The sequence below is a fragment of the Martes martes genome (assembly GCF_963455335.1).
Source record: "Martes martes genome assembly, chromosome: 7".
Lineage (NCBI taxonomy): Eukaryota > Metazoa > Chordata > Mammalia > Carnivora > Mustelidae > Martes > Martes martes.
This window is the reverse complement of record NC_137894.1, coordinates 129,998,321-130,283,122: the sequence shown is the minus strand read 5'-3', so window position 1 is coordinate 130,283,122 and position 284,802 is coordinate 129,998,321. Positions and strand designations below refer to the sequence as shown.

Below are 284,802 nucleotides of genomic sequence, written 5' to 3'. Positions count from 1 at the left end.
GGGGCGTCCCCACCTCGGGCAATGTAGCCCCAGCCCTCTGGGCTCCAACCCCCTCCCACACAAAGGCCCCCATCCTCCCCCATCTTTGGTCAAGCCCTCCAATGGAGGGAAAGGGCTGGAGCAGATGCCCTGTGCCCCTTGTGCTCTTACCCCCTGGGAGAAGTAGAAGGCAGCGATGCCCAGGGGCCAGAAGCAGCAGAGCATGGAGAAGATAGTAAGGCCCAGGTGGTCCCTGGGGGGCAGCGCCACAAAGTTGTCTTCACTTTCACTGTCCGTCGAGGTCACATCACTCTGCAAAACACAAGTGGGCTTTTGTGACCAGAGCCAGGATCACGGGTGGCAAGCCTGTGGGGCCACGGGTAGTGTCATCTGCTGCGGGTGGGAGTGACCGGGCTCCACGCTTTCTACCTGAAGCCTTAACTGTGACCCACTGATTCCCTCCTTAGGAACTGGCACAAGCATACAAAGAAAGAAGGCAAGTGTGTACGTACAGGCACGTGCATCATCAGATAGTAATTGTGAAAGAAGGGGAGAGTCTCGGTGCCCAATGACCAGGAGATCGAGTTATAAGTGATGGGAGAAGGTACAATGGGACACCACGGAGACACCACGGAACCCTTACAGATTGCCTGGTAGACAAATGTTAAATGACATGGAGCCACACTGAAGCACATTGTCTAGAGAGAAAAATCTGGTGATAAAACAGTGTACAGCAAGATCTTTTGGGCAGAGTAGGGTGGGAGAAAGACATTGAATGGAAAATGACCAGAACATTATCTACTCAAATACTAATATTCTCTTCCAGGGGTTTTCTGTATTTTTAAATTACTTATATAATTAAGCAAACAAGATCAATAAATGCTATTAGAAAACTTAAGTCGCCAACCCAAGTGTGTGTTTCTCAAACCTGTGCCAAAGTACTCTTTCTTTGGTAACATACAGATTCTTGGGTCCCAAGCCAGGTTCACCGAATCTCAACCCTTAGAGCTTGGCCGGGGAATCTGCATTTTAAACACAGGCACTCACCTCCTCCTCCTCCTGGTCGTTCTCCTGGCCCTGCAGCTCCTCCTGAACCCCGTAGGACACAGTCTGAATGGTGATATCCTCTTCTTCTTGGTCCGGTTCTGCGGACCGCTCTGCGGGCCCAGCCTGGAGCTCCTTGTTCTCTGTGAAGCTGGTCTCACAGCTGCTTGCCCTGGGTTCCTTGACCTTGTCCCTCCCCAGGAGGCAGCTGGGCCTGTACCAGGCCTCCACGGCCAGCTGCAGGGACCCCGGGTCCAGGAGCTGGTGGGGGCGAGTGGAGCCAGCAGCACCCAGGAGGTAGGAGTAAAGCTTCTCTTGGCATGACCAGCTGGGCGAAGCCTCGCGGTAGGGGTAAGGGCCATGGAGAGGGGCGGGGCTCTGAGGCAGCAGAGGATTCTGCAGTTCACTCAGACTCTCCATGGTTCTGGGGCAGCTCCGGGGAGGGGAGCCTGGGCCAGTGGAGTCGTCCTCAGAGAGCCTGCTGGGCGAGCAAGACAGACAGAAGCTGAGACCAGGGTGCCCGGTGCGCGGCCGGAAACGTTTAAAAACACAGGCTTCCAGACCCTGCCTTTGGCACCAGCCAGCTGTGCGACCTTGAGCTGGCTCCTTCTCTTCTCAGGTGTCCTTTTCTTTGTCCACACAGTGGGTGCAGCAGCAGGACTTACCCCACAGAGCTGGTTCATTCGTCTAGCCTGCAAACACATAATGGATGGCATCAGCTCCCTGCCAGGCACTTATGCAGGTGTTGGGGACACAGAGGCGAGAAAGCCAGGGAGCAGGGAGAGGCAGAGCTCTGTCTCCACAGAGCTCACAGCAGTGAGGAAACCTGCCCTGAAGGACAGCAGGGGTATAAGAACGAGCGAGGGACAGATGGACGCAAAGGCACAGGGAAGGGTCTGGCCCCCATGGCCGGAGAAAGAGGCCCAGCTGGCAAGGCAAAGGGAGGGGGAACACGTTTCCTGCAGAGGCCAGAGCAAGGGTGGTCGCTCTGAGAGCCTGGGAGAAGGCTGGTGCCTCTCAGGGTGGAGAGGGAGGGATGAGCTGGGTGTGGGGTCAGGGCACACAGCCCTGTTTCGGCCTAAGGGGGCTTCAGGGGTCTTGGCAGGAGTGACAGGATGTGATTTGGGTCTGGAAGTCCTTCTGTGGCTGTGGTGGGGAGTGGCTTGGAGAGGGCTGGGCTCACTGTGACACCTGTAGGGGGCTTTGCCACGGCTTCAGGTCAGCTGAGGACAACTGGAACTCAGTAGTGGGGAGATATTGACAAGAACTGGTAGCAGGTGGGAGATTGGGTTGAGGGAGGATTTGTTCGGGGGTTGGGTGGGACGGTGCTTAGCTCAGAGTCAGCACAGGGCAAGGGCTCACAGGCTTCCATTCCTCCCAGGGGAGGATGCTTCTCCCCAGTTATGGTCTTAGGGGGATGAACCTTAGAATTATCTTCCCTCTAAGACAAAGTGTGGCTTTGGGAAATCCTGGAGGTCTAAGGCAGGGCCTCCTGGGCACTGAAGTCTAGACTTGTATACCCCAGCTGGAAACACAGATATGCTCATAGACTAGTGTGTGGACACCCTGTCGGCTACCTCGTTCTCTTTTAGCCAGTCCTGAGGACTTGGGAAGGGCACACAGTAGGTGCTCAGGGCTGGCTGAAGGAGGGAAAGGCAACCTGTGAGTGTGTGTACCACAAAGCTACACACACTCTGCAGTGTGGCAGGTAGAAATGGGATGTGGAGAGAGGAAAGGGGCAGGCCAGGTGGCCCCAGGGACCCTGCACTCTCCCTGCCAGGTCCATAGTAGCTGAAAGGTGACAGAGTCATGTCTTGCCCTGGATTGATAATCTGAAGATCGGAGAGTGGGTCCTGCCCTTGGTACTTTGGGCAAATAATCATGGCCTTCTGGGTTTCCCCAGCTGTAAAATATAGATGATAATCCCAGCCCAATAAGGTTGTTCTGAGGATAGGGAGGTGGCCGAGACGCCGTTGCAGATTATAAGTGGGAGGAGCAGCTGTGCTCACTTCTGGGCTTCAGTCTCTACTTGTCCAGGGTCATTTCTGGCCTGATGGTAAAGGGAAAAGCATGGGGAGGGATTTCGGCCCCCCAAGGAATGGGTTTGTCTCGGCCCTCTCCCCAGTCCCACACCCCATCAAGAATCCACAGCCAGAGGCTGGCCATTTCTCTTTCTGCCCCAAGAGAAGTGACAGGGTTCCAGAAAGCTGGTTTTTGGGAAACCTGCAGACAGAGCAGGGCCCCAGGAATAATGGGGAGTGGGACAGAGGGAGGGATTGGGGAGGGCCAGGCAAGACTGGAGGGGCCCATTGAGGGTGAGTCCAGGGGGTGGGCAGGTCCCCTGGCTGGCCTGCTAGGAGGGAGGATGGAGCCAAAGGATCAAGAGGAGGCTGCCCAGGCCTCAGAGGTTCGGAGCCCTGACAGCAGTGGCCTCCGGGGCTGGGGCTCCAAGAATGTCTAACAGAATCATGGAGGGACCCAAAGAAGGGCATGTGGCCCAAATGCCCAACTCTTCACCCAGGAGAGCACAGATGGGGCTGGAGATGTTGGGCTGTGCTGCACCTGGGGGCTCCGCGTGTGAAGCAGTGACACGTCCTTCCCAGGCTGTCACCGAGCTGTGGCAGGAGTTTCTCCGAAGGCGCAGACCGGACATCCGTTCTCGGTAGGGGTGGAGCTCACACACGCAATGGCTTCACTCCTTCTCCCTCCTCCTTCCTCCTGGCAGGGGGTCAAACATGCAGGGAGCCCCAGGGACTACAGTGATGTGCCTGAGCTCCTCTGGGCAGATTCCCAGCAGGCCTTGTCTCTTCTGACCCCCGAGGGCAGCTTTTGAGTTCCTGTCCCAGCCTCCCCCATCCCTACCAGCGGATGTGACTCAAAGATATGCTGTCGAAGGGCCTGTGACCCTAAGTGTCATGGGTCTGGGAGTCAGGCATACTGGGGTTCCATCCCGCACCCACCCCCATGAGCTCTCTGATCTGGCACCTCCATTTCCGTATCAGGAATAAGAGGGGTCGGACGAAATGGTCACCGATGTCAATGGTGGCACTAGCACTCCGTGATCCCACAGCCTCAAGGAGTCCCGCAGAAATCAACTCCCCCCAATGCCTGCTGCCATCCAGACCCAGGGTTAGATGAGCCTGCTCAGAACCCATTGAGGAACGACTTTCCTGTCATGGCCCCTCGAGCACCCTGAGCGAGGCAAAGGGAAGGCCAGGCATCTCCTGGTCCGAGGGACAGTGGAGCCATGACAGCATCCCATGGCTTCCCAACTCCCCCTTGGCTGCCACAGTCCGGCCCCGCCCTCTACCTCACCCCCCCTACGGGATTCTAGGACAGGGCTCCCAAAGCCTCCCTAGCCGCTCCTCCAACTGGTCTAAATTAATGTCCCCTCTGCTGATAGACCCAAGGGTCCTTGTCACCATCTCTGTAGCCAGAGGTATGTAGGGGCCTTTCAGCCGGGTGGGGTGGGAAAGATCAGCCACAGGGCCCTCCAAGCAGACTAATGCATCAAAGTCACCCCTGCCCTATGCCTTGAAGGAGGGATAGGAGGCCTTGGCCAGTCTCCTGTCCAATTCCCTAGAAGGAAAGAGGGGGTACTCATGGCCAGGAATCAGGCCCCAGAACTCTGGAGACCTGGAAGCTCATTTGCAGGGCAGCTGTCCAGGGCAGGTGGGGGCAGCCGGGTCCCTGCTCGTCCCCCTGCTCTTGCCAGGCATCCTCTCTTGGTCAAAGTGGACTCAGCCGAGCTACTGAAACCCGGCCTCCCAGCCTTTCCCGATTACATTCCCCTCCACCTCTGATTGTGCCTTCGGGCAGGGCTTCCCGGCTTCCTGCACAAAGACATAAGATCCTGGGTTTCCACAATAGGGACAAACTGAAAGCCACCTGAATGCCCAACAATGAGGGGCAAGTAAAATAAATTATGGTACAGCAATCCGGCGGTACAATGCCTTTGAACGGGTTTACAAAGAGGAATGACATGAGAAAAATGCTCATTGCAGCTTGAGTGAGAAGGAAGAAAAGAAAGCGGTTCGCGCACGTAATCTAACTCCGCCAAAACGTCCGCAGTGATTATCGCCAGTGGTGGGTGCACAGGTGCTTTTCATTTTCCTTTTTATACCGTGTTTTTTTCCCCCCATTTCCCATATTTATTTTTACATTGAGCATGTACTTCTTCTAAAGCAGAAAAAAAATTAAGTGCATAGATTTCTTCTGAGCCAAATTATCTAAAATTGGTTTTAAGCCTTTCCAGGCTTGGGGGTTACTTCTGGGTTTAAAGGCTGAGCATCAAAGCCCGCCATGACACTGATAGACAGACAGACACACACATGCTCACATGTCCCTCCACTTCAATAAATCAATCCAGTTCTGGGCTCCAGTCCCTCCTCACAGTCCAGCCAAGGTCACAGTTCTCGAGCAGGTCATGTTCGAGAGCACGTCACGCCCCATAACCGGCTAAAGCCACATGAGAGTCCACCAAGCTGATCCTGGGGATCCAGCACTGAGTGCTGGCCAGAAGGAGGGGGTAGCAGGTCCCCCCAGGCCCAGGCTCTTCTGCCCTTAGCCTGGCCTGACATTTTGGCCTGTTGCTTAGGGCTGCCTCTCCCTGTTCCCCGAAGTAAGAGACCAGAGTTCAAAGCAGAGACATTTTCATCTCCACTGCTGCCTGGTCTCACCTGGGCTGTGTGTGTCTGCTGTCTGTGCTGTACTGGGCCGACTGCCTCCTTGCTGGTGAGCGTGTGTGTGTGTGTGTGTGTGTGCCCTCAGACGTGCACATACGTGCACACTGCTCCAGAGGGAAGACAAGAGATGTCTGGGATTCTGAAGCTCAGGAGATTGCTCCAGATCGTGCAGCTGGGGCTAGAGGTCCAGGCCCCACAAGAGAAGAGGGAGAGGTAGATCCGGGAGGCCACAGCCCCTGGCTGTTTCCTTTTTTAATTTTTTTTATTTTTTAAAGATTTTTATTTATTTATTTGACAGACAGAGATCACAAGCAGGCAGAGAGGCAGGCAGAGAGAGAGAAGAAGGGAAGCAGGCTCCCTGCCGAGCAGAGAGCCCGATGCGGGGCTCGATCCCAGGACGCTGGGATCATGACCTGAGCCGAAAGCAGAGGCTTTAACCCACTGAGCCACCCAGTCGCCCCCTGGCTGTTTCCTTTTGAGCTGAGAACTGAGCCTGGCCCAGAGGTTTCCTACTTCCTGATTTAGAGATGGAGAGCACACTGCCACCTCCAGAGCCTGGACAGGAAGCCCTCCGGGAATTACAGCCTCCCACTGGAGTCTGACTGTTCTGGAGTCCAGTCACATAGTATCATATCTGTTTGCTTATCTATAAAGTGTGTGGAAGGGTAGAAGGGGTTGATTTTTAACAGCTCAGCTCCACATGACCCTGGGGTTCTCCTGGGAGAAGAAGAACAATAATTTAACATTTACTGAGCCAGGCGCTGCCCAGCTCTACACGCTCATCTGACCCTGTAGTTTCTTGTGGGGGAGTCGCAGGAGGGAGGGGCTTCCTCTTCTAGCCACGGCAGACTAACCTGTGTCGCACTAAACTGCCTCGAACAGTTAGAAAAACTAGGGAACGATAGGAAGGCATAAAAAATCACCACGGAAGCAAAATCCCAGAGGAAAGAGAAACCTTATGAGGTGAGTGTGACCCTTGGCATCCCTTTAGCTGTATCAGAGGCTGGGAAGGAAAATGGGAGGTCAGGGCCTATTAAGGAGGGCCCCCCAGGAAACACCCCTGGTTTTCAACTGGGACCTCTTCAGGGATATCCCCAAGGAGCAGGAGGCAACCAGCAGCAGCCCAGTCCTCGCAGGCACAGAAACCAGCCTTCGAATCAGCTCCGTCTTAATGGGATTAAGGTGATCTGCCCACAGCCTCACTGCCGGCCAGAAGCACAACTTGTCCGGGGCCTCGGGGCTCGGTTATTAGCGTGTGCTGACAGCACCTGCATCATTAGCCCAGACTGCTGGGTTCCATCCTCACAGCAGATGGCTCTGAGATGACCCTGAGAATTTACATCTCTAGCAAGTTCCCGGGTGGCGTTGATGCTGCTGGTCCAGGGACCACACTTTAAGAACCCTGCTCTAATCATCACTGAAAGAAGAGTTTAAAAAAAAAAAAAGTAACCAGTGAGCTAATAGATGCAGAATATGAAATAATAAGAATACCTGATTTATCTAAAATGGGGCAAGATTTATTTTATTTTTTTTAAAGATTTTTATTTATTTATTTGACAGAGAGAGAGATCACAAGCAGGCAGAGAGAGAGGGGGAAGCGGGCTCCCCACTGAGCAGAGAGCCCGATGCGGGGCTCCATCCCAGGACCCTGAGATCACGACCTGAGCCGAAGGCAGCAGCTTAATCCACTGAGCCACCCAGGCGCCCCCAAAATGGGGCAAGATTTTAAAAGGAATATAGAACCGGCGAGACAAATAAAAAACAAATAGTAGGATGTAAGACTTACATGCAACTATATCAGTAATCATATTGAATGTAAATGGAATAAAATTGCCATAAAGAACAGAGATAGTCCACTGTGTATTACTCTGTTTAGATGAAATTCTAGAAGACTCAGTGGCTGCTAAGGGCTGGGAGTAGGGGTAGGGGATTGGCTGCTAAGGGCCCCGAGGACTTTTTTCGGAGAGACAGAGCGGTTCTGTATCTTGATTGTGGTAGTGGTTACGTGACTGTGAGCGTTTCACAGAACTCACTAAATTGTGTACTTAAAATTAATGTCTTTCGTTACATGCCAAAGCCGATTTTTTAAAAAACAAAGATTGGATCTTTAGAACAACAGAAGCCAATTACAGGCTGCTTATAAGCAATTCACCTTAATTATAAAAACACACAAAAGCTCAAAGTGAATGAATGAGGGGCACCTGGCTGGCTCAGCTGGTACAGCCTGAGACTCTTGATCTCAGGGTTGTGAGTTTAAGCCCCATGTATAGAGATTACTTAAAATAAAATCTTAAAAAAAAAATTCTTATCACTTAAAAAGAAATACCCAAAGTAAAAGAATGAAATAATAATAGCTCCTCACATGAATTAAGTTCTTACTATGCTCCAGGCATGATTCTCCTTGTGACAAATTCTCTCATTTGGGGGCGCCTGGGTGGCTCAGTGGGTTAAGCCTCTACCTTCGGCTCAGGTCATGATCTCAGGGTCCTGGGATCGAGCCCCGAATCGGGCTCTCTGCTCAGCAGGGAGCCTGCTTCCCCCCCTCTCTCTGCCTGCCTCTCCACCTACTTGTGACCTCTCTCTGCCAAATAAATAAAATCCTTTAAAAAAAAAAATTCTCTCATTTGATTCTTACAGTAGCCTACAGTATCCCCATGAAGTCTATGCCCTCATTTTACAGATAATGACACTGGGGCATGAGAAAGTTACAGGTGCCCAAAGGCACCCAGCTGGTGAGTGGTGAGCTGGACACACAGCCTAGAAGCCAGACTCCAGAGTCACTGGGAGCTAGGGTCCCTATGTGTCCACTCCCATTTATTGAGTGCTTACTTTGTCCTGACGGTCCTGTCAACTGCTCTAAATGCAGTATCTCACTCAAGCCAACCTCTTTCACATGGCAGTGGGCGGGGGAGGTTAAATAAATTTATAAATAAATAAATACATAATATATAAGTATATTATATATATAAATAATATATAAATATAATAAATAATTAATAAATTATAAATAAATTTAACCTCAGAGAGGTTAAATAGGTTTCCCAAGGTCACACAGCTGGAGAGTGGCAGAGCCCCACTGGACCCAGGTCTGTCTGACGGCAGCTCCTCCTGGCCCGAACGGCACCAGGTTCTCAGGCTGGCTGCAGGGGTGGTGGCCTGGAGTAAGTTTGTTGCGTGTGCTACCAATGGGCTCTGAAGTGCTTGGGAAGATGCCTTGCAAACTCTTAAAAGGAGGTCAAAGGGCCAGTGTGGTGTGTGGTCCGGAGTTCGAGCACATCCTTGGGATGGGACCCCGTGGGCTAATAACAGCGCGGATTTGCTGCGGCCCCACGTGAACAAACCAGGTGCTTCATAGGCTTCATCTCAAAACTCTGCAATGACCGGTGGAGCTGGCTGGTGATTATTATTTCCCATTTTTCAGATGAAGAAACTGAGGCTCAGAAAGGTCAAGTAACTTGTCCAAGATTCAACCGTGATGGGGACTGGAATTGAACCCAAGTTTAATTGAATCCATAGCCAGGGCTCACACTACACATTTCAGAGCCTACCTGTGTGCAGAGAGGGACGTGATGAGCGGTGTGGGTGTGACAATGCTGAGGATCTGGTCTTGAGTAGGTTGACATCGAGGCCTCAGTGAAGCAAACGGGAAATGGAAGCTTTACGAAACGATAAGGAGATTTGGGGTGGTTTAGCAGCCCAGGGGTGGCTGCCTAGAAAACCTCCAGGTCTGGATTCATAGAAAGGCAGAGCCATGGCAAGGACGCTCAGCTCCTGACCAGTATCTTTCAGGGAGCAAGAATGATGGCTTCTAAACCGGAAAGATGAAAGCAAGATCTTCTCGGTAAGGCAGAGGATTAAATATAAATGATTAAAAGCCAGGGAAAAGGTGAAATCTTTAAAACTAGGCGCCAGGTCATCCCCTCGTCAGATACTATGTAAACCTTTCTGCAAACAGGGGAGCGCTGTGACTCTGGGGGCTGTTTGTAGACGGCTTGAGGCTGGATTTGATGATCTCTGGTCCAGCGTCATGGCCGTGGCTTATGGCACGTCTGACAGTGAAGAGAGGAAGCCAGGGGTCAGGGGCAGGGAGCTGAGAGAGCCTGAGTCAAAGTCAGAGTCGAGGGAAAAATGAGAACTTGGCCTTCTTTGCTTTAGTTTGCCTCTTCGGGAAGCTAACACAATTGATTCTCTTTTCTCCTCTGCCTTCCGCTGCTCCGAACCCCCCATCTTTCCTAATGGAACGTAAACATATCGTAGTCTTTCTCGGTTAAAAAAGAAATCAGTTGTGATGATTGTAAAACCCAGTTATAAGTACTCTGATGCTTCTCCCTTAGAGAGGTGGTGGTGGGGGGCGTCTACGTGCCTCCTCTCTAATCTGAGTGGGCTTGTGACAGCTGCTTCAACCACAGAGCAGAAGTGATGCTGGGTGACTTCAGAGACCAGGTTATAAAAGGCCACGCAGCTTTCCCCTTGCTCACTGACACACTCACTCTCCAAACCCCAAGCCGCCCTGTATGTAGCTGGACTTTTCTGAAGTTGTCATGCTGGAGAGGTCACGTGCGTAGAAGCTCTGGGTGATGGAACCTACGATCCTAGCCTTCCAGTCATGCCAAGATGTCAGACATGAGAGTGAAGCCATCTTGGACTCTTGAAACCAGCCCATCTGTCAGCTGGATACCACCAGGGGACCTCCGTCCATGCCGCATGGAATGCAGTAATCACACTGCTCAACCCTGCATGAATATCTGACCCTCAAGGTCATGAGGTATAATAAAATGTTTTTAGTTAAAAAAAAAATTGTCCTTAGTTTTAGCCACTAACTTTGGGAGGCAGTTAGGCAGCAACAGATACCTGGAACATACTTCCTTAGCGCCATTTCCCTCCTATGGCTCCTGTCCTCTCTCTCCTTCACCTCACAGCAGTGTTTCTCAGAAGCATCGTCTCCGCTCACATCAGAAACCTTTGGCTCTTAGCTCAAAAGTCAGTTCCTCAGGATTTCGGCTCCTTGGTTATCTGCTCTCCAGGCTCCAGCTCCTCCTCTCGGGGAGTTTATCACAGTCACTATTTCTGTTTGTGAGATTTGTTGATTAGCGTCTATCTCCCTCTCCAGACTGTGAGCTTCAACAGGGTGGGGACTGTGTCTTCCTCACCCTGCAGCCCCTGACGTGGCATATAGTAGGCACTCAGGAAACTGTGGATCTCATGAATAAATGAGTGAATTAGTGCATGAGGGGGCTAGGTGTGCTAAGGTTCCCCCATGAGAAAGTACTTTCTAGGATCTGGGATGGAAGGAGCATTTCTGCATAATTTCTGGAGCAATTACCTCAGACCAATTCTTGGGATGCAAGAATAAATAAGAAATGGTACCCTCTTTGAGGAGGAATACAGAGTAGGAAAAATGAAATTTCAGTACAATGGGGTAAGGTGTGCTACAAGCACAACGGGGAGCTGGGGGTGCCCCAGTAAAGGACTCCTATCCTGGAACTGGAGTGGAGACAATGGTGGGAACTAAGAAGAGGCTCTCAGAGCAGGTGACATCTGCACTGAATCTTGAAGGACGGATCTGAGCCATCCAGGTGAGACAGCGAGGGGAGGACATTTCCAGGTGAGGAAGCAGCGTGGAAACAATGAATGAGGTGGCAGAATGGAGGGGAAGCCAGGATGGTCTGGTATTGATGGACTGAGGCAGGCGAGGTGGGAAGGCCTTCTCTTCCATGCAGAGAAGCTTCCTTCTGCGGGAAGTGAGGAGCCAAATGAGAGCAGTAGCCAGGCATTGATATGGTCATGCCTGGGTTTTAGAGCGCTCTGGCTGGCCGCGGTGAAGAGGAAGGATTTGAGGTGAGTGAGAAGGGAGGCTAGGAGTCCTGTGACTATATAGTAGTCCTGAGACTACTATAAAAGTTCAGGCAGGAGAACATGAGGACCTGACCCTGATCTGGGGCAAAATGGGTGGAGAGGAAGAGTCATATCTGAGGAGGAGTCAGGAGGCTGAATGAACAGGACTTTGTGGCTAACCGGAAGTGAGCGAGAGAGAGGAGCCGAGATTGACTCCCGGGCTTCTGGCTTTGTCAGATAAGTAGAAGGTGATGCCACCAGTTGAGACAGAAAATCCAGGGGTGAGGCTGCTGGTTCAGGAACACAACCTGAGCATAGATGACCACTTCTTCTCCATTGTAAGGGTTTAATAAAATGATGGGCATATATTTTTTAAAGAATGAAATCATAACAAAATTGGAAAACAACAAAGAATGTTATCTGCGGACCAGAAGCACTGAGGAATTTCTGGGAGATGAAGAGCAAATGAAATTCCTTGGTGAAGAAATCAGCGCAGAGGCACCTGCAGCCCAGAACAGAATAAGAAGTAAGAATGAGTCTCATTCAAGGAAGAGGTCTGTTAGGGAAACAAACTCACCCACCTTCAGAGGGGAAGGCCACACCAGCTGCCTGTGCTAGGCAATACCTTCCGCTATTTGTAAGTCTGACGGGACATTAAAGGACAGGGAAGAACAAGTATATGAAAACAGAAGAGAAGGATTAAATATACAAATAGAGCAAGTGACTCAATGAGATGTAAATCATTCAAGTTATAGAAAAGATCTTTAAAATTTTCTCAATTTATGTCTCTGAGAGGAAAAAAAGAGGACCTCACATCCATAAAATGAGAGCAGGCTTCTATGAAAGAGGAACAAAGAACATGACAGTATTGTGGAAAATGGAAACAACTGTCAAAATTTTCGAAAATTTAACAGAGTGGGACGCCTCGTTGCTCAGTCGGAAGAGCATGTGACTCTTGATTTTGGGGCCGTGAGTTCGAGCTCCACGTTGAGTGTAGAGATTCCTTAAGTAAATGTAACTTTAAAAAGTTTAATGGAGAGACTGGATAACAGAACGGACAGACTTAAAGGCTAACTTTTTCATGTGAGAGAAAAAGTTAATGAAATTCCCCAAGACACAGAGCAAAAAGACAAAAAGACGGAGCATAGGCAAGAAAGGTGAGAGGGAGGAGAGTCCTATAGGTCCAACAACCACCTAACAGGAATTTCAGAAAGACACAACAGAGAGACTGGATAAGAATAACAATGAAAGGAATAGAAAGAGGAAGTGTTTCCTGAGCTGGAAAAAAAAAAAAAGAATATTTAGATTGAAAAGGCCCACCAAGTACCAACCTAGTAAAATGAAACACACACCCTCCAGAAGGAAGAGCGGGACAGGAAGGAGAAGTGGAAGGGGGTCTTAGAGTGCCGTTGGGATGTTAGAGTGGAAACTCTACCTGGCAATTAGATGTATGCGGTTGAAACCCTGGGTCATGGTCAGGGCTGGAGGGAGACTTGAGAATTGTCAAAGGACCTACGAAGGAGAACAGAGGAGAGAAGAGGGTGAAGGAGAGATAAAAGAGCCAGAACACTTCTCAGCTCCTGGGGGAGGCTTCCTAAGGCACTTCCAGGGAACACCAGTCTGCCTTTTTTAGTATCTGCTGCCACCCTGGGCTCCCATGGGCTGAACCAGCCTCTCCCTCAGAGTGTAATCCATTGGGCTGGGGATGGGTTTGTAGCTGACAAAGGTGAAAATTGCTGGGAGGACTGGGAGAGTGGCACCACTCCTCAAATTAGTCCATTTTCAGACAGAAATTGAATCTTTATTCTTGCTGAAACAACCTGTCTCTTCACCGAAGCAGCTCGTTCCCAACCACTTAGAAGCAAACGGTGTATCTAATGGTGGAAGATAACACACCTAATGGAGAGGTAGAGCCTCAGATCCTCGCTCCCTGCTCCGTTTGCTTGGGGGAGGGGGTGGTGGGTGCTGGTGGCAGGTACAGGCAGGAGGGAGAGGAGAGAATAAGGGAGGAGTAAAGAGAAGAGAGAACCTGCCTGCAAAGAATGGGGATGAGATCAGTCCCCACCTTGTAGCAGAGGGGACCCTGCTGCAGGCAAGATGCCCACCAAGCCCCTGAGAAGAAAAGGGGGTTAGAAAATGCCAACGGTTTAGAGAACTGGGATGTTTCTTCTACTTTCTCCCGGGAATGGTGTTACTTCGGGACTGCAAGTCCCTCTAGGACACAAAGATGAATTGGCCTTTGAACTTGAAGGTAATTAATACTGTGCAGATGTCTCTAGATATTATCTTATTCTCTGCCTCTGTCATTTTGTGTTTGAAGGGGAAGGGACTTGCATGTGTGTATTTCAGTGTTTCAGGCTCACGCGCGCGCGCACGCGCACACACACACACACACAGATGTCATTTCTTAATGAACATGTGACAGGTATCTCTTCCTCTTCCTTAGATCCCCCCCTTACCCCTAGCCCCAGATAACCAGGATCACCTAATCACATGCCAGGGTTGAATTTCTTCTTCCCTTCAAGGCATTGCAGAGGGGGTCAGAGTAGGAGCCTCAGCAGGGAGCCAGCAGGAGGGGAGCACAAGGAGTAGTCAGTGGGTAGTTCTCCCTGGTTGAGAGAGGAGCCAGATGTGTGTGCCTGGGTTACCAGAGACCTCCTGCACTCTGACAGCTCAGGGGGTGGGTTATCTTCCCAAATAGCTTCGGAAGGTGGGGTGGCACATTGTTCTAGCCCCAGCAGGAGGCCAGCACCCCCACAGACCAATCTTGCAGAAAATAAAGCCCCTTTCTATGCTTGCTGCGAATGTGGCTGCTCTCACTTTGTTATAAGGGTTAGTGATTGTCCATTAACTCTGGAGGGCTGATTTTTGCCAGTGCTGCACCAACAGCTGGGAGCCGGAAAGTGCTGACATGGGGCGGGGGGGGGGGGGGGGACGTGGCAGTTGATCCCCCCACCCTGGTTGGGCGCTTGCAGGGTAAGTCAGGGAGGTCAGCGGCATGGCTTACTCAGCTCTAACCAAGTGCCAATTAGCTAAGGTTTTTCTGAACATTGGCTGGGCCTGCCACAGTTGAGGAGAATTATTGTCAGGGAAGCTCATTTTGTTTTTCTATAAAAATCTCTCCCCAGAGATGGATCTTTCCTGACTGTCCCCTCCTCTAGTCTTCTTAGGAGAGGGGATCCAGGCAGGCAGGGTCCCTGGGAGGAGATGGCCACAATTTGGGTATCTGGCCTTTGGCTACTCACAAGGGATGTTGGGGGGGGGCGTGCTTTCCTGGCCTCCTGGCCTGGACGTATGGGCCCTCTGGCCCAGCAACTCTATACACACTCATCGCTTTCCCAGGGAAATAAGAGGGGGAGGATCTTAGGAAACATCAGAAATAGAGAAGGCTTTTTTAGATTCTTACTGCACCCTTCCACTCCATTCATAAAATCCAGTTCTTTGCTGAGAGGACATTAACTTACTCTGAAAACAGGTTAATGAAGCTGGTATACTGTGTTCAAGAACCGAGGGATCTGTGGTCTCAGGATGGCCCTCAGAGAGCCTCACGGAACATCAGGAATATTAGAACTTGTCTAGTCCACCCCTCTTTTACAGATGAGAAAATGGAAGCCTATAGAGGGGCAGGGGTCTGTCTGAGTCAGTAGCGGATCTGGGGTCAGAATATGGGGCTCCCGACTTCCAGTCAAATGCTTTTATTTGGAGATATTTTAACACTCTATTCTCTTATTTTACACCCAATAACTGGGTCCTTACTATCTTCCAGGTGTTATGGGGGAGGGGAGGTGTGCAAGGAGGCAAAGAGATGAAAACAACACAATCCTTGCCTTCAAGGATCTGTTCCCCTAGATCTGTGATTCTTGGGGAAAAAAAACAAACCAACAACAAAACACCAGAACTGTGAGTCAGACTCTCACCCTGTATTATCTTCTATAGGTGATGATGAAAGAGAAGCGGGGAGGGAAACCTTTTGGCTCCAAGATTTACAAGTTGGGTTTAACTGGCTGCGACCCCAGGGAGGCCAAGGACAAAGGAAGCCACTGCTTGCCTGGGAGAAAAGGGGGTAGGGGTTACAATGATCAGGTCACTGCCAGCAGGCCTGGCTGGTGATGGGAACGGTGACAGCAGATCACACTGGCATGGCGACGTACAGATGACAAGCCTTCAATAGGTACATTGTTTCATTGAGTGCCGAGATAGTTCCTGGAGATGAGCACAGCAGCTACATTAACCCCATTTTACGGATGAGGAAACTGAGGTTCAGAGGCTCAGAGAGTTCAGGCAACTGGCCTCAAGCTGATACATGAGAGCGCCCAGCCAAGGACTCCTAGTCTAGTGCTCTTTCTATCACCAGGGGTGGTGGGGGTGGTGGGGAAGTTGTGCTGGGTTGAAAAGATGGGGAGAAAGCAGTGGTCAGTACACTGATAGGCCGATCTTCCTCTACGCAGTTTTATTTTGATCACTACATTCTGCCACTCAGAGAACTCTGCTCTGAAGAATTGGAAGCACTTTGCAGGCCTGAATGAGCTCATTCAGCACACTTGCCAGAAAGAGGGAGGACTTCAAATGGAGGCTCTGTCTAGGGTGACCAGCATTTAGGCACAGAATAGAAAACAAAGCTCAGGTTCCCCCACTCTTTGCCCTCATGCACCAAGCAGTATAATGCAAAACCAGCCTCCTTCCATTAGAGTCAAGAGGGCCACGGAAAAAAATGAAGGTATTTTCTGGTATCTCCTTCCTTCTCTGGAGAAATGGGTTAATCGGTCCTAGGGGCCTGGATCATCCTTGGCCCAAGGGCCATTTCCAGGGTGAAGAAATCTTGAGGGTGGATCGGGGGTGGGAGGAGGACCACAGCCACTCCAGTCACCCTAATGATCAGGTTGGGGAAGAGAGGGATCCTTAGCGAAGCTGGCTCACATTTCCCTAGTGAGCAAAACCATGATAGGGACAGGGGCACGGGAGTCCCGGATACTCTTCTTTGTGGGCAGAGTGTCTAAGAGCTCCTTCAGGTTGGGGTCAAGGCCTGGTGGTGTGGGGTCAGGGTGCCCAGGTGCCTACCTGGGCCCCAGTCCCTCAGGTCACTCCCAGCATCCCCAGCGTGTAGGGTGAGGGGTAGGGATAGACTTGGCGCGATCTCTGCGGGAGCGCAAGGTGCAGTCAGCAGGGAGGCTGAACCCCCTTCCCTGAGAGCGGTCCCACTACCCTCCCCAGCTCTATCCAGCCTCAGCGCCTAGCTCTGGGTTCCCGCTGCGCCCCCAGACGGCCCCTTACCTGTCCCGCCAGGACGGTCCCGCCTCCTCCGCAGGGCTCGGGGGCCCAGCATGGGCCGGTGAACGACGGCGCCCCCGCCTTGCGGCCGCGATGGAAATCCCAGGAGGGTGCCTCTGCTCCCGGCCCCGGGTCCCTGCCGCCGCCGCAGCCGCCGCCGCTTCAGCACCGCGGACAGCTCCCGCCCGCCGCCCGCCGCCGCCGCCTGCCCCGCCCGGCGCGGTCCCGGGAGCCCCGCATCCTGGCCCGGCCCCGCAGCCGCCACGCAGCCCTCAGCCCGGCCCGAGGCGGCTCCGCGCCGACTTGGGAGAGCAGCGAGGAGGATCCCCCTCCTCCCTGCCTCCCGCCGCCGCCGCCTCTTTCTCCCCTCCGTGCTCCCTTCCACGCTCCGGAATCAGCCCACCAGGCACTCCGGACCTAGCTCCGGGGCGGGGCGGGGCGGGGCGGGGCGGGAAGTCAGGGGAGCCCAGAGGAGGCGGTGGAGCGAGGGGCGCGCAGTTGGAAGAGCTCTCTGGTTCCAGGAGCCGAGCTCCCTTTCCCAGCCCTTCTCCTTACCCGACTTCCCCATTCTCCCAGAAGCAATGGGCGGCCCTCGGGCTTCTTGAAGTATTTTGAAGCCTCTAGGTGCCCAAGCCCTGAGTTTTAATATTAAGCTAAAAAGAAAAAAACAAGTAAACAAAAAGCATTTATTGAGTGCCTACTATATACCAGACCTCCTGCCAGGTTTTAAATGTTTTCAACCAATATGATCTCGTTTAATTTTCTTAACAGTTCTATGAGGCAATATAATCCGCCCCCTCACTCCCTCACCACCCCCCTCCATTTTACACATGAAGACGCTGGGTTCACAGAGATTTAAATCTCCTGATTTGGAGACAACAGTGCTCTGCTGGCAAGTGCACAGGCTTTAAAAACCATGGGCCAAGATTTGGTCCTAGTGTCCCACTTACTAACTGTATAACCTTGAACAAGTGAACCTCTGGAAACCTTGGTTTTTTCTCATCTGCAAAATGGGGGAGCTGTATCCACATAGGGGTCATATGAGGACAAAGTGAGGTGACATATGTGACACACTGGTCCCAAATACGCCCTCAATTGGTATGCATTCCCCTCTGGGAGAACTGACATCTGAGCCCGGGGCTTCTGTCAGCTTTGTCTTCCCACTGTGCTGCTTTTTCTCTGCCCCCCCGCCTCCATCCTGGTTTCCTTTCTTCTCTTCTTCTTCTTTTTTAATCATAAGGATACCCTCATCTTGCGTGTTATAAGTGGATGAGGCTGTTTTCCAAGCCCCCGTCAGGTCTTGAGTCTCACCATAGTACCAGGACCTTGGGAGGGGAGAGTATTTTCATTTTCTGAAGGCAAATAGGGGCAAAGCAAACCCCAGAGCAGACTGAAGCTGGGGCTGGTGGTGGAAGGAGGTACTGGGGACCAGGATCTTGCAGTGAGCGTTGTCTCTTCCCCAATCTAAGGATGTCATAGCACACTGAATGGTAAGCTCCAGGACCCTCTCACTCCTACCCGACGCGGGGCACCTGGAGCAGTTCCCTTCAGTGCCCAGCATGCACTGCAGGAGCCAGGAGCCTTTATTATGGAGCTGGGGTCTCCTTCTCTCCGCGGGACAGAGAACTCCCTAAGCCTTGTGCTGGGTCTCAGGGCTGGGCTGATACTGTTGTTTTAACCTGTTGGGTACCAAATGTATTCTTGCTCTTCTTGCCCCTGCCGCCTTAGGGTGGAGACCCTGAGGCTAGGAAGGCTCTTGGGCCATGCATCTTGGGCCCATAAAGCATCCGCACAGCCCCTCTTCGCCCCACCCAAGACATTGTCCCTTGAGTCTATGCACCCTCTTGCACCTTTGCCTCCCCGCTGGCCTTCCTCTCACGGGGTCTCATGGCCTCCTACTTGGCCTTGGCTTCCCTTTGCTCCTTCCCTCCCTACCCTGGCTTTGCTCCATGCCTGGGCTGCATACCGAATTACTAATCAACGGGATAATAAAAAAGCCAGTGAAGCAAAAGCTGCATATAAATTCTAAATACTAATGTTGATAATTATATGCTGTTGCCCGGAGGGAAAAACTCTCAGAGGGGCCATTGGTGTCGTGTCAAGGACCTTGGGCTTGGGCACTAAAAGACCTAGGTTCTAGGCTGATTTTTGTCATGAACTGGCACAGCCCAATCTCCATGGACTTTTGCTTCCTCAGGATTCTGAGCCTCCTCAGCAGCTTTGAAGACGCTGAGGGGCAATCAGCACCACGTGAAATTTGTGACAGAACACTGGCTCATGCAGCGGTTAAGTGTTTCTTTTAGGGAGATTACCCTAACAAGATATAGGGAGTGGTTCAGGAACTGAAGAATCTACAATTATGCAAAGTTTCCATTCCATGTTCCACTCCCTCCTTTTCTCCATCAGGCATGTCCTGCTATGTAACGAAGTTCTGCTCCCTAGCTAGACCCTGAGAATACAAAATATAAGCCATAATCTGGGTCCTTAAAGGAGGTGCCATGAAGGGTGGTGAGGTAGATAAACATGTTAACCAGGAATGCCAGCCCAGTGAAATAAATGCCATCATAGGGTGAGTGAAAAGTATACAGAGAAGGAAACCATTAACTCTGCCTGGGGGAAGTCCCAGTAGTCTTCCTGGAGGAGGTGACATTTGTGCTGAGTTTTATTAAACAATGAAATATTCATCAGGAGGGCCAAGAAAGGAAGAAATTCTGGAGAGAAAGTCTGAAGAGAAGAGATGAGACTGGAGGACTGGCGAGGAAGCTATAGCAAAGTCCTGGAAAGAGATGGTGAGAACTTGAACAAGGCAGAGTCAGTGTGTTGGGGAACAGGGAATGGGTTTGAGACACTTCCGGGGTAGAACAGAGAAGGGGGATCAGTTGTGAGGGCGAGGCATCAGGGGCAATACTGGGGCCTCCTTCTGGGTATCTGATGCTACTACCTAGAATTGGGCACTGGGAAGGGAACAAACTCTGCTTATCCTGGGTAATGCTGTGGGGTGCCATAAACTCCTTGCTTTCTAGGCTTTTATTTCTATTTTTTATTTAAAAAATTCTTTTAATTTAAGAATATTTTAAAAAGATTATTTGTCAGAGAGAGAGCAGAAGCAGGTGGAGTGGCAGGCAGTGGGAGAGGGAGAAGCAGCCTCCCCATTGAGCAGAAAGCCCAAAGCCAGATTCCATCCATGGACCCTGGGATCATGACCTGAGCCAAAGGCAGACGCTTAACAGACTGAGCCACCCAGGTGCCCCAGTGTCTAGGCTTTTACACTTTCAATTTTATTCTCCCTTTAGTTCCTAGGAAATGTTCTTAAGCCAAAAAGTCTTCCATCTTATCTTGATTGTTTTAGTAGGAAAGGGAATGGCCCAGGCTTAGGCAGGAGAGCTCAGTGAGACAGAACAACTCAGGAAGTCTTCTTGGAGGAGGCAGCAGGTATCCCTAGTGGGAACTAAAGCAAGGTTCATAGAGAAGGGAAGAAGTAGGCATTGGGTGAAAGCTTGGGAGGAAATGCCTTCATGTCCTGTTCTGCTTCCACCTCTCTGACATTCCCTAAGCAGAATCCGACACAGTGGATTTATGTTGGTATCAGCTCTGGTTGCTAATTTCTTTCCACTTGGGGATTTCTTTTCATAAGCTCGTTTATGAACAAACTCTTAGTTCTTATACAAGGAGTTGATCTGCTCACAGCATTCCCTAGGGAATGTAAATCAGCACCAAGAGTGGGGAGAGCTCCTTCATTCGCTCTATCAGTAGGACACACGGTGGCAGAGACTCTCCCCATAGAGGGGAAGGCAAATCTCACTCCCAGCACAGTGGGCTCAGTACCTCTGAGTCAAACTCATTGTCAAAGCCACATAGCTGGACACACAAAACCCTGGGTAATGGGGTGGGTGGGGAGACAGGCTGGTAGAGTACAGGGACAAGTGAGTCTTTGGGCCCATCAACCAAAACCTGTTCCCATAGACATGGTTCCAGGATGACATGGTTCCAAGAAGGAGTTCATTTCTGGGCATAAGCAAGTGGTGGGAATGAATTCTTGACTCTGTACTCAAGAAAGAACCCTAGAGATCCTCACTGCTTCTGAGTCAGGCCCTTTGGTTAGAAGCATACCTCCACCCCTCCAACAAGGATGTCTGTAGTCTCTCTCTCTCTCTTTTAAAGATTTTATTTATTTATTTGACAGAGAGAACACAAGTAAGATGAGTAGCAGGCAGTGGGAGAGGGAGAAGCAGGCTCCCTGCTCAGCAGGGAGCCCGATGCTGGGCTCCATCCCAGGACCCTGGGATCATGACCTGAGCCAAAAGAAGACCCTTAACTGAATGAGCCACCCAGGCAGCCCCGTAGTCTCTCTCTTAAACTTCTTTGGGGGCTTTGGAAATACCACAACTACCCACTTCTCTCCACAGGAGACTGTAAAACTTAAGATGAGGCAATGTCTTTAGCAGCACACCAATTCGTTCAGGGAAAGAAGACAGGAGAGTTTTCAGCCCCAGTCCTGCCCCAACCTCTTGCTCTCCCACCTGGCACAGGCTCACTCAAGCCTGGGAAGGAGAACGGGTGTTCCTGCAGCTTTGAGAGGCAAAGCCAGAGCATTAGGTGGAGGAAAGCAGCAACCTCAGCTCGCCCAGCTCAGAACATCATCAGCACCAACTCTGGCATCCACAGGCTGCCTCAGGGGCGTGTGAGCGTTTGCTTGCTGGCAGAGGAACCCGCACTGTTGGCACTTGCCCACTCTGCCAGGCGGGATGTGTGACTGTGTCTGTGTAAGGGGGGTGGGGGGAGGGGCGTGGGGGGTGAGGTTTATCAGACTGACCAGGTCTTTCCTCTGACGCAGGAATGAAAATGGAAACGAATGGAAGACTAAGAATGCTTTATGTCTGCCCTTCCTTTACGGTTTTGGAAGCGTCTGCTCAGCCATGATCTCATTTGACTCTCATAAATGTGGGTCATTCCCAGGTGACAGATGAGGAATGTGAGTCCCAGAGAAGTTAAGTAACTTCCAGCTTGGAAGGAAAAGGCAGAGATTAGTCCTGAGGTGAAGGAAAAAGAAATGAAACTGATACGTGATTCTGCCTTTTCCCTGCTCTTGAAGCTATAGCCAGTGAGGTGAGGTCTGCATGGGGAGGCTCTCTTTGCCTTGACCCCAAACTCAGACTGCGCAGAATGGGTCCCAAACTCTTGCAAGGCTCTGCTGGGGAGCCCTCTGAATAGCTATAGTCCCAGACCCAGGACGGCTCCCATCTAGGAGCAAGTGTGGGGATGTGGTGTGTGTGTAGGCTGGTGTGTGTTTGCCCAGGTAATTTTCTTTTCTTTTCTTTTTTAAGGTTTGTTTATTTGTTTAAGTAATGGCTATCCAATGTAGGGCTCAGAATCGTGACCTGAGATCCAGAGCTGCATGTTTCTCCCACTGAGCCAGGCCAGTGCCCTGACCTCAGGGGTCACTTTCTGAGCTAGGAAGGACTTTCTTGTCTTTGTGTGTAGGAAGACACTTTTCCTCATGCCTCTCTGCCTCATGGGTCTGTGTGTTCAATGTCTGGAAGGGAGAAATGACCCTTCACTCCTTCCCAGATCAGGGTCTAGGGAGGCAGGGGGCTGGAAGGCGAAAATGTTCCCCGAGAAGCTGGAGTCCTTTTTATATTCTTCAGCTCAGGATAAGCAGGAGAGACCCATCCTGGATGCCTACTCTGTGTCAAACACTTACATTGTAATCCTCAAAACAATTCAGTTAGGTTGTTTTTAATCAAGGCTCATGAAGGTTAAGTTAATGCGCCAGATGCTTACGCCCAGCAAATACAGATTTGAAGCCAGGTCTGTCTGATGCCAAAGCTGAGTCTTCTCCACTCTCTTCGCCGGCAACTCTGCTCATCTCCATCATTGTCCATGCGACTGGGGCATTTCATGAGGAAGGAGAAAAAGGAACCTGGGGAAACAACCTCCAAATGTAAAAAGAGCCCCTCTGGGTGTCCATTTTCCCCTAGGTGGAATTGAAATGGCATAAGGCCCCCAGTTCTCCGCCAGGTCAAGAACCTATACTTGCTAAGCTCTATGGCTGAGGATTTTCATGTGCTTACTTTCTTTATTTCCCTTTTGTTCTTCCTTAATTTTTCTGACGTTCCTTTTGAAGGTCCTGGACTGACTCAGCTGGGCTAAGGGGACCCAAGGGTGAGTGGGTGTGGAGGAGGAAGGACCAGTGGTAATGCAGCCCTGGGGGCTAGCAGGGTGGCCAGCAGAGAGGAAAATGACAAGTTCCAGGGGGAGATGAAACACTCAGTCTGCTGATTGTCTCTTATGGAACATCCCTCCCAAGAGCCCTTCTTTTCTCCTGCCTTGGAAGAGAAGCTTGTATGTGTGTGTGCACGTGTGTGCACATGTGTGCGTGTGAGAAAGGGACAAGAGAGAAGTCGTCAGACTCCAGGTTACTTGCAGTTACTAGCTCCTTGATGCCTGGCCCCCATGGTCCCGGTAGCACTTGGGGCACCCACATAATGCTCTGCCCCACGGTGAGCACACATTTGGTTCCATTGTAGTCTATGTCCCAGCTGTCATCCACATCCCAATATTCAGTCCTCTCCCTTCAGCTCCCAAGCCCGTTATTTCAAGCACAAACCTTGGGTCCTGACTCCATCAATATGGCAGGGTTCTGCTGTGTCAACGAGAATGTTAACAATGGAGGTGGTGAAGGCACCCCGTGCCAGCTTGGGCACTGGAAAGCTAGTGAGAGAGAAATACAGTAGATGACAGAAAGAGAGCTGGACAGATGGATGGATAGATACACAGATAATAGACTATCTGAGTGCCTGCCATGTGCCAGGAGCTGGGCTAAGAGCTTTATATGCATTATCTCAATGGTTATCTATTAAATATATTAAAGAGGCATTCACTTTACCATACAATTTGTATTTATTCTCAAATAAATTAACAGGTGCCAGGGATTGTGCTAGATGCTTTCTATGGTCTTAATGATAATTCCTTTCTTAGGCAGTAAGAGAACAACGACTGCAGGGATTCCTAGCACTTGCCCGAAGAGGTATTGTGGAGGGGCTAGTAGGAAGAGCAGGAGCCTTGGCGTGAGACCAGAGTTCAAATCATGGCAGGTTTGTCAATACAGGTTTGTGGTGTTTTGTTTTTGTTGTTGTTGTTTTGGAAAGCAATTTGGCACCATATATCAAGGGCCAAAGTAAAGCCATTACTGGTGATCCATTTTAAGGTAGTACTAACAGTTAATATTTACTACACTTGATCTTAGCCAAAAGGCCGAGAAGCGATAACAGTTAATATTTACTGAGTAACTACTACATGCGAACTGTTCTCACTAACTGCTTTACATGAATCATCTTATTTCATCTAACAGCAACCCCAGGAGGAAGGCACTATTGTCATCCCTATTGTACAGATGTGAAAACCAAGATCCAACGTACCCACCATTTGTAAGGGTGGGGCCCAGATTCCAATCAAGGTAGTTAGGCTCCAAAGCCTCCCTCATCAACCCTCCACCATAAAGACTGTATAAACTTTGCACATAAAACTGCCCATCACAGTATAATTATCATTACAGGAAATTTGGAACACCTTAAATGTCCAAAAAACAGGGCAAAGAGCAAGCAAATTTAATTACAATATGGGGTAGAAAAAAGCAGGTTAAAAATTGTACATGCAATAAAACCATAAGTATGCAGAAAAAACGAGAAAAATATCTTAGGATGAATTAAAGTAAAATACTATTAACGGTTATCTCTGGATAGAGGCAACTATGGTTCATTTAAATATTTCTCTTTTTTTCCTTTCTAAATTATCTGCAATGTACATGCATTACCTTAAAATTATTTTAAAACTTACATAAAAATAAGTATTTACTGAATAAATGATTGGTCTGTTGGGTGCTTTTCGAAGACTCATCTCTTCTTTTAATCTCATTGCTCACAGCAGGAATAACGGTGGGGTTTGGGGGGAGTGACCTCTACCCTTGGCTTGTGCAGGGGAGAATTATAGTAAATGAGGTCACATTTCTAAAGGGTTATGTTCCCCTTGCAGCTGGGTGGACTGAAGCCCTAGTGATCCTCATAGAAAAAGAGAAAGCAAAGAAGAGAACAGCGGGGAAGATGCAGAGAGCGGGAGACACAATGGCAGGAGAGAAGGAGGAGGTGGGGGAGACAGCTTGGGGGCCAAAGGGAAGAGATAAAAGAAAGCTGGAGTCCAGAGAAGGGTGGGGGAGCTGGGAGTGGTGAAAGAGCCTTGGTGGGGGGGGGGGTGTGGCAGAGAGAGAGAGAGACAAGCCTGCACACATATACACGCGTGCATACACACACAACATAGCAACCGGGTAAGAGACTTAAATTCTTTTCACCTGCCAATGTTCCGGTGAAACTGCAGTTGACTGCTCCAGTGTTACAGAAACCATTTTCTGCAGTTAAATGATGCTTCCATCTAGGGGAATCATTTCCCTGGGCTTGCAGCTTGAATCTCTTCCAGCTGCCTGGCTACTCCCCAGTCCTCAAGGCTCTAGCCAAGAAAGACCTCTGTGCACCGTAGCCACTGTAATTTGCCAGGGACAACTAGACCTCTCCCAGCTGCAACCATCCAATCAATGCTGGGAGCCTTGGCCTTGGTAACAATGGACATGAACCGTGACATAAACATGGGCTTAACACCCAGAGGGCTGCGTAAGGCTTCTAGTTTATAAACTGAGGTACTTAAAAAAAAAAAAAAAAAGACCCAAAAAACAAAACTCCAAACTCACGGAACAATGTGAGATCTGTGATGGTTCTCTGTAGAATCTGCCACAGGGAAAGAAGTGAGGCTGAGAGAGAGAACTAGAGTTGGCCAAGGCCAAAATCTAGTTGGCAGGGCAGTCTGGGCTTTCTGATTTCTTACCCAGTAGACCAAACACTCGTGAGTGATATTGCCTGTCTGTTTTCAAAGGGCTTGCTGTGACTCTACCCTTCTTTTACCCCATAATATGCCCCTGAGGTAGGTAAGGGGAACCAGCTCTTGTTTTGTGGGTAGAAAATCTGCAGCTCAGAGAGGCTATGGAATGTTCCCAGGAAGGGCAGGGGGAGGGGGCTGATTGATGAAGAAGCACTGGGGCTCAAACCACATCTTCTCAAGGCATGAGTGCTAAGCCATACACTTTCCTGAGGAACTTTCTGCCATGGGAAGGAGCAACTTCCATTTCTCCAGTTTGCTGGAGTCCTTGAGCCAAAGTTCCTCTTTGAGGTAGCCCAGGAACTGTTAGAGGAGGAGTGAGTGTGTCCCAGTTTCTGCTGAAGCATTCTGGTTTCCACCGTGAAATCATCTGCATTTACAGTTCTGATTACATTATCACTGATAACCATGGATCCGGCACTAATTGTGTACAGGGGACAGAGTAGGTTCTGGGGATACATAGAAATATAAGGCATGGCCCTGGTCATCAGAGACAAGATTATTTTAGTTTTGGAATAAGGCCAGATACATACAAAGACAACAAGATGACAAGTCTGAAGTCTCCCACAGTGGCCTGCCTTGGCGTATACTGTTCTGATTCTTTGAAATTCTCTACTGCACCCACCTGCACAGCTCAGGTGTTTGCCTAGACTCCTCAGCCTGGATTGGATTCCCCTCTACTGGCTTCTGTACTATCCTCCATTTCCCTCTACCACAGCAATCAGCACATTGACTTTTAGGTCTTTCTTGTCTCTCTCTTCCATCTGACTCAAAGCTTTGGGGAAGAGGATGGGACCTTATTTTCCATCCCTATACCTAGTTTGTGCCTGAAACAAGCAGATACTTGATAGATATTTGTTGAATAAAGAAAAGTGGAGGCACCTGGGTGGCTCAGTTTGTTAAGCAGCTGCCTTCAGCTGAGGTCATGCTCTCAGGGTCCTGGGATGGAGCTCCAAGCCCCAGGCTCCCTGCTCAGCAGAGAGTCTGCTCCTCCCTCTGTCTGTCCCACCACCCCTACTCATGTTCTCTCTCTCTCTCAAATAAAAAAAATAAAATCTTAAAAAAAAAAAAGTAAAGCAGCCATTCTGCTTCATTGTCTCCAGCATATAAGTTCTAAGTCCCTTATGCTTGGCACTTGAAGCATTGTTTTTAGTGACAGTGGTCTCAATTTCATTGAGGCTGGATATGACTTCACTTAGTAGTGAAGGGAACTACCTCATTGTTCCCCTCTTCTAAAGGACCCAATGATAATCGGTGCATGAGCAACAGTGGGAACCTGTGACTTATTTACTTCCCTTTTATTAGAATGATGGGGCCTAGCAAAATCCACTGGGAACTTTCTGTCCACTCCTAGCAAAGTCTCTGCCTAGTTACCTGGTTGCTGGGCAGGTGAGGCTGGGAAAATCCAGTGGCTAGGCAACACAGAACACTCAGGAAAGGAAACCAACCAGAAATATTTGCAGATTAGAAAGGCCAGGGAAACTTGATGGAAACAAACATTCAAAGTACCTGCCAGGCTTTTAATAATGTCAGAGGAGAAGAGCCTGGAACCGGCTGGAGGAAAAAGATAAGAAACACATTTATTTTCTGTGCCCAGACCACATCAACTGCCACCCCAGCCCCCATATCTTGTGTTTTACTGTTAGAAAACAATGGTTGCATTTCTCAGGCAAGCTGCATTGTGCCCATCTCTCTCTACTCATAGGAAAACTGAGTCTAAGATTTTAGCAAATTTGTTGGGCAGCAACCTTGGGATATGCTGCTGTCCGTGGTTCTGAGTTCCCATTGGGGCCCTGAGGCATCTGAGTCTCATGCGGGTTCTTCTGCCCCCACAGATGACCCAGCTGTTGAATGACAGGGAGAGGTTGGGCTGTGGACAAAAAGGACTTTAGAGCTTGCCCAGGTGTTCAGGTCCACAATGTATTATCTGAAATCCCTGGGGTCAGATGTTTTTTAGAGTTCTGAATTTTTCAGATTTTTAACAAGGTAATATGATGTGTCGACTGTAGATTATATAAAATCCTTGGTTAGGTCTGGGGCAGCACCATATAAATGAGCGTATTGATATTTCCTCAGAAAAATGTGTGACTTAGTCATCCCAAATGTGATCAATAAAGACATTAAAAATCCTCATGGCAATTCAGTGTCTTCCTCTACATGAGTTCATTAGCATTAGACTTGTGAAAAAGTTTTGGGTCCTATACTGTTTTGGATTCAGAATTGTGGTCCCACAGTGGTACCAGCCCTTGGATTCCACCTTGGGTCAAACTGACCTGCAAAAATTCCTATGGCTGATCAAACTTGCTAAGCCTGTAAATTTCCGGATTGCGGGTTGCAGGTAGGGATGAGTGAAGAGGAGGATGAAGAGAAGGATGAAGAGTAAACTAAGGAAAAAGAGCCTGAACCATCTAGTCCTTAAACTTCCCCACCCTCAAAGAATCACAAGCGTAATTTTCCATTCAGGAGAAATAGCTCAAAACTCTTAAAGTATGTAGCTGGAGATCCTGGAAACCACATAGATGTCACACAGACTGCGGTCGGGGGGAGACCCACAAGACTGACTACCTCTTGATTCCGGGCAAGCTCACATCTCCTATCACATACGCATGAGCATAGTCCGCATGTCTGTGATGGGGGAAGAAGGTTTTGTTATCAGTACATAATAATGGTTACTAGCCCTATGGACTGCCTACTACCTGCTAGACTCAGTGCCAACTGCTTGACATGCATCATCTCTCTTATCCTTATCACTATCCTGTGAGGCAAGATTGTCCCCATTTCCCAGATGAGGAAACCAAGGTTCATAAAGGTTAAATAACCCATCTGAAATCGTAACCTGGAATGGTGGAATCAAGGATTTAAACCCTGACCAAATTCTCATATGCCTGCAATGCTTTACCTCTCTTCCTTTGCCTTCATTGTCATGGGCATTGGCTTGAGTGTGAATAAGGGGCTTAAACTGCTGCTAGTATTGAACCAGTTTAGCTTGTGGTGTGGTTTTAGTTAACTGTGTTGTGAAATGACACATATTTACATATAACGTTTCAAGTTAAAAAAATTGTACAAATACCTGAGCTGAGACCAAGAAGAATTGGACGCTTGACTGCCTGACCCCCCAAGTGTCTCTGGGCTTTTTCTGAAGTTGATTTGTGGGCACTTTTTACATATTAGGGAAATTGGTCTTTTGCCTGTAACATGAATTGGGCATGTTTTCCCCTAGTTTTTTGCTTTTAGATTGTGCTTGTGGTCGCTTTGCCATGTGGAGGTTTTTGATTTGTGTAATTAAATGTGTTGGTCCTATGGCTTCTGGGTTTTGTGGCACACTTAGAAAGGCCTTCCCCGCTTTGGAATTAAAATGATTCTTGCATGGTAAAAAAAAAATTGTACAAATAATAATTGCTCGGGCGCCTGGGTGGCTTGGTTGGTTGAGCATCCAACTCTTGATTTCAGCTTGGGTCATAATCTCGGGGTTGTGGGTTTGAGCCCCTGTGTCACACTCATGTGTTGAGTGTGGCACCTGCTGAAGGTTCTCTCCCTCTCCCTCTGCCCCTCCCACTCCCTTCTCCCTCTCAAAATAATTAAAAAAGTAATAATTGCTCATGAAGTGGAGCAGTGAAATACAAAAGGCTGATTTCTTCTTATGGTCTCCCCAGGCCCATTCCCAACAAATTATGGTTTACTGTGTATTCTTCCAGAAGTATATTTGTACTTTTTAGTACATATAGGAGGTCATACGTAATCTACCCAGGAATTTTTTTTTTGCCTTAATAATATACCTTTCTATACCTGAACATATGGAATACCTGATGTTTATTATTTTTAAACTACTTTTTCCCCCAGAGTGTTCTCCTCATGCCTGCTGTTTCTTTCTTTTCAAAAAATATTTTATTTTATTTTTTTAAAGTAATCTCTACTCAACATGGGGCTTGAACTTACGACCCCAAGATCAAGAGCTGCATGCTTTACTGACTGAACCAGCCAGGTGCCCCTTATGAAACTAGTTCTTCAAATGAAATGACACATGTACTAGGCAAACAGTAGTGAAAGGAATGAATTAATTTCTTTCTTTCTTTTTTTTTTTTTAAATAATCAAAGTTCTTGGCTTGGGATATCTTTTTATTTATTTATTTGACAGACACAGATCACAAGTAGGCAGAGAGGCAGGCAGAGAGAGAGGGGGAAGCAGGCTCCCCGCCAAGCAGGGAGCCTGATGCGGGGCTCGATCCCAGGACCCTGGGATCATGACCTGAGCCGAAGGCAGAGGCTTTAACCCCTGAGCCACCCAGGCACCCCAATTTCTTTCTTTTTTAAAAAGATTTCATTTACTTATTTGAAAGAGAAATGGAGAATGAGCACAAGAGATATAGAGAGAGAGAGCATCACGCCAGCAGAAGAGGCAGAGGGAGAGGGAGAAGCAGGCTCCCAACTGAGCAGGGAGCCGGAGGCGGGACTCCATCCCAGGACCCTGAGATCATGACCTGAGCCAAAATCACTTAACTGACTGAGCCATCTAAGCATCTCCAAACCTCAATTTCTTTATCTGTAGAGTGGTCTTAGTCACGATACCTCTCTTGAGGAGTTGTATATGCTAGAAGAGAAATACAGTTAATGGGTTTAGTGTTTTAGTACAGCCCCTGGGGCAGAACAAGGTATTAGTCCAAATCTGAAACAGCCACATTCCTACTGCTAGAGTAGATGTACACGGACCTCCTTATATACGCTTGTAGGATAGCCCCTAATTGATAGCACTTAATTTTTAAAAAGATTTTATTTACTTACTTGACAGAGAGAGATCACAAGTAGGCAGAGAGGCAGGCAGGGGTGGGGGAGAGCAGGCCCCCTGCTTAGCAGAGAGCCTGGGCTCAATCCCAGGACCCTGAGATCATGACCTGAGCCGAAGGCAGAGGCTTAACCCACTGAGCCACCCAGGCTCCCCTAATAGCACTTATTATGTAAACATGGGGTTAATAATAATACCTATCTCAAAAGTAATACTTATGCTTTTTGATCCTTTATTCTGTAAATATTTCTTGAGTGTTCACTGTGAGCCAGATGCTGTGCTAGGCACTAGAATACAATTAGGAGAAATAACAGATGGAACTTACAGTCTAGCATGGAACACAGACAATGACACAATAACTATACTGAAAAATATAAAATCACAGTTGTGACAGTGTGGCTACATTTGCAAAATGGTGTCGTAAGGACCTATAACAGAGGGATCTGTTGTAATAATGAATTCCAGGTAAGGTTTTCCTAGGAAGGTAATGTTTGCATTGACCACTGAAGAGTGAAGATAGATAACTAGGTAAGAGGGGAAACAGGGTGTACAAATGTCCTGTAGTGGCAGATAATAAGGAAGAACGCCAGTGAGGCTGGAGGGAAGAGAATAAAAGGGAACCAGGGGCTAAGTGAGGATGGAAAGATAAGTATCTCACAAAGTTTTGTTTTTAATCCTAAGATTAGTGGGAGGCCATTGAGGGTTTAAGCAGAGTACTCCTATTATCATGTTTGCTTTTAGAAGAGATCTCTAGCTGAGAATAGATTTGGAAGAAGGTGGTAAAATGAGTTTAGGCATACAAACTATGAGGCCACTACTGTGATCTAGGTGAAGTAAGATGGTAGCTTAAAATGGGTGGGAATAGAAGGAGTTAGAGAGAAGTAAACTAATTAGAGAGCTATTTAGGAAAGAAAATAAATAGGATTTGGTAATAAATCAGATGGGGTAGAGTGGGGGCTAGTGAGGGAGAGGACTTAGTCACGAATGATGCCCAGGTTTCTGGTTTGAGCAATTGGACGGCTAATGGTACCATTCTCCAGGAGAATGAAACAGCTGTAGGGGAAGAGCCCGAGTGACTTTGGGCCTGTTGGCTTATGGTGCCCTTGAGACATTCAAGTTGAGTTGTCGTGCAGGTAGCTGGATGTGTAGGTATAAATTGGAAATAAAAATTTGGGGAAAATTAGCAGAGACTACAATTAAAGCTGAGCACGTGAACGAGATGTCCAAGGAATCAAGTATAGTATTAGAAAAGCAGAGGTCCTGGGTCTCAAACCAAAGGAAACCCAACATTTAATTGTTGGTTAAGAAGAATGAAACTGAAAGGGTAACAAGGGGGCGGGGGAAGTGAAATAAGGCCTAGAAATCGTCGGTCATAGAAGTGAAGGGAAGAATGATTCATGAAGAAAGAGTGCTCAGCTATGTGGAAAGACAATGAAAGGCTAAGTAAAATGAAGACTGAAAGATACTCATCGCATTTAATAACACAAATCACTGGTGACCTTAGCCAGAGCTGTAGATACGGAGTGTTGAGGTAAAAATCAAGGTGGAGAAGAGAGTGGAAAGTGAGGAAATGATCATAGTGATTATAGAATAGTGTTTCACAACTGGAGGGGAATAGAGAGATTGGGTAGTGATTAACCTGATTCTTGGAAGTTGTAAATTATATATGATGGGTATAAAACGCTTAGGGTAGTGCTTCATTCAGAGTAAACTGGGACTGAGGGTGTTTGCCTTGGAAAACTTGAAAAATATGTGACTTCTTTGAAAGACCCAGATATTTGACTTTAATGTTTCCACATGACATCAATGAAGCTTACGTTCTAGAACTACAAACTAGACTCAATTTTCTTAAAAGGGAGACTTGGAGGACAGCTGTAAAGGGAAGAGATTAAAGCTACTTTCTTTAGGAATCAGATGGTCCCAGGGTCAGAGGCAGGCAGAACCAGTGACTGTGGTGAGGTGTGAGGGGTGGGGAGGGGTGATTTCCCTATGAAGGTTCAAACCTTCAGGCATTTCTCCTCCAGTATATCTCAGTCAAAATCTATGAAGCTTTCAACAACTACTTCAATTCACTGACTTCTCTGAACTCCTATAGCACTTAGGGTCCTATATAATTTATCAATTGCTTATTGAGGCTCTAATAAGTCAGATAAAATAGAATTAGAATGAATTTATTTTATAAATTTGATTTTTACTTATTTTAAGATGAGTAAATGAGAAATATGAGGCTGTTTTAATAAAAAATATATATAAATAGTACACAATATAAATATTCAACTATAGAATTAATAATAAATAATAAAATAATAAAAAGGGAAAGAAAGAAAAAAGGAAGAAAGGAAGAAAGAATGAGAAAGGAGGGAAAGGGAAGAAGGAAGGGAGGGGAGAAGGGGAGAAAGGGAGGGAGGAAGGAAGGAAGTCAGGAGTTCTATTGGCCTCAGAAACCAACTTGTCTCTTTATTTTGACTATAAAACAACTCCAAAATCCCAATTCATTCAGTAGCTGCAAATAACAACAGTTTTACTTTGCAATGCCAGGATATTCTTTAATTAACCAAAGAGGAAAGAAGGGGGTGCCTGGGTAGCCCAGTTGGTTGGGTGTCTGACTCTTGATCTCAGCTCAGGTCTTCTTTTTTTTTTTTTTTAAGATTTTATTTATTTATTTGACAGAGACAGTGAGACAGGGAACACAAACTGGGAGAGAGGAAGAAGCAGGCCTCCTGCTGAGCAGGGAGCCCGATGGCCTGAGCCAAAGGCAGACGCTTAAACGACTGAGCCACCCAGGCACCCCTCAGTTCAGGTCTTGATCTCAGGGTAGTGAGTTCAAGCCCTTGTTAGGCTCCACAATGGGCATGGAGTCTGCTTAAAAAAAAAAAAAAAAAAAAGAGAGAGAGAAAAGGAGAATATTTATTCTAAGGTCTGCACAAAAATGAGCTAGTTCAGAGAACATGTTGGCTTCCAGCATATGTGTGTGTGTGTGTGTGTGTGTATGTGCAAATACATACTGACGTCAACTATTTTATGAATACTGTATTATCTGTTTTAATATATTTCTTCATTTATTCCTTAAAACAATCTTACAAAGTGATTATTATTATTATCCCCATTTAATGTACAAGAAAACTAAGGCAAAGAGAGATTTCATTTCTGGAAACATGAAAAGTCTAGATACACTAAAAAAAACCCTTCACTGAAAACAACTAAAATTTTTGGGTAAAATGATTTCAAGGCAACAATGACTTGGCAAGAAATTAAGGAATATATAGATTAAAAGAAGGAATTCAAATAATTAAGTGTACCACTGAAGCTGGCTATCACCCTGAGGATGTCTTCTCATCTTAGTAAACTTGAATTTGAGATTTTACAGACTTCCAGGACTCAGGAGACAAAGCCCAAGTGTTCCAAGCTTCTTGTATGGTTTGAGAAAAGGGTAAAAATAGTAATTTAATTTGAATCTCAACCATTTTAGCATTCAGAATTTTTCTAAGCTATCATTAAAAGAATAAGCCTAGAGAACATATCTTCCAAACTAGTACCAGAAACAAATGGAGTGAAAAAAAAAATTCAGATAATGCAAAAGAAGTCAAGTAAATGGGGGGCAGATAGGAAGAATAAGACAAACGGAGTGTACAAAATACAATGCAGAAATTAATCCAAATATTGTTTATTGCAATTACAATAAATATAAATGGGATAAATGCTACAGTAAAGGATTCTCAAACTAGATTAAAAAAACCCCGCTATATGTTATTTATTTATAAATATTTTATTTTTAAGTAATCACTACACCCAACACAGAACTCTAAGTCACAACCCTGAGATCACGAGTCACATGCTCCACTGACTGAGCCAGCCAGGCACCCTGCAGCTATGTGTTATTTAAAAGAGACACACCCAAAACATAAAAATACAAGAACAAATGGAAAATAATATGCTAGACAAGCACTAACTAAAAGACTGTTGTAGCTGTATTAATAACAGTTAAAACAAAATTTAAGGCAAAAAGAAAAAAAAAACCCCAGCATGATCATAGATAAAGGGAGTCACTGCATTAAAAGTTTAATTCATTAGTCAAACAACAACAACAAGAATTCTAAACTTATGTGTTCCTAATAACAAACATAGCCTTAAAAAACTGCAAAGTTACAAGGAAAAACTAGACAAACACACTATTATAGTGGGTGGTCTTAATACTTACAAGAACTGCTGAATTAAGGAGATGAAAAGGTCAGGAGAGTATAGGAAACTGGAAAAACACAAGTAACAAGCTTGGTTTAATGGTAAAATACAGAAGATTGCACCCAAAATAGAGAATACAAGCATAATAAAAATATATTGTGTGAGGGGCACCTGGGTAGCTCAGTTTGTTATAAGCATCTGCCCTTGGCTCATGTCATGACCCCAGGATTGTAAGCTTGAGTCCCATGTTGGGCTCCTTGCTCAGTGGGGTGCCTGCTTCTCCCTTTGCTTGCTGCTCCTTCTGCTTGTGCTTTCTCTCTGACAAATAAATAAATAAAATCTTTATATATATATATATATATATATATGACATGTGATTTATAACATGCATAAGTAAAATGCATGACACTAATAATATAAAGGCCAAGAGTTGGGAAATACAAGTAAACTATTGTAATTCTTATACTCTATGTGAAGTGGTATAATATCACTTGGAAATAGATTATTTTAAGTTAAAAATGTAAACTATAAATCCTAAAACAGGCACTAAAGTAACAAAGCAAAGAGTTATGGCTAATAAGCCAACAGAGACAAAATAGAATCATAAAAATATTCGATTTATCCAAAACAAGAGAGGAATAAGGAAAAAGAAAACACAGAAGAGATGGGGCAAATAGAAATAAACGCTAAGATAAAAGCTTAAGCCTAATTATATTAATAATCATATTAAATGTGAATGATCTAAACACTCCAATTAAAAGGCAGGCTGTCATATTGGATTTAAAAAAACAAGACTCAACTAAATAAAAAACAAGACTCAACTAAATAAAAAACACAATTAACAGATAAATGCACACATGAATTAAAAGCAAAAGGAATGGGGGCACCTGGATGGCTTGGTGAGTTAAGCGGCTGCCTTTGGCTCAGATCATGATCTCAGGGTCCTGGGATCAAGTCTTGAGTTGGTCTCCTTGCTCAGTGGAGAGATTGCTTTTCCCTCTTCCTCTGCCTGCTGCTCCCCCTGCTTGTGCTCTCCCTCTAACTATCTCTCTATCAAATAAATAAATAAAATCTTAAAGAGAATAAAAGCAGAAGGATGGAAAAAGATATACCATTAGTCAAGAGAAAACTGGAGTGACTATATTAAACAGATTTCAGAGCAAAGAATATTAACAGAGATTAAGGTTATTTTGTAATAATAAAGGAGTCAATTCATCAGGAGGACATAAAAATCTTAGACATTTATATACCTAAGAACAGACCTTCAAAACACATAAAGCAAAAACCGATAGAATTGTAAGGAGAAATAGACAAACCCATAATCATAGCTGGAAATTATAATAACCTTTTCTATACCCATTCTTTCTTTTAAAGATTTATTTATTTATTTGAGAGACAGAGAGAGAAACAGACAAGAGTGTTGGGAGGGGCAGAGAGAGAGGGAAAAAATCTCAAGCAGACTCCTTGCTAAGTGTGGAGCCTGATGTGGGGCTTGATCTCACAACCCTGAGATCATGACCTGAGCTAAAATCAAGAGTTGGATGCTCAACTGATTGAAGAACCCAGGCACCCTATATCCATTCTTTTTAAGTGCACACAGACCATTTACTATGAAAGGCCAAATTCTGGGCCATAAGTGACTTTAATAAATGTAAAAGGATTCAAATCATATAAAGTATGTTTTCTAGCTATAGTAGAAGTATTATTATGGAGTACAATATTGGAAATGAACAACAGAAATATCTCTGGAAAGTCAGCAAATATTTGAAAACTAACCAACATACTTCTAAATAATCTATGGATTAATAACAATACACTTCAAAATAATCCAAGATTAAAAATTATTTTGAATTGAATAAAAATGACAACACAACATAACAAAACTTGTGGAATTCTGCTAAACCAATACTTAGGAAAAAATTTATAGTACTAAACACCTATGTTAGAAATGAACAAAGTCCTCAAAATGATGACCTCAGCTTCCCCTTAGAAAAAGAAGACAAATTAAATCCAAAATAAACAGAAGAAAGGAAATAATAAAGATTAGAGCAAAAATCACCGAAATAGGGGCACCTGAGTGGTTCAGTGGGTTAAAGCCTCTGCTCTCGGCTCGGGTTGTGATCCGGGAATCCTGGGATCCTGGGATCGAGCCCCACATTGGACTCTCAGTTTGGTGGGGAGCCTGCTTCCTCCTCTCTCTCTGCCTGCCTTCCACCTACTTGTGATCTCTGTCAAATACATAAATAAAATCTTTAAAAAAAATCACTGAAATAGAAAACAGAAAAACAAAAGAGAAAAATCAATGAAACCAAATGCTGGTTTTTTGAGAACATCATAAAATTGATAAACCTCTGGCTAGACTGGGAAAAAAAAGAGGGAAGACACAAATTACCAACATTAGAAATGTAAAAGGTAATATCACTACAAATTCTACAGATATCAAAAGAATAGCAAGGAAATATTATGAATAATGTTATGACATTTAATTTGACAACTTCGATGAAATGTAGTGTCCTTAAAAGACACAACGACCAAAGCTAACATGAGAAAAAAAAGTCTGACATGAATATCCTTCTACCTATTAGAGGAATTGAATTTGTAGTTAAAAATCTTCCCCAAAGCAAACTCCAGCCCCAGAAGGCTTCAATGGTGAATTTTATCAAACATTTACTGAAGAAACAATACTTATTTTACACAGACTATTCTAGAACATGGACAAGAAGGAAACATCTATTCATTTTATAAAGCCAGTTTTACCCTGATAACAAAATCAGACAAAGATATTATAAGAAAAGAAAACCAAAGACCAATACCCCACATGAAAATAGATGAAACATTCCAAATAAAATGCGTTACTGAACAAGTCAAAACCAACGGTACATAAACAGGATGATACATGATGACCAAGTAGAGTTTATCCTAGGAATGCAAAATTGATTTAACTTTCAAGAATCAATCAGTGTAATTCATATTAATCGTATTAATAAGCTAATAAAGAAAACCCATAAGATTTTCTTAACAGATGTAGAAAAAACATTGAACAAAATCTAATACCCATTCTTAAGGAAAACTCTCAACAAACTAGGGATAGAAGGGAATGCCCTCAATCTGGAAAAAAAATCTATGAAAAATCTATAGAAACACCACATTGGATACTAAAAAGACTGAATGTGTTCCCCAAAGATCAGGAATAAAAAAAAGTTTCTGCTGTCATCACCCCTATTCAACATTGTATTAAGGTTCTAGTCACTGCAATAAGGCAAGAAAAAGAAATAAAAGATGTTAATTTTGGAAAAGAAGACATAAAAATGTCTTTATTTACAGGCAACATGACTGAAGAAAATCTGATGGAAGTTACAAAAAGGTAAATTCAAGTCATCTTAGCAAGATACTGGTACAAGATCAGTATACAAAGATCAATTGTATTTCTATATACCACCAATGAATAATCAGAAACTGAAAAAAAGGCACTTTACAATAGCATCATAAATGTGAAATTCTGATGGTTAAATCTGACAGAAAATGTGAAAGACCTGTACACTGTAAAATACAGGATGTTACTGAGGGAAACTAAAGAACGCCTAAATAAGTGGAAAGTTATGCTTTCTTTATTGGTCAGAAGACTCATTGTTTGGATGTTAATTCTTCCCCAAATAGGTCTATAGGTTTACTGGGATTCTAATGAAAATCTAGCCTGCTCTTTTGGTAAAAACTGGCAAGCTGATTCTAAAATTCATATAGGGGGCGCCTGGGTGGCTCAGTGGGTTAGGCCTCCGCCTTTGGCTCAGGTCATGGTCCTAGGGTCCTGGGATCGAGTCCTGCATCGGGCTCTCTGCTCGTCAGGGAGCCTGCTTCTTCATCTCTCTCTCTCTGCCTGCCTCTCTGTCTACTTGTGATCTCTGTCTGTCAAATAAATAAATAAAATCTTTTAAAAAATAAATAAAATTCATATAGAAATACAAAAGGCCTAAAATAGCCAAAACAACTTTGAAAAAGAACAAAGTTGGAGAGTTAACTATCTGATTTCAAGACTTATAATGCTATAGTAATCAAAATAGTGTCATGTTTACATCAAGAACAGAGCAATAGAATACAGAGTTCACAAATATACCCAGACATATATGGACAGCTGATTTTTAACAAAAATGTAAAAGCAATTAAGTGGAGAAAGAATAGTCTTTTTTAAACAAATAGTGCTGGGACAATGGACTATCTATATATAAAAGAAATAAAATTTCAACACATACCTGTATATTATATACAAATTAATGGAAAGTGATCACAGGCCTAATTTATAAAACCTAAAACTATAAAACTTCTAGATGAAAGAGGAAAAAACTTTGTGATATTGTGCCAAACATTTCCCAAACACAACACCAAAACATGATCTATAGAAGAAAAAGTGATAAATTGACTTCATCAGAATGAAAATTTAGGCTCTTTAAAAGGCACTTTGCAAAGAATGAAAATTTAAGTCATGGACTAGGAGAAAATATTTTCAAATCCTACATCTAAGAAAGTATAATACATGGAATATAAAGAAATGTACTCAATAATAAGAGAATGAAGAACTCAAAAAAGGGGCAAAATATTTTTTTTGAAGATTTTATTTATTTATTTATTTGACAGAGATCACAAGTAGACAGAGAAGCAGGCAGAGAGAGAGAGGAGGAAGCAGGCTCCCTGTTGAGCAGAGAGCCCGATTCGGGGCTCAATCCCAGGACCCTGGGATCATGACTGGAGCTGAAGGCAGAGGCTTTAACCCACTGAGCCACCCAGGCAGGGGCAAAATATTTTAATAGCTACTTTACCAAAGAAGATCTAGAGATGGCAAGTAAGTACATAAAAAGATAGTCAGCATCATTAGACATTAGGGAAATACAAATTAATACCACAATGAGTTACCAATATACTCCCATTAGAATGGGTAAGAATGACTATAGTAAATGTTGATGACATGGGTGAATGGAACTTCATACACTGTTGGTGGGTTATAAAATGGCACAACCACTTTGGAAAACAGTTCGGCAGTTTCTTGAAAGTTAAATATATACCTATCATGTAATATTAGCTATTTCACTCCTAGGTCTTTGCCCGTGAGAAAAGAAAGCATAAGTCCATGCAAAGACTTGTACATTGACGTTTAAATCAGCCTTATTTGTAACAGCCCCCAACCAGAAACAACCCCAAACCTATCAACAGATGAATAGATGAATAAAATGTGGCATAGCCATACCATGGGATATCTGCCAGCAATAAAATGTGGAATGAAGTATTGATACACATAACATGGGTCAATTTCAAAATAATTATGCTAAGTAGAGGAGCCAGCCCCACCCCCTTCAAAAAGTGTATACTGTATTACTCCCTTTATATAAAACTCTAGAGAATGCAAGCTAATCTACCGTGACAGAAAACAGATCAGTTGTTGTCTGAGGGGGTAGAAGAGAAAAAGGAGAAGAACAGAAAGGAAGGTTTACAAAGGGATAGGAAGAAACTTTTAGGAGTGGTGAGTATGTCCACTATTTTGAATAAGGTGATATTTGCAAGGGTGTATATTAAATATATTTATAATACATATAAAATCAAATTGTATACTTTAAATACATGCAGCTTGTTGTATGTCAATTATACCTTGATAAAGCTGTTTCAAAAAGAAGTTAGAAGGGCCTCTGGATGGCTCAGTCAGTTAAGCCTCCGACTCTTAACCTTGGCTCAAGTCATGATCTCAGGGTTCTGAGATCCAGACCCGTGTAGGGCTCACGCTGGGTGTGGTGCCTGTTTAAGATTCTCTCTCTCCCTTTCAAAAAAAAAAAAAAAAGTAGGACAATTGAATAAAAACACAAAGAAAGAAAGAAATAGCAAATAAGTCAGTGAAATAAAATAAATAACTTATCCAAGTTCACACAGAAAATGGGAGAACTGGTTCAAATTCAGATTTGTCTGACACCAAAACCAGTGTTCTAAACATAAGTTAAACATCATCACTGTTTTCCAAATTTCAATCATGAGGACACACTTACTCTTGTTTACTTAATATTTTTCTTTAAAATAACTCCTTTGGGGTGCCTGTGTGGTTCAGTGGGTTAAAGCCTCTGCCTCCAGCTCAGGTCATGATCTCAGGGTCCTGGGATTGAGTCCCACATTGGGCTCTCTGCTCAGTAGGGAGCCTGCTTCCCCCTCTCTCTCCCTCTGCCTGCCTCTCTGCCTACTTCTGATCTCTGTCTGTCAAATAAATAAATAAAATCTTAAAAAAAAAAAATAGGACCCTCCTCCAAAACCCAAATGCTCAGTTAGTGTCTGAGTAAACCAATGGTAGCACATCCATATAATCAGTAATAAAACAGAATGAACTACTGATATACACAACCTCATGGGTGAATTTTAATAGCAGTACACTGTGTAAAAGACTATATACTGTACGATTCTATCGCGACAATGTGGAAAAGGCAAAACTGTAGTGACAAAAAGCAGAGCAGTGGTTGCCAGGGGCCGGCGTGGGAGGGTCGCATCCAAAAGAGCACAAAGGAACTCTGGGGGTCAATGGAGGTGTTCTAAGGACTTGGCTGTGGTGGTGGTTACACGACTGAACATATTTGTCAAAATCTACCCAATTGTGTACCTAAAAAGGGTGGATTTACCTGACCACAAATCACGCAGCCCTCAGACTAACACCTTGAAAATGGAGACTCCTCTTCCTCGCACAATCCCCCTATAGTACAATCAGTCGCCAAGCTCTTCCTGGGCTGTTTCCGGTTTCCGGTTTCCGGTTTCTGGTGCACCTGCGCACTACACACATCACATCCCCTACCTCTGAGCCTTTTCCTGGTCACTCTTCTTCCTGTCCATCCCCGCCATAGCCCTTATTTATCCTTCAGGCTTCCCCTAACTCTTACTTCCCAAAGGGGCCTTTTTTCCCCTCTCCAGTTAAAATTTGGTATCCTGTTTTACTTGCTCTTCCTTCTTCAGTGGAAGGTAAGCTCCATGAGGACAGGGGCAATATTTTATTCATCTCGGCATAATTAGCACTTGGTGTGCTTCATTAAATAATAAACATGGGGAGGATGTCTACATCTTCCTCTATAGTTCTGTATTGTACCAATTTGTATTTTCACAAGCATGTACTGCTTTTTTTATTTTCGTGTATTTTTAAACTACTTGCTAAGAATTGAAATGATTTTTTTTTTAGATTTTATTTATTTGTTTGACAGAGAGAGAGCACAAGAGAGCACAAGCAGGGAAAGTTGCAGAGGGAAGGGGAGAAGCAGACTCTCCTGCTGAGCAGGGAGCCTGATGTGGGGCTCAACCCCTGGACCCTGAGATCATGACCTGAGCCAAATGCAGACGCCCAACCAACTGAGCCACCTAGAAGCCTCACGAATTGAAATGAATTGAAGGTACATGGAGTACAAGGTAAAAGTCATATGCACACAGATTTTAAAAGTAAAAGTAAGGTTCTGCCTTTCCCTGTTGGTACATAGAAATCTCACTCATTCTTTTTAATAGTTACATAATATTCCAAAGCATAGTTATGCCATTTTATTTTATTACTTTCTTTTAGTTAACATGCAGGGTAATACTAGTTTCAGGTGTACAATATAATGATTTAACACTTCCATACATCACCTGGTGCTCATCACAAGTGTGCTCCTTGATCCCCATCACCTACTTCACCCATCTCCCAACCCACCCCCCCTCCTCTGGTACCCATCAGTTTGGCCTCTATAGTTCAGAGTCTGTTTCTTGGTTTACCTCTCTTTCTCTCTTTTCCCCTTTGCTCATTTGTTTCGTTTCTTAAATTCCATATATGAATGAAATCTTATGGTATTTATCTTTCTCTGACTTATTTTGCTTAACATAATACTATCTAGCCCTACCTGTGTTGTTGCAAAGGACAAGATTTCATTCCTTTTTATGGCTGAGTAATATTCCATTGTGTGTGTGTATACACACATATGATATATACATATCACATATATCTACATACATATATATATATCTCACATCTTCTTTATCCATTCATCTGTCAATGGACACTTGGGCTGTTTCTATAATCTGGCTATTTTAAAAAAGATTTTATTTATTTATTTGGCAGAGAGAGACACAGAGGGAGAGGGAACACAAGCAGGGGGAGTGGGAAAGGGAGAAGCAGGCTCCCTGCCAAGCAGAGAGCCCGATGCAGGACTCAATCCCAGGACCCCAGGATCATGACCTGAGCCGAAGGCAGACACTGAATGACTGAGCCACCCATGTGTCCCAATATAATTTGGCTTTTGTTGATATTGCTGCTATAAACATTGGGAGCATGTATCCCTGTGAATTAATATTTTTTGTATTCTTTGGATAAATACCTAATAGTGCAGTTGCTGGATAGCGGGGTAGTTCTATTTTTTAACTTTTTGAGGAAACTCCACACTGTTTTCCAGAGTGGCTGCACCAATTTGCATTCACACCAACAGTGCAAGATGGTTCCCCTTTCTCCGCATCCTCTCCAACACCTGTTTCTTGTGTTGTTGATTTTAGTCATTCTGACAGGTGTGAGGTGATATTTCATTGTAGTTTTATATATCGATTCACTTTTAAAACTTAGACTTGTCCTAGGCAATAATATCTCAGAAATTAAGGCTTTGATAAGCATTTAGAATTTTCCAAGTAGACATTAAAATAAATACATATAAATTCAAAGGGGAAAAAACTCACCTATCGCGATAGTTTTATGTGTCAACATGGCTGGCCCTAGTACTCATTTACTCAATCAAATACTAACCTACGTGTAGCTGTGAAGGTATTTCATAGGTATGGTTAACATCTATAATCTATAGTCAACTGACTTTAAATAAAGGAGATTAACCTCAGTAATGTGGGTGGGCCTCATTTAATCAGTAGAAAGGCCTTAAAAGCAAAACTGAGGTACCCCTGAAGAAGAAGAAATTCTGTCTCAAGACTGCAGCATCAGCTCCTGCCTGAGACTTTCCAGCTTGCTAGTCTTTCCTACAGATTTCGGACTTGCCAGCTCCCACAACTGCATGAGCCAATTTTTAAAAATAAGTGTTAGCATCTATGTATCCTCCTGTTCTGTTTCTCTAGAGGATCCTGACTGCTATGCCCGTGTATTAGCTATTTCTTCCCCTCTTCTTCATAAAGGAGGGTGAGAATGAAACACGTGTTTGGGGAGGCGGGGAAGGAGAGGTGGTGGGTCAAGTGGGGTGAGATGAAGAACCTCGGTGATACGAGGAATGGAAATGCAGGAAGCAGAGAAGGTAAGACTCTCCATCTCTCTGAGACTCGCTCTCTACTTGGAGGGGTGGGCGCGAGAAAGGGAAGCAAAGCAGTCTCCATGAGGGAGATCATTCCTAGAATCAGAGTGCACGAGAGGTCCATGGTCATTGGAGACCACCCCCCACCCCGTTCACTCCCTTTTTATTATTATTATTATTATTTTTAAAGATTTTATTTATTTATTTGCCAGACAGAGGTCACAAGTAGACAGAGAGGCAGGCAGAGAGAGAGGAAAGGAAGCAGGCTCCCTGTTGAGCAGAGAGCCCGATGCGGGGCTCGATCCCAGGACCCTGGGATCATGACCTGAGCCAAAGGCAGAGGCTTTAACCCACTGAGCCACCCAGGCGCCCCTCACTCCCTCTTTAAATGGATGAAGCCTAACAGACTGGTGATTGCCAGTGGGGAGGGGGATGGGGGGAATGGATGAAATAGGTGAAGGGGATGAAGAGGTACAATCTTCCAGTTATAAAATAATTAAGACATAGGGATATAATGTACAGAACAGGAAAAATAGTACATACTCTTGCAACAACTAACAGTTACAGATAGTAACTAGACTGGTCATGGTGACAGTTTTATAGTATACATAGATATCAAATCCCTGTGTTGTGTATCTGAAACTAATACAATATTGTATGCCAATTATTTTTCAGTAAAAATAAAAATAAAGAGATGAAGCCTGAATGATGAAGTCCCCTGCCCAGGGACCCACAGAGCAAGTGAGGGGCAAAGCCATGTGAACCCCAGTCTAGCTGTGAATCGATCTCCCCTGCTGTCCAGGTAGGAATATTGGAGCTCTCACCCAACCTTGTGGTCCCCAGGAATGGCCCTACCTGGGGAATGAGAGACACGAAAGAGCCATCTGTCTCCCATGTCCTCTCTTAGGCCTGGCTGTACATTGGAATCCCCTGGGGGAGCTTTTTCAAAATTCCAGTATCTGAGGCCAACCCCAGACCAGTTCTGTCAGGATCTCTGGGGGATGGGACTTGAGCATCAGTGCTGCTGGAAGCTCTCCCAGCGGATTCCAGTGCAGAGCTGGACTGAGCTCAGGAACTGCCCAAGTGAGGCTTCATGTCACATTGTCACTTCACATTTTCCTCCCCCCATCCCTCTTCCCGCTTTTCTGTACTTTGCGTAGGATGAAAGAACTGGGGGGTTGGGGGGAGGCTAGCCTGGCCAAGAACACCTGCTCTGTCCCACACTTGCCCTGGAGTCTGGCACACCTCACCCCACTCCACGCCTTCCCTTCTAGAGTTGCTGCCCCACTGAAGCAGAAAATGCTAGTACCTTCCCTTTCCTCGAGGATGACCTGGCCTCTAAGACTTCCTACCTCTTCAGCCTCTCATCCCTTCTCTACTCCTCCAGCCCCCAGCCTCCTTCCTTTCTCGGTCTTTATCAGAAGTTCTGAGCTCTTTTCTTGGTTCCCTTCCCTGCGTGCTGTCTTCCCTCTTGCATCAGTGGCTGAACTGTCTCTCTATGGTGCTTTTCTTTAGGAGGGGGACGATTCCTTTCAGCAGATGACCTGACTGCCCTGGCCCATCCCAGCAGGCAGAAGCTCCCCAGATGTCCGGCACTCTCAGTGTCACTGACTTCAGATGGCAGGCAGGAGGCGTGACCACCTCTTGCCCTACCCTACAGCCTGTGTCCCCTTTTCTCTTCCTTCTCTGCCCTGCCTGAGAAAATTCCTAAAGAGATAACTGCAGGAAGAGCCCCAGAGACCAAGAGCTACTGCAGTGTTTGGACCGTATTTCAGAATCCTTCCTTGAGGCCCTACTATGTGCCAGGCTCTAGGATTACAAAGACGAATAAAGCAGTTCTTTTCCTCAAGGAATTTATAATCAAGTAAAAGGTAGAATGTTTTATAGAAGGAGGAACGAGGGTGAGAGTGTGGTATGGGAAGAGAAAATTTCAGTATCTATTATGTGCTGGGCAAATGTCATCTTCTTCTTTAAGTAAGTTCTGTGCCCAATGTGAGGCTTGAACTCACAACCCTGAGATCAAGAGTCAATCCCATGAGCCAGTAGACACCCCGCAGATGCTGTCTCTTTTTATATGATCACAAAATTCCACGCAGAGGATTATATAGATGAGGAAATGGCAGCAAACAAAGTTAAATAACTTGCTAAGGTTATACATCTTTTAAGGGACAAGATCAGGATTTGGACCCACATTTTCAGACTTCAGTTCTGGTGCCTTCTGGAAGTCTGATGGTTATGCCCTATCGGGCCCAGCACTCTTCACCAGACTGACCCGCGGGGACAGCAGAAACCCCAGAGATGGAGGCCTGGCTTCTTGTCCTCGCTCTGCTGCTAACTAGCTGTGTGACACTGGGCAGTCTCGTCCCCTCTCTGGGCCTTGGGTTTCTTAGGTATAAAGTGAGGGAGAAACACTAGGTAATTCAGAGGATGCTTTTCAACGCTATGCTTTTCTTCATTCCATTTCCTTTCCCCCGTGAGTTCTGTATTCATTTTGCTCCCATCTTACAAGAAGGGAGCTGAGGGGGTGGGGGCTGGGGAACATGCTATCAATTTCCTGCCAAGTTGGAGCTGGAACCCACAGTCCAGCAGCCTGGTACACTGCAGTGTTCATCAGTCAGGGCTGGGTGAGTGCAATTAGACTTCTCCGGGAGGCACTGAGAGTCCTGGCCGCAGGATTGTCAGAGCCCAGGCTCAGCCCCTGCGTGAGCCGCCAGCAGTGACCACTCAGTCCATGAAATCAGGCTGAGGGAAGGAGAGGATGGCTCAGGACGAGTCACTGTAAAGCCTCCCCAGGCGTTTCACGCTTTTGAAAATGGCCCGGAGAGAGATGCTATCGGGAGGCGTACTTAATGGGTTTTGGAAATTGGCTAATTTTGTTGCAATCGTCTGGATGTGGCCCGATGCATGCTAAGTATCTAGGGCCAGCGTGGGCTGGTGAGTAGGGCCGAGGTATCCAAGGCCTTCAGAGACATGTGGCACAGGGAGGGCAGTGCAAAGTGGCTAGTTGCCCAGAACATCCCAAGTGACCTCGGGTCACCAAGCCAGGTGTTGGGTCAGTGCCCACTGCTGCCACACAAGGAGTCATCCCGGTGTCGTCTGTCTCCACCCCAACCCCCTTTCCCATGGGCTCTCCCTCCTCTCCCTCCCCGGGGCTTCCTCTCCCACCCCTGCCCATAGCCCCTGCCTCCCACACTCCCCCCCAGCCAGCCCTGAGCGGAGTCCTCCCTAGCTACCTCTCCCATGCCTTGGGTCAATAAAGCATCAATGGCCTGCGCCGAGAAGGAACACACAGCTCTTTGCACGCCTGATTCACTAAGAACTGCTTTCCAGCCCCTCCCTGGGCCTCTGGCATGCTCTCTCCATCCTCTGGGCCCCGCTTTTCCTCCTCCAGAGACATGGTCATCCAGCAGCTCTCTGCCTCACTGGTCACAGTTTCTTCTCTGGCTGTCTTCAGCTGCCTTGTTTATTTTCTTCCTTTCCCACCTTCCTACTCCCTCTTTCTCCCCTCATTCCTGGATTTGGGTTTTCTGTGGGCTCCTTATCAGGGCTGTCCTGCAGAATGGGGCAGAAAAGAGGCCCAAAGCAATGTACTCATTTTCCCTCTCCAGTGACTCCCGGCCCTCTCCGAAGTTTAGGATCATTGAGGCAAGAGAGCTACAGAGATGCTATTTAAAGGGTCCCCGATTGGAAACCAGAATCCTCAGTGTCAGAACTAGTTCCAGGAGAGTTTGGAAGGTTCATTACCCTCTCTATGGCTTGGTCCTCTCCTTTATAACATGGAGCTGTGATGGCCAAACAAGAAAGCAGTAGCTATCATTTACCAATATGCTCTGTGTGTCTGGCCCCATGCTAGGCGCTTTTTTTTTTTTTTAAGATTTTATTTATTTATTTGACAGGCAGAGATCACAAGCAGGCAGAGAGGCAGGCCGAGAGAGAGGAGCAAGCAGGCTCCCTGCTGAGCAGAGAGCCCGATGTGGGGCTCGATCCCAGGACCCTGAGATCATGACCTGAGCGGAAAGCAGAGGGTCAACCCGCTGAGCCACCCAGGCGCCCTCATGCTAGTCACTTTTGAATAGGATTGCCTTTCATCGTGTTTGCAAAAGTGCTTTGTACATTAGAAAGTGCTATGTGGATGCCAGTTATTATAGGGAAGCCAGAAAACCACAATGGTGGCTCTCCTTTGTTCCCAGAAAACGCTTAACTGGCCACTTTTGAACAGTTCTAGTAACAGAAAGATTTATAAATACATAATCTCATTGATCTTCACCTGACTTCTCTGAAGTAGGTAAACAGATACGATTAGCCCCATTCTATGGAAGAGGAACCCAATACTGGAACTCAGAGCCTGGAGAGCTCTGCCTGTTTTCTCCACTTGCCCCTGCACTGGGCGATATACCTGTTCCATCTTACCTGGTTGGGGGGAGAGGGCGCCGTGGGGGGCAGTGTGGGAGCGTGCACGTGGCATTGGCAGCATCTGGAAAGCCGGAATGGAATGCCAGGGGAGAAGTTATCTGGACCAGTCAGGGTGGACCTCAGAGAGCAGCAGAGTTTTCCCAGCTGGCCAGGGTGTCTCCACAGGGAAGCGGACTTGGTGGGGACAGCTCTCGGGGTCAGAGTGTTGACAAGTAGGCTGACAGCCTACTGGAAACCAGCAGGAGATGGGACCACCTAAGAAAAGACATGGTATGTAGCGTGCGTGACCCGTGACTGAGCTTCTGAACATGGGCTCTAAGCCCGAGAGCCTAGCGGGGACTTGTTCTTACGCTCTGCTAACCTCAGGCCAAACAGATCACCTCCCAAACCCAACTGCGCCTGGTATCTGTGCTCTGGCCACAGAGCCAGACTCTGTCCGGGAGGCTGTGTGGGACCCTGCCGCCCCTTCCGGCAGCTAGTGTAATTATCCAGCCACCAAAGGTCACTGCTCATCCCTACAGGGGCTGAGTCATGATGACAGACTGTGCGCAGGGAGTGGGGCTCCCTCAGAAGTAGGAAGAACAATCAGGGCTGTTGCTGACCCTTTCCAAGAGGCCTCCGACCCCCCAGCCACAATAACTCACTGCATGGGCAGATTCCTTTAAAAACTACAGCCAGGAAAACCACCCGGCACCAGCATACAGCCCTTTCTGCCCACTAGACTTTTGATCACTCTTAATCCGCATCGCACTGAGCTTTAGCTCTGACCTCCCATGTCCCCTCTCCCTCCAAAATTTCCCCTGGGCTGCTGTGTTCCCCCTCCCCACCCCTCCCTCATGGCCTGATGGCATGCGGCTCTCCCCTCAGGGGCATGGCTTCCCTTTGGACCCTCTTAGGTGGAGCGGCCCTTCTCTCTCAGACCTTGGGCTCAGGAGCTGGGACGGGGGCCTGAGCTGAACAAACCATCAACCACCCCGCCTCGTGAAAACCAACCCCAGGGGGCTCCTGCCACCTGCTTGACTTTTCTTTGATGTCGTCACGCTTCTACCTCATTCATAGAAGATATCGCTCTCCCTCTTCAGGGGACAAGTCTGATTGTCATCATCGTCTGGGATGATATCACATTTGCATGGACAACCTCCTCAACAGCTTGGTCTCTCACTGTAGCCCCCCCTACTCCCGAGCGCCACCCCCAACCCAGTCATCTTGGAACTGCCCCTAGCTCTGTAATGTTAAATCCCAATGTCCTGTGGGCTGGCCACAATCCACAGCCTCTCCTGCCACTGTTGTGTGATATCAAGGCTCCTCTGATTTCTTGGCTTTTTATTTTCTCCCTGTATCAGTCACTTCTGCTTATCCCTCCAGCCTGGAGTCCCTCTTCTATTTTTTCTAATGTCCTCACCTCCATTGCCCCCTTATCTTTTCCGACACCCTTTTGGCAAAGCCGTGGCCCAAAGTTAATTCAATTATTCCTCTTCTCTGTCCCTCTCTCTAGGATACTGGGTGCAGTGGGGGGAAAAAATCACACAGCTGCAGACTCAGGGGACTCCACCATCACAGCCTCCATCACAAGCGTGCCTTCAGAGTGGCCCAGAATTTTCTTCCCTGCCTTTATCAGCTCTCTCCCTAGGGCTCAAGTCATCCACTATTTCAGACCTTCTCTATTCTCAAGATACCACCTTCCCCAACATCTCCGTCCACACTCTCCACAGATAACCTGAGGAGAGAGACTCATTTGGCAGAAATCCTCTCAACATCCTGCCATCAAACAGATTTTATCCTTTCCGTTTTTGTTTTCGCTTTCTGGCCACAGTGGAAGAGATAGGGGCCCAGACATCTCTCCTCAGAATTTAGGCTAATCCCTTCAAGTGTTTTGGACCCTCTCCCTTTCCACTTCCTTGAAAAACCTCATCTGATTAATTTTCCATGCATTTCTCCCTTAGTTAACATTTCCTCCTCTCTCCTGGCCTCTCATTAGCATGTAAACATGTTGGAGATTCACTCTTTAAAAAGAAAACAGACCAGAAAATCCTCTCCCCTAGCCCTACACCCTTAATTCAACCCCTGTATTCATGATCTATTGCTCATGCAACCCATTTCCCCTAACATTTTGAAGCTTGAAACAACAAACATAAAGTCATAAACATTTATTTTCCCCACATGGTTTCCGAGGGTCAGGAAAGGGATCAACTAAACAAGATGGCTCCCGTCTCTCCTGAGACCGTAATCTAGAGCAGGCAGGAAGTATCTGAAGGTCTGACCTGGGCTAGAGGACTGGCTTCCATCATGGTTTAGTCATCTGGCTATTGGCAGGAGCCTTCTACTCTTCCTCGGGCAGCCAGGACGTGGCAGCTAGCTTCCCCAAAGGGAGTGTTCTGAGAAGAAGTGGCTGCACACAATGTCTTTTTTTTTTTTTTTTAAAGATTATTTATTTATTTATTTGACAGATAGAGATCACAAGTAGGCAGAGAGGCAGGCAGAGAGAGAGAGAGGGGGAAGCAGGCTCCCCACTGAGCAGAGAGCCAGATGTGGGGCTCAATCCCAGGACCCTAGGATCATGACCTGAGCCGAAGAGGCTTTAACCCACTGAGCCACCCAGGTGCCCCCACAATGTCTTTTTTACTCGACTCTTGGAAGTGATAGTCTAACACTTCTGCTATATTCTATGGGTTCCAAGGACCACCTTGGTAAAATGTGGGAGGGGACGGACAAGGGTGAAACTACCAGGAGGTGGGATCTTTGGGCGCCATCTTGGAGGTTGGCTACCACACCCCATTTCACAGCCAAACCCATTCAAAGAGTTGTGCTGGCTGTCCCTGCATTGTGCTCTCACCTCTTCACTCAGACTGTTCTCACAGTCTTTCTTATTTTGAAATCTAATGGCTCCTTCTCAGCCCTCACCTTGCAACGTTGCACCACATCGAGCCTTCCCTCCTTCATACTTTCTTGGCTCCTGAGATATTGCGAGCTCCTGATTCCCTTTACCTTTGGGGCCCTCTGTGGTTGTGTTCACATGCCTCCCTTCACCCGTTTGTCCATCCCATAGGGTTACTACTCCTCTGGGCTCTGTTGGGGTTCCCTGCTTTGAATAGCATTTAACCTCATTTCCCATATTCCCTGCGCCCCTGCACTCCCCAGAATGTGGTCTCTGCCCTCTTCCTACTGCCACCCCTTTACAGCAGCCCCTCTGGGCTACTCCGTGCTCAGTCTTGGATTCTTCCACCAAAGGAGGCGGGGAGAGGCCTACAGGAAGTAAGAATCAGGCCATAAATTAACGCGGGCAGTAAGTGAAATTCATCGACCCCAGATGGAGAAGCCTGAGGGGTGATTTCATTACTGCTTTTAAGTCTACAGAGGCCTCTTGCTTTGGGAAACATGACCAACTGCCTTGTCTTCTCCAAAGACCAAATAAGAACAGGTTAAGTTTTAGTAATAACAGAAATGACAGATCCAGGTTAGCGATAGAGAGGCGTTAAATGCCAGGAATTAGCTAGAGCAACTTGGAGTCTCATCAGCAGGTTTTTAAAAGTAGGTTAGGATTTTGCACATCTGAGATGATTCCTGTGTAGACCGAGCTGAGGGTGAGCAGGCGGTGGATTGGGTAACCTGCTCCATCCCAGGATCTGCCCGTTCTGTGGCTGTATGAGGGGCAGGTCCCGAGGTGGAGCTGAGCCCAGAACCCAAATCCTGTCTGTTTCCAGCAGTGGAGCGTGACTGCGGCAATGCCTGGGCTGCAGGATGGGTTCATTCTGGCCTGCAGACTTAGGGCGGTTTAGCTACTGCTGCTGGGTTGTGCCAGTCTTTCAAAGAGGCCAGAGGCTGATGTTATAGGCAGAATGGAGTGGAGTGAGGATGGGTGTGGGTTGGTGTTTAGAAGAGAGGCACAATCAGAGTAACCTTGGCTAGGGAGCTGGTTAGAGCATCACCTCCTTCAGGAAGCCTTCTCTGCTGGGCTGCCTTAGGGCTCCTCTTCTGTGCTCTCAAAATGTCCTGTGCTGCCTTGGTCCTTAAATGAACCCTGTGGTACTGAGATGCCCTAAGGGGTTGTCTCTCTTTTCGCCAAACTGGGAGCTCCTTGATGGCCAGACCGTTTTGCTGATGGCTGTCTCTGGGGCCTAGCACAGAGCAGAGACAGAGAAGTGCTAGGTCAGTCTGGATTAATTGATCTGGGGGTCAAAGCCCTCGGAGGACTTCGTACTACAGCCACATGTACCTCAAAAGTGACTTCAATATAGACCAGGAGAAAATCTGCCTTTTTTGGAACCCCATTGCAATGAGACATTGGAATTGAAGAGATGACCCAAGGAGATCTGGGTTCTGGTTTCTGCCCAGCCCCTGATTACCACATGACAGTCCCCTCCCCATGCCTCAGTTCCCTCGCCTGTCAGATGGGGGTGACGACCCCACAGATGCACAGAGCTGACTTGAAAATCAAATGAGATCATGGGTGTGCAGGCAGTAAAAACATCTAGAGAAAGGTCTTTAAGACTTATACAGAGGTAACAAGTTATTAATAGCCTCCTTATTATTCTTACCCAGAATGCCCATGGAACAGCAGCATGTGGCAGTCCCAGCCCCCGCACCCCACCCTCCCATACTATTTCTGTCCCTGGAAAGCAGGTTCTTGGAGTGGTAGTCCCCGCTTTGTTACTGTGGGGAGAAGAGGGTAAGCGTCGGGCAGAGCTGTCCCCCCAGCTCTCCAGCCTGCCCCTCCTCAGGGGCTGTCACCAAATCCTTTGATTTAGAAAGCACGGCCGACACCGGCACACCAGCCATCTGCAGGGTTGCCCGCGGTGTCTTGTCTCTGTCCCTTCATTTGGTGCTGTGGTGGTGCCGGTGAGGGGCTGAGGTAACTCTCTAACACACTCAGGTTCGAGGGGAGGCAGCTTTCATTCCCCTTCTGCGTTTCCGGGGAAGGGTCAGCACCTCTAGGTGGCTCGTCCTTTCCCTCTTCCTGCTTCTCTCCCCGTGGGTCCTCCACTGCCTACAACTGACTGTGCCTGGAGAATGGAGAGCTTTGGCTGGGAGCGGGAATCCGTCCGGGTTTCCTTCCTCCCCTGCACCACTCACTTCCCTGCCACGCACGTGTGAGGCTTGTGCGCCTCAGCTGGCCTATGGCTAGGGCGGCCGAGAAGCAGGTGGCCTGAAGACAGGAAGAGGAAATCCGGATGGATGGGATCTGCGGGTGATGTCATCTTCCACGAAGTTCTGGAGGCAATATCCAGGTTCTGCCAGCCAGCAGCATCCTTCAGGATGTAAGCCCTGGGGGCTCTCAGCCCCATCCTGGGCCTCAGCTTTCAGCTTCCTGTGGCCCTAATGCTAGTGCGTGAACTTTAGCAGGAGGGCAAAGCAGAGCTGTGGAAGCGGGGTCTTCACTGGCTTTGGCAATAACCAAAGTCCTGGGGCCAGCAAGGCAGTGGGTTCAGAGGAGAGAAAGCCAGAAGCATCTCACTGAGGTCCCGGAAAGGCTGGCGTCCAGAGTGAGGTGTTGGACAGACTCAGGCTCCACCAGGCCTGTCCAGGCTTTTCAGTCCATAGGAGGAGGGAGACCAGCAACAGTTCTTGCCAGTCTCGTGGGCGGGGGCCACCGTCAGAGAAACGCAGCCCGGCTGCCCTGCGGAGGTCTCCTAATGCGCCTTCGCTCCCCCTCCCCACTGGGCCAGCCAGGTCTGCTCACAGCTCACTTAAAACGCTGCCCTCAATTCTATCTTTAGCTCTGGCTGCTGGGAGCCTGAGTGACAGGCAGGGTGGGGGCTTATGCTGGGGTGGGAAAAGTGTGCAGCTACCGGGTCTGCTGAGAACATGGCACCGTGGCAAGGAGTAGGGCCCAGGTCACACTCACTGCTGCCTCTGTGGTCGGTGCCTCGGGGGGGACACAGAGCTCTACCCTGGTGCTGACTGAATGGGCGGGCGGGGAGGAGGCGTCCAAACATGGCTGGAACAGAGGCCCCTACGGGAGAGGATGCGAGCAGGCCCAGTTGGTCCATGGATCAAGTCGGGGACCCTGATGGAATTCTGCACGATCTTGGGCAAGGCACTGCCCCTTCTGGCCTCAGTTTCTTCGTTTGTAAAAGGGGACTGGATAAGCAGTTTTCAGCCACCTCCAGGGATCCCCACTATGACCTCCACCACCACTTGGCATCCCTCCACCCCAGCCCTACCAACAGGGTGCTGTCACTGGGCTTGATTTGGAAGGAAGAGAAATGATGGGTTGATGGGACTCTCCTACCCCTCCCATCAGGGTTGAGTTGTTTTTATCAATTCTGGATATTGAGCTTCCTGGAAAGAGTCTGTTAGACAAAGGGCAGCTCCGTTTCCCCAGCACATTCAGACTCGAGAAGCCAGAACAAAATTGCTTCTTGCAGCAGGTGCCAAGAATGGCCCCTCAAATGCCTCTCATCAGGACTGATATGAAAATCCCTTATCTGAGCAATAAAACGCCAGCAAGCTCCCATCCAGCCAATTGTCTTTTCCAATAAGAGGAAGCGAAGTGCCCAGCAAAGGACGAGGAGGGGCTGCGGGGAAGCCCTTGCAAGGTAGGAGGAGAGTGGACTGAAAGGCTGACCGGAAGACAATCCAAACCCACAGCCCGACCTAGGGGAGGAAGCAAGCGGACGCGCAGCAGGCAAGGAACCTTGAGACGGGAAGCTTGGAGAAAGATACCAGGACAGGGAGGTGGAGTCAGGATCCATCCCCCTTTGTCTGTCCTGAGGTCGGAGGGGATGGCAGGCCTCTGTGTGAGGTCCTAAAGGGAGCTCTAGTAGCCTAGTGTCCCGGGACCTACCCAGCTTGGTGTGCTCACCCAGCGGAGCCCAGAGAACAAGGCTATGGGCGAGGCGGGAAGGCCCTCTGTGGAGAGGGAAGCCTGGCCCTCTCGACTTCTCATTCTTCCTCTTGTCCTGCTTTACGAGAGGAACGTCAGACAAGTTACTTTCACCATTATGTGCTTTGATTTCCTCCCTTCTGTAGAGATAACCTTGGACCCTGCTTGTATCACAGAGATGTTCTGATCAAGTCAGATTATAGATGGGAAAGATTTCCCTTTCAGTTATAAAAACCGCTTTAGAGGTATTCTGCAATGCCCAGACGGCTGGGGTCTACTAACAGATCCCTGCTTCTTCAGGGTCCTTCTTCCTCCTGCTCTTGCAAACTTACTCCAATGAAGCCTCCCTTGAGCTCTCTTTCGCCTTCCTTCCCAGAGGCATCCTCCTCTCACCCCCTGTCTTTCCCAGCCTTCACCCTGGTCCCGCCTCTGGTGCTGAGTTCCCAGTAAGGTCAAGTTCCTGACCAGACCCCTGCTCCAACCTCCCAGCTCCAGCTCATCCCACACACTTGGGCTGGAATCATCATCATCCCTGCCTGGAGGCCCCTGAGTTACTCATCGAGGATATGCAAAGGCCCGCTGGCATCTCACTGACCCGACCACCCAGCCACCCACCAACCAGCCACCACCCCAGCCACCTCTGTAAGCAATCAGCTTTCTATTTCCTCCTGCCTCCAAACCTCCCTTCCCTGCTCCCCCCACCTGAGATGTGCTCTCCTTTCTCTCTGCTAAATCAAGAAAATACCTTTTTTTTTTTTTTTAAGAAAACACCTTTTGAATAATTGGTCAAACATTTCCTCTCCAGCGAACTTTCCCCAAATAACTTCACTGAAATCTTGACCTCCCTTCACTTTGAACACTTTCTAGAACAGAACAGGACTGGAATCTCTCTGTAGTGCATGTATATGTGAGGTGCGTTGTCCATGGGTTCTGGTAAGTCCCACGAGGGGTGTCCTTCCCAAAGGGACCACAGCCACTGGCTCCCCGGTGGGACGGGTGCAGGTCACTGACTGGCTGGCAGACTTCCTTCGGTAGGAACATGACCAGATCAACCTTGGTGTGGCAGAAGGTAGCAGGGCAGCTCCGGGTGCAGAGGCCGCAGTGACTTGTATGAGCGTGAGACATTCCAGAGCCTTTTCACTGAAATGTGGCCACAGGGCATCATCCTCTAAAGCTACTCCACAGCATTGGTCACCTGCAGCCCTGGCTGGGACTGTAGATGGGGCGCAGACATTGCCGCCCGTTCCCCGCACACTGGCTGGCTGGTGTGCACCACCCGCAAGTGGCTAAGGGAGGAAGGCTCAGGGGCCACAGGTGTGCACAGATTCGGCTCAGCACACAGTCCCCGCCTATCCTGTGGTCTTCTGTTCCAATATGCCGAGCACAGTGCATTTTGGCTGCTAGGTCTGGAGTTTCACCCAGAGTCACCCTTAGGTGCTTCCCAACCCGCAATTTCTTTTCAAGCCTGCAATTGTTCTGGTTGGAAAATGAAAAGCCCTCTCTGCCAGCAATTAATTTACCAAAATAAACAAGAATTCTGCTTTTCGTGACCAAGACGGTCCCTGAATGCCAGTCTTCAGGCTGGCAGATTGCAATTTCCGGTGGGTGCAGCCAGCGCGGTTCCGGTCTGCAGTGATTTATAACAGAGGTTATGAGAAAAGGAGAAAATGCAGTCAGGAAGGAGTGGAGGAGTGATGCCCAGTTCTTGTCCTCATTTCTAACTTCTCTGGCAACAAGTCTCATGCCCTGACTCCCTCCTCCCCCACCCCACCTTTTTTTTTTTTTTTAACTGTAGATGATTCTTGTTTTTCCATTCTGTTTAGTCTGGCTTATTTCCAGCCCTTTCCTGACAAGGTTGCAGTGTGGCCTGCTGCTTCCAAGCCCCATCACCGCCCACTGGCACCCCCAGGATTCGTCCTTCAGGACTCTTGTCTCACTACCTTTTCCAGTGGGTCTGGTCCCTTTGTCCGGTTGCTGCTTTGGGGGTGGTTGATTTGATACGTTCTAGACACAGTATCCAAAGTGTGAGATGCAACCTCGCTCCTTCCCCTTCCCGGAACACCCAAGGAATAGGCTCAGATGCATTGGAAAGGGCGGGGGCAGGCTTGGATCTGAGCTTCAGAGATGCTGAGCAGCTGGGAGGAAGTTGTTCAGGTAGGCAGAGTTGAGGGTCTGTGGGTGGAGGCTCTGAGTGGCACCAGCCAGGGACCATTAGAGATGACATCTGGGGAGTTGAAAAGCAGCGATTAAATCTGAGAACATTGTCTCCTTCATCTCAGGCCCTGCTGAGAATCAGTCCCCATAATCACGACTTGGATCACCAGGGCTGCTCCCAGGTTCAGCTCACTCCTTTGTTAGGTAGATGAGGAGGGAAGAGGAAGGACCTACCAGCCGCCTTCTGCCGCCTACTCTTCCAACTAACTTCCTGCTTCCTACCACTGCCTACCTCTGAGAATTTTTCTTTTCCAGGCTTTGCAGTTTGGATTGTTATCTTGGCCAAGATTCTATCTGCTTGGATCCGGGGGAATCCCTGGGCAAGACAGTGGTCAAGTATTGGCTGTGTATGGTTTCAGGGTGCCTACTGTTAAAAACAGACAAAGCCCTGTCTACAAGGCGCTCCCAGTTTCTCCTGGAGTGGAAGCAACACAGATGACAATGGAAAAACACAGGGAAACTAGAGCCTAATTTCCTTATAGGCAACGTGGGAAGTTAAAATCTCTTTGTGCTTTCTGCTTTCAACTCAGTCTTGCTACCTATGGTCTCCCCCACAATTCCATCCTGGAAGAGCTTGTACACAGCACCCCATGGAGCCTCTTTAGTTAAATCTTCTCCAGAGAGATACAGAAATGGCCCCAACTCTCTCTGGAGGAGTGGGAAGGCTGAGCAATATTGATAACAGAATCCAATTAACGACTTATAGACTGGACCCAGAGTGAGTTGTTTGCTTTGGCTTTAGTTCCACACTTAACGGGCGACCCCAGGAGACGTGGGTGCGGTGGGCGCTACAAAAACACAAAAGAACAATCTTGCCTCCAAAGAGCATATCCTCCTTGCATTTCTGATCCTTGATTTACAAAACTCCAATCACACAGAATCCTTTGGAATATAGTACCAAAGGTATTGAGGTATTAATGCTTCTTTGAAGGTACTAAAGGTATTAATACCTTTGAGGTATTAATGCTTCTCAGATGCCGTCACTAAACTACTGCTAACGTCACGAATGTCTTCAAAATCTCATGCGTTTTTATAATCGTAAGAAATTTATATTCAGTATTGGTTTCAATATAAAATGATCCTCCTCCTCCCCAATCCCACACTTATCAAAGTCTAGTTATAACGGAAGCAGTAGGAAAATGGTGCAGTAATTCTGTCTTTTGTTCTGTTACACCCAAGGTACACAAGCACCCCCTGAGAATCAAGGTGATGGATACTCAGTACAGTTTATTAATTCTCCCTCCATCCTAGGTCACCTCCCGGGTCTGACCTTGTTAGGTGGCTCCAGTCTCCATTTTCCCTCCCTTGGCCCCCCATTTCTACAAGCTTGGAGCCTCTTAATTCTGGGCCATCCCAACCCAAACTTGCTTTCTTTTTATGCCTCTTTCATGGGGGGCTCCCTTGGGTTCTGGTCCCTAGGCTTGTGTGTTTGTATATTTGCTATTTGGTTTAGGTTTTGGGACACTCAACCAAATTTATGCCCAAGGCAGAAAGTGGCTAAAAAGCCATTTATCATTCCATTAATTCATTCAAAAAATATTTGTTGGCCACCTGCTCCTTGGGCTGAGAGCTCTTTCAGACACTGGGATTATGGTGATGAGCAAATAGAAATATTCTCTGCCCCAGAGGAACAGATATTTAATTAAAGAAGCGAAGAATTACAGTATGTAATTCTGAATTGTGCCATGAGGGGAGAGAGCCCAGGGCTCTGGGGATAGAGAGCAAAGCTCTTGATCTGATCTGGGGGAGGTGGTCTGGGAAGGCTTCCCTTCGGTGGAAATGGAGAGGATGAGCAGGGGTTCCTATCTGAATGCTAACCAAGTGGGAGGAGCATTCGGGGCAGGGAGACCAGCCTGTGTAAGAATCCTGTGACTGAGGGAAGGGAGCACAGCTGGTGTGAGGAACTGAAAGGAGACCAGTGTGGCCGGAGTGGGTACCGAAAGGAGAAGTGGGTCAGATAGGTTGGGGAGTGGTGACCAGAGTTCTAGAATACTGGGTGCATGGTCAGAACATAACCAAATGTGCTTACTTAGTTCCAAGGTCAATGAAGTAGGAGGAAATTTAAGTAAAAATAAATTAACCAGCAGCTCACGAGGAGGTCAATTCACTACAATGAATATTCCCCCCAATCTCAGAAGACGAAGGGTGGGGCCATGTTTGTTGAATGAATGAGAGAAGGATGGCTGAGCGATGACCAAAGGTCAAAGTGCTTCCAGCCTGGCTCCCAACCGAATTGCCCCCACGGCTCTTCCTTCTGGTTGCCATGGCATTCCACCCTGTGACTGGCACCGTGCCACTGTATCTGTGATGGTTGGCTGCTTGCCTCTCCCACAGACTCTGAGCTTCTTGAAGGCAGGGACCTTGCCTTACTCATTCTTTTGTCCCCAGGGCCGATCACTGCGCCAGGCATAAAACTGGGGCACAGGAAGTGTTGGCTGAGGGACAGCATGCTGTCCTGCCCCTGTAAACTCAACCAGACTATGTGGTGATCAGGGTGACGGAGTGAGAGGTTGCCTAAGCCTTCTATGCCCTCAGGACTAAGCAAACATTATGGGAGAGCCAACTGCATTAAACATCTGTTTGGTGGCCAAATCTTAAACTTGTTCTTATAGTGATCAAATCCAGGTCCTTGTGTTTCTTGTGGGTTTTTCTGTGGGTGTGTCGAGCTCATCCTTCGGCAGGAAAATCCAAAGGATGAATTGCTGGTCCTCCCCACAAGCCTATGATATTATTCTGAGTATGAGTAACTTTTGTATTTCCAAGCTACCACGTGCACACCCATCATTTCCTTTTGTTCCTGTACCACTTCTATGAGATATTCAACTAAAAAAGGCGAAATGATTCATCCAAGGTCACATGGCAAAGAGGCTTTTCTCCTGTATTCAATCCTGCTGCCCTATTCCCTACCCCGGCAGTTTGCTTGACCCGCCTTGCGAGAAGATGGTTCTCAGCAGCCACGGTCTGGGAGATGCTCCGTTAGCTGTTTGGGCCTTGTTCCTCTGAGCAGGCAAGGGCAAGCTCTGGTGGGAAGCCAAGGGGAGGGGGTGGGATCCTGCCAGAGGCTGCCGGGATTTAGCCTCTACCGGAGAAGGAAGAGAGCTGGATAAGCCAGATCCACTTTCTCTTGCCCTTCCAGAAGCAAGCTGATACAACGTGCAGCTACAGAGCCATGACCATGACCCAGACAGGAGCCAGGAGTGGTCAGGAGGTTTGCTGAACTGAACTGAAGACAGACAGAAGCCAGACAGGGAGGGAAAGCCACTTCCTCCTGAACCCAGGGCCAGGGAGCCTGCAGCCTGGAGACAAGCTAGTGTTGTCAGTGAGTCTTGGATGCACGTGACGGAGGCTTCTACAAGATGTGAGCCAGAGTCCTGGAGTCTGGAGCGACCTGCCCAGGATGGGGCCCTGTTGTGCCTTCCTCAGGAGAATGCCATCAAATCAACCGTTCCTCTTCCTGCCCCATTGGCAGACCAGAGCTATGGTAGAACTAAATGGTCAGATGCATAACGAAAGAACCATGACGTTTTCCTGTATTAAAAAAAATTCACTGAAAGACCACTGAGTGCTGAGTTTGGGGCATTTACTGAAATGTGAAAGGGCAGTCTCTGTTCTCAAGATGTTTACAGTCTAGTTAGGAAGGTAAGCTGACAGACGAAAATTATACTTGAAAAAGAATGTGGTTAAGCGTCCTAAAGAGAGAGGATTAGAGTCTGCCTTAGCGAAGCCAAACCACAGGGAGGACCAGCGGAGGGGATATTCGTCTTGAATGGCACCTGGAATTAAATTTGGAAGACAAATCCATGGCAAATGCCTAGGATTCTAGGCCATTGAGCAGTTTCCATGGCTGCAACCTTCTTTTCTGATCTGGGAGGATAATAATAATCAGGTACTTATTAGGGATGGGCACTGCACGAGCCCTTTGCAGACACCACCTCAGGTCACGGCAGAAGGGCCCTGGGACGGGTATTCTTAGCCTACTTATAGCTGCGGAAAGGGAGGCCTTCAGAGGTTAAATAACTTACCAAAGTCAGTCAACGGGGAAGAGTTGGAGGTGGGGTATAAACTCAGCTTGGATTTACAATTTTAAATGTTACAGAAATCTATAGACAACTATGTTCTCAAAGTGAAAAATCTCCTCACAGATCCTGGGGGAAATGCTTGGTTGTCCCTTGGAGCAGTGCACGTGCTGGGTGGCCATTCTCTCTTTCTCTCTCTCTCTCTGGTGCCAGCCTCCTAGACTCGAAAGCTCCCTGGGAGGGACTGAGACCAACAGCTCCAGGCAGAAGGCAAGATTAGGAGAAAAAAATAATCAAGACCAGGCATCTCGGAATTCTGGAGAAGCAGAGGAAAGTCCCCTGGGCCAAACATGTCTGAGACGGCTTCTAAGTCAAATGTCGTGGTCCCAGTCTCAGTCCTGAGCCTCTCTGGACTCTAGGGAGGTTCCTCACTCTCACGGGTATGATTAGAGACTCGCCCAGTCCTTTCAATTGATACACCACATGTTACCAGTAGTTACTGGCAGAGCCCCCAGGCTGTTTTCTCTTTGTCTCAGAATGGGTCATCTTAGCACCCAACACCGACGTCAGTAATTTCCCTCGATTGCAAAACTCAAAAATCTTAACGACTGTTGTGTACATCCTCAGACTGTCAAGCCTCGTTTCTCCTATTCTGTTCCATCTGTGGTACCTTCTGTGGTAGAGGCCTGCGGGGGTGGGGGGTGGGGGCAGAGAGCAGAGCGGTGCGTTTCTCAGGTGCTGACAACAGACACTGCTCTTGCTGGCCGGCCATCTGCTTCCTCGCTGGAACTCCCGGCACCCCTGCCACAGTCAAGGCCAGCAGCCATCCATTTTGTCTGCCAGGCTCCTTATCGGCCTGGCCCACCGGCAGCCAGAGCTAAGCTCCTTTCACCTGCTGGCTGCTCATCTGGGACATGGGAGGCGTGAAGAAGGGCCTGCCATGCGGCGAGGAGCCAAGACTTTCCCTGCCAGAGCCCCTGCAGACGAGGGTCATGCTAGGTCCGTCCCAAGGTCTCATGCCCTTCCTCTCCTCTTGGGGTAGCGACCACCCGTGCTCTGTGGCTACCAGGGGGAGACACACAGAGAACAGGTGGGGATGCCTGCAGAAAGTGCTCGAAGTCACTGCTTTTCTGTCCCGATGGTGAGGAGCTGGTGGTGAGGAGCTGGCCAGCCTCACTCACTTTCCTCCTCTCCTTTCTGGACCTTCTAACCCTCTGCAGCCGTCTCCTTGGCTCCACCCTCTCCCGTGCCCGCCACTCCTTTTTAGGAACCAAACCCCTGGTTTGGAGAGCATGGTAGGTTCCCATAGCAATGGGCCTTTTAGCTGTTTCCATGGCAACCAACACCCAGACCGTTTAGTTGCTAGTCAACTGACAGCTGTAAGTGAATAGGCTTCAGTTTGGAATCTGAGGGATGGGCCAGGGGATTCTCTTCACAGAAAAAGACACAACCACCCAAAATGTCTCAACTCTTCTAAGGACGCTGTTAGGCAGTATCTGTGGAGAGCCAGTGCCACCTTCTACCTCAGGTCACACAACAGTGACCCTCCCATTCCCAACACACACACACACACACACACTCACTCAACCAACTACCCCAGGCTTTTAAATCTTCCAAGCTCCGTTTCCAGTTCTGTCTCCTTCCAAAGGGCCCTCGGGAGAAACACTTGTTCAAGATGACGGTCACCTCAGTGACATCTCTTGCACATAATCCTTTCCTGTGTCAGTGCTCTTCCTGTGTACCATGACCTTGACCTCATACCAACCATTTCACTCCCCGGACTTCCAACCGTGTTGCTTATTAAATAATTATCCTCAGTAAGCAACCCAGTCATTTCAGCAATACTTGTTTTTTGGATTCTCAGACACGAATGGCTCATCCTAGATCATCTTCCCTTGGCCTGGACCTCACCTAGGTCAAGCCACTTTTCCTACATCCGTGGGTTTTCTCCGAGAACGGACTTACATCAGCCTTTGCAAGGCATGATTAAGATCAATCTTAATTCTTTAAAAAAAAAATCAACTAAGATTTCAAAACCAAACGTACAAGCTTGGAAATTACTCCATGCTTATTGCTTTTCATTACCTCAAGATCTGACTAAATGTCAGCCCTCCCACCTAACCCTCTCCCAAACTGGAGATACCAGATACCGGGTTCCTGTGACTGTGAGCGTGCTTTTTTAATGACCGGAGTCTGGGATCGTTCTGGCCTGGAATTCATGCAAGAGAGGAGCGGTGTCTGAGCCTTCACAGCTTGCTCAGTGGACTAGAAAAGTATGAGACTGTCATTGGAAAGAGCGCGACCTTTTTTAGGTAGCCCAAGGTTCAATGCTTCTCAATGCTTTAATGACTCAGGGGGCGCTTATGAACCGTCTGTACAGAAGACGACCTTTCAAGCTAATCCCCCCCACGGGAGCGCTCCCTAGCTCACAGGGCAGGCTCCGTGTAGCCTCACAGTGGATGGTAAACAGTTCATAAGCTGTTGCATTACCTTCCTGCTCTGCCGGAAGGATGGGCGCTAGCTGCACTATTTTTCTTCTGTCTTCTTTTAGCAGGTGAGGGCACGAGTATGGAACGCAGGGTGGGCCGCTGTGAGCTTCGAGTGTGCTCGGTGACAGAAGCAAGTGTTCTGGGAGCAGGGAGACAGTGGCCACACGTGAGAACTGAGCTTTTCCAGGCATCTCAATAAGTTCCATGCAGAGGAAGGGCTCATTTTTTTGGAGGTGACCTATCAGCACACATCTGATTGAACCTTCGGATTTTCCTGCTGTTTCTAGGTGAGGAACAAGATCTACCTCCTAGAATCATTGCTAACATCTACCAAGTGTGCACCATGGGCCAGGGGGGCATTCTAAGCATTTTCCATGAATCACCCCGTTTAGGCTCTGTAGCCCTGGTGTTCATTATACCTATTTAACAGATAAGAGAACAGAAGCACAGAGAGGTTAAGGGATTTGCAGACTGCCCTGTAGTCCTATGAATTGGCGAAGCCAGGATCCAACTACCAGCTGTCTGAAGCCAGAACCCACAGCAGTTTCCTACCTCCGGAGTCGTCCGAGTCTGACAGACCTAGGGCCCATCATGGCGACACCATGAGTGGGCTGACTCCCTAGACACAGCTTGAGAGGATACACAAAGTGTCTCAGCTAAAGAAGACAGTGGTTGAATGGCTCTGGGAATTAACTAGGAAGTCTTGGCTGCTGCTAACTTTATTCCTGATCTATGCCTGTCCCCTGGTGGTTTTCCTGGGAAACTCACAAGCCAAGGAAATCCAAGGTTCTAGCGGGATGAAATGAACTGGACCACGTGACTTACTTGCTGCCTAGGCACCCCAATCTAAAAGGGGTGGCCTTTCAAGGCCCACATTCCCCAACTCACTCATGAGTAGGGCTGTCGCACCTGCGACTGCTAAAAGGTGATGGACAGTACACTGATTAAAACAGGCAGTGAAATACATGCCCCATGATTATACTTGCACTTCAAAAGCAGTAAAAGCCAAGATTTCATTAACTTGGCCGTTATCTGCCACAGCTGCCCCCTTCATTTTTAAGCTTCTAGGCTTTCCTCATGGTTATGGCTCCCAAAAGACTACTATGCTTCATGCCAACCTGCAACCTCTTGCTCTCTGCTCCCCGCCCCCCGCTGAGTTCCCTTGACCTTTCACATGTTATCATTGAACTAGGTGGTGTTTGCTTTCACGGCTTCTCTCAAGCACATCTGGTGGTGTCGAGAGTGTGCAAAATAAAGCAAAACTATCATGTCGTTCTGTATAAAACAGACAGGCAAGGTCTAATTGGGCGAAGAGGGAAGAAAGGGCAGTGACTGAATGTGTCCTGTCTTTACTGCACTGTGGGACCATGGGACCGGGCGTCTACCTTCCACAGATCTGGGGGAAAACACTCTGAAAGAAGCAGGTGACCACCAGCAACATGCAGAAGACAAGACTGCCAAGTTTTATTTACTTCAAAAGGACATTTCCAGGGGCATCAGGAAGCCACAAGTTAGTGTTGTTAAAAAAAAAAAAAAAATCAAACATCTGCTATAAAGTGCTGCATTTAATGAAAACCACCTAAGACAGAAAAGGAGACAGGAGATCACCATAGAGGACTGGCTGCTCAGAGGGAAGTTTCTGCGGCAGAGCACCTCCCCGCCACCAAGAGGCTGGACACCACCGGACAGCAAGTCACTGTCATCCAGCGGCAGAGCTGAGGCGCTGGCCCAATGCGCTGAACTCAAGGAGGCACTTGGAGTTGAGGAACCTGCAGATGTGATATCCCAGGAGGTGGGGGAGGTCTGGAACCCGCCCTCTGTTGCCAGGGCAGATAACCCGAGGGCAAGTTATCCAACAGCCCTACACAGTCTCACTAGGGTCCTGACTGCTGGACCCTCCTTCTCCCAACAGCAAAAAACACTGAAGACAATTCAAGCCATGCCTATCCTCCTCCCTCTCTCGTCTCTCCCCCACCCCTTCACAAAAGATACTACAAGGGCAATAGTTCAGAGCTCTCAGGAAAGGGGATCTGGAACCCTTTGGAGGCCGAGAGGCATAACACAGTGGTGTGGAAATTCCTTTCATCTTATGGCACTGATCTAGGTTAGACTGGATTTCTCCTGTGCTCTCTCACCCCCCGACGGACATACTGGCAGCAGCAGATCTAGCAGCAGCAGATCTAGCCTTCGATCTGCACTGGGATTTCCCAGCAGAAGAGATGCTGGCCTTTGTCGCCCAGGAGCTCCCACTGCACCACCAGTTTGATCTGGAGAAAGAGAAAAAGAATTGGGAAAAATGAAAGCAGGACCTTGCCTCAATCCAGAACAGGTTTAACTATGACTCCTAATAACAAACTGCCTAATTCCTCAGCTCTCTCTTCTTGAATCACGCCATCAGGAGGGCTGCCTGGGATGTGGGCACGACCAGTGCACTTGAGCTCACAAGAGCAAACCAAGTCCCACGTGTGATTCGGTGTTAGTGGCGCCACACGCTCACCTCACTGATGCGTGGGATCTAATTCCTAAAGCGTTCTTGTCCCTCTGAGATGAACGGTACACGACGAAGCCTTGCACGGGAGGTAATTTTACATTTAAGCAATTTCTTATAGATTTGGCAATCCGATCCAGCTTTTTCCAAGCATAACCAATTAGGAGCAGAGAGCAGAATGTCAGATTCGTAGGCATAATAAAATACCCTGTTACTGGTACTGAAGATGTCAACACACAAAGGATGTCCGAAGAAGTTTAGGACTGTATGAATAATTTCTGGAACAGTAACGCTTTGTAGCAAAATAGCTTAGTTATATCTTGAACTTTTTTTTTTTTATAATAACACACCTCATTAGAAATCTCTGCTTTGATTTGTATAGTATGGACTGCCCCTTCTCATTTTTTTTTTGAAGATTTTATTTATTTATTTGACAGAAAGAGATCACAAGTAGGCAGAGAGAGAGGAAGGGAAGCAGGCTCCCCACTGAGCAGAGAGCCTGATGCGGGGCTCGATCCCAGGACCCTGGGATCTTGACCTGAGCCCGAAGGGAGAGGCTTTAACTCACTGAGCCACCCAGGTGCCCCTGTCCCTTCTAATTCTTAATAAATCTCTGATAATTTTCCAATCCTTTCTTATGTAGATAATTGCTTACCTGTTATTAGTTACTACCTTTAATTTGTATGTTTTTTTACAACACATGAGTGACCAGGAAACCTGGCTTCTGGAAACTTGTAAGTTTTTCAAGACTAGAACACATTAACTACTGTTTCACTTAATGCCTAAATTAACATAGTTTAAGCCTTTTTTCAAATGAAATGTAATTCACTTAACAATAACTACCATATACAAAATGCCTACTAGGTGGCAGGCCCTAATCAGACACTCCATGTTAGGGACCAGAGACTCAGAAATGCCAGTGATTTTATGGATACTCTGCAAATTAATCTACAAACCTGTTCTTGACCTGTAGGGTCTCTGACACCCCTTAAACACAGATACCTGCTATTAGAGTCTCTTTGCAATGTTCTTCAATGACTTGCCATTCCTAAAAAATAATTGGCCAGGCTGCTGCTGGGTTCTCCTTGATTTCCTTTCCAAAAAAAAAAAAAAAAATGCAGCTTGTTTTCCTTTACGGAAAACAGGATCCCTTTACTTCCTCCATTCTTATCAGGATTCCTCTTTTTTTTTTTTTTTTTTTGGTGAGTAAAGCCATATATTAAGTGAAGACACAGGAAAAGCTCTCAAGAGTGAGAGGGGTTCTGACAGGGCTGCCCATCAGGATTCCTATCTTTAACACATGTCCATTCCAACAGGTTCTGCCTCACAAGTTTCTGGTAGGAAAAGAAGCAGGTATAGCAGGGTGAGTCAGAGGGCAAGGTAGGGGCTGGAGACCGACACAGGGGAGAAAGAAGTGTGTCGAGAAAGTGACCTTTCTACTGTGGAGCTGGGAGACTACTGCTCTCTTAAGAGATTAATGGAGAAACCAGGATTTTTTGATAACTTGGCATCTTGAACTATTTAATATCTGCCTACAATCTTTTTTTTTTTTTTAAAAGATTTTATTTATTTATTTGACAGAGATCACAAGTAGGCAGAGAGAGAAGGTGGTGGGGGGAGAGCAGGCTCCCTGCTGAGCAGAGAGCCTGATGGGGGGCTCGATCCCAGGACCTTGGGATCATGACCTGAGCAGAAGGCAGAGGCTTTAAACCCACTGAGCCACCCAGGCACCTCTGCCTACAATCTTTTAACAGTGCCTAGGTTTTGGGGGTCACAAGGCCTGGCTCTAGATCGAGATGTAATGTTTCTGAGCAGAGTGGACTCTGTTCCAGTGCTTAACACTGGAGGCTCAAATTTCTTCACTCATAAAGCAGATGTAATATTGCTCAGCGAACTGTGGTCAGGAGGACGGAGGGAGACAGTGTGTATCAAAATGGCGTCAGGAGGCGACAAAGAACAGAGGGCTGTGGTGAAGAGGATCTGCCTTACCTCAGGGTTCCTAACACTCCCACTCATCTCCTCGCCCCCCAAGCTTCTGCTGCTTCATCACAGACAGATGAAGGACCCCGACCCCAATCTTCAATTCCTGCCCCCTCCCCTCAGAGTTCTCATCTGGTCACAGGCCTTCGGCATCCTGAACGACAAGGTCACTTACGGAGGGGTACTCATTCTTCACGGGCAGTTTATTCAGGTAGCTGTAGGTCTTGTCTTTTTGGATGGGGCAGTTGATTCCACTCTTACAACCATCAGCCTCAGGAATGGGAAAGGGAACTGGGACGCCCAACACGATGCCATGCACCACAGCTTTGCTACTTTGAGACAGAATATCTAAGAGGAACAAAAGAGAATTAGATAGTAAAGGGAACAGCCTATTTCTAAACCCTAAGGAAAAAACTCAGATATGGTCCCAAGCAACGGCACTGCAAGGAGAACAAATCATCAAGTCTGTATTTCTTCATTCCTAGAGTCTATTTCTCTTTGTACTTATGCGTAATACCTCTGTGAATGCTACAGAATAAGTATTCACTCTAAAAACAAAACAAAAAAAGCAACCAAGACGGTTGTTTTTTTTGCTCTCAGTCCCACCTTGCTCTTAACGGTCTTTCGGTTTCTTGGGGGAATCAGAGCTATGTAAATAACCTTATCCAACAAAGTCATGGAGTTTTTTTTGGCAGTATACTTTGTTAATTATATCAGCTTCTGTCAAAGTGCATAGGATATCTTACGGAGTTTTAGAAGACTGGTCTCTGGATTCTCAAATCCTGCCTGCAGGATTCCATTAGAAAATTAAGAACAAAATGGAAAGGGAGCTCCACAGAAATGCCATGGGCTATAACAGGAAGAGAGAACCCTTTAGAAACTGGCTAAGATCAGAAAGAAGTATATTTCTTGCTCTCCCTCTAACCTCCATATCATAAGATGGGCAGGTAGAAGGAATAAATACAGTAAAATCAGGGCAACTAACTAGCTATTAGGTTATCCTGGAGATCTAGAGTACTGGCTCTGTTTTTCTCTCTCTCTCTCTTTCTGGGTTGGGGATTACTCTTGTTTACAAAGCACATTTTTGGTTTGGGACAATAGAAGGGGCAGGGTAACATCCAGGAGAGAAAACAACTCTAGGATTTACAGCTGTCTTTAGGTTTAAGAACAGAAGATGACAGGAACGTTGAGATTTCTTATCAGACTGTCCCATCTAGTTCCACAGGATAGAAAGTGAAGAAAGGATTCAAAGTAGATGCCCTTTCTAGAAATGAAGCTCAGATTTTTTTTCTTGGGTCCCCAGCGAACTCCCTTAGGAAGGTAAGTCTGAGCTTTGCACAGGCTGGAAGGGAGGTCACGGACGTCCTGACTGCAATGCCTCTGCCCCACGTCCCCGTGTTCATTCCAATACTTGAGACTTGTTAGGCTTTAAGATGAACTTGAAGGCAACAGCCACTTTTACTCACTACTGGTGAAGGTGACATTGACACTGTAAGACTGGCCTTTGTGCAGTTTGCAGGGCTGGGTGGGGCACGGGTTCACATTCAGTTCCTTTATAACGCCAACCCCAGAACCTGTTAAACAAAAAGAAAAAATGAATTGAAATAGGAGGGAAAATAAAGCACCTATGCTGTCCCCTACGTAAGGGGAAGATGCCGTGACTTCCAGGAAACTCTTCGTATTTGATGGCTGAAGGGGAATGAAGAAAATCAGGTAAGTATAAAAAGGCAGCCACCCTGCTCTGTATCTTGGGAGGGCTACACCAGGGAAGGTCATCCCCACTCTTCCTTCCATCCCCATGCAGGATTTATTTTTTTAATTTTTTAAAAAAAGATTTTATTTATTTGATAGAGAGAGAGAGAGCGAGAAAGGGAACACAAGCAGGGGGAGGGAGAGAGGAAAAAGCAGGCTTCCTGCCGAACAGGGAGCCAGATGTGGGGTCCATCCCAGGAACCTGAGCCCAAGGCAGATGCTTAAAGACTGAACCAGCCAGATTTAAAGCAGCATACTTATGGCACAAGTGATGGCTCAGGGCTCAGGGATGCCATGGAGACTGGCTGCTCCTGAACTGACCTCCCCCCCAACCCGACCACCCATGCTCTTCCGATCCTGTCCTGGTTTTGCTCCAAATTGGTGGTCACCGAGCTTTGTATACCCCTACCAGTGAAAGCAATCTTAAGAATGCATCTGCAGTATACAAGCGTATACTCCAGCTCGGAAACACATGTTCTTCAAAATAAGTGTCTCTGCAGTCTAAACAAAGACAAAAGTGCTATTTGTTCCCAATAAATCCTTGACCTAAACGGGTTCAGTAAAATCGTTCAAAATCCCACTGTCTGATCCAGGTCCCTGAAACTGGACAGCTGAATGGAGAGGATGCAAGCAAACTGCATGTTAACACCATCTACACCAAGGAAAGCTTTTTTGTTTTTTTAAAGAGATTTTATTTGTTTGCCAGAGAGAGAGAGAGCACGCACAACCACGGGGAACGGCAGGCAGAGGGAGAGGGAGAAGCAGGCTCCCTGCTGAGGCTCCATTCCCAGGACCCTGGGATCAAGACCCAAGCTGACGGCAGACGCCCAACCAACTGAGCCAGCCAGGCGCCTCTGGAACATTCCCAGCTCCCCAGGAAAGCTTAAGCTTGGCCATTCAGCCATCAAGCCTGAGAGATAGGCTCTGGGACTGACACCTGGGTTTGCAATCTCACAGGCTTCAGGACTTACTGCAAAACCTCAAAACAAGATACTTCACCCCTCTGGGAAGAGTAACAGTGACTGCCTCATAGGGTAAGTGAACTAACACACTTACAGCTCTTAGGTAAGTGTTTGCAACGTAGGAGCGCTATGTAGGTGTTCATTTTATTACCATCTCATCGGGATTTGGTCCTTGAATTTAATCTAGAATAGCTGCTCCTGGGTGGGTTAGCAAGTTCCTTTTTTGACACAAAAGGTGGGCCTCTCCTTTGCAGTCACCAGGTTTGCTCAGCCCATTGGATACAAAAAGAGAAGCTCATGTCGATGCTCTTGGCCTTCTCGGCCTGTACCTGCTCTTGGCTGGGACAGTTTCATCAAACTGACCAACACTGCTCCAGGGAGGTCTGTAAATAATAACTTGCGGCCCCTTATCCCCAGCTTGCTTCTCCATCATGGGCAAAGTTCTCAAAATACACCTGCAAGAACTCTCTTCTGCAAGCACTGTCTTCCACTCACTGTGTCCTCCTATCTTCTACAGACAGGAAAACAGATATCCGGAACTTGAATCAACAACCTACTGAAAATCAGTGCTTATGCTAGAGCTTTCAACGTCCACTTCTACCTGCTTCTTTCCAGACTGGGTCATGTGTTCTAGGAGGACCCGAGGAAAGGGCAGTACTTGGAGCTCCTTCATCCACTTTTACTGACAAGAGGTGCTTGGACTTTCAATGTCCACAGAACAAACTCTTCAGTCCTAATCGGCAAAAATAGCAAAACCAGTTTGCTTGGCCGCATTGCTTACTTGAGGAAATACCACTCCAGGGGAAAGGGGTCAGTGGTAAAGCGGCACTTGAAAACCCTTTGATGTGGGCACTGACGTTTTTACACTGTTATTTCCCAATTCAGAAGTCAATTGAAAATCTTTAACTGAAACCATCCTTCCCTTAAGAAGTTCCTGCCATAGGTGTACATCTGCTTTTTTCAAATGAGAACAGTATCTGGATTTGGTTTCCATAGTTGTTGTTTTTAATGTTAATTTAATATTACCACTGAAACCCAAAGTGGTTCACAAACACCCACTAATTTCCTACAGCTTAGTAGCTGTAAGAACTTGGTAAGTTACTCCATGTGCCTGATTCCTCATCTGTAAAACAGATCCTGAGGGCTGAATGAGTTAATAAAGTTAATATAACATCTTCATCCAAATTTGGTCACTAAGTTTAGTGGAGAGAAAGGCAGTAATTTGAGGTGATAATAGCATCTTTCAAGTGCCAGTAGTTCCGTGGAACGGCATTTGTTAAGTATTAAGAGGTCTGCAGTCTTTACTCTTTAATCAATCCTGTCCCCTAGCCCAACTTTGTTTTTACCTCAACATAAATTCTGACGATATAGTGCAGACTATCTATTCCCTCATTTACTTTTTCAACAAATATTTACTGAGCAGTTACTAATACCTGGGCACTAGATACAAAGGATCAAACTTATTCTCGTTCCCACTCTGCTGGGTGACTTTGGGTAAGTTACCCCACATCTCTGGAGTTCAAGAATTGACTCCAGGATCTCCAAGCTTCCTTCCAGCTCACAGATTCTATAAAAAGTCTTCTTTCACTTATCATCCCACCTTTTCACTTCTGGAAAGTTCTGCTCGAACAAATAATTCCATAGACTTGACTATTTAGTACCCGCCCCTCCCCACTTGTATTTCCCAAAAAGGATCAGAGACAAGAGTGGGTTATGTGTCACAAGCTGTGACCAGCAACACGAGTTTTACGTACAGGAGGAAACAGTGATTAAGAATCACAAAATTATATAGCCCAAGGGAAGCGGCAATGGAGTAAATTATGAAAAGGAGAATTGGCTTTTGACTTGTCAGCAAAAGGGAAATTAAAAATAAAAGCAAGCGGCGTGGGGAGGGAGAGGTCATCCAAGATACGAGGCGTACACAAAGTTCTGCGCCCCACCGCTCACGCCCCGCGCAGCACTGGGATCTCTAGTGGTTTGCCCTACAAACTTTAGGAAACTTCAGCAAAAGGCCCAGCTCCAGGAAATGTCCAGGGATCCCAACCACGCGTCTCAGGAAAGAGACAAAGTTTTCTGCCGTTGGGTTTCAACGCCCGCAGCTTCTCCCCGACCTCGGCCCACTCCAGCGGCTGAGCCTGGCCGCCCGCGGGACCCGCCCAACCTAGCCGGGGGGTCTCGGCGCGGGGTTCCCATGGGGGCTGCTGCAGAGGGCGCGGGAATCTCGGGCAGGTTGGGGCTCACCGCAGTCCTTGAAATGCACCGGCTCCGCCAGGGCGGAGGCGCCGAGCGCCAGGAGCAGGAACGCGGCGACCAAGAAACGCATCGCAGCTAAACAGGTTCCAAGCGCGAGGAAGGAAGAGGGGATCGTCCCAGTCACAAGATAAACCTGCCGGGGCGGGCCGGGGGAGGAGCCTGGTCAGGCCACTCATCACCAGCATCCAGGGCGGGCCCTGCCCGCGCCCCGCCCCCCGTCCCGGAGAGCCAAGCTTGCCTCAGTCCCGCCCAGACGCCAGCTATCTCCGCCCATCTGGTCGGCTCCGCGGCTCCGCAGGCTTGGATCCATCTCCGCCCCGACGCGCCTCGGGATTTTGTTGGTGCGCCTTCGCTTCCGTAAGTGGAAACATTTCTAGCCAATCAAATCCCTTCTCCTCCAGCACCAACCAATAGGTGTGCTCGGAGGCGGGGGTCTCTGTGGGTCCCGCCTCCGAAGGCCCAGGTGGAGAAAAGGATTGGGGCGACGCGGGGGGCGGGGTTTGTGGAGGAAGATGGCTGCCGTCCGCGGGCTAACTCTAACGGCCGCGGCGCTGAGAGCGGTCACTCCCTGGGCAAGGGGCAGGTACCAAGCCTACAAAGGCATCTGGGAAGGGTGTTAGTTTCTCCGCCTCCAGAACTAAGGGGGGAACGAAGGCCTGCGGGGGAGGCGAGGGCTTGGCGTGAGGCTGTCCGGGTGGAGGTCGTCAGGGTTGCCGGGAGGCTGTCCAGGTAGAAGTGACCAGGTGCCCCTCTGCTCCCGGGCTCATCCCCCTCCCATGTGCAGCAGGCTCCTCGCGGCCTCTCGCGGACCTCAGGCTCGTCGGGAAGCATCGTCCTCCAGCCCCGAGGCCGGCGAAGGGCAGATCCACCTCACCGCCAGCTGCGTCCAGGTAGGAGGCCGGACGCGGGACGGCGGTGCCGGGGCGAGGGCCAAGAGTGCGGGGACTTCCCCTTGGCCCACCCTTCTGCTACCTCTTGCCGGGCATTCTTGATCCCCGTTTTTGCATTTCAGAGACTTCTGGAAATCACCGAAGGGTCGGAATTCCTAAGGCTGGAGGTGGAGGGAGGTGGATGCTCTGGATTCCAATACAAATTTTCCCTGGATACAGTTATCAACCCCGACGACAGGCAAGAAGGAAGGGGTGGGTCCTCAGAGAATGTGTGGGAGGGATAAAAGTGCACGTTTGTTTCGAATTTAAAAGGTTTGCTAAGAACGCCCAACACCACCCTTCTCACACAGTGGGAATACAGTGAGGATTTGTTGTCATGATTCAGAATAACTATATTACAGGAGGGAAGTTGGCCTGTCTAGGTCCTTTGCGTAGTCAGGCTGGACTGGATTCCAGGCCTAAATCCCTACACCTTTACCAGTATTCATTCCATTGACCCTTTTTGCCTCAGAGAGAAGCAACACTTGTTAGAGGTAATAAGGAATGCTTCTCCTGTATTTAGAAAAACAGGATATGCACCCCAAGGGCTCAGAGGGTGTTATGGTTTTGGTGTTTATGATAGTCCTTAATGTCTTCCTCCTGTCTTTTTCAGGGTGTTTGAACAGGGCGGGGCAAGAGTGGTGGTTGACTCTGATAGCTTGGCTTTCGTGAAAGGGGCCCAGGTGGACTTCAGCCAAGAACTGATCCGAAGCTCATTTCAAGTGTTGAACAATCCTCAAGCTCAGCAAGGCTGCTCCTGTGGCTCATCCTTCTCTATCAAACTTTGATGTGATGACAGGTGACCCAGAGATTGCTGCCACTTGTTCCAATTTGAGGAAGCTAGGATTAGTAGAATTCTAGAGGTTTCCTTCCAATCATATCCTCCTCTCAGTTTTATTTCCCTCAGTCCAGGAGTGTTGTGTTTTGCCACTATTATTTTCAGAATATGAAGCTTTTACTCTCAGTCTGTTTTCACTCACACATTTCTAAGGCCAACCCTCTAGGTGCTGTGATCTAAGATATACTAACTGGCTGAAATCCGCCCGCTATAATCTGTAGAGCCTCCAGGGTTCCAAAATTTGGAGTCACTTCTCGGGTGCTTGTACATAGGTGTATAGCTATGTATAAAAGCTCCATTCTGAAGAAAGTCCTTAGTTACTGGTGTTCTGGATCAGGGTCACAGATTGGGTAGCTTGAACACTGGTTACTCGGCTAGAAAGGATGAGAAAGGTGAACGGAAGTTTCTCTTTTTCATCTCACTCTTCCTGAATGTGCTAGTGACACCCTTCTTTTTCTTTCTTTTTTTTTTTTTTCCTTTTCCCCCCACATCCTTATTTTCTGTGCTGCCCATTCCCCGCTTCCCATTTGTTAGGGTAGATACGTTTTCCTCTCTTACTCGCAGGTCTGCTAGATTCACAAAACCAGTAGTCCATCACCCAGGAAACTTGGATCTAAGCCCCACTGATAACCTGAATCATTTAAAAAATAGGCCTCATACTCTGTACTCAGACAGACATTTCAAGATTCTGTGATTATTCAATGACTGAGTCTTTTTAGGATATGTTGCTTTACTTATCTTATGGTGTAAAATGTCTTTGGTCTCATGCATAGCAGGAAGGGGTCCCCTTGTTGGTAAAGGTAATAGATGGTTAGGGATTTTCTTTCAGGTTGGATTACCAGATAAAATGCAGGATGCCCAGTTAAATTTGAATTTCAAATAAATAATTTTTAGTGTAAGTGTGTCCCAAATATTTTATGAGACATATACTAAAAATTACTTGTTGTTTATCTGAAATTCAAATTTAACTGGGCATTGTGCATTTTTATTTGTTAAACCTGGCAACTTTATGTTAGGGTTGCTGAAAGAAAAGCTCTTGAAGACACAAATTCCAATGAATTTTAAAGTACTTGTTTGGGTATGGCACTTAATTAGGCTACAGAGCTAGCAATAGTTGTGACAGTGTGTGACAGTGCTGGGGGACCCAGAACTTCATGGACAGACAACTAAAAAAAAGACAGAAATACCACCACCATGACAAATGATTTATTAATGCTCACGTGGGGAAACCACAACCAAATTGCTTCTGGAAAAATTGTTGGTTAAACTCTTGTTTTCCTCAATAGCCTAAAAGTTCATTACAGCAAAAACTTGCATTTCTGAAGTGGATTGGAATTAAGGTCATTCAGCAAAAGAATTTACCATTAAAAAGGGAAATGTAGATTTTAGAGACAAGATGAAGCTTGGGTACTTACATTTTCAATATGGGAAAACCTAGGATTTAGAGAAAGCAAGCTGTTGTGTGTACAATGTGTACAAAGAGGAAGGAAGGGACACTCAGAAACCTGACCTTCACAGATTTCCATGGGAGGGGGTAGAAAACAGCGTATCATGGGAGCGTCTGTTTAAGTTTACTAAGACATTTAAAGTTGCTGCCCATACCTGGGCCTAATTAGATTTTCAGCGCAGTCTTTTCATCCTCTTTAAAAAGAGATTTTGCTACCTTTTGAATGTTAGAACATATTGTTTTAAAGAGTGCACTTTATTTTTATTTATTTTTTTAAATAAGCTCAATGCCGAGCATGGGGCTTGAACTCATGACCCTGAGATCAAGAATTACATGCTTTACTGACTGAGCCAACCAGGTGCCCCATGATTTTGTGATTTTAAAACTCATGCAGAGTAGGAGCTTAAATGCTTTAGTTGCTAAGTAAACCATTAAATTGCAATGGTCACTTAGATAGGAACAGAGTCCCTTTGAATGCCTATATCTAAGTACCTGCTGTTAATGGGGAGAATTGGGATTCTGTGTTTTAGAAAGGGTGGGTTTGGGAGAAATCACCTTACTTTATCACACTAGAAAGCCTCATGAGAAAATCCGCAGTAGTAGTAAGAAGCTTCCATTGGAGTAGGATAATACAGAAATTTTAACAGCAGAGAGCATAGAGAAATAATAGCATCAAGGGGATAGAGGGCAGTTTGCTTGGAATAAATAGTAAGCTTAGTAAAATAGGTTTAGGGTCTTTTGCAGGCCCTTTATGATCAGGTGCCCTCTTTCTGGTAAAGACCAGCAGATGTTTTCACAAATTTTGCTTACTGTGCAAATTCATTTAGGAAAACTTGATACTCTTTTGGTATCCATTGGAAGATTTTTTTGCTTCCCCATTACTTTCAAGGAGAAAGGCCTTATTGTTGAAGAATTGGTTTTATTTATGCAAGTTAGAGAGTGTTTGGGGGTAGCATACCCTGCCTTTGCCCTAGTAAGATATGATGCAAGAAGCAGAAGTAAGGGAGCCTGCATCTGCTTTATGTTGTGAATATGCTTTTTTTTTTTTTTTTTAATTTATTAGAGAGAGAGAGAGAAGGAACAGGGGAAGGGGCAGAAGCAGACCCCCCACTGAGCAGGGAGCCCAGTGTTGGGCTGAGCTGGATCCTGGGACTCCAGGATCACGACCTGAGCTGAAGGCAGATACTTGACCAACTGAGCTACCCAGGTGCTCCAGCGTATTTTTTTTTTTTTTAAGATATTATTTATCCATTTGACAGAGATCACAAGTTGGCAGAGAGGCAGGCAGAGAGAGAGAGGAGGGAAGCAGGCTCCCTGCCGAGCAGAGAGCCTGATGCTGGTCTCGATCCCAGGACCCTGGGATCATGACCTGAGCCCAAGGCAGAGGCTTTAACCCACTGAGCCACCCAGGCGCCCCCCCGCCTTTTTTTAGGATTTTATTTATTTATTTGAGAGAGAGAGAGGGAGAGCACTAGTAGGGGGCAGGGCAGAAGGAAAGGGAGAAGCAGACTCCCCACTGAGTAGAGGGCCTGAGGCAGGGCTCCATTCCAGGACCTGGAGATCATGACCCAAGCGGAGGGCAGATGCTTAACTGATTGAGCCACCCAGGTGCCCGTGTTGTCTATCTGCTTTATGTTGGTGGCTCAAAAGGGGAGGGGGGGCTCTTAGTCAACATCCAGATCTTACCTTGTGGTGGAATCATACTCTTCAGTTATGTGATTGCTAGTGACTAGCGGTATGTGAGCTGTAGGTGTCCCATCCACCCTTAGTTTCTTTGTGTGGGAATGTCCACAGATTACAAAGGATTAGGAGAAAACAGGTTTAGAAGAGATTAGGAAGGGCTACTAAAGTAGGTGTCCAAGAACTTTCTAACTTTTCTAACTTCTAAGAGTTGAAACCTGTTAATTCAGTCTCCTTTTATACAGCATTGAGTGTATATAGAGAAGCAGGCAGCACTGATTGTGTGGCGGCGTCCCCCTTCAGTACTGGCTGAGAGCGGATCAGTGCCGCTGGTAGTGCCTGGAACCCAACATTGTCCACTGCAACATAGTTACGGTTTTGCATGTTTGTCTGAAAGGCGGGAAACTCCTCTACTTTTCTAGGTATCTAGCAGTGGTGTTTCTGATTGCTCTTTTAAAAAAAATCCGTTTGCCCTTTCTCCACAGAAATGCTACAGGGCTATTTAAAGAAAGTTTGCTTTAAGAAGTTCAGAAATAATTATGTGGCTTTAATTGTCAGATAAATATATAAAGAAGGGAGCATTTAAGCAGTCTATGGCCAAAGCTGTATTTAAAAATATTTTATTTTTTTGGAAAGGTAATACACATGGTACAAAATTCAAAAAGACGCAAAACGGGATACAGTGAAAAGTCTCCCAATCCTGTACCCATCCACCCTGTCACCCTCCCCACAAACCACTGTTGTTTCTAAGAATTTACCCTATAGGTATAATCCCATAGATATAATGTGAAATAACATATACACGAGAATATTCATTATGGCATTACTTATAATAGCAAGAGAGGGGAAACAATGGAAATGTCCATCAGTAGGGGACTGATTAAATAAATTATGATTTATCTGTTCAATGGAATAATATACCATTATAACATAGAATGAGACAGTTCTTTATGTGCAAGTCTGGATTAAGTGAAAACAAAGTGCAGAACAGCATGCATAGGATGCTACTTGTGTTCTTGATACAAAGAAATATGTGTATGTGCATGAAGTTGTTCCGGAAGGGTAAGCAGGAAGGCGAGGGCTGGGAGGCGGCGCAGCGCCAGCGCGGATCTGGAAGAGTGGTAAGAAGTTCTCTGAACCGTGGGGTGTGAGGCGGAGTGGCGAGGAGGTGGTCAGCAGATACCCAGGTGTCTTTCCCCTTTCTTTAGACAAATAGCAGCACACGGTCTACTCTGCTCTACAGCCTTTCCCCGCTTGTCTGTTTGGATTTCTTATCAGGACATTTAGAGCCATTTTTTTTTCTTTCATTTTTGGGCCCCCGTAGCAACTGTTTGTTTCTGATCTCTTTTGCTGTTATAAGTAATGCTATAATAAATAACCTCTTACACGTGTCATTTCACATTTGGTGAGACTATATCTGAAGGTTAAATTCCTAGAAGGGTCAGAGTAAGTGCTTCTATAATTTTGAAAGACATCGCCATATTACCCTTTTCAGAAGTTGCGTCCTTTTAAGGCCCTGTCAGCTGTGTATGTGCATCCCTCTTTCACCAGAAGCTTGCCAACTAGGAGTCTTAGCAAACTTCTGATGTTTGCCAATCTGACAGCCTTAAAAAAGTGTCTCAAGTGTGATTTTAACTCACATTTCTTTTGTTAGGAATATTTTCATATGTGTAACGATGTATTTTTGTCTGCTGAAAACATCTCAACTAGTGCAGCGACAGAGCAAATTGTTTAAACCCTGTGTGTCTCAATTTACTCATCTATACATTGGGAATAAAAATAGTAAGTGGAATTGCTGGATGATTAAATGAAATTTGTGGTCAGCACTCAGTAGAGTGCCTGGCACATAACAAGCATTCAATAAGTTACTATGGGATGGCCGACAATTAGAGCAGCAGGTAGGACAGGACAGATTAAATTAAGAGAATAGCATTCATCTCCATGTCTTCAGGCACATGGAGTCTTGTTTACTTACGTTGCCTTTCATCAGACAAATGCAAAGGCAGAGCTTTCCTTGTCTTAGAAGAATAAAGAACCTTTTCCCGTTGGATCCCAATCAGAGGCTCTTGGCAGAGCTGTCAAAAGGATAGGCACATCCTCGTGTCTAACATTTAGACTTAGCCAACATGGTAAAGAAATTTAGTTTAATATGAAATAAAAACAAAAACAGGAGCCCAAATGTACATTTCTTTATTCCACTGTGGTTCTCAACTTCTAGCTGGCCAAGGATGGAGTGGGTCTCTACTTGTAAACTGAGAGGGATGCCAGCCTGCCTTCCCGTTCTTGAAGGAAAGACAGCAAGGGCTTCTGAGTAGAGAGAAGAAACGACATGGGTAATCTGGCTTCCCCTAAACAAGACTGCACTGTATTTCACGAGCCAGAGAACAGACCCCTTTATTTTTAGTACCTCAAACTGGTACCCACAAAAGGAGAGCCCAGGAGAGATTTGTGTCGTGTAAGAAGCAGTGTGTATTTAATACAGGTCATCGGAGATGGGCCCCGTCCTGTGGCAGCCTTGCTGTGGGGCACAGCAGCTGTCCTGGGTAGACTGTGAGTGCTTACCCAAAGCAACCGAACATTTTCTTTAGCCTTGTTGAAAGCCTTGGCTCCCCCTTTCTTATCACCTCCCCATATTTTCCGTATTGCCCTCTTGCTGCTTTCTCAGTCTCTGTGCTCCCCTTCATTTGTGTCTCTTCCACTCAGCAAGCTGGTATCAGTCTTGCTCCTCTTAGATGAGGGGATCTTCTGCCCCTGCCTGGGGCCACAGCACTGCTAACAGGATGGAGATGTGGCAAAATCTGGCCCAGACAAGCTTGGCTGCCGTGATGGTTCTTGGGAGGAGGACTTGGAGTCATTCCCCAAACTTCCGCCAATCCTTTTTTGCTCAAGAGATACTGAGGACCATACCCGGGCAGATGTGACCTCTGACCCAGCTGTGGAATCATCAGGATGTTACGTGGATCGTGACTGGGAAAGCGTGTCTGCAGTTTGAGTCCGAACGACCTTGCATGTTTGCACGGCTTGAGGGGGTGGATGAGGGCCATCCTCTGGTAAGCATCCCACAGCAAGGCCAGGACAGATGATAGGCTGATCCTCACGGCCAGTGGCTGAAGCATTAAAGCATTTGGTGGTGTCTGAGCCAAGCAAGGGCATGGTGGCAGGAAGACAGTGACAGAAGCTCACAGCCAGGGCCCAAGCTGGGAGAGCTGAAAAGCAGGCAGGTCTGGCTGGGAGCTGGGGTGCGGAGCCTTCTGCCTGCTTCTTCCTGATGTCTTCCCAGCTAGGAAAGCCTCCTCCAGGCCCCTGCCTGTGGCTGGGGCCCATTTCCAGGTAGCTGTCCACACTGACCCCTCACTGCTACTCCTTGGCAGTGCAGTGTGGGGGGCCTGCCTCGGCCACGTAACCTGGAGCGCAATGGCAGCGGTAGGAGCCCTCGGTGTTCTCGCAGTGACCGTGGGCACAGAGTGCAGCAGGCCCGTTCAGGTCATCACATTCATTCACATCTAAGAGGAAGGGAGGGAAGAGAGCCCTGTAGGGAACCCAGGTGCCTCTGCCCTGCAGTGGAATCCTACATGTGGCAACCAGAAGCTGAAGTCACTGCCCAAAACGAAGCTTCTCAGAGCTGGTGGTAGTGAACCCACCCTGTGCCTCAGAGTGACCATGCTCTCCTGTCCCTTTCTTCTGCCTAGGAATCTCCATGGAAAGGATTTTCTAAACCCAGCAGGAGACCTTCCTTTGGCACGCTCTCCCCGCTTGGCCTGGCTCCAGGACGGCCCACTAGGGGGCAGCAGTGGATTTTCCAGCTACCCTAAGTTCAGTCTGTTTCTAACAGAGCAGTAGGGCAGGTCCAATCTCTCCTCCTAGAGCCATCAGGGTCCTCCTGCTCCCTGGGCATTCATTGCCACTCAGATTGACACTTACCCACGCAGGCCATGTGGGCCATATCCAGCTGGAAGCCCTCAAAGCAGTCACAGGTGTAGCCCTCCCTCACGCGCACACAGCGGCCATTCTCACAGCCGTTCAGGATGCCGCATTCCTCTGCCTGAAACCCTTCGAAGCCGGCCTGGTGCTCTGGTAGGAGGGAGTCAGAGAAGGAAGCTGAGGCCTTGCACCAGACCCTGGGGCCCTCACCCTCCTCATGAAGGATTGCTGCTGTTGAACTCCTAAGGTCAGGGTTGGGAGCCTCATGGAAAGCTGCTGAAACAAAAGGCTGAACCCTTAAGGAGAAAGTATGTCTCCCCTTGGGGTGGCAGAGACGTGCCATGCTCTACGGGTCAGCTCCAGGAGGGCCGAGATGCACTACTTTCACAGCGCCAGGGCCCCGGCAAGGGGGGGGGCGTCTACAGTTTTGGTTTTGTTGTGGTTGGTGGTGGTTAAAATCTTTGCATAGTTTTTTTGTTGGGGGGTGGGGAGGGAGACTGGCAGCAAGAGGGGATTAGCCTCACTCAACACAAAGCAAAACTTTGGGATCTGCCTGAACCTCTCTAAGCAGCTCCCAACCCCTGAGAAAGACCCGACCCTAGTCCCCGTGCGGTCTTAGTCTGATACAGTGGCTGTGCCTGTGGTAGCTTCGTCCATCGCACAGGTACCAGGCCCGACTTCTTAGAATCCCAGTCCCGTGCACGGGTCACCACAGCAGGACTTTAAAGTGATTAATAAGCCTTAATGCACGTTTCAGGCCACCAGTGTGAGCTTGAGGAGCCGGTCATTCTGCATACTGTGAGTGGCATGGAGGGGGAAACAGAGACTGGAGTGTGCCTGCTTTCTCTCGCTCTCTCAACGCCCTTAGGGAAGCTTTTGAGGGGGAGGTGGTGTCCTGTACCTCTTTGTGTCCCCTGTCCCAGTTCCTCAGTAGGCTCCGACTAGGCATTTGGAGTTGGCCCTTGAGGGACCTGTGAGAGGGCCTGGTGCGTCTTTCCTCCTCTGCGGCCTCACCCCCCCACCCCGGAGTTATTAATTAATGCGAGAGGCGGTGGAAGTGAAACAGCTGTGGGGCCCACCACTTCCCCACGTGGGCAGCAATACAGACCTGGCTGGCTGGCCACGTAGTGGGGCTGGAGTTCCGAGGGCTGCAGGGGTGACTCAAGAACCGGCAGGTGGTCCCCGGCACGGCTGGCTGTGTTGGGGAAGGCTGGCTCTGGGATGGTGTCCTCAGGGCCCAAGTAGTTGTAGAAGGGGGCCCCCTCGGGGCCGTAGAGGCTGTAGTGCAGGTCCTCGGGCCCAGGGCCGTACTCATAGCCTGGCCGGAAGTGGACCCCCGCCTCCCGCTCCGCTTCAATCCGGGCCACATTGCACAGCTGAGCATAGACCTCTGTCAGGGAGGAGGGAGAGAGGAAGCTGCCAAGTTCTGGAAGCTAAGGCCTGGTGTGCTGTTCCCCGGCTCACTGCCTGGGGAGAGGGAACGTGCTGGGACTGGTCCCCTCTGGGAGGGAGTTGCTGGCAGTGCTCTTCTCCCCACCCCACCCCCCGCCCCGCTTTGTCCCCAAGCAATAGGGATGGGAGACAGGGGCATTCCCTTCCCTAGGGCCCCTCCCTCCCGAGTGGGCACGGGTCACCCTTCTCACCAGAGCTCCTGGGGGGGCAGAGGGCACACTGCTGGCTCCAGGCCTCGCCGTCCTGGCAGCAGCATTCTGTGTAGGTGGTACGGCGCCCGTGCAGGGGCTGGCTGCACACATAATTGGTGACTCTTTTCCAGCAGATGTCCGTGTGGATGTCGTGGTCAGGCAGGTCCTCTGGTGGCACAGGGCCCGGAGGCACGTGAGCCCTCCCAGCCTACATCCAGTCTCCCTGCCGCCCCACCACTCCAGCCTACTGACCTGTGCTACTGGTGCTGTTCACGCAGCGCTGCTGGCTGAGGTCCAGGGTGAGGGGAGGGCTGCAGAAGCAGTGGAAAGAGCCTTCAGTGTTCACACACTCACCATCCTCACAGGCCATGTCCTGACACTCGTCGTGATCTGTGGTGGCAGAGAGATGGAGGGGATGCGTGGGGCGGTATGAAGGCAGCTTGCCCACAGACCGGCTTCGTGGAAGGAGGTTTTCTTGTAACTGATAATGAGGAGTAGCTCCCTGCTTCCCCCTCCTCCCCTGCTCCAGCCCCGCCTGGGAGGCCCCTCCCTGGGGATCCCTTTCCAGCAGGGGCTCACATTCGAGCCCGGACAACCCCTCCAGCTCCCCTGCTGCAGTGGGGGCTCCCAGCAAGGATGGGGCTGGCCGGCGGGGGGCTGGGTGAGTGGCCCGGGGTGGGGGTGGGGGGGGCGGCGCATCCTCACCCTCGCACAGCCTGCGTTGGGCATTGTAGTGGTAGCCGGGGTGGCACAGGCAGATGTAGCCAGGCACCGTGTTGAGGCATCGGCCATTCTGGCAGAGACTGGGGCCGAACATCACACACTCATCTGCATCTGTGGGAGGGCAGAGATGAGGGGAGAAGCCGAACGAAGCAGAACATAAGACTAGGGGCTCCAGAGCCAGACTTGCTGGTGGGAATCCTGGTGCTGCCACCTGCTAGTCAGGTGCCTTTGGGCAACTTGCTTGAGTTCTCCTTGCCTCAGTCTCCTGCCGAAAAAATGCGGCTGCTATGACTTAATCTCTTATTGTTGTTAGGAAGATTAGAAGGTTAATATAGTTAGGTGCTTACATAGTGCTTGGCACATAACAAGCACTTAAGGAAAGCCACTTCTGTTTCTGTTCTCTTTCTGTCTCCAGCTTCAGGATTAGGGCAATGAAGGGCTCAGACCTGAACTACCCACTTTGAGTGTGGGTTCCCCGAAGTTTCTGGCTTTGTAAGTGGGGCCAGGAGGAAAAGCAGCTGTCTCCGTACTCCCCACCCCAACCCTGTGCCCCGTGACTGCGTTAGTCGTGGCGTCGTAGTTTGTTCTGGAGGGTTCAGCCTCTGGAGCAGAGGAACCAAGGTCAGGTTGTATGGACACCTCCAGGAGGGGCTCACGTCAGACCCAGCTGCAAATCTGCAGGTAGTCAGCCTTGGGACAGGAACGAGGGAAGTGAGCGGGAGGCTGGGGCTACATGCAGAACTTCCCCCGGGGGCCCCCCGGAGGACCAGGCTGGGCCTCCTCAGGTGAGTGGAGTTTGGGGTGGAGGGTCTCTAGGGAGGTTACCTGTGTACGTGGTCTGTCCAAACATCCAGGCTCCGTCCACGGGGATGTAGCCTTTACCACTGGGGCAGAGCTCACTGAATTCAGCTGTGCAGGGAGGCATCCAAGCTTAGAAACAGGAGGGCTCTGCCCCCCTTCCCCTCTCCCCTTCTTTCAGCGTCACCCTACAGAGCTGACACTGAGAATTTGGAACCCTCAGGGCCTTACCCGAGTCCTCAGCTGGGCAGAGGGCACAGGCATCTCCCCAGCCGGCGCCCTGGGTGCAGCAGCACTCGGCCTGTGTGGTGTTCCGGCCCAGAAGGCTGGAGCAGGGCAGCTGGCCGTTCTGCCCGGAGTAGCATTCCATGCGGATGGGGCCTGCGGGGTGGTCTCCTGGTGGGGCCTCCGGAATACTCTGACCTGTGTGAGATAGACGCCCTTTATTACTGTCTGTCTTTGGCCCCCTGGGGCACCCTAGCTTTTGAATTTATTTTCAAGGCTTTACATTTATATCGCACCAGGAAGTGTACACCATGCTTTCACCTGTATTGTCTCACCTGATGCTCTGGACGGCATTTTATTATCAGCCGCCTTTACACGGGAGGCAGCCGAGGCTGTGAGAAGCCACATGACTTGCCACGGCCTCCAGCTGTAAGTGGCCCTGGCCCTAGTTCTTCTAGTGCCCGAAGCCGTGCTCTTTCTGGTATAGCGTCCTGCCGCCAGGGAGGTGCCCCCAGTCCGTGGTGTACCATACGGGCAGCCCCTCCATTCCTCAGCTCACACTGTACCCCAGCCCCTCCCACCTTTCCTTGTTTCAGGTCTTGCTTGCTTCTTCCCAAGTCAGAGGAGGCCAGCTCAGTCCTCGTCCGGCCTGGGGAGAGAGGCTGCACCCAACAGCTCTGGGGTGGGGCGCACAGGGGAGAGTGAGGCTCAGCTCAGCCTCGAGGCCCTCCTCACTGAAGGGCTCCCCGGGGTCCCTCGGGGGCTCAGTCTGCAGTCCCTGGGCACCTTAAGTTGGCATCCGTTCTTCCTGAGCCCTTGTAGGGTTGTCACAGCCCAGAGCCTCCGGGACATTCCCTGGCCTGGGACAGACATCCACTTGTCTTGACATTTGCCATACTCCGACTCCTCCCCCTGTTCTCCTCCAGTCCTATGTGGCACAGTCCTCGCCCACACGGCTCAGGGCCTGGCCCAGGCTCCCTCTCGGGAGCCAGAGCAGCGGAACCACTTTGTAAGCCACAGAGCGCTCATGTGTAATGATGCGGTAGAGTATGGGGCACGCTCACCTCCAGCCACCCGCAGGCGACACTGGCCCTCCTGAGCGTCGTACTCCTCCAGGTCACTGGCACAGAGGCACAGGAAGGAGCCCTCCACGTTCTCACAGAGAGCCGCCCCGCACACCGCCAGCATGAGCTCGCACTCGTTCACATCTGCCAGGCACGAGGACAGGCTTGGGGGTGGAGAAGACGCAGCCGGTGCCCCCCCGGCCCTCTGCCTCCTGCCCAGTGGGCAGATCCTCCCCTCATCCTCTCAGAAGAAACGGGCTAGGTCTCAGGGGCACCTCAGGGGCGAGCAGAAGGGAGTTAGCAGAAAAAAATGAGAGAGCATGAGAAGGGAGAGAGGAGAAGGGTGGCAGAAAAGGGTCACTAAAGGGACCAAGAGCAAGGGTTCCTCCCTCTGCGCACATTCTCCACATGTGCCTCCGGAGATGGCCGTGGCCTTCGCTGCTGTGCTCGCTCCCCCTGCAGGTAGGACATAGCCACGCTTCTCCTACGGAGCTGGTCAGGGCGTCAGCTATGGACTTCCTTGCCCACTCTCTGAGGACCCATTATGGAGCCGTGTGACCTTCAACGTTTCAGGAGGAGGGCCCTAGGGCCTCTATCCAGGACAGCTAAGATCTGTGGAGATGGGCCCAAGGACCCACGGGCCTTCCCTTCTCCGGCCCCGAGCCTGGCTGGCCTGCCAGCTTCTCACCAACACAGTCCCAGCCTGAGGACGAAGTCTCGAAGCCCTGGTCACAGAGACAGCGGAAGGAGCCGTCGGTGTTGTCACAGAAGCCGTGGTTCCCACACATGGTGTCGTTGGCACACTCATCTATGTCTGTGGGACAGTGGGGACCAGAGTATAGGACACACTCTTGCTCTCTTTGCTGGGATTACTTGGTCTGTTCACACCAAGGTCTGTGAAAAGTGACTTCTAAACACAGGACAAGAACACTCAAGAACAATGCCATTCCTCTTCAATCTCTCTATAAGCCCTGCTGTGCGGAAAACATGCAAACTTCAAACAGTTACAAAAACGGGGTCCTCAGGACAAAGTCGTTTCTACCTGGATACATCAAAAATAGGTGTCCTCAGCCCTCCCGGTTTCTACTCACCAATGCAGTCTCCAGCTGGGGCCATGTGGAAGCCAGGCTGGCAGCCCAGGACACAGCGGTAGGAGCCAGGGCTGTTCTCACACCTCCAGGCCCCACATACCGAGTCTCCAAAGTCCTCACACTCGTCAATATCTGGCCCCAGAGCCAAGAGAGGGGACAGAAATAGGTCACTGCTCTGGCCCCACCTCCTTGGCATTATAAGGTCACATCCCACAACCTTCGGGGTCCTTGATCTGTTACAAATTACTGTGCTCATCTCAACTCCAAAGCATCAAGTTCAAGATCATTTCTCCTGACCCAGCAGGGATGACTGTCTAGGTAGAGGACTATATGCTATTTAGGAAAGCACTGAGCTCCTAGATGCCTGTGATACTCCTGCCCCTCCCCCCCTTCTCCGTATAGCAGAGTACTCAATGATTCTCTTTATATAAAACCTTCACCAAAGTGTATTGCAGAAAATTGTCTTCATATCTGTCTCCCTTGCTCAATTTCAACATCGTCCATAACTGTCTATTTGTCCTAGCAAAAGACATTGAACCTAGCAGGGGTTTAATAAATGTCTGTTGAATCAGTTTGGCTTTAAAAACTAGATTGTGTGCTCTGCTGGCGCAAGGGTTATGATTATCTTCATTCGTCTTTGGATAGATCCTGAGTCAGCAGAGGCTCAATAAATGCATTATCCCTCAGATGATTAATCTGTGGAAAGTGCTCTGCTTCCTGGAAGCTGCCATTCCTGGTCCCGGGGAGCTGAGGACCAGGCAGGTGTGGAGGTGGGTAGACGTGGGGCAGCGCCCTGTCCACTCCCCCTGGAGCTCTTACCCACACACTCTCCGCTCTCTGGGGAGGGCTGGAAGCCGGCCTCACACAGACAGCTGAAGGAGCCCTCGGTGTTGACACAGTGTCCTCCCAGACACCGGTCTGTGACTGCACATTCGTCCACATCTAGAATAGAGACCTCCGTCAGCAGACCCAGCCACATGGCCCAGCGGCCCAAAGCAGCCTGGAGGAGAGCCAGAGGGCGGCGTGGGGCTCGGAGATCTGAGGAAGAGTCCCGAGCTGGAAGCCAGAGGCCAGGCTGCAGGCAGGAGCACTGGAATGGGGGCCCTATCAAGGGCAGATGGGTGACACTCAAAGGGTTCAGAGGGCACCTGTCTGTCGTTGACATTGCGGAGAGGCCCTGCTGAAAGACTCTGAGTGCCTTCCTGACACCTGGCTCCCTGTCGTCGTTCAGCCTCCCATCCCCGGGTGGGGCCGGGAACGCTGTATGTCCCTGCTGCTGGCGAGTGGACATGGCCAAGCTGGCTTCTCACCCTGGCAGCTGGTGCCCCCCTCTGTGCTGGCGAAGCCTGGTGCGCAGAGACAGAAGAAGGACCCGTGGCTGTTGAGGCACTCGCCATGGGGTGCACAGTACTCCTCTCCCACACACTCGTCCACATCTGCAAGGAGAAGGCAGGCAGTGGCGTCTCCCAGGCATGCTGCCACCTCCCCTCCCACCCCCACCGCCCACAGTGTCTGACGGGCACACACGGCCGCTCACCCTCACACTCGGTGCCGTTGGCCAGCCGGAAGCCTGGGGGGCAGAGGCACTGGTAGGAGCCAGCTGTGTTCTTGCACTCGCCTCCCTGGCAGCTGCCCCGGGAGTCTTCACACTCATCCACATCTGCAGGGTCACAAGGGAGCAAGGCGGCCCATGGGAGCACCTCCCAAGGACAGGAACCGATGGCGAGCTCTCCAGAGGGCCCTTCCCCTGCTGGGGGAGTCTGGACCCAGACAGGCATCGTCCCCTTGTGCAGCAGCACAGCTGGCCAGGGAGCCTCTGGGGAGCAGCATGACTGCAGCGCCTTCTGCTTCTGCTGGGCTTCTCCGGCTAACCACGCGGTGTCCCCGGGGACGCTCGGCCTCTGCCCGCAACCCCGGCCTAGGGCGGCCAAACCCGCTGCCCTCGCCATGGCTGAGAGCTCAGACTTTACGGAGAAGCAACGAGAAGACTAATGAGAACTCAGTGAAGGAAACAGATGCCGAGAACCTGAGGTCACAGAAACTAGACGCTTGAAGGTGGCCTACAGATTGCCTGGTCCAGGCGGATGTTTTCCAAAATACACTCCCAGCTCCCACCCTTACAGAGAACCCAGGAAGGCTGGACATGGAACAAATTCCCCTGTTTAGTGGCTCATCAGCCCCCAGACCCAGACTGGCAGTTGTCTTTCCAGTTACTGCAGAGGGAGGGGTGAGGATAGCTGTCCCCAGCTCACCCGTCCGAGGTGGACAGAGGGGCCCCTGGCCCGGAAGCAGCCCCTGCTGTGTCTGGTCACTCCCTTCTCTAAGGGTGGTGGGTTAGTCTCCGGACCACGCACCTCCCCCCCGCCCCGCCCCGTGCTCCCCTCCCTCATGGTGGCAGGGGAAGGGAGCTCTCACCTTCACAGGTGTGGCCCAGGGCACTGGGCTGGTAGCCCGCCTCACAGTCCCTGCAGGAGAAGGAGCCGGCCGTGTTGGTGCAGACGCCTGAGGGGCACACTCCCGGGAAGGCGCACTCATCCAGGTCTGCGGCAGATGGCCAAGCCGGTCACCCTGGGGGCCTGGGACGGCTCCCCCTACCTGGCCAGGCAGGGACATCCCCGCACCTCTGGCCTCCCTCTGTGAGCTTGTAGAGGCCTCTCTCCGGGCCCCTGGAGAGGGGCAGGCCCTGGCTGTGGGCCTTCTGTGGGGCAACCCTGTCCTCCTCTCCCTAGAATGCTCTGGGGGCGGCTCTACCATCAGCTTCCCTCTTGCCTCTGTGACCCTTTTTTTTTTCCCTCCTGTCATCACCTCCAAACTTGGGGATGATGACAACAGACGCTCTCCTTGGGGCCAAGTCCATCTCTAAGGTCCTCCGGTCTAGCCTGGAGACCCTCAGCATCAGCCCAAAGCTGGGGGACGAACAGATTGTTCTTTGGGAGGTAAGAAGGCCTATATTCTTCGTCCCCCTCTGCCTGTCCCTCCCCAGGGTTACCTTCACAGGCAGTGCCGTCCTCATTCACCCAGTAGCCACTCTCACAGGCCGAGCAGGTGAAGGAGCCCTCAGTGTTGAGGCAGAGGCCCGTGGGGCACGAGGCCCGGCTGGCACACTCATCGACATCTGAAACAGGCCAGGGAGCTCTGTGTGGGGCTCTGCAGGACAGACGTGGCAGGACAGCCGGAGACTGACAGGCGGGCAGGGGTAGGGCGAAGGACGGGTCTTGGCAGGATGGGTGGCTGGGTCGGCATGGTTAGGGATGTGGGCGCAGGGCTGGATTAGGAGGGAGTGTGCAGAGGGAAGGAGCTGCAGTTCGATTTGCCTGTAGAGGAAGGTGCTTTAGCATCTCTGTACCTTGGCAGCCCTTCTCATTGGAGGTGACCTCGTAGCCCTGCTCACAAGAACATCTAAAGGAGCCCTCCAGGTTGATGCACTTTCCATGGGCGCAGACCCCGGGGGTCAGACACTCATTTACATCTATGGAAGAGAAGTCCAAGAGGGTGGGCTGGCCTCCTGCCCTTCGTGCAGTCCCCATGGTCAGGCTTAGGGCATCTTAAAGATGAGGCCAGGGAATCAGCATTCAGAGGGGGCATAAGCCACCCTGGGAAGGCAGTGAGCTGGTTCCTGCTCCCGGCCCCACCTACCTAGGCCGGCCAGCATGCCCTTCCCGCCTGAGCCCACTGCGGCTCTGTCTGGTCACACAGAGCACTCTGCGTATGTCCTAGAAGAGGGAGCCAGGTCCTCCAGCCCTGGAGGGGCTGGTTTGGCCCATCTGAGGACACCCAGGATGACGTGTCCAAGACCCCTGACTCACCTTACAGTGAATCTAAACCTTTCTGGCCTCCTACTTGCCAACCAAACAGGTATGATTCCATGTTCCCAGCCCAACAAGCAGCTTCAGTAGGCGAGTGGGCAAGGCAGAGAGAGGCCGACCAGCGCCCGGGGGGCTGAGCGGCAGCCTCAAGGGCCTGGGAACTGCCTGCCCTCCCCAGAGCCTCAAAGCCTCTATTCACAATTCAGTCCCTCCTGGCATTCTGAACCCTGGGCCCTTCTTCCTGCAGGGACTGAGGGGAAAGAACATTCCTTCTACAGCTGACAAGCAGCCCCCCTGGGGGGAGAAGAGCCTCCCCCCTGTTCAGGTAGGTGTTGCTGTTCAGACATTGCTGCGGAGCTGCCGAAGAGCCGAACGCCCCTCCTGCCCATAAGCCACGGCAGGACTTGGCTGCCAGCTCACACCACCCAATCTCTTCCTGAGATTCTGGGCAACTCACTCTTCCCGGCAGGATCGGGCCACAGAAGCTCCTGGGACCTCGGGCTGTAGCTCCTGGATGGACATGCCCGAGGAGCCAAAGGGGCCCCCACCCAAGCTGATTCAGAGGGCAGAGCAGCAGTCACTGAAGCACACCCATGTCACGGCCAACGTCACACGGGAGCCCAGCCAGGTCAGGGAGGACAATAGCCTCCAAGCCACTTCCCCCGGTCCGTCTCTTTCCCTCCCCGTGTGTGGGCTCCACCAGAGGTCCCAAGGCCAGGCAGCCCTCTCACTGCCTCGGTGAGCAGCCCTCACCTACACAGCTCCCGCTCTGGCCCCGGTAGCCCTCCTCACAGGCGAGGCAAGTGTAGGAGCCGGGGGAGTTGACGCATCTCCCTTCAGGGCAGGTGCCAGGGTGACGGCATTCGTCGATATCTGCAAAATAACATCCCCTCCCTCGGTCATCCCTGGGAGCCACAGCACGTGGGTGGCTCTGCGAGGTGGGGGGAGGGATGCCGGGCTCTGACAGATGGAAAGTAGGAGAAAGTGAGGGCCGTCCAGTGTTCCCAGCTCCACCTCCCACCCACTGTCCTGCATGGAAGAGAGAGAAAGAAGAACTTTAGAAAGGAGACTCCCTGGGTGGGGCAAGAGGCCGTGGTCACCACTAGCTCTGGGAGGGTGGGAGAGCTCTGCTTTATGAGCTAGGCTCCTGGGAAGAGCCTTCGTGTCTGTCTGGGTGCATCCCACCCTCTGCATAGCTGGGATCTTGCATGCGTCGTGCAGCAGGTCCCGGAGGCCCCAGGACAGAGAGCCGGCTGGGCAACGGAGGCAGAATGGGCTTTCCTGCACCAGGAGAGGACCGAGGATGACCCCCAGTCTCAGAGGAGCTCCAGACTCCGCGGCTGATGCAGAGTCCTGGGTGGAGGCTGGCAAGGCTTCTTGGTTGGAGAGTTTTGTTCCTGCTGAGAACCACTCAGCACCCAGTCTGGTGAGGTTCAGGAGAGAGTCAGAAAGGGTGAGCCTGGGCACCAATCAGACAAGCAGGGGAAGAGGGGACCCGAGGAGGGAGAGGAGCAGCCAGTCCAGGGAGAATGACAGCAAGGAGGAGGACAAAAGACAGAGAGAGACGGACACTGTAGGCAACGTTCTTCTTGACTCGACCTGGCATACCCGGAAGTCCATCACTCAGGGCACACAGGGGATGCACGCTGAGTTAGGGAGGTCTAACACAGGGCTTGTACTCGGGGTTGGGACTGCGGGAGGATGTGATGTGCCTCTGGCTCAGTGTTGAGGCTCCCAGGCCCTATCTGTGACAGATGATTGACCTCCAGAGGAAATGAAAGGATTTACTCTTCCTAAATGGTAATTGTCATTCTCCTGGAGGAAGTCCCTGGCTTAGGCAGCTTCGGAAGCCCTCCTGCCCAGGAGGAAGACCTACTCAACACCCATGGAGGCAAGCCAGGAGGCAGGGCCAAGGGTCGGAACACAGGCCTTCTGCAGAGTGCGAAAGCCAGCAGCTGTTGTTACCGAACAGGACACGGGCCCTAATGTGAAGAGCGAAAATGAGTCTCCCTTGAGGCTGTTTGGTCTGCAGAAGTCAGGTCACATCAAAGCCCTCTGTCCCAGGGAACCGGGACCCTCTCAAGGCCAAATCTGACCCTGGGGGTCTAGAAGAGGAAGAGATACACAGGGCAGGTGTTATTCAGGTGGGTATCTGCAAGGAGAGAGCCAGAACCCCGAGGCAATCTCGGGGACATCGAGATAAGGCTCATCTCTACAAAGAGGGTAGCCAAGAGCCCTTGGTTGGGCTGTGGTGACCATGGGGTAACCTATTCTAAGGGTTTCTGGAAAGACAGGGATGGAGAGAATGAGATAGAGGAGGGGGATGAAAGGATCTAGGACCACTGACTTTGGCCATCCAGGAGACAGCAGCCAGCACCATGGCCTCAGGGCCTTGGCCTAGGTACAGGAGGAAGATGGGCAAAGCCATTGGGAATGATAAGCAATCCCTGCTTCAGGAGATAAAGAGGCAGAGGTGAGGACACTTTTCTAAGACCACACTGAGAAAAATGAGGTCTTTGGATCTCTCCTGCAGGCATCAGGCAGTGCAGGAAGGGGGTTAGATTTAGTGGGAGCGAAGAGCCCTGATGTCTGTTCTGGGCACATTCGTGGAGGTGGTGCACCCAGTGTCTTAGGCTGGGCATGAGGGGACTCGTGGTACTGATGCTGTGTCCCAGCTCTCCCCCTGCTGGGCCAGGAGTGGCCTCGTGCCCTCTGGCTCTTTGTGGTTGGGTGGGACCAGGGCCTTAGTGCCACTCAGGAGCCAAGAAGTACGTCATTTACGAACCAAAGCATAATCGTGAGCCCTCTAAAGAGTGCTCTTCCTTTTTTCCATGGACACTGGCCACATTCAAGATACTGGCTATTCCTTCTGGCGAGTTCTAGAGTCTAGAAATGTCAGCATGATCCCCAGCTGACCCGTGATGGACACGTGGCGTTGGTCAGATATAAACCTGGCTGTGTTCTAAGCCATGAAGGCTGGAGTTGTTAATGCAGCGTAACCTAGTCTGTCCCGGCCCCCCACTGCTGGCCTCCTCCCTCAGACCAGAACCCCCGCTGGCGATCACTGTATGGGAGAGGTCTGTGAGCACGCGGGAGAGGGAAGGCTCTCCCCAATGGGAGCGGACGTCACAGAGCCATCTGCCGAGCCCATTGGAAGGCGCTGGATAAAGATTCCGGATGAAGCCGATTTTTCTGACTTCTGAACGGTCCAGTGTTAAGGGCACAGATTCTAATGTCACCAGATACCCTGGGGCTTTTCCACCAGTCCTGCTGGTATGTGGACAGGAGCCAGATCGTTCTGAATAGACTAGGGTTTGACTTTTAATCTAAGATTACTGTATATTTTGGTAGGTTTTCCTGGCTTGGTCATCGGGGGCAGGAGCTATCTGTCTTACTTATCGCTATATTCCTAGCCCATGGCTGGGGCACAGCTGGCATGTTTGCTCACCAAAGAATGAGACCACATGACTAAAGCTTCACACCCTCTTGTTATGAGGCTGCTGAAGAGACCCCAGAAGACCCAGGGAAAGAGGTGGGCCAGGGACCAGCTTGCCAACCTGTCTGTACCCTGGGAAGACCCTGGCGCTTCCGTAAGCAGGACTTTAGGCTTTGCATGGGGGAAATGTAAGCAGGCCCGTCCCCGCTCCTTGTGAGAGCACAGGGTGCTCCAGGGCCAGAAGCTTGGAGAAATTTGGATGCGGTTGGGGCACAGGAAAGGCCTGGCAGTCTGCACGGGGTCTAAGCCCTTTTCATGGGAACCCAGAGTCCTGGTACGACAGAGACTTTGCATGGGCCACTGTCCAGAACATCCGGGCCTTCTACCAGAGACCTGAGTTGAAGTGGACAGCAGAGTGGTTTCTCAGCCGGAGAGAGAAGAAAGAGGGAGAGGAAATTGACCGGGCCCGCGGGGTGATAGCTGGGTCTGTGGTTCCTGATGGAAACCTGGAGAAGTCTGCAGGCTACATCAGGCTGTCTTTGAGCAGCCTGAGTGTCCGTCCGGGGCCGGCAACCCATCCTGACCTCCCAGCTGCTGTGTGCGTCTGAGAACTTTTCCTCCTGGTGAGAAGGGGACAATCCAGAGGCGTGGACTGGAGCGTGGGGGGAGTCTAGAGGTGAAAAGGAATGGGGCCCTCACATAGAAATGCTACCGCCGGGTACTGCAGGTCTTGTATGTATTGTCTTACTTGGTCCTCACCAGGGCCCGTGAGATGGTTCATGGTTTGCGTTTTTAGGTGTCTAGATGAGCCAAATCCAGGCCTGTCTCCACCAGAGCCTATGCCTATAATGTGGACTGGTTAGTATAAATCTGATCTTTTTAATGTCCTGGTATTTTCTTGGTTCATCTCCTTTAGTTTTATTATTTTTTTTAATAAAGTCTAATGTCAAATTGTCATGTTGTCATGCTTAAACGAGGTAATCTATCTATTATAGGTAACCTGTAAGTCCTCACACAGCTAGCTCCCGGCACACAGAAGGCACCCATCAAAAGCCAACTCCCTCACTCTCCATTCTCCTGGAAAATGCCAGGCTTTCTGACTCCATCATGCTCATGAGAACAAAGCGTACATTTTGGCTTTGATCAGGGGCAGGCCAGGGTGTTAACGGGAGAGCACCAAGAGGGAGGCATTGAGAGGAGAAGGTGACCCCCGGGGGTGCAGATAGAGAGCTATCTGTCCTCCACCCCCAGCTGGCTCTCGCCTTTGCTAAGACCTTCTAGGACTCTGGACTTGACTTCCCTGGTAATGGCACTGGAAAGTGGACACCTCCCTTCGCAAGGTATTCACCTCCAGGACCCTTTGAAACCAGGCCAAGTCCTGGCCAGGTAAAACCTGGAGGCTGGCAGGTGGCTAGTCCTAAACTTGGGTCAAGGGCAGGATTTCTTTCCAGAGGGAACCTTGCCTTACCCAGCTTCATTCCTGTCTCAGCCAGTCTTAGCATATAGCACAGGCCTCCTGCAAGCCTTTGACACCCCAGCCTGGCAAGGAGGGGGCGGTGCTGCCAGGAGCTTGCAGGATAGTAGCAGCTTCCAGCCAGCCTGGGAGGAGCCCACACGGCAATGTTACGGCCGCCTTTTGGCAGGGCCCGGGAAACGGCATAAAGATCGGGGCGCAAGCATTCATTCTTCACTCGTTCACTCGTTCAGCTGGTATTTGCTAACATTTATCCAACACAGGACATTCCTCCGGTGTCTGCACGTGAGTCATCTAAGGATGGGGTCCAAGCCCGAGCAGCTCACAGCCTAACCAGCATTAGCAAGCGGGCCCGGGTCACAGCCCCAAGCTCCTCCCAGAGAGGTCAGTGTCTCCTCTGTCATACAGGAGAGCGGTGTGGCTCAGGCGAGGGCTGTTTCCGGGGTCTTACGTGTGTAATGTTGCTTGAGCTCCCCTGCTTTGGGGGGCAGATGGGAGGCCATCACGGAGGGGGTGCAAGGCCTCGCGAGGTCCAAGGCAGAGACAAGCTGGAAGGCAGCGCCTGGGGAAGGACCGAGAGGTGGTGGGGTGGCCGGCTGCGCTCCCTTATCTCATTTCTTACCTTGACAGTGTCCCTTCCTGACCATGATGTAGCCCTGGTCACACTGGCAGTGGTACGAGCCCTCCGTGTTGGTGCACCGTCCCCCGTGGCACACCTCGGGCTGCTCACACTCGTCTATGTCTGTGAACACACAGGGAAGTCGTGAGTTGGGCCAGCCCTGCAGGGAGTCCTGGGGCATCGCTCTGGAACACAAGGACGCCATGCTGAGGCCCTGGCGGGAAACGCGTCCCAGCTGCAGCCATGACTGGGGATGACGGGGGGTGGGGGTTGGGGGCTCCCATGGCAGGTCTGAGACTGATTTGGCTCAGGCCTCTGCAAACCCCCAAGGGCCTTTCTCCCCGTGGACGCTACTTTGGGGGGCCCTTGGGGACCCTCAAAGCTGTCTCCTCATCCTGAGACAGGGGCTACTTTTAAGGTCAGATGGCATGATCTGAGGCCAATAAAATCCTCTTCCTGACCCCTGTTCATCCTCCAGAGGCCTGCTCCTGGGGTTCCTAGGGGCCTTCCGAAAATTAGGGCTTTACGAGCCAGAGAGGAGCATCTCAGGCAGCTGCGGATCCTGTGAAGTGGTTTATGCCATCGTCCCACAGCGTCCCTGTGCCCCATAGCAGCTCAAAAGCCCGACCCGGGTCATGGCACTCCCCTGCCTACGCCCTACCAGCGGTTCCCTGCCATTTCTACCTGGCTTGCAAGGCCTCTGCCACCTGGCCCCAGGCTCGCTTCGTTTGCTGATCCCCACCGGTCCGGCCACCGAGCCCTTGTTCACACAGACGACCCCACGTGGGGTATTTTCTTCTCCTCGATGGTCAGCAGTCCTACCCCCATTTCAAGCACTGGTTCAACTGACCAGCTCCAGGTGGCTTTGGCCACTCCCCATTCCTTGCCCACACATCATATTAATGGAGGATTTACCTTAGTCCCCCCCCCCGCCCCGCCCCCCGCCCCCCAGGCACTGGTTCAAACTCTCCTCCGGGTCCCTGTGCAGATTAAATGAGATAATCCAAGTGGGAGGCCTAGCAGAGTGGCACAAGGTAAGCACTGAAGAAACATTAGCTATTACTACTCTGGCATTAAACCCACCCTATAAATCTGACCTCCTAGGCCTAGCATGTGAGATCTTTCATGATCTGGCCCCTGTCTGCTTCTCCCACTTTGGCCCTGCCTTCCGGCCTCAGCCACACAGGACCCGCTTCTGAGCTTGGGCGTGTGATACTCTCTTGCCCCGAGTGGCTTCCTGCCCCCGGGGCTGGCTGTCTCCAGCTCATCTCTTAGGAGAGGTTGACCTCTCCCCACCAACCCCTATGCCCCTTCCCAGGGTTCCCTTAGGACCCAGCCATTATAGTAACTGTTCATTTACTCGATTTTTTTCTCCCCAAGTGCTGAGAATGTCCCTCATTATCCTAATGTCCTCAGTACAGAACCCCCAAAAGTACCTGTTGCGTGGATGGAAAACTAACCATGTGGCTATGGACAGTATTTTTATCTGAGCAGAGCTTTGTAACACTGCAGTGCCCAGCAGACTCCCCAGCAGAAGGTGTAAACCGCCCCCTGCCCCAGGCCCGGGACTGGAGATTCTGCCCAAGCAGCACCGGAACCTGCATCTTAATCACTCTCTAGGCATTTCTGAAAGAACTAGTCCTCTCTCTGAGAAGCTGTGGTCCCAGTGGGAGAGGAAAGGGAACTCAGAGCCAGAGCCATGTGTGGGCCCTTGATGAAGAACCCGGACGGGGGATGAGGCTGAGAACACAGACTTGCTTTCTGGAGAAATATGGGCAAGGGAACAGAAGAAAACAGAGCTTAAGGCCCATAGGAAGACGGACTCCAGATGGATTCAAACAGGCTGTAAAAGGTGAAACTCTAACTTCAGTGAAAGAATGTGCAGGAGGAGGACGCCTGGGTGGCTCAGTGGGTTAAGCCTCTGCCTTCACCTCAGGTCATGATCTCAGGGTCCTAGGATCGAGCCCTGCATCAGGCTCTCTGCTCAACAGGGAGCCTGCTTCCCCCTCTCTCTCTGCCTGCCCCTCTGCTTACTTGTGATCTTTCTCTGTCAAATAAATAAATAAAATCTTTAAAAAAAAGTGTAGAAGGATATCTTTGTAGCTTACGTTTGGGCAAGGACTTCTTAACTCAAGCCCCCAAAATATAAGAAATAAGGCAAAAAGGTGAATTTCAACACATGAAAATTAAGGATTTCTCTTTAAAAAGGACCTGTGGGTAAGGTTAGTGGAAGGGGGTGAAATGAGAGACTTGCAACATCTACATCCAGGCACAGTATCTGTGATGTATAAGGGACTCCCAAGGCCGCCACAAGAAAACCAGGAATCGCTGGAAAACTGAGCAAAAAATAGGAAAGATCAGGAAACTCAACGCCTAATGTATTAAGAGATGCTCACACTTATTAGTAAAGTAAATGTTTTAAAAATATCTAATATTCAAATAATTTATATTGGTCCATTACTTATATTAATTTTAATTCCAGAAATGGTTATAATTTATTATGATGATTAATATTAATTAATTAATTATATAAATTAATGAACTAATTCACACATAATTAAATAACGAGATACTGCTTTATAAGGTTGGCAGAATTTAGCAAGTGGGTGTTATCCTGAGTAAGGTCCCAGCAAGTGGCACCGGAGCCCTGCTGGGAGAGGCAAGGGCAGCTACCTGGGGCTCCCTCCCTAGCTGCTGGGGCCAGCAGACAACCTGGCCCAGTGACCCCACTCCCTGAAGCAGCCACAGCTTGTCCCCAGCCCGGTGCCCCAGGCTGGGCCTCTGGCTTCCAACACCTGCCATGCAACAAAGCCCAGAGAAGCCCCCTTGTCCCCAGCCTCTCCCCTCACAACCCCCACGCTGTTCCAAGCTGCACTGCTGAGTCAAGTCCCAGAAAGCCTGCTCGTGCTCTGGCCACCCTCTGCTTACAGACCTCTCCTGCCGCTCACTGCCTGCAGGACGGTGTCCGAACACTTCAGCCAGGCACCCCCGGCTTCACCCACAGGCTCGGCCCCTGCCCTTTCCTCCTCAGACCCCACACTCCAGTCACACTGGATTTATCATTATTCCCACTGCCCTCTGGTGAAATGGTTCCCTTTCTCAGGAATACTCTGCTTCCTCCCTTCCTTCCCGGAGCGTGGAAGGGAGCGTGTTGGAAGCCAACTACGCTTTGGGTCCAGAATGACTTTGATTCTGTTTCTAGCTCTGCCCCAGCCAGCTATGAGGTCCCGGGGATTTGGACTTCAGTGCTCTGAGCCTTGGTTTACTGACCTATAAAATGGGGTAAGGCTGGGGTGGGCTGATGAGCTTGATGGGACGAAGGGCTTAGGACAGTGCCTGCATTGCGAAGCGCTCACGAAATGCTGGCTGGGACCCTTCCGCCCCAGCCCCAACACTCCCTTAGTGAACTCGCCTGCACCTTCCACGGAGAACCAGTGGCTTCCTCGCCTGGATCCCACGCACCATGACGCGCTCACACCCAACTCACTGCAGGAGCCCAGAGCTCACATGGAGCCTGGCTTGCACGTGCTTAACACTTGGTGCCAGTGAAGGTCACGTGTAATTCCCTCACTCTCATTAAGTTAGCTGGTTTTCGCCTCTACTCCCCTTTCCTCCATATCAGGGCACCTGCACGGCCTTGGTCTCTGCAGACCGGATCTTCAGGGGATTAGGACCTGGGGGCCGTGGTCATGAGAGGACGCCCAGCTTCCTGATCTCCAGGAGGGAGCTGTGAGGGAGTGCTGGGCTGTCCCAGTTGGAACCAGCCACGTGAGCCTCAAGGACAGCAGTGCCATCCTCCGGGTAAGGCTTCCAGCTGGGTTATGCACCATAAGGCACTGTTTGGAAAGCGCTGCCTCATACCTCTGTGAGCTCACTCATAAAAACGTACGCAGAGGCTGTGTATCTCGGCGCAGATGCTGGATATTCAAGGATTTAGGCTGGAAGCCACTTTGCCCAGGGCCCTGCGCAGGGGGCCACACCTCCCCAGGGAAGCACCAAGACTTGCAGGCTCTCTGAGCTGTGGGGGGACCCTCTTGCAAAGGCACTCCCGCTCCCCTGTCTCCCAGGAGTCCCAGCTCATGTCCTCACACTTAATCCTCCTGACCCAAAATGGAAGCAGCTCCTAGTCACTCAGAATTCGGGGACTAGGCTTTTAGTTTTCATCTCCAGCCATGTTCCCTGACCCCCTCACACTCTCAGCTCCAGCCACACCTCCTTGAGACCTTGGTGAGTGTTGCTGTCTTTCAGGTTTGAACCTCTCCTTCCGGTCTGGTCTCAGCGTAAGGGTCGGCTTCCACTCGGGTCCAGGTCAGAGCCCGGAGTCTCTGTCCTCACAGCCCCTGTGCTCCACACACTGCGGTGCAGTAGCTGGGTGCTGTGAATGCCCGGACCCTCTTCCACCTCATCACTCTGTATGGGGTCCTGGGCCCATCCCAGGGATGCAGGCAGGCTCGCTTACCTTGGCATTCCTGTGTGGTCCCTGAGGTGGCCAGCGTGTAGCCAGGGTAGCAGAAGCAGGAGTAGGAACCCACTCGGTTGACGCAGCGCCCTCTTCCCGCGCAGGGGTCCCTCAGACACTCATTGTCATCTGAGCAGAGGAAGGTGGGGAGGGAGGTCAGGGGGACCTTTCTTTGGGCACCTCTCATCAACCTGCCCATGCTAGGAGCTGGACTGGGGATGGTGCTGTGGGTCAGGGAGGGGATGAGGGAGGAGAGGAGGCCGGGGACATGAAAAATCTCTAAGGCTGGGGTCACAAAGTCTGCCCATAGGGCCCACTCAGGCATCAAGGGGCTGGGGCAGTGGTCAGGCACTTCCTTCCTGCCCCATGCCGCCCTCCCCCAGTGGCCCCCTGATCACTTCCTTTCCTTCAAGACACAGTGGATGTTTCTCTCTTGTGTCAAATTCTTGAGGGGTGGGGATCAGTGGAGACATTTCCAACTAGGGTAGGCCTTGGTCTGCTCTGTAGGCAGCAAGATGGCTAGTGGGGGGGGTTGCTGATCTCAGAGGTAACGGCTCTAGGCACTGGTCAGGGGCCTCTGGGGGGGCTTCCCACTCTCCTGGAGTCCTGAAGACTCATCGGACAGTGCTCCCAGAGACTTGTTCTCCCAAGGTAAGGTAGGTTTTGTCTGCAGGGCTAGTACTCTTCTTCAACTCATTGACCACACAGCACCACTTGGACCTTCTGCTGGACGCTCGACTCTGTCCCCTGCCCCTGAGTGGGCCCAGGGTGCCCCAGGGCGTACCCGTGCAGTAGGCCTGGCTGGGGTGCAGCTGGTAGCCGGGGCTGCAAATGCATCTGTATCCATCCGGGAGGTTCACGCAGGTGCCGGGCCCACATACGTTGGTGGCTCCTGTGGCACATCTGTCGATGCCTATGGGAGGCAGAGCAAAGCAGAGGTTATGGTGGGGTGAGGACAGACAAAGGCTGTGGAGTAGGATGGGGAGACTGTGAGGGCAGGGCACAGGGGCCTCGGAGGACCCCCAGAAGCCTCGCTCCATTCTTGGCTGGACCCTCCCATATCCATGTTAGCATGGCCTTGTGTAAAACCCCATGGCCTCCCAGGACCCCAAGTTCCAGGACGGAGCTCACAGTAGTGTGTCCCTTTGACTAAGACCCAGTGGGCTCCCCTGGCCCGTGTCCCAGCAAAGGGCCTCCCTGCTGATGCCCCCAGCCTGCCCTCTCCCTGAATAAGGGCATGGCTCCCACCCACAGTCTTCCTTCCACAGAGCTTCCTTCCCCTTCCCCCAGACAGATAGAGCTGGTAAGTAGGGTGTTGAGGGACACCTGCCAGAGGGAGAAAGGAGAGGGAGTGCTGGGGCCAACTGAGCGGGGCCTTGAATGCCATGTTGAGACGGGCCTCTGAGAAAGGGGGTCATGCAAGGTGGGGTATGACTGGAGCTATCTCAGAAAGACCATGCATCCTGCCATGCCATCTTGCTCAGAAAGGCAGCAAATGGCCAATGGACTGGGCGGGGAGGCACAGGGGGCTCTTCGAAACCCACTGAAATAATTCAAACAGGGGCTGCCCTGTGTGGTGGTTATGGGGTAAAAAGTAGGAAAAGTGGGGAGACATGCTGAATTCAGGAACAGTTTGTTGACTTGCCCGGACTCAGCACTGAGACCACATAGAGGCTAGCTTTTTCGAACTGCGTCCTCAACAGTAGAAAAGTGCCTGGCGCTTAGAGTGTGCTGACTGGACATGTGATCGAATACGTAAGAGGCGCTGGCAGCCTGGTGTCTGCCCTGAGATCTCTGACATAAGCCCACCCGCCCCGGGCCCCCCACCCTGCCCCACAGTACGAGGTACCTCTGGAGACCCAAGGGAGGGGACGAGGCCTGTGTTGGTCCACAGCAGGGCCTCACGGCCTTCACTCAATGGGCCTGTTTGCAAGGTTACCCTGTCCCTGGCCTGGCTCCAAGTTTGCATCAGCACAGGGGCCTTGTGGGGACCCCCTGCCTGGTTCTAAATATCTTCCCAGAAGGGTGAGATTGGGGGAAAGCAGGGGAGAAGGAGGATTAAGCTGTGGGTGGTGACTGCGAGGGAGGATTCTGTCCCCCCAACGAAGCTGAGAGCTGGGGCTGAGCCTCGCCTGGGCTTTCCCTCCTGCTCCTCGGCCCTGTCCCTGCCTCCAGACCCACTTTCCTTGTCAGAGAATCCCCAAGGGAGTGCCTTAACCCAGCACCTCTTGCCTGCCCAGCAGAGGGGGACAAGGACCATCCCTGGGGCAGTGCACTAGGCACAGAGAGAGAAATTGGGCCTGGGAAAGGGCAGCAGGACACCCTGGTTCAGACCCAGGAGGGCCAGCCCCCTTCTCCACCCCACACTCTCTAGACTGTTCCACTGGGATGCAGGGACTCTCTCTTTGCCGGAAGAAATCCAGAGCTACCCCTCTCCCCTGAGGTGAGCTTAGTCTGCGAGGTCAGCCAGGCCCCGGCGAGGGCACACGTGAGGGCACACGCACATGAGGGCACGCGCACGTGAGCGCACACGTGCACAGGGAGCTGCTGCGGCATCACCAGCTTGGCTCCTCTCGAACCAAGTCCCCAAACAATGAGCCTTTGAGGAGGGCACATTCCAGAGCAAGGTGGATTTGCCAGGCATTGCCCCCACGCCGCACACCCTCACCATCGTGGCCGGCAGAGAGGGGAACTCGGGCCCCAGACAGTTAAACAACCTTGAGAATAGAACCGCTTTCCTTCCCGAAAGCCGGCTGTCCCTGTGGGCAGGAGGCTGCCCGCTGCCAGGGCTCTTGGCCGACTCAAGGTCAATGGCCGGGGCAGCCAGGCTCCCGGAGGCTCCTTGCACTGCCCTTCCTCCGGGGGGCCCCAGAAGCTCCTAGAAAGCCCCGGAGAAAGAGGCGCCCCCAAGCCCTCCCTTCTCTTTCTCCTCCCCCGCTTGACTGGTGCTCCTGACCGGACTCCTGGGTTCCCGAGGGCACCCCGTGAGATGAAGCCAGGGCCGCTGAGCCTGAGCGGGAGTTCACTGGAGGCCGTGTCTCTGTGGGCGAGGCCCTGTCTCTGTGGGCGAGGCCCTGGAGCTGGCTCTGCCCGGCCGCCCCCCTCCAGGCCAACTGCAGGTACCCGAGGGGCCCAGGGCCGCCAGCCCCTCGGCGGCAGTGGTCACGCGCTCTTCGTCCTGGTGGTCTGCAATCCCCTGGCCAGGAAGGGGTGGCGTTGGTCTTTCTACAGCATCTCCTGCAGGGGGAGGGGGTGGGGAAGGGAGAGCAGCTGGGCCACGGCCCCTTGGCCACCCGCCTTCCCATCCCCTGACAGCGTCCCCTCCAGAGATACTGGCGGTGGCCCTTCCCTCCTCCTGGTCTTCCCATGGGAGAACCAGGCGTGGAGCCTAGGGCGGCTCAGCCCTGCGCCTCCTAGGCTGCTGAAACTTAGCCTGGTTCCAGGTGCAGTCAGAGAATCAGAGAGCTCTAACGGGTCCCCGAGCACATCTAGTCTCAGCTTCCATTTCGCAGGTCACGAAACAGGTTTGTGACAGAAATGGCCACTGGTTCAGAGCCAACCAGCTCGGTGGAGACAGAGCCCCTGGGCAGTGCCCCGTCCCCAACTCCAGTGACCCTCAGCAAGCTGGGGTCTGCAGAGCTCGAGCTGTTTCCCAGAGGAAGTCGGGCCATGGGGGAAGGGCTCTGGGGACCTGCTGGGCCCCTGCTTTAGCCTGCAATTCCGCTTTGGTAGTGGCACCGTGAAAGGCAGAAAGGGTGCTGTGGCTGGGGAAATATTTGCAAAACAGCTCGGTGTCTTTCACTGACCTTGCCGTGCCTTGGGTGGATAGGGCGCCCCGAAAAAAGCACTCACATGTCACCCATCCACGACCTCATCAGATCTGAGCCCCGTGTGGTGTGTCCTTCCCTCCCTTGTTTTCAGGGAGCCACTAAGGGCAGGGACTCACCTGGGACCCAGGCAGGTACTTGGGTAGTACTGGCTGTGACCTGTGCAGACATAGGAGAAGGTCACTGTTGGTTCCTTGGTCCCCCCACCGTGACATGCTTTCTCCCACCACACTCACCCCTGCCTCCAGGCTTCCCGGCCACCTCACTTACTCACTTTCTCGTTCCTTCTAGCTCTCAATGAGTTCTTCCTCTGTGCTGGGCACGCTGCCAGCACTTTATGCCCCTGGTCTTAACTAATCTGCTCAACTAGCCTAGGACAGTAGGTTATAATGATTAAGGGAGCCAACGTCTGCGCTGTGCCCCTCACTGTCACATCAGCAATGCTTGATGATCGTCCCAATGCCATGAGCCCAGATAAAGCAATAGAAGCTCGAGGTTCACTAGCTTCCCCGGGGTCACAGGACAAGGGTGGTGAGGCTGAGACCCCAGGCCATACCTGGTGTCCCTCACCACAGCCCGCAGCCAGTGGTGGTGACCAGGAGGAGAGAAGGGGCAGAGGATGACAGAGGGTTAGGGGCACGCTGGGGGCTGTGAGGACACGGACGGAGGACTCTAGTCTGGGAGGACAACACATGATTCCCCAGGGAGAGAAGCAGCTCCCTGGAGAAACCATTTTGGGGACAGTCAGGTCTGCAGGTAGGAGGGACAGGGGACAGGGTAGGGATTGGCAGACAGGTAAGGGAAGAAGCAGGTTCACTCTTCCGGAATGTTTTTCTAGGAGGACATTCGGTTCTTTACAGGGGAATCCTGGGCACAGGGAAGGGCATGGAGTGCTTTGAGGCCATCCACAGCTGTTTCCACTTCCCCGCAAGCCACCCCCACAGGAGATCTTGAGGTGTAAGCAAGTCACGCTCCGAAAGTGCCGAATCCAGAATTAATCTGGAACCAGTTCTATCTAGACCTTATCTGCAGAGCTGGGACGAACGGGACATGTTCTTACCTCCTTTCTGAAGGCGACCCCCGAGAGAACACTTGTACAAGAGCTGGTCTCACTTCCCTTAGGGTAAAACCAGGTCTTTGGATGGACCCGCCCACTCCAGCATCCCCGCACACAATCCCTCTGTCTCCCTTTCCTCTTTCAGGAGACACTGCCCTGCAGCGTCAGTGGGGACCCTCTCCCACTCCCTGCCATGCTTGCCCAGCCCCTGCTGGGAGGATACACTCACCTGGCCAGCCTGAGAGTCTCCTGGGAAGGAAAGGCGAGAGCATTAGCTCAGGGAGGAGCCTGGCTGCCTTCTCCCCTCCACCCAGGTCTGGAGGGCCTACAAGGTGGCTTCCTCCATGAGAGGAAATCTCCAGCCTTCCTCTAAGGCCTCAGGGATAAGTCCCACCCCTTCCCGGGTCAGTCCACCCATCAGTCCTAGATGTAACCCTCCTCTTTGCTCTGCCACTTCCTCCCTCTCAAGCCTCCCTGACCTGGGTTATAGCCCTGGGGAACCATTCTAGAAAGAAAGGAGCTGCTCCTGGCCTGGCCAGGCTCCAGTTCCCATGACGACTGGGGCTCTGTCCTGACTTCCCTGTCTGTCTGTTCCAGATTCCCGGGGCAATTTTGGCCATCACATAGCTTTCCTGGTCTTAGTATGTCCTTGGACTCCTGCACTGTGGGCTACCGGAACCTGAGTGCGCTTTCAGTATGGTTTTTGGGGGGCCCGGCCCGGACACCTTGGCCTTGTCTTTCTGGCCCAAGCCTCCTGGGCCCCTGGTCATTGAGCTGGAGTTGGTGCCTCGACTCTAAGGCCAGGGAGGGGATCTACAGCCTCGGACTCCCCAGGATCTCCCCACCAGCTCTCAGGCCTTGCAGCCAGCACTAGCCCAGAAGCAGCAGGGCCGGGCACGGAAAGGCCTGATCAGCTGGGGCTGGGGCTGCTGCTGACCTCTCCCACTTCCCCCGGCAACACGTGGGGTATGGGCCTCTTTGATCCCACATGTGAGGGGAAGCAGGGGAGCCCTTCCCAGCACGCCAGGCGAGGAGGTTCCTGGGGTCGGGTGCTACTGCTCTAAACTCCCTCTCCAAATGCTCCAGAGCTGGGAAGCCAGGTATCTGCCGGGATAAATACCCAGAGGCTCTTGGGGGGTTGGTGGGGAGCAGGGGAACACCTCAGGCCCCTCCCGCAGCCCAGATACCCTTGTCAGGGACGGTCTCGGCCTCCAGCCAGGTGTCAGTGACGCCACGAAGCTGCTGCCTCCCCTCGGGCCCAGGCGCGGTCCCGTAGCTCCTCAGCGGGTGCTCCCTGGAGGGCCTGGCCAGTTCTTCCTCCTCCGCCTTCCTCATGGCCAGGCGGACATGTGAGCTCGAGTAGGTGTAGCCCTGGCCAGCGGGGCAGATCTCCCCGAAGGCCTCTGCAAGGTCAAGGGTCAAAGGACAAGCTGAGAGGCACAGTTCCTGAGGGAACCCAGGGCCCTCCCTTTCCTCCGTTCAGGGGGACAAGCAATTGTGGCAGTGCGGGAGGAGGGACCCAGGTTGGGGTGAGGAGTTGAGCAAGAAGGAGGGAAGACTAAACTAAGGGTCTGGCTTGGAGGAAGCCCCTTGGGGGCCTTACCTGTGCCGGGCAGGGGGCATCTCTCACACTGGCTGCCCCAAGCTTTGCCCACCCGGCTGCAGCAGCAGATCTGCTTGGTGATGCTCTGGGCCAAAGGCAGGGTGCAGGTGCCAGGCCCCACCGACCGGTAGCACAGCCCCTGCTGCATGGAGATGGCCTTGTCGGCTGCAACAGACACGGCAGTGGGGGTGGGCAGGGGGCCGGCCTCGGGGAAGGGCAGGGAGGAGAGGGGCAGTGGGTGGGAGCGGCTGCTGGCAGTGCACACCTGGCTGGCCTGGCCCGAGTCTCAGTCTGCAGCTCTGGGCCTTGGAAATGCTCAAAAGAATGTGGGGAGGAATGGCCACAGGTGGAAGGCTTCGGGATCTCCTTGTGTTACCTACTGGAGGGGCCCCTTGACTCCCACCCTCCCGTGGAAAGACCGAGGGCAGGAAATGGGAATGTGCGGGCTTGTCTCCAGGTGCTGGGTTTGCAAGTGTTTACAAAAGCCTGCCACTGGCCTGGCGGCTGTGCTGTGTGCTCTAGGGCCACGGTCTCCCTGGGAAGATGAGACAAGGTGCGAGCCAAAGGCCTGATGGGGAGCTTTGAGGACAGGGACCTTATTTTGGCCATCTCTGTAGCGCAGCACCCTGGGCAGTGTCTGGGGCTTGGGGACGCTCAGTAATGCTCACTGGACCCATGTGCATGAATCAAAACGCTGTAGGCCACCGAGAGTGTGAGCTATGCTGGGTTTAGATGGTAACAATACTACCAACATTGTCCCCCTTCTTGTCCTTTGAAAGTGAAGAGTGAAGACTGTCCTCTTGTATATCATCTCAGCGGAGGATGAAGAGCTCACACCACATGGAAACAGACCAAATTCCTTGTCGGGCTGGATGAGGGGATGAGGGATGTGTGGAGAGGACAACACACAAAGCTAAGCAGTTGATGACCCTGGGGAAATCCAGGTCAGGGCCCAGGACTCAGCAGGCCAAGTTCAAATCCCTGCTCCAAGATCAGCCACATGACCTCCCTGGGATTTACGTCTTCGTGCGTCAAATAAGAATGATGGTAATGCCATGGGGAGGAGACACCTGTGTTTCTTCCTGCTCGGCATCCATGCCCCTGTATTCTGGTGAAAGCACCCTGGTTTTCCTATGGGATCTACCCTGTCTACCATTCTGTTCACGTAGAGTGGAGGCTGACCCTACTTCCTAGCTGAAAGAGTCCATACCCCTGGTCATAGCGAGTGGGTCAGGGATGGGCACTTGACCAAGTGGACCCAATGCTAATAATCAGCTTTGGGACTTTCCCTGGATTATTACAAAAGAGATACTTTTTATTTCTCTATTTTTAAATTGGAGTTTTCTGGACTGGGAGATGTAGGCCTACTGCCTGGTGGCCACCTTTGACAGAATTATGAAATCAACACAAAGGAAACAGAGCAAGGGGCATCCCAAAGACACTGTGTGCGCCTGGATCCAACCAAGCCTGAGGCATACCTACTCTTTGACTTCCTAGTTGTGTGGACCAAGGAATTATTTTTACTTACAGTGGTTTGATTTGGGGTTCTGTCATCTGTAGCCCAAAGGCTCCTGACTAATATAGTTTTAAAAAAAAGTTTATTTATTTGTTTGTTTGTTTGTTTAAGTAATCTCTACACCCAAAGTGGGGCTCAAACTCATGACCCTGAGATCAAGAGTTATACGCTCCACCAACGGAGCCGGCCAGGCCCCCCCTGACTAATATACTTTCTTCACGATGATGGAGGTGAAAGTGCCTTGTCAAAGGTCATGAGCAATTATTGGTCAGTCCATGAGCCTAGGTCTCCAGGTATAATCTCTGCTCTCAGCAGTCACTTCCCTTGGGACACTGTAGGAAATGGCCCAGTCACCTTGAGCCCCAGGGTGGAGGTGACCTGGCTGTCCAGGGAGGCTGCCCCAGCCCAGAGGGGGGCCCTTGTAGACCCGCTCTGGTCAGCTGGTAGGGAAGAGGGCAGAGCTCAGAAATGAAGTGGAGTGGGTGACAGCAGGGAGGGAGACAAAATAAAGAACACCTGGGGGCCACCTCTGCCTCCTGTATTAAGTTAGCATCTCTTTCTGGCACTAATAAGTAAAAGTCACTTCAGGAGTTAAAAATGTCTGTCTGAGACAACAATCTAAAGTGGGGGTGGGATGAGGAGAGGGAAGGGCTGTATGCCCCTGAAGGCATCGGTCACATATCCCTGCCTCCAAGAAGTTTCCCCGAGAGCCCTCGGACACGCTCTCCCCACTCTGGCCTCTTACTATCTCCTCTCCCTGGACACACGGACTGGGTCCCGTCTCATCCTTCCTGTCACACGGGATGCTCCTTCTGGGTGGCGCTCGAGTCTTGCTTGTCCCGTGGCTTCCCCAGACCCAGTACCTGGTGGTTTGTGGACTGAGGGCCTGGCCAGCCTCGGGGAGCTCTGCAGAGCTGGGGGACAACCTGACCTGGGCTGCCCCATCACAGATGCCAATCAGGACTGGTTTTATTCAGTTCTGGTCAGGCCTCCCTGCCCAAGGAGAGTCCTGTCTGGGCTGTGGCGTCAGCTCTGCTCTCTGGGGGCGCTGCCAGCCGGGGCCTCTTCCAGCGGGAAACCACAGAGGCCCTGGAAACAGCTTCCTGGGGTGCACACACACAGGCACACAGTGTGCACACACACACAGACACAGTGCTGATATGACCAGAGACACGTGTGTATTCATGGATGCGGACACATTCCAAGCCACGAGGGACCCCAGGTTTGTAGAAAGGCCTGGGGGCCGGGGGGCAGCACCGGATGTGCCACAGACAGGCCCTTTCAGGAAGGCCTGTCCGCAGTTCCGTGATCAGGCTGCCAAACTCAGGCCCGGAAGAGGCAGCCACGGCTCGGCCAGACATCGCAGCAAATGCAACACACATCTCCCCAAGGTAATGAGGCGGCAGATGGGACAGAACGGATTAGAGAAAAAAACAGAAGTAGAAAATCCCAAACTGCAAAGCCCCTAAAGACAGGCCAAAAACCCAAACTGAAGTGCTAGCTGTCTCCCCTCCAGCAGGGGGGCTTGGTTTTTGTACACTGGGTACACTGTACACTGTACACTATACACTTTTGTACACTGGTTTGAGACACAGACCCTGGTCTGGGGATGAGACCTGGGGGAAATGACTGCTCTGGGCCTGGCCGATGGACCCCGAGGAGCCCATCTCACCTCCCAGTGTCCCCCACCTCCGGTCCCCACCGACACTTACACACGCAGCGGCTCCTGGACGGGTCCAGCATGAGTCCTGGCCCACAGGTGCACAGGTAGCTGCCCCTGGTGTTCACGCACTCCGAGTCCTTGCACACACCCAGGCTCAGGCACTCGTTGATATCTGTGGGGTTGGAGGAGGTGAGGGAGAGCCTGCCCCACCCAGGCCTCAGGGAGGGGAGGGCCCGGGGTGGAGATCTTCCCAAAGGGACAATAAGAGAGCTGCCATCTATTAAGTGTGGTCCCTCTCTCCGTGCCTCAGTTTCCCCATTCATAAAATGGGGACCTTATTTGTAACTACCAGATGGTCTCATTAGGAGAATAAGACAAGATGAAAATTGCAAATCACTTAATTCCGCTCACCAGTAATAATGATCATAATGTCGAGAGCTAATGTTTCTTGAGTGCCTATCACCGGCCAGGCACCATACCACGTGGCTGACACGTGGTACCTCATTGGGTTCTTACCGACAATTTTATCAAGTAGGTCCCCGTGGCTTCATTTTATAGATGAGGAAACAGGGTCCAGGAGTAACTTGCCCAAAGTCACTCAGCTAGTGAGGGGCGTGCGGGGATGCAAACGGGGGGAGCAGATAAGGAGACAGTTTGGGTTGGAGTGGGGAGAACCATCTGCTCCGTCCTTCCTCCTCAGACTTCCTTGAGGGCCTCTGCAGCATCTCCACGGGACCCTAGATCTCGAGACCACGTCCAAAGTGAGCCGCGGGCTCAAGGGAGCCCAGCAAGGACAGGAGGCAGGAGGATGGAGGCAAGCGCGGAGGGGCAGAGGGTCTGGAGGGCATGTTTCCAGGAGGCCGAGAGGCCTTGGGCAGGCCACACACAGCCTCCAAGACGAATGGATGCTTGTGCTGTTCTTCAAACAAGGGAGTGACATTGGCGTCCTTTGTCATCTCAAAAACATTTCCTTCTTCCTGCCAAGGGGAAATCCCAACCCTCACATTCTAAGCTCCAAAAAGTCTTGGTGACCGTGCCATTGTTGATGATGGTGAGTAGGGAAGATTTGTGAGGGGCCCCCCACCACCAGGGCCAGGACACTAGACAGGGCGTCACCAGAGTCACCTGCTCACCCATGGGCTTCAGGGAAAGTGGCACTGAGCACGGGAATGAAGGGGCTAGAAGCTGGCCCAACTATCCTCTGGCAGGACACCCTTTTGGTGGGGAGGTGCCTGGGGAAATGCCACTGAGCTCTGGGCAGGGAGCAGGCCCATTTGCCTCCGGACGCTGGATCTAAATCTGACTTGCCTCCTGGAGGGGCTCCTAAGCCCTTGCACGGTATCCAGTGCCCTTCCCCACATTTCCTCAAAGCCTGTGGGGGCGCAGGCGGCTCTGATGAGGCCCTGGGATGCCTGTGTTTTCTCCTGTGGCCACACAGGCTGTCCTCCCGCCAGCCCAACCCTTCCTTTGCGTGTGCTCCTCCCTCATTCTGGAATGCCAGCATCTCCTTCAGCTGGTCACCTCGACTCACTCTTCACGCCCAGGTCAGCCGTCACCTGAAGCCCTTCTCCTACCCTCCCGGTCTGGGAAGAGGCGCCTACCATGCCATCCCACAGCACCCAGGGCCTCTTTCTAGCAAGAGCACTCCTCCCGTGGTGCGTAATTGCTTAAGCGCCTATATTCACCGGGGGCAGCCATGTTTGTCTGTCGCTGGGTGCTAACACCCAGCACAACACACGCAGTTCCTGACAACAGCCCCAGCTCGGCCGTGGCAGGAGAGAAGGACGGAGAGAGAGAGGACACATGCCGGTGTAGAGGTGAACAGGTCCCCTCCCAGATATGGAGACAGGGGAAGGGGGGGAGGTTTAAAGTGTGGGGGCTCCTGGGGGCGGGCCCTTTGGCTTCCTGTATCCCTTGGGGCTCAATGGATGGAGGACCGAGAGCTCCTTTGAGATCCTGGGAATAACTTTAACCCTGTGCACTGGGAAACCTGCCAGGAGGAGAGGGCCCTAGGGACAGTTTAGATATGAATGGCCCTACTGTACCCTCCAAGGGCAAAACTAAAGACCTCTCCACACCCACCATCCTGTCTACTAGGCCTCTTTGCCCCCAGGGGAGTCTGACCTCGGGCTGGGTCAGAAGGCTGCCCTTTTGCCTGGTCGAAGCACTTTATCCATGGGCCAGAAATCCCCTTTGGGCCTGGCACCCCCCAGGCAGACAGCCTAGCCACCCCAGGACTTCCTCAGATCCCTCTCTCCTGGAGAAGCCTCCAGGGGGACGGGTGCTTGGGAGGCCATTTGGGTCAATGTCCTGTCTCTAACCCAGCTTCATTTCAAGTAAGCCATACAGACAGCACTGTATCCAGTTGTCCAACGGGGAAGCCGCCTCAGTTCCCCCACTGACCTCTGCCAGCCCCTGGAGCCTCCCGGGGGAAGGCTTTGCTCATCTCTCCTACTGCCAGACCCACAGCCAACAGGGGCTCCCTGCTCCGAGCCTGAGCTGCTCAGTGGCAGCAGCTGCCCCTCAGTGAGGGTTTCTGGACGCCCCAGTCATCCTGGGCCCACGCACCATCGCCACTGGAATTCCCCATAGTGGCGAAGCTGTAGCTGAGCCTGGCTTCCATCCCTCTGTCCCAAGGTGCCTCTGGGCCTTGCCCCTCTGAAATGCAGAGTGCCCGAGACCTCAGTTGGCTGACACCGTGTCAGCCAGGCCAGCAAGACCAGGGTCCGTGCTTAATGGTCCCCTCTTTCCTCCACCTGTACCTTCCCTCTTCCCCCTCCTGGCTGTGGGAGGTGATTTGTTGGGGGGAGTCCCCAGAGGTCCCCATCAACTCAGGCTGACTAGATCCTGAAGTCAAAACTCCTCCCATTCCAAGGAGACTGGCCAAGGAGGTGAGGGGATGTGGGGACTGGGACAGCACCCGCACCCGCACACACAGACCCCACATTTCTAGAGACACACCTGGTTCAGGTCCAGTGGGGACAGGTGGAGACAGGAAGAGGGACGGGCTCAGCTCCCAGGCCCTTTCTCGCTTGCTCTCTCATAATCCCCACAACTTCCTGAGGCCCCTGGAACCAGTAGCCGCCACAGCTCCCTGAAGCTGGGGCTCAGAGGTGCCCAGTGAAGACCACTCAGTGCCACCACTCCTTCTGTCTGGGTGGGGGGGCGGGGGAGTGCCCTGGCATCCTCAGGCCTTCATTATCCAACTCCCTCCCTCCCCCCCCCCCCCCCCCCGCCCCAAGTCCAACTCTGGCCCCGGGTCACCCTTACCTTGGCAGTGAGTGAGATTCAGTCTCTTGTAACCTTGGGGACACTCCAGCTGGCCATTTTCAATCACCGGGGAGGCTGAGGAGTAAAGATAAAGACAGATCTCACTGCAAGGCCCTCGGGCTCCCCTGTCACCCATGCTGAAAGTGGGGTGCCACCGACTCCACGGCTGTGAGGCCCTGTGCCCCCAAGTCAACCCTGTGGGGAGCTGCGCCCCCTTGGCTACAGTCCCTTCCCTGGCTCTCGCCGGGTTACTCTTGACCCGCCTCGCTCCTCCTAGAAACGTCCCTCAGCGACTACAGTTCTCGCATAGAGTTAGAACATGGCATACAGAGCAAGTAAATGTACACTCCAGTGGAATGAAACCAGTTTTATTTATTAATTTATTTATTTAGTATTTTGGTTGTGAAGTAGTTACACCTCTGTAGGAAGTTACAAAAAATAGTCACAGAGAGGTCCCTCGTGCCCGGCACCCAGTTTCTGCTCATGGTTCCATCTTCCGTAACTATAGTTGTTTTCTTAGTTGTTGTTGTTTTTTTTTTTTTCCTTAGTTTTTAAACCTGCAGATGCAACACTTCACAGTCTAGTTCTAAGTTTAGTTCATTTCGCTCCTCGGTTTTACCGCTGCCACAGCTGACAAGTTACCTCAGCTCAGGACGGAAGAAACTCGCGGTCCACGGCCCGTCGTAGAAAACCAGGCTCTTAGGTTTTCACTCCCTCTCACCAACTGTGTGGTTGGTAACTTTCCATCTCCCCCGAGGCTGGCTAGTTGTTCTTACAAATGTAAAATACATTGGAAAAGGCCACTTGTCAAGTTTTTTTAAATGTGCAAATGGACTTGGTTTACAGGAACAAATCCCATCACAATGCAACCGGGAACCGCTTCCAAACTGCCACTTTCAAAAGGCTCTTCCTGTCGCCCGGCCGCGCCCAGCCGCCCGCCCAGAGTTAAGGGCAGACCAAACCCACCAGATGTTTGACTCCAGATTGACCAACAAGGAAATAAGGCTCAGGTTCTGGGGCTGCTTTCGCATCCTACCTTGATTTCACAACATTCTGCCATACTTTAAAGAGGAAAAAAAGTGTTTGAAAAAAGAAAAACCTATTGACTTAAAAACAGGAAACGTCTCTGTTACTTTGGAGAGAGGACTAGCCTCCAGAGGAATGCTTTGAAGGGTTTTTTTCTTTTCTTTTCTTTCCTTGAAAAGCTCTAGCAGGTAGCAGAGTCCTGACAGCCATCTGTCATCACAGGAAAGAGCAGATGTGGACAGCCATCTGTGTGTGTGTGTGTGTGTGTGTGTGTGTGCGCGTGTGAGTTTTTAAAGAATAGCTCCTGAGGACGCCTGGGTGGTTCAGTGGGTTAAGCGGTTAAGCGGCTGCCTTCAGCTCAGGTCATGATCCCAGGGTCCCGGGATCGAGCCCCACGGCAGGCTCCTTGCTCAGCAGGGAGCCTGCTTCTCCCTCTGCCTGCTCTGCCTGCCACTCCCACTGCTTGTGCTCTCTCTCTCTCTGACAAATAAATAAAATCTAAAAAAAAAAAAAAAAAAAAAGAATAGTTCATCTACAAGTCTGACCATTTCTTGGCCAAGACATGGCGAGCAATTCTAAAGGGGTACAGGGATTTTCACAGACACTCTTCTGACACAATGTTCCATTAAGAGCCCATTCTACTTTAAAGGTCTTGTTTTATAAAGTGAACCACGTGATGACTTCTCTAGCAATCTGTCTTCTGACTTTGCCTTCCTTGCGGCGGTCGCTCGCCTCTGATCTTGGGCTGTGGTGACGGGACTTCACGTGCCACGCCGCCCACCTCTCTGTCCTCACCTGGATTCCCTTTTATTTCCATCAGAGCATCAGCAGCTACCCTCACAGAGTTGTTGGAAAACTCATTCTTATTGAAGAAGTCATTTACTGTTGCAAATATACGACTTGCGGCTCATCCTTCCCTTAGTAGTATCTTTACAAGAGGATAGTTCTTCATCTATTTCATTGCTGAAATGGACTCTTGCAAATACCGAGGCGTACGTTAGAGAGACCTATGCTTTCATCCAGTTGTACGGTAAAGGTTGAACATCTTGGTGTTGTTTAAATATTTTTCTGATCCAGACGGCTTCGCTCTATCATCAGCTACTAGTTCCCAGCACGTTATAGACTTGGGGCAAAGTCCGTTATGTAGAAACCGAATTCCATACAGCCCTCTTGATCATTTGGGTCCTGGGCTCCATTGCGGGTCACACCTGAGAGGCCCTCATTATTTTTATCTGAGAATTGATTACAGGCCAGGGGAGAAGGGGTGGCATCGCATTTTAAAAGTGATCACTTGCAGTGATGTAATTAGTGTTATTTCGAATCCTGTTTTTTTGCAGGAATTTTTTTAGAGTCACTTTTCCACTCGGAGAGGGTTGTTTTCCTTCAAACTTGACAACGTAATCGAAAAACCCCATAAGCCGAGCACGGTCGCAGGGGACGCGTTCATTCCGGAGACAAACACGAGGAGGCGCCCTGTTTTCTTGGAACGCCGCTCTTCCCTGAGGACACGCCACATGCCAGACGTGACATCTGAGTCTGACATACAGACCAAGTGAGGATGTACGTTAGTAAAGTTTCTTTTTTTTTTTAAGCTTCATTTCAGATTTTTAAGATTTTATTTATTTATTTGAGAGAGCGCGAGAGAGAGCATGAGAGGGGAGAAGGTCAGAGGGAGAAGCAGACTCCCTGCGGAGCTGGGAGCCCAATGTGGGACTTGATCCCAGGACCCCGGGATCACGACCCAAGCCTAAGGCAATTGCTCAACCAACCGAGACACCCAGGAGCCCCTTCATATATATATTTTTTTAACGTTAAGAAAATGTTAGTTGAATTTGTAATATCTTTTCCCTCTATGGATGACAGTCTCGCTCCAGCTTTGCCTGTCGTCCCACCTTGGGGGGACTAGGCTCCGGCCCAGGTGGGGGTAAACGAGGATTCTGAACATGCTGACATTGAGATGGAAGGATGGGAGTGAGGCTGGGAAACGGGAGTGCCCCTGGCATGGGGCCTGGGGGTATCAGTCGAGGGCGGGAAGGAGGCAAGAGAGGGAGGACGTTGGAGAAACTCAGAAAGCAAGCAGATTCAATGCAGCCTGCAAACACAAGGAGCAGAAGGTGGGAAGGCATAACCAGAGGCTGATGCCGGAGGGTTGCCCAGCAGTGACGAGGGAACATCTGGATGGAGTCATGAGGCCCTTGGTCCACATTATCCTGTTTGTTTCCCACACAACCATCCTGCAAGGCCGGGATCATTATCCCCATTGTCCAGACTAGCAAAGTGAAGCTCAGAGGGGTTGAACCCCGGCCTCTGGCAGCAGAGGCCACATCCCTTGCCTGTCGCTCTGCTAAAGGCAGGAGGGAGAGAAGGGGCGGGAGGCCAGGGCAGCACCATGATGGCAGGAGGGAGACAGGAATAAATTTCAAAGCCACGGTTCTGGATGAAATTCCCATTTTGCCAGCAACCCCAACTGGATCCCAAAGAAGGCCCTTGGACCCTGCTTCGCACCTCCCAGAGGCCACCTGCCAGCTTCTGGGAGACCAAGTGCAGCATCCGATCTGGAAAAGTCAGCTTCAGTCTCGTCCAGAGACAGAAGGCTGAAGTTCAGACAGCCACGTGGAAGGGAGAACCTTGGCTCCCTTGGCAGAACTCAGCACCCACCCTCCGTCCCAGGCGTGTTCCTGGCAGCCGCGAGCTGTGTGATTCACAGCGGTGGTGGTGGGGGGAGATGACACAGCCCTTGCCACCCACGCTAGGTCACCTCCCAGGCCCTCCCAACACGCTCAGTCCTTTCCTCACCATGGCACTTAAAATGCTGCATTAAGATGGTCTGTTTGCTTGTCCATCTCCCCTGGTAAAGGGTAAGCTCCATGAAGACAGGAACCTTGTCTTCATCGTTGCTACATCTCTAGAGCCCAGCAGAGCATATGGCACACTATAGGCACTCAGTCATCTTTTTTGGTAAGCCCAGTGTGAGGCTTGAACTCATGACCCTGAGATCAAGACCTGAGCTGAGATCGAGAGTCGAATGCTCAATGGACTGAGCCACCCAGGTGCCCCTAGCGGCACACAATCAACCCGGAATGAATAATAAGAGTAAACCCTAAAATAGCACTTACTATGTGCTAGGCTCTACTGTAAAGTCCTTACACGGATCAGCTTATTTAATCCTTATAATAGTCCTCGAGGGGACTTACTAATATTTTCCCCACTTTATGGAGGAGCAAACTGAGGCACAGAGGGGTTAGGAAACATGCCCAAGGTCTCCCAGCTGGTGGATGGAGCTGGGATTATGAACCCAGGCAGTCTGCCCCCAGAGGATAGATTCTGAACCACTCCTTTCTCCCGCCTCCAAATACATAAATGAAAGAACTCATGCCAAGCATCAGGAGTTGTCCAGGCACGAATCCTAGGGTCTGCAGGCTACAGGGAAACCCATGCCCATCAGGGAGTAGATTACCCTTTTGGGGAACTTCTCTTCCCTTGTTTTAACATGGGATCAGGAGAGCAAATGGGAAAAGCAAAGGCAGGGATACCCAGGAGGAGGTCAGGAGATGGGCGGGAGGACTGATGGTCAGAGATGGCCAGAGGACTCATTAGAGGCTGGGAAAATGCCCCACAAGGTCTACCACTGGAGTGCCAAGCAGAAAGGATGAAGGCAATGGGGCAGAACCCGCACTACCCCTCACGGCCCCTGAGCCGACACAAGGACATGGGGGTCAGGAAGCAGAGAGAAGTGGATCTAGAAGGAGTAGCTGAAGCCGTGTTTCCCGTGGGTGCTTCGAAGAGACACGTGGAGAGCTGCCAGCGACCTTGCGGTTGGCCCTCTCAAGCCTGAGAAAGGCCGAGCAGCGGCCAAGGGGTCAGCTGGGATCACCCTCAACTCCAAGGAGTCTGAGCATCACAGAATGACTGCGAAGCCTGTGGGGCAGACGTGCGTACCTTTCCTGGTACGGAAACGTGGTCATGTGGGCCAGAACCTCAGGTCCTCTGGCCCCTGACCCCAGCCCTGTCCCCTCACCGCTGCACCCAGACCAGCTCACACACCGGGGAAGGAAGCGGAGGGGCCCCTGGCTGCGGCCTGAGCCTGCCCTGCGGACTTTCCCCGTTGTCTGCTGGGACTCCCAAGGAGGCCTCAACCAGCACAGACTAATTCCTGGAGACAGTTTTGGCCCCGACTCTACAACAGAGTTCGGGGAAGAAATGGTGGAGACATATGTCTGGCCACGGGGCTGTTTACAAGCCACGCTGATCTCAGCCTGTGATGACAGATGGCCCCAGCAGGGAGCTCTGGAGGGTACCCTGCCACACATCTCTCTGCCAGAAGACAGACAGACAGACAGAAACACACACAACCTGGATGAGGCTAAGCTCGATGCACGGGGGCATGTGAGCGGACTGGAGCTGAATCCTCGCTGTGTAAACCTCTGGGGACGGGGGCAGTAAGCTGCAAAACCCCTTTCAGGCCCCCAGAGCAGTGGAAGGAGTGTGGGTTCTGGGGCAGCCAGATCCCATCAAATTCCTGGCTCCGCTCTGACCACTTGTGTGACCCAAAGCATGTTTCTTAACCTCTGTCAGTGGGGACAGAAACTCAGTTTCATGGGTTGTGAAGGTCAACTTCACTGAGAAATAATCAAGGCCAGACTGAAGCTAGCGCCATGCCTGGGAGTCCCTGTAGATGCTCCCTAAGACTTACTTCCTCCTTCTTGCTTCCCTTCCCTTCCCTTCATTTCCCCTTCCCTCCTTCCTTCCTCCCACCCTCACTCCCTCCCTCCTTCCAGAAACACAGTTTCAAGGATAGCAAGCAGGCTGCTGCCCCTCATTGCCTAGAGACACTTGGGCAAGTTACTAACCTCTCTGTTTTCTTATCAGTAAAATGTAGGTGACAATTCCTTCCTTGGGGCTACCGTGAACAGTAAAAAACCGTGCAAAACTTTGAGCATGATCCTTGTCACATACTGGTGATTATTATAAGGTTCATGATTCCAGATTTTCCTACTTGGTAAAGTCCTAATGGATCCCCCTCCTCCACTCAGGATTGTGGAAATCCCACCCAAAGTTGACTGCTTCCCTGGGGGCAGCATGAGAGCCAAAGTGAGTGTCTGGGTCACCACAAGCAGTCAGGTGGAGAGGGGTCTGGTCAGACCCTTGGCTCAGACAGGTGCCACTCCAGCCAACCCCACCGCAGCCCTCCTGGACCTCTCCAGGCCAAAGATGCCACGTGTTGGTGACCCCCGCCCTGGGTAAGGAGGGCACTAACTTGAGCTGAGGCACAATTCCCTGGAGGCCTCAAGTCCCTTGGAAGAAGCTCTCAGAACATCCCTGAGCCAAACAAACACTACTTTTCTTCAGCCCAACAACTGCAAATCTGAAAAATCCCATCTCTTGAGGGCAGGAGACTGGGCGTCTTAGCCAGAGTCCTGGAGAACAGGAGCCCCACCCCAGCACAGCTGTTCCCTAAGCCGGGGTCCTCTAGTGGAGAAGATTCCCCAAGCCAAGTGGGCAAGCAGCAGCCGAGGAGGCAGATCTCAGGCCAGTTAGAGGCCGGGGTCTCAGATCACGTAGACACAACTTCTTTACCTGTAAGATGAAGACGGTCACACCCAACCCCCAGAGACGTGGTGAGGACGCAGTGGAACGAGGAAGCACTTAGCATGGTGCCTGGCACACGGCTGCTAACAGCAATGGTGAAGAAAACAATGTCGCTGCTGGGACTTGCCCCATGCTCCCCGCTCCAAATCTTGTCGGCTGCCTGCATCTCCTCATACGTGCCCCCCTGGGCAGGGGCTGGCCTCACGGGAAACAGTCCGGTGGGCAAGGGCATTGGCAAAACCAAGGCAAACCTAAGCTTGCTTTCTACTGAGGGTTTCCAGCACATTTTCAGACACGTACATATGAACCTCCATTCCCTCAAAAATCAATATCCTTTCCAGCTCCGTCTACGAACCTATTCTTGGCAGGCATCCTCGCCCTGGCGGGGAGCAAAGTCCTTCTGGGGTTTTGATAAGCTGCGGTCTTTAAGTAAGCTGCTCCTTGTGCTCAGTTTCGAGTTGAGCTCTGCTCACCAGAAACATCCGCACATTGGCTTTAGCCTTCCAGAACCACACGCAACAAGCCTACTGGCTCCACCCTGGGACAATTCGTCCAGCACATCTCTGTGAACTCTCGGGCCTGAGCTGCAGGTTGCTGCCTGCCCGTCTAGCCAAGCCCCATCTTCTTGAGGGATGTTGTCCTTCATGCACATGTAGCTCATGAAACATGACCCTGGGCGGCCCCCTCCCGGCTGTGAACTGCGAGTCTGAGGTCCTGGTGTTTGTTGTCTTTGGGTGGGCTCAAGTCTACCCAGAATGATTCGGGACATCCCCCCCCCCCCACCCCCGTCAGTCAGCTGAGAGTGAGACACACTGGTTTGAAGCTTTGCTCCCCTGTCCTGCTGTGTGACCTTGGACAAGTTGCTCAGTCCTCTCTGAGTTCATCTTCCTCATTTGTCAAGTGGGGATAAAGACACTTAGCTTGCACGTGGTTGTGACAATTTCATGGGATCGGGCTGGTGGGGAGCCCAGCGTAGTGTGGAAGTTCAGCAAGAGGTGGCCATTGTTGTTTTTAAGAGGGAAAGATGCAGAGCTCCTTGAAAGGGCGGAGCAAGAGAAGCAGCAGTCCCTGGAAGGGGCTGGGTTTGGAGGTGACCTCATCCCATGCCAGGCAGACGGACAGATGATCTCGTGGGGAACAGCTGGAGGCCACCACTGCAGGCTGAGAGCAGGGTGCCAGCCCCGCCTGCCCCAGCGAAGGGGCCCGGGGGTTGACACAGCCTGTGCCAAGCCAGATGGGGCAGCGGCCAACTTTCCAGTCAACCCAGATGTCTGTCTTTCTCAGACAAAAACTCTAAAATGTGGCCTCAATCAAAGTGGCTTTGAGAGCTGTGTGCTCTTTGGATCCTGACAGAGGCTCTGAAAACTCCTGAGGGTCAGGAAGATGGGGCTCAGGCTGAGTCCTGGAAGGTCAGCTGCATCTGTCACCCAGAGTGAATGGAGAGAGAAGGGAGGGGATCAGAGGCTGACCTGAGTTGACTCCCTGAGCTCCCTAAGAAAGAGAACACTGGAGAATTTTTTTCCAGAAGAAAAGAGATATGTCTGTGCCATGTAAATGAGACTTCAAGGCAGTCCCTTTCTTCATCAGAAATAGCATCGTTCCGCAGGGGCCTTCTTTGATAGTTGGGCCTGGAGCCTCAGAAGCAAAAAGGTGATTTAGGGGAAGCCATGAAATCACATAGTTCCCCAGCTGCTGGCTTTATTACTCTCTTCCTTCCCAGTTCTGCCAGATGACCTTGTTGGGGATGACAAAGCCCTTTCCTGAAGGACACAGCCTTATTTCATCAGAGGAGACTTAGAGGCTCAGAGGGGCAAAGCCACCAGGCCTGGGAATGTTCTAGAACCCAGAAGTCCTGCCTGCCTCGCCAACCATTCCCAAAGCCACCCCAGCAGCTCCCCTTTTCTTCCTCTGACTCTTGCATGGTAGCGTGCTTGTCATGCCTACTTAGAGAAACATCCCCAACCCCCAGCCCCAGGCTCAGGCATGGAGCTAGGTATCTGGCACGCTGTCAACACAAACAAGGTTCGTGGGCGTCTTGACCTTTCTCTATACAATGCCCAGCTGCACTGTAACGTGTTGTAAGTGTTTACATTCCCCGGTCTTTGTGATTTTTTTGCTCAGTGTGCTGGAATGCTTGACATTCCAGGGTTTGTAGCCTGGTGCCCGGCTTGCTCAGATGTGCTGAACACAGCGGGGGAGGGGGGTGGGGAGTCACTAACTGGGACAGGACAGAGGTGAGGGCACGGCCTTGGGTGTGCTGTGCTCCAGGAAGAGTTCCTCAATCTCCTGGTCTCACCTGCATCTGCGATTTCCTTGGGTGGTTAAGCTCTTCCCCTTCTCTTTGGCCTCCTCTAATAATTCTTTAGATCTCATCCCGGATGCCACCCCTCCCCTCCCCCAATAAGAAGCTTTCCCTGATCCACAAATTTGAGCTAGGATCCGCTACCCCACAGTGAACAGATGTGCAGGTTGTCCACTGCACAAAAGCACCACATCTCAGAGAATCGCTGGCATCTCAGATATTTATTTGTAAAGACTGTTTTGAACAAAGGAAGTGGCACCTTTCTCTAATTTGTTCAAAGGTGCTATAGGACCTATACCTGGTCCTGGTTCCGCTGTGTTCACACAGCATTTGGCATTTGTCTAGTTAGTGCTGTCTGTATATGCCCCCTCGAGCCCACCCCAAGCCCCCAAGCTTGGAGAAAGGAGGCACTACTTCTATCCCAGTCTCCACTGTCCTTCCTGGGCCTACACACCGGGAGCACTTCAAATGGGTAATTCATTAATGTAAATATCCATGGACTGAATGGGATGTGGGATGTGGAAGTCTCAAGGAGGAAGAAGGGGAAAGAGCAGGAAAAGGAAAGTGGCGGGACAACTCTGGCCTGCAGGGGGAGATGCTGAGCAGTTCAAGGCCCTCTACTGCACCCCCCAGCCCCCCCCTGGGCCCCCCCATTTCCCTTCGAGGAGGGCTACTTTGCAGCAATACCAATCACAGCTTCTGTTTACTGCCCGAATGCTAAGCACATGCCTCATCTACTGGCCACAGCAGTCACGGGCGGTCTCCATGACCGTTTCCATGACCATCTCCACCCTGCAGACTGGGGACGGCACAGAGACGAGGTCGGCCCACAGAGCTGGGCCCAGGACCTGCTCCGTGTTGGGTGCTCAAGTCTGGAAGCTTACAGCTAGCCTTCAAGGCTTCACCCAAAGCGCCAGCGTGCTGTAAAACCGTCCGCGCTTATTTTTAATTTGGAAAACATGGTCACTGCTCCACAACCAAGTCTGAAGTTAGGAATAGCCCTGTCCCTCCCACCTTTGGGCGCCAGGCCAGGCCCCCTACAAAGAGCCAACTCACCAAGTCGACTGTTGACAGGAAAAAGTAATCCAAGCCAGGCCCGGGCCCAGGCCCCAGGAGTGGGGCCAGGAGGGAGAAGACAGGCTGAGCGGGCAGAACCCGTACTCAGGCGCAGACCCTCATACCCACCTCCCAACTGTAAGATCGAGACTGAGGAGAGCGGCATGAACGGGCATTTTGCTGACTCCCAAATAAATTCTCAGTGCTTGGCCCACACAAGGCACCTGGTTAGTATTTGCTGAATAAATGAACAAAGGAGCGAATGAATGAATGGATAAACGTAGGCTTTTCCCACCATTCACATGAGGGCGGGAAACTGGGTTTCCCATATCCCAAGGCAGAGGACCCTCTGGGACAGACCCCCAGCCCTGACTGGGTGAGGAAACAGGAGGTGAGGACGTGAGGAGGAGGCCTGGAGGCCCCTCCAGGGAGAGAACGGGGGAAACACTGAGTCACTAAATCCAGACCACTGGGCCCCTGAAGCCTGGGCAGGGGGGTATGTAGAAGGGGCCCAACATGGAATGGGATCCCTAATCTGAGCAGGAACAACTGGCACGAGAGAGGAACCCCTCCCAGGCAATCAGAGAGAGTGGAGAGCCCAGGCTATATCTGGGCCCGAGCCATCTGAGCTGTCAGGGGCCGTAGCCACCAGCCCGAAGCAGCCTCAGAGCAGATCCGGAAAGCCTGCCCAGTTGGCCAGCCTGTTCTCCCTGCCTGGCCTCTGAGACCCTGGTGGGAGATGAAGCAGAGCCCAGGCCTTGGGAAGACTTCACCCCAAACCCTGCACTCCGGCACCTAGCACTCACCTGGTCTGGGTGGACATGGGGCACACGAGGTCACCCCCCAGAAGGCTCCCACACTGCCACAGCAATCCTCCTGGGCAGTCAGCTCCAGCAAGGGGTTGGCACACTGCAAAAGAGGCCACGGACACCTATCACACCTTGTTCCCTTCCCTGCTATGCACAGAGCCGTCCCAGGAAAATGCGAGGTGAGAGCTCAACCCAACGTCCCGCTACGGGGATGCCTCACCCAAGGGAGGAGAGGAGAGAGTCAGGGGGTACCTCAGAAGGAAGCCAAAAACCTGTAGTCCATTCCATCAAACCCTAAATGTGGAGGGCAGGGCACACCCCGATAAGAAAAGATCTGCTCCGTGCAGGTCTACAAGCTGTCCCCCTCCGTGTCCCCAGCCCACAGAGGGTCCCAAAAGATGGGCTTTCCTCCATCAAACTCCACGGAACTACAGGGTCACCCATGATGCAAGTCTTCCCCGTGAACAGGATCTAGGCTCAGGGACACTGCAAGCTGAGAGCCAGGGAGGATCTGGGGACTCAGAGTCCTCAGCCCTTGGCCACTCGCTACCTCCTCTAGTTCCTTAACCTCAGGAGGGGGCTCTGGAAACACCAATATGCAACTCCAACAAAAGCCATCCGATGTCTGGCTTAGCCCATATTTTTAGGTGCCTAGACTCAGAAAAACTCCCCTGATTTCCCGTCACTGACTATGGATGGCTCCGGGGGGATGGAGTGTCTCTCATCTTTTACCCCCAAGGCTTTAGGGTTTAATCTGCCTTTTCTAATTTCACATCTCTGTGACCCCCAGTCTCAACTGAATACCATACTCTCTCTCGTTGGTTCTAATAGCCCTATTGTCCATGCGCCAGGAGGCCTAGGCTCGGCTCCAGGACAGGCCAGGGTTTACTGGGACCAGCGACGCTGGTGCCCTTCTAGAGGGGGACCCTTTTGGGGCCTCTTCAGCATGTCTGGAACTGACGGGTATCCAGCGGAGCCCAGGTGGTAAGGAGGCCTCCCCTCGGTCACACAATTTTATGCTCCGCGTTTTCCCACACGGGGAATAGGAGACTCGGCAGACATTCGTTTCGTAAGGACGAGGAGCAGAGAGAAGGGGCAGAGTGAGGGGCAGTCACTGACTATTCTGGAAGCCCGTAGGGCTGAGGCAGAAGATGCATTCTCACCTGTCCGTTCACAGAGCTCAGATAACAGCGGCCCAGCCGTCCCGGAGGCCTGGGTGCTGCTGGGGGCCGTGGCTGGGGGGCCTCTCCAGACCGTGTGGGGATGCTGTTGCTGTCCCAGTGGCTGTGGCGGGGGCTGGCGGGGAGCCAGGGCGAGGGTCTGGTCTCCACGCTGTTCTCCTCTGGGGCCTCGCCCCGCACCCGAGCCACCTGATGGACCTGCACAGAGGCCTCCGGCGGGTGGTGGATATGCACCTTCACCAAGGAGGGGTTCACGGAGGCTGGGCACAGGGGCTGGGTCAGAGCCGGGCAACAGGGCCCCACCTTCTGAAGAGGGCCCAGCACCCCTGGTTCTCTATGTCTCCCCCAGGTTCCCCCTCCATCTCTCCACTTTCTGTTCAAACCCAGAACAGCTCCCCCGTGAGAACAGGATGGAACACAGACTCCCTCCCTCTGCACCTTCCACAGAAGGGCCCTCACACTCAACCTCCAAACTACCTTCCCGACTCTACCTCCTGCCACGATCCTGTACCATCCTTGAACTCTGGCCCGACGGACCCTGCAGGGCCCCCCATTCACCCCGTGGCTCACACTGGTCCCTGCGTGCGGGATACCCTCCCCCGCTCTCTGCTTAGTCAAAGGCTATCCACCCATTAAGGCCAACTGAAGCCCACTTCCTCCTCGCAGCCTTCCAGAGGACAACTGGGGGGCTCTCCAGCCCCTGACCTCCTAGGGAAGTCTGTATTCTTGGTGCCCTTTACTTGGCACCCGAAAAATGACATGTTTTATATGATCATGTTCTTCCTATCCAGCCCCGCTCTCTCGTCCAGGGCTGAGGCTTCCCTGAAGGTGGGAAACCGCCTCTATACTTTTAAAAAAATCTCATCCGTAGCACCCAGTAGGGGGCAAGGACAAAAAAAAAAAATATTGATGAATTCGGAGGAAGGGCAAAGAGAAGTTTAGAAGATGAAATTGCACCCCGGGGGCAGCGAAGGAGGGAGCTCTGAATGGTGGCATCTTCTGTGCCCTCCCCAACAAAGCCAGCACCCCCTGTGACCCAGTGCACCCCCCCCCCAGCCCCACACTTACCCAGCTGGTTGGAGAGAGGCAAGGTGAAGGTGGACTGCCTCAAGGGGACTTCCTGCAGGGCCCCATTGCGGGACCCCCTCTGCAGAGGCCCCGTGTCCAGCTTCGGGGAGGGCAGGTGGCAGAACTTCCCAGTGGCGTTGGTAGGACACCAGCACTCGTCCCGGCCAATGCAGCGGCCTCCGTTCAGGCAAGGGATCTGGCAGAAATCTACAACAGTGATCTCAAGGTGACTGGTGGGTAGAAGAACATAGCAGCGCCCTGCACGGGGCCGGCGAGTGACCACAGGGAAGAAGGGGGAGCAGGAACTCCCATCTGGATGGCCTGGGGAGCCCAGCACACCCTGAAATGTAGGGACTTTCCAGGAGGCTGGGAGTGAGGAAGGGTAGATAATAGCCAGCCCTTGCCTTCCTAAAGGGCCCTTTCACGCAGTCCCGGGACCCCACAATAACCTGGGGGACAGGAGGGCTGGGGCACTGCTAAATCCCTCACTTCTCCATGGAGGAACCATGAACTCAGGTGGGTTATGGGACTTGCCTAGAGTCACACAGCTAGGCCATCAGCTGTGTGCTGTGAGCTGGGAGAGGACTCAACATTCTGTGTGACTGGAGACAACTCACGGAAGCCACAGTGTGAGAGTAGCAGGCTTCCTTCCTGCAGAAGTTCTGGGCTCCTGCCCAAGACTGGGCCTGTCCCTCTGGCCACCCTGTCTATACTGCCCCACAGGACCTGGGAACCCCCTGAGTTGGGGAGGGACTCACAGATGCGGAAGCCAGACTTGGGGTCATGCCCGTGACCTCCCTGGCTATACAGGGTGGTGGTGTCGCCGCGCTCACAGCTGTTGGAACAGTGTCCATGGGCACAGGTCTGCTTGCAGATGGTGGGAGTGAAGACGATCTTGATCTTCTTGATTTTCTCAGTGAGGTTCAGCCCTGCAGAGAGAGGGCTTGGGTCCAGGGGGCAAGGCTGAGAGGCACAGCTGTGACCTCTAGAGGCTGGTTAGAAGGCCCGTGGGGTCAGGGGTGAATCCATCCCAAGGGCATTTGCTAAGTACCTACTGGAAGCAAGGTCCTATGGTGGGGGGCAGTGTACCACCTTGCGAAGGTCATGGTCCAGCATGTTTCGAGGGGTGCCAATGTGCAACCACTAAGCTTGTCTTTGTGCACCTTCACTCTTACCCTTCTTGGGGGAGTGCTCTTGTAGGCGGACTCTTTAGATATTGCCGTTTTTGTAGGTTACAATGGCTGACTATTGACTATGTTCCCATATCCAATCTGATATCTATTTTACAGTTAAGGAAACTGAGGCCCAGAGAAGGTTGGGTTGCCCCACGTCACACAGCTAGCAAGTGCCGCAGCTGGGCTTGGAACCCGAGGGCAGAAAACTGACCATGGCTGTGACTTGCCAGAGAGGAGATTTCGAAGAGAGAGGGAGGAAGACAGAGCCTGCGAGAATGACTAGAGTCTGGCTGTGGAGCCCCCCATTGCCGGAACAAGGACGGGCACTTTACTGGGTCGGTAGTGGGAAGCCTTTGAAAGTTTTCAGTGAGAGATCAAAGAGGACACGTGGGGGACTGGTGCCCTCCCAGCTGGAGTGGGCAGGGGGACGGGGAGGCAGGGACACCAGCTGGGAGGGCACCGCATCCACGCAATCTGCTTCTGTAACCAGGTGGCAGCAGTGGAAATACAAAGGAGGGGTATTCATTCAGCGTGGGGAAGCCCAGGGCAGGAAGCCAGAGGGAGAGGGCTTGAGGAGGGAAGTAAAAAAAGTCTGTATGGAAACTAGCCGGGGAAGGGAGGAGAGGCAGGGAGGAAGCCCGAGGGAAGGGGAGAAAGAATTCTGTGGCTCTGTGTGTTTGTGTGTGTGCATGCGTGCAAGTGTGTGTGTGTGTGTGTGTGCGCGCGCGTGCACGCGCATGTGCATGCGCAAGTGTGTGTCTGTGAGAATGGGAGCCGGAACCAAGTGTATTTGCTGATGGGAAGGGTCTGGGGTGTGGGGCAGGCTGAAGAGGGAGGAGAGAGCTGTGAGGGTTGGGCAAGGGATGGTCTAGTGTTCTAGAGGAATCGAGAGGTGGGACACTCCCTTTTCAAGATGGCAAGAGAGGAGGTCATGGACTACAGAGAGGAATGAGTACTGACAGGGAAAAACCTCGAAAACATGATACTAAGTTACAGCAGACACAAAAGGCCACATATTGTGCAGGTTCTGTTAGGACACGTCTACAGTTAGCAAATCTCTAGAGAAAAAGTAGGTTAATGGGGCCTGGAGCCTGGGGGAGGGGGGAGGGGCCTTTATGGGTGGGGTTTCTCTGGGGAGTGATAACAATGTTCTAGAATCAGGTAGTGATGGCGGTTGCACAAAATTATGAATACACTAAAAATCACTGATGTGTACACTTTAAAAATGATTAATTTTAGGTGAAATTCACCTCAGGTTTTAACATGGAAAGAAAAGAAGGAAGGTGAGTTCAGGCAAGAGTTTAGGTAAGGGAGTGGTGTGCACCATGGGGCAGATGGGTAGGAAGGTGAGGATCTCTCCAAGGGGTAGCAGGCGTGTCCATGTTCTGGGGGGATGGGACGTGGGGGCAGCTTGGAGTAGCTGCTCTGAGGGATGAGAGGAAGAGAGAGACAGACAGACAGACAGAGACAGAGGGAGAGCAGGCACAAAGGTAAGGACTGCTGGGCAACGACCAGAATGTGCAGAGACATGAACCCACGGGGATGCTCAGTCGTCTCCTCTGGAAAGCCGAGGCCCAGCTGTGGGTGCTAAGGAAGAAACTGCCCAGGCAGGTTCAGGAGGGCCTCGGGTTGCAGGAAGGAAGACGTGAAAGGAGCAGGGTCAGGGAGTTGAGGTTCATGGCTGGATATGAAGGAAGCAAAGGCAGGATGTGTGACAGAGGCAAGGCCCTCCCTCAGCTGGTTTGGGACCCTTGCAGCCTGGCACAAAGCAGGCATTTGGCGACTGCTGGTTGATGGGCTGAGAGGATGAGGGACAGGTGAACTCAGCCCATCCGTGAGAGTGGACGGGAAGCAAAGGTAGGGACAAGACGGCCAGAGATTGAGATGCCCTGCTCCTCTAGGACCCTGAGGCAGGGCCATCTTACCCCAGGGGGATGACGGGTGGTCCAGATACGTGGCCTGCTGGGCGCCATCCCTCTGCTCAAGGCCTGGCCCTGCGGGCAGGGCGTTGGAGGTGAGCTGACCGCTGGCTGCGGTGGTTGGGTGAAGCCGGACAGTCCGGGACAAGCCCACGTGCCGCTGGGAGGCCTGGGTCTGGCTGAGCCCACTCAGGGTCCTGTGGAGATAATCGTGGAACAGGGCTTGACCGCCTAGAAGCAGCGTCGCTGGGTCCTCTGTCCCCCCTCGGGCCGCCCAACCCCCGCCTCCGTACTAGGAGAGTGCCCTCTGTGTGACTGCCTTCTCCCTACCCCCGCGCAGTGACTCAGGGCGGGGGGAACGAGGTAAGGCCCGCCAGTTGGTTCTGTGAGAGTGACTATCACCTGTGTGGAATAGCTAGCCATTTGCCGGGTTATCCTGGGCAAGTCACAGCTTCTCTGGGCCTCGGGGCCCGTGACCATAAAAGGAAGGTGTGAGACCCATCCCGTGTGGCTCTGACATTCTGAGCGTCTTTGAGACTCTGAGGGACCAACCTCTGCCCCCAAACTGAGTCCTGCCCCCAAGCCTAACCCCTGCCACTTCTTAATTCAACCCTTAACACAAATTACCTATGGAAATGGTGCCCAACAAATACTCATTCACAGATTGATCCGGGGGCGGGGCCTGGACTATCCCACACATTTCTTTTTATCGTAAAAATAATATAACAATATTCAAGGAGAAAAAAAAAAACTCCTTCGTTATCCCCCTGCCCCCACGGAGCGAACACTCTGCACGTTTCCATTCAACCTTTGCTCACATACATGTTCTTACCCTATTGTCATCCCCTGTAGACACAGCTTAAATCCTGATTTTTCACTTAACATTAGATCATACTTCATGTAACCCCAGTTTTCATATTTATCATCTCAATTCAGATGACAGTCTATCTGAAGACAAATCATAATTTATTCAGACATTTGCCTGTTACATAGATTGTTTTAAATTTTTAACTGTGGACATACTTATGTCCACATAAGTATGGCTTTTCTTCCTTCTGTGAAAATATTCCTTTAGTAAAGGGGGGATTCATTATATTATTTTGTATTTTTTGAAAAATACTTAAAATACACATTTAAAGAGGATTATTCTTTTAGAATGAATTCTACAGACTAGAATGACCATATTGAAGGGTCTAAGGAAAAGGTTATAAACATTTATGGCTCTAGGCACACAATGGTGCACTGTTTTTTGAAAGGTTGTATCAAAATGTATAAATGTACCACTCAGAGCGCAACCTCGACATCCTAATGTATTAACAAATTTTTTATACTTCTCTAGTTGAATAAGTATAAAATGGTAGTTCACTGTTGCCTTTTCTCTCCTTTCTTTATTACTTCTGAGCTGAAATGGTCTTCATGTATCTATTTACCACTTTGGAAACTTTCTGCTCACATCCTTTAATATCTTTTTTTTTTTTTTTAAGTTTGTGGGGGGGGAAGCCGGCTTCCTGCTGAGCAGAGAGCCCGAAGCGGGGCTTGATCCCGGGACCCTGAGATCATGACCTGAGCTGAAGGTAGAGGCTTAACCCACTGAGTCACCCAGGCGCTCCCATCCTTTGATATCTTAACTATTTGAACTGTCTCATGAATTTGAATGCGTTATTCGTGGGCTTATCATCAGGCCATTCTACCAGGCCGCCTCCATGGTCAATATCCTGTCACTTCACAGTGTACACGGACCACTGTATATGACGGCATCTGCACTGCGGCGAGTGGGAGCGCATTGTGGACAGTGAAGCTGAGGGAGCAGTTCCTGGTCCAAGGTTAGACAACCAGTAAATCAGGGCCCTGTGATTCCAACCCAGAGCATCCTGACTCCTGTGCCCCCTAACAGAGCAGCCCAGCCTGTGACAGAAGCTCAGCCTAGGTGTATCCGCTCGGGTCTGGAGGGTGCTCCTTCCCCCAGTAGGTCCCTCCTTCTCCCAGTAGGTCCCAACCCCAGCCTCTCCACTGGATTCCTTGCCCAAGTGGGATAAGGTGTGGGACCCTCTCCTTCTGCTGTCTCTACTCCAGCTCTGTTGACCCTGGGGCCTAGGCCAGGAACAAGCTTCCTCATCCTTTCCTGGCAGAAGCCAAATCAGGAGAGATGTCAGTGGTGGGTACCCTAGTACTTCTCTAGGCAATGTTTAGCCCTCCCTGAGACCCCTTTACTCAGAGCTTGGCTCCCATAGGCTTTTTTTTTTTTTTTTTAAGATTTTATTTATTTATTTGACAGAGATGGAGAGAACACTAGCAGGGGGAGCAGCAGGCAGAGGGAGAGGGAGAAGCAGGCTCCCCACTGAGGAAGGAGCCTGACACGGAACTTAGTCCCAGGACTCTGGGATCGTGACCTGAGCCAAAGGCAGATGCTTAACCAACTGAGCCACCCAGGGGCCCCTCCCATAGGCTTTAATGCTGCTCTTCCTTCCAGGGCCACCAGCAGCAAATCCTTACCCTGACAGGCCCCAACCATGACTCACCCTGCTTCTTGAGTTTGGGGTCTGGAGTGAGAGAGAGGGCCTGTTAGCCACTTGAGAAGTTCTGGGAGCTGTAATGGGCCAGAATTGGGAGCCCAAACCTCAGGCACCTGCTCATTTCCAGGAAAAGAGCAGCACAACCAGCTGCAGCAGAAAACACAGTCCTTTCCAGAGCTTCCCAGAGTGTGCCCGAGAGCAGGTCTTTGGGGGGGAACCTGGTGGGTGGTGGGAGACCCCCTCCTGGTGGCACCAGGCTGGGGCCATGGCTCAGCCTAGTGCCAGCACCGCAAAGCACCCTAGAAAGATGAAGGGAGTAGCTCATGTTCTGTCCAGTTCTGTACTTATTTGAACTTGACCAACAAAGAGCTCCCCAATTGGGTCAAGATGGAAATTCAAAGGCTTCTTTCTTTGTAGTTTGTTGTCATTGTGGTCACTGCTGTCACTTGTTCCTCTAACGGAACTCAGTGCTGATGGCCCCAGGATTCCCAAGTTCAAATCCTAAGGCCAGCGGTTAATGTTGCAGGGAAGAAAAAAGCCACCGCCAACAAAGAAACTCCCACATTCCCTAGTTGTAGATAGGACCTGGCTGTACCCACCCGAGGGAACAGGATTAGGCCGGGCAAATGTCAGTTCTTCCTCTTCTAGCAGGATGGCCTGAGCAAGTCATGGAGCTCCTCTGAGCGTCAGAATCTTATTAGTAAAAGTGGGAAGAGCGACGCCACATCATGGGGCCAGAGCAAGGAGAAAGAGTGAGGAAATGTGATTACTTTGCAAATATAAGTAAATAGTTGTAAGTTGAAAAATAAGCCAGAATTTTAAAACCACATGAATGACAACAAAAGAAGTGCTAGATGCAGTTCAGACAAGCCACTGAAAATTATTCCTCATCTAAGGGGAACAGAGGACTCCCCAAAACACTTTGTTATACTGTCCAAGCTTCTGTCGCAGGCTGTATGTAAAAGGCCCAGCGCTCAATCCGGTGTCCACACATTTTTAACAACCGAGACTCCTGAATCCAATCCACTGTCATCTACAGCTGGGATGGGGATTTGGGGTTAAATGACAGAAATCAAAAGTTCTGCCAAGAGGCTCACAGCCAAGTAAAGGAGGAAGCCCCAGTTCTTTGAGAGTTTCTACCTCTTCTACCAAAATTACCCTGTAAGGCAACCCCCATCTCCCTTCAAAGCGCCAGCTCAGTCCTTAGGGGTGGGTGGGGAGGCCCCCAATGCGAGGTTGCCTGTGCCATCAGCACCTAGAAGGTCATAGGCAGCTGGGATGGGGTGCAGATGGCACACTGTGGAGTTTGTAAGCCCCGTAGTCTGGCTTTGTGTTATCTTTGCGCTCATTTCCCTTAAGAGATTCACAAGCCTTTAGCAAAAGCCCAGTTGCCTGCCCCATCCTCGTCTCGGGTTGGGGGAACACCAAGGAAAGGGTGTGGCGCCATGTTGGGCCCAGGGTGGTCTAAGAAGCAGTGCCCCCTTAAGGACAAGAGTGGTGACAAGAGAAGCAAGCAAGACCTTCACGGAGAAGGCGACTTTCTTGGACCACAGCTCCCCCGCCAGGAGAGGTTCCGTCTACTCAGCCTTGGAAGAGCTGCTTTGGTTTTATCGATGATAGTGGTTCTTGGACGTTCCTGGCACAACAAGAGAATTTGCTATGTCTCTGGGGTTGTTCAGGCAAGTCCTGGTGAAGTTCACACACACACACACACACAACTACCACTTATTACCCCTATAATTCCATGGAAGAAAAGACATTTCAGTGCCCAAAAGAAGCATCTGAACAAGCCTAACTTCATGGAAACCTCACCACATTGACTTTATTTTCTTCATTTCTTCATGGACCAATGGAAAAATTCACAACAGGCTGGCACCAAACCAAGAAGAAAACCACTGATCTACAATCTGCTCTCATCTGAGGACTTTGGGGCTCTTTCGACCAATTTGGGAGAAGAGAAAAACAAACAAACAACAAACTTCCTGTCCCTGCTGGCTGGGACTTCGGACCCAAGTGAAAACTGCCCAGACAGTGCATACCCACAAGGATGTCACTCGGTTCCTTGTGCTGTGCCCACATTCTGCCATCCTGAAAATATATTTAACACTCCGCTTTTCAAAAGCAACTGGGGAGACAAGTGGGTGAGAGGCACCCTGCCCTCCACCCTGTCCAAGTGCCCCCCCGGGCCTGGAGGGTCCACGCTATCTACTTTACAAATTGGTCTTCCAAATACTGTTTCGTTTGTAAAGACTTTTGCTGCTAAAAGAAAGCAGCACTGCATGGTGCATAGAGTAATTAGAGCTACTGTCTATTGAGGACGGAGTCAGATACTTTATTTATCTTTTATTTTTAAAGATTTTATTTATTTGAGAGAAAGAGAGAGTGAATGAGTGAGAGAGCACATGAGCAGGGAGGGGGAGGAGCAGAGGGAGAGGGAGAAGTAGATCCCCCACTGAGGAGGGAACCCCATGCGGGCTTGATCCCAGGACCCTGGGATCATGACCTAAGTCAAAGGCAGATGCCTAACTGACTGAGCCACCCAGGCGCCCCAAGCCAGATGTTTTAAATGCATCATCTTAACCACATTATTTTATTAAATAGTGCAAGTAAGTTGCAGAATTACATGGACAGTATTCTTCCAGGTTTGTGTCTAAAGAGAAACTTCTCTTTCCCCCTATACATATTTATATAGACACAGGAAAGATCTGGAAGGATCTGTAAACAGTGGCTGCCCCTGTTTCTACATTTTTGGAATTTTTTTCAGTAAAACATTTTTACAGTAAACACGTGTCATTTCATAATAAAAATAAATCTCTATTTTTCCACAGCAGCTCCATTTTATAGGTAAGGAAAGTGAGGTTCAGGAAAAGCATGGTAAATGTGTACAAATAACTTGGACCCAAAATGGACCATGACGGCTAACAGAGCTACAGGAATTCAGATGTCAGAAAGACCACGGCATTTGAGCTGGGGCTTAAGAGAGGGGTAGGATTTTCATAGTCCAAAATGGACATTCCAGCTAAGAAAATATTACAAGACAACCCCTGGAAGGGGGAAGCAAGGGCCTTTTTCACAGGAAAATAAATACAAATGTTTCCTAAGCACATGAAAATATGCTCATTCTTTTTTTTTTTTTAAAGATTTTATTTATTTACTTATTTTAGAGAGCGAGAGAGAGCAAAAGAGAGTGTGAGCAGGGGGAGGAGCAAAGGGGGAGGAGAGGGAGGGAGAAAGAATGTCAAGCAGGCTCCCTGCTGATCACCGAGCCTGAAGCCAGGCTTGATCTCAGGACCCTGAGATCATGACCTGAGTAGAAACCAAGAATGAGGTGCCAAACTGACTGAGCCACCCAGGCGCCCTGAAGATACGCTCATTCTGAGATGTGCACACGAAAACTACCCTGGAGATAGTGTTTTTAATCCATTAGATTAGCAAAAATTCAAAAGTTTAATAACAGACTAATCTGGCGAGATTGTGCTGAAACAGGCACTCTCAAACGTGGCTGCAGGTACCTGAACTGATACAGCCCTTAGGAGAGCAATTTGGCAATGTCTCTCCCCGCTGGGTGCATCCATGCTTTGCCCTGGCAGTTCTAGCTCCAAGATGTTGCTGCAAACAAAGCTGTCGTGTCGGCAACTGTGGCCACCAGGCCCCGCGGTCCCCTTTGCAGCTGGTGCGCTTCCCACCAGCATTCATTCGGCATTCAGGCATTCATTCCAGTCTTGCTCTAGGGGACTGAGGGCAAACCCTGACAAGCCCCGCCCACCACCAATGAGTGCCCCAGACAAGACCTTCGCAAGCCTGGCCTCTTGCATGGGGTGGGGGTGGGGGGGACAATTCTGCAAGCTCCATCCCCAGTCAGGCCTTGGCTTGATTTCTTTGGAACCAATCCTTGCTAAGCTCTTTCCACTTTCCCATTCTGCTTCCCTTCCTTGTCAATCCCCCAATAAATCACACACCGGAAGCCTTGTCCCAGCTCCACCTCTAGGGGAGACTGACCTAAAACACTTGGGAATGTCCAAAATGATGGATGAACAAGATTATTCATAGCAACACTATTCTGTAGTAGCAAAATATTTTGCAAGGAATAGAAACAAGATAAATGTCCTCCAGTAGGAGATTGGTTAAACAAACTAGGATATATCCACAGGATGGAGTCATACGCCCTTGAAACCGAGAGAAGCGGCTTCTTTACATCTACAGAAAAGCTCTCCAAGACATACTGAAAAGTGGAAAAACAGCTCAGATCTGCTCCACCAACCGTTTTTATACGGACGGTGAACTAACAGTTTAAAAAAATATATATTGAAAGGTTTGAAAAAAGTCAAGAGAAGAATATACTTCATGACATGGTAAAGTGATATGAAATTCAAGTTTAAGTTTCCACAAAGAAAGTTGAGTTGGGACAGAGCCACGCTCATTGACTGTGGTTGCTTTTGCTCTAAATGGCAGAGCTGAGAGGTTGTAGAACGGTATGTCATTCAAAGCCTGAAATATTTACTATCTGGCTTTTTATGGAGAAGTTTGATGACTCCTGGTGTGGAGTACATAAACTTTGGTGTAAACGTAGAGAAAATAAGCACATGTGTTGCATTTATTTGCATCTTTATAAAGCAACCTAGGAAGGCTACCTTGGAAATTAATAACAGCGGTTACCTATCTACGTGGGGGCCAGGGAGTGGGAAGAGGGCAGATGGGGAATAAATTCATGCCACAATTTAATGAATGCTCGCTCTGAGCTAGCCTCCATGCCAGTAATACGCACTGCCCACAACATCTCATGTAGGTTTCTGGTAACTCTAAGAGTTACTCATTATTCCATTTCCTAGCCAAGAAATCAAGAGTAGCAAGTTTCTATCCCTTCCTGAAGGTTATACGACTCCCAAGGGCAGAAGCCAGGTTACCAAACCAGGTTACGTTCATCCTAGAGCTACCCCACCATTTGTTATTGCTGTGTCACCACTTTACAGATGAGAACACTGAGATATTTGGGGGGACTGAAGAAGAACAGGCTCCAGGCCATAGGGTGGACAGCATGCCATATCAGAGAGGTGTCTGGGCTGTACTGAATGGGTGAGAAGAGTCTCTGAGAAGCCCACCTTTTGCACTCATTCAAGAAGAACTTACTCAGTGCCTGCCACATTCCAGGCACCGTGGTCCAAGGATGGCAAAGACCCTCTGCCCCTCTCTGCTCCAGTGGGGCCTGAGCAAAGGGTCCAGCCTCCCAGCAAAGATGTGGGGGTACAGGGGGAACTGCATACCAGCCTTGAGTTGCTCATGGTCTTCAAGCAGATGTAGGACATGATGAACTAGGCCTTTTCAAATGGTTATTACTCGGGTGAATGATGACCCAGGAGGAGACAAACCAGAGAGGGGCAGGCTGGAGGCCAGCTGGAAGGCTTTGGCTGTGATCTAGGCTAGCAGGGACCAAGGATGGGACCAAGAAGAAAGTCCGGATTCAGGGGATGGTTAGGTCATGGGATATTCCCAGTTGTGGCTACACCGGTGGGTGGAGGGAGCTCCAGGGGCCACGATCTCAAGTGGGAGACCCAAGAACTGGCTCAGTTTTGGACACGAGAGTTGAGGCAGCACTCAGGGGAGACACAGGGCACATTCGGGAGCGCGGTAAGGACAGAGGTCACGGAGTTAGGAGGGAGGGAATGACAGCACTCAGGGCAAGCAGGCAGAACAAACCGGGCCTCAGAGCTCCCTGCTGGACTGAGGCACTGACTGCTAACACTTCCCAATTTCAGGAGCACAAATGTGTTCATGAATGGACTGGTCTCCATTCTAAGTTTTGTTCCCATAAATTCGTCCCAGCCTTTGGCACCTGCTCCCCCTTGTCTGCTAGCACAGGATAAAACGAACGAACAAGCAGTTGATGCATATGAACGGAAAATGCGGCAGTGGCCCCTCTCACTTCCCTTGACAGCGTGTTCTTCTCACGGCTACGGGCGTGTGCCTATAGCTGGCTTTTATTTTGAACACACAGACGATCGTCATAGTTTCTGCTAATAAAGCCATTCTCAGCTCTAATCATGGGATTAATTACATTGATGGCATTGCTTATGACTTCCAGGCACCCTGACCACTACACACTTGGAGAAACAGAGGACTGGAGAGAGGGAGGAGGGGTCTGGGGAGCACTGACGCCTGAGGGCCGACAGAGGAAGAGGCTGTAAAGGCATCAGAGAGGGAGCAGCCAGACAGGTGGGAGGGGAACAGGGAGAGAGCACGGACAGCCAGGAGGGCCTTCCCAGAATGCCATCTCTGCTTCTGGCCCTCCTGTGACTGCAGGCCCCCCTGATGGCAGGTGCCCAGGCTCTAGCACCCCCAGGTGGCCCAGGCTCCCCTGAGGATCTGGATGCTGGCAAGGCAAGGGAAGCCCTCAAAGAGCTCTCTTTCTGCTCCTTCTCTCCTCAGGACCAGGCCAATGTCAGCCAGCCCTTGTGCCAGACCCTCAGGGACCCAATTTATTGTTGCCAGACCTCCTGCTCCGGGCCCTGCCACAAACCTGCCCAGCCTCAGCCGAGGGCAAGGAAACACCGGGCCAGGGTGGATCAGGAGGAGGGGACCCCGTGGCCACGGGTAGGAGCCAGGAGCCCACTGATCTAGGCGATGCACAGCTCGGGGGCTGAGCAGGTGAGATGCAGGCTGGCTAAGACTTAGCAGCTATCGCTCTCCAGTGTCTGGGTACCAGACGTGCCAGGCTGGGGGGCTCTCTGATGACACTGCAAGGAGGGGAGGGCTTGAGCAATAAAGATGGATATGTATTGAACGCTCATTCTTTACTGTGTATTTTAAGAATTTTTTACAGATTTTTATGTGTGAGAGAGAGAATGAGCAGTGGGGAGGGGCAGAGGGAGAGGGAGAAGCAGACACCCTGCTGAGCAAGGAACCCGATGGGGGACTCGATCCCAGAACCCTGGGATCCTGACCTGAGCCAAAGGCAGATGCTTAACCGACTGAGCCACCCAAGCACCCTGTGCTGTGAATTCATTGTTACATTTGCCTTATGTTATCTAATCTTCATAACCACCTTAGGGGCTAGGTATTATTTTTAGCCTCATGTTTCAGAAAAGGAAATTGAGGCACAGAGAAGTTAAGGAACTCGTCCAAGACCATTCATCTAGAGTCACTCTGTCCAACAGAACTTTCCGTGGGGATGGAAATGCTGTATGGTCTGCACTATTCCGTATGTAACTACCAGCCACTGGTGGCTTCTGAACACGTGGAAATGTGTCTAGTGAGGCTGAGTTTTACATTAAATCAAATTTAAATAGCCCCATATGGTTGGTGCAGTATAAAAAATGGAGGGGTCAGCACTAGAACCCCAAAAGTCTATCTTGGCCTGTGACTATGTGGATAGAGTTCCCCTGGCTAGCCTCACTGTGCTCTCTGTCCCTTGAAGGCTTCGCTCCTACCCCAGGCAGTAGGGTCCCCCGACAGTCCTCACCGGGATCAGCACCATCCTACACCCTGCTCTCCCGCCCCCAGACTGCAGCACCTGTCTTCAGATGTGAGGAGAGGTGTGGCCGGAAAGAGACTGGGTTTGCAGAGGACCGACCGAGGACCATGCCACAGGGGAGCTGCTCTCTGCACAGTGTGAGGAGAGACGTTTAGAGAGCCAGAGCTGACCAGCGACAGGGTGACCCCTGAAGACGCAGGTACTTTGTGTGCCTGGATAGTGGAGCTGTGCTCCTGAGTGCCAGAGAGGAAGCCGGGGGGCCTCTGGGCTCACAGCAAGCTCAGCGGGGAGGTTCCGGGGGAACCCAGCCCTGCCCCCCACTGTCTGGCACTCTGATTCAGCGTCATCGGCACCGGTGCCCTCCTGACATGTCTGAGAGCTGGCTGTATCGAGACCTCTTCTGTCGCTCACCCTGCTCTGCCCACCCTGCTGTGCCCAACCCCTGGGACCCCAGGGGTCAGCCGGCGTCCCCAACCCAGCCCCACCTCAGCCACCTGAGAGTCCCATCCTCCTGCTCCGAGGTCTGTGTCTAGTTCCTTCTGTGCCCACACCCTGGTCTGAGAGAGCTGGAGATCTGGGACATAGACCCCAGGGGATGCCTCTGCCAGGCGGGGGCAGGGGGTGGGAAAGGGGCAGAATCCTGGTGGGGAGGGGTCTGTCCTCCCCAGTCTCTGCCTGCTCTGCTCTCCCAGCTGGCTCAGGAGGAAACACAGCTTCCGGTTTCCTTGCAGGTTGGCGGGCGTCGTGCATGTCCGAGGGAATGTCTGTGAGGCACAAGCCTGGCCTGGGGCCAGACCCCCGCCTCCAGACTCCCGCCTCCAGACCCCTGCCTCTAGACCCCCGCCTCTAGAGAAGTAGTAGTTGCTGCCTCAGTCTCCCAAGGGCCCAGACAGCCTGCTAGGCCTCCTCACTTTCCTCCACCCTCTGGATCCCTCATGACCTCATGTTGACAAACCATTTTCCACTGAGCAGCCTGCCTTGTAGGCTGTCAGGCTGCCAAACCCTGCCCCTTGAGACTCTGCATTGCCTTTTTTTCTCTCCTGGCTGGGCACCGGAGCTGGGCAGGGGAGCCAGAGTGGGCTACCCAGGGCCCTGGAAATGCCCCCTCTTTTCTACCTAGCTTGCCCAAGTGTTAAACTGCTGGGGTCATCACCCTTCCCCTCCCAGCAGAGGAAAGGGCCCCTCCAAGAGCTTCTCTGTCTACCTTTGGGCCCAGCAGACCGCTCAAAGGGTACAGCTCAGCCAGGAACACAGATTCCCCCCAGAGAGGAAGGCAAGGGATCAAGTCTTGTATTATCTTTATATTCTTCCTAGAGTCGTCACAGTGCTGGGCACACAGCTACTGTCCCCAGATAGTTATCACCGTGAACCTTCAACTGCTCAGCGGCCTCTTCGGGCCCTCTGTCCTCACAGGAGCTATCTCTCCAGGCCTGGCTGGGCCCCGTCCCACAGCACCTGGGGCCAGCAGGCAGTCAGAAACCTTTGACTCCAACCTCCCCTACGAAGACTTATCAGTTCCTGGGGAAGCTCGATGTCATGAATTCATCATTCACCTACTTCCAAGGTACATGTATGAGCATTTTATGAGGTGCATAGTTCCACATGGGCACTGTAGCAAAGACATCATGCTCCTTCCAAACACGGAGGCAGAGGGTGGGGAAGGGCCTGCCCTTGGTGCCTTCGTGTGAACTAGAAAAGGGCCCCTCTAGGTGTCCAGTTTGCACAAGCAGTCCCATTTCTTTCATGGTGCCAAAGCTGGCTGAGAACATAGGCTAGAATTTAGCTGCATTTGTAACCTGACCAACATCTTTGTACTGGGCACAACACATACACCCGTATCCAGCAGCCCTGGGACGAGACCCTGAACGTGGGTGATTCATGACCATCCAAGAGCAGAAAGGCAGCAGGTACCAGGAGTCTCATAGCTGGAGGCATAGGGAAGGCTTTCTAGTGGTTGTGTGATACGAGCTGGAGAAAGGGGTCAGGAGGGCAGAGTCCACCCAAGGCAGAGAGAACCCTGAGCTTATGGGGAAACATTCCTGCATGCGCTGCTGTTGTTCAAGGAGAAGCCTTGTCTGGTTAAAGATAAAACAGAAGGGGCCAAAGATGACAGAAAATAAGAGCAAATAGCTCTAGAGTGCTTGTAACATCCAGGCCTGGTTCTCAGCACTTTCCGTACATTAACCAATTTAACCATCTTTAAAATTAGGAAGTCGATATTATTATTATTATTCCCATTTTACTGATGAGGCACAGAGAAGCTAGGTAACTAGTCTAAGGTCACACAGCAATGACTAACAGAGCTGGGAATCAAACACAGCCTATAGATATTCTGGTTTCAGAGCCTGTGCTCTAAACCTCTACATTATCACCACAGCTTGAGAACTGTGTCTTGGGACCGAGCCACAGAGCCAAGAGTCCCTGCATTACCCTGCGTATCTCATGTGCAAAGCCCATCTCACCCTTTCTGCTCTTCCCGGAGCTGCTACAGAGGGTCATGAGCAACTGCTCCGGGAGATTAGAGGAGGAGGAGGGCCTGGAGGTGATGCAGGGAAAGGAAAGAGCTTTAGGCTGAGGGGATTGAGCTAGGACCACCTCCCACAGCCAGGAAGAGCCTGGGGGATGGGCATTTCTCCACCATCAAATTGGCATGATACTCCCACCTCCGGAACCCCTGAGTTCCCAGCTCATGGCCTGTGGGGCCGCTTTGTGCTCCATAACACACCCCCATGCACAGAGCGTAGCAGGCTTGCCTCATCAGACAGCAGACACAGGCCTGTGATGTCAGATGAGTTTATCCCACTTTTGGACCTGCCCAGAGAGACCCACTGTGTGTGTGCTGGGGGAGCTAGGTCAAGGATAGACTCCTCAGGCGCAGGCCAAAGTCCCGGCAGCCTGCAGCCAGCCTGCTCTTCCAGGGGCTAAAATTGACTCCGGGACCATAAACAAAAGGTTTCTATGAGAAGAAGGAGCCCAACCTGAGGAGTCTTCATCAGACGTCTACTAGGCATTTTATTTTTAAAAAATTGTTTGCTAAACTCTGTATGTTTGATACCTAACCTGATTAGCACAACAACCTTAGGATGTAGGTATGACCAACCTCCCATTTTAGAGAAGAGAAAACTGAAGCACAGAGAGGTTATCACTCTGGCCAGAATCAGCACCAGCAGGGGGACTCTCAAGGCCTGAGCTCCCCCTGCCTTTGATGGATGGTGCTGCTCACCCTTGCCCAGAACAAGAAACCTCACTAGGACCAGAAGCACCTTCATGTGGTCTGGGCAACCTCTCAGAGTTTCTAGGTATTGCTGCTGCTTTTCTGATGTAAACAAAAGACCCAGGTAACCCAGAGTCCAGGGACAAATGAGAGTGGCTGCCATTCATAGAATGTTGCCAGATGCATTTGGAAATATTAGTAAATTCTCCTGACAATTCTATAAGGAAGTGATGGACATCCCCATCTTACAGATGAGAACATTGAGGCCTGTCGGGTTCAATTACTTGCTCGTGGCAGGCGTAGTTGTTGAATCTCAGGGCTGAGATTCAGACCCTGACTTATCTAACTGTTAAGACATCAATAGTTCCACAATCCCTCCCTCACACACCACTGCCTGCTCTAGGGGCTCTGACCTTGACCCCCCAAAAGAAAGAAATGTGCAATGAATGGTTCTCCAAAGGCACGGGCTGTCTGAGGTCCCCCTGCGGGACTGGATTCCCTTGAGAGGCAAGCCCCACCGTGCTCCAGCTACACACACGGGTGGACATGTCAGGCAGTAGCCCGGGGCTGAGGCTCAGCAAGCCTTGAAACAGACATGCGGTAGCTCTGGAGGGTTTGATCTGAAATCTTCATTTTGCAAGGAATGGGGATTTTTCTTTTCAAAAAGCACTGGACTTCCTTGAATTTTAGACCTTTCACAAATATTTTTTTAGGAGAAAAAAAAAAAGAACAAAAACCCCCCACAAAATGCCTGTTGCAGCTACTCACTTCCACAATGAATCATGGACACAAAACCACAGCTATGTGGCTAACAAAGCAACTATGTGTTTTCACATTTTGTCAGTGGAAATCATCTAGCGATCTTCACGATGTCATCTGCAGACAGACGGACGGGCGCACACAACCCGCTGGGTCCTAAGCAGCCTATCTCACATGCTTATCAGATGACTTTGCATTTAATTCACCTTTCATTTCTAATCTTTTTCTGGGAAATTATCCGGCAAGGCTTAAACCTTCCTTTTTATCCCTCCCCAGAGGGGTGTGTGTGTGTGTGTGTGTGTGTGTGCATACTCGCATGTGTGTGCATGGGCATGTGTGTGCACCCACACTCACACATGTACACCCCAGTGATCAGGAGAGGAGTGCTGAGACACTGACTCAGCCAGCTCCACAAATGGAAACGAGTATACATTTGAGCCCCTTTTTTCTAGTGTTATCACAGTGCCACTTCACTTTGGTAAAGCAATTTTCACCTGGAAGCTTACAGCGCCTTTTTTGACAGCGGCAAATTCATCACCTGATGGCAGATTTAAAGGTCGTGTAACTGGAGAAACTACCGGACCCATAAATCAGAAACTTCCTCTGTGTCCCGGACAAGGGGTGAACCCTGATATGTGTATATATTTTAAAACCTTGAGCTCAAAAGGAGAATTCAAAAAGCCTGAAAAAAATCTCCATTATAATTTCTTAGACATGTTCTTTCCTACAGCTTTCCCACCCATGCCGTGTGCGCACGCGCGTGTACACACACACACACACACACACACACACACTACCCGGAGGGTGACATTCACTGTGTAGCCGCAGTTCTGTACAAAGCAACCGGATGGGACAAACCATCCCTCGGGGCATCTGAAAAAGAGCACTGAGTCTTTCCAGTCCCTTCTTGCTTCATCCCTCCCTAACCTTTTCCTTTCAAACAAAAATCCTAGAGGACTTTGGTCAGTTCAATGCTATGAGTCCAGCCACAAGCCTGAAATGTTTGTTGTTGCTATTTTTTAAGCTGGATGCTGGGAACTGCATACATTATATTTTAATGATCCCAACAAGCCGCCTTTGTTCCCCACACAGGGCGGTGGAGAAGCTACTCCAGGCTCTTGCCGGGCTTCTGTAGTTTTCTGCAAAGACCCTAGATGCCTTGCCTGTGGCTCCCTCACCAGGCTTGCTGCTCTGCACTGGCCTGAGATCACCCGCTCTACAGGCTGGTTAGCAAAAGGGCTGCTGGCAAGGGTTCTGGAGTCTTGAGGAGAGCTGGGCTGGAATGGCCCTTCCCGGCAGTGCCACTGTGAGGACTCAATGGGCTAGAGATCTCCCACTTGCTCCTTTAGACCTTTCTCCGCCCCACTCTGGGCCCTGGGGGCTCCTTGGCCCTCTGCCTTCCAGTCCTGTTCAGCCCATGTGGGAGCCCAGCAAGAGGGCAGGAGAGGGAGTAGAGGTATCGATCCTCCCAACTCCCTCCTGACAGGCACAGTGCGAGGGTGGGGGGTTGTCAGCCGCACGATCCTCCAACAGAGGCCACCTCCCTGTCATGGCTCCCTCCTGTGCTTGTAGCTGCTCGGATTCCAGTAACCACTGGCAGCCTGCCCCCTCTGACCCCATCCGAGCCTTTGCAAATAGACCCTTTCTCAAACCCTTCCTGTGGCGCGTGCCGTCTGTTTCCTCCTGGAACTCTGATTAATCCAGATAAGAAAGAGTCTCCTCTCTTGAGGACTGAGCCCTCAGCCATGTGACTCAGCACTTTTTCTACTTCTTTTATTTTATTCTCAACACAACCCTGTGCGGCCAGTGTTAGCATCACCCTTTTATACCGAGACTCGGGGAGGAGAAGAGACACACAGCATCACGCGGCTATGAGCCACAGAACCAGACGAAACAGAGGCCAAGCTCGGCACTGCCACATCACATGGTCCCCGTACTTAGGTGGTGCCTGTTGAGTGCTCTCCCGGGGGGCCCGTTGACTCAGTAAAGTTCCATCAACGGTAGGTTAAAATAACAACCATACCACACGCAAAAAAAATTTTAAAAATTTAAAAAAATAATAAAACCCAGTCCTAAATTCTACTCTAGCATAACTTTATCCCAACCCCAGCCACAGCCCTAGGGTTAAAATCTCACTGCCATACCACACTAAAGTTATCCTCTCTTCTTTCCCTCACCACAGCCCTCTTGTGAAACAGAGTATCACCCCAACCACAACCCCAGTCCCACCCACTCCTAACCCAACATTCACCACCATAACCACAATTCTAGGCAGCCCCCTCAGGGCAGGACTAGGGTCAGGGCAGCGGTGAGCACTGGGAGGTCTCCCGGACCCCTCTGCTCCTGGGTGATTGTCCCCATCCTGTCCGCAGGTACAGTCCTGCCACCTCAGTCCAATCAGACTCAACGTGATTGGCTGGAAGACATTTGTGTAATGTCACTGTGCCGGTGACTTCGGTGTGGGGAGGGCCAGGGAAGGAAGGGGGGGGTAGGGATTCTAGGGCGCAGCGTTGATGGTGGTGAGGAAGAGGGAGGACAGGAAACTCTGTAGCTTTCTCTGTCATTGTGCTGCGGGCTGTTCGGAGGGGAACAGCTCACATATCAGAGACCTGTCAAGGGCCAGGCCCAGGGCCGGGCTGGGAGGGAGGCTGGGTGGGAGCCCCTTCTGTAATCGTGCCCAGGGAGGTTCTGAGAATCTTCAGCTCTGGAAGAATCCTGGAAAAAGGGTCATACAGCCCTCATCAGAGATGTCGGGGTTGCCTCAGGCCAGATGGTCACCTTCAAGCTTAACTAGGAGAGAAGGGAGGCAAGAGAAAGTGTGCAAGAAGCAGACACCATTTCCCTGGACCCTGCCCACTGGTCCTCCGTGGGGAGTAGGAGGGGTGTTAGAAGGTGCTAGGCTCCCTTCTTCCCTGAGCACTCAGAGGCCTGAGCTTGGCAACTTCACCAATCCAGTGGTGTCCACACTGGGCTGAATGCCTTTTCTTCTTGATCTCTGGCAGGACCACTAGGCCTGGAGGTAAAGCATAGCCAGAACGCATGCCTCAGGTCACACTCATAGCCCAGAGCCTGTGTCTTTTCGTTATTCATACACAGCCAGCCAAGACCCTGCCCAGGCCCTGAGCTCTGTGGGTCTCAGGTACATATGTGGGTTGAGGAGGTGCATATTAATGCTCTACAAAGCCCAGAACCCCACCCCCCACCCAACACCATTACCATTTCAGAGAACTCTAGAAGGGACCTCAGCAGCCACACACAGCTACAAAGGACAACTCTGAAGCAACATGCTTTGTGGGGCACATAGAAAACCTCTCCCTCCTGAGAAGAAGCCAGGTCCAGGGTCACTATATACAGCTGCACAGGCTGTGCACTGCACAATTCTTGGGGTACCTATCAGAGAGACTGTGATGCAATGGCTATCTCCTATTGTATCCAGTGACTGAGAAGTCCAGCACAGAATTACCCATCTCTCTCCTCTCCCTGGCGGGAATGGAGAGCTTCGGATCTAGCCATTTCCTCCAAGCAGTCTTCTGGGCACTGCTGAGGGACCCTCCGTAAGCCTTCACGGGGCCCATCTACACTGGCAGAACCCCCCAAGAGCAGCAGGGAGAGGGGCGTGGGCAGTAAAGGAAGTGTTTGGCTGAGATGCAGATTTTTTCTACTCTCCTCAAAAAGCAGCAGCCGGGCTTCTGGGATTTCAGATTTGGGAAAATAAAACCCTCTCCATTTGTTCTGGCTGGAGGCCCACAAGTGAGCATCTCCCTCTGACTACTCCCCACCAAGCTCTCTCTCTTCCAGACCCACAAACCCCGGAGAGGGGCTCAGGCCCAAGAGACAGAAGAAACTGGGACGGGAACCCCCCTCACCCCTTCACAGCTGCCACAGTCCTGTACCAGACTCCTGGCACCCCTCAGGGTCTGCTAAGTCTGGCTCTGCCCCATTTCAGCCGCTGTTAGAGGAAAAGCATTGCCCTAGGCCCACCCTGGCTCCAGAGCCCCCACGCCCAGGAGTACAGAGTGGGCAGATACCCACCCGCTGGGAGGACTGGAAGTTCCCCTTCCTGATGAATGTCATGCTGGGGGATGGGCTGAGTGTCAGCTCAGAAGGAAATGACCCAAGACCATCTTTCTTTGCGCTAGGCAGCCACAGGGGATACACTACGATAAGGATTGTCATTCAGTAGATATTTCTTTATTGAGTGCTTACTGTATACGAGGCACTGTTCTAAGGTATTGGGATATGTCAGTGAACAAAGCAAGATCCCTGTCCTTGAGAAGCTCACATTGTAGCTGGGGGGAAAACAGACGATAAACACTAAACATGACAAAGAAGTTAGTTATATGTATGTTAGAAAATATAAAGTAAAAAGTACTGTGAAAATAAAAAGTGAAAAAGATGAGAGGGATTCTAAAGTTGGGGGGTTACAATATTAAGTAATAGAGAGATAGGAGACATCTCCCTCCCGGGAAGGAACCAGGTCTAAGATCACCACATACAGCTGCACAGGCTGTGCCCTGCACAACTGTTGGGATGCCCATTGTAGACGCTAAGATCTGCACCGTGAAGTACATCCCCTGGTTTGTGTCCAGTGGTTAAGTTCAACCCTAAGGCTAAAACCTTTAAAAGGTGGTCAGAGAGGGCCTCAGTAGGGAGCTTCTCCTGAAAGTAACCCACATACAAATAGGAGGCATAAGCAAATACTCCAGCTCAACGTCAAGACTGCTAACTAACAGTACGAACCAGCACTTGCAATAAACATTACAGTTCACAAAGCCGTCTTCTGCCCACAATGTTTTTGTTAATCCTCACAACATGCCAGTGAGGAAAAAACTCTCTTTCCTATTTTATAGATAGAGACATGAAGTCTTGGTGAAGTTCAGCGGCTAGCCCAAAGCCACAAAGCTACTTAGTGTCCCAGCTTGGAAGCAAAATTGGGTCTCCTGATTCTTTCAAAATAGTGTATTCAAGGTCTTAAGGGTTGGGGAACTCCAAAAAAAACCCCAGGGGGCAAGCTTGGGGCTCAGAGTTACAAAAACAAATCAGAAAAAAAATAAGGCTTAAAAGAAAAGAAAAGGGAAGGGAAGGAAAGAAGGCACTCTGTCCCCAGAGATCTCAAAAGCTTGACTCAGCCTGGACTGTAGTCGCCCTGGCAGGGAGGCGCCACTGCATGGCCCCCATGGAAGACGCAGGCTGCTAACCCCACTGCAACCTTGCCAAGGAGGACGCAAGGCCAGATTGTCAGGGATGGCGAAGGTCTGTCCCCATGAAGGCAATGTGTGTCCTTGTCACAACCTTGGAAATGGGTAAAAGGGGGTAAAAGGGGAGTAAGCACACATCACCCTCTGGATAGAAAATGGCCTGGTTCTGAGACCATTAACTCGAGCTCAGAGAAAATCAGGTCTCTGATTTACAAATATGGAGATTGAGGCCCTGGGAGGCAAAGGAGTTTTCCAAAGCCTTCTAGCACGCATGAGTCGGGCCCTCATCATGTCCCAGGGGAACTGGAGAAAGGTCTTGGGTCCAAGGGGCCTTAATGCAGAGGAGGGAGGACAAACAGAGGGCCATGTCACCCAAGGGAGCCAGCAGAGGGCGGGCGTGTGGCAGACACACAGAGCTGAGGAGGGAAGTGGCGGGGGGGGGGAGCTGAAGCAGGATCCAGGTGCTGAGGACCCCGGCAAGCCATCGGTCAGGATCTCCCATGTTCCCAGAATACACCCATAACCCCACTGCCAACCTTTGTCCTGCCTCAGTTTCCCCACCTGTAATTCCAGGCGGTGGGGTGGAGAAAAACCCATCCTGGCAAATGGGGTACCTCGCTCTGATTTGTCGTAGGCACGGGAGATAGAAAGGTAGGGTCAGAGATTTCGCATTTATTGGACCTCCTGTGTGCCAGACGCCCCTCTGATCCCCTCCACATACGTTATTTCAGTGAATTCTCTCAACCACCCTATGAGGGGGCATCCGTTTTCCCATTTCAGAACCCAAGAAACTGAACTGCAGTGAGGCAAAGGGAGTGGCCTGACTAGGTTGTGAGGCACCAGGGTTTCAGTTCTGCCTGGCTCGCAGACCCAGCGCTCTCCCCTGAGACGCACACTGGCTGCTCCTTTCTGGTTCTGGGTCATCGATCTCCTCTTTGCCATTCTGCTAGGCAGCAGGCGCTGCCCTGGCCCCCAGGAGGGGAGCCTGGGTCTCCCCGCACCGTGGCTCCTGGCTCAGTGATCTGCTTGGGAAGTCGCCCCACTCCTCAAGCCTGGCAGAGATCACCCCTCGGGAGCTGAGACCTTGGACCCACCAGAGGAGGCCCAGGCAACCTGTGGGCTCACTCGCAGCAACCGCAGGTTAAAGGTCACAGGTCAGGAAGGGCAAAGAAGGATGAGGTAGAGAGGTCAGGGCTGAACAAGTCTGGGGTCCTGCCCTGAGGCGCGAGTCCCATGACCACCACACACAGCCAGTGTGGCCTGGCGCACCCCACTGAGGCTGGACCTTCAGTTTGACACAGGGCCGCATCTCAGGCCAGCCTGGGGGACTGGGGACAAGCCCCCTCACCTCTCTGAGCTTCGTCCACAGAAGGGGAATGCTGGGAACTGTGGCCCTGAACTGTGAGAGGTCAATGAGATAACGGGGTGGAGAGCCGGGCCTGTCGCTCAGCGCACGTTCACCCAACTCCATTCAGGGCCTGTTGTGTTCAAGTGCAGGAAATGCAGCAGCAAGAAAGCAGAGAAAAAACCCTGTCCTGGGGCGTCTGGGAGGGTCAGTCAGTTGAGCGGCTGCCTTCAGCTCAGGTCATGGTCCCAGGGTCCTGCGATGGAGCCAGGCAGCGGGCTCTCTGCTCAGCGGGGAGTCTGCTTCTTCCTCTGTGTGGGTTCTTTCTCTCTCTCTCTCAAATAAACAAATAAAATCTTTGAAAAAAAACAAAAACAAAAAACCCCTGTGCTCCTGGACCTGACCTTTCACTGGGGTAAGAAAAACAATAAATCAAATAAATAAATAAAACACAGAAGATGCTAGTGCAATGGAGAAAAATTACTGGGGTGGGGTAGGGAGTGTTTGGGACTGTGCAGTTTTAAATCAAATGAACAAAGTCATCCGTGCCCCCCCACCCCCGCCCAGGAAGAAAAGACCTGAAGGGGGAGGAAGTGAGCCATGTGAGCATCTAGAAACAGTGTTTAATGTGGGTCGTATTGTATCTCCTCCCAAAATGTGTTGAAGTCCTAACTCTTGACCTATAATTTGGGGCCTTATTTGGATATGGGGTCTGTGCAGATGTAATCAGTTAGGTTTAGATGAGATTATACTGGATTAAGGTGGACCCTGAATTCGCACACGCACGTGTGCCCACATACACCCACAGCAGGCCATGCGACAGAGGAGGTAAAGATTCATGTGATGCAGCTACAACACAAAGGACACCAAGGATTGATGGGAGCCATCAGATGCTAGGAGAGAAGCATGAAACCGATTCTCTCCCAGAAGGAACACCCTGATCGACACCTTGATTTTGGACTTCCACCCAACTGTGAGAGGGTACATTTCTGTTGTTTCAAGCCACCCAGTTTGTGGTCGTTTGATATGGCCATCTTAGGAATTACTAACACAGTATTCTAAGGAAGGGGGTAGCAAGAGCAAAGGCCCTGAGGCAGGAGCATCTCTGGTATATTTGAGGAAAAACCAGCTGGTCAGCGTGGTAGAAGCAGAGTGAATGGGGGGATTGAGTGGTGAAAGCTGACCTCAGAGATGTCAGAAAGGTTTGGGGGCCAGATCGTGGAGGGCTGCCCTGTGGCAAGCCCCTGACAAGGGGAGCTGTTACACTTCAGATGGGGGGGGTCCCAGTTGGGATAGGTTGCAGTGGGTGGGTTTGGTTCGCCCCCATGATCTTTGTTTACTGGAGTTGCACCTTTGAATGTGTTACATTAAATGGCAAAAGGAATGACATAATACTGTACGTTAACTACACTGGGATTAAAATTAAAAAAATAAATGGTAAAGGGCAACGGTGAAGCAGGTGGAATTAAGGTTGCCAATCAGCTGGCAAGAGAGGGAGAATGTCCTGGAATACCCAGGGGGGCCCAGGGTCATTACGTAGGCCCTCAAAAGTGGAAGAAGAGGGCAGAAGAGTCAGTGAGAGATTCAGCCAAAGAAGGGAGCAGAGAGGCTGAAAACATGAAGAGTTCACGTGCCATTGCTGGCCTGGAAGACAGGAAGGGCCATAAGCCAAAGAATAGAGAGGTGGCTTCTAGAGACTAGGAACAGCCTTCAAGTGACAGACAGCAAGAAACAGAGAACTGCTGTGTCACCTCCCCTTGGCCCCCTCTCCCACAGGGCTGGTAGGATTGGTCCTGGCGGAACGAGCCGGCCAGCCAAGCCCACTACTGGGGCCAAGGGGGCATCTGCTAGTAGCGGCTCCCCTGAGGCTGGCTGGGCGGGCTCTGACAGCTCCCCAGAGCGGGTTCACACACACACACAGCCACCCCGGGTTTTGTCTGCTCTTTGCCACCCAGGACCCTCTAGCAAGAAGCACCAGCCTGCTGATGGCCAAAATATATTGAGGACTAACCCCTGTCAGGCACCGTATTGTGTGCTCTACTCACATGGTCTCATGTCATCCCTTCTGCACTCCTATCAGGTGGGGACGATTGACTCAGAGACGTCTGGAAACGTGCCTAGTGTCACACAGCTGGTGAGCAGTAAATCCAGAATCGGACCCCCAGGATGATCTGAATCCAAAGCCCAGGCCAGACCCTCACTCCTCAAGGTGTGGTCCACGAACCGGCGGCCTCAACCCCGAGACCACGATAGAGCTGCTGTCCCCCCCGCCCCCCTGCAGAATCAGCAGCAAGTTCCCGGGCAATGCTCATGCCAGGGGTAGTTTGAGAAGCCCTGAGGTAAAGCAGGTTTCCATCGCTGGCCACCCCCAGCTTGTTGTAACCACCCCACCCTCAACCTCTTAAGGCCTGTCCCCAGCTGCTGCCTCTGGCTCCCCAGGTGGGACAGGTCCTCTGGCCAGCCTTGGGGAAGAAGCCTGGACCTGGGTCTCAGGAGGAGTGTCCAGGCCCCTCCTGCAGACAGCCCAGGCCACAGTGGGACAATGTCAACCCTTGTCTGCCTCTCCTCAGGGTGTGCTGCTGTGGCTAACTAAGACTCTCCTGGCCCCTCCCTTTCGACTTCCTTCTGGAACGAAAGTCTCTTGGCCTCTGTTCTGTGCTCTCCTGAAGGGGGTCTCTGGCCATCACCAATCCTTACAGTGTCTCCCCTCCCTAAATATTTTGGTGCCCCCCCCCCGCCCAGCTTCTAGAATGCCCCCTGCTTCACGTCCCTCCCTCTATCTGGGCCCGTACGAGCTGCCATCGGGAAAGAGGCCAACGGTTGCTTGGGGAACACAGCCAAGCTCACAGGAAACGTCTGACACCACCAGGCAAGCGGGATTTGGCCTCTCAAAGCAAAACACAGCTGGGCCGACCGTGGGCCACTCGGACTTTCCCAGATTTCATGGCACTGAGGTCCCAGGGCAGAGACAGACTGGACGGGCCTGGAGGCAGCGGTGCATTCCCGACGTCACAGTAGCGCCTGGCCAGGGAGCCTGTGAGGCTGGAAGAGGATGTCCCTGCTGTGGGCCACCGACCTCCCTGTGGGCTCTCACCCTCCACTGCCTCCTGCAGGCAGGTGAATCCTTTGCCCCGGATTGGAGGGCTCACGTGGCTCCTTTTGCTCTCTGTCTCCTCGCCCCAGCATGGGGCCTCATCCATTCATTCACTTAACTTCGGTAAACTGAGCACCTGCAGTGAGCCAAGCCTGGCGTCAGGTACTGAGGCCGCCTGCATGAAAGAGCAGGACGCAGTCCCTACTCTCCAGGAACTCGTGCTACACCGTGGCCACAAACAGACCACCCGGAGGGAGAGTGGGGGGTGCTCTGCTAGGGGAAGCACAGAGCCCCCCTCTTCCTGCACTCAGAAAAGCAAGGGGCTGGTGCCCTTCGTTCCGGGTACAGGGTGAGGGCTCACGGAGGGTCCGTGGTAGGCGGGCCCTTTCTTCGGTTACTCTTCAGTTTGGACCCAGTGAGGCAAATGCAGGTGGAGCCTTCTGCATAAGCTAAGCCTGTGGGAGGAGCTTTGGGGAGATCCAAAGAGCGAGAAGCGGGGTCTCCACCTTCCAAGGCCCGGCCACACAGTCTGATTACAGACGCAGGGCACAGATGCACAGGGTATGCGTTGCAGGGGGTCAGAGAGCTGGGCAGAAGTGATCAGTGGGACTTTTTGAAGAAAATGGTACTGGGTCTTGGAGTAGGAGGAGTGGGATGGGCTGGGCAGGTGGGCTAGGGGACCCTAAACAGTTCTGACTCAAGGGTGCAAGGGACAGAATGACCTGCCAGGCAACCATCCCCCATATTCACTTGTGTGCACACACAGGAGTTCCATGCATTATAAAAGGAATGAATCCTACAAGCCAGAAGACAGCTTGCATGGGAACGCCAGGCTGGAAGGACTGTGCTCCCATCCTGCCCTGGGCTGATCCCAGAGCTGGTACCTCTGGCGTTCTTCCAGGTGCCTTCACACCACGCCCACCCACCTTGGGCCAACAGCTGGGACCAATCATCACAGGGCTCAGGCCCTGCCCACCTGCTCACAGCCAATCCCAGGCCATCCACCCCGGCCCTGTGTTGTCTATCTGGCCCTTGGCTCCGCCCCCCGCTCTGCCCCAGCATTCCAAGGTCTTGGCAGAAGGGTTTGGTTCTTCTGGTTTTGATTTGGATCTCCCTAGCCCTCAATCAGTGTTCATCCTTCTGTTCTTTGTGCTTCTGGCTACCCTTGCGAACTAACTGCTTGGGTGCTTGAGGCTCTGGGACTCTACCTTACTGGGACCCGCGTCGCTCCCTGCTTTGGAGCTGCAGGATGGTCTCAAGCTCCTTTCCCTTCTCTCCTGAGCTTTCCCACTGGGGCCCTGACCTTGAGGCCAGCCTCCTCTCCCTGGTTCTCCCGGCCTCCCAGAGAACAAGTCCTTTTTCCCCTTAGTTCAGCAAGACAAGGTTGCAACATTTCAGAAAGAACATCTTAAGTAGGAAGCGAATGGAAAAACTCGCCTGAAAAACCAAAAAGAAAACACAGCCTCTAGAAATGGACCAGTTTACAAAGTTCAGATTTCCTGTCCAGAGCGAGAAAAAGTCTAGCCAGGTTGGCTGGCAAGCAGGCCAGGGAATCCGGCCCACGAATGTTTCCCTTGCCCACATTTTATTCTACATCCTCCCCCCACACGCTCCTGCTGGTCCCTTCAAGGAGAGAAGTTACTGCTGGGCAGCGAGTGAACCGAAGGGCTTCTTTGGGCAGAGGGGGCCTTCCTGCATGGACCACAGGCAGAGGAAGAGGGGGACGAGGAAAACATTTAGAAGGAGTTTACCATGCGCCCGTCCCTATTCTAAGCACTTTCTTTATATTAATTGACTTAATCCTTACAACAGTTCCATGCTTATGGGGACCATCGTTGTCCCCACCTTGCTGTGAGGAATCAGAGAGGGCAATAACTTGCCCAAGGCCACCCAGCCAGGAAGCGGCCATGACAGGATTAGAAACAAGAGTGTGCGGGCTTTATGCCATCCTCAGCTTTCTCCCAGGACCTGGAGGGTAGAGACTCCACCCCAGCCTGGCAAAGCCTGTGCCAACTCCAACACTCACCTCCCTGCTCACTGCACCTCTGTTCGGGGCAGGGAAAGGGAAGGAGAGCAGAGAGGAGGAAGGATAATTCTGGTCTTTGCCACCAAGGTCTTCACCGAGGGGTCCTAAGGAAGAAGCCCCGCTCTGGAGGGACTGTGCCCCTGGACCCGAGGTCCCACTGAGGAGGGGACTTACCTGGCCAGCGGCACCTGGGATGCCAGTGACCGCGTTCTGGGGGTCGTGGTGCTTTCTCTGGCCGCGCTGCTCCTGCGCAGGTTGGGGGATCCCTCGGCTGAGCGTCGGGGTGCTGGCCTTGAGTTCTGGGGGTCGAATTCCTCCTCAGGAATGACCTCCTCGCAGCGGGCTCCGCGGAAGCCAGAGCGGCAGACGCAGAGCTGGGGCCGGCTGCAGGATCCCCGGTTCTGGCAAGGCGGCTGGCACACAGCTGGGGAGACAGGGAGAGGGATGAGGGCCGGGGCCGCGGTAGGGGGGCCTGATGCTGTCCTGTCAGGAGGGCCACCTCCTCCTCCACTCCGACAGGAAACCCCACTCTGGCCTCAGAAAGCTCCCTGGGTTGATCTGCTGCCCCTCCCCCCGCAGGTCCCCAGGGTGGGGCTACCCTGTCATCAGGTATTGAGGGACCAAAGGTGTGGAGCACTCCCGGCAGGTCACCTGACTTGGCATGCTCGTGCTCACTTTTAGTTGTCAGCCTCTCTCCTCTCAGAGAGAAAGTTCCAGAGGGCAGATGGTTTGTTTTCTTCCCTCCTGTCACCCCAGAACTTGGAATAGAGACTCACACAGAGTAGACCGTCAATAAAGAATGAATGAATGAATGAGTTTTTTTCATGGGAAAGGGCTTAACACTGGCCTGAGAGTTGGGCTGGGGCGGGGGCGGTGGGGAAGCTTAGCAGTTGAGGTTTTTCTGTCTTCCCTGAGCTGCATGATCTGGGTCTCACTGAGCTCCGATTTTCTCATGAATCACTTGAGGGGCAGGCTGAGGAGGCTGGGGTACCCTAAGGGTCTCTCAAAAGTCATCTTCAGCACCAACAGTCTCTCCTCTTCTTCCTCTCTGGAGAGCATCTGCTCTCAAGCTCCCACCGTCCTGAACAAGTGGTGGAACCCCGACCGGGAGCAGGAGGAACTCTGCCCCCCAGGTGCTGGGATCAGCCTGGGGTCAGACTGGGGCTGGCACTGGGCCCCTCCCTCCAAACTGGTGCTGTGTCGCAGCCACGCCTTTTCACTGCCCTTCCTCAGCTTGCAAAATCTGGGCCCCCTCCAGTGACCAGCAGCCATGGGAGAGAGAGCCCCGTGCAGAGAAACACATGGGTGCAGGGCCTTGTCCCAACCCTCCCAGGACCTCCTCTGGGGCGAGGAAGAACCCAGGAGAGCATGGTCAGGCTCATGCTGGACCCTCTAAATCTGAAGTCCCCTACATCTGTCACTCATTCATTCAACAAATATTTGCTGAGCCCCTACTGTGTACTAGGCTCTGGGCACGAAGTCTTGCCCTCATTGAGCTTGCCGTCCAGTAGGCAGACCAACGGGAAATCAGAAGAGCATGAGGTTGCTTTGGGGCAGTATCTCAGGCTGTGGAGACAGACACGGTGATGCAGTGGCCCCGCGCCTGATGATGTTAGATGGGGAAGACAGGACAGCCTTCTCTGAAGAGGGGGGTCTAACTGGTACAGAGGAGGTGGGTGCGTGAAAGTCTGGGCAGAGCCTTCCAGGCAGAGACATAAGCATCTGCAAAGCTCAGGGGGCTGGAGGGCATGTGGTAGGTTCGAGGAGGTGCCAGAGGTCCAGGGAGGCTGGGGTCTGCTGATAGCGGGGAGCACGCAAGGTCAGGGAAACAGGCAGGTGATGCAGACCCTTGGGGGCCTCCGTTATTGTAAGTGCATTTGTCAAATCCCACATGATCCCCTGAGCCTGGGATCGCCTGAGCTGTGCTCTCCTCTCTGACATCAGGCCCGGAGTCCAAACCATGGCCGGTCTGAAGGAATCTCTCCAAAATTCCTCTTGGCCCATGCCACCTCCCCCTCGGAGATGCTCACTGGCTCCCAGGGGCCTCAAGTCCATAGACTAGCACTGAACACCTTCCCTGGTGTTCAGTGTTCAATAAACCCTCTAGCCAGACTGGCCTGTGGGTACAGTCACTCTTCTCTCTGCCTTGGTGGGCACTGTGTTCCTTCCTTGGGACTTTTCCCATTCCCGTCCATTTACCTACATCCTACTGTTCCTTCAAGGCCTCCTCCCCATCCCTGATGACGGCCTCTAGACAGTGCGCCCTCCTCTGAGCAATAAGGACCCGCGCTCCCTCTGCACACCCCACATCAGGCACACCCCGAGGGCTGCAGTCAGCGTGATGGGTTCTGCACATACATGGCTCAATTCCCCAGCTACTGTGATCAAGCCTGGTGACTGCCCCTTACACCTCTGTGCATCCTTAGCTCCCAGGGGACACGTGACCATGACACCAGGATCCTTATTTTCATTAGGGCAGCCACTCTCTACGGTGTGCTTACGCTTCGCAGGCAGTGTACTTCACATGTACTATCTCATTTAAACCTAACGACAATCTTTTGTGGCTGGTGTGGTTGGGATGCTCATTCTATAAATAATGCCTCAAGCTTGGAGAGGTTAAAAGCTTGCCTGAGGCGTGTTTGACTGCAAAGGCCAAGTTCTTTCCTGCCCACAGCCTCCCAGCCGGGCTGGTATGGTCCTTCATCCCTATAATTTCTGAATCTTGACCCAGAGCCAATGATGAAACAAAGGGATCTGTTGGCTTCCAGTCGGCCACCAAATGCCCCTTTGCAGGTGGGATAGATGTCAGGACCCCATCCCTCTCCGAAGCCCACACCGGAAATCTTAGATGGTAATGGAACATGTTCACTGGCTCATGCACTCATTCAGTGGACATTCATAGAGCACTCACTAGGTGTGAGGCCTGTGGGAGAGAGGGCCCCTCTCATTTTTTTTTTAAAGATTTTATTTATTTATTTTAGAGGAAGAGAGTGAGAGTGGGTGCGAGTGGGGGCAGAGTAAGAGGGGAAGGAGATTCCCAAGCAAATTCCATGCTGAGCACGGAGCCGAACTTAGGGCTAGACATCACAATTCTTAGATCATGACTTGAGCCCAAAATCAAGAGCAGGTCGCCAAACCAACTGAATCATCCAGGTCCCCGAGAGGGCCCCTCTCTTAAGAAGTGTACTGTCTGGGGGCACCTGGATGGCTCAGTGGGTTAAAGCCTCTGCCTTCAGCTCAGGTCATGATCCCAGGGTCCTGGGATCGAGCCCCACATCAGGCTCTTTGCTCCGTGGCGAGCCTGCTTCCTCCTCTCTCTCTGCCTGCCTCTCTGCCTACTTGTGATCTCTGTCTGTCAAATGGATAAATAAAATCTTTAAAAAAAAGAAAAAAGTGTACTGTTGGGGCCCCTGGGTGGCTCAGATGGTTAAGTGTCTGCCTGCAGCTCAGGTCGTGATCCCAGGGTCCTGGGATCAAGCCCTACATCGGGCTCCCTGCTCACCAGAAGGTCTGCTTTCCCCTCTGCCTCTCTCCCCTGCTCATGCTCTCTCTCTCTCTCAAATGAATAAATGAAATCTTAATAAAAAAAAAAAGAAGTGTACTGTCTCAGGGTGCCTGGGTGTCTCAGTCAATTAAGGGCCTGCCTTCCACTCAGGTCATGGTCCCAGGGTGCTGGGTACAAGCCTGGAGTTGGGCTCCCTGCTCAGTTGTGGGGGGGGGGGTGTCTGATTCTCCCTCTGCCCCTCTCCCTACTCATGCTCTCTCACTTTCTCTCTCTCTAATAAATAAAATCTTAAAAAAAAAAAAAAAGAAGTGTACTGTCTCACATGGAAGAAGGGACAGTCATGGAAGGCTTCCTAGAGGAGGTGATGCTGATCAGAGACACAAAGTATGAGTTCATTGGGCATCATGTCAATCAAGAGCAATCTGCCTACTCAGGGGAGAGCAGGGGAAATACCAGGTCTCACTTCAGGATTCCTAAACATGAGCTAGATCCTCATTCAGAGCACTTTCCTCAGTGCCTTGGCATGACTTCCCAGCAGGCCTCAGGTCTCCAGACAAACAGAGCAGGTCAGAGAATTATAAACTCGAGCGCTTCCCCAAACACCAAGTGCCACCATGGCAGGATTTGGGCCTATGGCCCAGCTGCCGCTCCCTCTGCCCAAGCGGACTTGGCCCCCCCGACCACTCACCAGGCCCCATCACCACCACCACCACCACCCGAGACCAGCCCGACAGTCAAGCCAAGGCCAGTGAACACTGGGGAAGCAGGTTTGCCCAGGGCAGTTCTTGGCCCTGCTTTAGTTTTGGGAGGAGGTAAAAAAGGAAGGCCTGAGTGGTTTCCCATGGACCTAGCATGACTGCTCGTCTCTCTGACCAGGCTTGGCAAACTTCGGTGGGTGCAATGAGCAGCTCGTGGAAAACGGGTGGTTGGGGGAAATCGTAAAAATAGGATTTATATACGTAGGTAATACCATGGTCAAGAAAAGCTCTAAAAGGCTTCCAAGCCAGTCCAATATATTGATGGACAAAACCCACTTGGGAAGATAACCTTTCTGGGTCAATCATTTATCACCCCCAGATGGCTCAAAGTGGCCGTTCCTGGTGTCTGTCTGTCCAAGGGTCCATTCTTACGACAGTTCTTACTGGTCTGCCATAAAGAGTATAAAACATTTCCTGACTCTTTGTGTAATGCTATTTTTTCCCATTTAAAAAGCATCCTTTGCTATGACATCGTGTGTCTTTTCTAACCTTTTTTGGTATTCTTTTTTAAATTAAAAGAGATGGCAAATGGTAATTTGTATTTCTAACATCCTCACTTGGCAAAATGAAAAGCTGCCAACCGTAGTTTGGTAGCTGTGGCGTCTGGGGGTATTTTACGGGTGCAGGCAATCCAAAAGTTTGGGACCCTTCGGCCATAGTGGTCATGTGGTCTCTTGTTGAAAGGGGACTGAAGCAAAACCTTCCTGTCAAATGAGTACAAATTTCAGAGCTGAAGTATCAGAAAGGAAACCATCCACGTCAGAATGGCCGATGGCAGGGGCCGCTGCACAAAGCAAAAGGGGAAATGCCGAGGCCCTCCGGAGAGGCAGCTGTGAGAATTTTAAGAGAGAAAACTCCCCACCACAGCCAGCAGGGAGGTCTTCATCTTTTGCTCTTGGAGCCCCATCTCTCCCATTTTCCCGCGAGAGCAGAGATCACACCATATACTTGAGAAATCAAACCCAGGATGGGGTATGTGGCTTTAGTGAGTATTCACTGACTGATTATTGGTAAGGGGTTGTGGAGCCGGATGCCCTGATGTCCATGCTTACCATCGAGGGCACACCACCCCCCACCACCCCACACTGCCCCCCCGCCCCCCCCCCGCCAACCAGAGGCCGCCATCCTCAGACAACCAGCAAGCAAGTCTGTATTGGCCTCTCTGTGCTCACTCGCCAATGCCAGCTCTTAGCCATTCATAAGCTGGGCTCCTCCTGAACCCTGGGTTTTCCACCCTCTCCTGGCACTCTCCTCCTCACTGAGGACTGGACATGTGGAAAGTTTCAGCCTTGGGAGTTCACCTCTGGGCAGTTACTGGGATGCCAAAAGAGAGGGGAATAAAAAGAAAACTCCCGAAATTGCTTTGAAAGTAAGAAATAGAAGGCATCGTTCCCTCCAACGCCCCCCTCCCACCTTCTGGCTGTGCCCCTTCTACCTTCACTGGGCTCCAAAACAGTCCAGCAGAGATTTACTCAGATTTTCCACACAAACCCCTGCCTCTGGGAGGAGACCAAACTCAGAAGAGGCAGGCCCCGGAGGGATTCTGGAAATAGCTCTCACCGTGTGGCCTGCTCCCACCACCCGCCTCTGCGATCAGCTACTTGGTAGCAGAAAGAACATGACGCTGGGAGTGAGAAGGATTTGGTCTGACCCCAGCTCAGGCACATCCCTACTTGAACTGATGCCTCCATGATCTCATCTATAAAATGGGGCTGAAAATTCCTGCCTTAGAGTTATGTGAGACGCAAGAGAGATTGTGGCTATGGAAGGGTATTGTGTTATTCAAGACTCTGCGATGCACTACAGTTGTTTTGTTTTGTTTTGGTGGGGAGCAAAGCAACATTTATTGAGCAAGAGTAGAAAGCTGCCAGAGAGGGAGGGGGTCTGAGAGGGTTGCCCCCAGAGTTTCTAAGTTTAGGGGTTTTTATAAGTTCTTCTGTGGAACTTTCTTAAGCAATCAGGATGTGCCAAGTCACGCCAATCTGGGCTTTGGTCATGTATCTGTCTACCAATTAGGTTAATGTCAACGTGCTGATGGTTTCTTTTTGCTGACATCTGGGGACTTAGATCTTAACTGCCCTTTGTCCATGATAGGGACAAATGCTTTGTGCTTAATTGTCTTATTTTAGGACATTTTGCAGAAGTCATGTCTGTAAACGTTATAAAAGGGAATGCTAGTGATACACTCCAGTCTTACGTTGTCGCCACAAGCTGTAGGAGGCTATTTAAAATGAAACTGGGGGCGCCTGGGTGACTCAGTTGTTAGGCATCTACCTTTGGTTCGGATCATGATCCAAAGGTCCTGGGATCAAGCCCCACGTCGGGCTCCCTGCTTGGTAGGAAGCCTGCTTCTCCTTCTCCCACTCCCCCTGCTTGTGTTCCCTCTCTCGCTGTGTCTCTCTCTGTCCAATAAATAAAAAAATCTTAAAAAAAAAAAAAGAAACTGATTAAAATAAAATAAAATGTAAAATTCAGTTCCTCCGTCACATTAGCCACATGTGGCTCACGGCTACCATGTTGAACAGCAAGCTACAGAATGTTTCCATCAGCACAGAAAGTTCTATTGGACAGCCCTGCAAAGTTTTAAGAAAAACCACCACCTATCTCCCATCTCCCAGCGGCAGAGGCGAGCTGGCCTCTGGACATCCTTTCACCACACTTTTCCCAGGACAAGGCAATGTCAGGACAGGTCCTGGTTAAAGGGATGGACCCAGCCCTGTTGTGCGGGGCCAGGGCTGCTTTCTAGGTGCTGGATACGGCCGGTCCCCTCTCCACCCCATTGCCCGGAGGCACCTTCTCCCTCACCTGTGACCGATTAGATGAGGCACTGACTTCATGATGGGTCTCTTAACCCTCTGCCTCCTCTAAGACCTCCAGCACCTTCCCCTCTTGCCTGGGAGATGAACCTTAGCTTCAGATCAGACTCTGGGCCCAGCACCCCCACACCGGAAGCTCAGCTGCTCTCCAGACGAAATCACCATCTTTCCTAAAATCTGTGTCAGTGGAACACAAAGATCCTACCCACCGAGTCAGCGATCCCTCCCTCGGGATGGGGCCTGTCCTCTCCCACACCCAGAGGCCTTTGCAGAGAGGACAGTCTCCTATTCACCCTCAGTATTTCTCTCAGCCCTGCCTTGGGCACCCCACCTTAGGCCTCCCCCCAGAGGTTTTGGTCAACCCTGGAACCCTCTCACTGGGGCGGGGCATCCACTTAGGCCTTCAGCAGTTTCGCCTTGACCTTTGGTTTCTACAGAAAGGGACCTGATGTCAGACATCTCCCCACGGCCAAGGAAATCCCTGTCTGCTCCCCACACACGCGTCTTCAGAATCCACCCGGACCCGTCCTCTCCGTACACGGGCTTTGTCCAGGGACCGTGTCTCCAGGCCCCGAGCTCGGCCCTGAGCCCCCAGGCTGTGGGAGAAGCCAGGTCCTCAAGCACTCACCCTGCTCCCGCCACAGCTGTGCTGAGGCTGTAGCTCGGGATGGCTGGAAACGGCACCGGGGCTCAGGGGCCAGCCAAGCACCCGGCTCCAAAATAGCAGTTGTGTTCACATAAAAGCCTCTAATGAGAGAAAGATGCCGTTTCTTGGCCCCTCGTGTGCTCTCTGCAGACGCCGTCTGGCAGGCCAAGGGGGCCTCTACCGTTTGGCGGCCAGAGGGGAGGAAGGGGGGGTGTGAGTCAGCCCTTGGCCCCCAGCCCCTCAGCGTGGACCGCCCTGCTAATTGCATTAACAAATGCCACAACGCTGGGCCAGTCGGGGGCAGGAGGCCAAGGGCAGAGAGCAGTCCCAATTCCCACCGGCCCTAGCAGGCATGGGGGGGGAGACCACGGGCAGGGCTCCTGGCCCAGGGCTGAGGCCCAGATTTGTCTCTGGCTCCTGCCTGAAAGCAGAAGAGTTACCCGGCTATCCCCACAGCCCCGGCAGGGGTGGGGGGCTTGTCTGGGAAGAGGTAGGGCTTTGGAGGTGTCAGAGGCAGAGGGGCCTCTGGAGACTAGAGAAAGATGGGATGGGGTCCCAGGGCCGCCTCCATCAGGGAGGAGCCCAGGAACCAGTCTTTTCTAGGGGGGGCAGCTCTAGGGCAAGGAAGACAGTCCTGTGGCTGACTTGGAGCCACCAAGCCCTTCTGTGGCAGTACCAGATCCCTGCCCGGGGCCCGGGAAGATCAGGAGGGAGGGAAGACATCGCTCCTGCTCACAACTCCACCAAGGCCGGGACAAAAGCACGGAGGAGAGAACAACCTTGCGCTCCAAGAGACCTCTGTTTAAATTGTGTGTGACTGTGGGCAAGTCCTCTCACCTCCGTGAGCCTCAGTGTCATCTAGAACGTGCTCACGCATTCAACATTTACTCTTGACCCAGGATGGAAGGCAAGACAGACACTGTCCTTTTCTTCATAGAGCTGCCAACTTAGAGAAATGGTCACAAAACAAGCAAACAAGTAAGAAGAACCGAAATGGAGGTATGGGTTACGGAGGAAGAAAGATTCGGGGGTCAGGATCCAGAATAACAAGGCTGGTGCGGGGAAGCCCTGAAAAAGTGGTCAGGGGAGCTCCTCGGAGGAGGGGAACTTGAAACAGAATGGGAAAGAGGACAGGGAGCCAGCCACATAAAGAGAGGAGGGAAAGCAAACAGCAGTCTGCCCCAGCACCCAGGGGAAGTGCATTCAAGGAACCCAGGCTGCATTAGGTGGGCGAGGGGGTTCTGCGAGATGAGGCTGGGTGCCCAGCAGTGGGAAGGAGGGAACAGCCGGTCGTGGCCATCACCCAGGAGCCCACGCTGGTGCCTTCAACGGGAGAGGCAGCTGGGGAAGCAGGGAGGAGCAGACATGCTCCGAGGAGACTTAGGAAGTGAAATGAGGAGGAAGAGCTCGGCGAGGAAGGTGTCCCGGGTGGCCCCTGGGCATCTGAGGCCAGCAGAGCATTCTCATAGATGCGGATGCCTTTTAACAGGTCGGGTAACACCCAGGCAGGGGAGCTGGCACAGAGGGAAGGAAACCACGAGCTTGTTTTGGACAAGTTGGGGCCGGGGATGTCTGGGGAGCATTGAGAGCAGATAGATGCAGAGTAGGCACCCGCTGAAGGAGGCTGGAGGTCAGAGGAGAGGTCTGGCTGAAGATATATATAAATCTGGGAGTCGTCAGCTCAGAGAGAATGCTTCCATCCATGGGAATACCTCAGATCATCTCAGAAGCAGTGCGGTGAGAAAGAAGAGGACCCAGGACGCAGTCGTGGGAAACCTAATGTTTAGTCTTTGGGTAGAGGACCAGCAGCAGCCAGGGACATGGAAGTGGGCACGGCAGAGACTCACACGATGACCCTTCACGGGGTGAAGGGGGTTGAAACGCTTCATGCGGTCCCTGGCACAGAGCGTGGCTACAATTGCTGTTGTGGATGGTGCCTACTAATGCTCAATAATAAGGGATAATTAACGCTTGGCGTGGCTCCCACGCCCCCCCCCCCGCCTTTGCGTGGGAGATTTGGGAGATCCGCAGGGTCTTGGAGAAGCCCAACATGAAGATGTTGGGTAGAAAGGGAGATGTCAGCTAAGGAGACAAGAAGAGGCTGGGGATGGAGGAAGGAAACTACCAGGCCACCCACATGATCTTGTACCTTCTCAGTTCTTTACCGAACATTTGCCAAGTAGGCACACTGCCCTGGTGTCCACGGGACACAGCACCTGGCTTCAGGACCCCTGGATAAGAACATCTCCTAAATGCTTCTTTGAGCAAAGAGCCTTGGGAGCATGTGCCTGCTGGCCAGGAGAGTCACAGCTACCCACAGTGGTGGGGAGAGAGATGATGGTCTCTTGCTAGGACTATACCTGTCGTGTTAGTGGGGTTGCCACAGAGGTCACGTGATTATCCCCCTTAGCCGCCTCTCACCTTGCTCTCCTCCACTGCCTGCCAACTACGGAGTCTCATGGGATGGTTCTTCCGGAGACAACAGCATGGAGGCTCCAGACTCTGGCTCCTGGCCATTCCTGACCAGTTGGTGAAGATCCCACCCCTGCCGTGACCCTTTTTCCTAACATTTGCTCAGCACTTACCACTGTGAGGCCCTGGGCTAACTTCTTTACATGTATGGCTTCTCTTCTTTCTTATAACAACGATGGGTACCAATCTTATCCCCATTCAGCATGTAGAGGAACAGAGGCTGAGAGCAGCCAAGCGGCTTGCCTGAGGTCACCATACTATTAAGTGATAGAGAAAGGGCTTGAACACAAGGGGTCTGGCTCCAAAGTTGGGGCTCTTACCCCCCTGGCCATAGTTTTGCCCAGTGAGCTGGAGTCATTACAGAGCGGGGATGGGTGGGGCCACATTAGGGGGAAGGGGTCCTCATTGCACTGAGATGTGGAACAGAACAAGAGCCACCATGCACACAGAGGCTCTGGACCAAGAAAGCAGGGACAGGTAACAAGGCCCACTCCAGGATCTCCTGAGTTTTCTGGAAGGGCTGATAGAAATGAAGCAGCAAAATGGGACCTCTCAGCATAGTCCTGGGATAGGTCCTGCAATATTGAGTACGTGCTTACTGTTTCCCTTTTGTCCAATGAGCACCTGCCACGGCTGTGTGCCCAGGGCCATGTGACATAGCCCCTTCCCGCAGCATCAAGACCAAACTTGTATGGAGCACAGACATCATGCCAGACCTTGAACTAAACATTTAACCTGAGTTATCTCATTTGTCTCTTACAACTCTGTGAGGTAGAGACTAATACCAGGCGCATTTCACAGGTGAGGGAACTGAGGCACAGAAAGCTCAAGCATCTTGCCCAGGGCCACATAGCTAAGTGGTGGAGCTTGCATTTAAACCCAGGTAGTCAGGACCACCTCCTGGACGTGGATTAAGATGACAGCTAAACTGCCAGGCTCTCTACACAGACTTGCCCATTAAACGGGAGCATGAGCCCGGGACTCCAGAGCCAGACTCCCTGCATTCACATCCAGGCTCTGCCGACTTCCTGGAGGCATGACTTGGACAAACCTCATTCGTAAATGGGGGAGAAAGATCAAATGTAGTTTAGAGGATTGTGAGGATTAAAAATTAACAATATCAAGTCCTTTGAATAGGACCCAACCCATGGTAATAGCTACAGTGTTATGATCAATCCTCAAAAACAACACTGTATAGATGGTTATACCTATTTTCTGGATGAGGCTCTAGAAGAGAGCCAGTCACTTGCTTGAAGACACAGAGCTGGGATTCAGATCCACAACTCCTTGGGTTTGACACCAGAATCCAAAGCACATACTCTTAACTTCGAGCCTTCCCACTTGGTGGTGGTGATGGTGGGGTAACTCCCCTCCTCCCGCCGCCCGCCCCCCGCTTCCTTCCCCCCACCACAGCAGCTGCGGGATTCCCTCTGCCCTGCCCAGAATAGCCTCTGTGCATCTAGGCCGAGAAAAGATGAGAAATCAAAAAATTCTTCAAATCTTCTTCCCCAGTCCGAGCCTTCTGAAGCCCCCAAAGCGAGTGCGTGTGTATGTTGGGGTGGCCATGGGGGCGAGCCAGTCTGGGAAGGCTGGACAGGCTCCCAAAAGCCCTAACTATAAACAGGATCCAGTCAGCCCACACTCTCCAGAGCTCCCCCTCAGGAAGGACTTCACGCAGGCCCCCGGCAGCGGCCTCCACAAATCCATAAACACATAAACCCTGTGGCAGAGCTGGCAAGGCCACAGAAGGGGAGGCAGATGCCACGACCACAGGAAGAGATGACAGCCCAACTTCTGACCTCGCCAAGGTGGAGTGAGGAGCTGGGGTTCCAACAATGGCGGTCCACAGAGGCAGTGGTTCCCCAAGGTCCAGGGACCGGACAGGGACGAAGGAAAGGGCCCGCCAGGCAGATGGACCGATAGGTCACGGCAACCAAGGACTCTGTGAGAGGAGGTAAGAGGGGGGCACAGGACCCAGGGGGCACACTATATGAGTAGTGGGTCAGATCCACGGATTCCTGGCAGAGACCTGGGGACAGACTGGGTCTCCTCACAATTCCGGGACGAGACTTCATTCTTGGCAGTGGGGGTACGTCACACAGCCCTCCTCGTCAGCCCCCCTCTCCTGCTGGCCAAGGAGGCGCCCCACACGTGTAAAAGTGCTGGGAAAGAGCCCCAAGCCTTCCCCAGCCTTGGCACTCTTGGCTCCAGCTGGGAGGGCAGCTGTGGGGAGGGGAGAGGAAGATGCTAACCACGGGGGGAAGCAGGAGAGCCAGCTGACGGGGTGCGGAGCCAAAAGCCCCACATTCTACAGAGCCAACACCCCACCGCCCACGTGGTTCTTGTTAGGCTCTTTAGCAGCAAAATAGCAACAAGCAAACAGCAGAAGGCTCAGCTAATGAGCACACAGCCCTTCAGCGGGCAAGCCAACTTCAAGTGGGAAAGTGATGCCCACTGGCAACTCCTCCAGGAGGGCTGCCAGGCTGCATGCCAGGGTCAGGGGGGATGACCGGGGGAATAGCAGGGCGAGAGGACCGGGAGAGAAATAGGGGGGGCTGAGGACCCCCAGACCGGAGCAGGATTTGGCAGCATGCTAGAGCAGCCCCTGGCTGGGGCACAAGGGTACACATACACACGTTGCTTCTGACAATGTGCAGGCTCACCCAACCTTGAGTTTCCAGTGTCAAAACTCCAGTCTGGCAGAGACTACCACGGGAAAGTCATGAACAAGTTAGGAAATCGAGAACCTCCGGCACTGGCGGGCAGGAGTGGGGCCCAAGCCCAGAGCCCTCAGGCAGCTGGGGAGGGACCCGCCCCCTCCGAAGCCGCCCGGCTCTGGCTTCAGCTCCAATCTCAGCTGCCCTCTCTGCCAAGCTCCCTAGAACCTACCAACCCTGCTCCCCATCTCCCACCCCAAATCCCTCCCAGGTCCTCCAGAGTGCCCCAAGGCTCTGCTACTCAAAGTGTTGTTCCTGACCCACCAGTGGCAGCAGCAGCAGCAGCCCCTGGGAACTTGTTAGAAACTCAGACTCTCCAGCGAGCCCCAGACCTGCTGAAGCAAAATCTGCACTTTACTTTTTTTTTTCTAATTTGTTAAAGATTTGATTTGTTTATTTGTCAGAGAGAGAGATAGCGAGCGAGCGAGCGAGCGAGCGCACAAGCAGGGGGAGCGGCAGGCAGAGGGAGAAGCAGCCTCTCCTCCCCACCCCAGCAAAGAGCCTGAAGCGGGACTCAATCCCAGGACCCTGGGATCGTGGCCTGAGCTGAAGGCAGATGCTTCACTGACTGAGCCACCCAGGGACCCCAGACTCTGCACTTTAAATAAGATCCTAGAGGATTCATGGGGAACATCCAGATTTGAGTTAGGGCCCCCAAGGCAGATCTTCTTATGACTGACCCAACTCTGCTCAGTGGTCTTCAGGCCCAGCTAGAATTGCCTGGGGTGCTTTAAAAATACACCCGTGCCCAGGCTCCAGCACCCAATCTCAGAGCTTCTGCTGAGCATGACCCCCTGGCTACCCACATCCCTGGCTTCTCTGCCCGGGACTGCTGCTGATTTTGAGTCTCTGATCCTCCTCCAACAAGTCTGTGACCTTAGGCAAGCCACCCGAGTCACACTGTCTTCATCTTTGTAACTTTGAAGGATGGGTGTCTTCCCCCATCTCTGCCACCAGCCACAGAGGGCCTGTCCTCAGAGAACCCCACTAATCCAGCCTCCCTGAAAAGGAAAGAATTTTCAGGGGAAAGATCTGCTTTGCTGTTTGGTTTTGAGTTGGGGGTTTTGGTTTCTCTACCTGGAGACCCTTCGAGAGACCCAGGATTCATTCCTGAGCCCGACTGTCAGGTGGGGAGAGGGTCAGGGCCCTGGGTTTGAAGCAGAACCAAGAGCCCGATGAGCGAGCATCTCCACCTCCACAGAAACAGAAGCATCCCCATCGTGTCCCCATCCCACCCCCTCTCGGGAGGCCTCAGAATCAGGGCTGCGGGCCTGCCTCAGGGCTGCGAACACTGCAGGCTTTGTCATAGACCCAGGCCATGAGCCGCGAAGCCCTCACACTGAATGCGGCCTGGGGCTTGTCGCTGGACAGGAAGGGGCTCTGGCGAGACTGAGTCCTTGCAGCCAGGCTTAGGGCCTGGCAGAAGGTAGTGGCAGGGGGCAGTCAGGCGGGGCTCCTGGGCCAGCCATAAAGGCTTGGGCAGCTGACAAGGCCTCCAGAGGAGCCTGGGGTGTGAAGGAGAGAAAGCCAATACCTGTTTTCACCTGTGAGGATTCCAAAGTCTAGAAAGCCCCACTCTCAGCTGGGGTTGGGAGGGACCAAACCCCCACAGAGAAGAGTGTGGGGCTCCGAAGTCAAACTGCCTGGATCGAGCCCCGGCTCCGGGCCTCGGAGGAGTGTTACCTTGGCCGCGGGTCCCAGTCAACCCAAGACGCTGCTTCCTCGTCTGTATGCCGGAATGGTTACTAAATGCCCACTCCACGGGGTTATTGTGAGGCTCGATAAGGGTAACATATGTGAGGAGTTCAGCACAGCGGTGGGCACAGAGCCGGCGTCAGCTGTGAGCTAGCGGGGGCAGCCGTCCCCAGCTCACAGGTGTAGCAAGTGAGCGCTGGCAAGAAGAGCAGGTCCGATGAGGTATCTGGCCATAGGGGCGAATGATTAAGAAGAGGGACCCTGGAGTCAGGTTACCTGAGTTCAAATCCTGCCATTTCCAGGCCACGTGACCTCAAACAAGTGACCCGCCCGTGCCTCAGTTTCCTTCCTTGCCTAATGGATAGTGGTCATCCCTGCCCCTCAGGCCTTGTAAAGTGTACCTGGCACAAAGTGAGGCTGCGGAGGCCTTGGCTTTGGCTGGCACAGCCTCTGTACGCTGAGCGGAGGCTTGAGCTTGGAGGCCTAGGCCCTTCCTGCCTCACTCCTTGCCTTCTACAGAGCTACGATGACGACTCTCCCTTTGCTCTCATCGGGGCCAGCCAGGAGGGAGGAAGACTGCTCCAGACACGGGATCGGAGCCTCCTCTGAGAGCCTCGTGCCAGCAGGAGGCCTGATGGAGGCCAGGACTGGCAGGGCCGGGAGCCAGGGCAGGGAGGTGTTCCCACAGCACGCAACGTGAATGCTGCCCCTAGAATCGAGGTTTCCGGGGTCAGGTCTGTGCTACAGGTCACAGGGGTGCGTGTGCGCCCAAGGGCCCCCATGGCCAGGGCGAACGGGGCGCCAACACAGTGGGGCAGCAAGACCAGAATGCAGGAAGCTTTGAAAACACAAGTGGGGAATTTTGTCTGAAAGTTGTTTTCAGGTGGAGGCCTTTTAAATTTCTCTCTTCTTCCACCCATTGCCTCCATTCTGGAGAGGCAGACGGGGAAGACACCTTTGCTCCAGGTTCCGGAGTCCCTGGAACTGGCCAGCCTCAAGGGAGAGGGGCACTCACGTTTGATACAGTGGTTGGTGCTGTTCGCTGTCGTCCATCCTGGGCAGCACTGTCCCCCGCAGACATTCCTCCTGTGGGGTCAGCAAAACCGGGTCAGCACAAGGGTGCTCAGAGAGGTCCTATTCCAAGAGCCCCTTGAGACAGTCCCACCCTCTACGGGCGGGGCCACGGGGAACACTGCTATGCTGGCCAGACCTTCTCTAGGCCGTCCACGTGGCCCCCGGGGCAAGAACTTTGCAATCCCGCAGATCTCACACTGAGTCCTGACTGTCATTTTCTGCGTGATCTAGGGCGACTTCACTCCCTCCGTCAGTATGATGGGGGGAATAACACCTGCCTAGCTGGGTTGTTGTCATGGTTAAATGAGAGAGAGAGAGAATGCCTAACACAAAGAAGGCACTCCCTGGGGCAATTAATGACAGTGATGACGCAGATGATGAAAAAAGCAAGTTCAGAGGGGTTCAGTGACCGGCCGAGGCTCGACAAATAGTAAGTGCCAAAGCCGGGTCCGAACCTGAGTTGTCCCATCTCTAAGTCATGCTCCAGCCCTACTCCACCCCTCACCAAAAAATACACGCGGTGGGCCTTTGCCCCACAAACGCTGACTCTCCAAGGGACGCTGGAAAACGCGCATGTGCGTCACCCGGCCACAGATGTCCACGGGAGGAGCCCTGCGCTTGGGCAGGCTGGTGCGTGCGTGGGGCAGGGGAGACAGAGGGAGCTGGGGTGGGAGAATTTCTATTTAAGAGGGGCTTAAGGTGATGGGCTGGCGGGAGGATGAAACTGGGGACTTGGGTTAAGCTGTGCACAGGGAGCACACTCTGGGCAGGCGACTGGAACTTACCTTATGGGGACAGCCCTTCCCCAGCTACTCCCTGGTGCTGGCACTAAGGGCCCCACGGGAGTAGTAATTGCTGGGGTACTCGCCTAACTCACCCAGACTTTGTTTTCAGGTGTGTGGTGAGGCCCCTGTAACACCAGCAGCTTTCGCCAGCCCCAGCTTTCCAACTAGAGACCCACATGCCTGGACCTGGGTGACTTCTCTAAAAGGGTCCCCCCCAGGGAAGGCTTCTGAGGGCTCGGGCCTGGCCCTGGCTGTGTGGACCCCACTATTACCACCAGAAATTGTCTACTGAGCACTCACTGAATCAGGCTGAGTGGGGCAGCAGAAAATGAGCTGGGAGATCAGCATGCAGAGAAGGGGGCCATTCCTCTGACCCCTGTGGACAGAAGAGTGAGCATCTGGTCTTGTTTGCGAGTTTATTTGACATTTGAGTGGACCCCAAAACTTGTGTGGTTTTTGGAGCCTTACAAAACATTCAAAATAAATTCCTGTAGCTTGGAAAAGCTGAAGCCCATTTCTAGCCCTGTGGCCCAAAGTTGTGGGGAGCTGCCTCCCAGGGAGCTCCCGGAATGTCCTCCCAGCCAAAAGCTGGGCCACCACCAGCCACCTCAAAGCCTCTCTGGCCCACTGTCTTCCGTGGCTTCCTGGCTCTGTGACAGCCTCCTCACCATCAGGGCCCAGGTCACCAGGTTCTGAGGAAGGGGCTGGTCCTCATAGCCGGGCTTTCTGTGTGTGCACACTGGAGGAAGGTATGTGTACACTACCCACGCCTCTGTAAGTCACTACCCCTTGCGGTGGTGACAAGTCCTCTTAGAGGCTTAGGAGGTCTTCAAAAGGAAACAAAGTGCATCCCTGGGAGTTTTCTAAGAACTAGGGTCCGTTAGCTCCCAGATAGCACAGACAGAGGGGCCCACTTGGCTGGAAGGTCATGGCGTGGAGCCCAGCCCAAGGAGGCCCTCTGAGCCAGCTGTCACCCCAGATGCCCTCGGGACAGCTTTGTAGCTGACTAGAGGAGGCGGCAGCTGGCCTCCCGCCTGCCAGCGGTAGAGCCCTCAGGGCTCTCGGGAACCTGGTTGTAATCAAAGGCGGCCAGGCAGGAGCCACCAGGCTGGGGCTGGAAGAGCACTCGAGAGGGATTCAGGAGAGTTCTTTCGAGGCCAATATAAGAATCTTTTGCAGAGGCCCAGGAGGTGGAAGATGACCATTCAGCTGGGCAATGACCATTCAGCAGGCTCTGGCTAGCTAGAGAGAGCAAGTGAAACTGACTAGCTGGGGCATATCCGACTCGATGGTTCTGACTCTGGGGAACATACCACCATGAGATCATACGAGCACAACCTTCCAGGTGATACCTCTCAGCAAACATCAGCTCTCAGCAACCATCCAACTCGATGGTTCTGACTCTGGGGAACATACCACCATGAGATCATACGAGCCCAACCTTCCAGGTGACACCTCTCAGCAAACATCAGCTCAGGAGCCAGCATCACTGTCCAACCCTTGGGAACACATCTGGCTAACAGCCTGGAACAGCTACTGGTCCACCTCGGACCTATGTGATCATACTGGTCCTTTGTTAACAGCCTCTCCTGATTGTACTCCGTTGGCCTCTATGAAGCCGGCCAGGCCCCCACCTGCCTGTGCAGTCCCACTGCCCCGTTCCCCTGTCCCTGTCTCCACAACCTTCCACAACCAAGGCTATGATCCTCCAAGGCTACAAAATGTGTTGTCCTGCAAAGGTACCACATAGGGACACATTTTGATGCCTTTGCTTAAACTGCTCTCTGCCTAAAATGCCTTCCCTCTCTTTGCAGATTGAAATCCTTTGGGAACTCCAAGACTTCCAGATCCAATGTTACCTCCTTTGGGAAAACCTCCCCTGATCTATCCTCTGCCTTTCCCATTCCCCATCCACTGCAATCATTTAGTCCCGACTGTCCCAGGTTACTGGTCCTATGTGTCCCCATCTTGACTATATTGAGAATTCTTTCTTACTCTCTTTGTGTCTAACACAATGCGGGACACGTGGTATACATTTAATACTACTTTGTTTCACTTAATCCACTGTTTCCCAAATAATGGATGAGCCACACCCAGGCTAGGAAAGGGGGTTTTAGGTTTCCTCAACCACAGCATTCAACACTGTGAGTCACATGGTGAGAAAGCCGATCCCCTTTTCAGTGATCTTTCTAGCCCGATTAGATCAGTCAAAAAAAAATCTGTCTGAGGTTGGATCCCCATGCCAGGTCCTTCCCCCAACACGTGCCAGTCTCCCTGTTCCAGAGGAAGAACACACCACACCGTTGAGCTTCCTAAGATAGGGGTGTCTGACTAGAATTTGAGAACATTTTCTTTTCATTTCAATTTTCCTACAATTACCTTCTTTTTATGACAAGTGATACTATTTTCAACTATGATAGTGATACAAAGTGTCCTTGAAAAATGAATTTATTTCTGTATAAAAAGGAGTCAAGCACTGTTTGCAATAGCAAAAAAAAAAAAAAAAAAAAAAGTAAATCATCTAAATGTTCAAAAACAGGAGGGTAGATAAACTGTGGTATATTCAGACTGTGGTATATTCAGACAGTTAAAATGAATAAATGTGGGCTGATTATATTAACGTGGCTAAACTCAAAAATCTAATGAGGAGGGGAGAAATAAATTGTAGGAGAATGACAGAGTATGGTATCACTTATCTGAGTTTAAAATATGCAAAGCAATATTGTGTATTTTATGGAGGCATGCATCTGTAGTCATAGTGTAAAAACATACTTTGGAATGATGAGTAAATTCAGGGTAGCGGTTAACTCTGGGACGAGAGAGGCAAATTTATGGAGGGATTTTTCAACTAAAAAAATCAAAAGCAAAATATGGCAAAATATTAAGGTTTGAAGATTTCTGGATTGTTAGTCATATTATTTCCAATACTTTTTTATATGTTTGTACAAAACCTCATAATATAAAATACTTTAAAATAGATAAACTATGAAATCCTGCTATTTTTACAAGTGTATAAATTTAAAAAAATAATAGAACAAGAGGGAAAAGATCAAGGAAAATATGAAAGTATTAGGCTGTGAGATTAGTTCAAGAAAGACTGAATACTCTAGGGACGCCTGGGCGGCTGCCTTCGGCTCAGGTCATGATCCCAGCATCCTGGGATCTAGTCCCGCATCGGGCTCTTCGCTCAGCAGGAAGCCTGCTTCTCCCTCTGCCACTCTGTCTGTCTGTCTGTGCACTCTCTCTCTCTCTCTCTCTGACAAATAAATAAAATCTTTAAAAAAACAAAAAAAGACTGAATACTCTGAAACAATGGCTTTAAAAGTCCCCCGTGGACCATAAATTCCATTAGTGCAGGATCTGTGTCTGCTGTGGTTACTATGTATCCCACACACTAGCACTGTGCCTGGCCCATGCTTAATAAATCTTCGTTGTGTGCAGCAAATCCCCACTACATACAAGTTCTGTGAGGACACTGGCTGTGTTCGCCTCTGCTGTATCTCCATGGTCCAGCAAAGTCCCTGGCATACAGGAGGCTTTTCAAATATTTGTTGAATGAATGAACAATCGCCCATAGTACTGTTGCAGTTCCAAGTTTCACCAGCAGGTGGCACTTGGCCCTTGGCCCTGAGCAGCCCACTAGGCAATTGCCAGAGAGGTCCGCCTGGCCAGAAGCCGTTAGCCAGAATGGGCCTGCGTAGAGGAAGCAGATGGACAAGACTGCTACTCGGCTCACTTGGAGTGGTTGCATGGACTGCCAGAAAAACCCACCCTTAATCAAAGCTGCAGAAAAGAATCTGCGGGAGGAGCCAAACACGTGATTTCGATGTGTGCACCTGTGTATGACAGGTGCCTAGGGGTGGCACCCAGCCTGTGTCCTTATACCCCCGTGCACACATACCAGCTTTATTGTGGTGACAATCTGCTTCGCACATCCCCACCTCATTTTACAACTTCTAATAGTGCACTCTTCCACTCCCAGCCTCCACTATTCTACCTTCCCCCAGCTTACACCTAAATGCCTACGCTGTAAGGTCCTCCATGATCTGCCCAACCTATGCCTCCAGCCTCACTCCAATGGCTTCGCTACACCGGGCTGCCGTCCTGGCCCCAGGCCAGTGCCAACAATGAGAAGCCCTCATCCTTGAGCAGTGCTGCACCTGGGACCCAAGTCCCGCCACTTGCTTCCTCTTGCTTCCCCACATACTGCCCATCGAGCCCAAGGATAGGAAGCCGCTGTTACTAGTACGCATGTTCACCGGTACATATCTGTTCATCTCCCCAACTCCATTTTAAGTTATGGAGCTGCTCTCTTGGCAGGAGCAATGCCTTTGTCTCTGAACCCCCATTCCCTGTCCCAGGCTCTGCACACTTGCTCTTAGGAAGCACACATTCACTTGCACATGTCAGGAAAGGAAAAAACTGAAACACAGCCCGTGCTCCATTAACACCTGTTGACTGATCCTGTGTGTAAGCAGCTTGGCAGTGCTTGGGTCTGCTCTCTGCCTGCTTTAAGCTGGGCCTTCCTGGGGCAGCAGGGAGTTCATTCACTTGTTTAAAGGATACTTAAGGAGCATCGACTGTATGCAGGCACTGTTCTAGGCACTAGTAACATAACAATACACAAAACAAAGCTTCTGTTTTTGTAGAATTGACACTGGTGTGGGCTGGGAGACCAGACCGGAAATGCAGACAGGTAAAGCGTGTGAAGAGAGAGAGGATGAAGCAGAAGTAGTCCTAGCAGACCTGTCTGAGCAGAGATCTGAATGCAGGGAGGCAATCCTGAGGATACAGGAAGAGTTCGGCACCCGCGGAAAACCTGGAGCAGAAGGCCACCAGGTGCACTGTCCTCCAGGGCAGAGCTGAGGGTACTAGGGTCCTTGATGCCACTCAGACTAAAATCAACTGGTAAATTGGGCCCAGGTCATAAGGGGCTGCCAGAGCCCTTCCCAGCCTTTCCCATCCTGCCCTCCTCCAGCCCCGCTGGGCTCCCTTTGCCGGCCATTCTGGAGACACATGGCATACCCAGACAAGGCCAAGTGCCCTTCAGCCATGGGGATCCCCGAAGGGTATGGGGTTGTCTCTGAGCTTCCCGACGCTGCAAGGGCGCCCCCAGCGGGCAGCAGGGGTGCCGGGGGAGGTGGGGGGAAGAAATCGCCGGGCTGGGGGACAGTCCCCCTGCAGATTGCGCGAGTCGCGCGGACACCTAGCTGCACAGGCGCACACACAGACCCACTCTCCTACGGACCCACTGTGCCACAGCTACAGCGCAAGCGGGCTTCCGGCCCATTCCCCCTCCCACGAGCAGCCTCGCGCGGGCCCAGCCCGACCTGCGTCCCAGCTCGTATACTTGTAGCCAAGTTCAGGATTCGCTGCCAGCCCCCTTCCCGGAGACGCATCTGCCTTGGCACTCTGGAGCCCCGACGTCCACCTACCTGCGCTCTGAGCCCGTTCAACCCTTTTGGGGCCTCAGGCGACAGGAACGCCCACCCCGCTGCCCCCTCGGGGCTCCCTCTCGGATCCCCGAAGCGCTGCGGGCGGGAGTCTGCGGGCGCGGGTTAGCGGAGGGCAGCCCAGAGCATGGCGCCTTGGGAAGGATCTAACATCAGGTCTCGGCGAGCTGGTACGAAAGGGTGAGAATGGTGTTTCTCTTTGCCCTCAACACTTGAAAAGTGGGTCAGATCTCCGAGCCTCAGCTTGGGGACCACGGTGCTTTTCCTTGCAGTCCTGAGGCCGCGTTGGTCCCGGAGGTACCAAAGGCACGAGCCTGCACGAGCCTCTCCTCTCGCCTGCACATCCCTCCACTAATGACCACATGGAGACCCACCCTCGCTCCCTCCGCACTCCCCAGCCCGCCCCGACCCCCAGGCTTTCTTCTGCAGTGCTCACCCCGTAAGCCGCCCTCGAGGAAGGGTTGGGGGCGCAGCCCCGGGCCGCTGGAGGGTTCCCAGGCGCGGGAGAGCCGGGGCGGCCCGGGCGCGGGCTGCGGGCTGCTGCTGGCCCGAGGGACTGCTTCTCCAGGTCTGCGCAGGTGGCTGGGCTCGCCGCGGCTGCTGCGCGCGGGGCGGCCTCCTAGCCAGAGCGTCCGCTGGCCTCCGGGGGCTCCCCCAGCCGGGTTGGGCCCGCTCCGTGGGCGGCAAGCCCGGGACTGGCGCGTCCTGCTCTCGGAACAGACTGTACACCTTGGCTGCAGTCGCTGCGGGGTGACTGCCCCCGGGGCGCCGCAGCCGGTTCGCGTCCCTGCCAGCCAGCTCGTATCTTCCCACCGGGTCCCTCTGAGCATGGCCCATGCCCACGAAGAGAGCCAGGGTGAGGGCCAGGAAGCCCGCGCAGGGGTTCTGTAGGGCGCGCCCGGGGCAGCGGTGGGTGGTCGGGGGCCTCATGGCGCTGGGGGCGATTGGAGAGCCGCGAGCGGGGTGGGAGAACTGTCCCGGGAGCTTGCGGCGGCCGCGCTCTGCTCCCGGGCCGGCGGCCCGCTTCTCCCGGTCTAGGGGCTCCCAGCCAGCCTTCCCGGGGCGAGGGCTGGGCGGCGTGAGCGGTCCCCCGGCTGCGCGCCCCGAGTCTGGCGTCCGCTCGTCTCCAGCCGGGCGCGCACTGCCGCTGCACCTTCGCGCCTTCTCCCGTCTCTGCAGCCTTCTGAAGGGGAGCGGGACGCTTTTATTTTTGGAAACCTCCCCCTGTTTTTTCGTCTCTTTTATCTACACCATGCCCCCTCCTCGGAGGGACAGCTCAGCCCCCTCATTACGGGAGAGGGAGAGAGAAATTCCAGCAACACCCACTTTGGCACCGGGAAGCGAGCGGGCGGCGAAGGGGGGTTAACCCGTGAGGAGCTGGGGGCAGCTCAGGGCGGACCCGACGGCTGGCAGGGGAGACGGTGCCCGCCGGGACGGGGGAACCTGGTCACCTGTCTCTCGTCCTGGTTAAGCTCGAACTGCTGACCTGCCCCGGACTTATCTCCTGCCCTTGGCCTCTGGGACAAACTCCCGGTTGCGTGACCAAGGCTGCAGCCTCGAAGGTCTCAAGGAGGCCAGGAGAGGTTTTAAGATCGGCAAGACAGAGCCGGGCCCCAGGGACCCGCGCCCTGCCCCTTCGCTTCCCGCCCCGGCCTCTAGGGGCGCCCGCTCTGGGGTCGGCGCGCGCGGGGCACCGAGGAGCCGCGGGGGGCAGCGCGGGGAGCTCGCCTCCCCCTCGCCGCCGCAGGGTGCGCGAGCCTGGAAGGTCGCCGGGGGGCGCGCGCCCTCTAGTGGAGCATGCTGCGTCCTCGGCCACCTTGCAGCCGCCGCCCGCCGCCTGCGCTCCTAGATCTTAATCCTTTTCCTGCTGCGTCGGGGTCCAAGAGAGGCCTGCGGCGGCGATGGCGGATCCTGGAAGAGATACCATCTTTGTAGCAGAGGTATAGACACGAGGATCTTGAATAAGGTCACACCAGGAAACAGCGTGTGTCCAAAAAGGGAATGAAATGATGGCCTCCTGCTTCGGGCTCAGAAGCCTGTTCCCGGGGCTCCCTCGGAAATGTCCCACAGGAGGGGAGGGAGGGATTCGATGAGTCTCTGATTGACCCGGTGTGTGCTCACACCTTATAGCGGCAGCGAGGGGGCGGGGGTGCAAGACGGCTGACTGCTACCCATCTGACTGCCTCCAACAATGAGCTCATCATTCACACCATGGCCCCCTGCCCTCAAGCCTGAGGGCCTGGCCAGCGTGCTGTCCCCAGTGCATTTCCACTGCCTACTGTTTCCTAGAAAGGAAGAGTGACCAAGCCGGCAGGAGGGCACCGGTGGATAACCTCCTACGCTACCAAAGGATGGGCACCGCTAATACCTAGTGTTGGCCTGTGACTTCTGATTTCAACGAGCCAACAGAGTGGCCCTCTCTCTAATCTGTCTCGCCTCTTGCAGCCTCCTCTCTGCCCCTTGAACAAGCCACATTTATGCCCACTGTCCTCTCATCAGAACACTTCTCTCCAAGATGTTTTACAGAATTAGCTCTTCATCATTTCCTCTCTCAACTCAAATATCACCCACCTCCTGGAGTGGCCACCCCTGAGCCTCCCATCTAAAGCAGCCCTCCCCCGTGTACCACATCACCCCGCTTTACCTTCCTTGCTCTAATGCCCAGTTGAAAGTATCTCTTTTGTTTGTTTACCTGTGTAACGAACTTAGGGAATGGGCTGAACTTGGAGAGGGGCTATGAGGACAGAGCTATGTTTCTTTCCCCTCAGTGCCTTCAACCATGGTATGGTGAATTCCCTACTCCACCTTTAATGACATCTCAAGTGGAGTCCTTGGCTTGCCCATCCCTACCACCACAAGAACAGTCTCTTTTCCGTAATTAAGACCGATTTTCAGGCACTAAAAAGCTGGTCCTGTCCAAATCAAAACCTCAGCCAGTTTAATCAAGCTTCCATCCAATTTAATACTCCTTACCCCCCACCCTCCCTGGGCCTAGCCCCTGGCCCAAGATTCTATGGTGGGGAGTAGGCACGGTCTGGTTTTGTTTTGTTTTGTTTTTTAAGATTTACTTGTTTATTTGAGAGAGAGAGAGAGAGCAGAGGGAGAGAATCTCCAGCAGACTCCCCGCTGAGCACAGAGCCTGACACGGGGCTGGGTCTCATGATCCTGAGATCGTGACCTGGGCCAGAATCAAGAGGCGACACTCGACTGACTGAGCCACCTAGGCGCCCCTCGCATGGTCTGTTTTTCTAACCTCCCTTCTCTGCTGTGGCTCCCCTGTGTCAGGGTCAGGGGAGACGTGTTAGAGGACCAATGGCAAAATCCCATGTGACAGGTGCCCTTGGCTGGCAGGTGCCGAGTGCTCGTTCTTTCACGGGCACATCTGTGGGCTCTTGGGAGTCTCCCTCCACCCTGCACTGGCCAGCCTCTTGCAGACTTCTGTATTTCCCACTTCTCCTGGGACTTCCCGCCCCCATGGCAAACCCCTGGTGACTTAGCTGCTCCTCACTCTGCCGTAGAAGCCACTCCAGCCAGGATCCACGGTCCGAGTTCTCCAGACAGGGAGTGCACACAAGCCTCTTCATTTGTGAGCACCCTCAATTCCTAAAGACTTGTGTTGGGTTCTCCTTAGAACTTTATTGCTGTGCCTTGGGGCACCGGGGGTGCTTGCAACTTCCAGCAACTCAGACAGCATCCATGGAGGGAGAGTTACAGGGAGTCATGCTAGTCTCCTCTTCTTGGAAGCCCCCAAGTACAATGACTGGTTCTTTTGGGGCTTGGTTTGCACTGAGGAGTGGCCTAAGGGGGAATCTCAGCCTTGCCTACTCATGTAACAGTTCCCTACCTCAACAACTTCCTTCGATCCCTTTCATGTATAGACTGGAATCCAGGGATGTGGCGCAAGTGTGGTTGAACCAGTTCTGCCTTTAGGAAGGTGTCTAGTACTTCTCTTTGGAATGTGAGAATATTTAGTCCTTATTGTTCTACTCTCTGTAGCCTCAGCAGAAATTCAAAGATCACAGAAGAATCCTGTTCAACAACCTATAAAATCATGCCCGACTTCCCCAGCCACGACAATAGCTCCAAAGGAATAGACGTCTTGTCTGCCTGGCTCACCACTGTTTCCCCAGAACCTAGAACAGTGCTTGACTCCAACAGACAACCAAGAAATATGTGTTCAACGGTTGGCTAAGTAAGTGAATGACAGCATGACTCCATCAAGTAAAAAGGGCTGGTATCATTAGACCCACTTTAAGAAAGAAAAACTGAGTTTCTGGTGGTAGTTACTGGTCCAAGTTCATGTGCTTGCTGCCTGCAAGGCTGGCTGAAGGATCTCCTTGAATCTTGCGCCTTGTATTTTGAGATGAATGCCATGTGAGTTTCCAGAATGTTCAGTTCTCTCCCTGAGACACTGCACCTTCCTGGCTTTGGGAAAACCTCAGCTCCACACTTACCCCCTTGCCCTGTTACCCACCCCACTCTTTAGCGCCGGTCCCCCCTTCCTCTTCCCACTACCTGCCCCATTCCTTCAGGAGCTGCCGTCTTCCTCCCTCAATGCTCACCTCCGAGCCCCAGGAGCCTCCCAAGGCCAGAAACCTTGGCGTCATCTTCGTCCCTGAGCTATTTTTTCCTCCCATGTGTCCAAGTCATTATTACTGCTCCGTCTCCTCCGTCTGCACTTCTGGAAGTCTGCCGCCCATTCAGCCTCTCACCGCTGGCCTGGGCCAAAACCCTCATGCAGACACACTTCCCTCACCACTAGGCGCCCCGCCCACTCCTCCGTGAGTACAAGTGGTCCTTGGAAATTCCCACCCTGCTCTCCTGGGGCTGCAGCCTGGCTGATCTCCTCTGAGGACACTCCTTCTGCCCCACCCTGGTGCCATCCTCCTGTCCCGGCTCCCACTTACCGCCCGTCACTCCCTCCCTTGTAACTGTTGGGACCTGTTGCTGCAGCTCTTTTGAATCTCCAATCCCATAAACACTTGAGCTTTTTGTTTGTTTTTCTTTTCTGTAGCTGCCAAAATTTATGCAGCCTCCGATGGTCCAAGCACGGTGCTAAGCATGCTACATAAATTGGCTCATTTAACGAAATAAAGGAGGCATTACGATTTCTACACGGACAAAGGAGGAAACTGAGGCTGGGAATGGCTCCTGGCTTGTTGGTAAGTAACAGATGCAGGACGCAAGCTTTGATCATTTCCCACCCAAGCCCAAGCTTGTAAGCGTCCAACATGTTGTTTTCACCCCAGGCTTGTGCCCCAGCAGCCCTCCTCACAGCTGAAGGGGTACCTTTCCCGGCCCCTCTGCTCCTGGCACCACCTGAGTCCCTCCACTGCACATTCCCAATGCCCTCTTCCCTGCCTGCAAGCCCACAGTCAACTCCCTGGTGATATGGAGTTACCAGAACCTTCTCTCCTCCTCTACCCTTCTTGCCTGGTACAAGAAGGGGGGCGAACTGTTTTCAGCATGACCCCTGACTCACCATGTGTCACATCCTGACCCCTGATCCCAGCTTCCTCCCCAGTGAGGCAGATAATGCTGCTGAGCCTACTCACCCATCTCTTGGGTCCAGGGAAGGAAATTATCTCTGGAAAGCTCTGCAGAGAGAGGCAGAAGGGACTGATAAAGGATTCCTGCAGGGGGGGTTGCCTGGGTGGCTCAGTGGGTTAAAGCCTCTGCTTTGGTTCAGGTCATGATCCCAGGGTCCTGGGATCAAGCCCCATATCGGGCTCTCTGTTCAGCGGGGAGTCTGCTTCCCCCTCTCTCTCTGCCTGCCTCTCTGCCTACTTGTGATCTCCGCCTGTCAAATAAATAAATAAAATCTAAAAAAAAAAAAAAAAAAAAGAGGATTCCTGCAGGAAAGGTTTGCTGGGACCACATGCACCACACAACGGGCTGGAGAGCTGCCGGACACCCAGGGCAGCCTGTTCGCTCTCCCATGTCTTGTTGGCATAATACTCACAGCCACATGGCTACCGAAACCTAAACTAAGTTGGTAAATAAGGACCAACCACAAGGGATGAATTTCTGTTCCCTTTGCTGAGACCCAGACTTCCAACAGAATTCCAGGCATTTTTCTTCCTTGGAAGTGACTGGACCTCCAGCCCCGAATTCCTCTCCCCAGGAGAGCTTGTTCCCCTGTTCAGAACAAATAACACATTTCCTGGTTAATCAGTGGGCAGAACAGCCGAAGGAAGGCTGCCTGGGCCCCCGGCCTTCCAGGCTGGGGCAGCTCGGGCTCGGATGTCCCCGTGCAGACCCTGGGCAGAGCTGGGACCTCGGCACTGCGCCATCGCAGCCTCCAGTTCGGAAGGTGGGGGCTGTACCGAGAGGCTCCAGCTCGCTCCTGCATGAGGCCTTCAGGGCCCACGGGGGCTGCCAAGACCCTTCTACCTCAGACACCGTGGTGGCCTGGCCCTCCCCCAGAGCTCACGGCCACCCACCCCGCCTTGGTCGGCCGGTGTCGTCTTCTCCAGGTGGGAGCAAATGCTTCTGCTTTCTGTGAACTGGGCTCAGCTCTCAGCTATTTTGTCATCTGAAAATGGAGACAAAGATGCTCTTCTCACCACCTTCACCTTCAGGGAGAATGAGATAACCAGCCCGGCTAACCTGTGTGTGTGTGTGTTGCGGGGGGGGGGGCGCATTTTCTCCTACTCCATCTGCCAGCCGGTATTTCCTGAGTGCTTAAAATGCACCAGGCGTGGTACTCTTCCCAGACATTTTCTCATTTAATTCTCACAGCAATCTTAGGAAGGAACCCTCCTATTTCATCATAGCACATGCTGAAATGAAGGCTCAGAGAGGCAAAACAGCTTACCCGCCGTCACAGAGTTGGTAAGTGGCCACGCTAGGGCTCATTCCTTGTTTGTCAGGCTCCAGCCTCCAGAGGAGCATCATCGCTCTGGAAACGTACCACAGGGTGCAGTTCCCTGGGAACTGGAAACATTCCTAGCTGTGTGTGGCATGTGTGTGTGTGTGGGGGGGGGTTGCTGATGGCCACTTGGACCCCTGTCACAAGAGAGACCCCAACAAGCACATCCCCACTCCTCAGGTCTGTTTCGGGCCAGGTACGCATTATGGGTCAGGGGCAGGTCAGGGGCAGATCAAAGTCATCACGTTGAGTCTCAGTGAGTCTGATTCCCTCCCGTGGAGGAGAAGGAAGGAAATCAAGCTAGGAAATGAAGCTTCCCCTACATCAAATCGGTTTCAACTGCTAAAGGAAGGCTCATCTCACCCCTCAGCTTTTCTCTTTGGAAAAGAAAAGTGCCCTAAATAGAACACCTGTGTGCCCCTGCGTGGTAGACATTGTAATTCCCATTTCACAAACCCAGAGGGGCGAAGACTCTTGCTCAAGGTCAGACAGTTAGGAGTCGAGCCAGAAGTCAGCCAGGAAGTCCGAAGGGCCCCAAGCCCCCTGCTGCTTCTGCTGCAGGATGCCCTGCAATGATGGGAAAGTGCAGTTCTCCAAAACAGTAGGCTGTACTCTGTTTCTCCTCATTTCTAGTCTCTGATACAAGAGTGGGCTGATCTGCAAGCTCTGTGCATTTAGCTAAAGCTCGGATGTTTCCTCCTTACCTGCATAAATTCCTTCAGCCTCTGCCTGGAGTGGAATCTTCTAGAATTCCTGGGGGATGAAACATAGCAGACTCTCTGAAGACCTGAGCAGGAAAACAATGAGAGCAGCCTGGAAAGCCTCCTCCTTTTTAATTCTGTCTGGTAAGATCACAGGGGCTTCGGAGTGCCCCACCGGGCAGGGGTAGGGGGGGTGGGAATTGGATGGGGAGGGGGGTCTGGGTGGGGAGGAATCTCATATTATATTACCTGTTCAAAATCCCCAGGGAGAAAGTCCTGTGGGCCAAAGGACTGTGCCAACCTCTCCAGGATTCTGGAATGGCTGTGCTGGACTTTGAGGACAAGGCAAGTGAGAACAACTTCCCTTGGCTATCACTGGGGTCTCCCAGCCTGTTCCCATGTTGGTTTCCCACTGGGATGCAGTGGCAGCCCTCATACCCCAAAGGAGAGGAGTTGTGGAGACAGAGAACAGAAGCTGCTACAGGGTGTTTTCCAGAATCCGCTCTTTTCCCAGAGGCCAGTACGCAGCCGCCCTTGCTTTCTTCATCAGGACGAAGCAAGGGGGTAACATCTTCTGCCATCATCTCTTGACCTCCACTGTCCCCTGGATCATATGCTGAGAATGGAGACACCCCATGAGGTTTTCCCTGGTAGCCCCAATACTCTAGTCTCTAGGACCCCAAGCCCTTGGGGACAGGCCTGGACCCTAAAGCTTTTCAAGACAGGGCCCAGACACCAGGCTGGGGAGTGGGAGAGGAGGGGCAGCCAGATCCCAGGGGGCCTCAGCCTGCCTGCATGACTCACTCCTTGTTTCCGTCCACTCTGGTCTGAGTGCCTTGGCCCAGGGGCCTCCAGGAGGTTGTAACACAGGTTGGCCCCTCGCCCATCGGGGCTCAGCAGACAGAAATTAAAGATCTCACTGCTCAGGAACTCACACAGACAGCAGAGGCATGCTCTGGGCTCTGCCTCACCAGACCAGACCTCAGGCCGGAGGAGGCTGATGGCCAAGGGAGGAAGGAAAGGCGTCTCCGGCTCCTCCCCCTCCTCTCTGCCCCTCACATCCAGGCATGAAGGCCTGGCCACTGCCCACTGTCTTCTCACTCCTCAGGTCATCCTGAAGACGGTGGTGTCACCCGCCCTCCTCAGCTCTGCCACTCTCCTCCCTACCCTGCCTGAAGAAACGGGGGGGGGGGTGGAGAGACACAGACTTGTAAACAACTCCTCAGGCATTTTCTGAGAGCAGAATTCTAATCAGGCCTCTCACCTGCTCAACAACCCTCAATGACTCCCCAGGGCCCCACAAATCAAGTCCCAAACTTTTCACTAGGCCCGGCACACAAGCTTGTCTCTTATATGTCCCCTCATGTCTGCTGGTATTCAGCGCAGTCCTACTTGCTCAGAAATCCCCCCCAGTTGACTCTCCCATGTCTCCTCACCCAAATACTTTGGGCCACACCGTTTCCTTCACCTAGAATATTCTTCTCGCCCCTGCCTGCCTGTCCTTCAACTCCTATCCCAGAGGCCACTGCTTCCAAGAAGACTTCCCAGAAGCCCCACCCCACCCCGAGTCTAGAAAGCCAGCTCCCTCCCCTGGAGGCCTGTAGCTCTCAGTGTACCCCACTCCACCCTGCATGAGTAGGCCACAGCTGCCAGTCGTCAGCGGCGGGAAATACCTGGGGCTTTGGAGCTCTGCTCTATGCTGTCGTTTACCAGCTTTGTGTCCTGGTTAAAGTGTCTGAGCCTTTTGGAAACACAATTTCCTTACCAGTAAAATAGAAATTGTAAGAGTTGTCTTTCTAGGGTGCCTGGGTGGCTCAATGGGTTAAGCCTCTGCCTTTGGCTCAGGTCATGATCCCAGGGTCCTGGGATCGAGTCCCACGTCGGGCTCTCTGCTCAGCAGGGAGCCTGCTCCCCCCCCCACCGCCTGTCTCTCTGTCTACTTGTGATCTCTCTCTCTCTCTCTCTGTCAAATAAATAAATAAATAAAATCTTAAAAAAACAAAACAAAAAAAAAAAAACAGTTGTCTTTCTAAGCATCGCATCTAGATAGGGCAACTCTATTTACCAACCACACAAACTTCAGGCAGAACGGATTGGACCAGAGATAAGCACCTGACCCAAGGGAGCCCTTTCATGGGTGGTCAGGGACCTAAGACTTCTGTGGTCCAACTTGAATGCAGGCATCTTTGGTTACTGGGAAAACCAGATTCTGTGTTAGACATTTGAACTAACAGATTTTTCTTCGAAAACCAGGCCCTGGGATTAAAAGAGAACAAGGGAGTCCCAGTTCTTGAAAGCTGGCGGTCCAAGCAGGTTCATATAACCGTAGACATAGCGCCAGACAGGTGGCGTGACTTGTGCGGGGTCACACAGCTAGTCAGAAACACAGAGAGGGCGAGGGCTCAGGTCTCTGGACCCAGGTTTAGTCCAGGGTGGCTGGTCCCTGCTCTAGGCTCAGAGGCACGTGGCCCTGAGCAGATTGCCTGAAGAAGACCAAGGAGCTGCTGTGCCCCACACCAACCTGTTCCGGCCCACATTCTGCACAAAGGGCTCCTTCCTGCAAGGCAGCGGTTAAAAGACAAGGTCAGATCATGGCAGGGAGCGCAGACCCTGGTTCTATGCCCCCATGTAGTCCCCGTGTCCCCCTGGGCCTGCCCTCTTCCTCTTTCAGATGTCGGTTTCCTCATCTCTAAAAGGAGGGGATTTTACTGGATGAACTCAAATTCAATGTCAACACTAAGATTTTGATTTGAGGAGCAGACAGACAAGGGGTGGGTGTGGATCCAAGAAGTGTAGGACCCAGAGTGTGAACGCTGGAGGGGACTTCGGGGAGATTAGCCAGCCTACTCCTTCAATTTACAGTCGAGGAAACTGAGGCCTAAAGTGGGAGAGATGCTTGTCCGAGGTCACGTGAGTGGTTATTGGCAGCCTTAGGCTCTTGAACCACGGTCTCCTGCCTCCCAGACCTCTCAACTCTTCCTTTCAACTCCCTCAAGAAGCTGGGAGCTATCTGGCTGTCTCAGCCAGGAAAGCCCAGAGTGGCTGTGCATGTCAGCAGCTGGGCCTCCGAGCCTGGGAACATCTCTGATAGGGTAGGAGCAAGTGCCAAAGCTGGGGGCCAGGGAGGGCGTATTGCAGATAAGCTGTCAGCATCTCTCCTCTTCCAGTTGGCAAGAAGAAACAGAGAAGGGTCCATGATGATTGAAGGAAAGCAGCCCCCCTTCTGATTGGGCCATTGCTCCATGGAGGACTGGCATCTCTCTCTTTCCTACACACACGCACACACACACACACACACACACACATATACACACTGTCCTCCCCTGCCTAGCTGCTGAAAATTGTCACTCCACATCCTTGGTCTCAAGATGTGTACTGATATTCTCAGGGGCACTACTTGGTGCGGCCTGGAATTTCTTTCACTGCCAGAGATGTCTCCAAGCATCTGCCTACCTTCTAATGCTCACCCTGTCACGATCCCTCCCATTCTACAAACATTTCTGAGCAACTAGTATGCTGCGCTAGGCACTAGCGCACTAGCTGGGTAGGACATCCTCACTGCCAAGGTCATGGTGAACGCTTCAGTAGGGGAATTAACAGTCTCTCAGGCTCACTGAAGAAGAGCTTCTTACCAGGCAGGGTGGCAGCTGGCTAGGAAGAGTTGTGGGTTAAAGCCTCTGCTTTCGGCTCAGGTCATGATCTCAGGGTCCTGGGATCAAGCCCCGCATCGGGCTCTCTGCTCAGCGGGGAGCCTGCTTCCCTTCCTCTCTCTCTGCCTGCCTCTCTACCTAATTGTGATCTCTGTCTGTCAAATAAGTAAACAAAAAATCTTAAAAAAAAAAAAAAAGAATCTTGACTTTGCCTCAAATCTTGAAGACTAAAGGAGAGCTCACCACATAGGGGAGGGGAATGTGCTGAGGACAGGCACTGCATACGCAAAGGCAGGATGTGAGATGAAGCCTGGATTACTGGGGGGAATTTCAAGTAGCTCATGTGGCTAGAGTTTCGATAGGAACAGAGATTATAGAAGGGGAGATGAGGCTGGAGAGGGGGTAGGCTGGGATCAATTCATGGGGGGCTTAGCTCTAGTCTGCTCCTTTTTTCCAGAAAGATGAACCTATTCCCCACATCCAAAGCCATCACCCTGGAGGGCACAGACTATCTGGAATTCTGAAACTGATGACCTCTGATCAATAGCAGGGGGTCATTTGTGCGGGGAGGAAGCAGCGTACTTGCAATCTCCGTCAACACCCCCAAAGCCACCCCAAGTAAACATCAACGGACATAAAGCCCATGAGCCTGCCATGCTTAAGAACAATCCTCCAGTCCTGCTTCCAACCAGTCTGTTCCCCACATGGCTCCACTTTTATAGAAATTATGGAGCTGCCAACTCAGCAGGTTTGCCCTGTCCTTGGGCTCCTACTGCCATGGCCCACCAGCCCCTTCCAACCCTTTCCCCAAGTACTTCCCCAAATTCCCCACTCTCTCTGGACCCAGATTTTCCCGGAGACTCAGCACTCCCTAGTCAGTCTTCTGTCCTCCGGTCTCGTTCTTGCTGGCCCTCAGATTCCTCTCCAGTCCCAGAAGTTCATGTTGTTGAGGTTAGGTCATGCCTAAGTATCATAATATACATCTCCAAGCCCTACTCTGCAGCCTCCAGCTTGGCTTTGCCCTATGGATAGATAAGCCATATGTGTTTGACGTCAAACAGAGAGCTGGGGAGGGCCTGGTGTATTTCAGCCACCATTCATTAATCATCCCTTTGTCAGGCATCGGGGTTGCCAAGAAGAAGAAGTCTTAGCCCCTATCCTCAAGGAGCGTCCAGCATAGGAGGAAAGGCAGCACCACCTATCACAGTGAGTGCCATGACTGAGATGAGTTCAAAATGCAATGTGAATATAAGGACAGAGGCTTCCAGGCTGGAAGTATGGAACAATTGGTCAGGGAAGGTCCTACCTACGATGCTGTCTGAGCAGGGTCTGGAAGACAGGCCAGGTTTCAGCCTGGAGAAGGAGGAAAGCGTAGTGAGGAGTAGGCACAATAGGGAATACCAGAGCCACGTTTGCAAAAATAAAACCACAGCAGAGTCTACCGCATTTCCTTTTTCAACGGAGTTGAAAGAGAGATTTTTGCCAGAGTTTTGAATGGTAGTCAAGTGAAATTCACATGAGATTCAATGTAGATAGGCTGGAGAAATGCGGAGCCTACGGTAATGCGGATAAATATGTGTGTAGATGTTGAAACCATCGTTCCCGCATTGAGAGATAGGTGAAGATTGTTGAGATCTACAGTAGCCCGTGAGCCAGGCCTGGCATCTTCCCAAGACTGCTCACAATCTGGATGAAGTCAAAAAAAACATTTTTATCAAATTTTCACATGACACAGGACTGGAGGAATAAATGATAAAAACTGGATGATAGAAGCAAGATATAAACTGATCTAGATAAATTGAGATTTAATAGAGATAAGTGAAGAAGTCTTGCATCTTGGTCCAAAGTAAGTAATAATTAAAGAATGAGGGATAGTTGCTTTGATAGCAGCTCATGTGAAATAACTTTATTTGGGAAGAGTGTTGTGGGGAGGGGCAGAGGCTGTTGAAAAGGGAGATCCTGGTTAACTACTGGTTTGAAATAAACAGTGCAAACTTCTAAAAGGCCTGGTGCCATGTTGGACAAAATCCAGGGCTTAGAGCAGGAAGGGTAACAGTGTACTCCCGGCTAGGCAGATTGTTTAATGCTGCTGCCACATTTTAGATGACTTGTTACAAGTCAGCAGCATATCTAGGAGAAGGTCACCTGAACGGAGATAAATACAACTGAGGAGGAGTACTTGAGATGCTGGAGAAGTCTGGCAATGTTCAACTGTTTGCAAGATTACTGGGTAAGAGAGGGATACAGTTGTTCTGCGTTTGTATTAATCACAGTGGGTTTACTGCAATAACAACCTCAAAACAGTACGTGAATTTTTGTGCATGTCAAGGTAAGACTCAAATTCCCAAGGTCACGCAGGGTTCTAGGATCCTTCCAACATGGAGCTCCGGTACAGAGATTCGAATCCTCCTTCCCATTCAGCCAATAGATAGAAGAGAAAAAAAATGTGGAGGATTGCACAGGGCTTTTCGGGGCAATGTCTGGAAGAGGCAAGCACCATTCCATCCACATTCCAGTGACGAGATCCCTGTCACACGATCACACCTGACAACAACGGAGGCTGGAAAATGTGTGTCTGGGAGAAAAAGGCAGTGGATGGGGGCTTTAGAGTTGTGGACTTGGAGGAGACTGCCTTAGGAGTGACAAGAGTTGAATGTACCCACACAAAGGCTTGCATATAAGTAACGTAGACTTCTCAGCATCATTCATAAAAACCAAGGGTTGCCTATTGACTAAATGCCCATCAGCTGGTGAAATCTGGTATATCTACACCATGAAAGGCTACTCATCAGTAACAAGGAGTAGGCTGCCAACACATGCTGCTATGGGGACGGACCTCAACAACGTTATGCTCCGTGACAGAAATCAGCCACAGCCCCGTATGCTGTATGCTTCCATTCGTGTAAATATCCAAAAAAGGCAAAGCTATAGAGACAAAGGAGATCCCAGGGACCCAGATGGGAGAAGCGGGAGGGAAGTTCACAGTAAGTGGGCACAAGAGATCTTATTGGGGCGATAAAAGGGTTCTAAAACTGAGTGGTAGTGACGGTTGTACAACTGGGTAGAATTTACTAAAAAAAAAATAATTGAATTCTTCATTTGAAAATGGTGAATTACAGTACGTATTAATATCCCTCAAGAATTTTTTTTTTTTTTGAGTTCAAGGTCTAGTGCTTTGAGGTTAAGGGAAGGAGAATAATCCTGCAAAGGCAATAAGAAGATCCAAAGTGGAAGAAGGAGGTGGCACAGAATCCAGGGAAGGAGAAGATTTAAAAAAGGGATGCCTGGCGGCTCTAATCAAAGTTACTGAAATGTCACATCACATCAAAGTCAATAGTGTTTTCTCTGCCACAGCAGAGTCCACAGTGTTGTTCCTGGTCCTCGGTCAGGTACCAGAAAAAACACAGATTTCCACTGACAATGGATCCAACTTTTGGAGTGGTCTAACAGCAAAACAGATCCCATTGCTGAGTAATGAAAGATGGGCTGGATGGGCATCGTAGAAAGGATTTCTACGTGGGAGGAAGACACCTAAGGAAGGTCCGAGTCTGTGAAGGGCCCAGGGTTTATTAAAGATTTGATTACCTCCTTTTGCCCAAGGCCTCCTCTCCACTCTCATCCTTGGGGTCCTCACCTCAGACACTGAGAGCAGCCCACTGGGAAAGCAAGAATGATTCTGCCCCTGAAACCCTAGGCAACCCATAGCCACTGAGGGCAGTCGTCTGTACAAAAATGGGCTTCACCAACATCAATGCAGAGAACTGAGTAATCCTGGGAGACCAGGGGAAAACAGGCTGAAGAGCCAGAGATGACACGAGAGAATTAGTGCTCATTTTTAAATCACATTTGTCCACCCCCGCCCCAGAATTCAGACATGGGAGGGAGAGAATGCAAGATGAAGTTCATGGTAGCCACGTAGGGGCTCCAAGGTAGGAAGAGGAGGAAATGAAACACAAATGTAAATGCACATCTTCTGAGGGGGAAAAGGGAGCTGGGGACCCACCATGTGAGTGGATGGGAAGAATTTAATGTCGCTTTCTTAACTGGAGCGTTGTTTGTTTAATGCCCCATCTTTGTCACCTGTCAAAAATGGCCTCCATGGTGTAGATATAAAAACCAACATCTAGAAGTTGGACGAATCTTTCCTTCAAGGACTCAGAAAGCTGTGTGAAGCTTCTGGATGGCTGACTTGCCATGGTCATGACGGAAGCTCTTGGCATTGCTTCAGCCTAAACTCTGATTCCATGGCAAAGGGGAAAGAATCCTTCTTCGCTCCTAAGTGCACCTGACAAGCTATGGGGCCACCTGATCACCCAAACAGACACTCAAGAGGTAATTCATTCATCCGGAAAACGCTTGTCGGGCATCTTCTATGTGTCAAGCCCCCTCACAGAGCTTGGAGTCTGTTCACTCTGAGGTACAAGGAGGCCTGGCCCACAGCTCCGGGGAATATGCCGATCCACGTGGGTAACAGAGCTGGAGAAAGGCAAGCGAAGTGCGTGCTTCTGAGCCTGCCTCAAGGAATTAAACTCAGACATCCTTCTCGTCTCTAAACAAGAAACACACAGCTGCAGAAGTGAGGAAGAAGGAGGGGACAGCACCAGAAGCACGGGTCAGCTGGGGGTGGTGGCTTCCACACTTGGTGAGCACAGCTCACAGTAAGAAGGGGCACCTGGGTGGCTCAGTGGGTTAAAGCCTCTGCCTTCGGCTCAGGTCATGATCCCAGGGTCCTGGGATCGAGCCCCACATCGGGCTCTCTGCTCATCGGGGAGCCTGCTTCCCTTCCTCTCTCTCTGCCTGCCTCTGCCTACTTGTGATCTCTCTCTCTCTGTCAAATAAATAAATAAAACCTTAAAAAAAAAGAAGAAGAAAAAGGACATCCTACAGCACGGTTCCCCTTGCTACGACCAATGAGCTCTCATTTTTTCTCTCCTGGAATGCCAGTATGACTCACTACATTGATTTCACAACCCACAAATGTGCTTTAACACTCACCTAAGCTAGAGGTCTATATGGGCTCTACCATCGAGGCCCTGAAGAAGTCAGGTAACTCGGCCAATCAAGATGGCAAGTTGTTTAGAAGCGACTGGGATGGTCCTTGGATTATGCCCCAGAAGAAAGGCCTTTAGCCCCTCAGCCTGGACAAAAAGGAGTCAAAGGAAGATTGTATCTGGTCCTCATATGTATTAAGATGTTTGTTTAATGCAGAGACAAGGTGAGGATTTATTCTTCGTGCTTGATGAGGACTGTGTGAAGGGAAGTTCAGATGTCAGTTCAACACAGGATTTGTAGGTGAGTCCATGTGGGGAGAAAGGGCAGCAAGAGATTTACACACGAAAGAAGGTTTGTGTGACATTCCTCCCATTGAAGGCAAGGGAAAGGCAGAGGTCCTTAAAGGCTGGTTAAATTCTTGTCAATCTGGAATGGTTTTAATGTTTTTTCCAGAAGACGGGGAGGGGCTACATAGCTTGAGGTGGTCTCCTCCAGCCCTTAGCTGTCATGACCTCTCAGTTCGCCCCGACAAACCCATCCGTGGCCTTTCACGCTGGCTCGGTGCTAGCCGAGGAAGGTGGGACTAGATTTGTAGGACCCCCGAGCAACAAGGCCTCCCTGTTTCCAGACCTAGAAAGAGAGCCAGGCCAGGGCAAATCGGAGAGAGAGGACCCTTGGGGGTGGGAGAGAGGAGGAAGGCTGCACGCTTCGTGCCAAATGCTCCAGACTGGGTGAGAAAGCCAGGGCGCTGGGGCTGCGGCACGGGCCATGAGCTCAGTGGTGGGCGGGAGACCGGTCTGGTTCCCCTCGTACCTGCACTAATGAGCTGGAAGTGGCCGGAAACAGCCCAGCATGGGAATGCCAGCAAAGGGAAGGCCCTCCCCATGCCAGCTGGACAGGAGAGGATCGAGCGGGGGTGGGGGAACAAAGCCCGTCCCCCTCTCCACACCCTGAATTCTCAAGCTGGAGGCTGAGACTTCCAGGAGAAGGGACTTGGGAGGTCAGGGCAAATCAGCCTCCTGGGGGAATGAGGCCTCCTGGGGGAAAGGGGATTAGCAAGATGCCAAGGGTCGGTGGCATAGGGGGAGAGAGGGCCAAGGAGCTACAGAGGCACTCTGCCAACCCTGTGGAGGGTAAAGACTCCAGGGGGGGTCATGAGCTGTAGCCACAGCCCCGAGGAGAGAGACTGAACAGAGGCAAAGCCTGTAAGGTCGACTGACTTAATCAGGGCGGGCAGAATGGATGAGTCCCCCCCAACCCTGCCGGGGCGGCAGAAATGGATGCAAGTATTCACAGACTGTAAACACCAAGAGGGACGGGGTTCGTCTGGGTCTGCAGGGACCTGGGTAGGCCTGGCAGGGGAGGGGCAGGGCCGAAATAGCGGCCTGAGCCTGGAGTTCTCTGCAGTGAACTGTCCAGAGGCCCAGAAGGAAGGGTCACTCTGGGAGCTCCACAACCAGTCACAAAGCCCCACTTGAGCCAGGAGCTGGCCACAACCCCACATGGCTCACTCCCACAAGGGTCCAGCACCCAGGAACCCAATCCTGGCATTTCTGTTTGGACCCTAGGCATGGCGCTAGAGTGTGGGGGAGCCCACTCTGCTTCCTAGTATCGGGTGGGGCCCGGGCAGTGGGACAAATATTTATGGAGCATCCACACGAACCTTTCCTATGGTCCCTCTCAGTGGCTTCCATGGGACCCTCAGCTCTACTCCATTTCTGGTATGCAAAAGTTGTACCAGAAGCAGAAGGCTGTGGGTCCAGTCTGACCTGTGGGCTCCTTGTTCAGCACTGGCTGCCCAGAATTGAGGCTGTGACCAGGGACAAGTCACCTCTTGTCTTGGGGCCCCAGTTTATCCACCTGAAACACGAGGCCAAGTGAGCTCTGCATGCAACGATTTTCATTGGTACAGCCTTTCCCTTGGCCTGTGGTTGCCATGGGAACAGCCCAAGTCAAAGGTGGACCCAGCAGGCAGGAGGTCCCCCGCTAGCCTCTGACTAAGGAAAACTTTTCTCATTTGTCGGTCAAGCATCCCTCCTATCGCTTATTCTGGTAACAGCAACCCTTTTCCTTTACAGATTTGCCTTTCTCTCTTCTAGATCATTCTAATGGGGCAGCCAATTGCAACACCTGCCACGGGACACATGAACCAAACTGGCCAGTCAGATTCTCAGGGTCAAGCTTGACCCTGAAGCAGAGACACACAGTTAGAACTGGATCATCCAATGGCAGTTTCCAAAAAAGACATAATCCGAGGAGTTCCTGGGGCTGAGCCCTGTCACTGCCTAGATACTTTCTTGGTACCTACCTATTTAATTCTTATTTCTATTTTGTTTGTTCCTGAAATCACTCCGGTAACTCCATTCTTTTTTTTTTTTTCTTATGTACAAATTAGAATTCTTGCTGTTGCTTGCAACCAAAGAACCCTAATTTACACACAAAGCAAGAGAGAGAGAGGCCAGGTGCATTAGGTGGTGGGCCCCTCCTCTCTGCAGACCTCCTTTCTCTGTGGTCCCAGGGCAGCTGGCTCAGCTCTGCAGTAGCACTCGGTTCATATAGGAGACCTGGGAGTTAGCATCTGTTTGCTCGACAGGATTGGGAACATCAACCACTAAGGACATCTGTATCCAGATACACCTGGTTCACGGTCTCACATGCTATCGGTGCTCAGTTTCATCAAATCAAGACCTCACAGCTTGAAGCAGGTGACTCCAGTGGGGACAAAACTTTACAAGTATCAGGGGGTAATACGTGGAGGGCAGATACAACCAGCTGCTGAACAGAGGCTGGGACAAGGCAATTCCCAGTGCATGCAAATGATGAGTGCTGGGGAGAAGGGCTCAGAGCTCATGGCAGGGTTTGGGGGAAGGCCTGGCTGTCCCCCCAAATATCTCTTCTACCTCTTCACGAATACTTCTCATTTCTGGAACAAGAGGCATAGGCACTCAGTTAACACTTAGATATAGGGCCGGAAATGCATCTACCCCTGGGAGAGTGAAAAGAATGTTTTCATTCACTCTGAAGTGTGAAGGATGGGTGTAGACCATTCCCCCGAGAGTAGACCCGGATGGGAGAAAGAGCGTTGGGAGCATAAAGGTTTCCAGGGTGTGGAAAGTGCAAACGAGTCTCCAGGTAGAACCAGAGCAGGAGCAAGGGCCGGGAAGGAAGGGCCAGTAAAGTGTGTGGGACACATACCAGCTTTCGTGGCAAGTTCTGGAAGCTGACTCGGGCAAACTTAAGTGGGGAGAAAGAAAGTACCCTGTATCTTTTGCATAAAGGCGGTGAAGGGAATTGGAAGAGGTGTTCAACAAGCAGATCTGGGAAGCCGGGGGCCAGGGCAGCTCCGGGAGTCTGGGGCACAGGAACCCATAGGCTGGCTGGCTTGGGTGACTCCAAGCTGATTGTTTTCTGCGGCCAACAGAGGAGTCAAATTCCCCAGGAGAGAGTCTGACGAGTGTACCTGGGGTCCTGTGCCTACCCTTTGGGCGTGGAGAGGTGGGAGTGTGTCCGTGGCTGACAGCCCCACCAGGAAGGCCTGGAATGGGTACAACGGACTTCCCCAAAGGAAAACTGAGTTTCCTTTATCTGAGGAAGGGAAATGAGCGGTGGACATATGCACACAACAGATGTTCACTACACATGGCATGTCAATTTAGAGTGAAGGGAGATGAGTGGGGTGGGGTATGGGAATCGCCAGGACACTCCAGAATATGCCATAGGAGCCAAGCTTCTGACTCCAGCCCTGAATTTCATCTCCCTTTCCCCCTATAAAAGCAAGCTCAAGGAAAGAACACTGTTTCTGTTCTTGACAGCTCGATAGAATTGTCTCCTTAGCTTCCAGTCACGCTCGGCTCCTGCTAGAGTAATTACCACCCACCTGTTCTCCATGCAAGAATTCACAGCCAGTGGACTCACATCTGGCCTGCAAAAGACATGCTTGGGAGTCTCCCAGGCTTCCCGGAACAGGCTGGGGACAGCACAGGGTCAGCCACTAATTCAAAGGCAAGGAAACAGCTGGCCTGAGAGCCGTGCTCAATGTGTCCCGAGCGGCTGCCCATCCCTCCCCCGACACAGGCAGCTTGATGGATGTGGGTCAGGTGTGACCTGGGACGAGCAAAACCCCTGGGATTCAATACTGGGCCCTGCCATCCCCCTCCATCACATGGCTATCCTCCCCACCCCCGCCTGCTTCTTCAGTGGTAGAGGAGACTTTTACCCTGCCTTTGTTAGGATTCCTTTATTTTTCCTCCCATTCTGTCCACACTGCTCCCTTCTGAGCACCCAGAAGTTAGGAGAATTCCAGGTAAGGTTTTAACGGGAGAGTCAGAAATATTTTGGTGGTGAAAGTAACTGCGTCCACATTTTAAAGACGTGAGTACAGGATTGCACAGACCCAATCCTTGAGGTCCGTGGTTTTCAAACTCTCTAAAAAAATTTGCAAAAACCTTTGTTCAGTATTTCAGCACTCGACAAATATTTATTGGATCCCTACTGTATGCCAGGAGCTGTGTGGGGGGATACAGCCTTGGCCCTATGGACATGGTTCCTGCCCCAGGGAGCTCCGAGTCTAGCAGAGGAGGCAGACATGGAACAAAGAATGAGGTGAATGGATTGGTGTTGGGTCACAATTGCAGTAGAATGGTATAAGACTCGCATGCCACTTGGTGGTCTAATACGGGTCTTGGGGGGCCAATGTTGGGGAAGGCAAACCCAAAAAAGTGACATGTAAGCTGAGATCTGGCGGGTGCGTAGGAAAGAAGCAAAGAGATGGGGAGAAGAGGGGTCCAGGCAAAAGATACTAGGAGAAAAATCCCCGAAGTAGGAAAGCACTTATGTTGGAAGAAATTGCTGACAGCCATGGTGAAGCGGGGCAAGCCGGGTAGGGGGGCAAGACGGCCAAGGGATGCAGGGACTGGAATGCCGGGGCCTCGTGGACAGCTCCAGGACAAAAGAAGGAAACTGGGGGGCTGCTCTAGCTGAGGAGGGACCAACGTCTTACTCCCTGCCAAACGCACACACACATTCCCTTGACTTGTGGCCTCTGAGGATTCTCAGGGGAACCACAGGGTTTATCAGAGCACAGCTTGGAAACTACTAATCCGGCCCTAGTTGCCATTTTCAGATGAGAAGAGTGAGATTTGGCAGTCCTCCACCCCCAGTGCCCTCTCTGTCAACTCTGGGCACCTCACCCAGCCTCCCTGGGGAGAGGCTGGCCGGATAGGATCTGGGGACAAACTCTGAGAACACTGCCCAACTCAATGTTGCAAGAAGGAGGGGGCGGGCTCAAGGGCCAGCCCAGGGTTTGGGATGGGGGATGGGCCCCGAGGATGGGATTTTGCCCCTTGCCTGCCCTGGGACCCTGTCTCCCTCTACGCTGAGAGAGCCCTGGACACCCAGGGCCCCTCCCCATCGCTCGTCAAGAGGCACAGGAAGGCCGCCTGCCAGGATAGCAGATCCCACTTGAGCTCCAGTCTCAACATTCCTCTCCACCCGGAGGTCAGGGTCAAGTGTGGGGTATTTTCCCAAGCCCTGGGGAATGGAGGCGCCTCCTGACATCTACAGTGACTGCCCCCAGCTGAAAGGGCAGCTACCGAGAAGTCAGTCTGGAAAGGAGAACAGTCGGCCCACTCTCAAAGCAGAGCTACCAGGGCCAGGGGGCAGGGGAGGAGGGGCTTGAAACATATCACCAACTTTAGGCCCAGAAAGCAGAAATATGAAACTGGGGATTGGAAAGGGGGGAGGGGGGTACATGGCAGGAATCTGAGCCGAGGCTAGAATTTTCCTGCCCCAACCCAGCTGGCCCTCATCTAACTAAACCCTAGGGTCTGGCCTCTCTTGAGACCCTCCCTGGCCTGTCCGCAGCTCCTGGGCAGAAACCTGAAGACAGCAGCAGGACCAAGAGCCCCCCAGCAAGGGCCAGCAGGACAGGCACTGCAGACCTCTTTGCAGCCCTGTAAGGGGGCAAAGGCCAAAGGGTCGGGAAGGTGGAAAGGTTCAGACGATGAAGGAGGAGGCAGAGGCAGTCAGTCCCCTCTGGGCCAGATCAGGAGCAGCCCTGGAGAAAGAAGTCTCTTGGGGTCCAGAAGGTGGTTTCGTCAGCCAAGGCTGGCCTGAGGCTAAACTGTGCCACAACATCCTCCTTCCTTCCCGCTTCTCCCTCTGCCCCTTATCTGGACACGCTGCTCTGGGAGCATCGGCACCTGCCATGCTGCCCTCTCCCTGGAGGAAAGCAAATATAGAGGAACAAGGAACAGGTGTCAGAGGGCCTGAATTCAAGTCCTAGCTGCTTCCCACTGTAACTGTGTGACCTTCAGCAAAGATCGAAACTTCTCCGAGACTCCACTTCCCCTTCCGTAAAAACTGGGATGAATGAAACCTACAGCAGGACCGCAGAAATGACCGGATGAGAAAATGAAAGTAAAGATGGTCGTTAGCTCTCATTTAGTGAGCCACGGGTAACTCCTAACAAGACAGGGAGAGAGGAGGGTGGAAGTCGGGGAAGTACTAGGTGACGATTGAATTTTCAAGATGGGGGGTCCTCGACAAGTTGGGGAGCTTCCCAAAGTTTCACACCTCATTTCCAAGCTAGAGGCTGGTCTGGATTGTGGCTGGGTATTCTCTATGATAAAGAAAACGGGAAGAGGGAAGTCAGGTCTCACGACACGTGTCAGCCAAGAGCCTGGGCAGACAGTGTCTCCTCCAGGAGAAGGGCTGGGGTTCTCCGCTCCACTGGCCCCTGGCAGCCAAGTAGCTCCTGTTTTGCTCATTAAGGATAGTCGTAATCTGGTCCCCTTTACACTGCTGATACAAGGTCCAGAAAAATTCAGTCCCCAGACAGAATATAGTATCAGCTACTTTCAACATCACCTCCTGGGTGGATCAACAAGGTGGGGCCAAACTTAGGGCAGGCTGCAAGGAGTCAGGACAGAGAGCCCTGACTCCTGGGAGGGAATCCAGGGCCCAGAGCCCTCGCTGTGTGCCCAGCAATGCTAAGCATCATGAACATCATAAAATATAAAAAACTACTATGTATTGAACACACACTATTGACTTTGTTCTCAGCACTAAAGCATAGTATCTCATTTAATCCCCTTAACAACCCTATGAAATTGATACCATTATTATTTCTATTGCAGAGCTAGAGAAACTGAGTCACAGAGTAATTAAGTACTGCAACAAAGGGGCTTATATTCGTTGGGGAACACTAAAGGTTAATAACCCCTATCTGAGAAGGGAAAAAAATATGAACTCCTCCCCACTATCCCAGGTAGCCTACTTCTCAGGCTCCCTTCACCACCTACCTCAGTTTCCCTTGATTTGCCACTTTGGTGGCTGGACTCAAAGGGTAGCCATCACTCTCTGTCTAGGGATGGTCATGCTTATTTTCCCAAGTTTAGCTAAGACATGGTGACATTGTTTTCAAAAGGAGCTTATCTAGAAAACTTAGAAGAAAGTAGAACAAAATGAAAATATAAAAAGCCAAGAATCTGGGAAGAGATGAATTTATAAAGCAGTTTTCATGTCCTAAGATAAGGAAAGTAAGAGGAGCTCCTGGTTGTGCCAAGGATCAGACACTATACTATGCTTTTGATATATGTTATTTTGTCTAATCCTCAAGGGTACCACTGAGACAGGCATTATATCCTCATTTCATAAATCAGGAAGCAGATGCTCAGAGAGGTTAAGCAATAACCCAGGTCACACAGTTTGTAAGGAACGGAGCAGGGGGTCAAATCACCCTTTGTTCTTCACCACCTGCATAAAAGAGATGGGCATGGTGGGTGCACCTCTCCCAGCTGCCGGCCTGAGCCACCCGGATCCTAACCTGATGGGCTTCTGCTTGGCCCCACTGCTCCAGCTCATAAATGTTTAGCTATTGCTTGGGAAAGAACCAGAACGCTCTTCCTCCTGGATACAGTGGGGGGAAAACCTTGGTGGACTGTACATTCCAGTTCTCTGTCTTCTATCACTGAAGCAGACCAAAACAATCAAAGCAAACCGATAAGTCAAAACCCTTGAATTTGGGGGGCACCTGGGTGGCTCAGTGGGTTAAAGCCTCAGGTCATGATCCCAGGGTCCTAGGATCGAGCCCCACATCGGGCTCTCTGCTCAGCGAGGAGCCTGCGTCCTCCACTCTCTCTGCCTGCCTCTCTGCCTACTTGCAATCTCTATCTGTCGAATAAATAAATAAAATCTTTAAAAAAACAAACAAACAAAAACCCTTGAATTTGGACTTGTCCTTCATTTCACATTACCCTCATGACGTGATATAATTTCCACAATATCTCATTAGTTAACTGTTGGGCAGAAGGTTCCTAAAGCACGGAGCTAATGTGAGTGAGCCCTTAACCCAGGGCCAGGCACATAACCAGTACTTGGCCAGTTGTTGCAATGACCACCACTGAGAGACCTCTTTCTGGGACCACGTCAGCAAGTTAGCCCTGACTCCCTTGGTATAAGACAATATGAAATTGATTACTAATTGCATAGTTGATACCAATAGTTATTGATAAGTAATATTTACCGAGCAGTTGCTACATCGCAGGTTTTAAACTACGTAGCTTGCCTACATGGTCCCTTTACATCTTCATAACAACTCGGGAAGGTAGAAATTATTTTTGTTACTTCCCTTTTACGGACAATGAAACTGAGGCCTGGAAATATTCAATCGCTTGCCCGCGGTCGCACAATTCCCAAATGGCACGTCTTGGGTTGGAACCTAGAGACCCACGTCCAGAACGTGCACAGCTAAACTCCATATTGCACAGTCTCTGATGACGGGCGTGACAAGAAGATGACGGGGTTGTGTGCTGGGGTAGGGGAAGGGAAAGCATCTGAGAGGGGATGGGCCTGACTTGAAGGACGGACAAGATGGGTAAAGCAAACAAGAGGTAAGTTTTAGGCTGGAAGATGACCCCTGAAGACTCAGGGGACCCACACGTGGGACATCGGGAGGTTCTCCATCCTTGGAATGCGAGAATTGCTACCCCTCTAAGGTAGTGTCATTTGGCTGTACAACCAAAGACCCAGGGCTTGAACAGGAATCTATGGGGTCTCTGGCAACAGAATGGAGAGAGAAAATGGCAGTAGCTCTCCTGGGAGGCCCTGGGCATAAGGTTGGCCAGAGTCAGATGGACCGCACCCCAGCCCACCGCTCCTTCATCTCCACATGGACCACAGGTTTGCTCTGAGGAAGATGTTTTGTTTTTGCTGTGACTGTGGTAGGGTTGCCCCAGTGAGTATGGACACGGGCCCACAAATCCATAGAAGTTCACAGAAATCTTAGGGAGGAGTTTGAGTTTCACTTAAGCCATAAAAATGCTGGGGCTGGAGTGAGGGGGGATTTCATCCAGTGAGTCACACAAGTACTTCGTTGCCCAGGAGCTGGTCAGAAAGCTAGCTCCAGGGAGAGAAGGGCCACTGCCGGCCCGTGGAGGTCTGGAAGGGAACATGTGTGCAACCCCAGGCTCATTCCTGGCTCTCACATGCACTGATGGAATTTCACTTAGCTCCGGCCTGGCCTGGCCTGGCAAGCCTGCAGCCAAAAACAGCCTGGAAAGAAATGGGCAACTCTTTTGAGAACCAGGCTGAGTCCAGAGAAGTGAAAAGCCTGGAGAATTCTTCTTGGAGCAGGCACCTGTGTGAGAAGCCCCTGGCTCCCATCACCTGTGTGTGTGGACCTCACTGCTTGCAGAGTGCCCTTGCTGACTTCTGTTGTGACCATGGGTGTGCCTGTCTTATTCTCCTATTACTCTGCAAGTTGCTGTCGCTCCAAGTGTGGCCCATAGGCCAGCAGCATCAGCATCACTTGGGAGCTCATTGCAAATGTTGACTCTCATAGCTGAATACTAGATCAGAGGCTATATACAGTAATCTCCCCCCCCCCTTATCTTCGAGAGAGACATTCCAAGACGCCCAGTGAATACCTAAACGGCAGATAGTACCAAACCTATATAAACACAATTTTTTCCCTATACATACATACCTATGATAAGGTTTAACTTACAAATTAGGCACAGTAAGGATGAAAAACAGTAACTAATAATAAAATAGAACAATAGACTGTAATAAAAGTTATGTGATTTCTGGTCTCTCAAACTAATTGTCCTGTACTCACGCTTCTTCGTGTGATGAGGGGAGAGGATAAAATGCCTTAGTGATGAGATGAAGTAAGGGGAATGATGCAGGAATTGTCACACAGCATTAGGCAACTAGTAACCATCTAATGATACAGACAAAGGAAGCTCATCTGTTCCCGGACCTGATCGTGGTTGACCTTAGATAACTGACACCACAGAAAGCAAAACCGGGACTAAGGGGGTATTATAAGATCCCCAGTAATTTTGAAGGCACATTACAGTTTGAAAAACACTGCTACTTGGAGGCAAGGGTTATCTGTGCCAAAGTTATCTTTGTACAAGTAAGCTTTTGTATCCCAGCTGCTTGGCAGTAAGTAGGTGCTCAGTAAGTGTATGTTTTAACTTTTTATTTTGAAATAATTTTAGGCTTACAGAAAAGTCACAAAAAGAGTACTGGGGTCCCAAATATCCTTTTCCCAGCTTCCTCTCATGTTAACAGCTCATAGCACCAAAGTGCAATTATCAACTCAACACGGGTGAAGGTACTAAACCGGAGTTCCTTTTCACATTTCATCATTTCTCTCCTAATGTCCTCTTCCAGTCCTGGGACCCCCTGTGGCATTTAGTCGAGTGTCCTTAGTCCCTTTTGATTCAGGACAGTTCATTCTGTCCCTTTCTTGCTAATGACTACTCTTATAATGAGTATCCCTCAGTTATGATTTAGTCTGTCAACTTGGGTATGCCTGAAGCTTTCTTGGGGCTAGACCGAAGTTAGGCATTTTTGGCAAGAATACCACAGAAGTGATGCTGTACTGTTATCTCCTGTGGACACGTCTTATTCCTGGTGATGTTAACCTTGATCTCTTGGTTAAGCTCATGTTTGCCAGATTTCACCACTGGTTCTCTACTGTGAAATTGCTACTATCCTTCCCTTTGTAATTAGTAAGTACCCGGGGCAGGGTGGAAGAGGGATTTTTTTTTTTTTTTTGAGACTCTGCAAATATTCTGCTTCTCCTCAGAGACTTCTTCCCAGCTAATTTTAGCATCCATCACTGACGAATCTTGCCTTCAAAAATTATTGCTGTTGAAATAAGTCAATCAGAGAAAGACAATTATCATATGCTCTCCCTGATATGAGGAAGTTGAGAGGCAAAGTGGGGGTGGGGTGGCGGGTAGGGAAGGAAAAAATGAAACAAGATGGGATCGGGAGTGAGACAAACCATAAGAGACTCTTAATCTCACAAAACAAATGGAGGGTTGCTGGTGGGGGGAGGTGGGGGTATGGAGAGGGTGGTCGGGTTATGGACATTGGGGAAGGTATGTGCTATGGTGAGTGCTGTGAAGTATGTAAGCCTGATGATTCACAGACCTGTACCCCTGGGGCTAATAATATATTATATGTTAATAAAAAAATTAAACATTAAAAATTAAAAAAATTATTGCTGTTGTGCTTGCTTGATGGTGGTTTTGTATTTCCTTCATTCTCTACTTATCAACTGGAATTCTTCTATAAAGAAGAGCTGCTGCTTCTTTACAGCTTCCTCCCCCATTCTTCTAAAAAAAGTCTATCTATCTCAGTAGGGACTCGTGGCTATTTTATTCTATGGGTTATAATGCAGTATTACTATTATTATATTACTTTGTTTTTCAAATTGTTCCATCCACTGGGAGCTCCCATAAGTTGGCATCTTGTCCTTTCGCCATGCCCCATCCTTTTCCAATCACTTTCTAATTTTTTGTCACCACACATGTTCCAGACTCATTTGGTCCAGTAAATTTTTTCCAATGACTGAATGGTAGAATGAAAAAGAAGGCGCCTGTATAGAAACTCAGCCCCTCTGTGACTCCCCAACTAGGAACTCGATCCAATTCCATTTCCAGCGGGAAGGAAGAAGGGGAGATGTTCCTATGACCCCCAGAATTACTCAGTTCCACTGCCCTATAAGGGTCAAGGAGAGCGGGAGAAACTTAATCTGAAGGCAGAAGAAGAGATCGGATGCTGGGTAATTGGTCTGCCTGAACGTCCAGTGCGGGGACTCCACATCTAGAAGCTCCAGGTGGTGCCTAGGAGCACACTTGCTGGAGCCAGATGCCGGGCGCTAGTTCTGCTCCTTACTGCTAAAACGCCCCGTACCTCAGTTTCCCTATCGGGAAATACAGGTAATAGTAACAGCACTTGCCATGATGTTGCGCAATGACTGAACGAGTGTAAATGTTTAAATTGCTTAGAACAACCTGTGACACACGGAAACACTCAACAATCATTAGCCGGGGGTCTCACACGTGCGGCATTAACGCAGCCTGCTGCATTCATTCTGCAATTCCGCTTACTGAGCGTTGTAGCATGCATTGCGGTGAGCGGGTTCCAAAAGGGAACGAAAGACAGAGTCACTGTTCTCCTGGAGCTTACGTTCCCCTAAAGTAAAAAGAGCCTAAGGCTAAAAAGACTGCTGTACTATTTAAGACGGTAGTGGGGTGAGGGGTGGGAGCAGCTGTTTTCGCCATCCACCTCAACCATTCACCCCTCCCGGGCAAAAGTACTCATTTTCCTCTGGGAGCTAAGTCCTAGCCAATCAGGACACTGTACTGTCCCAGAGCCAGTGATTGGTTCAGACAAAGACACACGACCCAATCAGAACCAGGGAGAGTTTTGTGCTGGGGCTCCTATTGGTCAGAACCTCTGAACTAGTAGCTGAGGAGGGGCGGGGACGGCCTGAGAATAAGCCACCACCACTCAGGGCGGAGCGGGGAGTGGAGGAAACTGAGTCCTAATGGCGGCCTGAATCAAGAATGGGCCTGAAGTCAGCCCTATTCTGCACTTTTCAGTTACACAACCCAGTAAGTTCCCTCTTACTACTCATCACTGAGAGTCCTGAGCTTACTTCAATCCCTCAGAAAGCTGACACCCCAGCAGGAAGCGGGACCCTGTTCGGAGCCCCTGCTCTCCCTCTGAGCATTGAGCTCCCTGTCTCCACCCCAAGTGTAAACCATCACGCGCGCACTCACACCCACACACGTCAGCACTCCATCCCACTTCCTACCTCTGGTGCACTCCCCCCTGCTTCTGAAGGACAGTCATCAGCCCATGCTCCCCCATTCTCCAGAGCTGGAGTCTCTCCATCCGGCTCACCCCACACCCCCAACACACACGCCTCTCAACCCTTATGTCCAAGCACCTCTTTTGGAGGCAAGTCTGGCTGAATCCCCAGGCCTCAGTCTTGCTTCTTGTGGTCCCGCCTCCTCCTCTCCAGCAGGGCTGAGGGGTGCTGCCCAGTCCCGATGGCCAGAGAAAGACCACCATGCTACCTCAGGAGTCACGCTGCAGCTCGCAGCCTAGAAGACCCTCTTTTCATTACCTAATTTGTCTCCAGGGTCTTTTTTTTTTTCTTTTTAAGATTTTATTTATTTGACAGACAGAGAGACCGCGAGAGTAGGAACACAAGCAGGGGGAGTGGGAGAGGGAGAAGAACCCTTCCCACCGAGCAGGGAGCCTGATGTGGGGCTCCATCCCAGGACCCTGGGATCATAACCTGAGCGGAAAGCAGACGCTTAATGACTGAGCCACCCAGGTGCCCCCTCCAGGGTCTTTCTTAAATCTAGGCGTGGGCAGCTGGCTCAAGGATGTTTGAGTTCTCCCACTTCCGTGTCCTGGTAGAAGCCATGTCCTAAGGGCAGACCAAAAGACCCCAAACTGCTACTTCCTTTGAGAAGATTTCCATTTCCAGAGTCTAGGGAATTTACTGTCTCCACTACACTAACATTTCTTGTCCTGTCCTCTAACCCCTGGTGTGTTAGCTTTTACTCAGTATATGATTTGCCTCTTTGACGGATTGCTATCTCAGCTCAGGCTACCATAACAAAATGTCCTAGACTGGGTGGCTTAAACAACGGAAATTTACTTCTCACAGTCTAGAGGCTGGGAAGTTCAAGATCAAGGGGGCCAGCAGATTTAGTGTCTGGTGAGAGCCTTCCTGCTTTGCTGTGTTCTCACATGGCAGAGGTGGAGGGAGTGCTGGTCTCTTCCTCTTCTTTTTTTTTTTTTTTAATTTACTTATTTGACAGACAGAGATCACAAGTAGGCAGAGGCAGACAGAGAGAAAGGGGGAAGCAGGCTCCCCGCCGAGCAGAGAGCCCGATGTGGGGCTCGATCCCAGGACCCCGGGATCATGACCCCAGCCGAAGGCAGAGGCTTTAACCCACTGAGCCACCCAGGCGCCCCAAGGTCTCTTCCTCTTCTTATAAGGACACTAATCTCATCCTGGGCCCCAATCTTCATGACCTTCTCTAAATCTAATTTGCTCTCAAACTCTACCTCCAAGTACCATCACACTGAGGTTTAGGGCTTCTACATGTGGATTTGAGAGGGACACCAACATTCAGTCCACAGTTCGACTGTAAGCCTAGCATGGTACTCTATGAACACGGTGCTCTATGAATGCAAGTATTATTGAATGGATGGTGAAATGAGTGAATGAATGAATAAATCAATGGGCTAATAAGGAGAGGCAGTAACATGACTGGAATGGAGTGGCAGAAGGATCCAAAAGCCCTGGAGGGTGTGGGGCTTGGGCCCAGGAAGAGAGGAGCAGAGAAAGGAGACAGGCAAGAGGATGGAGCAGATACACCACGGCAGAATGACAGGAGAGAGACAGATGCCACCTGATCTCCCATTGTTTACATAAAAACCTGGAGCTTGGGCCTTTTACAGAGCTCATTTATTAGCATTTTAAAACTTCTTCTTCTTCTTTTTTTAAATGTAGGTACCCTTTCTCAAGGACATTGTGCTTTTTTTTATTATTATTATTTTTTTTTTGGTGACTCTGCCGGCACTCGAACAAGGACATTGCGCATCTTGCTTTGACATGGCCAGTCTTGATGGCTGAGTGCTCTGTTCGGGCGTATTCCTCCCCCAGATGTGGGAAGGACAAGCTGGTCATATGGCCAGCACACCAGGTGCAGCCTCTGGGGAAGGGCCTGGGAGGTCCGATGGACTCGAGGATCCTCCCGAGATCCCTTCGGCGAGGACTCCAAGTCCTCCCTGGTTCAGAGCCAAAGGGCTGCCGTCTGTCCTCCAAAGACTCCCCTTCTCTGCCCTCTGTCACCCACTCCCCATCCCTGGTTCCACACTGGCATTGCCTGTGCCTGTGGGGCCCCACAGGACCCAGAAGAGCTGCAGATGTCTGTGCAGATTTGCAGCTACGAATGAAAAGCCAAGGTTTGTTTTGAATGGATTGTGGCTCTGGAGAGAAAGCCTGGGGATGCAAATCTGCCATGAGTGGGATGCAGATGGGAAGCAGATGTGGGATGTGGAAAGTCCCTGCTCCGGAGTCTAAGGCCCACCTTGGAGAACTTATCCCTTTCCCCGCACTGGGACCAACCCCGACAGCGACAGTGGGAGCCCCAGCTCCCAGCAGTCTGCTCAGCTGTGGGCCGTCTCTGTCTCCAATTGCATTCCCTGCTTGCCTTCCTATAGGATATGCCTGTTTGCCTGCCTCTCCTCTGTCTCCTTGAGCTTCTCTCTCTCTCTCTCTCTCTCTGTCTCCCAGCCTCTCTCTGTTTTTCTCACTCTGTCTCTGTCTTCATGTCACCACTGTCTCTTGCTCTCAGATGGTCTCTGACTCCATGTCTGTCCTCTGTCTCTGTCTCTCCCTCCCTCCCTCTTCCTGGCTGCTTACCAAGGCCACTGGCCCTACCCTCCATGCTTGGATAAATCTGCCAATCAGCTTGAGCCCCTGGGGTGAGGGACAGGAAGAACAGGCTCAGGGCAGACACCCCAGTTCCATGAAAGAAGGCGATTTTAAGCCAGAGAGGCCTGGGCAGGCCGAGGCCAAGAATTTCTCACTTACCCGTAGGGCTGGATATTTAGTCTGAGTTGGGGAGGGCAGGTGGCAACCAGCCTGGAGCTCCAGAGCCTGCAAGAGCAGCCCCATCGCAGCCCCTCAACAGCGCGAGGTCCCCGTCAGTGTGCTGGCTCTGTCTGCCTCCATGCCCCGGGGGGAGGCAGACCGATAAGCGCCACAGGCACCGTCTCCCCCGAGGACACGGGCCCAGGTGAAGGGCAGGCAGGACCATCGGGCTGTGATTTTTATCCCCCACGGCTCTCCCGAGAGCTGGGAGCAGCCCTTCCCTTTCAACCCCTGCGGGGCCTCAGTCTCCAAAGGCAAATGTGCTTTTTCTTTGGCTTGTGTACAGTCTAAATACTTCATCCAATTGATATCAGCCCCACATTCAGTTGTCTGCTTTTCGCTTATGAATCTGTCCACGGCCCTCTGAGCTCCCAGGCAGGGCCTAAGGACCATTTGTGGCACATATCCAGGGCCACTAGGGATCTTTAAGTTCATGGACAGGCTGTGAACGCTCCACGACTTCTGGGGTTGGGGGGGCTCTTGAGGGACGCCAGTAAAGCCATCCCCAAGCAGGCTTCGGTCCTTCCCAGAAAACTGGAATTGTTTAGAGGGCACGTTCACAAATGCTTCCGCAGCTGTGAAAGAGGATGCTGTCATTATACAGCTGGGGCCTGTCTCCCGGGCACTCTCCAAGCCTCCGCTCCCGGCTGCCTTCTCCTCCCAGCACCCAGGCGCCCCGTGGGCCCTGGCACCGGGCTGGCACTGAGTGGGCATCACCCCAGTCCTCCATCACCAGGTGTGGACCCCGCAGGCCTGCGGTGGCTAACGCCTCCGTTGGGAACCTACGCATCGAGCACCTGTTAGGTGCTGACGCTGTGCGAGGCAGTGCGTGCAAGCCGTGAGCAAGCCACGTGGGGTGACGCCACGAACAAGGAAGCGAAGGGTGGTGAGACCAGGGGTGATGGTCAGGGAGCGTCCGGGAGAGCACGTGGCAGGGGGAGCCGGTCACAGCACCTGTCTCTGAGCTTCAGTTGCTTCACCCATGACGTTGGGAGTGACGCCAGAGCTGTCCGAGGATTCAGTGACGTCATTGATGCCCGGGAACTAGAGATAATACGGCCTGTGCAGCTAAAGCAGACGGGACGCGGGTATAGCAGGTGCCATCGGGACTCCGCCCACGAGTCTTCTGGTCTCCTACCACTTCAGGACATGTGTCAGCGGCTGTCTCCTACTGTTAGAACCTGCTTTGGCCACCTGCATAGAGGTCAGGGAAGTGCCTGTGAAATTCTGCCCTCGGCCCCCAAGGACAGCCCCTAACTGACAGCTCCGGGGTTGGGGCATAAACAGCTCCATCTCCCAAGCTCCCTGCACGTGGAGTCACGCCCCCCCTGTGCCTTTTGCTTGACAGCACATCCTTGTTTGGTTTCCTTCTCTTTTTCTAGCCCCACCTCCCCCACTGCCTGCAGAGCGACTCTCTGGTCAAGCTTGGTTCTCGAAAGTTCCCAAGGAATCAGTGACAGTAGGCTCCCAACTCTGAGATCTGTGCTCTCCGTATTTGAACACACAAAGGTGAGGGCCATTGGAAGCTGGCAGGAGAGTCCCTGCCCTGGGGCTCTCAGCCCTCAACCCAAGAAACTGAGACAGTGGTTTGGGGACTGTCTGTGTCCTCCCTCCACGGTCCCGCACAAGGTGCCAAAAGATCGCATAAAATTCGTATTTAACCATTGTTGTCTTTGGGAACCCCAAATGGTTATCCTGAAGTTAATCCTTTATTGTTCCTCTTTCCATATCTTATCAGAGGGGAGATGGCAGACCCACACAGGGCAGAGACACAGCACTGACAGGGGAACATCCTGATGCTGGTCCAGGGGACTTCTCTAGACTTTGTGATGTTTGTGCTATTTGCTAGCTTAAAATTTTTCTTATGACTTCTTTTTTCTTATTTCAAATAAATACCCTCCTTCGTACCCAATTTTGTATTATTTTTCTTAACCATGGATCCCTAGTAGCTTCAGAGGACAGAAAACCTCAATATACTTTGACTATTTGATGAGTAAAAGAATTTTCACAGATGGGCTTCTGAATCTGTATATTTCAGCCTTGTTTCTCCTCTTCTACCTGAGTCTTTCTCGTCCTGGATGTCATAACCTTCAGGCCCTCCACCTGTCACTGCATCAGCTGAATCCCCACAGTGGGCCACAGGAACATTCCAGAAAGCCACTTCTAACTATGTCAGCTACTATTCCATGGCGTTAAGTGTATTACACATAACCCAACTGAATGTTTTCCTGACATAACTAAACGATTATCTGACAGTAGACTCAACTGAATGCATTCCCAACTCAAATTCCTTTAGTCACTCCCCCTAATGCCACAGCTACCTCCCCCTACCTGACACGAAGGATGTGACAGGAGAAGTCATGGCGGAGAGAGTAAAACTATTACAGTTTAAAAATTCTTACCTTAGCAGACATTATGAGATATATGATCTTGACAAATAGATATATATGACCTTGGAAGGGGTCCTCGTGCAAGCAAGGAGCCCCAAGTGGATACCTTCCTAGCTTCTCAGGACGCCTACCTCTGGTGGCTGGACTCACTGTGAGGCTCAGACACATCCTATTTGAAGACCTGTGGGTTTTAGCCACATCCTGTGTGTGTGTGTGTGTGTGTGTGTGTGTGTGTGTGAAAGAGAGAGAGATGGTGGCTCACTATTATTCTGGGTTCTCCTTTTCTTTGGTGCCTTTCAACCCCAAGTTTACCAGGCAAAGTCAAGGAGGGACAGCAGGTGATGCTTGTGGTCATGGCTTAGGCTCCTCAAGCTTGGACTTCACAGCGGGAGACATCATATTCGTAAGCCCAATTACTCTTCTTTTGCGTTTGCTTGGCTTAATTTACCCCTTTTCATTTTTAAACCAAAGTTTCTTTTGAAAAAAATTCCAGGCTTGTCTTTGCTGAATAAAGGGGCAAAAGGATTTAACAACAACCAGGCCAGTGGCAGGGGTCAGATCGCCCAAAGGGGAGACACGATGGGGATAGGAGCTTTGCCAATGCCAGAGCCCCATGTGAGCCAGAGGAAGTGGGAAGGCAATGCCACATTTCATAGGAGGTTCTGTGATTTTACAAACATCTTTTACCACTATTATATTTGAGCTTCACACTCCCTCTGTGGGGTATGCTATGTGGGTGTTAGAATCGGTATTTTCTAGTTAGGAGACATTAAGTAATTTATTCAAGAGCATTCAACTAAGAAGGGCCAAGGTCAGGATTGAAACTGAGATATTCCAAATTCGAATCTACAATAAAGCCAAAGATAGCTGTGCATATTGATTTGCCATTGCTAATAAGGATATGAGGGTTCCTGGGTGGCTCAGTCGTTAAGTGTCTGCCTTCGGCTCGGGTCAAGATCCCGGGGTCCTGGGATCGAGCCCTATATCAGGCTCCCTGCGTGGTGGGAGGCCTGCTTCTCCCTCCCCCACTTACCCTGTTTGTGTTCCCTCTCTTGCTGTCTCTCTCTGTCAAAAAAAGAAATACAATCTTAAAAAAATACAAATATTTAAAAAAAAAAGAATATGATACCCACTTTTTTAAGGTTTCATGTGTGTCAGACTGTGCAAACACTTTTCATAAATTCTCCTGTTTAATCCTCACCTGCTCTGATCTGAGCTGGGCCTGAAGGGCAAGGCGGTGGGAGGGACCGAGCTGGGCAGCTGTCCTCCTGGAGTGCCCACCATAAGCAAAGGCTCAAGGTCGGCTGACCTGGGTTTGTTCATTTCATGCCTGTGACCCACTGTCCGCAGGGCTCTGGCCCAGTCAGGCGAGGGCCCTGTGACCTCTCGCCAGCACACTCTTCTCTCCTGTGGAAAGAGGACATGAAGTGGGCGCTGGGAAGCTCAGGCGGCCTTTAGCCTGTCGTTACCCATACGGTGGCTTCTCTGCAGACAGAGGCTGGCCAGGGTGAGGTATGTCACTGGGGCTCCCAAATCCCTAGCCAAGTGATGGGTTTGGTTCCCACGGGGCAGCTTTGAGGTTTAACGGTGCTCCTGGCAGCCCACAGGGCCTTGGCCAGCAGGGGCTGCCCTTCAGCATCTCATCTCCCCATTCCCCACCCCCACCCCAGGTCCTGGAGCCCCCGGCAAGTCTCTAGGGAGCCTCCCCCAGCTGGTCTGAGAGCCGGGTGGAAAGTGTAAGCTCTGACCCAGGGAGGGCAGCAGAAGTCAAGAGGCACAGAACAGTGGGACCAGATGGAGAAGTGGGACCAGATGGCTCCCGCTGGCCCCGGAGTCCGAGGACCACACAGTCCATCTCGGGGTTGGAAGACAAGTAACACACTAGCCGCTCTCTTCCCAGCGTTCTCTGGATTTGACTCTCCTGCCCCCAAACTCCACCGTCTTCGAGCTTGTGGGAGATAAAGGGAGGGGCCAGCTTGACACCTAGGCGTGTCCCTGGGCAACCTCAGGCAAGTTACTTCTCTGCCTCGGTTTCCTCATCTGGAATGCGGGAGTGGTACCTGTTTTTATATTGTAGATCGGTGTGAAGATTAAATGAGTCACCACAGGCAGTTCTTTGAGCAGGGAGGGCACAGCAGGGTTAGAAACTGGCTGTTAATCTTCTAACAGTTCTGAGATTACTCCCTAAGGCTGCCCAGTATTTTCCCTTGGGGAGTTTCTGTCACTTAAAAATGGACTGACAGGGGTGCCTGGGTGGTTAAGGGCGCACGGTTGGTTAAGGGTCTGACTCTTGGTTTTGGCTCAGGTCAGGATCTCAGGGTCCTTGAGGCTGATCCCCTGGTCAGGCTCCCTGCTCAGCACAGAGTCTGCTTAGGATTCTCTCTCCCTCTGCCCCTCCCCCCATGCGCGCGCTCGCACTCTCTCTCTCTCTCTCAAATAAATAAATCTTTTTAAAAAAATCAAATGGACTGACATTTCGGGGCAGGCGCTAGAGAAACTTTGACTTCATCAAGGTGAGAGGTTTGAGGCTGCTATGACTGCTGTCTCTGGCTTGTTTCCTTGCCTGCCACCTCCAGTCCCATGGCTAGCCTCAGCTGGAGAAGAATGTTTACTACCTCATTAGTACTTCCCAACTGTTCATTGTGGGCATTAATCACTTCGGTTACTCCCTCCCGGGTGACTCTGAGCTGCCTTTTGAAAAGCAGGCCATGTGATGGCCTGAAGACGTCCCCAGCTGGTCCCAGTTCGCTCCCTCCCTTGCTCCCTTTATCCAGAAAGTGAAACAACTTACTGGTTAGATTTTGGTGATATATATGTACATTAAAAAAAAAAAAAAATAGGAGCGCCGGGGTGGCTCAGTGAGTTAAGCCTCTGCCTTCGGCTCAGGTCATGATAGAAGGGGCCTGGGATAGAGCCCCGCATCGGGCTCTCTGCTCGGCTGGGAGCCTGCTTCCCACCCCCCCCCCCCCGCCTGCCTCTCTGCCTCCTTGTGATCTATGTCTGTCAAATAAATTAATAAAGTCTTTAAAAAAATAAAAAATATAAAAAATAGATCAGACTCTTCATCCTTCGGTGGCACCTGAAACAAAACCTTTAGAGGACTTTTCCCAGAGCCTTCCACCTCTACTTCTGCCCCATCCCACACCTGCAGACCTGCCCCTTGCCCTCACCCTCGCCACGGCGGTTTGGTACAGGAATCGGGGAGAAGGCAAGGGCCCAAATCTGAAGCAGATGTTTGGGACGATGAGTGAGGTTGGGGTGGAGACAATAGGAAGGATGTGGACCTTGCTAGAACTGCTTGTTGCTCTGACCCGCTGCCAAGGCTGAGAAAAATAGAGGGACTGTTCCTGGTTAAATACCCAGCTTTTATTCGTGCCAAACTTTCCTGGGCCTCAATCCTCAGAGTCTCTGGCTCTGCTTCCAGAGTTCTCCATATCCTTGTGCCAACCACTATCTTGGCCCCTTTTTCCCACCGCGCCAAGCCCCTGAGCCCAGCCTGCGCCCTAAAAGCAGGACTGGAGCTGTGCTTTTTTAAATCCCTGTATAGCTAAAGCACAATGGCATTTTTGGAGCCAAAACTTCAGATATGGCCTGAGAAAAAGAGTTTTAAAGCGCTGCTTTCAGGTATGAGAGGCTGTCTGGAAGCCATGAGTTGGATGCCAAAACAATACAGTTCTCAAGGTGTATGATCTCAAGGGATCTGAAGGCAGAACTGTTGAAACCAGAACCGCTGTGAAGGAGACGGATGCACGCACGGCTGCTGTACCCACACCCACCGCCAGACCTCCCCACCCACCTCCGGAGTCTGTCAGGATCCAACAACATGTCTCTCCTGACTAGGAGATTAAGTGCCAGATCTATAGGAGAACACCCAAGTTTAATTCTGGTGCTTTGAGTATTTGAAGAGACACAGGCCAGCATTATCATAAACAAAGTATCAGAGGAGAAATCCCTCTGGGAAAAGAAGACTGAAGGTTTTCCTAAAGGCCATGGCCTGACCCAAGGGCCATCCAGCTGTGATCCAGCTCCGAAGCTTGAGGGAGTCAAGGCTAGGACTTGTTCAAACCCCAGAGAGTACTAGGCATCAGCTACAGCACACCACAAAGAGATGAGGAAGGACTTCAATTTCCTGGGTGTAATTAACATCAAGGGAAATTGGAGTGAAGCTCAGTGTTTCCACCCCTAATGGTCTCAGCGAACCAATTTCAGGGCTGTTCGTGAAATTGATTTGCCTCTTCATGCCTCTGGATTCATTGGAAATGGAATTACTTTCTTTCCTCTGCCACCTCAGTACGAACCCTTCTGATGGCTGCTAGTGTTGGAGATACCTCCCTCTCCCCATCCATCAAGATATTAATTTCATTCACTGAGCTGCAGGCTACTGGCCAGTCTTCCCACTGCCAAAGTCAACACTTCAGGTCTGCTTCGTCTGGAAGAGGAGATTAAGGGGAGATTGGATCCTGAGATCACAGAGTTCCTTTTCCCAGACTTTCCTAGGACCTGCTCAGGTGATGGCCTATTTATGGGACAATGGGGGTCTCCTGGTTAGGAATCCATCTTTCCAAAGGTCCTTGCTTCTCTGCAAATCAACAAGGAACATAAATTCCCTCCCTTTGTATATGTGTTAGGAGCTAGATGAATTTCACTTGCAGCCGTTATTCCTATAGTATGGAAAGTCTCCAAATGCATAAACAGAAATGTTCCCCCCATCCCAATTAAACAAGAATGAGAGAAACTATGGGGATGGGTGGTGATAGGTTTGGGTGTTCAAGCCTTGGGGGAAGGAAATGAAGGAAACTGGATTTTTTATAGGTCTGTCTCCCCAGACAAGACGGTGAACTGCTCAGAGGCAGGGATCTCATTCTGTCTCGTGTCCCTGGCTCGTAGCACAGTGCCTGCCTGATTCACAGGAAAAGTCTGCTAACGTGTGGACGTGCAAAGAACAAAAGGGAATAGGGAGGCCACAAACCCAGTGATGGAACAGACACGTCAGATGTTGGCATTTGGTTTTTGGGGGGTGGTGTGGCAAGGGGTATACATTTATAGGAAATGAAATGACAGTTTGGAGCAGGATGAGACCCAGAACTTATGAGATCTAGCACAAAATGATGACACGCACACAGTCTTCCTCTTACACAATAACACAACATTTTGTTTTCAACAGAACATAAAAGCCATCAAAGGCTCTCTAGTTGGCTTGCAAATACTCTGATATCCCTGACTCTGCTAATAGGCAAGCAGAGGAATGTCCTGGCAATTCTTTTGAGTGGGAGTTCTGAGGAGAGAGGGAACATTGCTGGTCTGTAGGAGGAGGGTGGGAAGATTCCGAAAGATTCCTTCATGTGCAAGATCCATAATGCAGGTGAAGTGCGGTTGTAGAAATGGTGACCTCGTCCCAGAGAGGTACAGGACCCCCACCCTGGGGAAGATGCTATGTTGATAGTTCCAACAGAATCAGTCTTGTGTGAGGGGTAGGTCTCCCTTTAACTGGCATTCCTGAAAATGTCTGCTTCCTCAGTGAGATAACCACCAGGAATTTGGCCTTTACCAAACGGTGCTGTGTTTCATGTAAGGAAAGTTTAGAGACAAAAGATTTATTTAAATGAGGCTTTTTTCTGCAGACTTAGTTACCAGAGATAAGCATCAGGGTATTGTGTGGCGTGTCTGACCTCATTCTAATGATTTCATTTGCGTGAGACCTATGGTTTTTCTACCAAAGTGGGGATATTAAAATTCCAGGATTTCCCCCCCCTCGGTTATATCCTTAAGAGTTTCTTGTATTCTTTATGCAGGTTCATTTAAACTTGGAAGTCACTTCACGCAAACCGTTAGTTGGTATTCTGTGGAACTTTCTAGATGCAAAAGATTTTAAAGTCACTACCAATAGTTACCTTTTTTTCTCTTCCTTCCTTTTCTTTTTTCTTCCTTCCTTCCTTTTTCTTTCTTTCTTTTATTCCTTTTCTTCCTTTCTCTCTTTCTTTTTTAAACTGGGGTCCCCCATGCTCTACCAACTGAGCCAGCCAGGTGCCCCCCCCACCAATAGTTGTATTTCTTAGGGTAGGGCCTTCTCCCCCTGTAAATCGCAAATCCTTAAGTGACTGACAGGTATAAGACAGAGGTATAAAGTGTTCATCTGCCACACAGAGTCACCAAACAATTGTAAGGCAGAGTCAGTGAGCTCTAGTGGCCCAACACCTATTCCTTAGTTTAGGCTAATCTGCCCAAGACAAACCAGCAATGTGAAAAGAGTTTGGGTCTTGACATGAAACAGACCCATGTTCAAGTATAGCTCTGCCACTTACTAGCTAAGGAAACTCCGCAGTTACTTATCCTCTCTGAGTCTATTGTGTCTTTTGTGGAATGGAGAAAACAAGACCTTCCTTGCAGGGTCATTGTCAGTGTAAGACAGTATTTATTAAACTCCTAGCATAAGGGAGGAACTAAAAAAAAAATGGCAGCTATTATCATGATTTGGTAATCAGATGAGCTAAGGAAGTCAAGGGTATTAGGTTGCTTATCATAGGGTTGCCTAGCCACATAAAATAGGTTCGAAATACAGTCCCCTCAAAGACCTCTTTTGGCCTTTAGAGGGTCATATGAAGGAAGGAGAGGAGGTCTCTTCTGACCTGGGGCCTTTTTCACAGGGGTATGGGCTGGCTGTCCTGAATACCCATTCTCTCTGGCCTGCCTAAACATGGCAAGCAGGGACAGGAGCCACCATTCCATACCCACCACCCACTCTAGCATCCTCCAATGCCCCTAGATCCATGTTGCCTCCTGGCATGGAAATTGCCGGGGCCCTAAGGCATGGTCAGAATGATAACATACATACTATATAGAGGAAAACCTTCCAAGAGCTTGAAGCTATTAGTCAATTTTCTTATTTAGTTAATTGCATCATTTCCCAGGTCACGAAACTAATACTGAAAGAAGACTATCCTGCCCAAAGTTGAACCACGGAGTTAAAAACAAAACAAATGCTCAGACTCATCAATCCATGGCTCTTTATCCTTTGAGGGCCCCATTCTGCCCACTTGATGCAAGCGTGTCTAGGAACATCTTCTTTTGAGAATGGGCTGAATGACAGATGCCTCTGCTTCAGGGGAGGCCATAGGCCCAGAGGCTCTGGAGTCAGAGACATAGCAAACAAGTTAGGACAGCCTACCTGGTCAAGGACGCAATGATGTTATCTCCTCACCTAGCTCCTTGACTAGTCCCAGACTTACTTCTTCCTAGAGTCATCCCTAAGAGATGAAGTCCTAAGATCTTGCTTACTCAGAAAGTTGCCTGGTTTCCCAGCTGACTCTGGTCTAAAGGCATTCATGGTCACTGAAGATTATACAGACCATGTTGGTCTGCTAATTGGGCAGCAACCATACCCAGAGGCTTCATCCTGGAGGCATTAACCATCCATCGTTTCCCTGAAGGAAGGCTACAAAGGGAACTAGAAGAGGAGCCCCACAATGTTCTTGGCAGGTGACGGCTATCACGGTTCTGTGATGTGTTTGATCCCTGCTCCCAGACATACTACCTTGTGTTGGAGAAGCTGCTGCAGCTGGCGGGCTCTGATAACCTGGACAACTTTGCCAAAGTTACTTCTGATGCCGTATCCAAGACCTACAGCTATCATTCCTCTGCCATCTGGAGAGGCTGTGTCCTCCACATCTTGTTAGGAATTCACGGACCGTCTTGTAAAGACATACCTGAGCCAGGTTCCTGCTCTGGCTACCACAATGTGTTCTTATAGGAGCAGAATTCAAGCAAACTGACCTTGGGGTGGGGGGCGGAGAAGTACTCACAGCAAGGTACAGCTAGCTCTAGGCGGCACCGCTCTGTTGCTCACAACCCCACATCATCACAGCACTCGCTGTGGGTTTCTAAATCCACCCCCTGTGCACTCCAAACCCAAACAACTAAGCTCTCGGGTAACTTTGGAATGGCATTGTTAGAGGCTGCACAGACTCGGTACTCTAAGTCAGAAATACTAGCCCATTTCACAACTTCTGAGACAATTTCGCGCGGGTTCATTTTCCATAGTACACTTATACGCTACTTGAGAACCTGCTGCTGAGCACCAAAGAGAATCACAATCACGTTAGACCAGCCCCCAAAATCTGTTCAGGGTATAAAAGCAAAGGAGTATTCAATTTAGAATAGCTGGGGGGAAAGTCTTTGCAAAGAGACCTTGTTTTCTTTGAATATGACTCATCAGGTTCAGCATCAAGAATCAGAACTAGAGGGGCGTCTGGGTGGCTCAGTGGATTAAGCCGCTGTCTTTGGCTCGGGTCATGATCTCAGGGTCCTGGGATTGAGCCCCACATCTGTCTCAGCATCCCTGCTGAGCGGAGAGCCTGCTTCCCCCTCTCTCTCTGCCTGACTCTCTGCCTACTTGTGATCTCTCTCTCTGTCAAGTAAATAAAATAAAATCTTAAAAAAAAAAAAAAGAATCAGAACTAGAGCCTCCTGGCACAATGTCCTCCAACTTCTCTTAAGACTAATTGTGATGTGTAGTAATTACTACAGAGAAATTAACCTTGGTAAGTATCTTATCAAGAGATCATACGGCCTCTTATTTTTCCCTTCCCCACTGTGACTTTTAAGACAGATTGTTTGAAAAGGGAATTGGCGCAACAAGGACCATAAAAATCAGGATAACAGTTACCTCTGGAGGGGTGGGAGGAGACTCGCTCTGCAGGGCTATAATGTTTTATTTTTTGGTTTGGATGCCACCATCACATACATGTGTTTCCTTTATAATTATTTATTAAATTGTACATGCCTGTAGACCTTTTTCTTAAATCTACGTTACATCTCAAAATAAAAAGAAAAAAGGACATTCATTTTTAAGTATTACAAAACCTGGAGCTGTTCTGTTATGCTTGAGGGTCTTTGTGAAGCATGAGTAAAGCCTCTGCTTCATGCCCCCTGCTAGAAAATCTCGGTTGTACCCCTACGAGAGAAGTGTGGCTAGGTGGAGGTCTGATGGTTCTATCTGCAGTGGGTCAGAGGTAGCGGCTCATGCCAGGCTGACGCTAGTATCTATAGTGTCAATTCGAGAACAGTCCTACCACCGTCTTGAGTCTTAAGAATAACTAACTTTATGACAGAGGGCACCAGGTGGCTCAGGCGGTTAAAGCATCCATCTGATTTTTTATTCCAGCTCAGGTCACGATCTCAGGGTCCTGGGATTGAGCCCCGCATCAGGCTGGATGCTCAGTGTGGAGTCTGCCTGTCCCTCTCCCTCTGCTCCTGCCTCTGCTCCCTCTCTCCTAAATAAATAAACAAATAAATTTTTAAAAAGAGGAATAACTTTATGATAGGCTGAAATCAATGATGAATGTTCACAGCCACTCAAGGTCACAACAGCAGCAAGTGTAAGAGACGCAGGACTGTTAATCTAAAAATATGAAGTTAGAAGGACAGAATTTTGTTTTTTTAAGGGCATCTCATATCACCAAGGAGCTTGAGGAGGTGGGAGTAGAGTGAATGGATTCTTTAAAAGAGTGGTGTTCAGACAAAGATTCCAATTCACCAGGTCTGGGAGATGGGGCAAAAATCAGTATTTTAAAAACAATTTCAAGGGGTATTTTTTTTTCTTTAAATTTTCCAGATTGGGAACCAATGTGTCATGACACCGTGACTACTTTCCCAACAAAGCCAGGGTCCCTGGTACTCTTCCTTCCAGGCCCCAAATCAGAGTTCTGGTTTTCTCTCTGCCAAGCTTACCTTTAGCTGGAAAAGAATTGTTACCAATTCTTTTGGTACCAACTGGTACCACCCGCCACCCATAAATGTCTGAGGAGCAGTGATTTTGTCTGCCACGCCTAGCTTGCTTGGGAGGAAGAGGTATGGAAATAAATGTGATCGTAAGCAAACCAGAGGGCTACATGTATCAGTTAGCAGTGGTGACATCTGGATGGCAGGTCAATGATTTCTCTTGGCTTCTTTTTAGTTTCCAAATTTTCTATGCGGAGCTTCTTAGGTCAAACAACAAATGAAGATTGAAAAGACTCAGGAGAGCAGACATCCTCTGCTCTTGCCAAACTGGTTTCTTCTTCAGGAGCTGAGCATAAGCCTGTGTCCTGCACTGTGGCCCCGCCTGGCATCAGGGACAGCAATGAGGAAGGATGAAAGTGTGAGAAGCCCAGGACGGGCAAGGGCTCTGCAGGTAGATTCTACCCTGAGCTCCTGGCTTTTGAAGGCATCCCCTGGGGAAATGCAAAAACATTTCTAAATCTTTCTTTTCCTTCCCCGCCTCCAGTCTGGGCCCGAAACCGCCACTTAAAAGAAGTTACTTGCTCCTCAGTCCTTTCCAATATCGATTTATTTACTGTACAAAATATTTACACTGTCGCTGCAGCAGTCTGGCCCCTTTGCCTGGCCTGACGGATTTGCAGCAGCGCGTGGTCTCTAGAAAACATGCCTGATGCTCTCCTTGGCGTTCCCTTGGTGCTTGCTTGGTCTCCTTCCAAGACACTACAAGGCCAGGCGTTTACCTGGCCCCCCAAGTACCTGGGCCCCCGGGGCATAAAGAAAAGAACTGGCCAAAATAAGAAGTGTGAGATTCACAATTGCTAGAGAAGTAACAGGTGTTCCTCCTCCTCTCTGACGTGTCGTACCTTTTCCCCAAACTGGCTGGGACCAAAGCAGGCTTAGAAGAAAAGGTCAAGAAAAAGGCCGAACTGAGCAAAGATGCTCTGGAACAGACTTAGGAGACAGAGTACACTGGAAGAATAGAAAACCACAACAGTACCGAAGGGTTTTGTTCAGCAAAGCCCCTGGGGCTAGGGATCACCACGGGGCTGCGAGCTGCCGCAGCTGGGCCACAGTGGCCCCGAGGATGCTCCGAAAAGTGCTACGACTAGAGCTGAAAACAACAGATCTCGCCAAGAAAATCAATTCAAGCTCCGGCATCGGTCTCTAGAGGGCTGTTGGAGGGGAGAATGCAGAATCCAGAAGAGGGGCAACTGCCAAAGACAGCAGAACCAGCCCCCGTGCCCCCAGCTGGAAACCCCTCTCAAGGCTCGAGGGGCAGCATCGTGTTTCCAGGGTGATGATGAAACCTGCCTGTATTCGTCCGATGGTAAAACACTGGGGCAAGCAGCAGCACCTTGTCCTGGTCCCTGAGGACAGCAGTGACTGTGTGGCATGGAGGGCCCTGGCTGGGATGTCGAGGCCCTGATGCTGGATCCTGGACCCCAAGAATGAGTGACGTCAGCACCCACGCCAAGAAGGACAAATGACAACTGCAAAAGGAGTGAGGTCAGGCCGCGATGGGAGCAGCTCAGGAGGGCTGGTTCCTCGTGATCCCTGGGAACAGGAGGGCTCAGACAGGCTTCCAGGAGGCCGAGGCATGGCCATAAGTCCCGCCTCACCTCTGGACTCTGCAGGCTTGCTGGTTTTGGCAGTAAAGATGGCTTGTAGTATTCTCAGAGTTGAATGCCCCGTTGAGAATGGTAGCTTGTAGCAAAGCCTTCTTAAAAACAGAAATTTGGGAAGTTGATGAGATTCTGAGTCTTGAAAATGTTTGCATTCAAATGGTCATGAAAAAGGATGGTGTGACTTTGCAAGGGTTCTCGTCAATCACGGTGAAACAGTGAATCTACAAGATCCTCCTCCCTCCACTGGGGCTCCTGCTGGCAACTTAGACACGGAAGGAAGTCAGTGGGCAGCTGTTTGTCGTCGGACACAGCTTCTCTCTGCGTGTTCTCAGTCCCTGACCCCACGGACCTGTGACCAAGCACTTCTACTACTGGTCCCTTTTTCCTCGCCTCAGTGCTGCCAGAGAATACCAGGCAAAGAGAGCCAGGGATTGTTAGCATGCTATTCTTACTACTCCCGAACACTTGTTACAAAAATTTTCTTCCGTAGAAAGCTAAAGAATCCCTAGCTCTTAGCAGACTGCAGAAGTTGGAGGTAAGCGGCCAGGCCCAGCCACACCTCCGTGTACAGAACAAACTCAGGGACAAACATCAGTAGTCTTCAAGCCGGCCATAGGCCTAGACATGCTCTAAAGGAAAATCATTTTTAGCACTGGAAGCTATGCCCCAGCTATCTTTCACATTCTTGGGTCTGTTTTTCTCACTGGCTCAAACTCAAGAAAAAGCTTAGAGAGTTCTTTATGGATTAATGATCATTTCCAGAAATGCCTTCAGGGAAAAAGTTCCTTTTCCAGTTTTGACACCACAGAAAAAGATCCTTTTGTGCCATCAGTCCCCACTTAGAGGTAGTCCAGCGCCACGGCCTGAGCCTGCTATGGTGCAGAAACACAAAAATGAAGACTGTGCACGTGGGCCACTTGCCATCTGTGCTCCTCCCAGCTTCTGGTGAGAGAGGCGATCGCCCCGTGTCCAGGGGGGACTCACGTCCCTGCAGGGCAAGCAGGGAGGGCTGCAGAGGGACTTGTATGGGCCATGGGCATAGGAGCCTGAGGAAGGTGGACCCCAGCCTTTTAAGAAAGCCGAGCCCTTTGTGTAATCTCCCTCAGCTCCTGAAGCAGCTCCCGCTCCTGCGATCTTCTGAGAACCAACTGAAGTGACAGCAGCACAGTCCTCTCCTTAGGAGAGAGCAGCGCAGACTCCATGGGCCCCGTGCTGAAGTGGCCTGGGGGCGGGGGGGGGCGTGTGTGTGGAGGGGGCGGGGATGCAGAGGGGGCGGCGAGGGAGCGACCCGGGTGGGAGGTGAGCAAGTACTCCAGACACCGGGTAGCATGCAGCAGCTTCTGGCCGACGAAGAGGTGTTGGGGTCGGTGGTTCTCACGGTGTTACGTGCACCCAGGTGCTCCAGAAAGCTCGGGGGCCGGGGGCGCGTGGCAGGGGAGTGGTCAGAGCATGCCAAAGCCCTCGCAGCCCTCGCTGATGGCCAGCTGCAGCATCCTGTGAACCTCTTCATAGGAGTCATACGTGGGGAGGCACAGCTGGTTAAAACTGGAAGAGCAAGGGGAGAAGAGATGAACTCATGTGCCAGAAACACTGGCCAGGGCTGGCAGAGCCTCCCCCTCCAGAGGGTACCCTGGGCGGCGTGGGACCTACCACGTGTGTGCAGTCGGGAGCGTGCTGTGGGTCGGAGCGGCAATAATCTGGAACGAGGGACAGAGGGCGGCAAAACCTCCGGGTGGCAGCTGAGAGGAGCCCGTTGTGAACTGTAGCAGCCGAGCCAACTCCTCCTGGGTCAGACTGGACACCACGGTCCAGAACCACCTCATGACCTGGCAGGGAGAGCACAAGGTGGGGTCACGCTCAGTGTGCAGCCTAGCACTGGACTCTGGGGGAAGAGAAGGAGAGCCGGAAGTGGGGGACGCGGGTAGCCACGGGGAGAGTCGACAACTCCAGGAATGTACACTGTCACACCATCAGCAGGGCGTCCTCTGACTGGTTGGTTCTGTTTCTTCACCTTTCTAATGTACCGCTCCTGGGGCAGCTGGAGCAACAGCCCTTAGGGACCAGGGCTCCCTTCTGCTTGGACAACCACCTGTCTTTCCCTTGTGTACCATTTTCTCCCCAGTTGATGTGTCTGCCTATCTGACTCCTTGGCAATTTTCTTCTGAAAGTTTTTCCTTGCAAAGTGGCACAAATCCAGGGAAAAGAAGTTTGGCCCACTTACCTTTTCTCGGAAATGCCATGAGCCGCCAACAACCACTGCGTGGGCTTTGAAGTCAGACACACTGATGTCCCCAGTCCCACACATCAGCAGCTGGAGAAGACAGTCGGGCGTTACTAGGACAGTCAGGGGACAAACACCCAATATAAGGTCAAAACTACTTATGTTAACATGCAAGACATGGAATAAAGGAAACACCAGGAAAAAGACCATAAGACGAGATCATAATGCCAGAACTCTACCTTAGGAAAATCAATTGTAACAGGCCAATGGTTCCTAACCAGTGTGGTAAAAATCACCCAGCTTTTTAAAAAATATGCAGATGTCCGTGGCCTTACCCTAGACCCACTGAATCAAAATCTCTAGGAATGGGTTAGAAACTTGTGTACTTTGAGAAAGTTTCCTGTTACCAATGTGTACCTCTAAGAACTACTGCTCTGGTTGGGCACCTGGGTGGCTCAGTCGGTTAAGCGTCCAATTCTTGACTTCAGCTCAGGTCATGACCCCAGGGTCATGGGATCAAGCCCCGTGTCAGGCTCTGTGCTCAGTGGGAAGTCTGCTTCTCTCTCTTTCTCTCTCTCCCCCTCCGCCCGGTCCCCCTGCTCATGCACACTTTTTCTCTAAAATAAGTAATCTTCAAAAAACCCCCCAAAACAAAAGAACTACTGCTGTAGATTATTTTGAATTGAAACAAAAAACAGAAAGAGAACCAAGTATTTACTGAGTCTGCTCTGGACATGGCCTGGGCATACCAGGAAGAAAAGGCAGGCCCCTCCCCTTTGATGAAAACCCCCTGCTCCATTTCTGAATTTGTCAGATGGCCTTTCCTGTTTCCCAGCATCCATCCTTCTTTTGTGGCTTGAACTTTTACCAACTTTCCTTCAGCCCTGCCTCTACTTGATCAGATGAATTAAAAAAGTACACCAAAAAATGAGAAATGAATGCTATCAGAGGCCTGAACCTCTTGCTGATGTCCTAATTTGGTTCTGGATCCAGCATGTGACGTAAGAGACTGCGAATGCTCATTCAACAGCTCTAAAAATGATATGTCCTCATCAAGGGACAAGAAAAGCCCAAATTAAGCCTGAGGAGCTTTGGCTCCTTCGAAAAGAACCCTAAGCTAACGAGTAAGAGTGGGGTATGGAACAATTCTAAGAGACCGTGTTTGTCCTTCCTCCTCACTTTTACAAATCGTCACGAAGGTTATGCTTCATAATAAACCAAAACAGACCAGTAGCTGCTCCTCAGCCTGGAAAATACCAGCACTAGGTGACAGGTCTAGTGGAAACGTGAGGCTGAGTAAGAGATGGAACATTCATTTTGCTTGAATTTCATGTCTGAAGGTACACATGTGAAGAAAATCACACACGACTTTGATTCTTGTTCTTGAGGCTGGTTCCGTTAATAAGAATAAACACTGTATAAGACCATCTGAAACGACTGTTTTGTTTTCTTTTCTTTGAGGAAGAATCTCCTTACGGGAACCAGTCTGCAAAGCACACTCCTCATAAAGGCCGTTCCAAGACGGAACCAATAACTTGCCTAGTATGTACCATTTGTGAGCAACAGATCAATGACCTCCTGATTTTATTTTTCGCCCACAACTTCTATTTTGATAATTATAGAATGGTATTCACCATCCTAGGTCCATTCTGCAGTTGTTATAGGATCTGCGATGAGAATACATTGACTGTATAGTGTCGTAGCCCAAAACTTTGAAATATATCACATCTTTTGGTTTGTCTCCTTCCCTGGAACATAGCTCTATGAGGGCAGGGACTCTGTCCTATTCATTACTGGCTCCCTGGTGCTTCAAACGTCCATGTCTTATAAGAGATACTTGATAAATAGTCCCTGAAAAAATAAATTCTATTATTCCCTTAAATCAACTTTAAATGTCACAGGATTTACAATGACTGTACACAATCCCAATGTTCTTCACTCTTCAACAAGTATCAGTAATACTGGATGAATAAATGACTATTAATTATTACTCTTCAAAAATAATTAGTTATTTGGTTTCTAATGCTCACATTCTAATGTTCTGAAAGCAGGAGAAAGGAGCAATGCATGGAAGAGAGACAAAAGAGAAACCAACTCCTGCATGAAGGACTTCCCACGGCATCTCACAACAGGAGGTGTAACGAGCTGGTTCCTCTGGGCACACTCACATACCTCGTCAAGAATGGGCTGGGGGTGGGGGAGGTCCTGTAATTGGAACCACTTACCTCAAGCTCATTTTCATCAAATATAGCCAAAAGGTTTTCAGGGACCAACTCGTTCAGGCCTGAAACAAAGTGGCCGAGTTAAAGCCATACCCATACCACGGATACAGTGTTTTTTCCCTCAAGGCCAAGAGTAGACGGGCTCTCACCTTTTAGGAAGTGTTCTACCTCCTCTTTCACTTGACTGGCCAGTCGATATTGGGCCAATAAATTTAAATAGAAGATTTTATTTGCATTCGTGACTGGGGTTTGAGCTCCACCTGTCATGAGTTCTACAACCTAAAAGAAGAGGCAAAAGACAGACGGGGGAAGCTGTGGATGGGAGATGATCAGATGACACCTGTCCAGTACGTCCTGTGAAACCAGCCTCACTCATGAGTTTCTGCTGCACATTCAGCCCCTCAACACATCTGGTTTTATACAGACATTAAGCTTCGGCCATCCTACCACTGTGGCCTAGTCCACTGGCTACCAGGGTATTGGAGTGAGTCTTCTCTGACCAGGTCAAACTGTGGTGATGCAACAGAAAATGTCATGGTTCCTTGTTAGCAACATCCTAATAGCTCTAATGATCCAAAATTATGCCCCTTGTGACCTTGTCTCTTAGATCCCTGAACCAACTTATCTGAGAATAAATAAGGCCAGGTAAGTAGTGAAGAAGTCTTTTTAGATTTCAGAAATTCTGGGCGCCTGGGTGGCTCAGTTGGTTAAGCATCTCCTTCAGCTCAGGTCATGATTCTGGAGTCTTGGGATCGAGCCCTGCATTGGGCTCCCTGCTCAGCAGGGAGTCTGCTTCTCCCTCTGACCTTCCCCCTCTCATGCTCACTCTCATTCTCTCTCTCTCAAATAAATAAAAAAAATCTTTATAAAAAAAGATTTCAGAAATTCTAAGATGGGAATCACTGTTCCTTTTATCTTCCTTTTATCTTCCCAATGTGTTCACAGAGGCCATGTGATTATCAGTACCAACATTATCAGTGCTCACAATTTTTTAGTCGTTGCTACTTTACTTTCAGTGGTAATAATACTGCAAGTTTACAGTCATCATTATCATCTGATACCATTTAACCCCAAAACAGAAACAGAACCAAATTTGCATCAGACATGTTTTGGGCCTCCCCCAATTTTTTTTAATTAAAAAAGATGTTTAAATTAAACTAAATTAAAATAGAAATGTTTTCGGCTGATAATTTTCTAGTAAAAAAGCCAAAAAATATATAAGCACAGTGTTAAAATAGGAGTTAACTATATCACGACCATTGAAGTTGAGAAAAACAGAGTTTCCGTCCCTTCCAAAGCTGCTTGTGCAGTGACACCTGATTTTCACTCAGTTCTTTTTATACTGGAAAGTAGAAATGGTATGTCTTTTGTGCCATCATACAGGCCAAGATCATCACGTGTGGGATGCAATGTCCTGATATGGTTGCCACGAGCCTCACGTGCTTATTTACATTTAATGAGAATAAAACAGAGTGAAAACTTCAGTTACTTGGTGAATAACCAGGCACATTTTGGGTGTTCAATCGCAGCACAGACAGACAACATTTCCATCGCTGCAGAAAGCTCCAGTAGGTAGCCCTGCTCTACAGGAGACTAGGAACCACGGGACCCACGGGCTCTGGTTCTCTTTCTCACCTTCTCCAATTGGCCTGATTTGTTATATTTCTCTTCTGCAAAGACCAGCTCCATCTCACTCATGTCATTGTTGAGGATGAAGCAAACCTTAGATTTGTAGAATTCTGGGTCATCTGTTTCAAAGTACTGAGAAGACAGAAAGACAGAACAGAACATAACCACTCTTACCCAGAAATGAAATCTGTAACTGTTTAGAAACACTTACCCCTTCAACCCTAAGAATAATGAGCTCAGAGCAGAGGAATTCCAGAATTAATGGCCAGAGACCTTGGTTAAAAAAAAAACCATGTATACCTAAGACTTTACCTTATAATGCATACGTAGTCCTATGATTTGGGCCAAGAAAGAGCGGGTGAAGCGAGCTCGGACGAGTTGCTTATAGGCTCCGCCTAGCGAGGACTCATAGAGACACTTGCCTACCAGCCGCCCTGCAAACTCATACATCTTCAAGCGTAGATGAGCGGGGCGATTAGGGTTAGGGTGGACCTGTCAAAGAAAGAGATCAATGGCTCTGGGCCATTTTTCTTCAAGCTTAGTTCACCCAGTCTTATCACAAGGGAGCAGGAATTTCAGTGTTAGAATCAAAGAATCATTTAAATGGCATTAGCTGTTTGGTAGCTACCATGAGTAAATTAGAGTGACTAGAAGACGGAGGGCAAAGAGGGACTTTGAGTAAGGGGAAAAAATCTTACATTAAGTTTGTGGTCCCTGGCTGAGTATGGAAGTTAACCAGTGAATGATGTGATGCCTTCCCCCTAAACCAGAACTTATTTCAAACAAAGTCTATTTCTCTACTCCTGCTACCTCTACCTAGTCAAAGATCTAGTATGGAATTCAATGGCTTGAGGTATGGTCTGAGAAAGTGGCCTAATCATTCTAATAATTAGTAGATAGCCATCGCACTATGTTTTAGCCAAATACTCACCTATCTGCATTTTCTCTTATTTTACGGAAGAAATAATAAAGGCAAAGAGGAGGGAGGCAATCTAATTTGGGTTCACTAAGAACAAGACAAAGGTTGCCAAATTCCCAGGACAGTTCCATGACCTCAAATCCTTCTGAGAGTTTCCAGTACAACACAACTGACATCTTCCGCCCACCCACGGGGAAAGTCACAGACTCACTAATGCTTGGTTGTTGTCACTGAATCGGGTGAAGAGCTGATTGGTGGTATCGAACAATGCTTTGCAGATTAGCTCAAACCATTCCCGGCGAGGCCCTCCCCAGTCCAGAGCTGAAAAGTATAATAAAAATAAAATGTGGGGGTGCTTGGGCGGCTCAGCTGGTTAAGCGTCCAACTCTTCATTTCGGTTTAGGTCATGATCTCAGGGTCATGAGATCGAGCTTTGAATTGGGCTCTGAGCTCAGCAGGGAGTCTGCTTGGGATGTTCTCCCTCTCTCTCCTGCCTTTCTCTGCCCTTCCCCCTGCTGGCACATGCATGCTCTCTCTCTAAATAAATAAATAAATAAATCTTAAAAAAAAAAAAAAAAAGGCGACTCTGACCTACCACTTCTTACTGCTTGTGTTCATTCATTCATCGTTCAACACTCTCCACTTTCCTTCTGTTCCACTACATTAGTGTCTCCCCAGTCTAAGCCACCTAAACTATGGCGCCTTTTTTCTCTCTCTCTCTCTTTTTTTAAATCCCACCCTTTTCTGTAGGATTACAGGATTCAAGATAGTCTACTCCCTAGGTTAATGCCCCCCCCGGCCCCCAGTATGGAAACACAGGAGAACACAGGCCCCAGGAAATGGACATTTCTCTTCTACAAAGGTTACTTTTCCTTCCAGTCCAGACTCTTTGAGCTTGCCCTCCCTGGCCCTGTGTCTGTGCTCTATAAGCTCGAAATACCTAGAAACACCACCTTTTCTGTTTCGACTCATGACTTCTTTTTCCTTGGGAAAAATAAGCTGGGGCCGGGGCAGGGGTAAGGGTAGGGGGGGTATTTTTGTGATTTGTGGAGAATGGGTAAGGAGGACGGAAGAAGTGGGGAAGAGAGTTAAAGAAAATCAACACGAACTTTTAAAACTGACCTTCTTCATCTTGAAAAACCACTTCAAAGTTCTTGCTCCAGTCTGAGATGGAGAAATTCCGAGTGGCTTTCAGAGACTGAAAAGCAGTGAAGGGAAGGAAAGTGTCAGAAGACTGGCAGGCATCTCTTGGATGTTAGAGACAAAAACACAAGAACATCGCCACGGTCCCTTTAAACCATTAGTACTTGGAGGAGATGCAGTATTCATAAAGTTCAATCATATCATTTCATATTTTAGGTACACGTATCTCCAGAAGAAATTTAAGATTTCAAAAAACAATTTAATTCATCTTTACACCATTGCTTTGTTGGGAAGCTGAAGTAGTTTTTTTTTTAATATGTAATTTATTGATGAGAAAACTCTCACATAAAGAAATAAAAGGAGTCACATTAGTAAGCTGTCAGCAAGAGAACCAAGGAGCCCTGGTTTTCAGTAAAGTGCAGCGTCCACTGGAACTCTCTGTTCACAGGGCTGCGTTCAGACAGGGAGCCATGCCACACAGAGAATGTGGCTGAGAAAAGGGGTTTCCAGTCACACCTACCAGAGCCAAACATCACAAACACTTTCTGGACAGGGACCAAGCCTTCTCATTCTTGAGGAATGCAAGAACCAAGCCAGTGTCTGTGCAGTGGAGACAGACAGACATCAGGTGTTCCTTTTCCATCAGACCAGAGTGACAACAGAAATCATTTCCTTTTAACCCAGCAAGAGCTCTTCTCTTCCAGGGATGCAAGAACTAGAACGCTCCTCTGTGGCAACTGCTTCTTCCTTCCCCACACAGAGGTTCCAAGAAATGGTTCAGGAACTAGTTTAGTACAGACTGTAAAGCCAATGTGTCAACTAGTCTCTCTCCTCAATAATACGTCTTGAACAAATCCACCCCAAACTTAGTATAATCAGACACAGAGAAGAGCGGTCTTTAATAGATATGTTTAAAGGGAAATTTGGGGTTCATAAAAGATGACCTGGGGGATAGAACCCAACACCGGAGAGGTTTCTAGTTGCAAAACCCTGACAACTGACGGCGGAAATGAAACTTTACCCACCGATTCCAGCAAGGTGTGTCTGCTGACCTTCAGGGTGACTTTGGAATGTGGTCTTTTCATATGTACCTGCCGAAGCTCTCGCTGGAAGAAGTTCACCTTGTCCTGAAAGGTCTCAGAGCCTCCTGAGGAACGAAAAGATCCATCATGATGACAGCCTCATTACAAGACATCTGTGCAGTCTGCCCCACAACTTCAGATGCCCAGGGTGGCTGGGGCTCCTGCCTTTCCTGTCAGAATCCCTGTCCAATCTTACCTATATTCTTATGGAGGGAGCGGATGAAAGTGGCTGCTAGAATGTTCCTCTCCTTACAGCTGAGCTCCACAGGTGGTTGAATGCCATCATCTACCACCAGTGTGAGGAGCTTATGAACAGGGTCGGGGCCAAGGTATGAAAACTAATGAAGGAGAAAAAAGAAGGTGTTAACCTATAAAACCCTCAAATCCAGCAAAAACTTACCATATCCCTAACCTTCGGTACCAACCCATAAACAAATTAAGCATGTCTCCTCTAAACCAGTATCTCCTAGGAGTATATCACCTTGTTTTTCATGTCAAGTGCTCTATGATCCAATTGTACTTAAAATTATTTCAGTTACAGAGTTACTGGTTACTACTAGTTACCACTAGTTAGTTACTGTTTACTACAGTTACTACTAATGGAGTCACTAACTCCACTAACTGGAGTTAGTGAGGATCACAGGCAACAGGACAGCTCTCCTAACATAAAACCAAAGGAGGATGAAGGTAGTAAAGATATATAAGATAAAGGGGCACCTGAGTGGCTCAGTCGGTTAAATGTCTGTCTTGGCTCAGGTCATGATCCCAGGATCCTGGGATTGAGCCCCACGTTGGGTTCCCTCCTCAGTGGGGAGCCTGCTTCTCCTTCTGCCCCTCCCCCTGCTCGTACTCTCTTTCTTTCTCTCTTTCTGTCTCACATACTCTCTCTCTCTTTCAAATAAATAAAATCTTTAAAAAATATATATATATATAAGATACAAATGACTACCTGACGAGGTTGGGCAGACTGGCTGGAGGAAAAGCAATTCACCTTCAGATTCCAAAAGCTCAGAGAAGTTAAAACAAATGTTTTTAATATATGAGAATGCTCATTCTAAAAGAGTTAACTTCAGCACACTGGGAAACCAAGCCTGGGCCAGAACTGCCAACACCATCGCCATTAACTTAGTCTCAGTGGCAAAAGATACCTGTTGAAGAATTCTGACTTGCTACTAATTCCTATTTCTGTTCGCATGTACCCTTCTAGAACTTCTATATTCTTCATGCCAGGTTGTGAGGAGAAAACAACCCTTTCTTTATTTGGCAATGAATCCTGTGTGCACAATAAGAACTTCCAGAAACACCAAAAGCCCCTCTAGGAAAAAAGAAAAGGCAGAAACATTCCAGGATTGAAGTCTACTCAGCATGAAGCAGATGTAAGGTTCAACTTACTTTTGTTCCTGGGCACACTCGGAAGGTATAAAGGCGCCAGGGAATGATTTTCAGGTAGAACTCCTTCACTGAAAATTGCTGGAGGACAAAAATACAGAAAAGGAAGTGAAAGAGAACTAGAAAGGGTCTATTTGGGTATCGTAATTAAAAAATCAGAGTCCCTACCTCCATTCCTCATAATCTTTTCCCTCTATGGACGAAGAGGATAATTTTTTAGTACTAACACCAAATCAGTAACATCAATTCTATCTTAAAATAGGCAAATCAAAAATATTACTCTGACAAGGCAATCTCATACAGATACCCTTTGTAATCTCAATACTCAAGTTTTACTATCATTTCCAAATGTCTGAGATCAGAGTTTCACTTTATGAGTAAACATTTCACCTAGAAATGATCAAAATCTCCCTGTGCTCAGCTGGGTGCTGCTCAGATCTCCTCAATGGACGGGGGATACCAGTGGCCTACACCCACTGCTTAACCCTACTAGAATGGAACCAAGGATCTGCTGGGGAGGGGGGCAGGTGGGGAACAGAGGTGCATGTGAAGATGGTGGTATGATTTTAAAACAAAAAAGTTCATAAAAATATGTAAGAATAAAGAAGGGTCTCTTTATACTATTATAAAAAAAAGAAAAAGAGAGCTTTAATCTAAAAAAAACTGTTCTCTAAATGTACAGATCAGACTTTTTCTTGATTTAAAAAAAACTCTTCATGAAGAAAGTTTCAAACACATACTAAAGGAGAGAAAATGGTACAACGAACCCATCATCAGCCTTAACAGCTGTCACTTCATGGTCAATGGTCAATCTCGCTTCATCTGTACCTCACCCTGGCTCTCATTCCCATTCGCCTAGTCCAAAGTAGGGCTAGATTTTTAAATGATAAAGGACACATAGAAAAGTTTGAAGTAGAACAAAATCAGAACTCTTGTTTTGGTTATGAGATGAAAGAGCTGTCACAAGATATTTCAAGAGCTCTTTTTTCTGAGATCTGAATGACTAAGCAAAATACAAATGTTAAAAAGAAAATTCCTAACACAAAGTGCCTCTTAGCTCAGGGGCCTTGGGAAGCTCACCTCCTTGCCTCTGCCAAAATTTTCTCTATTCTGATCTTGTTGCCTGATAGTGACATGCATTTATTGTGGTTTCACAAAGCACAGAATGAAAGATCAAGCTGTTTCAAAACAGCATAAGGGGCCAACAGTAATTTTTATACCAGTGAAAAATTTTTAATGGTCAAAAGCCGCTTTCTTTAAAATTCTAAGAGCCATGCCTTGAAAAATCTTCCCAGGAGCAAGCAAAGGGCAAAATGCGCCGGTGCTCTAAAGCACCAAGGTACACAGAATCTCTGAACAGAGTTTCCACCTAGTCCAAGCCAAACAGGTGCAACAAAAGAGGGGACACAGGGGCGCCTGGCGGGCTCAGTCGGCTCAGGTCATGATCCCAGGGTCCTGGGATCGAGCCCCACATCGGGCTCTCTGCTCAGTGAGGAGTCTGCTTCTCCTTCTGCCTCTCCCATCACTTGGGCTCTCTCTCACTCCCTAATATAAATAAATAAAATCTTAAAAAAAAAAAAAAAAAGAGGGGGCACAATCTTCTGCTCAACCTTAAGTAGCCTCTCTTAGTGTCCCAGAAACCCTATAAGTCAAGGATCTCACCCTTTTTTATCAATGGCCGGTTACGTGCAGGTTCAGGGAAAAGGGTTTTGAGACAAGAATGGGAGGTCCAGGGCTGCCTGGGTGGCTCAGTCAGTTAGGCATCTGCCTTCGGCTGAGGTCATGATCCCGGAGTCCTGGGATCCAGCCCTGCATCGGGCTCCCTGTTCAGTGGGGAGCCTGCCTCTCCTTCTCCTTCTGCCCCCCTTTTGTGCCTTCTCTCTCACGCTCTCTCTCAAATAAATAAACTCTTAAAAAAAAAAAAAAGAACGGGAGGTCCAACCTTTGGTGACACATAGCAGTACACCTTCTTCGGTTTCTTCACCTTCTCGGGGGTCTGGCACTCAGAGGGTGAGTCCTCATCTTCCTCCTCCACAGCTGTGGAGGGCCGGCGCTGGGAGGAGCTCGTGTGCATGGGCGGAAGGTGCCAGGGTGTGCCGGTACAGTTGGTAGCGTTATAAAGATAAGCCTCAAAGTAAATGCTCACTCCTGAGGTGGACACATTGCGTTCGACAATATTCTTCTCATTCTCTGAAGTATAACAAGGAATAAGGTTTTAAAGTAGGACACGGGGGAGAAAAGAAATGACCTATCACTAGACCTTTAGTCCAGAGGACTCTGAGCCAAGTTCGGCTCAAATAGCAAACGTGTGTGAGGCTGGGCAGGAGAATGCAGACGCACAGAGAACACGTGGTCTGGAACGGGGCTAAATCACAGCTTTTCTTTCAACTCACCACTTAGGACAATAATGTCAAATTCACCATTATTGATTGGCTGATTTTGGTATGAAATGCAGGCATGGAAGCAGCCGCGGGAATGCAGGGTAAGTCGCAAGGACACCTGGCAGGTCTGCCTGTTGGAGGTCACTGACTTCTCAAATGAGACACCAGTGCTCTCTTCTTCTTGAGGACCGAGCTATAGGAGGAAAACAGAGCATCACTGAACATTGAGAATTTTCCCTACTGCGTGGCAATTTACTCTTGACAAAGAACTTTCCTGTCTGCGAGCGGATCTATGTCTCTTAATTATCATGAGATGGGCATTGTCAGATGAAGGAAGGGCAGCACAGAAGTCAGGGTGGAGACGAGAGCAAGTGAACGAGAAAGAGTGAGAATGACAGGGAAGGAGCACAGAGGAGGAAGGGAAGCTGCTTACCTCATGAATGGACACACTGTAATTGTGCTCGTCTCTCAAGGATGCGGAATTGTTGGTAGGGTTGTCGTACTCATCTCGGGGCACTATTTGAAGGGTGTGTGGCTGTCCACAGGTCAACACCAGAGTAGAAAAATGGCACACTATTTTGGTCTTGGAAGGAACCACCATTCCTGGAACAGACAATGGAATCTAATCCTTAGAGCGGGACTTTTCAGAGCACAAAGATCTCTTCAATCAGTGAGTCCCAGAGAGCTGGGCCCCACCTAATTCCTAGGGATAAACACCACCCTTAAGACGACAAGAAAAAGAAAGAAAAAGAAATTCATTCAAATGAACCGGGGGACTCATTTTCACAAATTTCCAACCAACCACTGCGGTGCTAAACAAAATGAGAAAAGGACTCACAGGAAACAGAACTGAGAGTTCCAAAGTGCCCACAGTCCCACTGGGAACCTACAAGTGAGGCAGGCCTCGGAAATAAGTGCTTAAAAAACCACAAAACAAACAAACAAACAAAAAACCCCTGAAACACTTGGGTGCAAATCTAAGGACCAATGTACAAGACCCCTATGTTGAAAACTACAAAATGTGAATGAAAGAAATGAAGAGGTCTGTATAAAGTCAGAGGTTACCATGTTTATGAACTGGAAGATTCAGCATTGTAATGATGTCAATCCTCCCCAAATAATATACAGGTTTAATACCATTCTTGTGGAAATCTCAGTGAGAGTGTTTGTAGATATAGAAAATAGTGTTCTCTTTTGTATGAAAAGAGAAAGATTCTGCAGTAGCAAAAAACAATCCTGAAAAAGTTTACCCAATTTCAGGATTTACCGCATAGCCATAGTAATCCAGATTCTGTAGCACTGATGGAGGGACAGACCCAGAGATCAATGGAATAGAACAGAGGACCCAGAAATAGACCCCTGCAAATATGCCTAACCAATCTTTTTTTTTTTTTTTAAGATTTTATTTATTTGACACAGAGAGAGAGAAAGAGTGAGAGAGGGAACACAGGCAGGGGGAGTGGGAAAGGCTGAAGCAGGCTTCCCACTGAGCAGGGAGCCCGATGCGGGGCTCAATCCCAGGACCCTGGGATCATGACCTGAGCTGAAGGTAGATGCTTAATGACTGAACCACCCAGGAGGCCCTGCCTAACCAATCTTTAACAAAGGCACAAAAAAAGGACAATATAATAGAGGAAAGATGATCTTTTCAACAAATGGCGCTGGAACAACTAGACATCTATAAGAAAATAAAGAAGAAAAAAAACCTTGACACTATACAAAAATGAACTAAAAATAGATCAAAGCCTTAAATAGAAAATGTAAAACTTTAAGGGAAAAAAAAAAACCCACAGGAGGAAATCTTTGAGATCTAGAACTAGTCAAAGAGTTCTCAGATACCTAAAGCATGATCCTTAAAAGAAAAAATTAATAAACTGACTTCATCAGAATTAACTTTTGCTTTGTGAAAGACTATGTGAAAGGGATAAAAAGAAAAGCTAAAGATTGATAGAACAGGTGCGCCTGGGTGACTCTGTCAGTTAAGCATCTGCCTCCGGCTCAGGTCTTGAAACCAGGGTCCTGGGATCATTCCCACATTTGGCTCCTTGCTCAGTGGGGAGCCTGCTTCTTCCTCTGCCTGAAGCTGCCCCTGCTTGTGCTTCTTCTCTGACAAATAAATAAATAAAATCCTTAAAAAAAAAAATACTAAGTGTTTAACTACCATATGACCCAGCAATTATGTTCCTGGGCATTTACACCAAAGAAATGACGGACAACGTATGTTCACACAAAAACCTGTGCATGAATTCTCATAGATTTATTCATAACAGCCCTAAACTGAAAACAACCCAGATGTCCTTCAACTGGTGATGGTTAAACAAACCAGGGTACATTCACATTGTGGAATACTACTCAGAAATAAAAAGGAACCAACTACTGGTACACTCAACAACTTGACTGAATCTCTAGGGAATTAGGCCAAGTAAAATATAATTTCATTTATTAAAGATTTTATTTTATTTATTTGAGAGAGAGAGAGAGAGCGAGAGCACACAAACATGGTGGGGGGCTGCAGAGGGAGAAGGAGAAGCAGGCTCCCTACTGAGCAGGGAGCCCGACACAGGGCTTGGGACTCGATCCCAGGACCCTGGGATCACGAACCAAGCCAAAGACAGACACCTAAAAAACTGACCCACCCAGGCACCCAATATAATTCCATTTATGTAACATTTTTAAAATGACAAACTTATACAAAGGGAGAAGAGAATCGTGGGCTGCCACGGGTTAAGAAATAGGTAGGTGGGGGAGGGAAAATGTGTGGCTATAAAGAGGCAGCGTAAGGATCCTTGTGGTGATGGAAATGCTTCCTACCTTGATTGTGTCAATGTCAATAGCCTGGCTGTGACACTGTACTTCAGTTTTGCAAGATCTCACAACCACTGGGGGAAACTGGGTCAAGGGTATACCAGCTCCCTCTGTGTTATTTTTTTAAACTGCTGGAGAATCTACAATTATCTCAAAGTGAAGAGTTTAAATTTAACTCAAAAATAAAAGGCTGAGACATATTGTGAGGATATGAACTGTTTTCCACTGGTGGCAAGGAGGTGGGGTGAGGCTAATTCCTGTGGAAAGAAGTCTGCGAGCGAGACACTGAGGGAAAGGAGGAGCCACATGGAGAGGTGCGTGGCTTGGGAGCCACCTTGTCCACAGCCTTCCACTGTTATAAGAGAAAGAAAACTAAGGACCAGTCAAGCAAAGACTGACAAATCTTCTTAAGGTTCCTCTTCTTGTCATCTGACTCCAATGTTCCCAAAGACCTCTCATTTCTGTGGGTACCAAGCTGGCTAGTACTTAATGACAACCCCAAATGAAGCCAAGGCAGGGCACACAGAGCGGACAGGATGGGCAACACACCGAACACTTTTGCTGCGGGGTCAGAAGTCAGAGATTATACCTTTAGGCTTCAAAGTCGGTGAGCATCTATGATCTGGCATAAAGGATATGAGTGGGGGAAAAAAGTGAGAGGTCTCAATTCTTAGATATTGGCAGCTCGGGCACTGTGCCATGAGAAGTAAGGGCGGAGTTCCGGTCAAGGGCTTTTTACGGGAAAAGATTTCAAAAATCAGAAGAATTTACCTTTTGTCTATTCTGGCACCCTTACCCCTTAAGAATTTACTAGGCTGATGATCCAGCAATTCCACTCCTAGAGAACTAAAACCATATGTCCACACGAGAACTTGGGCACAAAGGCTCATAGCAGAAGTAGTCACAGCAGCCAAAAGCGAAAACAACCCAAACGTCTGTCAGCTGGTGAATGGCTAAATAAAAGGTGGTCTATCCACACAACAGAATGTCCTTTAGCAATAACAAGGAAGGAAATGCTGATTCATGCTATAGCACTGAATAAACCTTCAAAGCATTATGCCAAGTCAAAGAGGCAGTCACAGAAGGTCATATATTTTATGACTACACTTATATAAACTGGAGTAGGCACATATACAGAGTGGATAAATGGTTACTTAGAGATGGGGAAGTTTGGGGGAAACAGGGAGTGACTGTTAACGGGTACCAGATTGCTTTTGGGGCTGATGAAAATGCTCTAAAAGTGACCGAAGTGCCAGTGGCACAACTCAGAATTTTATTTTATTATTATTTTTTAAAGATTTTATTTATTTATTTGACAGACAGAGATCACAAGTAGGTAGAGAGGCAGGCAGAGAGAGAGGAAGGGAAGCAGGTTCCTTGCTGAGCAGAGAGCCCGATGCGGGGCTCGATCCAGGACCCCGGGATCATGACCTGAGCCGAAGGCAGAGTCTGTAACCCACTGAGCCATCCAGGCGCCCCACAACTCAGAACTTTAAAAACCATTTAACTGTATATTTCAATTGGAAGGGTGATGTGGCCTGTGAATTAAATCTTAATAAAGGTGTATTTTTAAAAAGTGAGAAAGAAAAATACAGGAAGGAAGGGATGGAGAAAGGGAGGAAAGAGAGAACATACCAGGCTGAAAAATCTTATAGTAGGGACTGTAGGCCACGTTTAATCCGCCAAGCTTCACCGAGATCTCGTAACGCCCCGCCCGGCGCACAGTGAAGGCCACCTTGACCACGTTGGAACTGGGCTCCTGCAGGACTTCCTGGGTCACTGGAATTTCCACGGCCAGCTCGACATGAGAGATGTGAACTCTCAGTCCCACAGGCCGATGTGCCGGGAAAGGCTGTCCGTTCTTGTAGAATAACTGTGGTGGGGAGACGAGGGGCGCTCATCAGTGAGCAGGTGGAGACAGCTGTTCCCCACCTGATTCGAGAGAGTGTGGGCAGGGAGGAGGTAGCTGGCAAATCCCAGTACCCACTGTTCCTACAGTCCTGCTCACAGACACAGAGAGAAACAGCACACCTCAGAGAAAACATTAAATCAGGAACAAATTCTTAACTTGTTCAGGAGACAGGGATAAAATACACTGCTGAATCCATTTCAACTTGACATTTCTGAACCACAAATGCTGCTCCCTCTTATACCCGGCCCTTATATTATATTATACTATATTATATTAATCACTGTGGACCACCCAGAAGTGAAGGTAAGTCAGTGGGTACCACTGGCGCTGAGTGACTAAAGCACCAGGCAGGGCTGGGGCGGGGCGGGGGGGGCAGGCAGGCAAACTTTTCTATAAAGGGCCAGAGGGTAGATATTTTGGCTTTGTGGGTCACACACAGCTACTCAACTTAGCTGTGGTTAACTACTCAAGTATAAAAGCAGCCACAGGCAATACAGGAAGAGATATGGGTGTGGCTGTGTTCTAATAAAACCGTATTTACAGACACAAGAGGTGGGCCTGATTGGACCCCTCAGGCCATAGTTTGCCAACCCCCAATCTGTAACACCTGTTCTTTCTGGTGACATTTTTCTTCTTTTGAAAAAATAACGTTAAACTTTATACATCTTCAAAGTTAAGTACCTACTAAACCAAAATGGTTGAGAAATTCATGACCCTTCCAGATAGTAACAACTACTAAGTCCCTGGGAATGGCTGAAAAACAAGGAAACATGTTAACATTCCAGGCCAGCACTACCAGCAGACTGAATGGGGCTCTGGAAAGCAAGTGATTCAGAAAACCCAATGGGTATGGAGACAGAAACATTCCCTTACATGCACTCGGAAGGCCATGCTGTGGCCCACCTCATAGGGGTCCTTCCAATCCCAGGACACTTTGCAAGACCGGGGATCCAGGTAATTTCCCCGCACGTAGTCATAAATAGTCCGGTCCCCTCTGCGCTCACGGTCCTCATTCTGGAGGAAGCTGACTACGCGTGCGGCAAGCTCAAAGAGGAACTTAATTGTGAAGAAGAATGCAACCACAGACACTGTGATTCCACCTGTGTGAAAGAGAGAACACACATACCATCTGCCAGTTACACATTATAGCTCCTCACTGTAGAAAAGGCCAGTCATCTTTCAAAAATTAGAAGAAGTCAGGATGAGAGGACAAGACTTCCAAAGAGACACAGTACTGGGTCACTACCTCTGAGGGTGAAGAGAACTTCTAAGATATCTCTCTATCATCTATCTATCTATCTATTTAGAGAGTGTGTGCAAGCAGGGGGAGGGGCGAGGGAAAGGGAGAGAGAATCTCAGGCAGACCCCGTACTGAGTGCAGAGCCCGACCCAGGGCTTGATCCTCCGACCCTGAGATCATGACCTGAGCTGAAACCAAGAGTCAGATGCTTAAGTGACTGAGCCACCCTGGCGCCCCAAAGAGAGGAACTTCTAAACCAGGGGTTGGAAATTATGGGCCAAATCCCATCCACTGCCTATTTTTGTAAATAAAGTTCTATTAGAACACTGGTCCATCCACTGACTTACATTTTGTCTAGGGCTGCTTTTGCCCTAAACTGACAGAATTCAGTAGTTGAGACAGAGCCTGTATGGCCTGGGAAGCTGAAACACTTACTCCACGGCCCTTTACGGAAGAAGTCTGCCAACCCCGGCTCTATACCGTGGGCCACATACAATGCCCACCCCCCACCTTCTTTCATGGGCTAGGCCCTCACAAGAGTCCTAGAAAGGATGTGAATTCAATTCCCTCCATTTCAAAGTCTTCCCCTCTCTAGTCCACTTGGCAAACCACCCCCGCCCCCGATCTGCATTAGGGGTTCCCTCTTCTGGGCTCCCTCAAACTCCTGCATATTCACTTATTATAGCTCTTCTCCCCCTTGACCATCTCCCCATTCATGTTATGAACTTCTTGAAGGCAGATTTTTGCCTCTTTCGACTTTGACTCGACCGGAAACAGTGTCTGGCACGGGCCAGAATTACTCAATAAATATTTCCCAAATGAATGAATTCCACTGCCAGCTCTATGGAGGTACATTCTGGCACGAGGAGAAATATTTCTATTTTCAAGAGGAAAGGGGATAGACAGGGAGGCAAAACGGATGTAGCAACCCTAACAAAAAGATAAGAGAGAGCTCTTTCCATAACATACCAATAACGTAAAACATCAGGTCCCTTCAATGCCGACAGACAGCCGAGGATCACAGCTGCAGCTGCAAAAGAAAACCTGTTTAGTTTTTTTCTCCAGCTCCTCCTTACAGCCATCTCAGCGAGAGACAAAGAACATATGGCTTGAGTTGACTCGCTCGAGCCTTACTATCCCAGTCCTCTCTCTCTCTAGCCTGACAGGTGCCCTATGACAAATTTCAGCAAAACAGTGACTGCATCCCTCCTTCTGAAGACTTCCAATCTATGACCACCCTAGGAATACCACAAACAGCCACTTGCTTTAGTGCTAATTAGAAAATGCAATAACATGACTTTCATCTTCTTAGATCCAGGGCCCCAAGACAGTTTCCCTCCCCCACGCAAAGTAGTGCTAATTAACACAAGCAAAGAGGGTAAATGGAATCACTTTCCCCTTTATTTGCCTTCTGGAAGTAATTCATCTGAGTGGAAATAGTTATATCAAATGTAGATTTTTTAAAAGCAAGTATTATTATCATCATGTTGGCATTATATAATTAAAACGAACCACAGGTCATCCCAATAATAAGCAGTGGGAATGTAAGAGAAGGCATTTTTGCTGTTACCACTCAGATAACAGGTCCTGTGGAAGCAGCAGAAAGGCCAAGGACAGAAACAAAAGGATGGGACCGTATTTTTCCTAAGCGATACCTGGCAAGGTCAGAACCACTCAAACAGGGGCCAGAGTTTGAGGGGAAACTTTCACTGTTATTAACCTTGTGTCCAGAATAAGACTTCAATCATCATTACTTGTTTGAACCACCAAGGTATTACCAAGGAAAAATGAAACGTACATTGACAATGGTATCTTATCACTGAGTTCTGACCTTAGCGTAGGCTATAAAAGCCCTCCATTCTACAATGCAGTGAATTCATGTTTTTCAAGTCAATGTATATAAAGGTTATCAACCTTAGCTCAACCCAGCACCTTTTATCAGCACTAGAATATTACTTAGAGACAAGACAGCTGAAAATTTCTAGGCTCAGATCTGGGAGGGACCAAAACAAGTTTTGGGGTTTTGTTTTGTTTTCTTAAATAGGATATACTTTTATATCTAACTGTACTGGAAAAATTTAAGAGGGAGACAGAAAATGGCCTTTAGTTCCTCTGATAGCAACAATATACCCAATGGAATCCAGACAGTTGGTTAATTTGAGGAACGGCCATGACACGTTTCATAGAAATCCCTATTTAGACTGGTGTCTAAAGTCCTCCTAGAAAAGAAATCCACAGAGGGAACATTATCACAGTCAATATAGGCCGCTCCCAGAAGGTCTATTATAAAGAGACAATATAGAGACCCCAAATTTGGGATCACAAATACTGAGCCTCCTTCCCAAACAAGTATCTCGTCTGCTGGGACCTTATGCTAAAAGCTGCTCTCATCTCTCAAAAAAGCGCCTCCTTCCCAAACAAGTATCTCGTCTGCTGGGACCTTATGCTGAAAGCTGCTCTCATCTCTCAATAAAGCATCTGTCTGCACTTTCCAGGATGCAGATGACTTCCTAGATGACTTGGTAGAACCCACGCTGGCAGTTAAACTGCCTGAAGAACTCCATCAGTTGGACGTCATCCAATCCCATCCCGGACATGACAATCTGGTCCTTAGCAAAGTTCTAACACTCGGCAGAAAATAAGGTGCATGTGGCTGATGTTACAGGTCTTGGGATCACAAGTCTCTTACTCCCTGGAAGAACAGGAGGCGGTGCCAGATTTACGGCACATTTCATGAGGGCCGGGAAAATTCCAATGCACTATCTCTGACAACTACGACCTTTTCTGGGAGAGGCAGTGGACAAGCTGTAAGTCAAAGGCCTGCAGGCCAGTTCCGAGGCTGCAAGTACGTGACCTGTCCAGCTTCAGAATTTTCCTTGCTATAAAAAGAGTTGAGGTTTAGTCGTTTCTGTGGCGCTGTCTCCTTTAATCTAATGCCCCACAACCATCAGGACTCTAAAATCAAACAGTTATAGCAAAGAGGACAATACAGAGCATGAAGGCATGGACTCCCTGGGTTCAAAACCATTCTCTGCTGCTCAGTGTGACCATGGATAGGTTATTTCATCTCTCTGGGGACAGCCAGTTTCCTTGTCTGTCAAATGGGGCCCATGTGCGTGTAGCTAGCAGGGGTGTCTGTGAGGATGAAATGAGTTAACACATGTCAACAGCCTAGAATAGTGCCTGGCACTCAATGAACTGTCAGTGTGAGTTATTATGACACTTATTATCAGTCGTGGTAGCAGCACCACTACCCCTTTGTGTCAGAGCCAGTAGGAGACTCTGGGAACCTCTCTACTGGCCCACACTTTCTTCAATGGGATACACATCAATTACAAAAGGCATGGCTTCCCTTACTGCATTTTAAGTTTCTGCCTACATGGGAGTTCCTCATACTATTCTAATTTTATGACTGAAAATTTTTATGATGGAGAGTTCAAATTCATCCTAAAATAATTTGTCCGACAAATACTGGGGACCTACATTACGTGCCAGGTGCCGGGGGAACCAGCCACAGTCTCAATCCTCATGAAGCTGGAGTAACGAGCTTGACCTTGCTGAGTCTTTGTCCATTTTCTCCCCATTCACTTACTTCTCAGCCAAACTGTCACCACTGATCTAGAACACCCAGACTTTTTCCAGACTACATTTCTACTCCAATTCCCTTTATTATTAAAACTCAGCATACGTATTGCTACTTTTTCCCAAACAACTCTCATCTCTTCTCCTGGAAACGTCCTTGTGGCCAGGGAATTAGCTCTGTCGATTACTAATCCCTGATCAGACCTTTACAAAGTATCCCAGTTCTCTACAGTAGCTCTCAAAAACCTCCCCAACAGTATCTAACCATCTCTACACTGGTCACATTTTGAACTTGTCTTCCTTTTTCGTTTTCCTCCTGTCTTGTTCCTCTTGAATGTTGTCACAAACCTTCTGATCTTTGTCACTCAGATCACTTTTATTCCAGATTTCACTTCCATTCTGTTAGCATTTTCCATCCTCTTCCTGACCCCGGCATGGCTCTCTCTGTTGTCTCTGCTCCCATCCCCACCCATAGTGGTCTTCTTGACCCCGAATCCCATAGTACCTTGTTTTCATCCTACGATCTACCCAACTCAAGTCCTTTCCACCTTCACATCTAAGTTCCGAAACGTCCATCTCCATGCTTTGTAAAAAGTCACTTTCTCTGCCTAGACTATCCACTCCCCTCTCACATCTCCATCCATGGGAAATCTCCTATCTGGAAAGTCTAGGGAAAATCCTGTCTCCTCTCCCTGAAATCTTCCCTGGGCCTCAATTTAGAAATTCCATCCCCCTCTGAATTCCCACATAACTTTATTATTTATCTTATAAAACTTATTTTCTTTCATTAGTCCCATGTTGGTTTTATTTTCCATTTCAGAGTGGTAAATAACATTAGGCAAAGACTAGTCTTTAAAATTCCCCACAGCACCCAACATAACTGCATATATAGTCATTGTAATAAACATGAATGAAGTATCTGAACAGACAAGAGTCCAATGTCCCTTCCTTCCTTCATCCAGAATGCCTAAGGATCAGGAATTTTCTAGATGGGACCTCTTTTCTGATACAGTTTTTAAACACTTCTCTAAGTGGCAGTACATTCACTTGAGCCAGGGGTTATGAACTCTTCAGACCACAAGTTACCAGTTTGCTGCAGTTCTGTAAGTCTGTACCAAATGCCTACAACCAGTCACTGGTTCTCGTGCATGGCGTGGTATCTGATTTTATGGTTCTCTCTTCCTTATCTTGAGCATTTATTTTTCTATAACAGTTTCTATAGCACCCTCCACTTTCTGCTGCTCACACTTCTTCATCAAATTATTCTAGAACTCTTCCCGAGTCTCATTCAAGCACAAAGAAGCAGTATGTTAAGCCTCTGCCATACTAATTCATGCCATTTAGCTACACGAGTATTTTGTTTTCAAGTTCATCTCTTGAGTGACTTGCTCTTTTTTTTTTTTAAGATTTTATTTATTTATTTGATAGAGAGAGAGAGATCACAAGTAGGCAGAGAGGCAGGCAGAGAGAGAGGGGGAAGTAGGCTCCCCACTGAGCAGAGAGGCATGTACGGCTCGATCCCAGGACCCTGAGACCCTGACCTGAGCTGAAGGCAGAGGCTTAACCCACTGAGCCACCCAGGTGCCCCTAGTGACTTGCTCTAATACAATTGAGCAAACTGTGATTCGCTAAGCTAGCAGAATGACAGTAGTAGTAAAGTAATACTCACTCACAATATCCTTATTGAGCCACTTTCCATAGGTGAAGTGCTAAGTGCTTATATGTGTTAACCTAAGAAACTGTCTTACTAACAACTTGGTAAAATAAACACCACTATTCTCATTTACAGATTAAAAAACACACATACAAAAACTAGGCTTGGAAAGTTAACTTGCTGAACACCTCTTGGCTGGCTAAGTGACAGAGCTGAGACTCAAGCCTAACTCTGTGCCTAACTCTGAAACCCAACATTCTAACTCTCATACAACACTAAATCATGACAAAGAATGGAGTCATAGCGATAGTGAGGTATTTGGGAAGAGGAAAGATGAAAAAAACAGGTAAAAGTATGAAAAACATTACTTAATCTTACTGCGAGGAGTCCCACCAGGAGGTTAAAATTAGAAAGATAAATGCTTATGGCCCTTTTTGAAATCTTTTGAAATAAAAATAAAGCATGACAAAGGAAAATGGAATGCAGTACCAATTATCTAATGCAGAAATATCACTTGCTTACTAAAAGATCCCGGGCAAGTTGCTTAATACTACAGTGCTTTGGCTCACATTACCTACAAAAGGCGGGGTAGGGAGAATACTTGAAAGTGCCTATCTCAAGGGAATGTTAGAAAGTTGACCAACATACATATTCTAAAACTCTCTGCTTTTTTAAGGAGTCTAAAGGTTTGTTAATTAATCCATAATTTAAATTAACTCGTAAATTAAATAAATTATAACCCACCCATTAAGATCAGTTGTGAGAAAGTCATTTCCCAGAAACAGAGAATTGATTTCGTCATCCTCAGAGGGGCCCTAGAGGTGGAAAGAAGGGGGGGATCCATTCTAACTGCAACTTCAACAGCTATCCCTTGTTGGAAAGTCTTAGGAACTGGTCACTGAGTCCATGTTCTGTATCCTAGTAACAAGTGAATCTGAACTAGTCTATGGTCTTACCTTTAAACGAGGGCCCATGTTCTGAGAACCAAGTGGAACACTCTTATGCACCGCAGCAGGCAACCTTGGGCACCATTCACCTTGTCCTCCAAACTCCACGGGAAAGAAAATGGCTGCAAGGTCAACGGAAAGTGTCTGTCCATCAGACATTCATTGAGGGTGTCACAGAAGCTGAGGGTCAGTATTTCTGGAACGAACTGGATGAATTCCAGGGTGGAGAAATATAGCCCCAAAAGCTATTATCCTGGACTTCTCTCTAGGGCAGGGTACGGTCAACCACCAAAGGACACATCTTTCTCCTGTCCTGGGATCCTATCAACAGAGGGAAAAAAAAAAGGGTCAGTGGAAGAGCTGTTTATTTCTGAAAGAGAATGCCCAGAAAACAACAAAGAGGAGATAGATAGGATGGGCAGAGGAAACTCTGGGGCCTGAAAAATAAGCAAGGCCTGGTAAACCTGGACCAAGCTTTCCCAATTAAAATGCCACCAAAAAAAGGCCAGTGGCAACCTCACTGCCTTAACTGTGTCACTCCCCGAAAGGAAGCTCCAGCACTTCGGCTGATTCTAATCCTTTAAGAGAAGCAACGAGGGCACAGATTTAAAGAGTGAGCCTTGGGATGCCTGGGTGGCTCAGTTGGTTAAGCGTCTGTCTGCCTTTGGCTCAGGTCATGTTCCCAGGGTCCTGGGGTCCAGCCCTGCGTTGAGCCCAGTGTCACACCCCATGTCCAGCGCCCTGCTCCCTGGGGAGTCTGCTTCTCCCTCCTTCTGCCCCTCCCCCTGCTTGAGTGCGCACATGTGCATGCGCTCTCTCCCACTCAAAGACATAAATAAAATCTTTTAAAAAGAATAAATAAAGGGTGAGCCTCATCATTACCACATGCCCAGTTCCAGTTTAATGGGGCTGGAGCACAGGGCCTGGGAATAGGGTGAAGAGAAATGAGACCACAGGATAGGTGAGGCCACATTACAGAGGGCCTTATTATGCCATAGAAGCAATCAAGGTAATGCCCCATTGGAAAGAGAAAACCACCAAAAAGCTTTAAAACCTAACCCATCTGCCCATGTAGGCTGCTCCCTGTGCACCCATGTCTGCATTTCCAAGATACGGTGAAACAACATTGATTTTATTTTTTAAATAGACACATTTACTGAGTGGGGGGAAAAAGTCTGAATTCTCAAGATAAAGTCACTAAGTAGAGTCTAGTAAAGTCAGTGTGTAACTCAAAGACATTCATAAACTAAATGTAGCAGAAGGGGGTATGGCAAAGCATACACAAACAGTCACCATAAAACAAATGAGGAGAGACCACTCATCGCTAAAAACAAACAAAAAACAAAAAAACCACAAAAACCAGAATCTCTTTCCACATGATGGGAACTATGGTCAGTGCTTCATATATATTAACTCACAACCCCAGGACACAAATAAAATTATCCCTATTTTGCAGATGAGGAAATAGAGGTACTTTCTCAAGAGAACACACGGTAAGTAGTAGAGGTGAGTCAAACCCAGACAATCTGGACCCAGAATCCATGCTTTTTATTTTATTTTTTAAGATTCTATTTATTTATTTGACAGAGATCACAAGTAGGCAGAGAGGCAGGCAGAGAGAGAGGGGGAAGCAGGCTCCCTGGCGAGCAGAGAGCCCAATGTGGGGCTCGATCCCAGGACCCTGGGATCACGACCTGAGCCAAAGGCAGAGGCTTTAACCCACTGAGCCACCCAGGCGCCCCCAGAATCCATGCTTTTTAATGACTACCTTACGGCCTTCCTACCCTGGGAAACCAAGAAAGAAAAGCCACAATGCTAGTAAGAACAGCAGAATGGAATGAGGAAAGGCCAGCAGATCAAACAAGTTGGCAAATTTTTATAATTAAAAATAAACAAGCATATGTATTTATTTTAAAATATGGTGATAGAATTGCCAAGTACATGAGCCAAAAGCTGGGTCGACTAGCAACTGGGACCAGCTTAAAGGATCCACAAACAAGATAAGAGTTATATATAAACTATAGGAGCTCCATTCGAATGCTATCTCAGCCTTAAAAAATGACACCTTTTAAGGAATAATGAAAGAAATTTCTCACAAATAAAATGCTAAATCAAAGGCAAGCACAAAATTATTTACATAGCATGAGCCCAATTTTTAAAATGTTACATTATATACACACAACTAGATGGAACAACATAAAAATATTAATAATCACCATCTCCTAGTGTTTGCAATTATACATAGTTTTTGTTCCCTACCTGTACCTTTCCGTGTCTTCTAAATTCTTACTGATGTAAGAACATAGTCAAAGTTTCTATTTCTGGAGAACAAATAACTTTTGGGGAGAGAACAGGCAAGTTATCCTTGTTTCTAACAAGGAAAGAGTATAAAAAACTAGCTAAAAATAAAAGAATGTACTGAAATTTTACTTCTATTCATTATGATCTTAGTGGGTCTCCAGCCCTGTAATCAGCCATTTGGTCATTAAATTAAGTAATTCCTAGTTCTTTTTTTTAATAGGGATTTATTAAAAAGATTTTATTTATTTATTAGAGAAAGAGAGAGAGCGCGCGTGCGCACAGGGGCAGAGGGAGAAGGAGAAGCAGACTCCCTGCTGAGCAGAGAGCCCAATATGGGGCTCAATCCCAGGACCCTGGAATCATGACCTGAGCCAACGGAAGACGCTTATAACCAACTGAGCCACCCAGGTGCCCATAACTCCTAGTTAATATCATTTTTACCGTACCCCACCATGAACTACCATGGCTGCCCTGACAATACTTCATTCAGTGTCTCTAGTAAGCCTGAAAATTCAACTCAAGCACCATTCCCCTTCCTGGTCCAATTCTTGGGCCCCTCTGACGATTGCCCCCATGCCACGCAGAACCAATCACCTGCTCCTCTGTGATACCCCGTTCTGAAAATACCTCTGTTTAGCATTTATGAGCCTGTATTGTAATTATTTATCTATACAGTAGTCTCTCCTAATGAATTCTGGGATCTCTGAGGACAATGACTGGGTCTTACTCATCTTTGTCTCCCAGCAGCTAGTATGTTGTTCAGTTTATCTCAGTCTATACTTTGACAAGTGCCCCCAAGAGATTCCTATAAATATTAAAGTCTGAGAAGCTTGGTCTAGGCTCTAGGGCAGCCCCTCTGAGAAGCGACCTGATATTCTGTATCTCTAACAGGCTCCCAGGAAGTGTTGATGCTGCTGGTCTGCAGATCATGCTTTCAGGAGCAAAGGTCTGGAGCAGGAGTTGGCAAACCACAGCCTGCAGGCCAAATCCAGACAGTCGCCTGCTTTTTTTTTTTTTTTTTAAAAGGGAGGAACACAGCCAAATTCATTCGTTTACATATGGTCTATGACTGCTTTTGCATCACAAGAGCAAAGCCAAGTAGCTACAACGACTTACAGTCTACAAAGCTTTCCTATCTGACCCTTGACAAAGGTTACCCCTCTCTAGCATAGAGGTCTCAGTCTTAGAGCTACATAACTGCTTTGTATAAATGAACTCATTTTCATAAATTTAAAAAAAAAGCATAAAATCATTTTCTTCCAGTTCTCCTGTCCTCTCTCAGGAAAAGAGCTATAAAACTGGCAACATTATGCAAATATTTCTCCTGGCTAATTTCAACTGTTGTTTAAAAGTTTTATGCCTCCCATACCCCAAAGTAGGAATTTTATACAGTCATTTCCCAAAGTACATGTTTCCTACAATTATGCTTGCATTTCATCAAGGCTGTAATTTCCTAAAACCAGTACCTCGGGGACCAATCCCATATCCAGGTTTCTAAAATTATTACAATACCTATTACTGACTCAGTGTCTACTTTTAAAAAGCTATTATAAAAAGCCATGAAAAAAAAAAAAAAAGGATGTGAAAGTCCACTGTGGAAATCTGGTGAAGAAAGAAAGTGGCAGTGGCAGCACACAGTCACCCAACCACGGCCCACAGAGTCCCACAAAGAAGGACAAGACGAGAGAAAGATGTTGCTTTTGAAAGATGGAGTCTTTAGGACTCTCTATAGAAGCACCAGCCCCAAGTCCAGGAAAATCAAATTAAAAGAACTAAATCATTCCATTAACAAAAGGCCCACGGTTTAGAGGGATCAAAGGAGGTTCCAGAAATAAAGTGTACCATCAGACACTTTAGATTATTAGTTTACGTTTTCCTTTGCTTAATTTCAGCCTTGGTTTATTCTCCCCCAAATCTCACCCTAAGAGACTGCCCTCGCCCATCAAGTTTATTCTCTTGAGATATTTCTGCAGTTGTGTATTCCTGCTATCTCGGTTCAGCCAAGTTATACGGTTTTCATTTATATTCTTTCCTCATCAGTCAGCCCCTCCAGTCTCTTAATCATTCCTGTGGGTCTTCTGTGAACTCTCTCCAGCTGGTCCCCAGCGATCTGGTAATGAGGTGCCTCCAACTGACTACAGCCTTCCAGGAATAGCCTCGTTAGAACAAAGATGAGCTCACCCTCCTCAGTTCCATGACATAATACTCCTGCGTAGACAACCCCCCCAACATCACAGCAAGCTAGAACACTGCCATATTAGACTGGAACCCCATTCTGTGCCTCCCAGATTTGGGCCTTGGGGCAGGCCGATGTGCTGGAAGCCTGAGGGCAAATGGCACAAGTTCCTGCAGCCACCGTTTACTAGAGGATGATGTAGGTTAGGAGAACAAGGTATTCTCACCTTAAAGCTCTCACAGGCAATACAAAAGAATGCAAAATTTGCATGAATTTCTAAAGGCAAAATATGGGTACGTCCAAAATATGCAGATCCTTTTTTTTTAAAAAAGATTTTGTTTATTTATTTGACAGACAGAGATCACAATTAGGCAGAGAGGCAGGCAGAGAGAGAGGAAGGGAAGCAGACTCCCTGCTGAGCAGAGAGCTCAATGCAGGGCTCGATCCCAGGACCCTGGAATCATGAACTGAGCCGAGGGCAGAGGCTTTAATCCACTGAGCCACCCAGGCGCCCCTCAAAAATGCAGATTCTTGATACCTGAGGCAGAAAGGCTGCTCAGGGCTCTGCTCCCAGCCCCAAGGGATTACATGCCCACCATCCTCTACCACCAGAGGCACTTAAACTGAAGTTTGAAAAGCACTACAATCCCCACTCAACTTATGGTCTACTACCCCACTGCTGCCCATCCCATATACTCACATTTTAAATAAAATTCTTTTTGCTGCTATGTTCCCCCCCCCCACCCTTGGTTATCTGTATTTTCTCTTTGCCTAACATCATTTGCTGAAACAGTGTTTTAGCAAATTCACTGTAATTCACGGGCTGTAATCCACCAACACCCTCAGGTTCTTCTGTAAGGTTCATTCTTCATTTATGTCAGATTTCTTGAGCATTTGCTGTCTGCCAGACTATGTGCTAAATAAAACAAAAGCTAAGGTAGCAAGGATAAATGAGACAGGGTCTTTTCTTAACTCTGATGAACTCAGTCCAAAGTGGGAGTGTGGCAAGTAGCACAAGAACAGGAATAAACAATGTGTGGAGGGCAAAGGAAAGAGAAAGGTAGCTTTGCCTGAGAGTGAGGAAGTTCTGACAGGAGAGACAACAGAGCTATTACTTAAGACTGAGCAAGCATTTGCAAGGCAGAAAGAAAAGGACTAGTACCCCACGCAGGAGAAAAATAGCACAAGCCAAAGTTGAGTCAAGAAAGGGAGTGATGATGGGGCGCCTGGGTGGCTCAGTGGGTTAAAGCCTCTGCCTTTGGCTCAAGTCATGACCCCAGGGTCCTGGGATCGAGCCCCACATCCGGCTCTCTGCTCAGCAGGGAGCCTGCTTCCTCCTCTCTCTCTCTCTGCTCTACTTGTGATCTGTCAAATAAATAAATAAATAAATCTTTAAAAAAAAAAGGGGAGTGATGAAAAAGGTCAGCATTATGAAAGCTAAGCATTTAGAAAGACCACCTGGGGCCAAACCAGGGTGACTGATTCTCAGCACGCTAGGGTGGAGGGTTCAGGAGCATGAATCTTACTACTGAGTAATTTTGGACAAGCTGCTTCTCTTCTGTTGTCTCGAATATAAAATGGAGGTGTAGGAAGAAGAGGGAGGAACTCAGCGGCTCTTGAGAGCAAGGCGTGGCGTGTTGGGGAAAGGACTGGGCGAGGCTGGAAGTGGCCCCAGGTGAGCAGGCAGGAGCGTCTCAGCAGATACGGCTGGGATGTGCAAACAAGGCTGCCGGTTGCCAGCTGATGATGGTAGTTTGTGTCCAGCAAACCTGCAGCTCAACCTGCAGCAAGTCAGGAAGATGGCACTGAGTGTACCTGAGGGACTAACTGGTTTTCCAGAGAAATCCTATTTGGAAACAACCATAGCAACAATCCAAAATACCAGGTGTTCTGGTTTTTTCTTGAGAATGACAACGCAAATCTACCTTTTACTGAGAGCTCACTAGGTGCCCACACCATTTGAAGTGCTTCCTGTATTATCTCACTTAACTCGCAGCAACCACATAAGAACCTATACTATTATCCATGTTTTGTGGATTGGGACACATGAAACACAGAGGACTAAAATAACTTGCCCACTATCACCCAACTGACAAATGAAGGAAATGAAGGAGCCAGGCTCCTTCCAACGTGGTTCCAGAGCCTACCCTCTGAACCAGGAACACTGACGTGTCAAGAACCCCCAGAAAGGAAAAAAAGATCCTTGGGGTAGGAAGAATGAGAGCTCAACAAATACCCTAGAAATTTAAAAGGAATATGACTTGATTTTAGAGTTGAAGTAATCACAACCAAAAAACCCAAGAGATGTTTTTTTAACTAAGAAAGAAAGAGGATGACACATGTTAAAAGGAGAAAGAGGACCACAAATTTTAAAAGAGACTCTGAAGAGGACAAAAGATCAACGGCTGAGAGTCAAGGCAAGAGGATACTGGTCCAAAGGAGCAGGGAGGCAGTGGCCACAACGTTGGGGGGAGGGCAGGGGAGGCTAGAGTATGCATCGTTTCCCAGTTAGAAGCAACAGGATTAGTGACCTGTGAGGTCAAAGAGATAAAAGAGAGCAAGAAGCCAAGGACAAATCGGGATTTTGTACGCTTGGGAGCCTGGGTGAATGGTGGTGGCGAATTACGGAGGCAGAGCCAATGTGTAGGAAAAAAATCTGAGTACAGAACTAAGTTTGAAGTGTCTACAAGATATCCAGGTAAATATATTGACAAGACAAATGGAAATGAACATCTGAAGCAATGGAGATACCAGTAACCTGAGGGCAGTTAAAAGACAGGAAATGAAAAAGGACTGCCATGCAAAACAAGCAGACCAAGAAAAAGACCAATTATAGAACCCTGAGGGGATCAACCTTAAACGTACCCCCTACCCCAAAAAAGGGAGCTAGCAAAGAGTGAAAAGGAACAATCAGACAAGAGGGGAAAAAACGTGTAAATTGTTTACTTGAGGCAAAAGGAAGTATTTCTCGAAACTGGTGGTGGTCACAGTATTATAATGAGTAAATTGGTTATAAGACTCGGGCCAGAGGGGGAGCTCAAAATCAGCTTGCAGGTTTTTTTACCTTGATTATTCGGAACTCTGATTCTCTTATCAAGCACCTTCAAATAAATGTGTATCTTATTTTCACCTGTTCTCATTAATAATAAAAGTCTTAGCCTAAACTTGACCCAACTTGGTAACTAGTAAGCTCACTGCAACTCAATTCAGGGATCTGATTATTTCAAAATTATTTTAGCACCTGTAACAAATTCAGATCTGAATTTAGTTTCTGAATCTGAATCTAGTTTCTAATTGTGCATAAGTCACTGGCAAAAAAAAAAAAAGAAAGAAAGAAATCTTCTCCAAATAAGCTTTTTTGAGGTATAGCTTAGATACAGTAAAGGTCACCAATTTAAAGTAAACAATTAGAGCTTTGACAACTGTAAACGGTTATGATATAAAACATAATCATGATACAGAACTTTTGCCATCCCAAGGTTTCCTCATGATCCCCTTGTGCAACTACTGATGTGCTTCCTAGAAGTTTGGTTTTGCAGATGCCAAACGGTATCATATACAAAACGTAGTCTTTGGTGTGTCGCGTTTCTCCACTTAGCACAATGCATTTTAGACCCATACATGTCATTACATGTAGCGGTAGTTCATTCCTCTTTACTGCTGTGTAGTAGTCCGTTATAATACAATTTCTTTACCCATTCACCAGTTGATGGACATTTGGTTCTATCCAGTTTGGGGCTATTATGATAAAGCTGCTATGAACATTCAAGCATAAGTCTCGCGTGGACACATGTTTTTATTTCTGTTGGGTAAAAAGCTAAGACAGATTGCTGGGTCATATCATAAGCACTTATTTAACTTATAAAAAACTGCGACCCTGTTTTCCAGTGAACAGTGTATGAGAGCGCCAGTTGCTCACATCTGCCAACACTGGGTATTGTCGATCTTTTAAATGTTATCATTCTAGAACAATCCAACCAGATATAACCATTATAAATACTTATGCACCCAACATGGGAGCACCCAAATACTTAAAGTAGTTAATAACAAACATAAAGGAAGTAGTCAGTAACAGTATAATAGCAGGGGAGTTTAACACCCCACTTACATCAGTGGACAGATCATCCAAAAAGAAAATCAATAAGGAACAGTGGCTTTGAATGACACACTGGACCAGATGGATTTAACAGATATATTCAGAACAGTCCATCCTAAAACAGGAGAACACATATCCTTTTCAAGTGCACGTGGAACATTCTCCAAAACAGATCACATATTAGGCCACAAAACAAGTGTCTCAGGGGCGCCTGGGTGGCACAGTTGGCTAAGTGGATGCCTTCAGCTCACGATCCCAGAGTCCTGGGACGGAGCCCCGCATCTAGCTCCCTGCTCAGCGGAGAGCATGCTTCTCCCTCTCCCTCTGCCTGCTGCTCTGCCTATCTGTGCTAGCTCTCTGTCAAATAAATAAATAAAATCTTTAAAAAAAACAAGCAAGTCACTCAACAAATTCAAAAAGATCATACCATGCACCTTTTCTGACTGGAGAGCTATAAAACTAAAAGTCGACCACAAGAAAAAATCTGGAAAGAGCACAAATACATGGAAGTTAAATAATGCACTACTAAACTTTACCCATTCTAAAAGATGTGGTCTCTCACTGTGGTTTTATTTGCATTTCCCTAAGGACTAACAACTTAGAGTATGTTTTCATGTGCTTATTGGCTATTTGTGACGCTTCTTTGGTATCTAAATCTTTTGCATTTTTAAAATCAAGCTGTTTGTGGGGTGCCTGGGTGGCTCAGTTGTTAAGCTCCTGCCTTCAGCTCAGGTCATGATCCCAGGGTCCTGGGATTGAGCCCCGTATCGGGCTCCCTGCTTAGCGGGAAGCCTGCTTCTCCCTCTCACACTCCTCCCGCTTGTGTTCCCTCTCTCGCTGTGTCTCTCTCTGTCAAATAAATAAATAAAAGAAACGCAAATCAAAACCACAGTAGCACCTCATACCAGTCAGAATGGCTAATATCAAAAAGACAAGAAATAACAAATGTTGGTGAGGATGTGGAGAAAAGGGAATCCTTGTGCACTGTTGGCAGGAATGCAAACTGGTGCAGCCACTGGGGAAAATGGTATGGAGGTTCCTCAAAAAATTAAAAATAAGGGCCCCTCAGTGGCACAGTTGATTAGCCGACTCAGTTTTGGCTCGTGTTCGGGTTCATGAGATCGAGTCCCACGTAGGGCTCCATGCTCAGCAGGGAGTCTGCTTCAGATTCTCTCTCCCTCTCCCTCTGCCCTTCCCACTCCTGTTCTCTCTCTTTCTAAAATAAATAAATAAATCTTAAAAAAAAAATTAAAAATAGAACCATATGACCCAGTAATTCTACTTCTGGGTATTTACCTGCAGAAAATGGAAATGAATTAAAAAAGATATATGCACACCTTAGGTTTACCGTAGCATTATTTACAATAGCCAAGACATGGAAGCAACCCAAACGTCTATCAATAGATGAGTGGATAAGGAAGATATGGTGTGTGTGTACATACATATATATGCATATGTATGTGTATACACACACACACATATGTAATGAAATACACTCAGCCATAAAAAAGAATTAAATCTTGTCATTCATGGCAACATGAACAGACCTGTAGAGGGTATTATGCTAAGTGAAATAAGTCAGACAGAAAACGACAAATACCATATGATTTCACTTATATGTAGAACATACAAAACAAAATGAACAGAAATAGACTCATAAATACGGAGAAAAGCTGATGGCTGCTAGAGGGGAGGGCTGTGAGGGGATGGATGAAATAGGTGAAGGAAACTAAGAGGTACAGACTTCTAGTTACAAAATAAATTACATCGCAGAGATGAAAAATATGCAAAGGGAATATAGTCAATAAACTATAATAATTTTGTGTGGTAAAATATAGTAACTATACTCATTGTAGTAGGCATTTCATAATGTGTATAACTGCCCAATCTCGATGTTTTATCTAATACATAGATAATGTTGTATGTCAACTATACGTAAATTAAAAAAATTTTTAAAATTTTATTTATTTATTTCACAGAGAGAGAGAGATCACAAGTAGGCTGAGTGGCAGGCAGAGAGAGGGAAAAGCAGGTTCCCCGCTGAGCAGAGAGCCCGATTCAGGGCTTGATCCCAGCACCCTGGGATCTGACCTGAGCCGAAGTTGGAGGCTTAATCCACTGAGCCACCCAGGCGCCTCTCCCCCCAAAATTTTTTAACAAGAGTTTTTGAAGCTCCTGCATGCCCTTTATCTCATTAATTACTCAGTTTTACTATTGCTTTGTTTCTTTCAAATTCAACTCCCTACATTACTAAGAAGTATTTCAGTTAGTCTGTTACAGAATTTGGAAAGATCTTTATCTTTTAACAGATTTCCCCCTACTCTTTAACCTAATAAATGGCATTTTTAAATGGGGCCAATGTTTTAGTCCCTCAGTTCTCCTCAAATTGACATAAACCCTCTGGACCGCTGTCGCCGGATCTTAAAACAACAACAAAGTTCCAAAACCCAGAGCATGCACCTGCAGGTTAAGCCAAGGACAACGAACTGTTTGCCCTTCTGGTTTTGAAGAAAAGCTTTTATTTTTATTTTTTTTTTAAGATTTTATTTATTTGAGAGAGAGCAAGAGAGAACATGAGCAGGAGGGAGAGGGAGAAGTGGGCTCCCCACTGAGAGGGGAGCCTGATGTGGGGCTCCATCCCAGGACTCTGGGATCATGACCCGAGCAGGAGGCAGACGCCCAACCAACCCAGGCGCCCCGAGAACAAGCTTTCATGAGATCACTCTCACCTGAGAGGAGGCAGGAAACCATTATCTGATCATTCACTAGTTAAAAGAAAAGTTAGGCTTATAAAGGTTTAGCTGACAGTGACAAAAGTAATTCTCCACTTCTTAATTCAATCTGGATTCTCTCTGTTGCACCATTCTCTTTAAAACAAACACGAGGGACGCCTGGGTGGCTCAGTCAGTTAAGCGGCTGCCTTCGGCTCGGGTCATGATCCCAATGTCCTGGGATTGAGTCCCACGTCAGGCTCCTTGCTCGGCAGGGAGCCTGCTTCTCCCTCTGCCTGCCACTCTGCCTGCCTGCGCGCGCTCGCTCTCTCTCTCTCTCTCTCTCTCTGACAAATAAATAAAAATAAAATCCTTTAAAAAAAAAATAAAACAAACCAGAGTTTGTCAGACTTGAAATGAAGAGTGCATGTGAAAGTTCAGGTCCAAGTGGCCCCTGGAACAGACTTTGCCATTCTCCGCACAGTTCAGAGTAAAGAGGAAAAGCGATTCAAAGCCAGTGTGCACAGAACAGGGAAACGAGGGTCAACTTAATCATTGCTCATTTTGTAACTTCCTGGGACGTCTGGAGAAAAACAGAATAAAAAAACTGGCCCATCTATGCCTGTCGCAGTTTTTCATCTTCGTCAAGAAAACAGCAGCTTCATTTTACAACTCTCTCCTAACGTGGTTTTTTTTTTGGTTCTTTCTATTTACCAAACGGATTCTGTTGTGCCTGATCCACAGAATTAGGACAGGCCCCTGTGTTCCCACCCCATGGCAGCTTTTATGCTTAGGTGACCCTGGGCCACCGAATCTTGGCTATAACAGGAAAATTTTAAAACAAATTCCCTGAATCTGACAAGCCGTCTCCCTCAATAAGTCCAGGAGGGTGTTATTTCATTAACTGTGCATGAAGTGGCAGGCAAACGGCCAGATCTACAGCCTAGTGGGATGAAACTGGAATCATCACACATGCGCTTAAAAGCTAACAAAACTTCTACCTATACGGTCATCTATTCTACCGTTATTTTTAAAGAAAATAGTTTATCTACATCAGGGAAAAAAAGAGCCATCTTAAATGAGTATTTTATAGTTGTTCATTTAAGATTCCAGGAGGAAAAATTCAATTAGCCACAGAAAGGGCAAACTGAGATGGCTCAATTTGAAGGAGAAACTCAACACTTACATAGTATTAAAAAAAAAATCTTTTTTGACCTAATAATCAATGTTGCCAAACAAGATCTATGCTTTTCTTCAAATGTGTATTAAAAATCTATTAGATGCCCAACTTATGTTGGACCCTGAGGAGCCAAAATGAGTAAGATGGTCCTGATCCCTTAGAAACATACAGTTTAGTACAGAAGACACACAAGTAAACCACTTGGTGACAGTTCCGTGTAGTGGAAGTCTATGAAGTGAGCACACGGTGTTAGTGGATCCCGGGAAGGGCCCCACAATCAGGATTAGGTCTTAGCATCTCAGGAAACTTCAGACCACCCTCCTGGGAGCAAAGCCAACTCTTTCACTGAGTTACCAGTGTTTGGGGAATTCAGGAGGTAGAAAACACTACCTACACAGTATTGTCTATTCTCAGGGTCAATGACTTCCTCTCTTCAGTAACGGTCACAGGGGATTACCGAACTATATACATGGCAGAGAGAAAGCTCATTGGAAACTCCAACCTATTTTTCAAAATTGCACATGGTCTAAATAAAAGGTGGTATCCTGGTTTGGATCTTAGAACAGAAAAAGGCTTTTAGTGGAAAAACTTGTAAAATCCAAATAAAGTTGTAGTTCAGCTAATGGTATTGTACAAAAGTTAATTTCTTATTAGATATGACAAACATACCATGGTTATATACATACACATACACACACACACACACCCCATGATTAACCTAATGGTTAACATTAGGGGAAGAACTGGGTGAAGGATATACAGAAACTCTCTGTACTATCTTTGCAACTTTTCTATAAACCTAAAGCTACTCCAAAACCAAAATAAAATGTGATTTTTAAAAAATTACATCTTGTTCCCCACTTTACATTCTCATTGCCCCCCTGGGATTCCAATCATGCCTCCCTAATCCCTACCCAATCGAGGTAATGCTTGGTTAAAACACTTTTTTCCATTCCATTTCAATCTTTTCTATAAATCATTTACACAGCCCAGCTGAGTTCCCGTCTTCACCAAGACATGAGAAACTAGATTATACCTAAGAGGTTTTAATTGTTTTTTTTCCTTCTAATAGCCTTACCACATACACCAGGGGTATCCTTGAGAGTGGAGCCTCTCCAAGTGGACAAAAGGGGGGTTAAAATCATCTGAGCTGGGTCTCTGGATAAGAGCAAGGGGACCCTGCAGAAAATGTATGTTGTATATCATTAGATTACCTTTACCTGATCTCTGGCCAAAAAGGATAATGAATAGAAAATACGAGGAACAGATGCTGACTACCTGTATCTCAACACCAACAGGCAAACTGCACTGAACTGATGCTGCAGCTAGAAGCTCCGAAAAACGTGGTGCAAATTCTTCAACTATCCAAGGTAACAGAAATTCATATTGAACAAAAATTCATATTAAAATCATACGATGTGGCGCTTCGGTAGCTCAGTCGGTGGGTAAGAGTCCGACTTTTGATTTCAGCTCAGGTCATGATCTCAGGATTGTAAGATCAAGACCTGTGTCCACGTGAGGTATGGAGCCTTCTTGAATTCTCTCTCCCTCTATCTCTGCCCTCCCCCAGTTAAAAAAAATACATATGGTACTCTTCAATACAGGCTAAATGACGAAACATACATTTACCAAGACTGTCTGGTTTCTGATAACTAAATGAATACTCATCTCTATTAAGCCATAACTTCTAGAAGAGGCTTCAAGAGTCCCTAAGGAAAACATCGTGGTGATAGAACACCCTATCAAGGCATCAAGCATGTGTGTGTGCGTGTGCACACATGTACCCATGGACATACACACAAACTGCAACAAGGTTAAGCAACCTCAACAGTTTGAAAACTATTATATAAAAGAATATTATTAGTGAAAGCTAAACATTCATGAACCCTTCAAAGAAAAAGAAACCAAAGAAAGAGAAACTGAAATTTAAACCTAAGCTATTTAATGACTAAAGTCATTTCAAAAGTAAAATGATATACTAGAATCCGTTGAACTCATTAAGTCTGATTTATTATATGGTATGTTGGAATATACGTAAAATATATATTACGCAACAGTACTCCAACCAGGACCACTTCCGTAAAGATGAACGGGTAGAGTAACTCCTATGAAAGAGTTCAATTTGAGTTCGTCTGTTGAACAACCTTACCATCATTGATCTGCTCATAAGTCTATCTCCAATACAGGCCTGAGATCTTGAAGAGTGACGAGCACACTGCCTAGGGCAGAATGGGCCCTTAATACACGCCTTCCGAATGAGCGAACGTGCAGCAGTAATATATCTCCACGGTATCTTTACAAGCCACTTGGTATCAACACCTTAGGAGCAGAACATGCTGTATACCATGTTACATATTTAGGAGGCAGTCAAACTCACTGAAAAATAATTACTACCAACTAATGTTGGGAAAAAAAACTCATCGCATGAGACATCAAAAGAAGTGTAAAAACTGTAACTTGAAAATGAAGAAAGTATCTGTGAATTAGTTTTCTTCCCTGGATCGCCACAAAAGTCAATCTACCTTTAACTTCCTAATATGGAAATACAAGAGTTTCAAAAGAATCTTTCGTTAGCCATAATTTTATATAAAAAATGTGTTATTAACTTAAATTGGTAAGGAAGACCAATTAGTGGATGGAATGAAGTCCAAGCCCAATTATGTGTTCAAAACTGTGGGTTGAATGCCTTAAAAAATTCTTTCTCTTCAAGGCTGCAGAAAAATACAAAACAACCCTCTTGACTGCTGAGAAGGCCCAAAAGTATTTCTTTTTCTCACAAGTATGTAATCAAAAGCAATTACTTTCTGCTCCTACCTAACACAAAGCAATGCCATCGCCTCCCTCCCATCACCATCAAAAAACGCTATGGAGCATCTCAGTACTTTAATCTTAGACTATAAGAATGTCAGAATGCAGTAAAATTACAATTCAACGAAAACATTTTTCTAAGTATGTTCTCATTCCCCGTGGTGTTCCTGTACTAATTTAGGTCCCTCTCAAGTATTAATAAACAAGAAAATAAGAAAATTCTCAGAACAGGAATTCCAAATTGTTTGTTTTTTTTAAATTTACTATTGTTCATGGATTCCAAAATTCATGGTACTAACATTAGCAGGACAGTATCTTTCTGCTAATGGCAGAATTTAAATGTGAATTACTATTTAAATTATATGCAATTTTCCCTCTGACCCTACCTATAATACTGGTCAACAACCAAATGTTTAAAATAAACAACTAGTCATGTTTACTTAAAAAGGTTATTGCTGAATCACCGAGAGGTTCTAATGCATCGAAAAAGTGGTAGCTCTCAGCTCTAGCCATGAATGCAGCTTGCAGACAAGCTGTCTCAAAAAGATTAGGAACGTCTAGTGACTGCAAATGGGGTAAAGCAGAAGGCACATACGTTATCTGTAGATGGTTCACTAATAAAACTGTTTCAACATCAAAAACTCAGAGCCTACAAAATGCCTGCAAGCCGAAAAGAAGAAGGAAGAAAAATGCGTCCATATACAAGGCAACATGAGAAACCACCCTGCAATTGAGCTTTTTAAGAACTGCAAACCTCATAAGGTTCTTGGAGCTATCAACACATTCAAGTTCCAAAATAGAGCAACTATATTAAAATACAATTGGCATAAAATTCTAATGCCACCACATGTTGAAAGACACACAATAAATAATAACAGAAAACACTTCAATAGCATTTTATCTGTGGTGGGCCCTGTTCTAGGGACTTCACATTCTTATTCATTTACTCCCGATAACCTTCCTATAAGGCAGGTTCTATTATCTCCACTCTATGGATGAAGGAACTGAAGTACAGACAGATCAATTCACCCAATGTCATACAGCTAGTAAGAGGAAGAGCAGGAGTTTAATTCCATTAGTCAGACTCCAAAGTTTATGTTAACCAATGCACCGTGTTTTATGAAATGGTCAATTAGTCAGACTCCAAAGTTTATGTTAACCAATGCTCCGTGTTCTATGAAATGGTCAGCTTTTTTTTTTTTTAACCTAATAACATTTTTGGATTTCAAACACTAGGATAGTTTTGTGCAATAAGAAGAGTACGGGCTTGGGAATCAAATCAAACCTGAACAAACCCCTAAACAAAGTCAAACCTCAGCTTCCCTGTATGTAAAAGGTAGGCTCTCAAGTTATGGTGAAGGTCAAAGTAGATAATGCAAGTGCCACGTATAGTACACAAAATAGGGGTTCTTAACCTTACATACACAGACCTCAAGTGTCCACAGAAGGGCTTCAGAGTCTCTTTGTCTTACCAACTGTATGACAAATGTTGTATGTGCCCCCCCACCCTTTTTAAGAATCGTTTCCGGCTGTCCACAAACCTTCAAGGGATACCTGGATCTCTGAAAGGCTAAGAACCACCGAAATACACAGCAGCTACTCAAAAAAATGTAAATTCTCTTTCCCTTCTTATTCTCAAAAACTGTCCCTTTTCCATTAAGGGTGACACAACAAGGATTCCCAATAAATGTCAATTATTCCCCCACCATTTTCCTGGCTTGGTAACTAATAACATATGTAAAGCTTATGTCCCAATTTTCTAGACATGGTCTAAAGAAGGCCCTCAAACGATGATTCATCCCTCTCTGCACCGAGATGAATCCACGGTATTTACTCGAGAAAATCGTGAGAATCATCCAACTAGCTGCACGAAGCACCATGTTAGCTAGGAGAACCGAGTAGGTAACAGAACCTCCCAACTGCACCCTAGAGACCTGAACCCCAGCGCTGAGGGATAAGGAGAATGTGTTTCTCTAAACTAGTGGAAAAACCTAAAGTCTGTTCCCCCATCCCTGTCCTGCCTCTCTGGAACTCTGGTGCAGGGAGGTCCTGGGGCAGTGCCCCGGGCTACAGTGGGAAAGGAGAGAAATGTTACCCGAGCAGCGCGTTAGAGTCCCACCTCTGCTGTTGGGGGCGGTGGCTGCAGCACCGCAGCAAGACTGGTCCAAGATCCTCCCCGCAGAGACCCCAGTACAGATCTCGGCTCCGGCTGGGAACCGGCTCCAAGCTTTTCCGTTTCCCAAAGCGGCTTCCGCTTCCGGGCTAGGCTTTGCAGGAAGCAGTATTTGGATGACGCAGAAGTGTCGCGCGGTTGGTGATTCCGGAAGAAACAAGAGTACGACGTGAACATGGTGAGAGGAGGGTTTGTGAAATGATTTTGTTAGACCACGTTTTGGGAGAGGTCGAGCCAGTCAGCCGTTAGCCAAATTTCCTCTGTATTACTCTTAATTATTTTCATTCTGACCGTAGTTCTTAAACTGCTCCTAAAGGTGCCTGCTATGCTGTAGCGAGTGGGGAGAGGAGGACCAGATTGGGGCACAGAGGATAAGAGATGGTGGGTATTTGAGGGAAGAAGGGAAGGGAATGGACAAAACAAGAGAAAGAATTCAAGAAGATACTATGTATTTCTAATTCTTTTAACTCTAAAATTTCTGTTTCAAGGGGAAGCAAAAGAAAGCAAGGAAGTATGCGACTATGAAGCGAATGCTTAGTCTCCGAGATCAGAGGCTGTGAGTATCTGGAATAAATCTATTCCCGAAGATAAAAGAGTTAGGAGGACATAAGTAGTAAGAGTTTTGTCTTTATTTTGTGTTTACGTTTACGTTTAAAGTTATTGTGTCTTGGTTTTGTATAGCATAGGATTGTAGGCAAGTGTGTAACAGCCCCTTTGATGCTGAGCGATTACACTGGGGAAGGGGGTGGGAATTAAACATTTCTGAAGTGTTCGATCTCTTCCACTGTTTTTATGTATTTTATATATCCTATCACATTTAAGCCCCCTTGAAGTTGGTAGGTTGGAATATCTTTATGTTCTTGCTATTACCTTTCTTATATTCCCCAGTGAAAAAAAAATTTGTTAAGATTGTTGAAAAACGGTGAGATCAGAGACCATGTTTGCCTTGTGTCCCCAGCATCTGTCACTTAAATATTTTTAAAAGAAAGAATGGGAAAACACCTAGATGTCTTCATTTTATAAATCTTACAAGAATCCAGACCACTGTGGGAGAGTGGAATGATACTCCCTATTGTAAGCTTCCTTGCTTCAGTGAAGAATAGACAAAGTTATGAAATAAGAAGTGGTCTTGGGGCACCTGGCTGACTCAGTCAGTAGATCACAGGACTCTTGATCTAGGGTGGTGAGTGCAAGCCCCACCTTGGGCCTAGAGCTTACTTTAGAAAGGAAGGAAAGGAAAGAGAGAAGAGAAGAGAAAGACTGATTTTCATTGTGTTTAATAACTTTAGAACAAAGAAATGGTCTTCAGTCACTAAATTGTATTCTCCGTCTCTAGTGTGTATGTATTATGTAATTTTTAGGGAATTTGCCTCATTGATAATATTTTATTTCCAGTTAAGTGTTAAATTTTGTATATGTACTTTTACATTTTAGCCTTTTATAAGAGGCATATAGGAGAACCTTTTTCCCACTATTGGAACATTTGAGTCTTCAGAAGATAAATGTTAGCCTGTTTCTCCTCTACATTGAAGTGGGTTTTGATCCTTGGTATGAAGAGCTTCTGACAAAGAAATGATAGTATAACTAACATTTATTTACCCATTAACAATTCTTTTTAGATTTTATTTATTTATTTGTCAGAGAGAGACAGAGCACAAGCAGGGGAGTATCATGTAGTGGGAGAAGCAGACTCCCATCTGAGCAGCGAGCCCAATGTGGGACTTGATCCCAGGACCCTGAGATCATGACCTGAGCCGAAGACAGAAGCTCAACTGACTGAGCAGCCCTGGTGTCCCCCCTTTAACAGGTTTTATGGATTATTGGCTAGAGACTTTTAAATTTCATTATGTTTAACTGATTAGTTACTTTCAGCCTACTTCCCACACAGTTCCACACAATTATTTATGCTTAGAAAGTGGGTGTGGGTATTAACATGAAGAAATCACAAAATAGGATTTCCTTTGTAAGCAAAAAAAAAAAAAAAAAAGAAAAAAGAAAAAGAAAGAAAGAAACTTTAAATGTTGAATAAGATTATAACTACAATGAGTTTTCCTTCTCTCTTGCATTTAATTTACTTTCTTTTTTCCTAGTAAAGAAAAGGATAGATTAAAACCTAAAAAAAAAGAAAAGAAAGATCCCAGTGCACTCAAGGAAAGAGAAGTGTGAGTAATCAAAAACTTTAAGTTTTCCTTTAAACCTAGAAACCTGACATTTTAGAACCATAGAATTCTTAGAAACCCAGGCTTTCCCTGAGCTGTTCTGTAAGCCATTGGTAAGTCTGGCACTACTATGCAAATGAAAGTGATATTGGTGAACGTGTATCCATGCTAGTAGTTGGAAGTTTTTGGATTTCGTGGAGCAGTGAAATTTTCCCTAAAATCTTGGGGATTAGATCTAGAATTACTCATTTTTTTTCTTTGCCATGATCTTTCAAAAGAAACAATTATCAATGTTTAACACACCAACATTGATGAAAGAATGTATCATCAAAAGTAGTAAGGACAAAATTTCAAGGTCATTCTTCTTAAAAAAAATACACTTAATTTTATGAAACACCATCATATTTTCTTTGTTATCTCATTTTGTCCTAAATTGGTAATGTATATATCATCACAGGATTTATTAGGATTTATTTCCAATAAATAAGGAAAAGGAGCTTAATCTATAGCAAACAGTTTAAAGCAGAGACTTCATTTGTGTTGTTGATATCAAAGTATCAATGTAGATGTTACTTTATGTTTTGTGTCTTCTTCCTTCAGCCCCCAGCATCCTTCCTGCTTATTCTTCCAATATAACACACAGCTGGGCCCACCTTACCACATCCTGGTTGATACCAACTTTATCAACTTTTCCATTAAAGCCAAACTTGACTTAGTACAGTCAATGATGGACTGTCTTTATGCCAAGTGTGAGTATCATACTTTTACATTTTGTATCATTTATAAAGAATAATTATAATTATCCAAATACATGAAAAGAGAGGAGTGGGGTCTTGGTTAGTTGGATTTCTGGTCATTTAATTTGCTCAGTGTAGCAATGACCATTTTCAGTGAGTTGAAATATAATGCAGACTTGACTGGAAATAATTAAACATCACAATCAGAACATACTTAGCCTGCTTTGATGTTATGGACATCAATTTTGAACATGGGATGGGAATTTTTTGTTTTAGAATTCCGGATTTTAAAATTCTGGGTAAATGAAAATTTATTATATTTTTCAGAATTCTTTTACATCAAGGAGGAAATATTCTCCATTCCGCTCCTTTGTGGAAAAGCTAAATAAGATATTTTGCCATTTATGGTCACAGAACTAGAAGTGATGCTGTTTCATGACTCCTAAGTTTATTCAGTGTGGTATTTATTTGCACCACAAAGGACCAGAAGTAGTTTATTTATACCTAGATGTGCAGTTTACCATTAGTAGCTTTTCCTTGTGTTTGGGTGTCCCCCTCCCTCAAGTAATCTTCCTTCACTACCATGAGTAAGAAAAAGAAGAAAATCTAGGCCATGTACAAGGAAATCACTTCCTCATAGTGAGATCTGTTGCATTTTGTGAGGGATTTACATTTATATTTTTTAATATATTTACATTTGTATTTTTTTACCTTTTTTTAAAGGTACAAATGAAAACTAGACTTATACTTTGCCATAAAGAATAAATTGAAGGAAAAAAATTTGCGTGTCCTTTAATTTTTAAAGGATGCTATATAGTGAACATTTATAGAGTGATACTAACGTAAATGTTGTTTATTGATTGATTGAAACTAACAAGTTGGGAAGATGGGGTAAGAAATGTGATGAGTAAGAGATCTAAATTCTTTAAGTGCCGTAAAATTAATAAATACAGAAGTGCATAAGTTTATTATATCAAGATATGAAGGTAACCACCAAATGAGAAAAACAGCTAATGAAGTAAAATAGTGGTCTCTGAGGATCCAAGTTGGTGGGGTGGGAAAGGATTTTTTCACACAGACTTTGCCATATTTCTTTTTAAGCTGTGGACGTGTAATCCTTTAATTGGTTTAAGCTTGTTGGAATAATAAAGAATAACCTGAAATGGGGGTCCTACCTTCCTGTGAGCGTGGACTAGGGTGGCCTTGGATGAGGGAAGACAGTACATTTGGTAGACTTTAGTATTCCCGTGGTGTTTTTTATGACTATAAATAAAGTGTGCTAGCTGCTTATCTAGAAATGCCGTGACCTGCTTATAAATGAAATGGATGGAGGTTCAGGCATGGCCCTTTGAAGGCGAATTGTTTCCTTGACTCTATAGGTCCATCACTATTATCTAAGTGGTGACGTTTAGGAAAGCTCTCATCCGAGAGGAGTGCTTTCTCTGGATATGGATACCTTGGGAATACAGCTATAATGTGTACAGCTGAATGCTCTCACTGTGCCTTTTTTAAAAACAAACTTATTGGGATACCTCAAACTGACTGGTGGCTCAATCAGTTCAGCATCTGACTCTTGATTTTGGGTCAGGTCGTGATCTCAGGGTTGTGAGATCAAACCCAGTATTGGGCTCCGTGCTGGACGTGGAAGCTGCTTAAGATTCACCCTCTTCCTCTGCCTCTCCACCCGTCTCTGCCTCTCTAAAAAAAATAATAATATAATAAAATAAGAACTTTTTTAAGGAAAATACCACTTTCTGCAGTCTTCTGTGTAACAATACCTCAAAGGAAAGGTTGAAGAAATATTCAAGTACAGTACAAATTCAGTTACCTAGGAGATTCCTTGACTATTTTTAAGCTCTAGCTATTTAATTTTTCCTCGCTTGTCTTTATACCTGAAGGAAGACCTTTATCTTCCTCTTCCCTTGAAGATGCCCCTTTGGCCTTTTCATAGCTCCTGGTCCCATTCCTCCCTGATATTCCAACAAGGGAGGATAGTTAGCTTTCTGTCAGCTTTCTTTTCTGCCCATGAGTGTTCTTCCCTGTTACCTTCCCTTTCTTGATAGTCCTCTTCCTGGGCCAACTTTCCTGCTCCACATGCAAGCCCTTGGTTGGTTTACTGCTACATGGTTCTGAAATTGACCCTTTTAAGTTGCATATTGCCCTCTGATTCCATGACTGTTTGATCCTACTGATTTCATACCTCCATTTTACAACTGCTTTTTCTTCTGGATGTTGTCCTTTAGTTTAAAATTTAACTTTGTCCACATTCAAAAATATTTCTGTGATTGTGGGTAAAAAATCTAGCACAAAAACATTAAAGCCCTCTATAACACCTTTCCTCAGGGAGGGACAGTTTTTATTTTTATTTTTTATGTATTTTTTTTTTCTTAATAGACTCCATACCCAGTGTGGAGCCCAGTGTGGGACCTGAACTCATGGCCTTGAGATCAAGGCCTGAGCTGAAGTCTAGGGTCAGATGCTTAACCGACTGAGCTACCTAGGTTTCCCTCTAAAACTTAATATAAAATCTCTATGGATTTTTGGTTAATTTTGTTTATTTTATTAATGAAAATGAATCCTAGATTATTTACAGTTTGTCTTTGTGCCTTTTTTAACAACTGGAGAATTAATTCACATACCATTTAAAGTGTATGATTCTGTGGCTTTTAGCATATTCAAAGTCAATTTTAGAATATTTTACTACCCAGAAAGAAACTCTGAACCCTTTAACCATCATCCCCAACCTTTCCTCTTTCTGTCCCTAGACAACCACTAACTTGCCATCTGTCTCTATAGATTTGCTTATTTTGGACATTTCATTAAAATGAGATCATAAAATATTTTGTCCTCTTACATTCAGCATGTTTTCAAGGCTTCAAGGCTAAATGTTAAAGCATATATCAGGACATCATTTCTTTACATTACCAAATAATATTCCATTGTGTGGCTAGATTACTCATCCATTTTTTTCTTACTTTTACATTGAACAAATAGCAAATAAATTTTTTAAACGGGTATTTACTTTTTAGAGAGAGCATGCACACGCTCGAGTGGTGGGGAGAAGGCAGAGGAATAGGGAAAGGAAGACTCCTGCTGAACAGGGGAAACACCCCCCCCCCCCCCAGTGCAGGGCTCAATCCCAGGACCCTAAGATCATGACCTGAGCCAAAAGCAGACACTAAACCAACTGAACCACCCAGGTGCTCCTTGAACAAAATATATCTTGGACATTTTGCTGTGTCAGTATATATAGTGGACTTCATTCTTTTTTTAAGTTTGCATAGTATTTATATAATTTTTAAAAATTAATATTCTATTAGATACTTGGATTACTTGCAGTTTTTACCTTACTATAAATAAGGCTGCAGTGGATATCAATGTAAATATGTCTCTGATAGGGTGGAGTAGTTCTTTAGGACACATTTCTAGGAAACTGTACTGCAATTTCAAGGGGTATGTATATTTTCTTACATTAACGTGTTGCAGAATTATCCTAAAATAGTAATACACATTTTTACACTTACTAACTTAGTGTGAGAATACCTGTTTCCTCAATATTGGGTATTTTCCTTGTTTAATCTTTGCCACTCTAATAGGTAGAAAATGAAATCTTGTTTCAATTTATAGCTCTTTAATTAGGAGTGAGATTGAACACCCTTATGTTCATTGACCATTGTATGTCTTCCTCTGTGACCTGAAGTGTATGAACTGAACTGTAGCATGGTGGTTAAGAATCCAGTCTATAAACAAACTGAGGTTTGCTGGAGGGGAGAGGGGGTGGGAGGGATGGGGCGGCTGGGTGATGGACATTGGGGAGGGTATGTGCTATGGCGAGTGCTATGAATTGTGTCAGACTGATGATTCACAGACCTGTACCCCTGGGGCAAATAATTCATTATATGTTAATAAAATTAAAATTAAAAAAAATAAATCTCAACACGTAGGGAGAAAGAGGTAACTAGCGATGTACTAGGATTAAGTATTGCTCTTAAGGAAAGAAAAAAAAGAATCCAGTCTATAGCCTGACAGTCTCTATTCAAGTCTTGGTTTCACCATTTGCTTCTACTTAACTTCTTTACGCCTTAGGTTCCTGATCTGTAAAATGGGGATGATAATAATAACAATGCTACCTGATAGGAATTATTCTGAATAAGAAGTGAGATATCCTCCTAAAGTGCTCGGCCCAGTGGCTGGCAAATAGCACATAACATAAGCTATCATTACAAGCTCTTTGTATATTAACGAAATTTGCCCTGTGATGAAGGTGTAGAAGTACTTTTCCTAGTTTATTTTTATTTTAATATGACTTCCATAGCTGTCAAACAGAAGATTTCTATTTTTATGGGATCGAATTTACATTTTCTGATTAATTGTTTCGTTTCTTTGGGCTCGTATTTAAATTTTTTTCCATCTAGAATTTATTTTAATGTAGAAAGGATGACAGGGATCTAGCTTAATTTTTTCCCCCAGGCACATTCATGACACTTTATGAATCTGTAGTGTGGGATTGGGACGGTTCAGTTCTCTACTTTCCTCATCAATAGGGATTTTATTCCTAAGACTTTCAATGTGATATAATTCAGAGAGAGTAAAACCAGTTTCTTTACAGGTTCTGTTATCAATATGTATTTTTTTCCTGCAGGTATCCCTTGTATAACTGACTGTGTAATGGCTGAAATTGAGAAACTGGGGCAGAAGTATCGAGTGGCTCTAAGGTAGGGAGGAGCTGGTCTAGATTGGTATGCTCAAGATTCTTGTGATCCTCCTCCATCTGTTTGCTGTCTGAAGATTTCTTGGATAATTACTTTAAATAAAAACCACACAAAACTAGTTAACTATTTATGATCAAGAAAGCAAACATTTGGGGCGCCTGGGTGGCTCAAGTCAATAAGCATCTGCCTTCAGCTCGGGTCATGATACCAGGGTCCCGGGATCGAGCCACATCAGACTCCCTGCCCAGCGGGAGGCCTGCTTCTCCCTCTCCACTCCCCCAGCTGGTATTCCCTCTCTCACTCACTCTCTGTGTCAAATAAATAAATAAAATCTTTAAAAAAAAAAGCAAGGAAGCAAGCAAACATTTGAAGGTTAAAGAATTTAAAGATTTTATTTGAGAGAGAGAGCATGAGCTGGGGTGCAGGGGTGCTGTGGGCAGAGGAAGAGAGAGAAGCAGGCTCCCCCTTGAGCAGGAAGCTGGTCAGGCTGCGGGGGTCTATCCCAGGAGCCCCAAATCAGGACCTGAGCCGAGGTCAGACACTTAACTGACTGAGCCACCTAGGCATCCCTAAGCTGTAGTTTTTTTAATGAAGTTAGTTAGTCCCGTTGGTCTTTTAGGCCTCCTTTTAAGTTCCTCTGGATTTTCAATTAGAAAGTGTCTTTTTATTAGCTATCTAGATATCTCTTTTAAAATCTCATACTTAAAGGAGTCACATTTTGAGTTTTGAGCTTACTCTAGAAGGTATACTTGAATTAAAATTAGTGGTTCCCAAAGTATGGTCCATGGACCCCTAGAAGTCCCAGAGACCTTTGCGCAGGGAGCCTAACAAAACTATTTTCATAATAATATCAAGACGTTGTCTCTGTCACTGTGCTGACATTTGTACTGAGAGCAGAAATAACTGGTGCCTTAGTACCAGTCAAGGCAGTGGACCCAAATAATGCTGGTAGACTTTGTACTCTTCACTGCCCCCTCACTAGCAGTTAAAAACAACAAAAACAGCGCAGGGGTGCCTGGCTGGCTCAGTTGGTAGAGCACAACTTTTGATCTCGGGATTATAAATTTGAGCCCTAAATTGGGTGTTGCAGAGATTACTTAAAAAAATAAAATCTTAAAAACAAGAAACAACAACAACAAAAAACCTCAGAGTCCCTTAAGAATATCCTTGATGAAGCAGTAAAATTTGTTGACTTTGTTAAATCTCGACCCTAGAGTACACATCGGTGTTCCTTGTGATGAGGTTTAAAATACACCTAAAGAACTTCTGCCGCATCCCAAGAGTGAAGGTTGCTTCAGTGAAAAGCATTTGTGTACTAGTTTGAGTTTTGAGCCAAACCAGCCGCTTTTTCATGGAATGTCATTTATATGTGAAGAGTAACTGACAAACACTGATTTTTCAGACTAAATTTGGAGATAGTTTCTCAAAAATTAATGCAGTGCATCTGTTGCTTCAGGGAAAATCTTAACTGTATTAGCTGCCAATGATAAAATTCAAGCTTTGAAGTGAAAATTAGAGTTTTGAAAAATCATGAGCTTATCACATTCCCAATACTAAAGACCTTTCTGTTGAGACCAGTGAAGATACTGCGTTTTTTTTTTTTTTAAGATTTTTTTTATTTGTCAGAGAGAGTGAGCATAGGCAGACAGAGTGGCAGGCAGAAGTAGAGGGAGAAGCAGGCTCCCTGCTGAGCAAGGAGCCTGATGTGGGACTCAATCCCAGGATGCTGGGATCATGACCTGAGCCGAAGGCAGCCACTTAACCAACTGAGCCACCCAGGCATCCCTGTGTATGATTTTTTTGGTAATTCTATAATGAAATGTGTTAATACTTGGAAGATTTGTATAATTCAGTGAGTTGGCATTTTCCAAATGATCAATGAATAATACTACAAAATCATGCATGGGTAAAAGATTCAAACAAGGTCCAAGATGTACCAGTGATTTTGTGCATCTCTGTGTGTGTCACCTTTTATTTTTTTTTATTTTATTTTTTTTTTTTTTAAAGATTTTATTTATTTATTTGTCAGAGAGAGAGAGAGCACGAGCGAGCATAGGCAGACAGAGTGGCAGAGGGAGAAGCAGGCTCCCTGCGGGGCAAGGAGCCCGATGTGGGACTCGATCCCAGGACGCTGGGATCATGACCTGAGCCGAAGGCAGCTGCTTAACCAACTGAGCCACCCAGGTGTCCCTGTGTGTCACCTTTTAAAGGTGTAAATTATATGCTATAAAATTCACCAAGTTTAATTATATAATTTGATGGGTTTGGCAAATGTGTACAGTTATGGAACCACCCTCATAGTCATGAAATAGAACATTTCCAACATTCCCGAAGTGTGATTCCACTTATATGAAATTCCAGAAAAGACAAAACTGTACTAATAGAATACAGTAGTTAACTGAAGCTGAGCATGGGAAAAGTGGATTAACTACAAAGGGACACAGGGAACTTTTTGTAGTGACAGAAGTGTTCTATATCTCAATTGTGGAGATTGGTGAAATGGATATCTAAATTTGTCAAAACTCATCAAATTTTACATGTATTGTCAGTGAATTTTATTATATTTCATTTATACGTAATAAAGCTTTTTTTAAGGCAAAAAGAAATGGGAACCCAATGTATAAGAATGGTAGCACTGTTTAGCTGAATGGGAAAGTGATAAACTATTAAAATATTGATTATCTTTTGGAGGGGAGAGGGGTGAGGGGTGAGGTGAGCCTGGTGGTGGGTATTATGGAGGGCACGTATTGCATGGAGCATTGGGTGTGGTGCATAAACAATGCTGGAACACTGAAAAGAAATAAAGTGGGAAAAAGTATATAAAAATATATATATAGGGGCGCCTGGGTGGCTCAGTGGGTTAGCCCTCTGCCTTCAGCTCATCGTGGTCTCAGGGTCCTAGGATTGAGCCCTGCATCAGGATATCTGCTCAGTGGGGAGCCTGCTTCTCCCTTTCTCTCTGCCTGCCTCTTTGTCTACTTGTGATCTCTGTCTCTGTCAAATAAATAAATAAAATCTTTAAAGAAAAAAATATATATATATAGATTATCACTATGGAAAGAAACAAAATTGGATTTCCCTCTTTCACAAAAATCAGTTCCACGTAGATTAAGTATCTATACTTTTATAGAAAATATAGAGAATATTTTCGTGATTCTGGAGTGGGCAGGGCTTTCTGAAGGAGTCCAAGCCATAATAGAAAACTAACTGATCTGATTATATTGCAGTTGAATACTGGGGTACCTTGGTGGCTCAGTCGGTTAAACGTCTGCCTTGGGCTCGGGTCATGATCTCAGGGTCCTGGGATCGAGCCCCGCCTCAGGCTCTTTGTTTATTAGCAGGGAGTCTGCTTCTCCCTCTGCCTCTGCCCCTCCCTCTGCTTGTGCTCTCTCACTCTCTCTGTCAAATAAATAAATAAAATCTTAAAAAAAATAAATAAATTGAACACTACTTTATAACAAAAGGCAGCATAAACAAAGCAAAACAGTAAGTCGCAGATAGTGAGAAGATACTAGTAACACATATAATCAACAAAGGGCCTAGTTTCAAAATGTATAAATGTATAAAAAACTTACAAATCTATGAGAAAAAGACAAAATCATTAAATTCACAAGGAGATATCGTTTCATATGCAGCAGATTGGCAAGAATTGAAGTCTGCTTAACAATGCTGTGAGTAGTTGAGACTGGGGACCAGTGGGAATTCTCATATTCGACAGATACGGATGTAAAGTGGACGGTCAGTTTGGAGAGCAGTTTGGCAATATCACTGCAGAAAGCTCCATCTTCCCAGCCCTGTTTCACTCTCCTCTGTACAAACCCTCTCTTCCTACCAGAAAGAGGTGCTTGCTCTTCCCTGAACACCAATGACCCAATTTATAGATGGTTGGTGCCCTGTTTGGAACGTGCCTGCCCATGGAATATTCTTTCATCTTCATTTTATTTAACATCCATGTAATTTTTTTTAAGTGTACCCAATTCACAGTGACTTAGCTCTGAACTACTGCATTGTGGAGCATTTTTCTTGCACTTGGTACCTATGTGCTGCCTTGTAGTTTTATTCAGTTTGTGACTCATCATTACGCAGTAGGAAGAACATGGTTCTGGGAATCACAGACTTGGGGTTTTTCTTTTTTCAAACTTGCATGAAAATAACATGTTTGATTTATTTATGGCAAACAATATAAACATGTACATATGGTAAAAAGTTTAGTCCCCCCACATATTCACACTTTGTCCATTCTTCCACCCTAATGGTGACAACTGAGAAGCGTTAATGTATGTTTTTCTAGACCTTTTTTCTAAGCAAATGCAAGTGTAGAGAAAGACAATGAAAGAAATTTGTATTTTCTTTTTTTTTAAAACATTTTATTTATTTGACAGATCACAAGTAGGCAGAGAGGCAGGCAGAGAGAGAGGGGGAAGGAGGCTCCCTGCTGAGCATACATTCCCGATGCGGGACTCAATCCCAGGACCCTGAGATCATGACCTGAGCCGAAGGCAGAGGCTCAACCCACTGAGCCACCCGGGTGCCTCAGAAATTTGTATTTTCTTAATTGAATCATGTATGTATACTGTTTGATGATTTTCTTTATGCAACAGTTTGAATTTTTTTGTTTATTCAACAAGCCTTCTGTGTTGGTACAGCCAGCCCTACCTCATTTTTTTTTTAAACAGGGTGGGGCATCAGAATGTATTTAACTTTTTTTACGTTGCTGATGGATAGTCAGATGATCTGCAGTTTTTCACTATTACAAAGTATTCTGTAGTGGCCATCCTTGTGCCTATACTCTTACAGATTTGTGTAAGACAGCTTCTAAAAGTGAAATGGTTAGGTTAGAATTGTTTGGTTTTGAATCCCGGCTTTTCCAACCTGTGTACTTTGAACAAATTAATTAGCCTCTCTGAATCTGCTTCCTCATTTGTAAAATGGAAACATAATTAATTCAGAGTTCTCCGAAGATTACGTGACCTAAGGCACAACAGCCTCTCTCTCAGTTGTCTTTCCAATCAGAAGATAGGGTGCGGGAGGCAAGGGGTGCCTTAGAATCCCCACATAGATCAAGTCACTCTTATTTTACAGATCAAGAGTCAGAAAGTTACCCAGTTGCCTGGCTGTCGTTGTTAATCCACTTTTGTAACCCTTTAGGATTGCCAAGGATCCAAGATTTGAACGATTACCATGCACACACAAAGGAACCTATGCAGATGACTGCTTAGTGCAGAGAGTAACTCAGGTATCACCAGTTTTTAAATGTTCACTTTGTGCTTCACAGGAAGCGTAGGTGTCTTCACTTATTTGAGGAAGTGGATTGGAAATGTATACTGTAACTGTAATGGGAAAATCACAGGCTTGGGAAGGAGACACGGGTTTCAAGTCTCAGCACCTGCATTTATTTGTATGTAATTTGGGGCACTTACTGATTCTTTATTCCACAACTCATCTCTATAAAATGCATTGAGTGAGTGTACATATAATATTAGGTTTTACCACCCTGTGAATCAGAAATCATCCGTTTCCATTATTCCCCATGCAGGAATTTTGTTCCTCTCCACCATGCCTAAGCAAGAGTGTTTCTCAGTTACATCTCAGTGTCCCGGGATGCTGTCTTACAAGTACCCTGGAGTAACTAGGTTCTTAATTCTTCTGTTCTGGCCTCCTTGTCAAGCGTGACAAGAACTTCTGCTATTGGTTGCCCTTCCTGGACCCTCCTATGCTGGGGATAACTGTCTTCACCTGGTGACCACACTGCCATCCCTTTAGCCACCCCATCCCATGGGTGGAGACAGCATTTGCCTCAACTTCCCACAGCACAGCTGTCACCAGGCTACAACTCTTTTCGGAATGGAATGGGAGATTGGGGTATGATGGCAGTAAAATCTAATACAGCTGGCAGCTAAATGCTTTCAGAACTGCTAAGCTCAGACTTGTCCTAGAGTTCCATTCTGGTGTCCTGGCTGAGGAAGTGGCCTACCTCCACCACTAGGAGGTCTCAGAGTAGGCCCAAGCTCAGAGATTGCAGGAAAGGCAAAAGCTGGGTCCTCCGATCTAAGTCATTTACTCAGCCTTTGCATTGAGTCTTTTGGGGTATTTCTCCAAATCAAGAAATTGCCTGCCCTAAATATGAAAGTCCCTTCCACTTATGAGACAAAAAACAATTTGGTGCCTTTAAATAGTTTTTCTGTCTTCTCCCCATCAAGAGTCTTAGAGCTACATTTCTTTTAGGCAACTTTTTATATGTTTTGTAAATATGAGCTCCTAGGTCATCGTAGGTACTCAACAAATTGTTGTGATGCTATTTACTGTGAAAATGAGTAATTCTCTAGATTAGCCAGTGTACCATTACTCAATGTCAAGTAGACTCAATGTGTGAGCACTGAATGGCGTCTTTTACAGCACAAGTGTTACATCGTGGCCACAGTTGACCGAGACCTTAAACGAAGGATCCGGAAGATCCCTGGAGTTCCCATCATGTACATTTCTAACCATAGGTAAGAACTGTCTCTTGGGGAAAGCGATTAAAAGTATATAGCTGATATCAATTAAAAATGAGGTCAGGTTATAGGAAGATTTGAAAGCAGTTGTTGTATCAAATGCACACATAGTTACATTTGAAAAAGTGAGACAAAGTAATAAGAACAAGCCTAAAAGATAAAACTAGGATTTGGGGGTGAGGCAGACATTCCCATTGCTACAGTAAGATTACTAGAAGAAATAGAGATGTGTAGCTTTAAATACAAAGCAGTAATTTGAATTAAGCTAATCTTTTTGGCCAGAAATATCTTTTTTTTTTTTTTTGAAAGCCTAGTATATGTGATCAGCACCTTATCTGGGAAACTAAAAGCTTATTAAAAAACAAAAACTGGTCTTTATCTTGCTTGGATGTCCCTATGTTAGTTCTCAGTCTCTTACTGTCTCGCTTTTCAACCTGGGGAGAACACAATATAGTGGGAAGAATATGGGCTGGGAGGAGCTGGGCTTACCTGGACTTAGCACCTGGCTCCCTTACTTGTTAACTTTCGATTTTGAGGAATAAAGATAATATATTGAAGTCAGCATTTTGCTAAAAATCACTCATTACGCCATCCCTTTAAAATGTTCCCACTGACAGAAAGGATTCATAGTGGGGAGGTGAAAGTGTTACACTCAGTAAAGGATGGGTTTTTAGGTGGCTTCTAGACCCACCTTTCTTACCAGTGTTAATTTTTTGTTCTGATTAGGTACAACATTGAGCGGATGCCAGATGATTATGGAGCCCCTCGGTTCTAATTCTTAAAAGATAGAGTTCCTCTGCCTTCCTTTACCAGCTTTTTCTGTTGCTGGTTCATATTAGCAACATGCTATAGCATGAATTATTCTTCTTAACCCTTTTCCTGTTATGAGCTAAGTATGGTTAAATACACTCACTTTTTGGTATTGTTTTGAAACTGATATTTTGTATCATTTTAAATATTGCATTTTTTTATAAATCAGATGATTGCTCATATAATTTGGTGGTGGTTGTTTTATATTTATTACGGTTATCCTCGGTACTTAATAAGATACGGTCCTTCCCCGAAGACATTCGTATTATAATAGGGGAAAGAGAAACATGTATGTGAATAAATATGGTCATATAATGGTGCCAAGTTAAAGGTATGAGCGGAAAGACCCGTATATGAGAAAAGAATAATTTCTTTCTACTTGGTTGGAATGGGGAGGGAGGAAAGGCTAGAGGTAGTTATATTTGAGTTAATCTTTAAAAGTGAATAAGTGCTTGCCCAGTATATGAGCAAAGAAAGGAGGCATAAGAAACATATGAACAAAAGCATGGAGACGTGGATGTTACATGGAATGATTGTTTGGCCTGTGCAGACACTACCAGATGGTTTTTCTAACTAGAACATGGGGAAAAGAGATCTATTCCTGCATCTGAGACTCCAGGGGTGGGAGGTGACTGGCGGGGGGGAGCTTATATGACATAGTAAAGGCTTTGGACTTGATTGTGAGGTCAACAGGAGCTCATTAAAATTTTAAGTAAGGTGAATAATAAGATCAGATTAGATATTTTAAATGACCTCAAGGTAGTGTAAGAATAGAGAAATAAATCATTGAAACAGAATTGAAAGTCCATAAACAGACTGATATATTTATGACAAGTTGGTATATTATCAAGGTAGTATTTCAGATCTGTGGAAAAAGGACATTTTATTGGAAGGCCAAATAGTGTGGAGTAATTCTTAGTGGGGTTAGAATCCTGATTCCACCACTTACTATCTGTATGAACTGGGCACAGTATAACCATTTGGTGCCTACCTTGCTCCCTCTTTAAAATGTGTTGTCTAAAAAAAAAAATTAAAAAATAAAGTAAAGTGTGTTGTCTGATCCTCAAAACAAGTCTGGTAAGATGGGATGAAATCGAATAGTACATGACAATTTAAGTATTGCTCAGTGAATGTCGGTGATTATTATGGTATCATAATGGCTAGTGGGCTCTCCATTTGAGGAAAGTTTTTGTATTCCTACTTTATATCCTTCATGAGAATACATTTCAAATGGGTCAAATATCTAAACTTTTTTTTTTTTCAGCTATGGAAGTCTTAGAAAAAGCACAAAAAATGCCTATAATCTTTGGATAGAATTCTTAAGATGGAGAATTTAAAAGCCATAAAAGAAAAGATTAGTAGGTGTGACTATGTTAAAACTATAGATTTCTGTGGAAGGCAGACCTCCCAAATTAAGACAAGTGGCTGACCAAAAGATCTTCCAATATATATAACAATGGTGTGAAGAAATGAGTAGCCACGCAGTGGTGAGAAGAGTGCAGATGGATATAACTGTTTTAGATAGGAGTTTGGCAGGAGCCATTAAAATAAAAATTACAGATATCCAAGAAACCCAGTTCTTTTGTGGGGTTACTTATAGGTATACAGGTGATTTTCTTTAATATACATGGTTAGTGTGATATAAGCACATAAATACAATATAAATGTGTAAAGAAACATTCATACATGGGTACGAGGAAGCATCTAGAAGTATCTTACCGCACCACTGTTTATAATAGAGAAAAACTGAGAAAAATATAAAGTTCCACCAAAAGAATCTTAACTATTTTACATCTCTACAGTTAACCCTTGAACAAAGCTACATTGTATTCTTACAATGACATAAGCTAAAGAAAAAGAAAAGATTAAGAAAATCATAAGGAAGAGCAAATATGTTTCTAATGCTGTATTTAAAAAAAAAAATCCACATATAAGTGGACCCATGCAGTTCAAACCAATTTTGTTCAAGGGTCAATTATACTGTGGAATGTCATGAGCATTTGAAAAGAATGAAATAGATTTAAAAATGGGCAAAAGACTTGAATAGACGGTTCTCTCAACAAGATATACAGATGGCCAACAAGCACATAAAAAAATGCTTAACGTCACTAATCATTAGGGAAGTGCAAATCAGAATCACAATGAGGTATCACTGCATACCTATTCAGATGGCTACTATTTAGAATAAATAAATAGTATTTACAAGGATGAGGAGAAATCGGAACTGTTGTACACTGTAGGAAATGTAAAATGGTACAGTCACTGGAGAAAACGATATGGTGTTTCCTGAATTAAAAATAGAATTACCATATGATCCAGCAGTTCCACTTCTGAGTATGTACGAAAGAATCAACTCAGGATCTTAAAGAGATATTTGCGCATCTATGTTCACAGCAGCACTTCTAACAATAGCCAAGAGGTGGAAGCAATCCAAGTGTCCATTTACAGATGAATGAATAACGTCCATTAACAGATGAACGAATAACCAAAATGTGGTATATACGTACAATGGAATGTTATGCAGCCTTAAGAAGGAAGAAAATTCTGATACATCCTCCAGCATGGATGACCCTTGAGGACGTTATGCTAAGCAAAAAAAGAGTCACCTAAAGATAAATACTGATTCCACTTACATGAAGTGCCTGCAATAACTGAATCCATAGAGACAAGGTAGAAAGGTGGTTCCCAGGGCTGGAGGGAGTGGGGAATGGGGATTTTAATAGGGATGGAGCTTCAGTTTTCCAAGACAAAAAGAATTGTGGAGATTGGTTGTACAACATTGTAAATGTACTTAACGATATTGAACTATACACTTAAAAATGGCTAAAATGGTAAATTTTATGTGTATTTTATCACAATAATAATAAGAGCTATATTGCTTACTTGACCTAATGTTAAGAAAAAGAAGTAACTCATAGAACAATTAGGTGTGGTGTGATACCTGTTTCACTTTTTTTTTTAAACCACAAAATTATGTAACTGTTAATATGGTAATATACATACATGGATAGAAGAAGGTCTGAAAATAATTCTTTTCCTATTCTCCCTTCTCTGCTAACAGTATTACTCTTAGAGAAATCCATTGTTATAGGACTGGATTGTGGCTCACTGCTACCCCAGCACATAATATAGATGTTTCATCTTCCTGGTTAGACCAGTCAGAATATTCTTTTTTTTTTAAGGGTTTTTTTTTTTTAAGATTTTATTTATTTATTTGACAGAGATCACAAGTAGGCAGAGAGGCAGGCAGAGAGAGAG

General features: G+C 49.1%; 6 protein-coding genes across 11 annotated transcripts in view; 2 read left to right on the top strand and 4 right to left on the bottom strand.

Annotated features, from left to right (window-relative positions):
- Positions 1–1,443, bottom strand: part of SYNDIG1L (synapse differentiation inducing 1 like) — a gene marked incomplete at both ends in the record, with an annotated part of 1,628 nt that extends 185 nt beyond the window's left edge. The window contains 2 exons of the mRNA XM_080808791.1: positions 151–291; positions 1,027–1,443. Of these exons, the coding sequence (XP_080664917.1) occupies positions 151–291; positions 1,027–1,443 (558 nt within the window). The remainder of the gene's footprint in view (positions 1–150; positions 292–1,026) is intronic.
- A 63,901-nt stretch (positions 1,444–65,344) lies between these two features.
- NPC2 (NPC intracellular cholesterol transporter 2) lies at positions 65,345–73,555 on the bottom strand. Of its 2 annotated transcripts, XM_080809457.1 has the most exons (5): positions 73,328–73,555; positions 69,839–69,946; positions 68,548–68,720; positions 66,056–66,171; positions 65,345–65,673 (listed from the first exon to the last, which is right to left on the bottom strand). In XM_080809457.1, exons 1-4 carry the CDS (start codon positions 73,407–73,409, stop codon positions 66,085–66,087), a joined length of 450 nt encoding a protein of 149 aa, XP_080665583.1. In that variant the 5' UTR covers positions 73,410–73,555; the 3' UTR covers positions 65,345–65,673; positions 66,056–66,084. The 2 variants fall into 2 exon arrangements, with proteins under 2 accessions (XP_080665583.1, XP_080665582.1); XM_080809456.1 differs by having other exon boundaries at positions 65,345–66,171; positions 73,328–73,481.
- A 278-nt stretch (positions 73,556–73,833) lies between these two features.
- On the top strand, positions 73,834–79,632 carry ISCA2 (iron-sulfur cluster assembly 2; the record flags this gene model as incomplete). Of its 2 annotated transcripts, none has more annotated exons than XM_080808134.1 (4): positions 73,834–73,922; positions 74,124–74,229; positions 74,352–74,467; positions 74,882–79,632. In XM_080808134.1, 4 exons carry the CDS (start codon positions 73,852–73,854, stop codon positions 75,054–75,056), a joined length of 468 nt encoding a protein of 155 aa, XP_080664260.1. In that variant the 3' UTR covers positions 75,057–79,632. The 2 variants fall into 2 exon arrangements, with proteins under 2 accessions (XP_080664260.1, XP_080664261.1); XM_080808135.1 differs by having other exon boundaries at positions 73,852–73,922; positions 74,127–74,229.
- On the bottom strand, positions 78,845–179,021 carry LTBP2 (latent transforming growth factor beta binding protein 2; the record flags this gene model as incomplete). The annotated part of the gene is made up of 36 exons (XM_080808133.1): positions 78,845–81,736; positions 82,155–82,304; positions 83,263–83,544; positions 83,798–83,965; positions 84,050–84,187; positions 84,503–84,631; positions 85,346–85,429; positions 85,550–85,741; positions 86,608–86,751; positions 87,296–87,421; positions 87,699–87,830; positions 88,518–88,640; positions 89,009–89,134; positions 89,236–89,358; positions 90,114–90,239; positions 90,688–90,813; positions 91,045–91,167; positions 92,258–92,377; positions 97,037–97,156; positions 101,493–101,621; positions 102,277–102,405; positions 104,616–104,729; positions 105,439–105,478; positions 106,606–106,625; positions 107,564–107,779; positions 107,980–108,144; positions 111,208–111,330; positions 114,429–114,503; positions 125,208–125,310; positions 126,374–126,651; positions 127,460–127,666; positions 128,218–128,388; positions 130,560–130,750; positions 156,345–156,594; positions 171,795–171,865; positions 178,528–179,021. The coding sequence occupies 36 exons, from the start codon at positions 179,019–179,021 to the stop codon at positions 81,591–81,593; spliced, it is 5,454 nt and encodes a 1,817-aa protein (XP_080664259.1). The 3' UTR covers positions 78,845–81,590.
- A 43,966-nt stretch (positions 179,022–222,987) lies between these two features.
- AREL1 (apoptosis resistant E3 ubiquitin protein ligase 1) lies at positions 222,988–249,309 on the bottom strand. Of its 2 annotated transcripts, none has more exons than XM_080809607.1 (19): positions 249,197–249,309; positions 243,974–244,034; positions 242,638–242,864; positions 241,488–241,725; positions 237,481–237,650; positions 237,060–237,240; positions 236,609–236,856; positions 234,670–234,747; positions 233,474–233,615; positions 233,221–233,342; positions 232,175–232,250; positions 231,264–231,373; positions 230,446–230,625; positions 230,140–230,265; positions 228,654–228,783; positions 228,508–228,566; positions 226,283–226,372; positions 225,712–225,887; positions 222,988–225,606 (listed from the first exon to the last, which is right to left on the bottom strand). In XM_080809607.1, exons 2-19 carry the CDS (start codon positions 243,987–243,989, stop codon positions 225,504–225,506), a joined length of 2,472 nt encoding a protein of 823 aa, XP_080665733.1. In that variant the 5' UTR covers positions 243,990–244,034; positions 249,197–249,309; the 3' UTR covers positions 222,988–225,503. The 2 variants fall into 2 exon arrangements, with proteins under 2 accessions (XP_080665733.1, XP_080665734.1); XM_080809608.1 differs by having other exon boundaries at positions 237,087–237,240.
- A 17,443-nt stretch (positions 249,310–266,752) lies between these two features.
- On the top strand, positions 266,753–282,563 carry FCF1 (FCF1 rRNA-processing protein). Of its 3 annotated transcripts, none has more exons than XM_080809454.1 (9): positions 266,776–266,810; positions 266,949–267,013; positions 267,121–267,188; positions 268,723–268,794; positions 269,392–269,540; positions 274,171–274,243; positions 279,389–279,476; positions 280,637–280,731; positions 281,461–282,563. In XM_080809454.1, the coding sequence occupies exons 2-9, from the start codon at positions 267,011–267,013 to the stop codon at positions 281,507–281,509; spliced, it is 597 nt and encodes a 198-aa protein (XP_080665580.1). In that variant the 5' UTR covers positions 266,776–266,810; positions 266,949–267,010; the 3' UTR covers positions 281,510–282,563. The 3 variants fall into 3 exon arrangements, with proteins under 3 accessions (XP_080665578.1, XP_080665580.1, XP_080665579.1); XM_080809453.1 differs by having other exon boundaries at positions 266,783–266,810; positions 266,929–267,013; XM_080809452.1 differs by lacking the exon at positions 266,949–267,013 and having other exon boundaries at positions 266,753–266,810.
- Positions 282,564–284,802: the final 2,239 nt, after the last annotated feature.

Bases quoted from the DNA above. Each gene is read 5' to 3' on its own strand.
- FCF1 (XM_080809452.1), top strand. The intron at 268,795-269,391 runs GTGAGTAATCAA...TTCTTCCTTCAG, and splicing joins GCACTCAAGGAAAGAGAAGT to CCCCCAGCATCCTTCCTGCT. The intron at 280,732-281,460 runs GTAAGAACTGTC...TGTTCTGATTAG, and splicing joins ATGTACATTTCTAACCATAG to GTACAACATTGAGCGGATGC.
- NPC2 (XM_080809457.1), bottom strand. From the start codon at position 73,409: ATGCGTTTCTTGGTCGCCGCGTTCCTGCTCCTGGCGCTCGGCGCCTCC. The intron at 69,947-73,327 runs GTGAGCCCCAAC...TTTGTTTAACAG, and splicing joins GGTGCATTTCAAGGACTGCG to GTTCTGGGGTTGGCGTTATA. The intron at 68,721-69,838 runs GTGAGTAAAAGT...TGTTCCTCTTAG, and splicing joins CAATGTCACCTTCACCAGTA to ATATTCTGTCTCAAAGTAGC.
- AREL1 (XM_080809607.1), bottom strand. The intron at 237,651-241,487 runs GTATGTTCTCTC...TGTCTGTTCCAG, and splicing joins CTATAAGATTTTTCAGCCTG to GAATGGTGGTTCCTTCCAAG. The intron at 228,784-230,139 runs GTGAGAAAGAGA...CTCTTCTTTTAG, and splicing joins AATCAGGCCAATTGGAGAAG to GTTGTAGAACTCATGACAGG.